The following is a 288,127-nucleotide window of genomic DNA, read 5'->3' on the forward strand; positions in this document are numbered from 1 at the left end:
GATACAAGCCGGCAACATATGTCTTTACGCCCTTCAAAATTTTATAAAATAGAAGCAACTAACAAGACATAGAGTCATACGATCCGTAGTTATGTATGGTAGCGAAACGTGGACGAAAACAAAGGCTAACGATGAGCTACTATGTGTTTGAGAATGAAAAATTCTAAGGAAGATCTTTGGGCCTGTCCTTGATGTAACAGTAGGACAATATAGGATCTTCTTCTTAGGGTGCCTGTCCGTTCCGAACGTTGACGATCATTCTGGCTATGATGACTTTGTTGGTTGCTATACGGAATAGTTGTGTTGAGGTCTTTCTATACCATGCTCTCAGGTTAGCAAGCCAGGATATTCTTCTTCGTCCTGGGGCCCTTTTTCCTTCAATTTTACCTTGTAAAATGCACTAGAGTAGCTCGTATCTGCCTTGATTCCTCATTATATATCCCAAGTACTGCAGCTTACAGCCCTTCATGTTGACTAAATCTGCGGTTGTGTTCATCCTCCGTAGTACTTCTTCATTGGTGATTTTGTCTGTTAATGGTATCTTCAGGATCCTTCTGTACAACCATAGCTCAAAAGCTTGAAGTTTCGATAGAGTTTCTGCCTTCAATGTCCACGTTTCTACTCCGTATAGAAGCACTGGTGCTTCGTCGAAATCATTAGAACTTTTTCTCTACGTCATGGAACGAGGATATTGAATTCCGCAATATAAGTTGACCACCCTGTATATAATATTCACGTAATAATATAAATTATTCTCGGCGTTGAGAGCCTAATATAAACAATAATCACTCATTAGGAACAACTGATTGAGTTTAAATCCCGTAAAAACCGGGATTCTAAAATTTCGGTATTTTAATTCTATTTTTTAATTTCTAAACAAATCTGCAACCTTCTACTAGTGACTTTTGTCAAAGTGTAATTAAAAAGAATAATAAATAAGAATATCACAGTTTATTTGAATTACTTAAAAATACCTCTGTAGAGAATCTGAAAATAATGAGATCGGTATTATTGTTTTAAAAAGTGAAAGATATATTAAATAAATAATCATGTATTTAAAAAACAAAAAAGTTGAAAAATAGAATTCAAAATGTAACTAGTTAGTCCCAATAATGGACTGAAACAAAAAAACTTGTGAAAAATGTAAATGGTAATGTCTATGTCAATATATTTCAAATGTAATAACAATCTCATTACTGTAACATAAATATTCTGATCAGATTCAGTCTATTTAGTTTAAGACAGATCTTACAACAACACTTTTTATCAAAATGTTTAAAATATTTATTTACGGGAACATATAAATGATCTATTAGCCCATCAGACTATTACGTCATCAGCGTATCTTATGTTGTTCAGTCGTTTTCCATTTATATGTATTCCTCGTCTATATCAGTGAGGGCTAGGTTCATAATGTGCTCTGAATATAATATATTGAATAATAATAGGGACAGTACACATCCCTGTCGCACACCTCTTTTTTTTTAATGCCGTCTGTTAAATGATCCCCAAACATCTTCAGTTTGCTTGCAAAATATATTGTTTATTATACGGCAGTTTCTGCTACCTGAAAGAACATAGTTTAAAGTTTTAATGTGTCAAATTCGAAAAAGCTTTCTTTTCTACGGAATCGTCCATGAATCTTCAAAATGTAGTCCTCAAAATCGGCCAATTTTGAAACTCACGAAACAGTTACTTCAAATTGGAACTATTAACTGTATCTCTGGTCCTTGTTTATGGTTTTTGACATTTCTTTATTATTTGTATGTAATTTTTGCGAACATTACAAATATGCACTACTTAAATAAATAGTTAAATAAACCATCTAATTTTGTGAAACAACCTTTTTTACAATTTATTTATTTATATAATGCATACTTATTGACAAAGTAAGCAAAAAGTATATACGAATTAAAAAAAGAAACGTCGAAATCCATAATAACGAACCAGAAGTACAATTTGAAGTTACAAAGTTAAGTTTCAAAGCCAGCTGATTTTGAGGACCATATTTTGAAGCTTTGTGGACGATCAAAGGCAATTTTTTTCAAATATAACACATTAAGGGCCGGTACTTTCTGTCCCGATTAAACCTCGGTTAGAGAAATTTTGTCATGCAAAATTCCTCTAACCGAGGTTTAATCGGGACAGAAAGTACCGGCCCTAAAACTTTAAAGTATATCTTTTTCTTCTTCTTTAGGTGCCGTGTCTGTATTCAGACGTTGGCCGTCATTATGTTTACAAGATCCTGAAACTTTTCTCTATCGGCTGCTGCGCGAAATAATTCTTCTACCATGGAACCACACAATTGCCTAATATTACGCAACCATGAAAGTTTCTTTTGCCAATCCATCTCTTTTCCTCCACTTTTTCTTGTATTATAAGGCCAAGTAGATGGTATTTAGGTTCTCTAATTATATGGCCGAAGTACATATTCTGTTTTTCTCCTCTTTTTGATGTTTATGAGCAGACGTTCTGAATTCATCATTTAGAGAACATCTTCATTAAAAGTGTGCGAAACCCACGATATCTTTAGGATTCGTCGATAGCACCACAATTCGAATGTTTCTAATTTATTTAGCATTGTGGTTTTTAACGTCCATGTCTCACAACCATACAATAATATAGACCAGACATAACATTTCAGGACCTTCTTGCGAATATTTCATCGACAGGCTTCGGTTCCAAACACAATTTTATTACTCTTCCATGAGGCATTTATAACCTCTCATAAGATGATGCTCTGAAGATGGCATGTAACATGCTGATTTTACTAAATAATTTTACACACTATCAAATTTTTTTGAGAACATATATCTACCTGTTGCTAATTTGACTTATATTTGAGAAGTATGTAAAAGCCTTGATTGAAGATCTGTCTTACTTTACACCCTAGATAATTTAAGTCCATAAGTTTAAATTCTTTGGATTACCGAAAGGCTACTATATAAAAATTGTGTATAAAACAATAATATTCCTGTATAGTATGTATATAAAATGTTTGTTCTTTCCTAAAATACACACAGTAAAATTTATAAAGGACAGTGAGATAATCGATATAATGTTAAAATGTTAATTTGAGAAGAAATAAAGAATGGCTTGGAATTAATTTAAAATTGAGTCGTCGTAAAATTTGAAAGTTCAATAAGTTGAGCACGGTTTTATTAATAGTGGTCCCTATTATAATAATCAGTTTCATTTATTTTCAAGCAATTACTGGTTTACAAGCTTTTTGGGAGAGTTCCTATGTATAAAATGGTTCCATAAAATGACATCTCGTAACGCGACAATTCGTCACCCCACAATTCGTAACGCCATATTTTCGTAACGGCGACACTTCGTAATATGGGTAGTCCATACCTATTACTATTCATAATCCGGTATAATTCGTACGACCATTTAGTTTTTTAGCACATTCAGCATTACTGAATGTATGCAATCAATGTATTTTGCATACTTTCCTACACTAAAACTAGTAGTACTTTTTTAAGACCACTCCGTTTCAAATATGCACACATCAAAATGGTCTAGGTGACAAGAAATGAAAGTCGTTTACTTTCAAGAAGCAATATTTTTCTGTAAAAATAAAACTTTTTTTATTATTGGTTGGTATCTTACAACAATTTGCTATATCGGTTTGTGTTTTTGTTGATCTTAAAAAATTTTTTTAAGTTTATCTATTAAACTCAAAAAGTATATCCAGTACAATTTTTGCTACAAGTATAGTTAGAATGTGTTGTTATTGTGATTTTAACTAAGTTAATATGCAAAGAGATCATTTTGATCGTGAAACACTTCTTCTTCTTCTTCTTCTGGTTTCTATCCGTTTCGGATGGTGGAAATCATATTGGCAATCATAACCTTGCTCGCTGCGGCTCGAAACAGTTTCGTTGTAGTTTTCTTAAACCATGTTCTCAAATTCCGCAGACATGATATTCTCCTTCTACCGGGTCCTCGCTTACCTTTGACTTTACCTTGCAATATGGACTGCAGCAGGGAGTAACGGTGCTAATTTCTCATAACGTGTCCCAGATACTGCAGTTTCATACGTTTGATGGTAAACACAATCTCCAATTCCTTCATCATTCTTTCTAGAACTTCCTTGTTCGTGATCCTTGCTGTCCAGGGTATTCTCAGCATTCTTCTATAGAGCCACATCTCAAACGCTTCGTTTTTTAATAGTGGCCTCTGTAAGCGTCCATGCCTCCGCTCCGTACAATAATATAGAGAAACATAACATCTCAAATGTCTCATTTTTGTATCTAGGGATATGTTGTGGCTTTTTAAGATGGCGCTCATTTTGTTAAAAACCGTTCTTGCCTTTCCTATGCGGCACTTTATTTCCTGTACGTTGTTCCACTGTTCATTTATAATAGTTCCCATGTAGCAATACTGTTTTACGCGCTCTATTTGCGTTCCATTAATGTACAGGTGAGCCCCGTTTATATTGAAACACAGCCACGAGCTATTGGTATGATACAGGGTGATATGAACACCCGCGACGTGGCAGGAGCTGTGCATTTCACATAAAGTAGTGTAGGTTGGTTATGGCAGCGTTTTTAAGAAACTGCTGATGTAAGGGAAAGACACACTGGTGCAACAAGAGCAACCCAACCGATACATGACAGGTTAGTTCACCTTCAGGCATTAAGGAACGCCAATGTTACTGCTAGGCACCTAAGAAGTGAGCTTCAAAACATTCATGGCATTAATGGCTCTGCTTAAACTGTCAGGAATAGGTTGCATGAGGATAATCTTCACGCTAAATGTCCCATTAGAGTTCCAGTATTATCCCGTGGGAATCGCACAAGGAGATTAGAATGGTCCGAATAACATCAAATTTGGCAAGAACGAGAACGGGCAAACATTCTTTTCATCGATGAATCCAGGTTTGGTTTACGGCCACATTCACGAAGATCGAGGGTGTGGCGAACACCTGGCAACTCATCTCACTGGCAAACCGTTCAAGAAGTTTTCAGATATCAATGAGGAACTTTGATAATTTGGACTAGAGTTTCAATAGATCTTCGAACTGATCTCGTCCATATTAAAGGATTTTTAACAGCAAATGAATATTGAGACCATATTCTTGAACTTATTGTTTGTCCATATTTTGCACAATTCGGAGAAAATTTTGTGCTGATGCACGTCCGTATCGTATGTAGCAAGAATCGTGAGAAATTATTTTGAAGCAGAACAATATTCAGGCATTGCCCTGGCCGGCTCAATCTCCCGACTTGAATCCCATCGAGCACGTTTGGGATATGGTAAAAAGACGTGTACAACAGCAAGTATTAGTGTTCCAGGCAAGGAAAGCGCTGCTAAACTGTATGCAAGAGCAATGCAAACAAATTGAGCAAGACGATATCGACAATTCGATAAAAAGTATGCCAGGTCAATCAGCCAGTAAGCTGTCATTAGTACCAGAGGTGGTCATACACTCTACTAACAAGAGCTTACGACTTTATTTTTAAATTTTAGTTTAGAAAATTTGTTTAATTATTTTTGTCAATTTTTTAAACCCTGGCATTACGAATTGTCTGTTACCCTTTGTGGGGATACGAATTATGGCGTTACGAGATGTCTTATCATATCACGGTATAAAATAGTTTCCACATACATTGTTTTCTATTTTATTCAAACGACGGTATGTGAAGTGGGTGTTGTTAAAACAATTAACTAAACAATGCACAAGAAGAAAAATAAGAGTCAATCTGTTACGGAGAATAATTTGCAAAATTCTACATAAAAAACAATTCCAGATAAAAGTTGACAGTTGACAATTTGGTTAAGAAGATATATGGGATTTCTAGTAAATTCTGTTATAAAATGTTACATCATTTACATTGTACAAAAGGCAATGAATTTGTCTATTCAAGTACAATTATTTTTCAATTTGTTAAAACCAAAGCTTTCGTTACAAATTGAACATTTTTGATTATAAAGTGATGAGTGCGCTAATACTAATCGGCAAAATATTGGAAAGATGCAAAATATAATACGTTGTGAAATAAAAAGAGATGAAACTGATAGAGGTGAGAAATTATCAAAAGAAAACTATAAATTTACATTATATTGATAGTTTCCCACCTTTAGACGTATCGGAGTCAAACTGGCACAGGAGAATTTTATAAAATTCTCTTGTCACAGTGGCAGTTACCAAACTTTATATTTGTAGGTTTCTATTGATAATTTCCCACCGCTGCTAGTTTAATCTCTTTTTATTTTACAGCGTATTATGTTTTCCGTCTCTTACGTTATTTTGCCGGTTATTAGTGCGCTCATCACTGTATTCGCACACCTAGTTCAATAGTGCCACAAGTGCAAAACACAATATTGTTGAGAAATGAGCAAAACGTTCTGTAGCAACCGCGTTATGCCTTGTAAATAATTTATTTTGAGAATGACTGGCTTCAAAATTACAATTTAGGTAGCACATTATACAGTTATTCGCTGGATCTTATTACAATTTATTAAAATTGTGAAGAAAGTTATTTATAAAACGATACCTAGGAGATACGGCGGCAATATAATGAAAAAATCAATTGATTTTTGCAGTTGTGGCCGTATTGAACGTATTGAATAATTATATCGGTTGTATTGTGACAGTGTATATTATCGCTACATCTCCCTGTTATGGCCATATTGCATTTTCAAAACCTCCAAAAACCCTACAGTGAAATACCGAAGTAACTTACTTTATACTTATCCAAAACAATATTTTAGTTCAGGCGGTATTGCATAAGATGGGGCATTATATAGACAATATTTTACAGCCTTAACCCAAAATTCGAATTTTTTGCAGTTGTGGCACAATTGAACTAGGTGTGCGGTATATAAACATGAGGATATATTGAAAAAGTTTTATGGTATCACCGAATATCATTTAAAGCGATTCAAAATTTCTTTGGCACCACAAAACCTACAGGGGCTGTAAATATTGGTAGAACTATTTTTTTTATATAAATTCCATTATAAATATTTATCACTTTACAAGGCTAAAATATTGTTGTCAGGTGCAACACTACTATATATATTTTTCTAAATTGGTGAGTGCGTTGTTTTAAGGAATATTCTAAACTTTGTATTTAATATATCGCCTTTTTTATTCTTTCGTATGTATACAGGGTGCGCCAAACCTCCGATTTTCTTTGATTAGGGCTAAGCTATGGAGTATATAAAAAGTGAATTGGTAATTGAATAGGTATTTTTAATATCTTTCAAACGAGATATCATTTGCGATAAGGTCCCATTTAAAATTATCGGTCAAAGTGGCCCTGTAATGTCATCTGTGACTATAACGTCACCTCCAAATTTCACTATCATCAGTATAACCGTTCAAAAGATATGAGCATGTTATGCATAAATAATTACTAGTAAATTGAATAATTATTTAATTAAAAATAAGTCACTTTGAGAAGGATTGAGAGTTACCTATCCTCTTTATTTCCTTGTCTAAGCATTTCTTCGGCTCGATTTGTTGCGCGCGGTATGGTACCAAATTAAAAAATAAGGAAAAATAAAAAATTTCGTTTTTTTGCGTAATTTGTAAGTTTGCGTAATTTTTTTTGTCGCACACTTATTTTTTTAATAAACATGTTTTATTTTAAGTTAAAAAAAAATTAAAATTATGACTTGTAATCGCGAAAGATAACCTGCCATAATTAACATATTTACGTTGTCGGACTAAAGAAACGAGGCTGTAAATTTGTTTGACAATAATCGACAATATTTTGTAACTATTTATAAGTACTTTCAATTGAAAATTAAGAGTTTTGTAATAACAAAACTGTACCGCGTTAGAGTGACATCTTTCGGGTGTCGAACTCGACGATCGCTACCTCCTTTTTGTCGGACAAAAATAATTTATTTTATTTTACCTTATAATGTTTTGTAACAAAAAACATGTAACGTAGCCTAGAAGAACTTGCTGTGACTGTGGAAATTTAACCTAATAACCCCTTGTTTATTTACTTTGAGGTGTGATTTTTGGGGTTGTTGACATCGTAGGTACAGTTACGATCATTGAATAGTTTACAGGCTTACGTATATCTAGGAGCCAATTTTTTAAATTTTTACCTTGTTTAAACCCACCTTTTACGTCAAAGTGACGTTAACAGTGGTGTATCTACAATAGGTTGATTAAAATTAAGAAATAAAAATAATATAAATATATTTTATCGCCAACCGTCACTAGATTCATTCATTATTGTACTCATTTGCGGCAGTAAAATATCACTTTATTGTACTTAAATCAGAATTTTACTTTACCTGCCGTGATTAATCAAATTAACCGAGATTGAATGTAAGTGGTCGATGGAAGTAATCGAATGGTGAGTATTTGAGTCAACCTAAAATTTATTTACTTTAATTATTAAAAATATTGTACACAATTGGCGATATTATCAATTAAGATTATGCCAAAAAGGAAAATTCTGTAGTATTTTGTAATTATATTCATATAAAATTAATTAAAACTTTACCGATTTAGTAATTATTCAGTATTGATAGCATTGAAAGCGGCCACCTTGCAAGTTATCTGTCATCACTGTCATGAAATTATCATGACGTCTAAGATTTAAAAAGTTTTTAAATTGTAAATTGGAAGAAAGTGTTAAAACCAATATCAAATTGTTGGCGATAAAATTTTGTATGCACCACGTCAGTAAAGACTCTTTATCGAACTCGTCTGTTATTCGCCTCGCTCGCTCTGCTCATAATATCAGACTCGTTCCATAAAAAGTAACTTTACTGACTTGGTACATAAATAACTATTACAAAATTTAACAACATGGATAGTATAGAAAGAAATTTTTTTGAATAAAATGGATTAATAGTCTTAATAGGTAACGAAAATAGGGTAGTATGGTTTTAAAATATCCATTTTATTTTAACTCTGTTTCATATTAAATAATGATAAACATTGTTAAATAATAAACAATAATTTGTGTAATGCTTCTACGTGCCGTGCAAATACTGCCCGGAAACGTTGTCTCTTCGTTAGCTTTTTGAGCTCTGACAAAAGGATATTCTCAAATAATCTACTAACAACTCATCCTGTTGATCTGTGGAGATCTTCTGCCCTCTTGAACCGCCCAACCTTGCTATAGAGTGATAATTATCCCATCTTTCTTCGATTTTCCATATGTACATATGGCTCACGTACAAATCTGCAGCAACTTTCCTTAGTGAACAACATTCTTCGAGTTTGGCAATTGCTCTTGCTTTTTGCATTTCACTCAAATGCATTCTAACCATTTTGGACGAGTTTTCGTTTTATTTTTCAACACTAGCGAAAGTTTTGATAAGCACTGACTTTGACATTTATCAAATCCGTACGACACTGCAATTGTAGAGTGTTAGAATATAAAAATTAGGTGTAAACTATTCAGTGATCGTAACTGTACCTACCTGCAAAATAATGGATATGGGCTTGGTTGATATTTACATTATTTTACCTACCAGATGCAACTTACCTACAAACCTACTTTTTTAATCTTTAGATTTTTGAGTTGCGCGTTGTTGCCAGACTTTAATTTGCATATCAAAATGTATTTTCGTTTTTTGGTCAAACGGATCAATTTAGAAAAAAATGTTATAAGACTTTTTTGTTCTACATTGTGTCTTCTACCTATACCTTTAAGGAACGCACTATTTTCGGGGACACCCTGTATAACCGCGCTAGAGCTACAAATTTAAGTGTTGTGCGTGCGGTAACGCGTCCAACCTGCATTCTGAAAATTTTCAGAAAGTGGTAGACTCGTTCAAACGAAGTAGTTAAAACCTACTTTTAAGGCTTTTGTAATCATTTTCAAAAAAAAAGGACGATATACTGGGGACTATATACCTACAAACTCTTCATATAAACATTTTTACGCACTCCATAGTTTAGCCGCAATCAAAGAAAGCGGAAGGTTTGGCGAATCCTGTATAGACGTATATGTATATTTAAATTGAAACCTTGCAACAAAAACTTAATTTAACATTTTAAACTGAAGTAACGAAGGCACATGTTTGAGGCATATCTCTTAAGGCGGACGTATGCAGGTAAAAATTCATTCTAACCAAAATTATTAATCAACATAAATATTTTCTTAGTCAAACGAAAATCGTTTATAATGCACTTCTTGATTAAAGGTGTCACCCTCAAATAAATAGATTCAAAGAGGGGTTAAAAAAGAAGTACAATATGATCAAACAGGAAAGTTTACTTGGATGTTACGGTTTTTGGAAACTCCCTCTCTATTACTACACATATGAATTGAATATCAAAATAATATCTGTATCAGTCTATTGTTATATGGTCGTTATGTGAAGCTGTGTATTCATGTCTCATGTGCATAAACTTCAAAACATAATAATTTATTAAGTGTTACTTATTATATTATTCTGGTTTTAATTTAGGTGCTAGACAAAACCACAAGGTTCACAATAGAAAAGTGCTATAAAAATGTTAAATATACTCTTTCCGCTGCTTCGTTGCAAATTTTTACACAGTTTATAGCGACACGTTTCAATTATTATTTTACTATTTTTTTAATTGCTAATTTTAAATATTAACTTTCTTTTCTAAACGAAAATAATATGGGTCATTTAAAATTCACATGTGTTTCGCTCCTAAATACAAAACCAGATGTTGATGGCCTGTTCAGTTTATGTATGGGAAACGCAAATTCAAGATTACGGTACCAGATAAAGGGCCAGTCTCTTTATGTCAGCTTCTTAAAAACTACAGAAAGGTTCTCAGCTTTTAAAACGCCAAATTTAGTTATTTATCGCCTTTTCTGGCCACATGGTAGAACCGCATATCTGATGACATAATAGTGTTGTGGTCTCGGTCAGTATCGACACAGCGGGCACGCAGCGCAGTCATACCCTCGCTAAAATAACAAACCCTTACGAGACATAAACGAAGCACGCTTGTTTACCCAAAATAAATAAATATATTACTGTTCGTTGTTTTACACTTACTTTAATTTCATAATTGTTTCCGTCAACACACCACCCACGGAACAAGTTTTACAAAAAAAAATTACTCTAAAACGGTTTAGTGTCCTGAGTGTCAGTAAAAAGTTAACCTAAGCCTGTCTGATACCGGTAGTTTCGTATAAGTTTGCTAAAGTACACATTCCAGCATCAGTAATCAAGAAATGCATTATCAACAATTCAAATTCCGAGGCAATCACGGCAGCACCTTGCAAATATTTCGGCAAAATTACTAAATGACAAGGATTCTATTTAATATCTAGCTATTCATCCTACATTAACTTTAGGGCTTTTGTCTTCAAACATTCGTATTGTTTGATTCTTTATTTCTTCCAATTTTTATATTGTCAACTTTTTTATATTACTCTATTTAAAGCAACGTGACAATAAGTTTGTTACACAAACACATTTTCAAGCAGTATTATATTAGAGTACTCTTTGGTAATTAATAATTTAGCTAGTTGTATATATATCATTTTTCATAAATTGATCTTCTTTTACGGACTGCGTCAGCTAAGGGTAACGTTTTCTTCCAAAAATCAACAAAATTCTCGTTCAATATAGGGTGAGGCAGATAACTGGCCTATTAGAAATATCTCGAGAACTAAAGGCAACAGAATAATGAAAATTGGAATAAAGGGGTTTTGAGGGATGATCTATTAAATGAAAATATTTTCATCTCTTTGCAACTTCCGGTTATACCGGAACTATATTATAACTTGGTTTTTTTAAATGGGACACCCTGTATATTTTTACATTTTTGGATTCTCGTCAATATCTTCTTTCTTAAAATATGAGATTTTGTAATATTATACAGGGTATTTTAAAAGATATTTACGTTTTTTTATTAATTTTGTAGCAATATTCACACCCTGTAGAATTGTAATAGTTTGACATTAAAAACTCTGCTTACGTTCAAGTGATTTTTAATATAGTCTATTATTGTTAAGAATCATTAGTATAGCTAATTTTGAAATTTTAGTATACAGGGTTGGTCGAAACTCAAAATGAATATTTTCTGAGTTTTCTTAAATAGAACACCCTGTATTTTAGTATTGTAATGAAATGATATTTCATAGTACTTTTTTATTTTATAAGTATTCCCTATACCTAACTGCTTTAATTTGTGAGTTATTGGTGATTCAAGCTAAACATTAATTGTAACAAAAAATACGTAAAATTTTATTAGGTTGGCTGTGAAAATATTCAATCACAAATAATTTTTCAGAAATAAATACATATTAATCCAGACTGATCCTTAAAATTACCAATAATGGTTTAGCTATCAAAATACCTACGTAGTTAAGATTGTTGGTGCGACTAACAATTAAGCACAAACTAAAGCAGTTAGGTATAGGGAATGCTTAAGAAATAAAAAAGTACCATAAAATATCATTTCATTACAATACTAAAATACAGGGTGTTCCATTTAAGAAAACTCAGAAAATACTCATTCCGAGTTTCGACCAACCCTGTATACTAAAATTAAAAATTTAGCTATACTAATGATTCTTAACAATAGTAGACTATATTAAAAATCATTTGAACGTAAATAGAGTTTTAGTTGTCAAACTACTACAATTCTACAGGGTGTGAATATTGCTACAAAATTAATAAAAAAAACGTAATTATCTTTTAAAATACCCTGTATAACATTACAAATCCTCATATTTTAAAAAAGAAGACATCAAAGAGAATCCAAAAATGTAAAAATATACAGGGTGTCCCATTTAAAAAAACGAAGTTATAAGCAACTTCCGGTATAACCGGAAGTTGCAAAGAGATGAAAATATTTTCATTTAATAGATCATCCTTCAAAACCCCTGTATTCCAATTTTCGTGATTCTGTTGCCTTTAGTTCTCGAGATATTTCTAATAGGCCTGTTATCTGCCTCACCCTGTATATGCAACAATCTTCTCCTAATATTAGTTTTATTTGACATATGTATGGAGAGAATAGGGGTATTAAAATAAATCACTACCGAGTCACGTGACACCGAATACCAATCAAATTGCATGACGTCACTTATGTGATGTATTTTATTTAAATGTCTATTAATGTTTTTAAGTTTGCTGTCCTATATTTAGTTGTTTCATGGATGTAGGAATAATAAAATAGATGTAGAAGTACAGGACAATATGTGAAGCAGATTTTTTAAAGTTTAGTGCGCGTGTGGACCCAAATAAGGGGTCAAAAAATGTAAATATTGTTTGAAAGTTCACTTATTTAAATATCATAAATAAAGCTGACAAGCGAGATCTTTGAACATTTTCTCATATTCAGTAAATTTGAATTTTCAAATTATTGCCCCCTTATTTTATTTCTCGCCGAAAAATAGCGCCCTCTAGCCGGCTTCAATTGTGTCTTAATAAGATCATAAGGAGTTCAATCTCTAGGTTATTTAATACAACTCGAGAAACCAACTATCACACGTCGTGACGTAACGTTTTTTGATTGGTATTCACTATGACGTGACTGGATTAAGATCTTCGATTTTATCTCCTCAAAATATTAATAATAATTTTTATTTTTAGAAAAAATATTTTACTTTTCGTTATCGTTGTACAGTAAACTCCCGTAAGCCACCTCGGGACCGCACCCTAGGCCGAACTTAAATGTGGCCGAACTAACCGATGCTTATCTAAAAAATGCCCATTTATTGTTTGTATGGATCTAGCAAAAACAAAACACTTGTACATTAAGTAGAAGACAACACAGGGGAATACTCTGACTTAAGTTTAACATATATACAAAAAGATAGACCGTTTCAAAAATACTATAAAACAATACTTACAGAACTCTGGGCCTAATAAAATTTAAAAATATTATTGCACATTGGTGGTTTGGCTTCTTAAACACTTAAAAAAAGTCAGTAATTTTTTTCTGAATTTTCTTTTCTAATGATTTTTGATGTGCAAAGTGTGTGACTAATGCTCAGAGAGCCGGAATAAGCGGAGACCGAACTAACCGAGGCCGAACTTAAGGGAGTCTACTGTACCATGATTAATTATTAGCAACTGTGATTCGTCCATTTCGCCTATTAGACGAGGCAACGAAGCATTAAACCTAGGAATTTTGTGCAGTAAGATGAATCGTCATTCAACTTTTTGCATTCGATTCGTGAGAGTGTCAGGCAATTTTGTGAACTAAATTAATCTCCGCGGCAAAAATTTTTGCGCATGAGAAAAAGCATATTTAAAGTGCATCTCGAAGAGATGGAAAAAAATTTAGGACTCTGGAAATATTGAGAAAATGAGTTATATTTTTATACTTAGGGGTTTTTGGAGGTCACTGAACACGAATTTCATGACGGCGATGGTCTCCGAGGTACCTGATGCCCAGGGTGGAACTGGGACGACCGAATAATTCGCAGGACGATCGAATAATCCGCGAAATGAAGATTGGATCGAAAAATTGAAAAATACGTGTTCAATATTTTTCAAAAATATACACACTAAACATGACCACCCCACTCCACCTCCTGGAAATGGGGTGGGGGTAAAACTTTAAAATCTTAAATAGAAACCCCGTTTGTTATTGCATATTTGGATTGCGTACGTAAACGTAAGCAACTCTTATTCGAGATATTTTTTAGAATTGTGGATAGATGGCGCTATAATCAGAAAAAACGATTTTTTCGTGATACCATAGGTAAATTATATAAACGGTCTAATATCTCGATAAATTCACTTCCAAATAAAAAACCAAAAAATACGTCTTTTATAATTTTTAAGAACCTATCGAATAACATAAAACACGACCCTCCACTCCACCCCCTGGAGGTGGGGTGGGGTGTAACTTTAAAATCTTAAATACGAGCCCCCATTTTTTATTGAAGATTTGAATTCCTTACGTAAAAATAAGTAACCTTTATTCGAGACATTTTTTCGAATTATGGATAGATATCGCTATAATCGGAAAAACACTATTTATTAGCGCCATCTATTAACAATTCTAAAAAATATTTCGAATAAATATTACTTATTTTTTCATGAGGAATCCAAATCTGCAATAAAACATGGGGATTCCCATTTAAGATTTTAAAGTTAACCCCTCACCCCACCTCCTTGGGGGTGGAGTGGAGAGTCGTGTTTGATATTTGATAGGTTCTTGAAAAATATCAAATACGTATTTTTTGGTCTTTTATTTGGAAGTGTATTTCTCGATATATTAGACCGTTTCTATAATTTACCTATGGTATCACGATAAATCGTTTTTTCCGATTATAGCGCCATCTATCCACAATTCGAAAACATTTCTCGAATAAAAGTTGCTTATTTTTACGTAAGCAATCCAAATCTGTAATAACAAATGGGCGTTTTCGTTTAAGATTTTAAAGTTACCCGCACGCCGCCTCCAGGGGATGGAGTGCGGGGTCGTCTTTAGTGTCATTCGATAGATTTTTGAAAAATATTAAACGCGTATTTTTCAGTTTTTCGATCCGATCTTCATTTCGCAAATTATTCGATCGTCCCAGGCGACGAGCTTCACCCTGGGCCCCAGGTACCTCGGAGACATTCGCTGTTATGAAATTTGTGTTTACTGACCTCCAAAACCCCCAAATATAAAAAATTGAACTCATTTTCGGCAATATTTCTTGAGTTCTAAATTTTTCATTTTTACCTCTTCGAGATGCACTTTGAAAATGCATTTTCTCATGCACAAAATTTTTTGCCGGAGATCAATTTAGTTCACAAAATTGCCTGACACTCTCTCAAATTGAATGCAAAAAGTTGCATGACGATTCATCTTACTGCACAAAATTCCTAGGTTTTGGGCTTTTTAGTGCTTCGTTGCTTCGTCTATATTTTAAAACCTATAAAACTATAGGTTGTATATTTTCATAAGTCTGTACGATATTGGAAGAAAATGTCAACTTGTTTTAACTAGCGCATCCAATAAAATATAAATAAATAACAATCCTGACAATATTTTACCTAAGTATATTCGAATATATCATTTCGAATGTGTCAGAAGTCAATTTGAAAAAAATGAGTGACTCTATACTAGCCTACTGTATTAAAATTTCATTTAAAGTTTCTTTATCTAATCTAAGCATCACAATGAAGTGTCGGGGACCGACAGGAACGGCGAAGTTTTCTTCTTCTTCAGAAAATAAACATTCATATGATCTTTACCTTTAACATAAATTGATCCCCTCAATTCAAACTCGTATTTCTCTTGTAAAATCGGCAAACAATGTTCACCTACCTGCAATTTACCTTTCGTACCGGTACTATCCATCCTGGACGCGATGTTGACCGCGTCTCCCCAAACGTCATAATAAAGTTTTGTGTTTCCTATAACTGCAGCGGTTACATCTCCGAAGTTATAACCGACTCTTAACTCCAACACGAAACCTAATAAATATCTGTTAAAATCGTTCACTACGTTCTGCATTTCTATAGCGAAATCCATCAACGCGAAAAGATGTTCGTTGGGATCCTTCTGCAGTAAGCGCTTGCGCGAATTCAGTCCACTAGCGGCCATAAACGTCGATCCTATGGTCTTTATTTTCTCCACGCTGTGAAACTCTGGCCGGTCCAAGAGTTCATCGAAATCTCCTATTAGTTCGTTAAGAACCCTAAGGTACTCTTTACCTCCTTCAAAACTCTCATCGTACATTTCGTTGAAGTTTACAACACTGGCAAAAATGATAGCTACGTTCTTAAAATTCTCTGAGTATTTGGCGTCTTTTTTCAACTGTTCCGCTACGTGTTCCGGAACTATATTATATATAAGGTAATCGGCTTGGTTCTTTAAAGTTTCCACTTTGTTTTTATCTCTATTAGCTACGTAATTCGTGTGGAAACTCAATCTGTAACCGATCTCGAACTCTCTCGTTAACAGCCATATCAGTATGACCAATATTAACAAATTCAAAACTATTTCAGCCTTATAAAACACGCAAGATCTATCCTCTGTCGTAGTTGTATAATTAAATCTATCTAATACTAATGAGCCGTTTGTATTGGTGCTATTAGACTGCATTATTTCGTAGCTACAGGAACTATCGTCAATAAATATACATGCGAAAGCTAAAGATATACTACTTACAGTAGCTAGGATGTTCTTCATCCAACAATTCAACTGGGTGAAGTTGCAGAAATGAACTAGACCGACGAAGACCAAATAACTGAAGGTATTAAGGCTGGTCGGTGAAAAGTTTTGATTATTAGCGAAGTTTGCTATTGCTGAAACTAGAGGCAAACTCACGAGCACAGCTCCGAAGAAATTCCATCGGTAAAACCTGATGAAGCACCACAACACTCTGTCGAACCATCGCACAACATTTTTCAAACAAAAAGCTATGCCCAACGATTGCAAAAGCAGCAGCACGAAAAATGTCGTTAGCCACACCGAGGTCACTTTGTACAATAAAGCCGATCCCAAAGAGACTAAGAGAAAAACCAGCAACGACACCAATACGTCTAGATACGTGTTAAATTTGGAATTGGCCAAAGTCATAATATCTTGGTCTCCTCTTTTCGGTATTCGGTGAACGTTCTGACGATACTGTCGCTCCATCTCTTTGTCCTTGAAAAATAACGAAATGCTGGACAAAGGCGGTTTTATGAAATATGAAGATTTTGACTTGGAGTTGTCTTGAACACATTTTATTAACTGTCGGTCTGATTGTTTTCGCAAAATTTGTATAGATGCTCCGGATTTGTCGAAAAATGGCGGTCCGAATTTCCTTGCCACTTGAGGGGTGTGGTTTATTGAGAATTGACTAGCCGTGTAATATCCAGAGCCTCGATGTAGCATTTCTGAATTCGTAAGGGTTGGATCGATCTAAAAAAAATTAAATTCATTTTAGATGATATTCAATTTAATCCCTACTACGCCAGTCAATGGGACCGACAATACCTCCGAATTCTATCCTACTGCATGGATTTTAATGAAATTTTGGGAATAGCCTCTACTTATCTCCTAATTCAAAGTCTACCCTATGCCGATGTGTGCTTTTATCTTGGGGGTGGTTCCCACCCCTTCTCGGGGGTAGAAAATTTTCTTGGTTAAAATAACCACGGAAGTGGCTAGAGAACTTAATTGTAAGCAAAAACTGTTCTATAATTTTTTTTTTTTGAAAACTCAATATTTTTTGAGTTATTCGTGGTTGAAAATTGGCCATTTTCACTGAAACATAACACCTTTTCGAACGGTTTTTTGCAAATATCTAAAAATCTATACATCTAACTAAAAAAACTATATAAAACGTTTTTGTAGCTTATAAAAAACCAAAGAGGCTAGTTCCCTAGAGCAATATTAAAGGTATATTGATATTGCATTCAAACTATGCGAGATAAACTCCAAAAAAATTGATTATTAATGTATTTTAAGAAAAAATGAGAAGTATATTTAACCTCTCATCCACCAGAATTTTAATGCGTCATTTTACTTCTACAATACCTTTTACTATAGCATTATGGACGGGTTAAAAAAGTTGGATGGGTTTAAAATGAATGGTTTTTGAAAAAAAAAATAAGATCAAATTATAGAGCGCATTTTTAGATTTCCTTAAAAATCTCTTTTTTCTGCATGTAACTTGAAAATGATAAGAGATACAATAATGAAACAAAAAATTTTTATTCAACAAAATCCTACATTTTTGTGTCGTACCTTTTTTTCGTATCTCTTATCATTTTCGAGTTACATGGAGAAAAAGGAAGATTCTTGAGAAAATTTAAAAATGCGCTCTATAATTTGATCTTATTTTTTTTCAAAAACTATTCATTTTAAACCCGTCCAACTTTTTGAACATAGAAATAACACTATAATAAAAAGTATTGTATTTAAATTCTGATGGATGAGGGGTTAAATGTACTTCACATTTTTTTTTTTAAATTCCATTAGTCATCAATTTTTTGCAGCATATCTCGCTTACTTTGAATGTAATCGACATTTAATGTGGCTCATTCTAAAGGTCTTTTGAATCACTACAAAAGGTATTGGTAGCATTATACAACTAAAATCGACCGTTTCTCTTTTATTTCAAGTTGAATACACCGATTTCAGCATGCACCAAAAAAACAAACTCTTCTCACCTACCATATCTCTTTTTGTATTATAACTAGAAGATATGTGAAGGAACGAATCTCTTTGTTTTTTATAAGCTACAAAAATGTTTTATATAGTTTTTTTCGTTAGATGCATAGGTTTTAAGGTACTCGCAAAAAACTGCCTGAAAGGTGTCATTTTTCAATGAAAACAGCCAATTTTCAACCACGAATAACTCAAAAATTATCGAATTGTCAAAAAAAAATTATTGAACAGTTTTTGCTTAGAATTAGATTCTCTAACCACTTCCGTGGTTATTTTAACCAAACAATTTTACACCCCCGAGAAGGAGTGGGAACCACCTCTAAAAGATAAAAGCGCACGTCGACATAGGGTAGACTTTGTTTCTTGGGCTTTTCTCTACTTATTGTGAAAATATCAAGTAAATCGACGTACTAGGATGGAATTCGGAGCCAAATAACCTCAATGACTGCCCTATACATATTTCTATCGAATATGAAAAATAAACCAACTGAAAAATGGTTATTAATAAAGACAGAAATATATCAAAGGCAAAAATTCTGACACCAACCAGATACAAAGGTTGAAACGGTTCAAAAGAACTCAATTATTTTTTCTCATCCAGAAACCAAAAATCGTAAATGCCATTGTTACATATTTGTGTCTCACCCTGTAGACATAAGAATAAATTCAAGAAATTTACTTCTGTCCCAAAAAAAACGTGAGAATAATTCAATATTGAAATGTAGTTTATCCGTTTTGTTAAAAAATACGTTATTATATTTTGCAGTCATATCTACATTCGGTTTCCTGTGTTTATATTATCGCTCGAGAATTGAACTTTTAACGTTCTGTTTATGAGGTAAAAAAGAGTTACAAAGTAATATTAATAGTCATTGGCGCCACGAGTTTAGGAAGTTAAATACACAAAACGTGCTACTTTGGTATCAGAGAGCGCAGGTGTAAGATCGTGGACTCAGCAATATTTTTCTTGATAATGTTAGAATCAAAGTCGAAAGACTAAGTACGGAATCCACGGAGTACTTATATAGAAAAAGAATATCAGAGAAGATTGCTGAAAATGAAATACTAGAAAACGATAACATCGAGGAAAGCTGGGAAAAACTCAAAAGTAACATAATTAACGCAGCAACAGAATCACTTGGAGAGAGGAAAGTAACGAATACCAATATACCAAAAAAGAAAACCCCATGGTTTCGAGAGGAAGTGAAGATAAAACGTGAAGAAAAGAAGAAAGCCTTTTTACAATACAGAACACAACAGACACAACAGGCATACAACCACTATAAAAGAATTAGAAACGAAACAAACACTTTAGTCAGACAAATAAAAAGAGAACACTGGGAGAGTTTCTCAAAACAGATGGAACACGACTGTTTTTCCCGATTCACTTCGACGAAAATTTTCCCCTGAAAATGCGTGTTTTTCCAACAAAATCTTTAATTTTCAACTAAAATTTATGATAAGTAATTGTTTATCAATAATTAAATAACTTGGTAATATAAAAGCTCTTTTCGTATAGATTATAATTCAGGAGGTCGATTGAAATTGAATGAACAGTTTAACAACAATTAAATTGTTAATTAAAAATTTACGGTCGCTATAATAACCACAATAATTATGATACATAAAAATAATTATTATTTTTGTATAAAAAGACACTGTTCCTATCTAATGTACGTTACAGAATTGAAATTGGACTATTTAAGCGGCCTCAGGAATATTTTAAAATTATAAACAATTTTTTGGCTTATAAACAAATCTCGGGAAATATTAACTTAAATTAAATCATGAAAACGGGATTGTAAAAAAAGAGGCAGGACGCTTCTTTTAAAAGAAAAAACGTTTAATTGTGATTAGTGGTTCCTGAGATACAAACGGTCAAAGTTGACCGGCATTTACGGCAAAGATATAAACAATAGGATCATCATTTTTGAACCATCACCTTTTTATTTCGGTCCTCTTTCTCCACACCAATTTTCATATCTTTAAAATACTAATAACATATATTATTATAATAAAAACTATTCCAGTCAAAAATTAGGTTGGAGAAAATGTAATTTTAAAGTTCAAAATCGGTATACGTTAAAAAAATGCATTTTTTCGGCTTCCCATGGAGCAATTCTTCATTCTTTTTTTGTTCCCAAGTAACTGGAGTAGAGCCATCTAACTAACGCATTATTAAATGTCAAAGTTGCTTTTGTTTCGTTATAATAAATTAAATTTTGTATTATAACAAAAATTTTAATTTGTTTAAATAAGATTGTTTAAATAATTATACAGCTTTCAAATGAGAATATTTGTGTTTTTAACGTTAAAAGGTACACTTGTAAGTTTATCTAAAAAAAGTCTACAGCTGGAAAAAATATGTAGTTTTCTTTTCTTATAAATAAATTAATCTATTATAACAAAGCAAAAGCAAGTTTGACATTTAATAATGCGTTAGTTATATGGCTCTACTCGAGTTACTTGAGAACAAAAAAATAATGAAGAAAATTGCTCCATGGGAAGCCGAGAAAATGCATTTTTTTAACGTATACCGATTTTGAACATTACATTTTCTCTAACCTAATTTTTGATTGGAATTTTCCTATGTTTGGCAATTTTCATTCGTATATCGATAGTTTTTATTATAATAATATATGTTATGAGTATTTTAAAGATATGAAAATTGGTGTGGAGAAAGAGGACCGAAATAAAAAGGTGATGGTTCGAAAATTATGATCCTATTGTTTATATCTTTGCGCTAATGGCGGTCAACTTTGACTGGTTGTATCTCAGGAACCACTAATCAAAATTAAACGTTTTTTATTTTAAAAGAAGCGTCCTGCCGCTTTTATTCCAATACCATTTTCATGATTTAATTGAATTTAATATTTCCTGAGATATTCTATTTGTTTATAAGCCAAAAAATTGTTTATAATTTTAAAATATTCCTGAGGCCGCTTAAATAGTCCAATTTCAATTCTGTAAAGTACATAGGTAGAAACAGTGTCTTTTTATACAAAAATCATAGTTCTTCTTAAGTACCATAATTATTGTGGATATTATTGCGACCGTAAATTTTTAATTAACAATTCAATTGTTGCTAAACTGTTCATTTAATTTCCATCGGCTTCTGGAATTACAATCTATACGGAAAGAGCTTTTATATTACCAAGTTATCTAATTATTGATAAACAATTATTTATCTAAAATTTTAGTTGAAAATTGAAGATTTTGTTGGAAAAACCCGCATTTTCCGGGGAAAATTTTCGTCGAAGTAAATCGGTAAAAACACGTCTATATGCAGAATTTAATTACAGTGAATTTTTATTTAGGTGTTTTTGGTGTAAAGTTAAAATCTTTGGAGTTATAGAGCAAAAATTTAAAAAAAAACAAGATTTTCGGGCGCCATTTTGTTTATAAAAAAAGTAGCACACTATCTGCGGACTTTGCATACCTATATTATTATAGTATATTATTCAACGAGCATGTAATGATGGTTATTACTCACGATGATGAAGTTTGCGACACGAGCCGTAGGCGAGTGTCGTAATTCATCAGAGTGAGTAATAGCCATTACATGCGAGTAGAATACTATACTTTTTCTACGACCTTTTTTTATTTTAATTAGTAAAAAATTTAATTATCAACTACTCGAGATTTAAATTATAATAATTTACAAGAATACCTAAATGCTATTTACCACTAGTACGTGGCTGAATAATGGTTGCCTACTATTACCACATTATTATTTATTGTAAAAATACAACAAGTTCTATTCGTTTCCGAAAAATTATAAGCTTAAGTTTGTACCTACTGTCAATTGATCTAATAAATAGGAAATGGCTGTTGTCGGTGGACGTATTTCATATATATAGCTATAATGTATATTTACATTTAACTATATATAATATAATAATATAACTATAATAATACATAATATGTTAAATATGTACATAACATATTTAACACAATATAACTTGAAAAATAAACGCAATATTAGTTATTAATTCCAATTAACATAAACAAAATGAGCTAATGTCACTGTCACTAAAATAAATGATTAACGTCAAAATTTTTAGTAAACAAGATATAAACGTAAAAAATATACTGACATTGTTACAGTTAAAATTCCTTTAAAATGTTTTCGAAGTTCATTATTGATATAAATTACAATTATTGTATTAAATAAACAACTTTAAGTGATTCTATTTGCAGTTTATATACGATTAATATAAAAAGTGGCATGCGTCACTTGAATCTACTTATAAAGGCCTTCAGCCCGTGAGTAATGACCCGTGAGTAACTTCAGCCCGTGAGTAATGAATTATTACTCACGGGTACAGTAATGGGTGCTATTATCTATGAAAAATAGCGAATAATGAGCATGTTATTAAACGGTCGTAGAAAAATATATAGAATCATAAGATTTGATTCCAGCAATAAAATTGCTGGTAAATAACTTTTCCTTGTGTTTTGCTAATTAGCCCAGAGTAAAATATATTGCTTACCTGTATACTACTTTTCCTACTATTACTCCGAATTCCAGAATCTTTTCTGCTCTGATTGACATTTTCTTCTAATCCGGTAACACTGGATAACCTACTGGGAAGTTCAAAGGACCTCTTCGGTCTCTGGATACTGATGGTGGAGACAGTAGCGCTTCTAACTCTTTCCGTGGGCTCCAAGCTGTCAAACATTGGTGATTTACTTCGTCTAGATCGACTGCTTCCACTTCGGTGTAAATACTGGAGATCCGACGCCGGGGATCTAACATATTGTGATCTATAGCTTCCGCTCCTGATGAATTCACAGTTGGAGGAATAATCAAACTGACCGATATCGCTTCGGGACTGGCTTATATAGGATTTTATATCGATATTGTCTTTCAACGAATCTTCAACGTCTGTCTTTGGTATGTAATCTTTATTGCCATTAACGGTTGCTTCGATGATCGTAGGAACCTAGAAAACGGTATAAAGTTTTAATAATTTGATTATTTATATGAGGTCTCTCAGATATGGGTGGTAACGAAGGAGGAGGAGACGAAATACTCGGGGTGGACCAAAACTAACACATCAAAAACGGGAAGCAGCATTTTAATGAGCTCCAACTTAACTAAACAGTTAAGGTGGAGAAGAATTCTTCGGGGCAGTTTAATACAGACACTTTTAGGCGACAATTACCTATTAGATTTACTCCTTATAGGGCAGTCAATGAGGGTATTTGGCTCCGAATTCCATCCTACTAAATCGATTTACTTGATATTTTCACAGTAAGTAGGGAATAGCTCGAGAAACAAAGTCTACCCTATGCCGATGTGCGCTTTTATCTTGGGGGTGGTTCCCACCCCTTCTCGGGGGTGAAAAATGTTTTGGTTGAAATAGCCACAAAAGAGACTAGGGAACCTAATTTTAAGCAAAAACTGTTCTATAAATATTTTTTGAAAACAATACTTTTTGAGTTATTCGTGGTTGAAAGTTGGCCATTTTCATTGAAAAATGACACCTTTTCGGACGAATTTTTGCGAATACCTTAAAAACTATGCATCTAACAAAAAACTATATAAAATATGTCTGTAGGTTATAAAAAAACAAAGAGATTCGTTCCTTCATAAATCTTCTAGTTAAAATACAAAGAGGCATATGGTAGGTAAGAAGAGTTTGTTTTTTTTGCTGCATGCTCAAATCGGTGTATTCAACTTGAAATAACAGAGAAACTGTTGGTTTTAGGTGTATAATGATACTAATAGCTTTTGTAGTGCTTGAAAAGACCTTTAAAATGAGCAATACTATAGTCGGTTCGCTAAACTCAGACGCAACTGGCTAGATATTTTAGTCGATAATTTTTTTGTTTTTTGCCAATTTTGCAAAAATTGGCAAAATTATTAACTATTTAGTGATTATTAACTATTTAGTAATTATTTTTTTCCAATTTTACTAAAATTGGCAAAATTACCGAATAAAATATCTAGAAAGTTGCGTCTGAGTTTAGCGAACAGACTATAAATGTCGATTACATTCAAACTAAGCGAGATATTCTGCAAAAAAGTTAATGACTAATGTATTTTAAGAAAAAATGAGAAGTATATTTTAACCCCTCATCCACCAGAATTTAAATATATGGTTTTCCTTCCACAATACTTTTTATTATAGTGTTATTTCTATGTTCAAAAAGTTGGACGGGTTTAAAATGAATGATTTTTGAAATAAATAAGATCAAATTATAGAGTGCATTTATAAATTTTCTTAAAAATCTTTCTTTTTCTCCATGTAACTCGAAAATGATACCTCACAAAAATATAGCGCTTTTTCAGATAAAAATTTCCTTTTTATTTTTCATTACTGTATCTCTTATCATTTTCAAGTTACATGGAGAAAAAGTAAGATTTTTAGCATTCATTTTAAACCCGTTCAACTTTTTTAACATAGAAATAACACTATAATAAAAGGTATTGTAGAAGGAAAACGATGCATTTACATTTTGGTGGATGGGGGTTAAAATTACTTCATTTTTTCTTAAAATACATTAGTTATCAATTTTGTTTGCAGCATATCTCGCTTAGTTTTAATGTAATGGACCTATAATATAGCTCATTTTAAAGGACTTTTCAGGCACTACAAAAGGTATTAGTAGCATTATACATCTAAAATCGACCGTTTCTCTGTTATTTCAAGTTGAATACACCAATTTGAGAATGTACCAAAAAACAAACTATTTTCACCTACCATATCTCTTTTTATATTATAAGTAGAAGATTTATAAAGGCAAGTGTCTCTTTGTTTTTTTATAACCTACAAAAATGTTTAATATAGTTTTTAGTTAGATGCATAGTTTTTAAGGTATTCGCAAAAAACCGTTCGAAAAGGTATTGTTTCGAATATATATTGAAAATGGCCAATTTCAACCACGAATATCTCAAAAAGTATTGAGTTTCCAAAAAAAAATATATAGAACAGTTTTTGCTTAGAACTAGGTTCTCTAGCGAATTCCGTGGTAATTTTAACCAAAAAATTTTCCACCCTTAAGAAGGGGTGGGAACCACCCCAAAAGCACACATCGGCATAGGGTAGACTTTGAATTATGAGATAAGTAGAGGCTAGGCCCAAAATTTCATTAAAATCCATGCAGTAGGATAGAATTCGGAGGTAATATCCTATTCTCGCTCCCATTGACTGGCGTATTACTCCGTGGTGTCACAACCCTTCTTGGGTTTTAGCGGACTCGACAACATGCCTCCACTCTTCTGTGTCTTGAGAAATCTCTACCCAATTCTCCAGGCCCATAGCTTTCAGGTCTTCTGCTATATTATCTCGCCACCGGAGTCGAGGGCGTCCGCGTGGTTATCTTCCAAGTGGGACTTACTACCATATTAGATTGGTACCTACGTCTAAAATACTACGATGGGGAAGGTAAGGGACTGTCCATTAATCACGTGAGGCTCAAAAGGAGGGGAGGGGTCCATAAAAAATCACGAAATGTCACAATACACGTGATATAGGGTGTCTTAAACCTCAAAATGTATCACCAAGGGTGGAGGGGGTTAAAAATGCCAAAAAAACATCACGTGATTAATGGACGGGCCCTAACGGGAAACCACCCCATTAAACTCTCTAGTAAAGTCATCGTGGCATCAGTTAGTGAAACGAATAATATTACTGATAATGGACTGCGGAACTCAAGAACCGGAAGGGGAAGGAATACACAATTAAACCACAGGGCTTCCGAGGTCGCAAACCAACGAAATCCTTGTAAACAAAACATCACCAGAGGTAAGATGAAAATGAAGAATCCGTATACAATAGCTACCTGGAATATAGAAACTTTACCGTAAACTTATCTTTAAAAACCAATAATAGAGGACAGGGAAACGTGAAGCACATAATATATCAATCATACACTACACATATGCAACACATAATACATAAAACTTAACTCACAACTTTTTTACCACAAAAACTCATGATTACAAACACTTCCAAACATAGAATCACATAACACACAGAATTATTGCACAAATAAGGTACTAATCCGACAATGACTGCAGACAGCAGTTACAGTTGTCACCATGATAGACGTCATCACTTTGCACTATTAATTTGTATAATTATTATTAGCAACTGACGTTCTGCCGGACAGCAGTTGCAGTCAGATGTCGGAATCAGTCTCATACAAATTAATAGTGCAAAGTAGTGACATCTGTCACGGCGACAACTGCAACTGACGTCTGCAGTTGCCGTCTGCCGTTGTTGTCGGAATCGTACCTAAACAAAGAACAATTAGAAGGTAGAATAATAGGGAATCAAATATATTAGGTTTGTTCCAACAAGCGGCCAAACCAATCAGAAACTATCAGGGAACACTCGAATAGTCGACCAGCGCGAATAGAGGGGATAGCACTGATGACTGTTCTCTTATGTTCTCTCACTGACCAACTGTTTGCTGACGATTTCTGACTAGTTTACTGTTTGTTGGATAGAGAGATATAACAGACCTTATATCTCTCTATCTGCTGAGATGCTGCCTACTTTCTGTCTGTTACCTACAGTCCCTGGCCATATTATTATGACCACCTATGAATTTTTATAAAAATCAACTATTCCACTAAGTATATTTCGTTTAAAAATTATTTTTAAATTTAATTTTGTTATGTAATGTTAATGTTATACATTAACTATAATATATTTAATAATAAACAATAATAAAATATTTGAAAACATTACATATTTGTATATTTTTTATTATTATATTGAATTTCTGACCTTAATCCCATAGAAAATATTTGGGAGCTTTTAAAATGAGAAATTTCCAGTGAAAAGGTCACCAACTTTGTTTTGATTAAAGAACTAATAATCATTAGAGCCACAATGACAACTTGAAGCAAAGCGAATTTAACTACAGTAATCCCTCTTCAACCCTATTCACAAGAAGGGAGACAAACAAACAAATATGTCGGAACTATAGAGGAATATCGTTAATTAATACAACATAAAAGATTATATCCATAATACTGTTTAGAAGATTAACTCCATACGCAGAGGAAATAATAGGCGACTACCAAAGCGGATTCAGACCGGGAAGGTCGACTATAGACCAGATCTTCGTCCTACGCCAGGTGTTGGAAAAAAACTGGGAATTCAACCGCGATGTACACCAAATCTTCGTGGACTTCAAACAAGCTTACGATTCTGTTAGCAGAGAAGCATTGTGGGAGACTATGGTAGAAATGGGAGTACCTGGAAAACTGGTACGATTAGCAAAGGTGAGCACGGAGAACGCTTCCGCACGAATCAGAGTCGGCAGCAACACGTCGGAGGAATTCCTCATTGACACCGGACTTAAACAAGGAGATCCTCTCGCCCCCCTGCTGTTTAACTTCGCACTGGAACATGCAGTAAGGAAAGCTCAGCCACAACTGACAAACGGATTTGCCGCCCAAGGATCAAAAATACTATTAGCCTTTGCAGATGACGTGGACACAATTGCACAATCCACCAGAGATGCAAAAGAAGTTTTCACCCTATTGGAGAACGGAGCCAAGGAAGTTGGTCTTAAGGTCAACGAGGACAAGACCAAGTACATGGTGGTTACGAAGAACCCAAGACCAAGGGTTAGACAAAACGTAACAATTAATGAATACAATTTTGAAGTCGTCAAAGAATTTAAGTACTTGGGAGCGATCATAACATCTGAAAATAACTATGAAAAGGACGTGGCAGCCAGGATTATTGCAGGAAACAGGGCATATTACTCGTTAAGGACCCTACTTAAATCAAAAATACTCTCAAGACCAGCAAAAATAAGAGTATATAAGACAATAATTCGTCCCACAATAACGTATGGAAGCGAAACCTGGACTCTGAATCAGCGGGAAACAACAAAATTACTGGTACTTGAAAGAAAGATACTGCGGACTATCTATGGGCCTTGCAGAGAAGAGACAACAGGAGAATGGAGAAGAAGACACAATGATGAACTCCAGACAATATACGGAGATGAAAACATAGTACGCTACATTAAATCAAACAGAATACGATGGGCGGGTCACGTACTAAGATCAAGTGACGAAAGACTTCTAAACGCCACATTCTGGGAAAGGCCCGTTGGAAAAAGGTCAGTTGGTCGCCCAAGAAAGAGATGGAAGGACGCAGTAACCAGCGATCTACGCAAAATGGGAGTACAGCAATGGGAAATAGCTGCTCAGGACCGACAACAATGGAGGGAAATAGTAAACGCGGCCAAGACTCACATAGAGTTGTAGAGCCAAATGATGATGATGAATCCCTCTTCAACCGCGGGGGTTACGTTCCGAAGAGAAAGGTGCGGTTGGTGAAACCGTGGTTGGCGAGGGATCCACGATCCAAAGAAGAATATGACATATAATCCCAATAATTTGGATACGTATATTAGTACATAGAAAGAAATTTGATGAAATTGCATATCTGTGAAATAGTATTGTCATATCAACAAAAATAAAGACGCTGAGATCAGCGTCTAGATTCGCCGGTATTTTAAACCTTCCGGACTATAAACTAATTGCCGTAGTACATATTACTACTAAGAACAAGCGCCAGTGGCGTATCATGAGTAATTTAACGCGACTGGTCAAATTATAAAAAATATATAAAAATAATAAAATATTCTCATTAAAGATTCAACAGATATCGCAACCGCGGATAAGTGAAACCGCGGTTTATGAGTCCGCGGATAATCCGCGGTATTAGCGGTAATCATAGTTAAAGGGGGCTGAACAAAATATTAAAAAACTATAAATATGTGATATTTTCAAATGTTTTATGGCTGTTAATTTTAACTATATTATATATAGCAATAAAACATTTGAAAATGTCCCAGATTTATATATTTCCTAATATTTTGTTGAGCCCCCTTTAACTTTGATTACCGCTAGTACCCGTCTGGCAGACTTTGAATGCAGTTAAAGTCACTTTGCTTCAATTTGTCATTGTGTTTCCAATGATATATTAGTTCTTCAATCAAAACAATTTTGTTTGTAACCTTTCCACTTTAAATTGCTGATTTTAAAAGCTCCCAAATATTTTTTACGTGATTAAGGTCAGGAATTCAACAAAATATTAAAAAGTATATAAATATGCAATATTTTCAAATATTTAATTGCTGTTTATTATTAAATATATTATAGTTCATGTATAACATTAACATTACATACAGTCCGAAAAATAAAAGAATACACATGAACGATCACATCAATCACTTATTTTGTATTTGCTGTCTTTTTCTATAACAAACGTTTGTTATTTATAGAAAAAGACAGCAAATACAAAATAAGTGATAGATGTGATCGTTCATGGGTATAGGGCTTTTTCATCGATTGTCATTTGTTTCGAGCTTCATCATACATCGAGTTTCGTCACATAATATTAATATATCTACGTCATACGTCTTTGGTTTGTATCATTGATATATACCAATAACGTATGACGTAGATATATTAATATTATGTGACAAATGACAGAAGCTCGAAACAAATGACTGTGAATGAAAAGCCCTATCTTTCATTTTTCCGACTGTAACAATATTAAATTTAAAAATAATTTTTATAAAAATTCATAGTTGATTTTTACAAAAAATCATAGGTGGTCATAATAATATGGCCAGGGACTGTATTTATTTTATAAATCGGAAATAACATACTTGTTAATGAGTTAATTCAAGACACTGTATCGCAAGCTATTCACTCTATCTGTATTAGTCAAGCAGTATTAAAAACTAAACTTTCTAGGCCACACGATCTTATGGGGTAAAACGGCACACTTACTGACACAACACAGTGCGGTTACCTTAATGTGCGCACCCGGACATAGCGGAAGTGCTGGGAACGAGCTTGCCGAAGATAACGTTTCGAGACAAGGAACGCATGCCTCATCTCTAGGAACAGAAGTTTTACGTGCTTTGTCCAATAGGTGTATTAGAAAGGAACTGCCTAGCTGTAAACAAATTAAATGATGGTGAAAATAAGTCTAGTTCAAGAGCTCTGTTAATTTGCTGAACATCAATTTTCTTCATAGAGCTTACTAAAGTCCTGTCCTTTGTAGTTACAGGCCACCAAATATAGGAAAAAAATGGTTTAGAGAGTTCTATACATGGGAGGTGAACATACCCATTGTTATGTTTTGTATCATTGTTAGTGGTAAACAATTCCGTTGTATAAAATTTATTTATGCGTAGATAGATTTATTTAACTACTTTACAAAAAATATTGGTTGTAGCAAGTCAAAAATACATAGTATACAGTGAGAGGGTGCGCTAATAACCGGCAAAATAACGGAAAAGACGAAAAATAAATTTCGTTGTGAAATAAAAAGAGAAGGAACGAATAGAGGTGAGAAATTATCAATAAAGACATATAAATTTACAATATATTGATAGTTTCTCACCTTTAGACGTATCGGAGTCAAATTGTCACAAGAGAATTTCATAAAATTCTCCCGTCACAGTGGCAGTTGCCAAACTCCTCCGATACGTCTAAAGGTGGGAAACGATCAATATAATGTAAATTTATAGGTTTCTATTGATAATTTCACACCTCTATTAGTTTCATCTCTTTTTATTTCACAACGTATTGTGCTTTTCGTCTTTTGCGTTATATTGCTGGTTATTAGCGCACTCATCACTGTATAAAAAAGTAATATAAAACGTACCTAACTTATAAATATCATAAACAAGAACACAGATGAACAGAAAATATTTTGTGGCAGAGTCACAGTAAGCAGTTCAGTGGATGTTCTGCAGTGAGTCATTATATTCATCTGAGCAGTAAAAGCAAAGTTTTAGCAGATATTTTTTCATAACTTTTTCGAAACTGTTGTAGATACTTTACACGATGCAACTAACTGCGCAATTATTTGCACAATTTCTTGCAGCAATATAAATTGCATCGTGTCATACTAAAATTGCACAGAAAAGCTGCAACTTGTTGCAGCAACTTCTTGCTTTTTTAAGGCTACACTGTTTATTTTTACTTTTCTGCTGTCAACAAATAAAAGTTTTGATGACATTGACATTCTGTCATCCTAAATTTCAAACCAAATAATTTTTTTACAAAACTAGAGGAACTCTTTACCAATTTCACGCTTCACAGATAATATTATTCTGGTGGATAACTTTAATTATGCAACATAGGGATTAAAAAAAACTATTTTCTATTTTTATTTCTTTAAACTTGTTTCCTTTTTTAAATGAATTATGTAAATGAAACATGTATTATATACTTGGATTAGGTATTAATTGATTTTGTTATACTTAATACATAATATTATAATTTTCTCAAATTATAATCTAACATCTTTAATCTAATATCTGATAACTCTACTCAAAAAATTACATTTAATTTATAAAAACAACATAACCTAAAATTTATGCTATTTTGTCAAAGTCTCTGTCTATTTCATATCAGTTTATGCAATTGTTTGCACCATGTAATCACTTTATACGCTCTGAGCTTCGCTGGTGGCGCTCCTAGCGGATTACTGGAATTATCTTGCACCGGTAATTTTTAAATTTAATATTTAATTGTTATCGCTTAACATTTACAACGCAAAAAATTAATTAAATTGTAATCGATTTTTTTAAGATTTTGCTAATCATTTTGACGTTCTATTGATAAAATATGAATTTCTTACTTCGGATACTTTCACAATTATCGTGTAGATGGCGCTAAGATTTTTAGATTAAATTATAATTACATATTACTGAACATTAAAAAAACTTAAATTCAGTATTTAAAACGTAAGTATATTTAAGGTAAAAATATATACCACAGCTTTGACCAACTAATATTTTTTATAATTAATGTTTTTAATTTTAATTTTACATTAGTCACTTTGACATTTATGTCAAATTTCCGGTAAACGTTTACAGACTTGCCACTACTGGCGCTCGAGAATTTGTAAATATCCCCTCTACGTATGAGCTCACAGCGGATAGGGCTTTTCATCGATTGTCATTTGTTTCGAGCTTCTGTCATATGTCACATAATATTAATATATCTACGTCATACGTCTTTGGTTTGTATCATTGGTACATGCCAATAACGTATGACGTAGATATATTAATATTATGCGACACATGACAGAAGCTCGAAACAAATGACTGTGAATGAAAAGCCCTATTGCAGAAAGTTAGTTGCAACTTATTGCACAAGCTTCGCTGTTTAGATGAATGGTAATTCAACGTAAGTTTCCAAAAAACAGAATATTTAGTAAAAAAAAACAAGTTTTTAATCTGGTAGGATGTAGAGTAACATTTTTGGACGTTGTTTTATGTGCTATTAGATTGAAAACTTAGTTTTTGCTAGCAGTTGCCGCTAGGGCATCCCTGCCATTTCGTTCGTTGCAATCCGTGACTGCACGCCGGGGTTTGTCCTAGTTGGGTCAGAGAGAGCAGCATATGTACCTCCTGATGAGAACTAATAAGTTTCGAAACCGGTAGAGGTGCTTGCGGCACTCTCTGATTGAACTGGAATAATGATGCGGCTGTAGTTTCGTGTTGCAACGAAATTGAAAATGGTTATTCATTTTTGAAGAATATTTAGTGTTCAACTCGGAAGCTAATTTTGAGGTTGTGAATGGCAAGAACACAGGTAAACTCATTTAAATATCTATGAGCACTTTTTGACAACAGATGGGCTAGGACAAGAAGAAATTAGATACTTAATAGAACAGTGAAAAATGTAATTGTAAGTCTTAATTCAGTATGGTGGGACCGACATATAACAAAGAAACCAAAGATTTGGATTGGAAGAACACTCGTGTACTCTGTAGTAATGCATAGAAGTGAAGCGTGAACTTTAAAAGCTGAACCACGGAGAAAGTTAGATGTAGTAGACATGGACTATTCTCGAAAGAACGCCAGAATTGCCAACGATCAATGATAAAAATACCATAGATAAATTAAATGCCAAAAACACGTTAACTGATAGAATGAAAAGGAAGAGTCTTAAATGGTTTGGACATCTTTTATGGATGGAAGAAAGTAGATGGAACGGTAGAGTATTTAGATGGAAACGGACAGGAAAGCGTAAAAGAGATCAATATTGTCCTGGAGTGGAAATAATAGAAAGGCATTGGAGCGCAAAAATTTGGACGAAATAGGTGCTCAAGACAGGCAAAGATGGTGACTAGATGTGTGAATACGGTTTCAGCTGTTTAAGTCTCCTCATATATACATATATTATGTATAAAAAGGTTTCCGAGGTCCATACAATTATTATAGCTAAAATCAATATTATTACAAGAATTATTATTAAAATTAACCTCACCAGACTTCCGGGTTGATACTCCCGGCGATATTCATAGGGCCCATCTTTCGACGTCCTCTTTGAAGTCATCTTCAAAGCTTCCGAGGTCTTACACGGTTCACTGCAATACTAGTATATTGCACAGATTGAAACGGTTCAAAAGAACGCAATTATTTTGCCTTATCCAGAAACCAAAAATCGTAAATGTATTGTAACATATTTTTGTCTCACCCTGTAGACATAATAATAAATTCAAGGAATTTATTTCTGTCCCGAAAAAACGTGAGTATAATTCAATTGTAGTTTATCCGTCTTGTTAAAAAAGACGTTATTATATTTTACAGTCATAGGTATCTACATTCGATTTCCTGTGTTTAATTTCTCGCCCGTTCAGTTTGTGATGTAAAAACGAGTTACATTGTATTGTAATGGTCTTTGGCTCCACGAATCTTGACAGTTATATACACAATACGTGCTGCGCAATACGTATCAGAGAGCGCGGGTCTTAATTGTGGACTCAGCAATACCTTTCTTGAAAATGTTAGAGCTAAGTGAGGTTCGCTGACATGGCTAAATGACCCTATTGGTTAAAGAGTATAATTCCCTACCAAAGAGGTTGGATTTAGAATGTGTTTTAAATTTCCCTATTGGTGAATAATAAATGTAGGAAGCTTAGATATTTTTTATTGGTAAAAAAAGAGAATTAGGTGACAGAAAGAAGAGGGAATAGAGTTTAGGACAGAGAGCCAAAGTTCTGAGGAAAGACAGTTAAGTTTGATCAGACATGCAGTGAAATCCAGTTTTTTTTTGGTCTGTGCCAAAGTTAGGCTCAGATGTAATCTTGAGTAGATTCTGTAGTGAAAGTAGCAAGAGCGATGTGTTTGTCGTAAATATCATACCGGTATATTCTTGTTATTGTTCCGGTAAAATAAATGGAACAGTGTATCTAGTAGTGGCGTAGAGTATGCCTTTTTCAAGAATAACTTAATTCAAGCATATCGGGACGTGGTTCCCGACCTTTTAACCAAAGATCAATTGTTTAAACAATTTTTTTAATCATTAAAATGATGAAATGCTTCATTAATAATCAAATTAAGCAGTTAATTTTTTAAAAATAAAACAAGACTATGGAATTTTATCTTTCGTATAAAAACAATTTGTGTAATAGTACTTTCGATTAGAAACTGTAAAGTGTTAGTGAAGTGTCGCTCTACCAGAGTTCCAGGAGAGCTACACAAGGCCAGCCAATAGTACAACCGCAGATCATCAGGTATTTGTAACGAACTGTGTAATTCTTTTTCTTCGAACTTTTGAAAACGTGAAGGACTTAATATGTTTATTCACTTCTTGCCATTTCAGTTTGGCTTTTTAACCATTTTTTTTTTCTATAAATAAACAATGAATATGTTTTAAATTTATATGTCTTTTTATTTTGCACAATCTATCTCTGATCCTTATTGTATTGTCATAAAAAATACAGACTACCTCAGACCGCAATGGTAAGTACCGATTTCTATTCAATGGAATGCGATTGCAAGTAGTTTTTTTTTTGTAATTTTTGTATAGGCATATGGTAGTATATTTTGATTTGTTGATAGCGCCCAATAATTAATATTTTTTTCTTAATATTAAATATTATTTCAAAAACTCACTTCCTTAATTCTCTGAGACTGTAACTTACCGGGGTATTACGAAAAGTTATGTAGCACAAAGTTTATCAAGCCTATGACTTAACAATAATGTCTAAGTATATTTTTATGTTTGTTTAATTTGTCGTGCAACAAGATATGTTCACTGCAATACTAGAGTATTGCAGTAAACAGTGTAATGTCTGAGGGCTTAAGAGACTGAGACCTCGGAAGCCCTGAAGATGACATCAGAGACGACGTCGAAAGCTCGGCCCGGTGAAGAGTAGGAGGTCACACATGGGATACTTACTTGTTGGTATCCGTCTTCGGTAGGCGGCAGAGGGGAAACAGTAAACACGTCCACTTCCAAATCCTGCTTCTGATCTGACAGTTTCCTCATAAACTTCGGCATTTTCCAGTTCTTCAATTTCACGGCGTACTTTCCAGAACTAGCCGTACTGGTCGGAGTTTTAATATCATCGGTACAGGAAGAGTCGTTGTTGTTCGGGCTAGTACAGATAGCATCGTCGCTTTCCAGATCTAAGATACTAGGTAAACTGCTCGCCTTTATTTTACATACGTCGGGGGAGAGTAAATGTTGCGATTGTTGTTGTGGTTTTATGTAATTTGAGGAAGTATCACAGGATAGGACGCGAGGACGAGAAGGAGGAGAGGAAGAAGAGTTGGAAGGAGGTGAGATGAAGAGCTGGAGAGAGTTGGCGTACTTCTGGCGACCTTCGGCTCGAAAGGATCCGCTGTATGATGGTGTTTTGTCGGTTTTTCGACCCAAGATAAAGTATGTTCTTAATCCTAAAAATAAAGTATTCATTTAAAAAATTACGTATTTCATTCTTTAATAAAATATAGTTAGTAGGCTAGAAATGTTATACCGGGTGGTGAATCGTCAAAAAAAGAGCAAAAAACAACACAACACTCGAAAAGGTTGATAGCTTCAACTTATAAAAACCAAAATAGAACAAATACACAACTTTCACAGAGGAAATTCCTTAATTTGGCTCCACGTTGGGCGCCAATCTTGCACAGCTAAACTCGACTTTGGAAAATAAAGGACTTTTTATTTTCAATTATTTACTAACTATATGTATCACATTGTAACATTGTATATTTTCTTCTGTAAATTGTACTATATTTGTAAAAATTGTAATAAATAATTTAGTAGAATTCGTTTTTGCTTATTACATATCTCTTTCCAGTTTCACTTCAAAAGGGTAGTTGGTTTAGGATGAAACAACATAAATTTTATATTAGGAAAGTTTAGTTAATCTATATATTTGTTAATTTGCTGAAGAGTAAGACTGGCGCCCTCCATTTTAGTTTGTTCAGGATCTCTGTCTGGTTTTATTTATCTAATTTCTGTTTTATTCTTCCAGCTCTCCTTCTTTCACGCCCAAATTATTTCAGAAAGAAATCTGTTTTAATTTTATTCCTTTTTCTGGCCCTCGAATCCCACCTTCTTTTTAGTCTCTTGTTTCTCGAGCTACTTAGCCGGTGCTCTATTATATTCTTCTTCCTTCCTTCTTCTCTATTCTACACTTTTTTCACTTTCTTTCAAATTGCATACTAACTTCGTCTATCTTTCTTTTCCAAAGCCGAGTTTACCGTTGCAATATTGGCATAGATTAGATAGGAAACTCTATAGGAAGTTAAGAAGGCTAGAAAAGGATTGCGAGATCATAAAGCTGGAATATTTAGATCACATTACCAGACGTGCAAAATATAAAATATTGGCTCATAATGCAATGTAAAATGAAGGGTAAAAGATCCATAGGAAAACGAAGAATTTCCTGCCTGAGAAACCTAAAAGAGTGGTATAGTTGTAGCTCAGTAGATCTTTTCAAAGCAGCCGTAAATAAGGTACGGATAGTTGTGATGATAGCCAACCTCCGATAGGAGAAGCAACTACAAGAAGAAGAAGAAGAAGAAGAAGAAGACATTTGCCTCAGTATTCTTATAAAAGTTAGGCCACACGTGAAATTGTAAGTGATATTCTGTCAACGTATAAAGTCATAATAGGAGATTATTTTAATGAAAATGTGAAAATGATAAAATATACAGTGACACTAACATAACAAAAAATCCGACACCCTAGCGAGTAGAAGGAGTTTAAGGAAGAAGAAAACGAAGAAGATGCCGTTAGTGATAATTATGGCCCATACTACTCAGTTTTTCATTAATTTTGAAATTTATGTATTTTGTTTCATTTTCTTTTTTAACGTAATTTTATTTGATGTGCTTCTTTAAAAAAACCTAATCAATTATTGTCTAGGAAAAATTCAAATTGTCGACTTTTTTCGTAATAAAATATAAAATAACTAGCATTTTATAATAACCTCTGTTTAAAAATAAAACAAAAGCAAAGTGACTCTGCAATGTCGAAATCTCCCAGGTATTTATTTTTGTCCTATCATAAATTGTCTACCTTACAGCGGATTATGTTGTTTTAAATAAACATTGTTCCACAAATTGTGATTAGGTGAATGATAAAAACGAAAAAATGTTAAGACTGTTAACTTTAGTGAGTGTTATCCGTTCTAGCAGCCCCGGATATACTAAACGGAAACTGTTAAACGAATATTTTCTCGACTTTGATATAACTTTTAATCAACAGGGAAACCAAATAAGTAATAATGCATTTTGGGTTCGTAAATCAGAATCATATAAATACATGTCATTATTTATCTATTACAGCAATCAAATTACACAGTAGAAATATTTAACAAAAGGATATAAAACTCTCTAAACTATCTACGAGGATGCACTGAAAAATGTTTAACCTACATATTATGTAGAAGCAAACAAAATTTGAATGTCAAAATATTTTATTATTCAGCATGTTCTCACAGAAATATGAGCACAAACAGGACTATGTCAATAGTAAGCAGGACTATTTTCAATAGAAAGCAACAGTGTATAACATACGCAGCGTATGATACGCTGATGATGTGGTGTTACTAGCGAGAATGAAAAACATCTAGAAAGTTTTCCAGAAATTTTAAGAAGAAGCTAAAAGATGTGGAATTACCAGAGAACGGCAGTTCTCGCCAGTGGCACACTCCCACACCCCCCTACACGCGACACTATATACTATATATACACGAAATTTTCGATTTTCTAAATCTGACTGAATTGAAAATTGGGCCAACTCCCATCGGAAAAAACTCACCCATTCCTATGTCAACCATCCATTTTGGTCTAAGGGTGTGGATTTTACGGGCCTTCCTATTTAGGGTCTGTTTTTCGTTCTCGTCCTCAAAACTCCCAAAAACTTCGAAAATTTAAGTCCGACTTTGCGGCTTCTAATATCATTTACCTTTCCAACGCATGTCTAATTTTGAAAATCGGTTATACCATTCAAAAGTTACCGAGCTCAGAAATATGACTCAATTTCTATTTAAAAAAGGGAAAATGTTTGTGGATACGTATGTATGTATGTGACTGGAAAAGTTTGTGTAAACAAACCAATCTGAATTTTTTTTCTGTGTTTGACGAGTGGGTGAGGGCCGATTCAGAACCGGTGTAGTTTGTGACTTTTGACCACCCATAAGCCAGCTATAGGACTTGGTAGGTACAAAACGGCATATTTTTTGGGGGTATATATCTTCGGTTCAAGAAGAGACAGGAGAACCGCAAATACACCAAATCAATAATATTGAGTTAAGCTTTCAAATGGTGTGTAAGACGTCACGATCAGACATACACACAGCTCAGTATAGCCAAAAAACTGAAAAACTAAACTTTGAAAATTTTGGTTCTTGGACAATTACTCAAAATTTCAACCTACGAATTGCGCCAATAACTGAGCGGTTGTAAAAGGACTCTAGACGAACCTACGGTGTATACCTCATATCCAGGAAAATTCGAATTTTTAAGTTATAGGCTTCATAAGTATGATCAAATCTATTATCTATGGAAAAAAACGGGTTTTCAAGCTCAACAATTCCTGTAATAGCTTCAGTTATCATACTTGACTTTAGATGCATTAGATACTACTTGCCCATACGTTTCAAACTCATGTTTAGTGATCAAAATCGGTTAAGCCGTTTAGAAGGTATTAAGCTACAAAAGTATAATCCAATTAACGAATATTCCCGAAATGGTTTATGTAGTTGTAGTGGTTACCGCTAAATTTGATCTGGCAACGGGCAATCCGAGTTTATTTACCGGCCATCCCAATTTTTTTTTTCAAACTATTTCGAATAGAAAAAAAATCTAGTGTACATTCGATGGACACTAGATCATTTGGGAGGTAATGCGACAAAGGCGACAATTTATAAAGCTCAACGTGTAATCGAGAAACATTGCATTCAACTTCATACATTTAATTTATAAATAACTTTGAAAAACTCCTGATACAAGAATAAAAAACCGCTAAACGCCGTAAAAATGAGTGGTGCATACAATATTCCAGCTACAAAAGGTCTGATATGAATATTACGTGGCGCGAAAATGTATTTTCATTTTGATGCAAAACAAAATTCTAGTTTTTAAAAGATTTTTCCATAATATTTGCTAAATTTGAATAAAGGTGAGAGTAACATTGTTGAGGATAGCAACAAATTTCATAAATACAATTAACTTTGCTTACATTATTATTAGCTAATTTTATGCTAACGCAAAGTTGAGATTTTTTCCTTATCTCCATCAGTATAATTTCCAAACAAATTGAGTATAGGAATTTTCACTTAAAAAATTAATTTGCTACTACTTCTTATACAAAAAAATTGATATTTAAGCTTAAGGTGGGAGGAGGGGGTTATGGTTTGAAATCAACAATTCAAGCACATTTCTGTAGTACAATTCTAAGAATATTCAAAATATTGAAAAATAAGCCAACGCTGGCAAATTTTTACAGACACCTCCAAAAAAAAATGAATTTTGCGGTGAACATGAGAACTTGTCATACGATCATGTGAAACAAAAAATTCAAAAAGATTTTATTAGCTTATGAATTTCTCGAGGTAACGCTGTCAAGTTGTTTTAGTTTTAACGATTTTTGACTTTTTGGTATCACTCAGAAGTCAAAAGAACGAAATGTTTTGTCAAAAAAGTGTGAAAATCAATATATTTATTATTGTTAAACAAAAAATAACTATAAAACAAAAAATATCTCGACAGTATTACCTCATGAAATGTCTAAAGAAACTCTATGCAAAATTTCAGGTCGATCGGTCAAGTAGTTTTTGAGTTATGTACAATGTCCACCACCCTTTGTCTACAGCCTTTGAAAAAAGCAGTTTTGAGAAAAACGCTTTAAAGTTTTGACAACTTTATTTTCAATTTGTTTTTTGTCTGTCAAATCGTAAAGTGATAGCGGAATATGTTTTTGAATAGCGGAGTAATTTACAAAAATGAGGAACAGTTGTTGAACGTTTCTCACTGCGCTCAAGTGCGCTGGAGCGAAGCTGCTGAAAAGCAAATCGAAGGTAGGGATATTCAACTTGCAGTATTTCCGGTAATTTTGCTCCGATCACCCTGAAATTTTCGGAGAGTGTTCTTGAAGCTATATACTTTCATGTAAAATAATAAAAAAATCTAAAATTTCAATTTTTTTTTAACCAAACCCCTCCCCCTTAAACAATGATATCAGGTCACTTACCCATAACATCTTCTCCGTCTTCTAACAAGTACCCATCATTCAAGAAACTAACGGTTTTCTCCGAGACGTGTACCATTCCAGGCTTTCCCGTAGACTCCATCTTATTCGCTAGAGTGACGTCATTACTCCAAACATCGAACTTAAACCTTCTCGTTCCAACGATCCCGCACAAAACCTTGCCAGTGTGGATACCGACCCTCATATTGACCCCTTCGTTCTTCTCATGGTCGAACTGTTTAATGGCTTGGATCATACTCAGCCCCATCTCGACGCAGCACTGAGCATGATCCGATCTAGCTTCAGGACAACCGCTAACGCAGTAATAACAATCACCCAAAGTAGATATTTTCTCACAATTGTGTATCTTACACAAGGAGTCAAACCTTTGGAACAAGTTGTTGAGGATATCTACTAGTTCTTCGGCGCTTTTGCTACCAGACATCTTGGTGAAACCTACAATGTCTGCGAATAGTATACTGACGTTTTCCATGTTGTCCATGTTGAATGGCCGAAATAAGGATTTAAAATCATTGGTTGAGTCTGAGGATTGTCTTCTCGTGAAATTCTCGTCTTCCTTCTTCAACCAATCGGCAACACTTTTTGGCATAAGAGAATGGATCATGTTCTCTTTAAGTCTTTTCTCCAGTTCCAATTGTCGACGAACTAGCAGACTCTGACCAACTTTCATAAACGTATTCCTACTTCTTACATTATTCATCAAGCAGATGTGAAAACCTATGAGATGTATAGCGAAATGACTGAGAATTTTCGCGCTCAGAGTTGATGCATTAAAGTTGCCTTGAGGTTCCAAAAAGTGGATCAGCAACTCATAAGCTACCGAATAAAAAAGTCCCAAAAAGAGACTAAGATAAAGCTTGAGTGGTACAAGAGTATATAAAAGAAATAACATTTGGATGCACAGAGCGAAATTGCCCACAGGTAACAGTTGTACAACAACTAGGAATGTTAGACTCAACACAGTGAGGAGTACGGCTAAACCAGAAGTTAATGAAACCATGTTCTTGTCGAATGTGTTAGTGTATGTGAAGAAGAGGGACGTAACTAAGCAGACGATTAGTACCAAGATAAGGCTACAGACCAACTGCCAATGGCGGATGTCTCCCAACCAGCCGACTACTAAGAAATATGTCAGCCACGTCGTGGAAATCACAGTGAGGTATATTAGAGCGTACCTGAAACAAAAATATTTGTTTATCATATGAAAGATACTTTTTTTATACAGAGTTTTGATAATTTTTATACAGAGTGAGTTTTATATATAGAACACCTCAATTATCTCGGAAACTCTGCTTGCACGAGTTTTATAAGTTTTAGTGAGTAAGGGTCTTGTGATCAGGCCGATATTATGGTGGTATTTACAATGTTGCCAGATCTTCCGTTTTTCTGGAAATCTAACGAACTTTTTTATTTCAAATGGAACTTACTGTATATTTTTTTGCCTTTTAAAATCCTTAAGAAATACTGATTATTTTTCATGTACTGTTCTCTATAACTAAATTAGTATTATACAACTGATCCAAAAGATGGCATAACCCAGACATCCAAAGTGAAAATTATCCTCAAACACCAAATTGTTCTATATGATCCACATAATGTTCAGAAAAAAGTCACACCATTTTTCGTCAATATTTATAAAACTATGCGGTTTAGCATGAACAACCCTCTATACAAAATTGTTCTACATTAAATTCTAAATAAAAAAGGCCCTATGCATAATCATTCTAAAATGAACGGTTCCAAAGTTACGGAGGTAGTTACTTGGTCCAAAAAAGGCCTAACCCAGGCATCCAAAGTAAAAGTTTTCTTTCAACACCAAATTGTTATATATGGTCCAAATATTGTTCAGTGAAAAGTTACACTATTTTGAGCATCCGGTTTGGGGTGGAGATGGGGGAGAATTCGGTAAATCGGTAGTTATTTTTAAGTGTTTCGTCAATATTTCTAAAACTATGCTTTAGCGTAAACAATGTTTTATACAAAAATGTTCTACATACAATTTAAAACAAAAAAGGTCCTATATATAATTGTTATAAAATCAACGGTTCCAGAGTTACGGAGGATGAAAAGTGGAGGCTTTCGATAATTTTTAATTTTTTTTTTTGCAATTGATGATGATTTTGGGTGGTGAGGTTGACGTTTCTTCAAGGGCTTATCACTAACATACCATCGGCCACTGAAATAGCAAATTTTATTTACAAAACACAATCCTGTTAAAGAAAATTTCCTTCATCAGTAATAATATTTTAAATTACCCATTAAATATAAAAAGTATCGAAAACCTCCATTTTTCACCCTCCGTAACTCTGGAACCGTTGATTTTATAACAATTATGTATAGGACCTTTTTTGTTTTAAATTTTATGTAGAACATTTTTGCATAGAACATTGTTTACGATAAAGCATAGTTTTATGAATATTGACGAAAAACGTAAAAAACTACCAATTTACCGACTTCTCCCCCCCCCCCCCCAAATTGGACGCTCAAAATGGTGTAACTTTTTACTGAATAATATGTGGACCATATAGAACAATTTGGTGTTGGAGGAAAACTTTTACTTTGGATGTCTGGGTTAGACATTTTTTGGACCCATTATACTACCTCCGTAACTTTGGAACCGTTCATATTAGAAGTATTATGCATGGAGCCTTTTTTATTTAAAAAATGTAGAACATTTTTGCATAGAAGATTGTTCATGCTAAACCGCATAGTTTTAGAAATATTGACGAAAAACGTAAAAAAACTACGAATTTACCGATTTCTCCGATTATAATTTGTTTAAAAAAAAGTTTAAATAAATGTAGCATAATATGTATTAAATAAATGTATCGACTAAAGCTTACACAGAGGTAGATATAGCAAGTGACCACAACGTTGTTTTAGCAGATATGAAACTCAAACTGAAGAAAATAATTTGTTCATATATGTACATACTAAGAAATGAAATCTATAAGTTGATGCGATTGGATATACAGGGTGGTTCATCTTATTCGCCTCGGTCTCTGTACGGAAAACCACTTGATATTTTAAAAAAATTTCTTCACAAAAATATATAGGGCCTTTAATACTACAATCTAAAAATAATGTGAATTATACAGGGTGCTCCAAAAAAGAGTGGTATATCAAAGTTATATTTTTTCTTATGGAATGCCCTATATCTGATGACATTATTGAATTGACCTTAAAAAATAAGCTATACTTTTATAAGGGTTCCCTATACCTAAATACAGGGTCTTTTGATTTATTTCGATTTTTGTAAAAATGTAAGGATTTAGAAAAAAATAAATATCTACGAATTTAAGAAGCAGTAACAAATTCTTTCTTGGATCTTAATAGCAGACTATTTAGTGTACTTAAGCAGATGCTTATTGCAACAAAATTTCTTACAGGGTGGTCAAAATATGAGATTGTTCTATTAACAAACTCAAGCTGTAATAAGTTACTTATTTTAAATAGAACACCCTGTATCTTACTAGTCTATCGCGTAGAAAATTTTCTTATCTTTCAATTTGTATTAGGGTTTCCTACACCTATCTTTTTACAGGGTGGTCAAAATATTAGATTTTTCTATTAACAAATTCAAGCTGTAATAACTTACTTATTTTAAATGGAACACCCTGTATCTTACTAATCTATCGCGTATAAAATTTACTTAGCTTTCAATTCTTATTAGGGTTTCCTATACCTATCTCCCTTCATTTTTTAAATATTTAAAGATTTCCTAATTTGTAAGCTTTAAAAATTAGAATTAAGTACCTATGTCGTGGTACCAACACATCACCAACACCGGCAATATTCTTAAATATCTTAGTCAAGATAGTTTCATTAATAAAATTCACATTTTTATCATTTAATCACACAGAGTGTTCTTATTTAAAATGACATACTCGATATTCTATTCTTTATAATGGAAGATATTTAAAATCTCTTCGATTCCATGTAAACATTCTCAATACACATGTTATTCTGTAAATATAAATTACCATGTTATTCTGTAAATACCCATTTTTACATATTTTTGTACAATAGGTTCGTTTTCGTCAAAGAAGCCATTGCATTTAATTGTTTGTAATTGCGATTTAAAGATTCAAACAAAAAGTGGCGTTCTTAAATTTACTTAATAACCGTTGGGTTAAGATATGGAAAATACTTATACGGAATGAAATATAATTTAAATATCTTCCAGAATACGGCATCTGATATAGGGTATGCAGTTTAAAATAAACATATTATTTAATTTCACATGGAGGCCAAAATCAACTAAAATAATACAACACTCTGTGTGATTAACAATGAAAATTTTATTAATGACAGTATCTTGTCTAAGAATATATCCGGTGTTGGTGATGTGTTGTACATAAACACGACATAGGTACTTATGTAATTCTAATTTTTAAAGCTTACAAATTAGGAAATCTTTAAATATTTAAAAAATGAAGGGAGATAGGTATAGGAAACCCTAATAAGAATTGAAAGCTAAGTAAATTTTCTACTCCATAGACTAGTAAGATACAGGATGTTCCATTTAAAATAAGTAAGTTATTACAGCTTGAATTTGTTAATAGAAAAATCTAATATTTTGACCACCCTGTAAAAAGATACGTATAGGAAACTCTAATTCAAATTGAAAGCTAAGTAAATTTTCTACGCGAGAGACGATTAAGATACAGGGTGTTCCATTTAAAATAAGTAAGTTATTACAGCTTGAATTTGTTAATAGAACAATCCCATATTTTGTCCACCCTGTAAGAAATTTTGTTACAATAAGCATCTGTTTAAGTATACTAAATAGTCTATTATTAAGATCCAAGAAAGAATTTGTTACTGCTTCTTAGATTCGTAGATATTTATTTTTTTCTAAAACCTTACATTTTTATAAAAATCGAAATAAATCAAAACACCCTGTATTTAGGTATAGGGAACCCTTATGAAAGTATGGCTTATTTTTTAAGGTCAATTCAATAATGTCATCAGATATAGGGTATTCCATAAGAAAAAATATAACTTTGATATACCACTCTTTTTTGGAACACTCTGTATAATTCACATTATTTTTAGGTTGTAGTATTAAAGGCCCTGTATATTTCTGTGAAGAAATTTTTTTAAAATATCAAGTGGTTTTCCGTACAGAGACCGAGGCGAATAAGATGAACCACCCTGTATATGGGAAAGTGCAACTAAAATAACGCACGTCCTGGTTGAAATTTTTTAAAAAAGTGGAGTCGAAAAACAACAATAGAACTCTTCAAAACTGCTGCAGACAGAGCAAAATGGACCAGGCATGATGATAGTCAATGTCCTTAATGGATGGGGCACACTAAGAAGAATGATAAAAAATGCATCCGATTATTACCCAGTATGTTATAAAAATAACGTCGTGTAATGATCCACTCGAGAGTTTTGAAATATTTATATTCAAGTATTATAACGTGTTTGGCACAACCGTTACTACTATTGAGTTATAGAATGGCGTGTGGGCAGATTAATGACTTCCAGGTCTAAAAAACAAATCGAGGGAACTACCTCTATATATTTTTAGATTAAAAACTTTAAACATTCGACACTTGTTTGTTGTTGCTGCATCTATATTCTAAAAATATTGCAGAAATAAAATCTAGACTTCTTAATTGATATAAGACTTTACACTTAATACACTATATAGTATATTACCAGAATTTGCAACTATTTTGGATTAGGGATTAAGGATGTAGGCGCAAAATCTTGGTCCAATGCTTTAAATGCATGCATTTTTTTTAATCCTGAAAAAATTAATAATAGCCCAGTAAATGAACGGAAAATACGGCGATACCGTGTAATTTTCAGGGGCAACTCCGAATTGCATGAAAATGTGGATTTAGGTTCTACTTACCCTCCACGTCAAAGTTGAAATTGTGCCGTTGGTTGCTTTTACTTGGGGGGGGGGGTGACAGTCACCCCTTCTCGGGAGTGAAATGAAAAAACATATGTTCAAGATCAGACCGGAATTGGATAAATTGACTGGTTTTAAGCTACTTTCGTTCTATAGAGTTTTTTATGTAAGTCATTACTTTTCGAGTTATTTGCGATTGAAACTGTTTATTTTTCGACAAAAAAACTACGTTTTCAGACGGTTTTTCGCAAATAAATAAATCAAAAAGTAAATATTTTATCAAAAAAAAATATCTTTAGCAAAAGTATAGCTTATAAAAAACCGAAAAAATGTGTTTCAGTAAAGTCGAGTAAAAACAAAGTTGTAGCTCATGAAAAATACGTTCTTATTCGTCTAATTCCAAATCGAATATTTCAAGGAGAAATCACCGAAAAATTAAGCACTTTTCGGGAAAAACCCATTTAAACTTTTTTAACGTGTTTAAAAAAAGCTTTATTTTAATTGTTTATATAAGTTTCTAGCATTAAAAATATGCGAGTTATGCTCAAAATAAAGTAGGCCCCTTTTTTTGGTAAAAAAATCATGAAAATCTCCCCGTGTTTAGATTCCCAAAATGAAATTAATCGTTACCGCTTTACAAACAATTTACTTGCTTACAGATGAGTCCGCGAATCTTTACCCGTGCGTCATCACTTAAAGCATACGAAATAAGTCGATGATAAGTTAAAAATTGAAATTTACTAAACGCAATAGCAAGTGACTTGCTGTTGCGTTTAGTACATTTCAATTTCCGACTTATCATCGACTTATTTCGTATGCTTTAAATGAAAACGCACGGGTAAAGATTCGCGGACTCAACTATATCTATTTTTGAAGTTATACTTCTTTACCGGCGATAGAGGGTGATTTTTTTATATGTTAAAACCTATCAGCCCGGCGCATGCGCATTATAACTTTGTTCTGATTGGATGTTCAAATGACATGTCAAAAATTATCCGATATGGCAGCTGTGGTTTGGAGGTAAAGGTAAAGGTAAACAAATGTATAATATATTAGTTTTATTGTTGTGAGGACAGAAACAAAAAAGTTTATAATATTGTAGTGACTTTTAAATAGTTTTTAAAAGCAACAGGTACGTAATAATTGTTAATGTATCATGGGTATAAACCTACCTATTTGATCTGCCAAAATACATAGGTAGTATGTAATACTTTTATTTATATAATTTGATTACCATCAAAATTTCTATCAATATTCACCTAATATATTGTTTTTTTACTCTATGTTTTGTTGTATTTTTTCAATTCTAAATCATTTCAATTCAAAATTAAAATAATTTGATCAATTTTCAAAATATCAAAATATCACAAGTTTAATCCGTGTAGTTAGTCGATCTTCGTAAATAATGACACATAGTGTCCGTGGCTAAGCGGAGAAGGCGAATGAATTCCAATACCAACCGCTCTTATCAGCGCTGGTTCGAGTCCCAATAGAAACTTTCTTTTTTGTTTTTTTTTTAATACATTTTATGATGTTGTTCTGAAGCTATTTTCTTGTGGCATTTTTATAATCAAGTATTTGATATAAAATCATTTTTAGGTAAAATTGTGGCTTATTTCCCATTTGAAATACATTTTATGATTGTAAGTATATTTATTATATAATTGTATTTTCAGAAAAAAAGTATTTAGTTAAAAAAAATTTCGACAATTAATGTTCAGACATCATTTGTGGCTTGTTTAATGTGTTTGTGTGTGTTTTATTCTTTTATTATTTTAATTTTTGGCACTGTTCTAATAAAAATGTTTGAGAAGTAGTAAGTATAAATTAGTTTAATATTTAAACAAAATATAAATAAAAAGTATATTAATTTCGTTTAAATCATATAATAGAAGTATAACTTCTTACGTGCGTACAAAGTACACACACATTCTTTTATTTATATGATCTGTCAGTTTCACCGGTTTAAAGTGCCTATTTTTGAAAGGTGTATAGTCGAAAAAACTTGAACGGGCCAATAATCACGAGTGTATGCAAATTTTGAACAGCGATATCTTAACCAATTCTTGTCTTACAGAAAAATAAAATGAAACTAGCATATTTATAATAGCAAAACCTACATTTTTTTTACTGTTTAAGATTTTTCTTATCACTAATACTTTTTAAAAATCTACAAGGAAAAAGTTTTCCTGTAGTTGGCTGTATACCATGTAATACAAAAAACAATACAATCCTTTATAAAAGGTATATATTTAAAATCCCTAAAAAGGGCTACATCACAGAACTAGTTTTCGATTGGTTTACCAATCATCATCAGTGCTTACGTGAAATTTACATGCTAACCACCAAGATATAATTTTACAAAAATATGTGGGTCAAAGCCCTATACAAGTAATCCGTCAAGGGAACATCGGTTAAAAATGCTAACTTAAGCATGGACGTTTAAAGTATTTTTCATTAATATGCCCCAGGTAACATCTGAGCTGTGGTTTGACTTGTTCACATGGTGAAAGTATGGCAGCAAGTTTTCATGTGTTAGACCCATTAGTGGTAATAGAATAGAATAGAATAGAAATATGCTTTATTGCCACTGAAAATTTTTACAATTTTATGGACAAAGCTTACATACAGTCAAAAGAAAAACATAATATAAATAACAAATAACAACTACAATTTACTAAAATTAGATAAATCGTCAATAATGTACAGTATAAAATATAAAAGCCAAGACAAAAACAATTTATTGCAAAATTTATATAAATTGCAAATTGAACATACAACAAATAAAATAAAATAGGTACAACATAAGGAACTGACAAATTTATGCTACTGCGTATGAAACCCAATTTTCTTAGTTATTCATTTAGAAATTCTTTTATTGAATAATATGGTCTTTTGGATAGATAGGCTTTTGTCATTTTACGGAACTTAGGGAAAGATGTTGCAGATTTAAGTTGTAACGGAAGATGATTGTACAGTTTCTTTGCGGAATATAATATATATTTCTTTACTAACTCAGTGGATGGAATCGGTAAATAAATACCAAACATTGAATTTCTGGTGGAGTAAAGATGACTGGGCCTTGATGGAAAGACATAAAGGTGTTTACGAATTAAACAAACCGTTTCTAGAATATATAAAGATGGAAGTGTTAAAATTTCGTGATCTCTGAAGTAACTTCTGCAATGTGTAGATGTTCTGAGGCCAAACAGATATCTTATTGCCCTTTTTTGCAATCTAAAAATGACATCAAATTGAGCTGCTGTACTAGAACCCCAAAAAGGAAGACCATATCGAAGATGAGACTCGAACAACGAAAAATATGTTATTTTAGAAGATGCTAAATTGAGTTCCCTTGAGACAGATCTTATTGCATAGCAAGCTGAGGCGAGTTTCTTACTTAACGAATCGATATGAAGGGACCATTTGAGGTTGCTGTCTAAAAAAATACCAAGAAATTTTACAGAATCAACGGTACTCATCTGGCTGTTATTAAGAGGCAAAGGTTGAAGAGCTCCTTTATAGGATAATGCTACTGTTTTATTTACGTTAAAAGAGAGTAAATTAGAGTCAGACCAGGTCTTTATCGTCAGTAGATCCGAAGTTATAGTTTCATGAAGAGATGCAATAGTTGAGTTGCTCCAAGTGATACTGGTATCATCAGCAAAAAGAAAAATTTTCCCATTGATTTTTAAATTAGTGATGTCATTTATAAAGATAAGGAACAGTAGAGGCCCAATACTGAACCTTGTGGTACTCCACATACAATGTTTTTGAGACTAGAGTCAGTATCATTTGCTGCAACTAGTTGTTTCCTATTATTCAAGTAGGATTGGAACCAATTCAAAGAAATACCACGAATTCCATAGAAATTTAGTTTTGTAATCACGATGTCGTGATTTACACAATCAAAAGCTTTGGCATAGTCGCAGAAAACAGTGGCAGTATAAAGATTATTGTTTAGTGCTTGGTAAACTTCATGTAGTACAGAAAACATGGCATCAGTGGTACATTTATTTGTTAAAAAGCCGAACTGATTTTGTGATAAAATATTGTTATCAACGATAAAGGACATAAGTCGAGTTTTAATGAGTCTCTCAATATTTTTTTTTTTAATTTTGTCTCTCAATAATTTTGGAGAGCACCGGTAGTAAGGCAATAGGTCTATAGTTGCAGGCATCAGATTTTTCGCCACCCTTATGAAGAGGAATAATAATGGCTGTCTTTAGGCACTGTGGAAATTTACCTTTTTCGAAGGAATCATTAATTAGTGAGAGGAGGATTTCCAACACATTTTCTGTGAGATTAGAGAAAATTTTTATAGATAGTCCATCAGTACTACAGGATGATTTGCTTTTGATACTATTGATTGTTTGGATCAGTTCAGAGTTATCGACTGGTCGTAAAAAGAATGAATTCGAGACCTGTCTTGAATTAGGAAGATAGGAAATGGGATCTTGTTGCGGCAAAATTGTTGATGTTATATTTTTACTCACATTAACGAAGTAGTCGTTTAGACTTTCAGGATTTGGAAGGGAAAATGATTGAGCTGTGTGAGTTTTATTTCGAAGATCGTTTACTATAGACCAAGTTTCTTTTGCAACACTTTTAGAGCTTCCCAGACGATTTTGATAATAGGCTTTTTTAGCTGACCTGACAAGTTTTAGATATGTTGTCCTGTACTTCAAGATATATTCAGTGACAGCAACATTGGTAGTAAATTTCTTGATGTATAGTAGTGATCGCATATTGTTAGCTGATATGCGAATACCTTTCGTAACCCAAGGTTTCCGATGTTTTGGCTTAATAGGAATTAAAGGAAATGCCTTATTGAAGATGTGGAGAAGCTTATCTAAAAAAACACTGAAATTATAGTCCACGTCCATAAGGAAATTGCCACTCAGAAGTTAAGCATAAATTTTGGAATTTACGAAAATTCTGGGCGGAAAAAATCCTACCTAAACGTCGGGTCTTTGAGGAGGGTTTGCTGAAGATGTTAAACTTCGTATACACTGCTTCATGATCAGACAGTCCCGCATTAATAACTGTAGAGCAGACATCAAGGGGTGAGAAATCTGAGACAATATAATCGATTATGGTAGATGTAGTTTTTGTAATCCTTGTAGGAGAATTAACGTGCATTGAGAGACCATACGATTCAAATATGCTTGCTAGGGACACTTGGGTAGCACTAGCAGCAGCATAATTAATGTTAAAATCACCGCATAGAATTTTTCTGCTTTTTTGAGGCAGGTCATCTAACAAATTTAGCAGGTTCTGAAAAAATAGTTCCACGGTAGAATCAGGTGATCTATAAATGCAAATAATGTAAAGATTAAGATTTTTATTATAAACTAAGGAAAACTCAAAGAAGGATTCACTTAACAAAAAGTCATATTTTGTTACCAGAGAAAAATCATTATTCCTAGAGAGAATCAGGGTGCCTCCATGAGCCGAACTTGGACGATCATACCTGGCAATTGTGGTATATTTTTCTACAAAAAAAGGCTCGTTAACTTCAAGCCAGTGCTCTGTAACCGCAACTATCGGAGGAAATCCTAATTCCTCCAGAAACAAAAATAATTCATCAGTTTTATTTCTTATAGAACGAATATTAATCAGAACCATGCCAAAGTTGTCATCACTAAAATAATTTGAGAACTTACAGACAGACACGGATAAAAATATATATCCCAACTGTGCTCTATGCAAGTGAAAACTGGACCATTCTGGAAAAACATAAGAGCAGGATAAATGCAATGGACATGAGACACCTAAGAAAAGGATCGTTAGAAAGACAAAAAGGGATAGATTGAGCAACGAGATTATTATGAGAATGGCCAACCAAGAACCAATAATGAATAAAATAACAAAGATAAAAATCAAGTACATTCAAATGGGAAATAAGCCACAATTTTACCTAAAAATGATTTTATTAACGTTTCGACGCCCAAGTCGGGTGTCGTTGTCAAAATACAAAATAATAAAATCGAAACGTTAATAAAATCATTTTTAGGTAAAATTGTGGCTTATTTCCCATTTGAATGTACTTGATTATAAAAATGCCACAAGAAAATAGCTTCAGAACAACATAAAGATAAAAATGAACTGGTAAGGGCATTTTGAGGATGAAACTCAACAGAATTACAAGAAAAGTCCAGGTAGCACAGAACGTCGTAAAAAGAAAAAGAGACAGCCCAAGAAAAAAATGGATACAGCAAGTAGTAGAGGTGCGAAAAGTTAAACAAAAATCACTCGAGAAATTGAAAATAATGGCAAGAAATAGAAAAGAATGTAAGATATGGGTGAATGAAAATTAAAATAGTTATCCCAAATCCGACACCCTAATAAGATAAAAAAAGGAGAAAGAAATAAATATTTTTGTTGATAGGTCACTCTGATCAGAAGATATCGAATTTTTACCGTTGAGTTAAAACAAATTTTAATTTAGATTTTTGTAATAGGTAATTCTACGTGGTCTGGCTTAGTTTTGTAATAATTCGCAAGAGAATTGGCATCTTTAGTTTTTTATTAATAGGGGAGTGCAATTAGAACGAAAACATGCATTGTTTCGGAAAAATTCAAACAAGCTTATATTTTTCTAAAACTTTTTTTGTTAGTTTATGTACATGTTAAAGTAAAAAGTTCTACTCGCGGATTTTGCCGCTAATTGTTTATTAATTGTTTAAACAATAACAATTGTTTTGTATTAATAATTTTAAAAATATCGTTAAATTCATCATTTCACTCTGATCAAATATGTTTCTATTTTGTTTTTAATTATGCTGAATCCGAATATGGCATTGCAATTTGAAAATTCTTATACAGAAGCTCTTATACAGTATGTCTGCGTAGCTAGGAACCACATGGAAAACTTTTTTATTATCAATGTTACGAAAAAAAGTTATTCTTCTTAAAATGCTCTGGATAGTCAAAAATCTGAAACTCAACCATCAGATATCAAATTTTATCAATTTTATATGAGTTATGTCAAAAATTTGAATTTCGTTAAAGTACCTTTATATTTCAGAATATCAAAAAATGATATTATGAAAAGTTGTTTGAAATTAAAAACTATGTTTAAATATACAATTACATCATTCTAATCGAAAAAAAAAAATTTTCAATTTTTTCTCAAATTACGGATACTCATCATCATTTTATTACAATTGAAGACATAAGTGGGTAAAGGTCATATGTCACAAAATAATGTTTTTGAGTAATGAGCATTTTAGTGTCTTTTGTTCCAAGTTAGTTATTTATTTTATAAATTTGCATTGCTACATTTATTTAAACAGGTATTTGAAGATTTTCACACTTTAAATTGAATTTAAAAAAAGTTACTTTAAGCCAAATATTTTAAATTTTGTGGACATTTACCTTTATTCACATAGTAAAAATAATTAAAAAATGTTAGGGTTAAGTGGATAAAAGAGTTAAGTTTCAAAAATGGGCATTTATTGTCAAAGAAAATTGCAACACAAACTGTAAAATTAATAAAAACATATTTTTTAGTAGGTTCTTCTTTTCTATTTGGGATTTTTTTATTTTCCTCTATTGCGTTTTCATAAAACCATCTATACTCTTTGGGAACAAATTTTATTCGATCTCTTAAATTTCCCAGTTTTTCCAAACTAAAACTACCAGTTTTATTTTCCAGTCTTCTTGGTCTATATTCAGTTGTGGTCAGATGTGCTGTCCTTTTTTTTTTCTTAAATCTACTTGCTGAAATGGCATGTAGTCATTAAGGTATCTATGTCTTATAGAGATATCTATGTCTTATAGAGATATCTATGTCTTATAGAGATAGAAGACAAATTCGTCCACTCATATCCACTTTACGTAACACGAAAATTAACCTTTTGATTTGAAATGTTTGTTTGCTTTTTACATAAATAGAGGTTCGTCACCAGAGCTTTAAAGTAGTAGAAAAAATTCTCCATATTTACACATTTCACATGGATAAAGGTATTATGTCCAAATGCGATTTTGGACATAATACATTTATCCACTATAATTCGAAAATCTAGTGGGGCATATTACTTTAATACCTTCCTGTTATTTTTATTTAGTTAAAAATATGTTATTTTAAAATTTTAAAAGGTAAAACAGCATATTAGAAGAACAAAAACATAATAAAACAATTTTCTCAAAAAATGTGACATATGACCTTTTATGTCTTCAATTATGATAACTATTTTATTATCACTTTTACGAAAAAAAGTTATTCTTCATAAAATGATCCGGCGGGCGTAATTTCGGCCGGTAATCCCTTGGCCTACCTGCATAAATCAAGGGGTACCATTTATGACAGGGGTAATTTCGGCCGAGGGGTTGATGTTTACGATGAGATTAAAATATTGGTAATTACACTCCTGGGGTACTCTACACTCTAATACCCGAAAGTTAGGTTTTGACGAAGGGTTAGGTCTTCCTCCTTTGAAAATTGTACTGTGTAATATATAATATAATATATTAATTTTTTAAAATTAGCAAAATTTCGGTTCAAAACGAATAAGAAGTAAATAAAACTTAGACACCCTGTTGAGAACTTAAGTTATAGAAATAAGTTGATGTAATAATTTTATTGAAATAAAGAAATATTTTAATATTAAGCATTCTGTTATTTTATTTGATTTGCGGCCGAAAATACCTATGAGATAAGGAAGCAACTTAAAACCTCCGGCCGAATTTACCTACCGGCTTTTAGTACCTGCCCTTTTTCCGGCCGAAATTACATCCGCCCAAATGATCTCCCTGGTCTACAATCTAAGATACAACCATCAGATATCAAACTTTTTAAATTTTATACGAGGTATGTAAAAAATATGAATTTTTCTTAAGTGCCTTTATTATTCACAATATTTTAATTAGAAGGATGTAATTGAACACTAAAACAAATTTTTTAATTCCAAACAACTTTTCTTAATAACAATTTTCGATATTGTGAAATGTAAAGGTACTTTACTCTTGAGTGAAATTCATATTTTTTGACATACCTCTTATAAAATTAATTAAATTTGATATTTGATGATTGCATCTTAGATTATATACGATGCAGAGTATTTTATAAGGAATAACTTTTTTTCGTAAAACTGATAATAAAAAAGTTATCAAGAGGTTCCAAGTTACGCAGACATACTGTATAAGTGCTAAAAAAATTGTTTTTTGCTGAACATTAATTATTTGAAGCTTATTATTAAATGTATTTTGGGTAAGTTTTACAGAAAAAAGTGGTAATTTTCGGTTTTTGTACTACATTTTTGTTATCTTTCTTAATTTTCTCAAAAAGAAATAGTTTATTCATTTCTAAAGTAAAATAATTTAGTGCATTTTAAAGATTACATCCTAAGCTTTAAAAAAGCACTTATAAAACTGTAATAGATCTGTTCAAACTTGAGTAATACCGTCTTAAAGTGGTGGTAATTCTATTAAACTACGAAGATTTCAAAAATTACATTTTTTGAGACGTCATATCATTTGAATTAAATTTTTGAGATTTTTTTTGAATGAAACATCATTTAGTAAGATGCTTGAAAGGTAAGTTGTGCAAAGTTAAGAGTTTTATAAGAAAAATTGTGTTAGTTACACATTTTTTAAATCATTTTTAAACAAGATTCATGTAAAGCCCAATTTCCGCCCACACCGTACTTATGCCCATACATTTTTTTTCTTTTTATTATAACCTACGATAGCTTAATTATTCTTCTTTCATATTCAATTTGTAAAATTTCATTTGATCCATTAGTTAAAGAATTACATTAATATAACTCAACTGTGCACTTCGCCGTACGCTAGTTTACAGTGCGCCAATGTTTGTGAGAAGGGTGACTTTAGCGTTATAAATAAAAAATTATAGAAGATACAGATTTAATTTTAGAAAATTCTTTATATAAGGTTTTTTTTGTAAAATTTTCTGAATTTTTCAATGATCAAGTCAGTTTTTTCTAAAATTTATAATTTCGGAGTTATTTAAAAAAACATCTAATTTCGTAGTTCATTTGTTTAATAAAAAATGAAGCACTCACTTCTCGAGTAGAACTTTTTGATATGTTGTTTATTATACATTTCTTAATAAAATTACAAAAAATTCTATCTTGTTTGACTTTTTCTGAAGTGAAAATCTATATGCACTCCCCTATAAGCCAGACAGTATTTTTCAAATGAAGGCTAGATTGCAACGTATTGCAATTGCATCGTAGAATAATCTCAAGATTTATCTTACACTCCCGGTAAAATCAATTTTTCGCTATTTTAATCATTTAACCCTGAGAAACGTTTCGCAATCGTCTAAAACCTTTTGAAATATATAAAAATATTAAAATAGACTGATATTAAAATAGACCAATTGGATTTTCCCTTCCATAAGATTGCGCGCATCTAATAACATACCATTATACGTTCACGCATGAAAAAGTTCATAAAATCAATCATATCGGTGTCTGGTTTTGTACACAAAAACTATGAAAATAAACATGTCTGCTTCTACAGATATTTATAAGATCTTAAAACTACAAGAGTATTTTTAATATTAAACATAAATTACATTTTTGCTTTTTGCGATGTGAAAATTACTTTAAGAAAATGTAAAAGAGCAGACATATCAATATTGTTTTTGCTACGATAATTATTTTACTATTTTTATTGGAAAATAAGCGACAATTTAACTTAAAAAATGATTTTATTGACGTTTCGACTTCCACTTAGGACGTCGTTATCAAAATACAAAACATATATTTTGTACTCTGATAAGAACATCCGAAGTGGAAGTCAATAGTCATTTTTCAAGTTAAATTGTGGATCATTTCCCAATTAGAATAGTAAACTACATACATACCACAAAGAAATAGCTTCCGAACGATAATTATAAAGATCCTTTTCTTTCCTAAGATTTTTTTCTTAAGGGCATAGGCGCAAAATTTCACGCCAATGTGTTTTAAATGCATTTTATTTCGAATCCTGAGAAAACTAATATTACTCTGGGCTAATTAGCAAAATACAAGGAAAAGTTATTTACCAGCAATTTTATTGCTGGAATCGAATCTTATTATTGTATGTATTAATAATATAGGTATGCAAAGTCCGCAGATAGTGTGCTACTTTTTTATAAACAAAATGGCGCCCGAAAATCGTGTTTTTTTCAATTTTTGCTCTATAACTCCAAAGATTTTAACTTTACTCCAAAAATACCCAAATAAAAATTCACCGCAATTAAATTCTACATAGAGACGTGTTTTTCCCGATTCACTTCGACGAAAACTTTCCCCGGAAAAAGCGGGTTTTTCCAACAAAATCTTTAATTTTCAACTAAAATTTTAGATAAGTAATTGTTAATCAATAATTAAATAACTTGGTAATGTAAAAGTCCTTTTCGTATAGATTATAATTCCAGAAGCCGATGGAAATTGAATGAACAGTTTATCAACAATTGAATTGTTAATTAAAAATTTACGGTCGCTATAATAACGACAATAATTATGATGCATAAGAATAACTATGATTTTTTCATAAAAAGACACTATACCTATCTAATGTACTTTACAGAATTGAAATTGGACTATTAAAGCGGCCTCAGGAATATTTTAAAATTATAAACAATTTTTTGGCTTATAAACAAATAGAATATCTCGGAAAATATTAAACTACATTAAATTATAAAAAAGGTATTCGAAAAACAGCGGCAGGACGCTTCTTTTAAAAGAAAAAACGTTTAATTACGACAAGTGGTTCCTGAGATACAACCAGTCAAAGTTGACCGGAATTTACGGCAAAGATATAAACAATAGGATTACAATTTTCAAACCATCACCTCTTTATTTTGTCCTCTTTCTCCACACCAATGTTTATATCTTTAAAATACTTATAACATATATTATTATAATAAAAACTATCGATAATACGTGTGAAAATTGCCAAAACTAGCAAAATTCCAATCCAAAATTAGGTTGGAGAAAATGTAACCCTCAAAGTTCAAAATCGGTATACGTTAAAAAAAATGCATTTTCTCGGCTTCCCATGGAGCAATTTCCTTCATTCTTTTTTTGTACAAGTATCTTGAGTAGAGCCATCGAACTAATGCATTATTAAATGTCAAACCTGCTTTTGTTTTGTTATAATAGATTAATTTATTGATAAGAACAGAAAACTACATATTTTTCCAGTTGTAGCCTTTATTTTAGTTAAAGTTACTACAGGTGTAACTTTTAAAGTTAAAAACATAAATATTCTCATTTAATAATGTGTTAGTTCGATGGCTCTACTCGAGTTACTTGGGAACAAAAAAAGAATGAAGGAAATTGCTCCATGGGAAGCCGAGAAAATGCATTTTTTTAACGTATACCCATTTTGAACTTTGAGGGTTACATTTTCTCCAACCTAATTTTTGATTGGAATTTTGCTATTTTTGGCAATTTTCACACGTATTATCGATAGTTTTTATTATAATAATATATGTTATGAGTATTTTAAGGATATGAAAATTGGCGTGGAGAAAGAGGACAAAAATAAAAAGGTGATGGTTTGAAAATTATGATCCCATTGTTTATATCTTTGCCGTAAATTTCGGTCAACTTTGACCGGTTGTATCTCAGGAACTACTCATCATAATTAAACATTTTTTTCTTTTAAAAGAAGCGTCCTGCCGCTGTTTTTCTAATACCGTTTTTATATTTTAATTTAGTATAATATTTCCCGAGATATTCTATTTGTTTATAAGCCAAAAAATTCTTTATAATTTTAAAATATTCCTGAGGCCGCTTAAATAGTATAATTTCAATTCTGTGAAATACATTAGATAGGTATACTGTCTTTTTATGAAAAAATCGTAGTTATTCTTATGCATTATAATTATTGTCGTTATTATAGCGACCGTAAATTTTTAATTAACAATGCAATTGTTGCTAAAATTTTCATTCAATTTTCATAGGCTTCTGGAATTATAATCTATACGAAAAGGGCTTTTACATTACCACGTTATTTAATTATTAATTAACAATTACTTATCTAAAAGTTTAGTTGAAAATTAAAGATTTTGTTGGAAAAACCAGCTTTTTCCGGGGAAAGTTTTCGTCGAAGTAAATCGGAAAAAACACGTCTCTATGCAGAATTTAATTGTGGTGAATTTTTATTTGAGTGTTTTTGATGTAAAGTTAAAATCTTTTGAGTTATAGAGCAAAAATTGAAAAAACACGATTTTCGGGCGCCATTTTGTTTATAAAAAAAGTAGCACACTATCTGCGGACTTTGCATACCTATATTATTAATATATACGATCATAAGATTCGATTCCAGCAATAAAATTGCTGGTAAATAACTTTTCCCAAAAATGGCCTATTCTCCTATAATCGGCCCAGACTATACAGGGTGTCCCGAAAAGAATGGTCATAAATTATACCACAGATTCTGTGGTCAAAAATAGGTTGATTGAACCTCACTTGCCTTAGTACAAATGTGTTCATAAAAAAAGTTACAGCCCTTTGAAGTTACAAAATAAAAATCGATTTTTTCCAATATATCGAAAACTATTGGAGATTTTTTATTGAAAATGGACACGTATCATTCTTATCACAGGAGCATCTTAAAACAAAATTTTAGTGAAATTTGTCCACTCCATAAAAATTTTATGGGGGTTTTGTTCCCTTAAACTCCCCCAAACTTTTGTGTACGTTCTAATTAAATTATTATTGTGGCACCACTAGTTAAATACACTGTTTTTAAAACTTTTTTGTTTCTTGGTACTTTTTCGATAAGCCAGTGTTTATTGAGATATTTTGAATATTTGTCGAATCCACCACATATTTGTATATGGTTAAGTACGATTATAGAGACCTGTTAATAATCTGAAAATTTATTTGTAATATACATTTTCAGGTATATTTTAAAAAAGAAGCCACATCTCGATAAAAAGTGACTTATCAAAAAAATGCTAAGAGGCAAAAAAGTTTTAAAAACACTGTGTTTAACTAATAGTACCACAATAATAGTTTAATTGGAACGTACACAAACATTTGGGGGGTTTAAAGGAACAAAACCCCAATACAATTTTTATGTAAATATATTAAAAAATTAGCCGCATCTCGATAAAAACTGGCTTATCGAAAAAATACTGAGAGGCAAAAAAGTTTTAAAAACGTTGTGTTTAACTGACGGTACTACAATAATGAATTACTTGGAACGTTCACAAAATTTTGGGGGGGTTTAAGGGAACAAAACCCCTATAAAATTTTTATGGGGTGGACAAATTTAATTATAATTTTGTTTTAAGATGTTCCTGTCATAAGAATAATACGTGTCAATTTTCAATAAAAAATCTCTAATAGTTTTCGATATATTGGAAAAAATCGATTTTTATTTTGTAACTTCAAAGGGCTGTAACTTTTTTTATGAACACATTTGTACTAAGGTAAGTTAGGTTCAATCAAACTATTTTTGGCCCCAGAATTTGTGGTATAATTTATGACCAATCTTTTCGGGACACCCTGTATAGTCTAGTCGCAACATAAGGGGTCCCGTGGGAAATTCTAGCTCGCCGTAATTTGATAGTGGTATTATAGGTTTTTTGGGTCGCTGAATCCAATGGAAATGATCTGGAAGCCCAAATATGGTCAGTTTAATTGTTATTAACAAATTATGGTAAAATTAGGTATTTTTCAGGTATTACTAGAAGCCCTGTAAAGGAATTGATAGTGTTAAGGTCTTCTCTGGTGTATTTTTGGTCGCTGAATCGAATGCGACTAGTCGCGATTACTCAAAATATCTTCTTATTTTGTTAATAACAAAATAATAGTTTATTCGACGAAAAACTCGAAATAATGGGCTATCTACAGCAAGTTTGTAGTCTTTTTCATAGTATTTTTATATGCTAAATAGATTGCCACTAGTCGTGATAGCTTAAACAACGTTCCGACTTTGTTATTAATACAAAATAACGGTTTATAGTACGTTTACTCACGGTTTTTGCTCTCGATTTTAAAAAACCACTTAGATTGACCTGAAATTTGGCATACACGTAGCTAACATGTCAAACAAAACAAGTGATATTATGCCGATGTGTGCTTTTACCCTGGGGGTGAGTGTCACCCCTTTTCGGGGGTGAAAAAAGATACCTTTAAAATAAGTCCGGAAGTGGATAAACTGATTAATTCTAAGCAACTTTTGTTCTATAGAGTTTTTTCACTAAGTCAATACTTTTCGAGTTATTTGCGAGTGAATATGTTCATTTTTTAACAAACAGCGATCCAAAAAACCTATAATACCACCACCAAATCACGGCGAGCTAGAATTATGTTGTGACCTTATGTTGCGGACCCCTTATGTTGCGACTACAAACTAGACAGAAGTATTTTTGACAAAAATTAAAACGCAGAATGAAAGATTGCATTATTAGCGAGGGCCGAAAGTCCCTGAGAACTTCTATAATGTTTATTTTAATAACTTACAGGGGTGAAAAAAAAAAGAAAAAATTTAGTGTGATTTTTAATTTCAAATATCTCATTCAAAAGCAAATTTTTAGTTATTCTAACGGACTTTCGGCCCTCGGTAATAATGTAATCTTTCATTCTGCGTTTAAATTTTTCAAAAATACGTCGTTTCGAATAAAGAATTGAATAAACGTTCAAAAATGATCTAATAGCACACGACCCCTACTCTCATTAAAAAAGAATGTGTGTGTACTTTGTACGCACGTAAGAAGTTATACTTCTATTATATGATTTAAACGAAATTAATATACTTTTTATTTATATTTTGTTTAAATATTAAACTAATTTATACTTACTACTTCTCAAACATTTTTATTAGAACAGTGCCAAAAATTAAAATAATAAAAGAATAAAACACACACAAACACATTAAACAAGCCACAAATGATGTCTGAACATTAATTGCCGAAAATTTTTTTAACTAAATACGTATTTTCTGAAAATACAATTATATAATAAATATACTTACAATCATAAAATGTATTTAAAAAAACAAAAAAGAAAGTTTCTATTGGGACTCGAACCAGCGCTGATAAGAGCGGTTGGTATTGGAATTCATTCGCCTTCTCCGCTTAGCCACGGACACTATGTGTCATTATTTACGAAGATCGACTAACTAAACGGATTAAACTTGTGATATTTTGATATTTTGAAAATTGATCAAATTATTTTAATTTTGAATTGAAATGATTTAGAATTGAAAAAATACAACAAAACATAGAGTAAAAAAACAATATATTAGGTGAATATTGATAGAAATTTTGATGGTAATCAAATTATATAAATAAAAGTATTACATACTATGTATTTTGGCAGATCAAATAGGTAGGTTTATACTCATGATACATTAACAATTATTACGTACCTGTTGCTTTTAAAAACTATTTAAAAGTCACTACAATATTATAAACTTTTTTGTTTCTGTCCTCACAACAATAAAACTAATATATTATACATTTGTTTACCTTTACCTCCAAACCACAGCTGCCATATCGGATAATTTTTGACATGTCATTTGAACATCCAATCAGAACAAAGTTATAATGCGCGTGCGCCGGGCTGATAGGTTTTAACATATAAAAAAATCACCCTCTATCGCCGGTAAAGAAGTATAACTTCAAAAATCATCAATTACGTCATCACACCCAGATGGATGACATTACTAGTATGATATATATTATGTCAAAAAATCATAATTTACAAATAAAAATCGACCTGTTTCAGTGTTGTTCCTTAAAGTATTCGGCTTACGAAATTATTACACCGTACTGTATAATATGTTTATCAGCTAGAAAGTCCCCTTTTTGAAACAGTTTTTTTAATAACAATTTTGATAAAATTTCTAAATATTTTCTTCTAGAGTTACTGTTTGAGCAAGTATAGTTGTTTAAGGGGTGGAAGGGTATGGTTTGAAAAATTTAATTTTTTTTATTATTTCAAATAAAAGTGCATACTTTCAAGAATACTCTCTGAAAATTTCAAAATAATCGGAGTAAAATTACCAGAGTTACAGCGTGTTGAATTTCCCTACCTTCGACTCGCTTTGCCGCGACTTCGCGCCAGCACGCTTGAGCGTAGTGAGAAACGTTAAACAAATGTTCGCCTTCTCTTTTGTAGATTACTCCTCGATTCAAAAAACATATTCCAATGTTCATCACTTTACGATTTGGCAGACAAATAGGTCTGGATCCCGCGTATGAAAAAAAAGTTGATTAATAGCAAGCTGAAAATTTGTTAAAAGCTTAAGGGTGTCTAGTCGGATAACCTTTGATATATGGGAACAATGAAACAGGGGCAGTTTTAATTGTGGAACAGGTTAAAAATTTGGAACGGTTAGACCACGAAAACGGCACATTTATTTTGTCCGACAGAACAGACTTAAACTCTCCGAACATAGATTAAACTCTCATGCAAAAATCAGACTGCTATTTATCACCTGTCATAATTCCTGTCATTTGACATATTCTATATGTTCCACTCATTAAAACGCCCATTTGGTGATAAATAGCAGTCTGATTTTTGCATGAGAGTTTAATCTATGTTCGGAGAGTTTAAGTCTGTTCTGTCGGACAAAATAAATGTGCCGTTTTCGTGGTGTGACCGTTCCAAATTTTTAACCTGTTCCACAATGAAAACTGCCCCTGTTCCAGTGTTCCCATATATCAAAGTTTATCCGACTAGACACCCTTAAGCTATTAACAAATTTTCAGCTTGCTATTAATCAACTTTTTTTTCATACGCGGGATCCAGACCTAAAATAAGAAGATGAAGATGCAGTTGTCAAAACTTTAACGCATTTTTCTCAAAACTGTTTTTTCAAATTCGGTGGACAACTACTCGGCCGATCTACCTGATATTTTGCACAGGTTTTCTTTAATAGACATTTCATGAGGTAACAACGTCGAGATATTTTTCTTTTTTTGCTTATTTTTTGTTCAACAATAATAAATCTGTTGATTTTCACAAAATTTTTACCAAAAATTTCATTTTTTTTTAATTCTGAGTGATACCAAAAATTCAAAAATCATTAAAAATAAAAAACTCGACGTTGTAACCTCGTGACACTCATAAGCTAATTAAATCTTTTTGAATTTTTTGTTTCGTATGATCCATTGAGGAGTTCTGATGTCCACCGCAAAATCCATTTTTTTGTGAGCTGCCTGTCAAAATTTGTCACCAATGGTTTATTTTTCAATATTTTGGACTGAATGTTTTTCTAAAAATTCTTTGAATTGTACTTAATATGTTTATTTAATTTAAAAATAAAATAATTGTACCATAGCTTCGAAAAAAATTCACAAAAATGTGCTTGATAATATGTTGATTTCAAACCATACCCCCCTTAAATAATCACTTCTTCTTCTTCTTTAAGTACCGTGCCCAAATTTTTAGGCGTAGGTAGCTTCCATAACAATTTGCCGATATCGTTCTCGATCTTGTGCGGCATGTAACAATTGATCTGCTGATAAGCCAGTCCATTGACGAAGGTTTCGGAGCCATGAATATTTCTTTCGACCAATTCCTCTTTTTCCGTCGATCTTTCCATTGAGTATTAACTGCAGCATCCTGTATCTGCTACCTCTCATTATATGCCCCAGATATTCAAGTTTTCTCTTTTTTATCATCTTCATTAAGTCACCTTCGCCTTGACCTACTCTGTTTAAGATTTCTCTGTTTGAAATGCGTTGAACCCAAGATATTCTGAGCATTCTACGATACGACCACATCTCAAAGGCTTCTAATTTGTTCATCATGTTAACCTTCATGATCCAGGTTTCACATCCATATAGTAATACAGGATACACATAACATTTTAGGAACTTGAAAGGAGAGGAAATAATCACTATATGGGATAAACAAATTAAATAAGTTCAAACTATTTGGCTGATCGAGCTGAGATTTGGCACACTTCAATAACTCATTAATTGGTCTTTGTCAATTTTAATAGTCTGTATTTGTTGTGTTCAAAAGTAATCAAAAATGAAATTAAAAGCATTATTTTTAATCTAATTATTATTAGTAGTTAAGATAAGAGCCTGGAGATGATTGAATACGATAAACAATTAAAGCGCTAATTTAATAATCATTAGACAATCAATGAAGTCTCTATATATTCATAAATTATGTTTAAACAAATACATTCATATCAAACTGTAAGTAACTTAAAAAACTGTATATTCTATATTAATGATTTACTCTTTTTATCCTGCCAAGTGTTATTGCTTGGTTATTTAATAATGTTGCATTTAGGGACCTGAAGGTCAGTTGTTTGGTTGCATAGAACACTATGGATCTATTTTTGCCCCCATTTATAAAAATTATATTATTTATAGCACATAATTGAGACAACAGGAGACTGTTACTAAGTATGAAATATATGTATCAAATGTATTACTCACAGCACATTATCTGAGAATGCAACAAGTTGGTTAATTTAATTTTTTCTAACAGAATTAGTAATGTAAAGAAAACATGCAGAAAATAATTCTTAAAATAAAAATGTGATTAAAATACTGCAGGTTTAACACAAAAATTGAGTTCTCAACTCAACACCAACAGTAACAGTGGATTGCTTTAAATTCTTATTTGTTTAGAAGAGTTTATTTCTGACATAACTTATAAAGTTACTACGTACATAACATACATAGATAGAAACATATTATTTGGAACACACACTAACTTAATCTAACTCAAATCATGTAATCTAATAAAGATTCCTTTTTGAAGATATTCTTCTTTAGACGCGATTCGATTGAGGGTAAAATTGTACATAAATCTGCGCGCCTGCGCAGACAGTATGTACACACACAGTATGTAGTTCATTGCTAATCTTTCAAGATAGGTATGTATTGTTATGATCTGCTTCTTATTAATTTTATATTAATTATTATTTATTTGATTAATTATTTAATTAATTATTTAATTAAATAAATAAAATAAATTTCGACCACGAGTCAGGATTCTGTTAACCGAGATACTATAGTATCAATACGAATACGAATACGATACTATAATATCAAAACGAAAACGATTATTTTCTTTTTCTTAATTATTTAATTGTCGCAAATCATACATAAAAAATGAATAAACAAATCTCAGGGTGCCTTTTTATAATATTAAAAAATGTCTAAATTATCTTACGTTATACTTATCTTCTCTTGTGGTTTCAGTATCTCTTAGTTGATCCTAATCGGGATAAAATAGGAAAAAGAAATAAAGCAAAAATATAAAATAAACATACAGAATTGTCTTTTATTTATCAAAATCAATACTCTAAAAATCTATCAAACCTAAAACCTGTGGACAGAGATGTCCAAATGAAATTTTTACCACTTAAATTTACTATAGTTAAAAAATTTACAATTTATCGGTTTGTTGCAAAACAAACTAAACAAAACAAATTTATGTATTCGCAAGATTAGCTATACTTCCTATTTACTTTTAGAAATATTGGAATTTTAATTTATATGCTTTTTACTCAAAATTTTAGTTTCCGAACATAAAAATATCTTTCACATAAGTTGACTCACCTTTTGCTTCACTCACTCTGATGTCTTCTCGTGACCCAAAACAGCTCTCCCTCGTTGACTATGTTAAAGGCTACTCATCAAAGCCCTCTCCGTTCTCCAGCTTCAAAACTATCAGCATACCAGCACCAATTCTCCAACGAGCCAAAGCCTCTTTTGACCAGTACTCGATTCACACAAACTCCAAAAATTCTCTGCTCTCTTTCTCACAATAATACAGAACCAAAAAGGTATTTCGTCTCAATTTGATCTGTCTCTCGTTCCACTTTTCAGCACTATTCTCCACTATCAAACAACCACTGGTACTTGCTAACTACTTATCCACGAAAACGTCGAACTGCTCCTCAGCGATGCCAAAAACATAATAACTTCTTTTTCAAACTCATTCAACATTCAAACCACTTTTCCCCTTCCAACTTGCCAAGAATCATAAACATTTCTCTTTTCGATTCGACAAACAAACAGTCATTTTCAAAATTATTCCGACCATCCTAATTACTTTCGGGGAACCCTACAATATTTACTCGGGTTGAAACAAAGATATTAAAATTCCAAACTTTCTTTTAAACCATTTTTCTAGAAAATGATAATTACCTCTACCTGTGGATTCTATAGTTCCCGTAATAAACAATCTTTTTCTATTTTAAATCTAAATACATCGTCCTTTTCACTTTAATTATTCACAAAAGTCTTTAATGGTTCATCGGAAAGCTCATTAAAAAAGAAATCCACTTACATCCAAACTAAATTCTAATAAATATTTACAGATCAATATACAGGGTGTATTAAATTTATGTGCCCTCGTTATTTAAAAAAAATTTAATTTAATTTTCATTTTGCCTTTGATTGATAAATTGAAAACACAATAGTATGTATCTGTAACCGTGGAAATAAGTCATTAAAAGAATATATTAGTGTTTTTAGGAAATGTATTATTTATTATAATTCTTGTGTTTTTGGATTTGTGTTTCTCTGTAGTAAAATAATAAAATATTATGTAAGCATAACATTTTTACACTATATGTCGCCGTGTTGTCTAATTATATCCGAAACTTACATGTCAATTACAAGGACCTCGCTGGAGTAGTTGGTAATGCGTTAGCTCTGAGATTGGAATGACGCGGGTTCAAATCCTGGGCGATTCATATATTTTTTTTATTTTTGGTTGTTTTAATAAAAATTTTTGAATGTGGTAGATAAGAAAGTTAGTTTGATTTTTAAATAAAATACAAATAACCTGTTAAGTATATTTACTTCGTTTAAATTTCCTATTATATAATAGAAGAATATCTTCTTACGTGCGTACAAAGTACACACACATTCTTTTTTTTCTAGTGTCCATTAATTACCAAATGATTTCAACTATCATAGCAGCCATTTATACAGCAGGGTGGGCCAGTGAAAACAGCCCACTTCGATATTTGGCAGTATTTATTAGATTTTAAGGAAATTACGAAACAGGTCGATTTTTGATCTAAGGGCGACACATTTTTACGGTACATACATCTGTCATTTGTCAACCCCCTCCCTTCCACTTCCACCACCCCTTATTTTTAAATAGGGAATAGGGGTCGTGTGCTAGCTCATTTGAAAGGTTCTTCAATTATCTATTCAGTAATATAAACATTAACATAATCATTTATACATTTTTAATCTGCATGTTGTTAATAGTAAATAGTTGTTGTTTCTTGCATTTATTTTCATGAATTTTTTACTAAGCAACAACATTTTTGTTTAATTCATTAATATTTTTTTATTTTGACAACGGCATCCGATTTGGATGTCGAAACGTTACTAAAATCATTTTTTCGTAAACTGGTGGCTTATTTCCCATTAAAAATAGTTAGTTGCTCTCTACCAGAATCCACTTTGCCTTTTCCCGCTTTGGCTAAATTTTGGGATGGAATAGCTTCTTTTTTAAGGCATCGAAAATTTTTAGGAGAATATCCAAGCAGCTCGTGTTTCAGATTGCGTTCATAATCGTCGCTATTACAATGTGTTGAACAGATACGGAAGGGGATGGGTACGTATTTTCGGCTGCAATGGTATTTAAATGGGGATTCATTTTTTTCGAATCCTGAGAAAACTAATAATTATTTTTAAAAAATTTAAACGCAGAATGAAAGATTACGTTCTTACCGAGGGCCGAAAAACTTCTATAATGTTTATTTTAATAAGTTACAGGGATGAAAAACTAAGAGAAAATGTAGTGTGATTTTTAATTTCAAATATATCATTCAAAAGAAACTTTTTATTTATTCTAAGGGACTTTCTGCCCTCGGTAATAAAGTAATCTTTCATTCTGCGTTTAAATTTTTCAAAAATACTTATTAGTTTTCTCAGGATTCGAAAAAAATGATTACATTTAAAATACATTGAAAATTTTGACAGGCGTCAAAATGTTCCTTTCCTCTTAACGTTAAAATTGTCTGCACGTTTACGTTTACATAATTGTTTTCACACACATCGCACTTTTTTGTCTTTTGGGAAACTAAAAAACTTGATATTCGTATTGAAACCTTGTGATTGATTGTCCACATTACAACCAAACACGGCACACCTCATTTTTAATAATAGTTTAACAAATTATAAGTAAAATTCACCTTAAACAAAAAAATAAACACCGTTTACTATACGACAACACTGAATTTAATGCTGTTCTACTCACACAGTGGCGTAGCTACGTAGGCCCCGCCCACCGACTCCATGTCATATCTTCAGTTATTGTATCATGGTCTACAGTTATGTTAAAAAGAAATGGAGAAAGCAATGTATCCCATCTGACTCCAGTAAGTACATTACATTCGTCACTGTTGATCCCATTGTGTGTCACTCTGCATTTTGCCTCACTGTACAGTGACTTTATATTGGAAATTATTTTTTGCGGGATATTTCTTGCATGAAATAAGCTGTCAAAAGCTGCCATTTACACTTAAATAAAATCTCCTAGGACTTCTTCACTGGAAGAAATCCCTTCGTGCCAATGAGGAGCCCAGCTCCCAAGTCAACACTGTAACTTATAGAATGTATAACATTCTAATTGTTAAATAAAGTATGATTAAAAAATAATAAAATTAAATCTCATCTCATGTATAATGTTTGCAATAATGAGTACCTATGGGATCCAAAATGATCTTTGGATATCTTTTTTTTCTGACAGTGTTATACATAGTAAAATAGAAAATTATTCTTTTAAATATGATTTAAATTCCAGTCATAATATGTATATGTGTTTGTTATTTTTGGATCCAACACATGTAAAATATACAATGCATTCAATTCCTAGGGAACAGCACATTTGAATACAATTTATTGGTACATATATTACCTTTCAAAAAACAAATAACTTTGCACTCATTCAAAATGCTTTGTTTTTAATTTATTTGAAGTTGTTTTCAGCAGAAGCATAAATGAAGATTTGTAAAATAAACATTTTACATACAGGAGCTTTGTCAATTTAGTTTTCTATGTAGTTGTATTAATACTGAGTAGTTTGGTTTATTCAGTTTATTGTGCAAAAGAACATTATCCAGTATTGCATTTAATCAATATAAAAATTATATTTGGTAAGTACTTGTGTACTGTTGAATCGCGGTTTCACATTACTGCAGAAGCATGGAAACAGAAGTACAAGATTGAAAATAAAAGCTAAAAAAGAGTAGATGACAAAAAATCTGGTGTTCTTAGTTCCCAAACAAGCTTAAAGTGCTGTTGGTTTGTCCGATGAATACAATAAAACTGTAACCAAACCTGATTTACTGGGAACATCCACATCAATACAATGTGTGGCTTATTCCGGTAAGTCCAATAAAATTTTAACAAAAACTTATATTATATCGAATGGACTGGAGGATCCCATATTAATTCACTTTGAAGTAATGATTATAGACCATAAAATATATCCAGAATCAATGGGAAATTTAACATTACAAAATATCCGAAAGTTACTGAAAAAAACAGTGTAGCTTTAATTGAAAAATGACCTTTTCAAATTAAACTTTAAATTCTGTTTTCTGCTTTCTTGTAAGATTTTTGTGACTATAGAATCTAGTAATTTTACCGAAGGATTTTAAGAGTTGGGAAACTTATCGAAAGCCTTACTACCTACCGAAATGTTCAAACTGCCAAGAGGCAGCTTGGACATTCAATTTAAGCAAAAAGCAATGTTTTATTTCTTATTATTTGTGAAATAAACATTTTTTTCCTGTTTCCTGACAGCAGTAAAATGTATTTTGAATTAAATAAATTACATACATTCTTGTTTTTGTGTTAATTGTTTATTTTATTTAATTCAAAAAAATATTTTTGGACACTCTGTATAAATAATTAGGTTAATGGTTATATTACTGAATAGAGGATTGAATAATCTTTCAAACGAGCTAGCAAACGACTGCTATCCTCATTTAAGAAATTATCAATTATGTCATCACGCCCAGATAAATAATGTCATTGATATGGTATAAACATCAAAAAATCATAATTTATAAATAAAAATCGACCTGTTCAAGGATTTTTTTGCACTGCACTGTATCTATGTAATAAATTAGATATTAATAATCTTAATCATAGTTTTCTAAAAATTAAAACAAGACAATTAATTTTTTTTAAACTATTTACATCATGTTTTACCAAATTTTATATGATTGCCAAAAGATGAAATAAATAAATAAATATACTTACTTAGATTTAAAAAATAAAGAAGAGCACATATACTAGTTTTGCAGGTGGGCACCTTATGCTATAGCGCAGGGGCTTTATAAGATTTTCTAAACAAGATATTATTTGCTTTCTATGTATGTTTGATTAAATAATATTTTAGGGGCTATATAGCAAAGTGATTCCAATATGTGTTCCCATATACTATGCAAGAGACTATTCAAGATAGTTCAAGATTCTAACATTCCATACATGATCCCCTTGAGAAATCTTTAATAATGATATATAAGCTATTTTTCCAAAATCTGGAGTATTTTCATCTTATGTCTTATCTTTAATCTATTTTTTCCAATATAAAAATAAAATAAATAAACTTACCTTCATAGAAATCGGCCCACTTAAAAATTTGGTCATTTTTGATGTCTCATATTTCCTAAACCTGTCGGCCGATTTAAGTGATTCTTTAAACATGTTATAGCCTGGTTCTTTATCAATACCACTGTAATAATATTGTTGCTAAAGAGGTAAATTTTCATTGTATACCGAGCGTACCAATCAAACTGTTTTTTTTTCTCAAAGTTCTCATCACCCTGTGGAATGTTTTAGCATTTACAAAATACTTAAATTGAAACCCAACTATAGCCTCAGGTTTTCTTAACATTCTGTTTTTTGAGTCATTCGTTTATGTTGGATAATAAAAAAGTTAGGTACTTCAATAACTAGACATGTTCTTCATCAATACACGGTATTTTTAAATAAGTGCGACAAACTTTAAGGGGTAATTTTGCATGAAAAAATAATAACAGTTGGCTTTATAAACGGTATGTCCGCAAATGTTTCGTTTCCGAGATACGGGATGTTGAATTTTTCTTGCAAACTTACGATTTATTTATTGCTTTAAAACCAGTTGAGATATGCAAATGAAATTTGGTAGGTTTTAAGAGACAATTATTGTGGATTTTTTGACATAAAATTAAGAATTTTATATTCACCATTAGCGTGCATACGGGTAATATGATCGGTCATATTACACGTATGCGCGCTAATGGTGAATATTAAATTCTTAATTGTATTTCAAAAAATGTGCAATAACTACATCTTAAAGCCCACCAAATTTCATTGGCATATCTCAACCGATTTAAAGCAATAAAATAGATCGTCAGTTTGTAAGAAAAAATTCAATGTCACATATCTCGGAAACGAAACATTTGCGGACATACGTTTATAAAGCCAACTGTCATTATTTTTTCATGCAGAATTACCCCTTAAAGTTTGTCGCTCTTATTTAGCTCTTATTCGTTTAAACGAATGAATCAAACAACAGAATGTAAAGAAAACCTGAGGCTGTAGTTGGGTTTTAATTTCAGTATTTTATAAATGCTAGAATATTCCACAGGGTGATGCGAACTTTGAGAAAAAAACACAGTTTGATTTGTACACCCGGTATACAATGAAAATTTACCTGTTTGGCAACAATATTATTACAGTGGCATTGTTAAAGAATCAGGCTATAACATGTTCAAAAAATCACTTAAATCGGCCAACAGGTTTAGGAAATATGAGACATCAAAAATGACCAAATTTTTAAGTGGGCCGATTTCTATACACGTAAGTTTATGTCATATTTAAGCAGTTTGGCTTTACAGGTTATTCTGAACTGTATGCGAATCTGTATGCTGTGAGCTAATCCCAGCTTTTGAATGAAATATTAACGGAAATTAAAAAAATGTAATTGTGATATATCTAGCATTAACGGATGTGTAAAACTATTTTAAAGATATTCCAATTTTAAAAATGAAGGCAGTAGAATCAGTATTGAAGGGTACAAATGAAAATACAGTACAACCTGCCATATCCGGACCTGTCATATCCGGACCTCCCCATATCCGGACGGTTCTCGCCATCCGGATCTACCGAAATCTACCGAGAAAGGCAGTCCTGCTGTTGGGCAACGCACTAAAAGAAGAACTAAAAGATGGCGAAATAATGTATTATAGAATCTATAAAACGTGTCTATAGACGAAAGTTATTGACGGTGTTGATTACTGGAATGTATGAAAGAGAAAACGTTTCAGAGACTGTAAAAGAAGTAGTGGTCTTGATAGCCGGATTTTTTCATATCCGGATCGGTCTGTCGCCACATTGATCTGGATATGGCAGGTTTGACTGTAGATGAAATAAATGAATGCTACGCTGGAAAAACGACAAATTGAAAAAAAAAATCACGTTATAGTGGATCATTTTGAATTGGCAAAAACCAAGGTTTTTTGAAAAAACCAAAAAAACAGGTTTTTTGGTTTAAACCATGTTTATTTGGTTTAAACCAGGTTTATTTGGTTTAAACTAGGTTTATTTGATACAAAGTATTACAAGTCTAAATATTTTAAAACTGAATAAATTATTTTATAACATAATAGTAATAAACAATGAAAAATTATTAAGACAACTTTATTTTTATTTACAGACACAAAAAAATTAATATAACAAAAAACATCTGTAAACGTAATAATATTCAAATAACAAATTTGAAAATACAAAAATAGAATTTATTTATCTCCAGATTCTTCATTTGCGGCAGATGTATTAAAAACTTTAAATAAAAACACAGTTTGGTTTTTTTCTTAAAAAAGCCAGTTGGCTTAAACCAGTTTGGTTTTTTCTTAAAAAAACCATTGGTTTAAACCTTGGTTTAAACCAAGGTTTCAAGCATGTTGATTTAAACCTGCCTTATTTATTTATTTATTTATTATTTTTTTTATCCTAAAAATTTATTATTTATATATTTATTTATTTTATCCTAAAAGACCTGTAAGGTCTAATTACAAGGATAAAATACAATAATTTTTCTAAAATAAATATACAATAACATAAAAAATAAAAATAACAAAAAAAAACAAAATAAGTAGTAAATCTAACATATCAGATAATACAAACCATTCTTATATACTATCCATAAGACTACACTTACTAATCCTATGCCGATAAATTAATAATTTGTCGTAACACTATTCCCCGAAATACATTTTGTGAGACTGCCCAATCTAAATCAGTTAGAGTATTGATGTTATTAGCTAGTCGAAACATGGTCACCAGAGGAGCCCTGGTGGTAGTAGATAATAGTGGAATATTAAACATTACCATATTGCGAGTTAATCTTGATGGTACATTGAACCTGATAAAAGCTAGAATTTCAGGTGAATTAATTTTATTGTTAATTATTTTATGTAAAAATATTAAAGCTGTAAGTTTCCGTCTGTCTTCTAATGATAATATTTTAAACTCATTTCTAAGGCGAGTGGTTCTAACTTCAGTATAATCTGGTCGTATGTGATATTTTTTAAAATAAATATATCTTAAAAATTTATTTTGAATTTTTTCCAGTGTATCTAATGCAGTTTGATACTCACCAAACCAAATATGAGCTCCAAATTCTAATTTTGCCCTTACTAAAGTATAGTATAAAATTTTAAGAGTTGCTATATTTCTAAAATTAAAGGTTTGTCTAATTATAAACCCTAGTAATCGGTTTGCAGACTTCGTGATATTATTTATGTGGCCAGCGAAAGATAATAAATTATTATAGGTGATGCCTAAATCTTTTACCTCTGTACAACGCAGTAAAGTTTCTTCATTAATTTTATATTCAAATATAATAGGATCTTTTAAACGTGTTACGGTAAATATACAGCATTTTTTCACATTAAAGTATAACTTGTTGCAATAGCTCCATTCAAGTAAATTATTTAGATCTTTTTGTAATAATACAGAGTCTCTAACAGTTTGTATGCGTTTGTAGAGTTTTAAATCGTCAGCAAATAGAAGACATTCTGAATGTTTCAAAACTGATGGTAAGTCATTAATAAAAAGTACAAATAAAAGAGGCCCCAGATTAGAACCTTGTGGCACTCCCGAATTAGCTTCAAATTTACCTGATGTATTTCCATTGTGTTTAACTATAAAAGATCTGTTTTGCAAATAATTTTTTATTAATTCGATAAAATTCTTTGATAAACCAAACTTATTTAATTTTGATAATAACACGTCATGGTCAACCGTATCAAATGCTTTACGAAAGTCTGTATATACAGTATCTAATTGGGACTTTGATTCTAAAGTTTCATATGTTCGATTCATGTAAATAAATAAGTTTGAACTAATAGATTTACTGGCTACAAAACCATGTTGCTGCGATACTAAAAACTTTTCGACATAATGATATAGACTAGAATAAATAATTTGTTCGAATAGTTTAGCTGGTGCACACATTATCGATATCGGTCTATAATTTTCTACATTCATTTTATTACCTGCTTTGAATATAGGAGTTACAATACCAGTTTTCCATATTACAGGATAGCTATTAGAGGAAACTATTAAATTAAATATATGAAGCAATGGTTTTTCTAACCATTCACCACATGCTTTAAGAATATACGGCGGAATTCCATCAGTCCCAGCTGCTTTCTTAGGTTTTATCTTTTTTACTCCATTGTTGTACTCAGCATCGGTTATGAATTTTATTACAAAGTTGTCACTATGTACAGTATTTTCAGGAAAATTGAGATTATATGAGGCTTTAATTGATGAATACACAGATGAAAAGAAGTCTGCAAATGCATCTACAGTCTTTTCCTCTGTTATTTGTTCCCCTTTAAATGTGTAATTGCTGAAACTTGAGATATCTTTTTTCTTACTATTCACATGATTCCAAAAATAATTAATATCTGTAGATAAATTATTTTCAATATTACTTATATACTTACGTTCCTCTAACTTAATCAATTTATTGACCCTACTCCTTAATTCCTTATATTTATCTACATAGTAATTGGAAACAAGCTTTAATTTTTTATATCTATCTTTTTCTTTTAATAAATCTCTAATTTCTTTAGTAAACCAGACCGGATATTTTTTTAAATTTACATATTTACAAAATTTCGGTACACAATCGTCTATTAATTTGTTCCATATATTATAAAATGCATCTAACGCTACATTCACATCTGACTGTTCCCTAATCACATTATCCCAGTTTGCATCTCTAATACTTACACTTAACCTAAGAAAGTCACATTTTTTATAATTGTACTGAATTTCTGTTAAATGCTGATTACTTAGTTTTGGCTTTGATTTAGTTTTAATTACAATATCCAGGGGAGGATGGTATAAATCTTCTTTAACAAATGGGAGACAATCTCTACTGACTGTACAATTATTCCAGTTACTATCCGAGCTAATTACCAAATCTAATGTCCTACCTTGCAAATTTTTAATATTATTATAGAGTTTAAATCCATTGTAATCAAGAAAGTCTTGTAATTTTTCAAAAATGTCATTAGAGATGTTATTGTCAATATGTATACCAGTTACACTGGGTATATTAAAATCCCCAAAAAGGTATATATTTTCTTCATCCATTATATGAGATTGTAAACATTCAAATGCGGTCTCATACACATTACCCCCGCTTCCTGAAGGTATATATATAGAACAAAAGGTGTACTTGCAACTATTGACCTTAAACTTAACTATAACAGCTTCAAATAAAGTGTTATATTTTATTACATTTAAAATTTTATAATTTTTTCTAAGTGCAATAAAAACTCCACCACCTGTGGATTTTCCTGTCAACTGAAGGTTCTGGTCTGATCTTATTAAGTTAAAAATTGAAGTGTCTACTACTTCACCATCCATTACTCTATCCTGTAGCCATGTTTCGACAGCAATAATAACATCATAGTTGTCATTCAAGCAACTACTGAAAAAATCGCTTAATTTAGTGTTCAGTCCTCAGCAGTTTTGATAATATATATCAAGGGTGGATATCGTAAGTGTTTTACATCACGAGCTCTTAATCATAAAGTTTAACTAATGTAATAAATATGAATCATATTTTCTTTAAATAGAAATAAGACGAGATACTAACGACAAGAGTAAGAAAAGGAGTATGAATTTTACAAAGATAGAAAATTACACGGTTATAACCTAAACATAAAAATATATTCACAAACAAAACCAACCCAACAACCCGAATCGAAACACTAATAACCCATAACTAACATTCGGCTTCACCCAAAAAGAGATACAATTTTCTATACTATAAACCTAAATAAAATAATAATACTGCTGCATAAAAATTAAGAATAAGTAAATAAAAAAGATTCCTTAATTTCTTCCAAATTAATAATTATGATAATTTTATATCCGACATAAAATGATACATTTTCGAACATATAAATTTCTTATCGCATAATACACAAGTAGAAATTAAAAATAAATAAATACCTCATTATAGTTTACCAGTTTTTTAACTTAATCGCTTTAGTTCAGATCATGTATATCGTTAATCACCATTACGTTGTTGTCACTTCTAACAAAAATTTTTCCATTCCTAGACCAGACAGATTGGTTACCATATTTACTTTTGGCAGAACGTAGCAGTTGATAAGATTGACTAGTCAAATTTTCGTTTAAATACATTTCGTTATATGATAGACTATAGCAGAGGTTCCCAACCAGTGTGCCGCAGCACACTGGTGTGCCCTGAAGTCGCTTTAGGTGTGCCGCAAAATTTTACCGTCTTTTTCACTAGTATTTACTTTTTTAATTCGCCGTGATAATAACTTTTCTTCTTCTTCTACGGCACTACAGCCCGAATTGATCCTTGGCCTCCTTTATTTTTTGCCTCCAGCCTTGCTTGTCTGTGGCTGCTCTTCTCCATACACGGACTCCTAACAGGGATTGTGCATCGCTGTTAACTGTGTCTTCCCAGCACTTTCTTGGCTTTTCAACTGGTCTCTTTCCCTGCATTCTAGCATTCAGTGCTCTTTTTGGTAGCCTATCTTCTCCCATTCTTATCATATGTTTGGCCCATTGCAATCTTTGTATTCTAATGAAGTGTGACAGGGGTGCTTCCTTATAAAGTTGGTAAAGTTCGTTGTTGTTGTTATATACAAGATAATAACTTTTACCGACTATTTTTCATTGAACAAAACTTTTGTTTTGCGCTTATCTACTGTTTCAATAGTTCATCACTCGACCAACAGAATGTGGTAGCAGCAGTATCTTATGCAGACATGCGTTAGTTCAACATATTACCGCTTGTGGCGATAGAGTTTGAAGCATCGAGTTAGAATCCATGATCATGTTAACTTCCGTTTTATACCCATTATTTTTTATTATCAACTCGTCTCTTTTAACATAAAGTTTGTAAGTGCATTAAAATTTTGTCTTCTTAATTATCCTAATTAGTTTCCATAATGAGCATAGCATTAACTCAATGAATTATGTTTTAAATTATATTTTTAAAGAAAGTAACATAGTAAAAAATCACATAACAATACATTATGATTATACTCATTATAGAGATTATTTATTATACTCATAATATTCCCCACAGTTAGCACTACATTATTTTGCAAATATAGAACCTTGTTCCATGGAAAACTCACATATGAAACTATTGGCAGTTACAACGTTGTTCCAGCATAGAATTCAAAAAATGTAAAATGTATTTTTGGAAATTTTGTCACAGAAGTGTTCAGGATATTACAACCATGTGAATAAAGAGGAAATTACAGGGTACTTGTTGCATATGGAATGGACAGTTTAAAACATTGGCTGTCATGACACACTAGAAACGTTAGATAGCATAGAAACGTTATGGCAGCCAATGTGCTAAATTTGATTTACAATCAATCAAAAAGTACTTACCTAAATTTGATTTTGTTACTATTACTCGAACTCTTTTTATACTGCTCTTCAAGTATTTCCGAGTCAAAAGTCGGGTCCCACCATGACTTCTGAGAGGCTCTTTCAAACGGTATAGGAAAGCATTTCCCCCAGCAACCAGACTCTTGTGACATCTGAGCCAGGTACGTTTGCACGTTGGGATCAAGAGACAACTGTGTGTTCTCATCCTCCACCAAATCCGAGGGATTATCATCTTTTATGTCTGATTTAACATAAGATGAGGAGTCTGCCCTCTCCCTCTCCTTCATTATGTTCGCAAACTGATTCATTTTGATTAATATAACTGTCTTAGGACATTTTAGAACACACTATTATAATCTTCATAGCTGAAATGAAAAGGAATGAGTTGCTTTAAATATTTTTATGTAATCTAAAGCTAGTGTACCTCCTGTGATTCCATTTTACTGATTACATGGTTTCATAAATAAGCAGGCATATCCACATAAAGTAGCTGTGTTGTGCTTTGGAAACATGTTTAAAATCTAAATTAAACATTATGGCTTATGTCAACAATCAGTGTTTGCTTTGCACTATACCTTTACATGTTTTTATGATAATTTTTTAATGATATTGGGATTAAGCAATGTCTTCCAGTTTTGATAATTGAATATTACATAACAAATGTACTTCGTGTGGTATTCATGAAACTATAAACAAAATTCATTTTTAAATTAAACAGAAAACTCTCCCTTATGTACTTTCAATTTTTACTTCTTTTTTGGATTACCAACTTTTCTGACATTTACTTTACAGATGTCATCTGAGACAGCACCTGAATGAAGTTAGCAAAAACAGGTGTCCCAATCTTTTCAAATGTCAACTGTCACTCTACCTAGGGAATTTTTAAAACCGAGTTCAATAAGATGATTTCAAAAATATACTTTTCTCAAAACCTTTCAACAGCCGTTTATCTATTTCTCTCTCTTCGTCTCCTCTATTTGTAACTGTTACTCCAAGGTACTCAAATGCTGTTATCTTCTGTAATTTATACTCTCTTTCATTCGTCCTTAGAGTGATCCATTTATTTTCTTCTGCATTTCCGCATACTTTTTTTTCTAGATATACAATACATTATCTCTCTCCTATGGCGCCCCAAGGCCTCCCTCAGAATCCGCCTCCAAGTATCTCTGCCCTGGTTGTTCTCTTCCAGTTGTCCACCCTCAATATCTCTTTAGCTTCGGTTCTCGCACCTCTTCTTTCCTTCGCCTATTTCTTTCACATTGTCTTCAAGCTCCACATATAGTTCTGTGATGTGTCCTGCAGTTCTTCCCATTAAGTTACATCACCTTCATTAAATTTTGTAAACACATTTCGATTTATTTTTGAATTTGTCAGAAACACGAAGTCATCTGTGAAACCTATACACCACAGACCACACCATGCACCACACCACACTGTTGACTTTTTCTTCTTGGTTTACTTTTGCTTGGTTCTGTCTGCATGTTGGTTCCTCTAATAATTTTTTCTAGTACTAGGTTGAATAAGTCTGTTGACAGGGGGTCTCCCTATTTTAATACTCTTCTTCTTTATTCTACATTTTTAATCCTCTATTATGGTTAAACTAATTTGAAAGACTCCTTCTGTTATGACTTTGTTAGTTATTTGAGTCATTTTAACTAATCAACTAACTAATATCAGTTCTTGTATTCCTAGTGATCTCATTGTTGTGTCTAGTCCGTTACGTAAGATGGCATCTTAGGCCCATTTAACACTCATATTTGGGCCACATCGATTTTCTTATAGACCAGCGTCTCACCTATGAGCCGGGGATTGCATTGCACATTCGCAATTTAAATAGTTCTAGTCTATGAGGATGAAGAGATGAGAGAGTGGTTTGACTGCACTACTAATGAACTCTTTAGGTCAGCTGTAAACAAGGTCAGAATAGCCTTGATGATTTCCAATCTCCAATAGGAGTGGCACAAGAAGAAAAAAAAGATGAGGATGAAACTTATAATACCCCGTTTATAGTGAACGGATATATTCAATAAAGACCATATTTTATTTAAACCTACATTTTGTTCATAACTGTTGGTTTGTAATAATTTTAGCATAACAATTTAGTCAGTGGTTCTTCCCTGTCTGAAACCAGCCTAGTCTCCTAGGCTAGTCTTCAGGTAGTCTCCTATTATCTTTTTCGTAAGATATTATTCTACTTCTTATAATTTTTGCTAATACCTTATATTCGCTGTGTGCAAATACTTGAAGGGGATACGAGAAACGATCGTGCGTGAGTTGCGGAGAATCTTGCAACTTTCTTAACATATTTTCTTAAATAATTCATATTGTAAAATTGACGTATATTTCTGTCATTGAAGAAAATGGGATTTCGCAAATGGTGTGTTATACATTTTAAAAATTATATGTTGCTCCAAAATATTGATATGATATGCAATTATTAAAGTAAATTTAATTAATTGTATTTTGTTTGTAGTACTGCATTTTAATAATTAATCTTACTACATACCTACGATGTTTACCTTTTAATAACATAACCTCAGTCTTACTTTTTCTTCTTATTCTTTTTCTGGCTATGGCCTTGACGATTATCCAGTAACCAGGACTAATATAATTGGCCAATATAATTAAAAGTGCTAAAAACGTTGCTGAGCTATGAAACCAGGTGTCGCTCTTCTGAACTTGCACGATCCCAATACCTTGCTGATACCTACTTCTAATAGTGAGACTCCTCTGTAAATTTCACACAGTTTGTCATCTTTTATACCAGTATATTTCCACTTTTAATATTCTCGCTGGCACTAAGCTTTCTCCCGCACTTTTATTTTTATGGATCTCTTATGAGTTCTCTTACCTCCTTTCCTGTTGGTTCTTGTGTTTGTTGTGGTTCTGTTTCTTGTGTTCGTTGTTGTATTTCTGTTTCTGTTTAGTCTTTATCATTCACCCTCATCTTAGCGTTTTTAGTACATATATATTTATATTCGTTTGGCCACAAAAATATAGAATTATTTTAGTCAATAAAGTCTGCTTAAAATTACACAATAAAATTGTATGGCAAACCTGAAATAAGAATAGCAAAAATTACATACACGATAATCATAAATTTAATTTGTTTTAATAAATACAATCAATCTTTAATTAGACAATTTTATCATCTTCAACCTAACTAATATAGTTATTAATCATTAACAATTACTTCAGATTTAAATCGTTATGCTTATAGAAATACGGAGGTTTGAGATCCATGTGTCAGGAAGTTCGTTTAAGCGCCTTTCGGATAACAGTCCAGTCTTCTAAAATATCTTGAGGTTTCAGCATATATACAATATAAGGACCAGAGACGGTGACAGCTTTTCTGCGAGACCTAGATCGTGACCTGCACAAAAAATATATACTAAATAAATAAAAACCATACTTTAATACTTAAAGCTTTTTCAATCAATGTATTTACTTCTTTTATTATTTTACTACACAAAGCAAACAAGACATGATACAAACGTTTGGAAATAAATATGGATTTTAGTAGAACTAAGTTAGAACTTAGTAGTAGAAAAAGTCATGGGATCTTTTGAGATTTAAGAAAGGAATTAACAAAGGAAATACGAGGGTGGATTGATATAAAACTAGCATTTGATAGAAAAAAACAAGTTTTTTTGGATTAAATCCATTTATTTCTCAACATAAGTCCCTTTTTGGTTCGATACACTTAGTAAGACGATGTTCAAATTTTTTTATCCCATCTGAATAGTAGTTCCAAAGTTTCAGCGACAACTTCATCGTTTGTTGCGAAACGGCGTCCTCAGAGCCATTTTTTAGGTTTGTAAACAGGAAAAAGTCGCTGGCGGCATGATATGGGGAATACGGTGGCTGTTCAATCAATCCATAGCCCAATTCGTGTAATTTTACCATGGCGACGGCTAATCGGCAGGGCCGTAACTACCATTGGGGCAACCGGGGCAGTGCCCCGGGCCCCCGGCCAAGAGGGCCCCTATTGTAACGAGGTCAAATAAACTTTTTAAAGTACTTTCAGTCAAGTTCTACTTCGAGTTCGAGTTGTCCGATTGTAATAAGTACACGGCATGTTAATTCTAACAACTTCAATGATCGATTTTAACCTGTTTCACCTGCACCATTATAAAAAAATTTGTCTCAAAATCTCTCCATAAAGGCACCTTATTTTCTTTGCTTTCAAACCACAAAGCAGCTCCGGCTTTTAGATGACTTCTTATAATTTCTTTACGGTCTTCGAAGTTCATTATATGTTGGAATTTGTTTTTTAAGATTTTAATGAAAGGTATCGCGGATATCGTTTTCTACATTAAATCCCCGCCAAATTGAATTCTGCTCTCATTAGAGCTGTATACTATTACTTTCTGACGGTCTCCTCCTTTTTGACAATCTCCTTCAATTTTTCTTAAACTTTTTCCATATCGAGTTTTAACGCATTCTAGAATTGTCTTCTGCCTTTTCAATATCCTGTATCTTCTCAGCAATCTGGTTTACTTCTTACTGCATTTTCTCTAAATAAACCTTCATATCTTCATATTTTTCCAACTCCCAACGAACAGTATCGTTCATTGGGAGGCACTGAAGTTCTTATATCAATCTGAAAGATGTTCCTCGAAACTGGCTCTAAAACCTCGTCATTCAACACGCTGGGCTGGAAGATTTGATGCAGTCAATACATTGAAATACAGATTTTGCGATGTTTTGAAGTACATTTCAAGCCTAGTTCTGACAAGTAACAAAAAAAAAATGAAAGAGACGAAGCAGCACAACTGAAAAATAGAAAATAAAATAATTCAAAATTTGTTTTCTTACTAGTTGTGCAAAATAAAATCCTTGAAATACTCAACATAGTCTCGAAAACACTGCAATCAAAATCTTTGGATCTTTTAACAGCTTACAGTTTACTTGAAGGGAGCCTCTTAAAACTAACTGAAATGAGATGACAATTTGAAACCTTCTTTGAAGTGGCTTCAAATATGTGTCAACGTTGGGGAATACCATTAGGGTTAGCTCTAAAAAGAATGCAGAAGACGAAAAAACATTTCGATGAATTGTGCGAAGATAAAAGACTTCAAGATCCCAAGTCATGCTTTAGAGTAACCGTGTTTTACTCAATGATCGACACATTATGCCATCTGCTAGACACTCGCTTTCAAGAAATGAAAGCAGTGTAAGATACGTACCGACTTGTTCAACCTGATTTTATTTTAAGTGCCAACGAACAAGACCTTCAAAACAAAGCAATCAACTTCGTAAAACGTTTTCCAGATGAGATATGGAGGGTTTACCCCCCCCCTTCCTCTGGGGGTTAAACCCCCGGTAGGGGGCCCCAGATCACGTTTGCCCCGGGGCCCCCAACATCGTAGTTACGGGCCTGACTAATCGGTGAGCCGGTGCGTTGTCTTGAGGAAAGAGCACTTTTTTGCGTGCCAAACCGGGGCGTTTTCTTCGCAATTCGGCATCGAATCGATCCAATAATGCTGCGCAGTACTCATCATTGATTGTTTTTCCTTTTTACAAGTAGTCGATGTGGATGATGCTTTTCGCATCCCAGAAAACAGTCGCCATCACTGTGCCGGCCGAATGTGTAATTTTTGCCTTCTTCGGCGGGCCTTCGCCGCGTTTGCGCCACTGTTTCGACTGTTCTTTGGTTTCCGGTGTGTAATAATGCACCCAGGCTTAATCAACAGTGATAAATCGACGAAAAAAATCAGAAAACGCGGCACCCATCGCGCGAATAGCTTTTTCATGCCCAAATGATGCTGAATGATGTTTTGTACACGTTCGTAGGAAATGTTTAAGGCTTCTACTAACTCACGGAGCTTGATTCGACGATCTTTCATAATAATGTCATGGACTTTGTTGATCATTTCCGACGTGGTGACTTTATTTGGCCTCTCGGGATGCTCATCATCAAAAACACTCGTACGACCACCAACAAATTCAGCTTCCCAAAATTTTACTGTTGCTAACGAATGTGCAGCCTCACCTTATTTATACTCAGTCCAGATCATCTTTGATTTGCACATTTGTTTCCCCTTTTTGTCTTTTTGTGGAGGAACTTATTCACCGAACGATACTCGATTTTTTTTCATTTTTCCGAAAACACAAAAGTTGTTTGCTACTGACAGCTGTAAAAACCAAACTACAGTAAAACCTGTCAGTAACGGCCACTAAAAATGAAAGAACTATTGGCCGATATATTATCAAGGTGGCTGATATTGCCAGTTTTTGTAGTATACATATTATATTTGGTTTGGGGAATTTTTAAACTGGCCGTTATTACGGGTGGCCGGTAACCAGAGAGATGTCAAGAATAGATCTGGCTAGGGATATGCTACTCAATGCATCGGGGTGTAACGTCGATATCAAGTACGGTGGTCTAGCTATCTTTGTCTGTTGTGCGAGTGTGAGCGTATCTACCAAGAGGTGGGAGTAATGGAACGATAGTGACACAGAGGTGGCAGCCATCATATGCTAGAGAGAGAAAGCTAAGCGGCGGTAGAGAGAGATAGATAGACCACCGACCCGAACTGCTCCGCGGTACGCTATTTTTCCGAGTTGACCAAATCTATGTGTATAAGATCTTTGCCGGTAACACAGGTTTTACTGTAACAGTTTTTTGACTTAAAATTTTGAGAGATGTCATGATATGAATGGCAAATGTCAAAACCGAGGGCAATTCGGTATCAAGTAACGCCATCTATCAAAGGCTGTTAGTAAAAGTATCAAAGGTATGTTAGTACAATGCTGTTATGAAGAAGGTATGTAATTAAAATGATCTACTATGCTATGCTCTATCTCAGCGGTGCTCAAAGAGTCGATCGCGATCGACCGGTCGATCACCAAAGTTTTTGAAGTCGATCGCGATTCACGGAAAAAAATACAAATGAAAAAGATGTGGACACTAATTTACTTCTGCATACATATATGAGGTGGTTAAAATAATTAGTCCCGAAATAATTTCTTTTCTAGAAGAACGAGGGGAAACTTTACTTCAAAACGAAAAGCTCAGTGTACTGGCTTTCGTATCAGATTTAGAAAATCATTTGAACCTCCTTAATTTGGAACTACAGGGTAAAAATAACAATTATCGATATGATGAGCGCAGTACATTCCTTTGTCAACAAATTGTTATTAATGATTAATCAAATGAACAGAAAGGATTTAAACAACTTTCTAACGTTGAAAAGAAGGTTAACCGCCCATTTGAATTGTATTTATTATGAGACGGAGATGCAAGCAGTTCATGGCGAGTTTGAAAGATGCTTGGCTGATTTTAAGAAACTGACAGATATTGTAACATTCATGTCTAATCCATTTTCTTGTGAAGACGAGGAAAAAATTGCCACTGAAATATTAATTACTTTCAATATGGAGATCATTTCCGTCCAATATGAGGCACTGAAAACAATTTCGGATACTTATATACACATTAAGTCCAGAGCGGCTGATAAGAAATTTTGGTCTTTTAGACTGTATAATAATCTTGTAAAAATATTATGCAGTGCCATGCATCAACATCCAAATAAAATTGGGATGAAAAACATGACTTTAATTACAACTCTCTGAAGTTACAACTTTTTATCAAATAGAAATGTGCAACAAAGTTTTTTATTTTCAAAACTGTTGTTTTTTACTAGCAGTCAATCGCTTGCAGTTTATGAGGTAGATCTCACACAGTATCAGTATAAGTCTGAGCACCACTGCCTATCTAGTATATTGAAATATCTACTACCTTGGAAAACCAAGGCGAAGGATAGGAAGAAGTGGAAGCTGATTCTAAAACAGGCCAATACCCACCATGGGTTGCAGAGCCAATGATGATGATCTACTATATTATATTGAATGTGATATTGGAGTTAGGGTAAATACATGCATATAAACAAAAGCACTAACCTGGATCCCCATTCTCCTCCTTCGCCCCAACTGATTTCACTGTTGTGTCTATCTTCTTCTAACCTTCTTATCGTTTCCATTAATTCACTGTAAATATAATCGCACGTCAAACTCTTTTCACTTTCAAAGTTCTGAAGTGCTGCTTGTATTTCGGCCTCATATTGATTAGTAATATTCTGGAGCTTCAATTGTTTTAAAATTCCAGCCACTTCAGTTCTTATTTTCATATTATCCTGTAGTTCATGTAGGGATATAAGGTATTCTGGGGATTTCCCTGTCTTTACTTCTGCTAATTGACATTCAACCTATAAAGCATTTGAAAATTAATAACAATATAAAACTCAATACATTATCAGTGAATACAGTAATACTAAAAAAAATGTTTTTCACTTAAATCTCTGGAGCTTGGTAAAAAAGGAGCCAATGTCATAAAAAGGGATTCGAATGGGGTAGCGATGCACAAAAAATGACTATTTGTTAAGGAAATGGTTTGGAATGAAATAATACCAAACAGGTCGAATATACACACATACCAGGTCAGAAGTTGTAGTACATAGCAGTATGATGTAATATAAGTATTATTACTCTGGGCTAATTAGCAAAATAAAAGGAAAAGTTATTTACCAGCAATTTTATTGCTGGAATCGAATCTTATGATTCTATATATTAATAATATAGGTATGCAAAGTCCGCAGATGGTGTGCTACTTTTGTATAAACAAAATGGCGCCCGAAAATCGTGTTTTTTTTCAATTTTTGCTCTATAACTCCAAAGATTTTAACTTTACACCAAAAGCACTCAAATAAAAATTCACCGTAATTAAATTCTGCATAGAAAAGTGTTTTTCCCGATTTACTTCGACGAAAATTTTCACCGGAAAATGCGGGTTTTTCCAACAAAATCTTTAATTTTCAACTAAAATTTTAGATAAGTAATTGTTTAGCAATAATGAAATAACTTGGTAATATAAAAGCTCTTTTTTCATAGATTATAATTCCAGAAGCCGATGACTGAAGCGTTTAGCAACAATTGAATTGTTAATTAAAAATTTACGGTCGCTATAATAACCACAATAATTATGATACATAAGAATAATTGGATAGAGTTATTCGAAAAGGAACCAAACGCCTATTTAGTAGTTCGGAGAAAATTACGTTAGAAGTTTAGTTTAAAAAATAAATCGTTGGTGTTGGCGCTTGGTGTTCTTGTTAATAGATGTCGTTATAGTCGTTCTGGAACTTAGATATTTTTAGAATATTCAATATACTTCAGTAGAAATTAGTTGGTGGTAATTTCTTAAATATTCTCGAATTTGGCACGAATGAAAATTACGTTAGAAGTTTAGTTTAAATTATAAATCGTTGTTGTTGGCGCTTGGTGTTCTTGTTAATAGATGACGTTGGAGTCGTTCTGGGGCTTAGATATTTTTAGAATATTCAATATACTCCAGTAGAAATCGGTTGGTGGTAATTTCTTAATATTCTCGAATTTGTCGCTTGGTTCCTTTTCGAATAACTCTATCCAACTATGATTTTTGTATAAAAAGACACTGTACCTATCTAATGTAATTTACAGAATTGAAATCGGACTATTTAAACGGCCTTAGGAATATTTTAAAATTATAAACAATTTTTTGGCTTATAAACAAATAGAATATCTCGGGAAATATTAAATTAAATTAAATCGTGAAAACGGTATTAGAAAAAAAGCGGCAGGACGCTTCTTTTAAAAGCAAAAACGTTTAATTGTGATAAGTGGTTCCTGAGATACAACCGGTCAAAGTTGACCGGCATTTACGGCAAATATACAGGGTGTCCCGAAAAGATTGGTCATAAATTATACCACAGATTCTGGGGTCAAAAATAGGTTGATTGAACCTCACTTACCTATATACAATAGTGCACACAAAAAAAGTTACAGCCCTTTGAAGTTACAAAATGAAAATCGATTTTTTTTCATATATCGAAAACTCTCAGAGATTTTTTATTGAAAATTGACATGTGGCATTTTTAGGACAGCAATATCTTAAAAAAAAATTAAGTAAAATTTGTGCACCCCATACAAATTTTATGGGGGTTTTGTTCCCTTAAACCCCCCCAAACTTTTGTGTACGTTCCAATTAAATTATTATTGTGGCACTATTAGTTAAACACATTATTTTTAAAACTTTTTTGCCTCTTAGTACTTTTTCGATAAGCCAGTGTTTATCGAGATATTTTGAATATTTGTCGAATCCACCACATATTTGTATATGGTTAAGTACGGTTATAGAGACCTGTTAATAATTTGAAAATTTATTTATAATTTACATTTTTAGGTATATTTTGAAAAAGAAGCTACATCTCGATAAAAGGTGACTTATGAACAAAAGACTAAGAGACAAAAGTTTTAAAAACACTGTGTTTAACTAATGGTACCACAATAATAGTTTAATTGGAACGTACACAAACATTAGGGGGGTTTAAAGGAACAAAACCCCCATAAAATTTTTACGTAAATATATTGAAAAAGAAGCCGCATCTCAATAAAAACTGGCTTATCGAAAAAATACTAAGAGGCAAAAAAGTTTTAAAAACGTTGTGTTTAACTAATGGTACCACAATAATGAATTAATTGGAACGTACACAAAAGTTTGGGGGGGTTTAAGGGAACAAAATCCCCATAAATTTTTTATGGGGTGGACAAGTTTCACTATAATTTTGTTTTAAGATGTTCCTGACATAAGAATTATACATGTCCATTTTCAATAAAAAATCTCTAATAGTTTTCGATATATTGAAAAAAATCGATTTTCATTTTGTAACTTCAAAGGGCTGTAACTTTTTTTTGTGAGCACATTTGTACTAAGGTAAGTTAGGTTCAATCGAACTATTTTTGACCCCAGAATGTGTGGTATAATTTATGACCATTCTTTTCGGGACACCCTGTATAAACAATAGGATCATAATTTTCAAACCATCACCTTTTTATTTTTGTCCTCTTTCTCCACACCAATTTTGAAAATTGCCAAAAATAGCAAAATTCTAATCAAAAATTAGGTTGGAGAAAATGTAATCTCAAAGTTCAAAATCGGTATACGTTATAAAAATGCGTTTTCTCGGCTTCCCATGGTGCAATTTTCTTCATTGTTTTTTTTTTGTTCCCAAGTAACTCGAGTAGAGCCATCTAACTAACGCATTATTAAACGTCAAAGTTGCTTTTTTTTGTTATAATAGATTTATTTATAAGAAAAGAAAACTACATATTTTTTTCCAGTTGCAGACTTTTTTTAGATAAACTTACTACAAGTGTACCTTTTAACGTTACAACACTACAATTCTCATTTGAAAGTTGTATAATTATTTAAACAATCTTTATTTAAACAAATTAAAAATTTTTGTTATATTAAATAAATTAATTTATTATAACAAAACAAAAGCAACTTTGACATTTAATAATGTGTTAGTTAGATGGCTCTACTCGAGTTACTTGGGAACAAAAAAAAAGAATGAAGAAAATTGCTCCATGGGAAGCCGAAAAAATGCATTTTTTAACGTATACCGGTTTTGAACTTTGAGATTACATTTTCTCCAACCTAATTTTTGACTGGAATTTTGCTATTTTTGGCAATTTTCACTCGTAATGTCGATAGTTTTTATTATAATAATATATGTTATGAATATTTTAAAGATATGAAAATTCGTGTAGAGAAAGAGGACTAAAATAAAAAGGTGATGGTTTGAAAATTATGATCCTATTGGTTAAATCTTTGCCGTAAATGCCGGTCAACTTTGACCGGTTGTATCTCAGGAACCACTTATCACAATTAAACGTTTTTTCTTTTAAAAGAAGCGTCCTGCCGCTTTATTTCCAATACCGTTTTCATGATTTAATTTAATTTAATATTTCACGAGATATTCTATTTGTTTATAAGTCAAAAAATTGTTTATAATTTTAAAATATTCCTGAGGCCGCTTAAATAGTCCAATTTCAATTCTGTAAAGTACCTTAGATAGGTACAGTTTCTTTTTATACAAAAATCATAGTTATTCTTATGTATCATAATTATTGTGGTTATTATAGCGATCGTAAATTTTTAATTAACAATTCAATTGTTGCTTAACTGTTCATTCAATGTACATCGGCTTCTGGAATTATAATCTATGCGAAAAGAGCTTTTATATTACCAAGTTATTTAATTATTGATAAACAATTACTTATCTAAAATTTTAGTTGAAAATGAAAGATGTTGTTGGAAAAACCCGCATTTTCCGGGGTAAATTTTCGTCGAAGTAAATCCGGAAAAACACGTTTCTATGAAGAATTTAAGTACAGTGAATTTTTATTTGGTGTTTGTGGTGTACAGTTAAAATCTTTGGAGTTATAGAGCAAAAATTGAAAAAACACGATTTTCGGGTGGCATTTTGTTTATAAAAAGAGTAGCACACCATCTGTGGACTTTGCATACCTATGTTATTAATATATATTGCTAATATATAGAATCATAAGATTCGATTCCAGCAATAAAATTGCTGGTAAATAACTTTTCCCAAAAATGGCCTATTCACTGATAATCTGCCCAGACTATATATTGTTTTATGTTTAGTCATTAGGTTTGTTAATTTCATAAATAAATAACTATAATAAATTATTTGCTTTATTTCACCCTTAAATTAGTTAAATATAGAAGAAAATAACAGTGTAGTAATTTAGAAAATACCTTGGATACGTGGCCCAATAAGTGAAAATAACAACTGGTGAATTACATACAATAAAGATATAAACGAACTATATAGCAAACCAACACTAGCACAACACACTAGACAGCAGAGCTTACGGTGGGCAGGGCATATGGTCCTCATTTATGAGAACAGAATTCCCAGAAAATTGCTATACTTAGTTGGTTCGATAAACTCAGACACAACTGGCTAATGATTTTAGTAGGTAATTTTTTTGTTTTTTGCCAATTTTGAGAAAATGCAAAATTACTAACTATTTAGTAATTATTTATTTATTTATTTATACGGGCAAGCCCAATTCGGTAATACATTAATAAGATATTGATAATTACAGTGTTGAATATATAAGAATAAAATGAATTAACTATTTAGTAATTACTTTTTTGCCAATTTTACCAAATTGGCAAAATTACTTGCTAAAATCACTAGCCAGTTGTGTCTGCATTTTGCGAACCGACTATAAATGCAAGAATGCATGGAAAAAGACCTGTTGGAAGGACAAAAAAAGAGATGGAAAGACAAAGTAGACAATGCCAAAAACCTCCTAAAAAGACATAAATGGAAAAGAACAACAGTAAATCGAGATGATTGGAGAAGCTTGCTAAAGGAGGCCAAGGTCCGGTTTGGGATGTAGTGCCATTGGATAGATGGAGTCAAGAAAATAAGTATTAACAATAATAGTGTATTAAAAGAACACAATGACTATCTGGGTGTACCACACCCACCTAGCGCTTAGTGTTATACAGTGCGGTGGAATAAGTGTTACCCCCCCCCTGTTAACTTAACTAAATGCAGAATGAAATATTACTGTGTTATCGAGGGTCAAAAGTCCCTGAGAACTTCTATAATGATAATTTTAATAAGTCACAGGGGTGAAAAAAAGAGAAAATTTAGTCTTATGTTTAATTTCAAATATATCATTCAAAAGAAACTTTTTGTTTATTCTAAGGGACTTTCAGCTCTCGGTAATAATGTAATCTTTCATTCTGCATTTAAATTATTTTTCAAAAATATTTATTAGTTTTCTCAGGATTTGAAAAAAATAAATGCGTTTAAAAATAATTCGAACGAAATTTTGCGCCTACGCCCTTAAAAAGGATTAAAGTATTATACATTTTTGAAATCAGTTTTTTTGAGAGATTTTAAATGAGGTGTCACATGATGTACTTTCCCATTTAAAAAAATCAAAGTTATAGCTGTCACCTGAAGAGGGATCGCGTAAAGTTCGAGACGTTGATGCTACAATATACTATGGTTAGTTTAAAAATCGACCTGTCCGAGCGTTGTGCTTATATTCTTAAAATAAACAAGTTAACAGGGGGGGGGAAACACTTATTCCACCGCACTGTATACATAATATTATAACCATGGAACAATTGTTTATTTCATGTGAGTACAATGCATCAAAATTTATCATTTCAGGAGTTTATATTCCACCAAACATGCCTGGATTAGTATACACCTCTCATTGTGAAACAGTAGAGGATGTTCTACAAAGATTTCCAGCACAATATTTTTATATTTTTGGAGATTATAATCTTCCTGAAGCTATATGGTCAAACGATGAATATGGTTTGCAGGTTGTGTGTCCTAGAACTTCTTCAGCTATCCATATTGCCCAAACTTTTGGTTTTCTTCAGTTATTTCAAAGGATAAGTATTCCTAACAGCAGAAATATTTTCTTGGATCTTATGTTCACAAACGATAAAAGTGTTGAGGTACTGTTAGGAAATGACTCTATTCTAAACAGCAGTTTACATCATGCTAGTTATGAGTGTAGTTTAAGAATTATTCACAAAAAATAGGTAGACGACAGCCTCTTCTGCCAGGATCTGTACTATGATTTCAATAACGCCAATTATGTGGGTTTAAATAATTGTTTAGCTGGAATTAACTGGGAGCAGTGTTTGTCTCGTCTTGATTTATTTATTTATTTATTTATTTATTATTCATTTACGGACCGAAGTCCAATAGTACATGATACAATTAAAATTTTTTACAATTAAAATGTCACACAAATTAGAAAAATAAGATCTAGTAGATACAAAATTGGTAAATACATAACAAACAATAATAAAGAATAAACTTACTTGCTCTCATTCAACAATTGAGAGCTAGAACATTTTGAAATTGACAAATACAACTTATCCTAGAACAAAGACAATAACAGTAGTTGACAAATCAGTCTTGAAATTAGAACATTAAGTTAAGTATAAATATAATTGTGTGGAAAACGCAGTAAAGTCGTTCACAAAGAAATCAATTTGCGGAGATAATGTGTTTGCTAATTTAAGAGTTTTAGAGAGATAGGAACTTGAACTATAATTTGTGCGGTTAATGACCTCGTGGAAGGTGGTCACAGAACGGGTGGTTCTTGAAGGTACATGTAGACCAATTTTATTTAAAAGTGGGATACAGAATTTATGACCATGAATTAAGTTATATAAGAAGCAAAGATCTTTATGTTGACGACGACTCTGTAATGAGTCAAGTCGAATAATTTGCAGTAAAGACTCATAACTTTGACCAGTGAGATGCATCTTATAAGCATAATAACGTAAGAATTTACGCTGAACTTGTTCGATTTTATTAATATGACAGTTATATTGAGGTGACCAAACACATGATGCATAATCTAAATGTGGTCTAACCAAAGAACAATAAAGAAATTTTAAAGAACGACCAGTCGTAAAGTCATAGCTGCATCTTTTAACAAAGCCAAGCATCTTTAATGACTTAGAAACCATGCTATTAATGTGTAGGTTGAAATTTAAGTTAGTATCAAGAATAACACCCAGATCTATAACTGAGTCAACTAATTGTAACCTAGTGTCCCGTATAAAGTAAGAATTATTCTCAAAGTGTCTTAGTCGAGTAAAAGTTATAGCATGGCATTTGTTTGCATTTAAGTCCATACCATTAAGTGAGCACCATTCCACAAGACCATTAAGATCTGATTGCAAATTGTAGTGATCCAAATCAGAGGTAATTATGTAAAATAATTTAAGGTCATCAGCAAATAGAAGAAATTGAGCAAAATTGAAGCTTTTATTTATGTCATTTATAAATAAATTAAAAAGGATAGGTCCTAAGTGGGAGCCTTGAGGTACACCCGATGTAACTATAATTTCATTAGAGAAATAATTCTTAATACGAACTATCTGCCTTCTATCTAATAGATAATTTCGAATCCAACTAAGCAGAGGATCAGAGAAACCCAACTGTTCGATCTTATGTAACAATAACGTATGGTTGACTCTATCGAATGCCTTGGAAAAATCTGTATAAATCGCATCTACCTGTTGTTTACTTTCCAATGCTTCATTTAAGAAGGAGGTATAATTTAACAAGTTCATTTCAGTTGATCTCCCCATAACAAAACCATACTGTTGTTCAATGATTACATTTTGTATAGTAGGCTTAATTTTGTCACATATTAAACTCTCGAATAGTTTAGGTATAGTATTAAGGATACTAATAGGTCTGTAGCTCTGTACCCCGCTTCTATCTCCATTCTTGAATATCGGTGATATAAAACTAACTTTCCAAACGGGAGGGAATTCACTCGTTTGTAATGATTTTTGAAAAATAAAGAATAAGGGACGAGCAAGATTAAAACTACAGTATTTCAGTAACTTGGGTGGGATTCCATCAGGCCCTGGACCCTTATGTATGTTTAGCTGGGATAATTTGGTATATACCTCTGAAATAGATAAGTCACAACCAGTAATGTTGAAACTAGTGTTAGCCCTTGCACTATTTGGAATAGGACATTCGTCCTCACTATATACTGCAGCAAAGTACTGAGCAAACATCTTGGCTATGGTAGGACCATCGGAACTGGTTTGGCCATTATGGTTTAAAGTGTTCGGAATGCTATTATTGTTCCTTTTAGAATTTACGAACCTCCAGAAGCTTTTAATGTTACTAGGAAGTGTATGTTCAACGTTTGCTACAAACTGATTGTATGCTTGACCTGATAAGGACTTGCATATCGACTTCAATCTAGAAAATTCATTATAGTCTTGAGGTAACCTGGTCACTTTAAATTTCTTATGAGCTTTCTTTTTAGCAATGATGCAGTTTCTTAACTCTCGGGTATACCATTTAGGAAAATTGCCGGTATAAAACTTTTTCATTGGTACATAAACATCGATAGCGCCATATAAGACATCATAAAGTATATTGACCATATCATCTAAACTTTTGTCTCTGAAAATTTCATCCCAGTATATTGTGTCTAAGTAATCAGAAATACCTTGAAAATTTGCTGATTTAAAGTCGTAGAAAAAGCCTTCAGCTTTCATTTCATCAGTTAAAACATCTCCGCGGTTTAAATTAAAGCATAAAGGAGGGTGGAAACTATCGGGGTCAACTAATCCCTCATCAGCTTCTGCGACAATGCAATTTTCATCATGAACCAAAACTAGATCAAGTAATGAGTTTACATTATTATAGATGTTATTGCGTTGGAAAAGATTTTGATAGGAACATATATGATTCATAATATTTATAGCATCTTCTTCGATTAAAGGAATGTCTGGAGCAGAAATTGCCGTAGAACAAAAATTATCATGAGACCAAGTACAGTGTAGGTTGAAGTCCCCTGCAATACAGAAATGAGAGGTGGGAAATGTATTTGAAAGATTATCGATGCTGTTATTGAAAGAGATATATTTTTCTAAAGCAGACTTAGGAGGAAAATAAAGCGCTCCCACAATAAGCGGACAATTAGTACTGCCAACAGCCACATATATTTGTTCTATACCTGGAAAAGATTCCAGCAGTCTACTAGGGATAGATGAGCGCACTGCAATTAGAACTCCCCCCCCTCTGCTCGCAGTACTAGTGAGGTGAGAACGGTCCTTTCTATATATTACATAATCAGTAAGATCAAGTTCTGAGTCAAATATTTGGTCATTTAACCAAGTTTCAGTAAATATAATTATATCATAACAAACTCCCTGCGAATTGTTTCTAATAACACGAAGTTTAGTGCGCAATCCACGACAATTTTGATAAAAGATAGAAAAAGGAGACTTATGAAGATGGTTAAAACTTAGTTTTTTGTAACAATTTGAGGTACACCACGAATATACTTAATTATTAAATTTTGTTCGCCCTTGGAAGTCCGGTCTTGTAGTTGCGTCTTCATATTTTTCTCATTATATTTATATTTTTCATTATATTTTTCTCAGTGATTTAGATTTAGCTGTTGATTACTTCTATGAAATTTTAGCTTTTGGTATTGCTTCATTTGTACCTGTGAAAAAATACCAAACCAGCACTTATCCTAGGTGGTTTTCAAGGGAACTAAGACAGCTTATTTCTCAAAAAAGGAGAGCACACTACACCTATACTCAGTCCAGATCTCAGGCTGACCTCAATATTTTTACTAGACTGCGTTCAGAATGCAAAAAAGTTCGGGAGGTTTGTTGGTCTCAGTATATCTCATTGATGGATATAGAATTCAAATCAAATCCTAGATACTTTTGGAGGTACATAAAGGACTTAAAAACTAACCATTCTCTTCCCCAAACAATAATATACGGCGAGGATAAAGCAAATGATGGGCAAGAGATTGTTGATTTGTTCAAAAAGTACTTCCAAACAGTGTACACCCCAAGTAACCCAGAGAACAAACTAGACCTTGGTGCACCCACAAATATTTACCAAAACTATAAGTTTTCGGATATTTCTACAAAAGAAATATACGAAAAAATATCTCTTTTACCTAGTAAAAATACCCTTGGTCCCGACGGTGTTCCAAGTAGCCTGTTAAAATATTGTGTATGTACCCTTGTGGTTCCACTAAGTTTATTATTTAATAAGTCTTTAAGATCCTCAATTTTTCCTGAAAAATGGAAGGATAGTTTTATCACGCCCATCTTTAAAAGTGGGAACAAAAACGATGTTACGAACTACAGGAGTGTATGCATTCAACCATCACTTCCAAAATTGTTTGACAGTATTATCAGCGACCAATTAAACTGGATGTGTCGTGGGCTAATAAATAAGAATCAGCATGGCTTCTGTTCACGTCGTTCAACTCTAACTAATCTGTTACCATATCAATCAAAAATAATTAAAGCTTTGGAAGAATTCAAGCAAGTTGATGCAGTTTACACAGATTTTTCAAAGGCTTTCGATCAAGTAGACCATAATATTTTTCTCAGGAGATTATTTGATATAGGGTTTGATGTTTCGGCTGTAGGTTGGATCAAAAGTTTATTGTCAGAGCGTAGACAGATGGTCAAAATAGGTGCTTTTAAATCGGATGCAATATGTGTAACTTCTGGTGTTCCCCAAGGGGGGCACTGTTCCCCAATGTTTTTCAATCTGTTTGTGGACTCAATTTTTGATTGTTTTGAAAACAGTGAAGGTCTCGCTTTTGCTGATGATTTCAAAGCCTACAGAATAATGAATTGCCAAACTGATCAACAACTGCTGCAGGACGATCTTGACAGATTAACGCAGTGGTGTCACATTAATAAATTAAACCTAAATATATCAAAATGTTGTCTAATTAGTTTTTTTAAGGGTTCCAGAAAATATGACACTTCTTACGAACTGTGTGGGCAACCATTAAAAACTGTATCAAAAATAAAAGACTTGGGAGTAATTTTCGACAAAAATTTAACATTTGTCGATCATATTAACTCTGTCACAATACAGTCATCCAAAATGTTGGGTTTCATCGTGAGAAATTGTAGACATTTTTCTGTTGACACTGTCAGAAGCCTTTACTCTTCATTAGTCAGATCTAAGCTTGAGTATGGATCAGTGGTGTGGTCTCCTTACCAAGCTGTCCATAAATATACTGTAGAAAAGGTTCAGCATAAGTTTCTACGATTTTGTGGATTCAAATTATATATTGGGATCTCTGATCATAATTATTCAATTCTGCAAAAACAGCTGAATTTGAAAACACTTTCAGAAAGGAGAATCTGTGCTGGATTAAATTTTGTGCATAAAATTGTTACAGGGAAAATTGATAGTGCTGAATTGTTGGAGTCGGTTAACATTGAGATTGTCACACGAAATAGGAGACATAACTACTCTTCTTTTCATATACCCTATCATCGAACAAATTATGGTATGAATTTGCCTATAGAAAGATACTCGAGATATGTTAACCAACTTCATTTGGAAATATTTGATATATCTGAGAGTGGGTTCAGGGCTCAATTTAATAGAATCAATTTCATAGAATAATTAATACTTTAGTTTAGTGTAAAACTTTAATTATAAATTTAGGGTTGTAATGTTAATTGTTGGTTGTTTGAACATTGTTGCAGGTTGAATTATTTTTGTTGTTTTTTGATTATATTTTTTTCTCAATCTATTACATACATCTTACATTTTACTATTTGTTAATTGTAACTGTTAATGGGGTTCTCCCTTAATATTAATAAATAAAAAATAAAAATAAATAAAATAAAAAAAACCTTGTGCTCATCCGGTTAAGACTGATAGTGCTGTATTGCAGTACAGGCCTGGATACCACGTATCAAAAAAAGTTGATTAATAGCAAGCTGAAAATTTGTTAATAGCTTAACAGTGTCTAGTCGGACAAACTTTGATTTACGGGAACACTATAACATGAGAAGTTTTAATTGTGTAACAGTTTAAAAATTTGGAACGTCAGATAGATTATGAAAACGTCCCATGTATTTTGTCCGACAGAACATCCAATTGATTTGTTACCCTTTCTTTAAACTCTCATGCAAAAATCAAACTGCTATTAGGTACTAAAGTCCATTCATTTTACAGATTCCCAACTGTAAACAAATGCGCATGGAAGCTAAACAGGGTCATCCTGAAGTGTATCTTAAAAACCAACAAGCTACCTACAATTTGAATTTGCAGACTGACCAGTTTGGACCTGTAAAATGAGAATCCGCCTCGTTTAGGGCAATAAATTACATTTAACAGCCCCTTGACGAATGAGACAGCGAATAGTAACACGTGCGTTTGTTTATAGTTGGGAGTTTGCTATTTGAATGTGGTTTAACCAACATGATTCCTGTCATGACATGTTCTTCGTGTTCCACTCATTAAAATGCCCAGTTGGTGATAAACACCAGTCTGATTTTTGCATGAGAGTTTAATAAAATGGTAACAAATCAATTGGAAGTTCTATCCGACAAAATACATGGAACATTGTCGTAGTCTGACGTTCCAAATTTTTAACCTGTTCCACAATTAAAACTTCCCCTGTTCCAGTGTTCCCATACATCAAAGTTTGTCTGACTAGACACAGTTAAGTTATTAACAAATTTTCAGCTTGCTGTTAATCAACTTTTTTTTGGTACATGGGATCCAGGTCTAGTGGCTTACTAGTAACACACTGTAAGATATTTGGTTACATGGTTACTTTTAAATGCAAGGGATCAGTGCATATTTTTGAAAGTCAGAGCAAAGAATATAGACATAATAGAAGGGTAGCTGCCCTGTAACGTTTTAGCATAGCATTTTGTGCACCTACTGAGTAGGTGCATGTGGCCTGACAATGACTACGGTATTTTCGAGGGAATAATAAACGTGACCATCTGTCCCATTCAAACTCTTCTTCTAGGAGAGTATATATTCGTTTATCAGAGCTAGCTGATAAATTCTGTTTGTTTATTTCTGCCTGACATATTTGACAGTTTTTTGATAGAATAGATTTACCATCCTGTCAAATTTGGTGTGTTGTTTAATGTACAATTTTATAACTAGATACAATATATTACCTGTGTCATTCGTTCTCTGAATAATTGCTCTCTAAGATGGCAAAATTGTTTTTCTAAATCTTGAACATGTTGCAATAAAGCATTTCGTCTTGTTTCACATTCTCCTTCATCCATTTCAGAGCTATCATCGGAGTCGGGTTCATCTTCAGTTGAATCGTGAGCAACATCATTTTCACGACTTGAATTAGAATGTTGAGACTCATTTCCTGAGACCTCATTATCACTAAGATCGTTAACACCAGAGTTAGATGTGGATAACTTTATTGGGGGCATTTTGTAAGATTCAATATTTTACACTGGCTTACAGATCTGACTTATCTAATAGTCAATTCACATATTTCCATAACTAAGGAAATATTTTCCTCTCAAATTGGTTTATTCCATTGATTACAAACTTTAAAGCCTCCAAACAAATAAAATAGGTTAGATTTTTGACATTTCGATCACTCTTCTTTATGGCCTCATAAAACTTGAAATCCAGCCAGTCAAATGTTATCGATAATTTCAGGATACCATGTTCCAAATTGTATAAAACAAGATAAAAAATTAAAAATATGTATTTTTTGAAGAATATTTCAATACAAATTGTAAATATTCAAATTATTTATCCTTTTAATCGGTTCATTAATCTGGGTTTTTTTGACAGTAGTGACCTTGATTTTTAAGTAAATAGGGTGGAAAAATGTTTAACAATAATAAAATTGTAATTATCATAAATACGAAAATTGAGAAATGGTTCAGACCAAAGGTTAAACATATTCCAAGATAAACATATTTGGTAGTGATATAACAGAAGGAATATTATGTAAATAATTTTACAAGTTCACTCAAACTCCTTCATTGCGGTGCAAAATATACAAATTTTCCAAAAATATGGCAGTGGAAATTCAAAACCTTGTAAGGAATGCAGATGCATTTTGTTTTGACGTAGATTCTACAGTTATCCAAGAAGAAGGAATAGACGAGTTAGCAAAATTTTGCAATAAGGGTGAAGAGGTATCCAACTTGTAAGTAGTTTATTTGTTTCAAATTTAACACGTTCACTGCCACATTGATCCCATATGGGACCAACATATAGTTTGTCTTACCAGCCTATGTTGATACCATGGGTTCATCACATTTTTTAATAGCTGATGGACCTCTAGAGATGTACATCACAATTTTCTTCCATTCTGCCCTATCGGATACTTTCCTTCGCCACAGCCTGATGTTCATGGTTTTAAGATCCCCCTCTATGTCATCTATCCATCTTTTACGAGGTCTTCAGACCAGTAGTTACGTACAATCGGAGCTGTAATCAGACCAGTAGTTACATATGCAGCTGAGAATATTTGAAAGGAAAATCTAGAGACAGATTATGGGCCAGATAAGAATGGACAACAGAGAAATGAGAAGAAGAATGAACCATAAACTAGGAGACATAATGAAGGAAGAAGATATAGTTAGATTTATTAAAGCTGGGAGATGGCTGGGACATATAAAGAGAAAGAAAAACAACCTACTGATTAAGAAGATCACCAGATGAAAACCAGAAACTGAAAGGCCAAGGGGAAAACACAGAGAGAGATGGGAGGACCAGGTCATGAGAGATATCAAAATTTTGAAAGTGAGAAACTGAAGGAAACTATGCACATATTATCGAAATGAGTGGAAAAAAGAATGTGTGTGTACTTTGTACGCACGTAAGAAGTTATACTTCTATTATATAATTTCAACGAAATAAATATACTTAACAGTTACAATATAAAAAATTAACAATAATTACCAAAAATTAACCAAAACTTAACAATGCCAAATATTAAAAAAAAAAGAAAAAGTATGAATCGTCCGGGATTTGAACCCGCAATCTCGCGATTTCTGGATCTCTGGTCCAATGCTCTGCCAACCAGGCCATCAAGGAGCATGTTACTGACGTTTCAGATATACATAATTACACATCACGGTGACAAGTGAAATATAAAAATAGATGTTTTATTATTTTACGCCCAAGGAAGACAAATCCAAAGACACAAAATTATAATAAATAATACATTTACTAAAAAACACTAATGTATTATTTTAATGGCTTATTTGCGCTGATACATAATTTGAAAGATTAGCAACTAAACGTCATACTGTCTGTGTGCGCATGCGCGCAGATTTATGAAAAATTTTACTCTCAATCGCGCCTAAAGAAGTATAACTTCAAAAAATTGTGATGAAAGCCAAGTCATATAACAAACTTTGACAACACCCAAGTGGAAAGTAGAGTGATTCACCACAATAAGCGAATTAGAGAACTCGAAGTAAGAGCGGCACACATTCCATCTGGAATGAAAAGCCTTGATGATGATTATTTGTCAATAAATACTTCATTATCTGCTTTTTAAAATCTGTCGCTGATATATTTTCTCCAGTTACAAGCTTGTATAAAATATAAGAATTTACCATAAATGTTGTTATGAAAAGTTCGAAAGCCACTTTCCTAAACCACTTCATACTTTTTCTTAGAGGATTAGAGTATGCCCCTGGTTAGCCTGATGAATCAACTGCTGCCTTGACTTTATTATATTCTAGTACCAATTTTGGTTTCACTTTAGTTTGACGATTACATGATCTCTCTTGCATGTCATTTCCTTGTTTAGTGGAAAGGATATAAATATTTCCTTTTGTGGTGATGATTATTCCATCCTCGTTTTCAAGAGAAATAATTTCTTTTATCAATTTATCTATTGTGCGTCCACCTTGACTTTATAGTATTCTCCTTTTCATGAACATTTTTCAGTGCGTCACAAATTATAGAAAAAAAGGTAAGTCCGTGATAATACACATTTATGACATTTATTCTAACGTGACATTTTAGTTAAATCTGACAGTTGTCAAATTTTATTTTCAATTTGGAATAAAACCAAATCAATTGTGTCTATTGCATTTATAAAATGGTATTTTCTTTCATTTGTATAGTCTTATAAATTGTACAGATTATATTGATAATATTATTATTTTATTTAATAAATAATTCTTTTTCGATTATGGCGCCATCTATCGACAACTAGAATAATCACCGAACTAGAATAATTACCGAAGTATTCCCAGACGTGCCTTTTTTTCTGTCACATACAATTTAATGCGTTAGAGAGAAATCGAAAAACTGTGACGCACTGAAAGATGATCATGAGAAAAAGAATAGTACATGTTCTTATGACCAACAGTGATGCCAAATTTTATCAGAAACAGGTTTTAAGCAAACATACTTTTTTCTATTCGTGGTGTGCAAGTACTTGGAAGGGAAACGAGAAACGACTGTGCGCGAGTCACGGAGAAATATTGCAACTATCTTAAATAATTCATATTGTCAATTGAAATTGTCAAATTGACATATATATCATACCTTCTGTCATTGAAGCAGAAAAATTATATATTGCTCCACAATATTGATATGATATGCAATTATTATATAAAGGTCAATTTAATTAATTGCATTTTGCTTGCAGTACTGCATTTTAATAACTAATTTTATTTACTACATACAATTGTTTACGTTTTGATAGCATAACCTGAATCTTATTTTTTCTTCTTATTATTTTTTTGGGCTATGGCCTTGACAATTTTCCAGTAACCAGGACTAATATAATTGGACAATATAATTAAAAGTGCGAATACAGTTGCAGAGCGAAGAAATAGGGGTCGCTTTGCCGAACTTGCACGGTCCCAATAGGATAACTTGGGAATTAATATTATTGACATTTTGTGGCTGTCAGGGGCTTTAAAACATTCTTTTTTCGAAAAATACCTGTATGTGAACAAAATAAAAATAATTTTGTATAGAACATTTAATATAATAATGTATTTAAGTGCATAAATATGTTAAACCTTAATAAATACGTAGGTACCTACAGAAATAATTAAAATACATTTAAACTATATATTTTAGCTTCTTTCTATAATCCCGTCTTTCTCACTTTCACTGCCACTGTCGTAGGGTATGACATTAATTTCATCTTGGAAATCAGTCATTAAGAATAACAATAAACTGCAATTAGGATCCAAATTTTCCAAATAAGCAATGAGTTACTCAATACAATGTTATCAGTAATAATTTTAAGCTTATTTAATATTCTTTGTTATAATTTAATTTAAGTGAACTGACCATCAACAATTATACTTTATTTATTCTCAACTGTAGGACCTGGTAGGACAATATAAAACTACTTAAACTTGACTGACAATCTATTTTATATTTTTCTTGACATTACTTCAGAACTGTCTATACTGTCAATACATAAATTAACAACCATAGAACAACATTCACTTTTAATGTTGAATATTCTAACATTCTTAACAAAAAAAAGTTATTACGCATAACGATTATAAAATTGCTGATTACTTTTCGAAAATGACTATCACTCACGAAAAAACAATGAAAAATATTGTTTTACTTGACTGTAAGGGGTTAGTTTTAATTTAACATTTTTAGGGACCTACATTTTTAGGAACTTGGTAATGTCAGATTGAAAATTCTTTTGAAGAAAATCGGCATCGCCGCACTAAAAATTCCCATAAGGATTGTATTGCCATATGTTCGTGTACTGTAAAGTCAAGGTGGGAAAGACATTAGAGTAATTATTTTTAGATCTAAAATGTTTTAAATTTTTTAGGACTGCCAAAGCTATGGGTGGTGCAATGACATTTCAAGAATCCTTAAAGTTACGTTTAGATATAATAAAACCAAGTATATATCAGGTTAGAGATTTTCTAAATTTGAAACCTCCAAGATTGTCTCCTGGAATCAGGTATAGTGGAAATATTTTTTAATAAAAACTATCTAGTCTAGTGGAGTGTGAATTCAAAAGAATAGCAGTGCTGTACTGATGATACAGTCATTATCACTGAAGGTGAGAATGACCTGCAGACACTACTAACCACAATTTGTGATAGTGAGGAATAGTTTGGTTTAACAATTGACATAAAAAAAAAAGAAATACCATGGTTATCAATAAGAGGGACAAAGTCATAACAAGGATCCAGATAAAAAATGAAGAAATTGAACAAGTGGACAAAGTGAAATACTTGGGAGTCTGGATTATGAAGATCTAAATCTAAAATCAGAAATTTGATCAAGAATAGAGTAATCAAGAGCAGACTTTTTGAAGATGAGGAAATTTCTTAATAACCAAATACTCAATCTGCAAATCCAATATCAGATGGTACAATGTCCACTCTATTCGTCTTTATGATGCCAAAATTTGAACTGTTAACGTTGACTTACTGAGAAATCTAGAAGCTTTTGAGATGTGGCTTTTTAGGAGAATTTTGAAAATAATCAACTACTTTTAATGGGAAATAAGCCCCAATTTTACCAAAAAAATGATTTTATTAACGTTTTAAAAACCAACACACACCAACAGATATCTCAATTTCAAATCAAATCACAACATAAACGTTAAAAAGGGAATCATTAAATCCTTATATGATAGAGCCAAAACGAAAATTCATTTTAGAAGAAAAACAATTGTTAACATCTGTTTTATTAAAAAATGATTATCCTTTATCGTTTATAAATAAGGAATTGTCAAGATTGGATCGAATGGAACAGAACAACTTAGAACGGGATCCTACAACATTCACAAGAAATAATACGAGGAAAATATCAATACCATATATAAAAGGACTATCCGAGAAACTTAAAACAATAGGAAATAAATTCAACATTTCAACAACATTCAAAACAACAAACACATTGAGATCTATTCTATCTAAAACTAAACCTAACAATGAACAAGAAAGAACAAAGAATTGCATTTATAAAATACCTTGTGAATGCGAACAATTTTATTTAGGTGAAACATCAAGACCATTAAAAGTTAGAATAAGTGAATCAGTCTTATATTAAAAATAGAGAATTTGATAGGTCTCAAATATGTCAACACGCATGGGATAATGAACATAGAGTTCAGTGGAGAGATTCAAGTATAGTCCTGAAAGAATCAGATAGTAAAAAGAGAAAAATCAAAGAAGCAGCTCTAATTATGCTAAATGAAACCAATTGTGTCGCAAATTCCTCGGTAGAATGCAGTAGGGTGTGGATACCCATACTGAAAGAGGAAGTCAATAGAAAGAAAATACCACGATTAGTAAGTCAATAACATATCGGGTTAGTACAAATTTTATATTTTAGTATTACTTATTGTACAGGGTGAGGCAGATAACTGGCCTATTAGAAATATCTCGAGAACTAAAAGCAGCAGAATCATAAAATTTGGAATACAGGGGTTTTGAAGGATGATCTATTAAATGAAAATATTTTCATCTCTTTGCAACTTCCGGTTATACCGGAAGTTGCTTATAACTTTGTTTTTTAAATGGGACACCCTGTATATTTTTACATTTTTGGATTCTCTTAGATGTCTTCATTCTTAAAATATGAGGATTTGTAATGTTATACAGGGTATTTTAAAAGATACTTACGTTTGTTTATTAATTTTGTAGCAATATTCACACCCTGTAGAATTGTAGTAGTTTGACAACTAAAACTCTACTTACGTTCAAATGATTTTAATATAGTCTACTATTGTTAAGAATCATTAGTATAGCTAAATTTTTAATTTTAGTATACAGGGTTAGTCGAAACTCGGAATGAGTATTTTCTGAGTTTTCTTAAATGGAACACCCTGTATTTTAGTATTGTAATGAAATGATATTTTATGGTACTTTTCTATTTCTTAAGCATTCCCTATACCTAACTGCTTTAAATTGTGCTTAATTGTTAGTCGCACCAACAATCTGAACTACGTAGCTATTTTGATAGCTAAACCATTATTGGTAATTTTATGGATCGGTCTGGATTAATATGCATTTATTTCTGAAAAATTGTTTGTGATTGAATATTTTCATGGCCAACCTAATAAAATTTTACTTATTTTTTGTTGCAATTAATGTTTAGCTTGAATCGCCAATAACTCACAAATTAAAGCAGTTAGGTATAGGGAATACTTATAAAATAAAAAAGTACTATGAAATATCATTTCAATACAATGGGGTGTTCTATTTAAGAAAACTCAGAAAATATTTATTCCGAATTTCGACCAACCCTGTATACTAATATTTCAAAATTAGCTATACTAATGATTCTTATGGTAGGGGAGCAAAGTATGCTAAATGTGCAGTCACTCGAGCGCTTTGGGGACCTATTGGGTTGTGAATAGTAGGTCCTAAAACCAAAAAAAGTTAAGTAAAGTTTTCCATTTTAGTGGGCGCTTGTCATTTTTTAATTTAATTTTCCATTTTCAATAATCGTTTTTTCCGATTATAACGCCATCTATCCATAATTCGAAAAAATGTTTCGAATAAAAGTTACTTATTTTTACGTAAGGAATCCAAATTTGCAATAAAAAATTAGGGCTCCTATTTAAGATTTTAAAGTAACCCCCCACCCCACATCCACGGGGAGACGTGTTTGGTGCCATTCGATAGATTTTTAAAAAATATTGAATAAGTGTATCTTACAGTTTTTCGATCTGATGTTCATTTTGCGAAATATCGCGGGATTAGTATTTAAAATATTAAATTTACCCCCCACCCCTCTCCGTGGGAAGTCGTGTTTGGTATCATTCGATAGATTTTAAAAAAATATTTGGCACGTATTTTTTAGTTTTTCGATCTGTCATTCATTTCGCGAAATATTCCCTTTTTTCTTGTGAAACTTTGGGACTCACCCATTTCCTTACGCCCGGCTCAAATCGTCAGATTTTTGAAATATACACTCTTTTACAGGTACTTAACTTACCTTATCTTAATCTGACAATTTCGAGTTTTTTTAAGGATAAAATTTTTTTTCGGGCCCCCTTAACGAACTCCCCTGTGTTAAGAGCCAATATATGGTAGAGGTATATCTGCAGGTTACCAGGTTTCTCCCCATATGCTAATCTGACGCGCTCGAGTAACTGCAAAAATCCCCGCTTGGGCTCCCCTACCATTAACGATAATAGAATATATTAAAAATCACTTGAACGTAAGCAGAGTTTTCAATGTCAAACTATTACAATTCTACAGGGTGTGACTGTTGCTACGAAATTAATAAAAAAACGAAAATATCTTTTAAAATACCCTGTATAATATTACAAAATCTCATATTTTAAGAAAGAAGATATTGAGGAGAATCCAAAAATGTAAAAATATACAGGGTGTCCCATTTAAAAAAACCAAGTTATAAACCGGAAGTTGCAAAGAGATGAAAATATTTTCATTTAATAGATCATCCCTCAAAACCCCTACATTCCAATTTTCATGATTCTGTTGCCTTTAGTTCTCGAGATATTTCTAATAGGCCAGTTATATGCCTCACCCTATATATTTATGTATTATTAATATTATTTATAATTTAAACATATTAAAGTCAGAATTTGGTATTAGTTTTTTGAAAGTAAATTAAATGTAAGACCAAATATTTACGATGTCTGGATAGTATCACAAGGTTTTTTCTGGTTTTCCCTCGTGATTTACCATGGAATCTCTAACGCGAGAATTTTACTGTCATCGTTGCATTTGGTTGTCTTTTTAAAGACAGATCACATGCTATGATTTTTTTGTGACGGATATTCTTGAGTTGGGATTGATTTCATGTAATCGAATGAACTATATTTTAGTAAAGTCGTCCCAGGAACGCAACTCATAAATATTGGCAATATCATTTTAAAGTCTTCTACTTTAAAATGTATAATATACGTCTGAATTGCCAATATAAATGAGTCAGATTAAATAAATTATTAGAAGAATTTTTTTACTTAGCAACATTTTTGTTTATTTTAGTAGTATTTTGTATTTTGACAACGAAACCCAATTTGGGCTTCGAAACGTTAATAAAATCATTTTTTTGGTAAAATTAGGTTTGTTCGTAGTACGATCCAAACGATCAGCAACCGTTGCCAACCATCAGACGCATGCGCAGTTACCAGTTAGCGCTGCGCAGTTACCAGTTAGAGATTGTAGACTACGAACACGCATGCGTCTGATAGTTGGAAACGGTTGCTGATCGTTCTACGAACAGACCTATAGTGGCTTATTTCCCATTAAAAATAGGTGATTATAAAAATGCCACTAGGAAATAGCTTCAAAACAACATTTGAAAATAATGTGGACTGAAGATATTACTAACAATATGGTGTTGCACAGAATGGGAACAGACAGCATATTTGTGGCACATACGTAGACATAATAAGTACAATTTGCTGCAGCTGACTATGAAGGGAAAATGGGTCTTAAGAAAAGCAGAAGATAGCGGCGAATTTGGAATGGCTGTAGTCAACTTTCATTAGTAGAGTCGGCACTAGAATAAAGAGGAAACAGTGCTACGAAATTTATAAGCTTAAAATTGAGCATTGTCTGAAAGTTACCTAGTTTTTTGGTAGTTATGTTTTTATCCACTCTTTATACCTCAAGGATTCTAAATATTTACATAAAACTAGTAGATATAAGATCATTTGTTTTTAGGAAATTAGTGGATCTTCTGCACAAAAGACATATTCCTGTATTTTTAATTTCTGGTGGTTTCAAATGTATAATAACACCTGTTGCCGGTCAGCTGCAAATTCCCCTTGATCATGTTTTTGCAAATAGACTGAAATTCTATTTTACAGGTAAATATTTCGTCTCATTAATATTCATAAAATGATTTTAATCATAGTCCTGAAATCTGTGAATATTGTTTAGAGTATTTTATATCAACTGAATCAAGCAGTACATGTGCCTATACAGTAGAATGCATAGTCTATTTTCAAGCCTACTTTAAATTGGCTCATCAAGCTATCGGAAATGTGTACTTTAACGCAGTGGTTTTCAATGTTTTTGAATCATGTACCACAAAATTGTTGTAATTATTTTTGGTACCACCTAACTGAAATACCTGTCGAGCTAGGTAATTTAACTAACTACAAATATGCTGGATTTTGGCTGTGTTTTTGTATTTTGTGTACCAGCCCAAATAATATGTACCACCAGTGGTACATGTACCACAGATTAAGAACCTCTGGTTTAAGACTTTCTTTTTTCTGCGTCAACTTAGCTTAGGACAGTAGATAATTCAGTAAATAAGAACAAGTACAACTGGGTCTCAGAGATAAATAGTACATTCTTTCACGGTTTTTGCTGTAAATTTTAAAGAACCGCTTGGATTGGCATGAAATTTGGCATACGCATAGCTAACATGTCAAAGAAAAAAAGTGATATGGTGCTGATGTGTGCTTTTGCCCTGGGGGGTGACTTTCACCCCATCTCGGGGGTGAAAAAATATATGTCCAAGATAAATCCCGAAATGGATAAACTGATTAATTTTAAGTAACTTTTGTTCTATAGAGTTTTTCCACCAAATCGATACTTTTCGAGTTATTTGCAAGAGAATGTGTTCATTTTTCATCAAAATAACTACGTTTTTAGACGATTTTTTCGCAAATAACTCAAAACTTAAGCATTTTGTCGAAAAAAATATTCTTAGCAAAACTATAGCCTATAAAAAAAGTGAAAAAAAAAACGGTGTATATATTAGGTCTTTATACCTAGCAAAAGCAGAGTTCTAGCTAATGAAAAATAGGTTCATATTCGAAAAATTCCGAATAGAATAATTCAATGTGAAATATCCAAATAATGAAGCATTCTTGGGGAAAACACATTACAACTTTTTTAAAGTGTTTAAAAAAAGCTTTATTTCTGTTTCTACAAAAAAATTTTCTAGCACTAAATGTAATCAAGTACGCTCAAAATAAAATTGGTCCCTTTTGTTTTGGCAAAAAAAATCAGGAAGATCACCCCCCCCCCCCAATTAGCAACTAGCAACTTAAATGAAATTAATCGTTACCGCTTCACAAGTTACTTCACTTATGTTGTGTTTATATGATCTGTAAGTTTCATCGATTCAAAGTGCTAATTTTTGAAAAAATTTGGTTTTAAAGTAAAGTTTTAATTTTTAAAAATTGTCATTTTGAAAAAAATGCTTTTTTCAAAATAACTTAACATGTGTTAGTACCAAAAATCTTAAACAATAAAAAAAGTCGGCTTTACTTTTCTGAATATTTTGTATTTTTTTGTTCTTGGTGAAAAACTTTATAGAACAAAAGTTGCTTAGAATTAGTCATTTTATCAATTTCCGGACTTACTTCGAACATATATTTTGCACCCCCAAAAGGGGGTGAAACTCACCCCTAGGGCGAAAGCACACATCGGCACAATATCACTTTTTTTCTTTGACTTGTTAGCTATGTGTATGCCAAATTTCATGTAAATCCAAGCGGTTCTTTAAAATTTAAAGGTTTTGCAATATTTATAGAATATCTTTAACCTTTTCACTGCGGCTAGTTATAAGAGTAGTATGGTCTCTGGTACGGCTGTTTCATGCCTGTGCTGATCAATCCGGTTGCCGCAGTCAGTCGATGTAGTACTATGGCGAATAAATACGGTTCGCGCAGTGTATCAATACAGTGAATTCAGGACTGTAATTGCAATTTTGTAGAAGTAACTGTTGTTGTTGTTGTCATTTGTTGCTGTTAGATTCTTGAAAATTAATAATTTGCCGACGTAACAGACCTTGTTCAACTGTTTGTAATTTTGTTTTTAAAGATTTTTCCGACTTTTATTAGGAGTGGCAAAACCGGATACATGTTTTGCAATTTTCGGCCCTCATTTGCAATCATTTGGATTCTAAATGCTACAAACACAAATTCTTGAAAATGCAACCCAAAAATCTCAGATTATTTACTATTATTTTTTTATTAGATTTTATTAGATTATTTATCAAATTACCGGTCATAACGCTCTTGTACTTTTTTTAAAGTCAATAATCGGGTTATTAGCAGCTGTAAATCACACAATTGAATTCTTAAACTAAAATGAAATAAGCTGATAAACACTATCCTATATAAATACGGCGAAGGGAAATCCTAAGATTTTACAAGTAAATTCTCCAGAGTGCGTGCCTGTATAAAAAGGTGCGGATTTGTACGGCTCCCGCAGTAAAGTATAAAAATTTTAAATGTATTGTAAATTTTGATATAATATGCCTAACTCTCTTCTATAGGCAACATACAATACGCAAACAATATCTGATTCATACGGTTGTCGCAGCGAATGCCGAAAAAGGTTACGCGTATTTATCCGGTTCCCGTTGTACGGGCACGAAATTATTTTACGTATATGTCCGGTTCCCGCAGTGAAAAGGTTAAAGAACGTACTAAAAGCAATATTTTCAAATATTAGACTATGAACAATCTTGGAAGAGAAATATTTCAAATTGGTTAAAGTACAAGAAAACCATGTTAAAAAATTATATGGATATGCTTCATCAACAAGACTTGCAAGCAGTTTCACAATCAACACTCAACTATTTACAAAAATTTAACACTTTGTCTTCCTCTGATCTTACTGCATGACCTGCCCATCTTATCCGGTTAGCTTTTATATGTCTGACGATGTTTTCAATCCCATTCAGTCACCAATTCAACATTATGTAACTTTGCTTGATGTCAATCAAGAGATTCATGCCTGTTTCATAGAATTTATATTGAAATTATAAATATAAGAAAAAAAAGGTTTTTTTTGTTCACTGCATCGACGATTTCGTGGAAGTAATTATAGTCCTAATGACTTTTTCATTTTTACAGGTGAGTTTGCCGGATTTGACGAAAATGAGCCAACGTCCAGAAGTGGTGGTAAAGCTGTGGTCATAAATCATATAAAATCTGTTTATAACTTCAAAAATGTCGTATTGGTTGGGGATGGCGCCACTGATCTTGAAGCAGCTCCACCAGCAGATGCTTTTATAGGTAAATTAATTTACTATTTATATATTTAATTAGTCAGTTTGGTTTTTGCTATTGGGACAAATTTTAAATGTAGCTCTTTGATAACATCACAAAGAAAATTTACTTTCTGTAAAATACATATGCCTGACTCCTCTATAGTTATCCGTTGGGTCTCCTTTTTTGTATATCAATATTAGATGTTCCTTTCTCCACTTCATTGGCTTATTTTCTGAGTTCCATATGAGTATTTATTTTACTTTTTTTTATTAGTTTATATATCCGATTCATCAGTTTTTCTACTCCATTGTTAATTTCATCCCATCCTACTGCTGTTCCTGATTTCAACCTTTTCACTGGGAGTGTTTTCTTCTTCGTCTATATCATACCTTATCTCTACTTCCTCAATATTACAGTATTGTTTGATTTTGTAGAAGTTGCATAAAATACCTAAGCTTTCCCCAGTTTTCTTTATGGATTTTAAGTCTTCTTACTGATGTTTTATTATTACATTGTTTTTAACATATTCATAGTTTTTTGTTGTCATTGTTATTTGCTTCCGATATTTTTAATATTGTCATCTGTTTGTTTCTTTTCTATGTTTTTGGGTTTGCATTCTTCATCAATACACTCTTTTGACTCTATTTTGCCTTTGTCCTATTGTTTCCTCTGCTTGGATTACAACTTATCCATAGCTGCATATCATGATACTTGTTTTAAATCAATGTTTTTCGTAAATATTCTTGTTTTGTCATTAATATGTGATGTATTGTAGGATATGGAGGTAACGTTATTCGACAAGCAGTAAAATCAAAAGCTAAATGGTTCATTACTGATTTTAATGAAATAATCGAGGTACTAAATCAATGATATTATACATCTGTAGTTTTATTTTAATACATAGTGTTTTTATTGACAAATAAAAATTGTTTTTTATATAAACCAGTCTTTTCTTCTTAACCCAGATATGCCTAGCGTAATGACCTATATGTAGGATGCTTCAAGCTAGCTAAAGCTGCATGTAGCAGAGAATGGACAAGTAATTTGATTTTTAAGGGGGTATCTCTCGGTTTGTGGTTTTACTTTTGAGTTTGCTGAAAATGAGCAAATGCGAAGTCAAATTTGCATGGTAGGTTATTTCTGATTATGTATTAGTTTTTTAAGATTCCAAATAAAAGATAGAGGTAGTTACGATCATTGAATAGTTTACAGGCTTACATATCTAGGGGCCACTTTTTTAAATTCCTACCTCGTTTAAACCCACCTTTTACATCAAAGTGACGTTAACAGTGGTGTATCTACAATAGGTTGATTAAAATTAAAAAATCAAAATATGAATTAATATATTTTACATTTACCAAAATGGATAGTATAGAAAGAAGTTTTTTTGAATAAAATGGATTATGGTCTTAATAGGGAAGTATGGTTTTAAAATATCCATTTTATTTTAAATAATGATAAACAATAATTTGTGTAATTCTTCTACGTGCAAATACTGCCTGTAAATGCTGTCTCTTCATTAGCTTTTTGAGCTCGGGCAAAAGGAGATTCTCTCAAATAATCTACTATCAACTCATCCTGTTGATCTGTGGAGATCTTCTGCCCTCTTGAACCTCCCAACCTTGCTATAGAGTGATAATTATTCCATTGTTCTTTGATTTTCCATATGCACATATGGCTCACGTACAAATCTGCAGAAACTTTCCTTAGTGAACAACATTCTTAGAGTTTGGCAATTGCTCTTGCTTTTTGCATATCACTCAAATGCATTCTAACCATTTTGGAGGAGTTTGATATCGTTATATTTTATTTTTCAACACTAGCGAATTTTTTGACTTTGACATTTATCAAATCCGTACGACACTGCAATTGTAGAGTATTACAATATAAAAATTAAGGTGTAAACTATTCAGTGATCGTAAGTGTACACATTTAATTGTGACTTTTGTCTATTTGCTATTGTAGTGGAAAAAATGACCTCTTTAGGAATATTTAGGAGCTTAATAATTGTTGATTAGCAATTAAATATTTGTTCTCAAACACTGCTTATTATGCACATTGATATTGGATGGCATAAAAACAAGATTTTTATGGAGTAATGTTTATTAACTAAAGTAAATAAAGGTCAATTGACTATAAAAACAATTTACAACTTTAGCTTGGTTCTACGCCAGTGACGCCTCTTGGCATTGTATCTGTAACAAAAAATAAGATAAGTATTGAAAGGCTTTGATCAACAGTCTTTTGGTACATAGTATCAATAAAGTATATTTCTCTCTCTCTAAAGATAAGGATAATTCATTTAATTTAAAATGCCTTGTGCATGAAATAAAAGGCAGTCCCACTACTACACCAGTGTGCTGAGAAGCTTTATGGAAGCTGAGTATAATATTTTATGGATTTCCATCAAAGGCCGACATGATCAACCAAAAAAGATGTACAGTAACACCCCGAACTTACGCGATAGGTGGGACCAAGCAATAATCGCATATCAGTGTATAATTTCGTATGTGTATGTACATATTACTATTTCAAGTTTTCTTAAACGGACTCCACACTCTCGACGAAGTTACTTTGCCAAAGTTGACTGAAGTCCGAAGTACCCTCTCTACACACTCGTTCAAAGTGCGATACCGACAAAGATCCCTTTGACCAGACCGACAGATTTCAGAAGTAGAACGAAGTTAGGCAAAGTTACACAAGGTGGCCGTCTACACTTTCTTACTTGTTGAACCCCGATCGACTTCGACAAGAGTGAAGTGCAGGCTTTAGATATAAAACAAAAAATCCCTTTATAAAAGTAACAAACACCCACTCCATTAGACAAAACTGTAGATAAGAATAAGAAATACCTAATACAAAATAAAATCGCTGATTCCGTGTGAAATGTCCAAACATGTCTAATAGCCACTTTACACGATGCAACTAATTGCGCAATTTCTTGCAGCAATAGAAATTGCATCGTGTCATACGCGAATTGCACAGAAAAGCTGCAACTTCTTGCTGCAAGAAGTTGCAGCTAAATAGAACATGTCCTATTTTTCATGCAATTTGGTTATATTTTTAGTAACTTTTAAGGCTACACTGTTTGTTTTGACATTCTGTCATCCTAAATTTCAAACTAAACAATTTTTGACAACACTAGAGGAACTTTTTACCAATTTCACACTTCACAGATAACATTATTCTGGTGGATAACTTTAATTATGCAACATAGGGATTAAAGAAACTATATTCTATTTTTATTTCTTTTGTATTTAACAACTTGTTTCCTTTTGTAAATGAATAATGTATTATAGGTATACTTGCATTAGGTATTAATTGATTTTATTATACATAATACATATTATAATTTTTTCAAATTATAATCTAACATTTTTAATCTAATATATCTGATAACTCTACTCAAAAAATTACATTTTTAATTTATAAAAACAACAACCTAAAATTTATGGTATGTCAAAGTTTGTGTCCATTTCATGTTAGTTTATGCAATTACTTGCACCGTGTAATCACTTTATTGCAGAAAGCTAGTTGCAACTTATTGCAGAAGTTCTTGCTGCAATAAATTTTGCAATTACTTGCATCGTGTAAAGTGGCTATAATACATTGCATGAGCTATAGTGTGTGGGTGGTAATTCTATCTCGTCAATAACTAAACGATTGTGTGGCGCTTAAATAATGAATCGACAAGACTTTAAAATCACATATCAAATAACAAATCGACAAGATTTGAAAATCGCGTAACTCTAGGTTCGCGTTAGTCGGGGTAGCATAAGTCGAGGTATTAGTGGATTTTTCTAGTGATATTATTGGGTGTGAATCTGTCTTTTGAGTTTACTCCTAGTTTAAAAACAGGGTATAATAAAAAAAATCAACAGCACGAAGTTGCCTACTAACATGTCCACTCACTTGTTTACATTTGTGTCCCTTACAAATTATTTTGTTAGGACACTTCCATGATAGTTTGGCTTCCTAAAGCACTATTCTACTCAAAGCCATCAATTAACACTGCCACAACAGAATTTATGCTCATTGCAACAGTTATGACAATGTCGTAAAATTTATAGTAGCCTCAATAAATTAGCAATTTGAGGTGCCTTTTTGTCACAAATTATACAAATGACTTGTTCAAGCAATCTATAAACTATGTTACAATGTTATGCAGTTCAAGAAACCCAAGAAATTTCTGGACCATAAAAACGAAGTATGTGCTACTTCTGTCACAACAAAAGCTCACAACTATTCAAAATTTTAATATATTAGAGTTGATTTAATTAAATACTATAGTAGTATTATTTACCTGATTGTGTTTCCTGTCCTCATACGGACCCATTGGGGAATAGGTCTGTTTTGTTTAAGTTTTTTGGCAAGCTTTCGCTTGATGATAAAAGTTTTGTGAGCAGACTGAAACAAAATATATTATGTCAGAATGAAAGAATAAACCTTCAAAATACTTAAATAAGCAAAATAAATTTTAAACCATTAAAGATGTTTTAACAATTTTCAGATTTTGCAATAAAAATTTACCCACCATCTCTGCTTCTTGAATGAACTTCCAAAAGAGAAACTTCAACTGTCAAAATTACAGCACGCACAAGTCAAAAACCTAAATAGACAGTATGTTCAGAATTCGGTTTGAAGTACTTAATTTTTTCGTAATTATTTTCTTTAAAATTGAATATTATTACAAATTTCTGCAGATTACATATACGTAATCTTATTAATTGCTAATCAAATTAGTTTAAAAGCTTAAATTTTTTTTTTGATTATTAAAAGGTTTTTTGTTCAATTTATTTAAGAATAAATATTAATTAAATAGAAAACCAACAATTAAAATAATTGATAATATGTAAAAAGTAATAGTGAATAATAGTAAATAATAGTATTAAGCAAATATTTAAAAAATTAATCCAATCTATTGCATAAATTGACATTTTGAAAGTCAGCAACCCATTTTATACACGGAACATGCACCTCATTATCTGAATAAGAATGGCGTCTGTGTACAGTGTTAGTGCGTTGTTGTCAATTTTAATTTCAATATTTGGATTAAAAAGCAATCTTTAAAGTTTTCATCTAAAAAATTGTATTATTGTGTATCTGCTCTCTTGAAATTTTGATAAATTACGTTTTAGAACGTAAGGGACTTTTTGATTAAGGGTTACACACTTCGCATTTTCTGGGAAAATTATGACCTTGAAACGTCGTGTCAACGTAATATAAGTTACAGTGGCGGCTCGTTTAAAAACACAAATCTAAGTTCAAAGAAAATAATATTTTGTTTATGGACAATTAATAACATTTTAAGAATGGAAAGCAAGTCTAGAGAAACATTGGAGAACATTGTTATTAGTGCAGATGGAACAACACCCCAATATATGATTCAAAGAGTCCCAGAGAATGCCCAACTTTTAAGTCAAGAACTTTTACAACAACAACATGGATTAGTGGTAGATTTAGGTGGAAACGACTTTATACCAGTTAGTTATGCTTCTGAAGATTTACTTTCACAAGATCTTACAGAGGAAGATAGAAACTTAGCCGCTGCTTTAGTAGCTGTACAACTTAGCCAACAACAAAAACAACAACAGTTGCAGGATACTCCTTTACCTTCATTAGTTGCTGCCTCCAACTTAGGTATAGGTAATTTCCTTTGAACTATACTTAAATAATCACTATAAGTATACTTAAGTAATTATATATTACTTTTTAATACAGAAATAACCCATATAAGAGTATTTTTTCTTTGTTGTCATTACATAGGTTCAGACAACCTCAACAGCTGGATAGCTGAATAAGCAGTAGCATTCAGACATCTAGATGGAAGTCAGTCACTGTGAGATTTACTAAGCGATCCCTATTTCTGCTGGATACAACCACTAAGCTGCTTTGTGCTCACAGTCAGCAGCTGAGGTTGTGTGAATCCATTATTTGCCTCATTAGAATTGGCTTCTAATGGGGGTGACTTTGGTTTTATTGTAAGTCCTTGGTTTTTTTTATATTTATGGTATACAAAGCTTTTATAGCTTTCATCCATATTCTTTGGGATTAGCTCCTCTTAGATATTTATATAAAGTAGTGGTTCTTAGAGTAACTGCCTATTTATTTTTCCCAAATCTATTGCCAAATTCTCTTTCGGATTAAGCATATTTTTGGATTACCAAAGTTCAGATTACAGGGACTCTGCTGTAGTTAACCTTTTTGTTCACTGTGTCTTCAATTGAGGACAACCTATTCTATAAGTTTTTGTATGTAGCTTCATGTGTTTTTACCTTTGTAACACCATGTCTCCGATTGTGGACATCCTATTCCATCCAATGAATACTTGTGCTGCCATCTAACAGCTTTTGAACAAAATATTAAATGTTGTTCTGAAGCTATTTTCTTGTGGCATTTTTATAATCAAGTATATTCAAATGGGAAATAAGCCACAATTTTACCTAAAAATGATTTTAGTAACGTTTTGACGCCCAAGTCGGGTGTCGGATTGATCGAGTTGGGATTGATTTCATGTAATCGAATGAACTATCTTTTAGTAAAGTCGTCCCAGGAACGCAACTCATCAATATTGGCAATATCATTTTAAAGTCGTCTACTTTAAAATGTATAATACGTGTCTGAATTGCCGATATAAATGAGTCAGATTAAATAAATTATTAGAAGAATTTTTTACTAAGCAACAACATTTTTGTTTATTTAGTATTATTTTGTATTTTGACAACGACACCCGACTTTGGTGTCGAAACGTTAATAAAATCATTTTTAGGTAAAATTGTGGCTTATTTCCCATTTGAATATAGTTGATTATAAAATATTAAATTTTTTGAATTATAGGTTTTTATACACATGTGACATTTCTATATTGACATGTGGCAAATGCAATGTTCATCTCTGTATAAGTAAAGAAAAAAATTGTTTTGTATACCATACATTACGTATTTAATAAAATACTTTGGTTTTTGTTTTTGTCAGCATTTAAAAAAAATATCTAATATTTTTAACTCTAGTAGCTCACGATATCCTGAAATGAGGTTGTAGTTACCAAACTGTGCATTTTGAGAATGTAAAACTAATATCAAAAATTCACAAAAAATAATTCTTCTCTCTATGTTGCAAATTTCAGATTTTTAGCTTAAAGAAATTTATTTCGTGAAGGAAAGGGTTAATATATTCATATGTAAATTATTTTTTTTTTCTACAGGAACAAAGATATTGGATGAATCTCAGTTGATTATCAGCAGCGAAAAGGGAGGAGGAACAAGTTTCTTGAGGATTGTAAATTCCGATAATATTTATGTGGAACAGCAGCCACTCAATAAACTAGTTGATACTGTTCGATTCACAACTGTAAATAGCCAATCATTCTCTGAAGAAGAGCCAATTGACAAGAGTATTATAAAAAAAGATGATGATAAGATAGATTCTGATAGAGAATCTTTAAAGTAAATATATTTTTTTCTTATTTATAATCTAGTAGACGAGCGGCACACACCTAATTTGAGGCTTAGATTTTGACATTCAAAAAACTAATAAATATAGTACAATGACATCCTTGTTTTACAAATGTATGAATGAATTTAACCATCTTCCCCCCAATGTTAAGAATGGAGTGAAAGTTCAAATTTAAAAAAAAAATCATTAAAAACATATTTTACCTGGATAAAAAATAATTTTTAATAAGTCTGTATGTGTTGTATATTGCATGTATTGTATATTGTATGTTACATTTGATTAGGAAAATTCATATTTATTGTTAGTAGGATTTCTATTTCAATAAAGAATTTCAATTTAGAAATCGAAAAAGTGACCATGATAGGTGAATTGCAAATTTTTGTCATTCTTTATGTTTTCGAGGTCCCTGGATCCAAATATAAAGTTTATTTTTACCTAGAATTGGTGTAACATGTTCAAAAATCAAATTTTAATCAAAAATGCGAAAAATCAATTTTGATGATTTTTCAGCTGTAACTTGCTGTATCTTTGGTCGCTGTAAATATTTCCTTTTGAAAATTCTACTATATCATCTTTAAAGCATTTAGATAAGAATGAGACATTTCTGAAATGTTTAAAAAAATTAAAAGAGGAGTTGTTAATTTTTAAACATTCTGTCGTCAGATTAGTCGTAAACATTCTGTCGTTAGTTTCATGTTTACTTAAAAAAGTTGAGTGACAAACTTTTCAGTTTATAATTTTAACCAATACGGCATTAAAACATAACATAAAACATTAAAACATAAGTCACGAAGAAGTTTTCTGAAAAATTTCAAGTCAAAATATGCAATAAAAATAAAAGTTATGTGACTTTATAGACGAGCGGTACACCCCAAAAATGCTCATTTCTCAAGATATTGACCACAGTGTGTTGAATGGCTAATTTTGGTTATACTTTATGTTTTTGATGGTGCTGAAAACGAAAATTAGGTTTATTTTCAATTTTATGTGGTGGAACATTGTTAAAATCGCAATTTTATCCTGAAAATAAAAAAAAATTAAATCACCTTTTTTGCTTTTAACTTGCTACAACTCTGTTCCAAACAACTCTGTTCAGTTTGTTTCTGAAATTTTTATAGTATATATCTCTCACGTTTCTGTGGGACCTGTTTTAATCTTTCAGTCTTATTATAATAAAAGTTATGAATTTTTTAAAGTAAAAGGCCCAGATTCCTGAATTGCAAAGTTTAATCACAACATTTGAAATTTAGCTTCTTAATCAAGTTTATGTTAAACTATGGAATACAAAGAACAAAACACACAAAATGTTTTATAGAAAAAAAAATGGTGCAAATGGTTTTTAAGAAAAACGTGACTTATTATTTTTTTGGTTTTAAAGTAAAATTGCGATTTTGACAATGTTCCGCCACTTAAAATTCAAAATAAACCCCATTTTCGTTTTCAGCACCATCAAATACATAAAGTATTACCAAAATTAGCCATTCACCATACCATGGTCAGTATCTCAAGAAATAAGGGTTTTTTTGGAGGAGTTCCTATTGCATACATGAGAAACTTTTTTCCTATTACATATTTTGACTTGAAATTTTCCAGAAAACTTCTTCATGAGTTATGTTGCTGTGTTGGTTAAAATTACAAACTAAAAAGTTTGTCACTTAACGTTTTTAAGTAAACATGAAACTAACGAATTCTGACAACAAAATGTTTAAAAATTAAAAACTCTTCTTTTAATTTTTCTTAACATTTTGGACAAATCTCATTGTTATCTAAATACTTCAAACATGATACAGTAAAATTTTCAAATGGAAATATTTACAGCAACCGAAGATACAGCCAGTTAAATTTGAAAAATCCTTAAAATTGTTTTTTTGCATTTTTGCATAAAATTTGATTTTTGAACATGTTCCACCCATTTTAGATAAAAATAAACTTCACATTCGGATTCAGCGACCTCGAAGACATAAAGAATCACCAAAATTGGTCATTCACCTGAAAGTTGATTTTCGTGGTCGGTATATCGTCATTTTTGGGGTTACTGCTGCTCGCCTGTAGGTCATTAATGGAACTGTGTCGTGTGCTTTTTTGATGTGAAATCTCTACTATTCTACAAGGTGTTAATGTTAATACGAAATTAAAAAACATAAAAAATTTTTAAAAACATTTAATAAAAAACATTTAATAAGAAAACATAATTATCTTTTAAACTACCTCGTATAACATTGCAAAACTTTATAGTTCAAAAACGAGAACATCAACAAGGGTTCAAAATGTTAAAATATACAGGGTGTTCCATTAAAAAGAAAATTTCAAATAAAACTTTCAATTAAATCTAATTACATACTTATTAACAGTTTATCTGATTTTTAGAAATGAACCCCGTACTTCTAAGAAAAGCCTGCCCCACAAAAAAAGAATTTCAAGGAAACTCAAGAAGAGCACTGTATCAGCTTCCAAAACTATAGTCTGCAATCTTTGTGAGCAATCGTTTAGCTCTAATGATGAATTTGCACAACACGAAATCTTATGTCAGACCACAATCACTCCAGTCAACCAAGTTAACGCGTTTAACTGCCAAATTTGTAATGAACCTTTTACAGAACAACTCAAGTAAGTATTAGTGCTTTGGTTTTCTTTGGTCACCTAGTACAAGTCGATAAAAATTTCTGAAACCACCAAGGACAGACTGATCGAAAACTTGGGTTATGCGATGTTGTCAGATCAATGGGATTTCAAAGATGTTTCGTTTTTTTATTTGTTATCTGTTTCACAGTAAAATTTCCTTCTGCTTTCCTGCATAAATTTTAAAACGTGTATAATTTCACGGGATTGTGGACTTATTCTCCTATTTTTCACGGCACTTTTGTAATATTCATATTTATTAAAACAATATGAAATGTATTGTAAATAAACAACAATTCAAAGATCTGGCAATGTCGCAAAACCACTGATTTCCTGTACAATATTGTTGTACTGTTTATCCTTTGCACTAACGTACAAATATTTCTGTAAGAAATAATTAATAAATTTCTAAATGAACTAATACAATAATATTTTATCTTTATAAAGGTTCTTCGAACACTTAAAGAAACATTATGAACCTGGAGGAGGCGGTTTGCCAACTGGACCTCCGAAAGAAATACCTAGTACTAACAGTACTATTATAGATAAGAAAACCACACCCGAAAAAACAGAACACGTTGAACATGAACGACAAGAAAGTTTGCTGTCCAGTCTCCTTAATTTAAGTTGCATCGAGTGTAATAAGACATTCAGAAGACAAAAGACTTTTGAGGCTCATATGAGAGACATACACCCAAGCAAAAATGAACCTATTGATGAGTTCAGTGAACCAGAAGATCTCATGGAAGGTGAGTGAAATTGTGATAACTTTATATAAAATTATATAAAAGAGGGACATGCACAGAGCAGTCCTGAAGCAACTAACTATATATGAAGTATCTTTTAGTTTAGTTTTTTAAAATTTAATTCTATTATTTGGTTTTTGTTCTATTCTATTGGGCGCCAACATTTATTACAACATCTCAAATGAGGTTGTTTCTGTTGGTGTTAGTCTAGTTCCTTAGCCACGATTCCTTTTTACAACCCGAGCTTCGTTTTCTTTCTTTTTTTTCATATTCCGTGATATATTGAGATAGCCGTGTTTACCAGTGACTGAATATTCTAAGTAAACATTTGGTCCTTCGAGCCGGATTCATCAAAAAGGTTATTGTCTTTTCCATAGTAACTAAACCTTTGGACTTACCTGCTTACACAAATATAGTTTGAACTGGGAAGTTATTATAACAGAATTTAGCCATTGATTCAATTCTACAGCAAGTTGAATAAACTCATTAAAAATATATTATAGATATAATTTAAGATTAATGTGAGATTACGAATTAAAGATTTAATTATAATTATTTATTTATTTTTGAAGTTATCCTTCTTTAGGCGCGATTGAGAGTAAAATTTCATAATACTGCGCGCATGCGCACACAGACAGTATGGCGTTTAGTTGCTGAATCTTTTAAGTTATGTATAAATATATCAGTGCAAGGTGTGAAAAAAATATATTAGTGTTTTTAGTAAATATATTTATTATAATTTTTGTGTCTTTGGATTTGTCTTCCTCAGGAGTATGATGAGTATTATTAAAACATTTTATTGTATATTTATTATACTTCACCTTGTCTGTTTGTTACCGTGAATTGTCATTAGGTACGTCCGAACCGATACAGACACAGTCCTCGTAGCGTATTTGATATAGCATTCGGCCAGAGATCGAGATGTCTTGAGTTCGAATCCGGAGCAATCTTATACTTTTTTTTTATTTTTTTGAAAGCGGTAAGCGCAAAATTAGTTTGGTGTTTAAAAAAAATTAAAACAAACTGTTTAAAGTATATTTATTTTTAAGAAATCATATAATAGAAGTATAACTTCTTATGTGCATACAAAGTACACACACATTCTTTTTTTTATTTATTTATTTTATATTTATTTATTTTTATTTATTAATTATACACAGAGAGTGTTCATTTTTCTTAGTACTTTAGCATTGGTCCTTCTACTAGTCCAGCTAATTCTCGTAGAAGAGAAGGGGACTCATCTGACATTATAGTGTTCAAAGTCTTACGTAGGTGTCTAATTTTGGTTGGTACAACAGTTTCTGTATATTGATGAATCATTGCCGAGATATCTCAATCCGTCTGTTAATTTTTTTTGACTGTTCTTCTTTTGGCCTTTCTTCAAGCCACCATGCACTAGTCCGACTATGCACTAGTCTCTCTATGTATTCCTCATAAACATTGAAAGGAAGTGCAGACCAAAGCTTCGGTGCGCCCTGAGAGATCTCCGAATTTTATTGAATAATTTTATTAAATTCAAAATCAACAAAGTGTTATTCTCACAACATATGTACTTACAAATTAATGTTGTAATTGAATATTTATAGGTATAACAATGGTGGTCGATACAAATGAACCTGAACCAGAAGAAGATGACTCCAAAGCATGGTACAGGGAAGAGGAAATCCATCAGACTGAAGAAGACTTAAAGGAGCTGGAATCTGGAAATGATCATATTTGCCACCTCTGCAATCAGCCATTCCCATTAAGGGCCATATTATTGCAGCATTTAGTTACCTGTAGAGCAACAACAGGCAATACAGGTAAGTGAAATATTTTATTATTTTTAATTATTCTGTATGTAACAAAAATATATTTACTAATTTAGGCCCTAGGCCTACAAGGCCTGTTGTGCACTCTAAATAAATAAACTTTTAAACTAAAAGTCAAACAATTAGGAATGCACGTCATAGATTTAATGACATCATAACCCACTGGTACAAATTTGACGGCAAACCAATTATTTTTCCTCAAATATTAGTTTTTTCACTACCGTCAAGTTTGGAAGGAAATCGCTGTTGCCAAATAAAAAACTTATTATGCATTATACCACAGCAACTACCAACTACACTGTTTCTCTTTGTCTTTAAGAGTGTAAAACAAAGATAATTATCTGGAATATAAAGTGTCGAAAGTCATGTTGTCCTGTCTAAAGGTTATGTAAGATTTTTGTTTGTTTATTTTTTTTCTTTTTCTTTTATGACCTTTGGGAGCTATGCCCATTTAGCCAGCAACATTTCTTAAAATTAATGACTAACTAAACCTACCATACAACAAAACTGTTACAAACCTAATTGACCAATCAAGGATAGGGAAGGGAAAGTGAAGTTGGTTAAAAAATAAACTGTCTTAAAATATAAACTAAATAATTAAAATATAATTTGAAAACAATAATTTGACATATAATATATCCTCGAATGTTATAACAGATGTCAGTTATCATTTACAATCGCAAAAAAAAATGACTTCATATAAACTTGTCACTAATTCTGGTCAATGAAATGCTCGCTGTAATAGGAATGGCATGTCAAAAGAATCTGATTATTCCCTATACCCTGTTTGGTAAAGAATGGGCCATAGCTTAACCTTAGATTCCTGAGGTCAAAATAGGTAGATTTAAGCTAACTTACCTTAGTACAAAAGTTGATAATAACCGAAATACAGGACGTCAAAGTTAAACTTTTATTTTATTTATTTTTGAATATTTCCTGACAGGCATGGGACAACAACTCGAAATTTGATGAGTGGTGCTGGTATTGTACAATCTACTAAATTATGTTAAACAAACGTTTCTGGTTACTACCAGAGGCGTACGACGGGGGAACGTGAATGGTTGACCCTTCACAAATTTTACGCCACTAGCGGAATTGCTATTTTAGCGCAATTTTTTTATTATTTAATACCTTCTATGTAAAAAACATACTTTTCATTCGTAACGATAAAGCCATTAGTTTTCGAGATATTTGAAGCTAAAAACGAAGGAGCATAATAATACATTAATCAAAATAAGTGTGCCTTTTCATATTTAACTTCAAATATCTCGAAAACTTTATCGTTACGAATGAAGAGTATATTATTTGCATAGAAAGTATTGGAGAATCTAAAAATTATGCTAAAATAGCAGTTTTATCAGTGGCGTAGAATTTGGGAAGGGTCAACCATTCACTTTCCCCTTTCGTACGCCTCTGGTAGTAGCCTGAAACGATTATTTATTATAATTTAGTAGGGTGTACAGTGCCTACACTTTCTGCCAAGTATCACATGGATAGGTCAAATTATTTTAAAGTATTCTTTTTTTTTAATAATTTATTTTTTATTTAAAACTTTAAGAACTGTGTGTCCGGTACTATAAAACTATTTGACATATCCTTATGGTACTTGGCAGAAAGTGTAGGTACTGTACACCCTACTAAATTATGTTAAATAATCGTTTCTGGTTAATACCAGAGGTGTTGAACAGGGGAAAGTGAATGGTTGACCCTTCCCAAATTCTACGCCACTGATGAAACTGATATTTTAGCATAATTTTTAGATTCTCCAATACTTTCTATGCAAATAATGCACTCTTCATTCGTAACGATAAAGTCATTAGTTTTCTCGATATTTGAAGTTAAAAATGAAAAGGCACACTTATTTTGATTAATGTATTTCCTTCGTTTTTAGCTTCAAATATCTCGAAAACTAATGGCTTTATCGTTACGAATGAAGGGTATGTTTTTTACATAGAAAGTATTGGAGAATCAAAAAATTGCGTTTAAATATCAATTCCGCCAGTGGCGTAGAATTTGGGAAGGGTCAACCATTCACGTTCCCCCTTCGTACGCCTCTGGTAGTAACCAGAAAGGAGATTGTACAATACCAGCACCACTTACCAAATTTCGTGTTGTTGTCCTATGCCTGTCAGGAAATACTCAAAAATAAATAAAATAAAAGTTTAATTTTGACACCCTGTATTTCGGTTATTATCAACTTTTGTACTAAGGTAAGTTAGCTTAAATCGACCTATTTTAACCTCAGGAATCTAAGGTTAAGCTATGGCCCATTCTTTACCAAACACTCTGTATATTTTTTCAAATTTAGAATATGGCAATAAGGGGAAAATTACGTTTATTCCTTATTGTTTGACTTTTCCTATTGTATGAAAGACTCGTAAGAAACCAAATAGATTACATCTTGACTGGACTATTTGAAATTGTAATTAATCTTATTTTTCAGAATCTGCTCCTTTGGCTGTAGTTAAGAAAATCAACAAAAAGAATAAAAAGAAAGCCACTCACAATTGTAACGAATGTGATCGTGTCTTCACACACAAAAATTCTCTCGTTTATCATATGAAGAGCCATTCTGGTATTCGTCCCCACCAGTGTGACCAATGTGGCAAGAGCTTTTTCGCTTCCAGTGCTCTGAAGGTATGTAAAGTTTGGAGATTTAAAATTTAAACAAGCAATTGATAAGTCCTAGGTTTTCACGAACGTGACCGGAAGTAGAATTGGAAGTCGATATTTGAACTTTTCGTGTAACTTTGCGTTATTTGATATACGAGTTCACTAATTTTGAGGCATTTTCGCCAAACTTCTGGCCATAACTTTTTAATCGGAAATGACATCAAAACCGGAAATAAACATTCGAGTTTTTCTGTCTGTGTTAAAAAGGTGTATTCGAAAGTGTCACATTATACAAGTAGCAGAAATAGTACATGTGATATAACAATCATCGCATATTAAAAAGTGGAACTCGAATGTTTAGTTCTGGTTTTGACATCATTTCCGGTTAAAAAGTTATGACCGGAAGTTTGGAAAAATGACATCAAAAATAGTGAATTCATATATCAATTGACGCAAAGTTACACGAAGATCTCAAATATCAATTTCTGGTTCAACGTTCGGTCATGTTGGGTGAAAACTTACGAAGTCCCACTGCTTGTTTAAGATAGTTTAAGTAGACAATTTTGAAATTTCTATTTATTTTAGGTCCACTTGCGACTTCATTCTGGAGATAAACCTTACAGTTGCGAACATTGCGGAAAAAGGTTCAGGCAATGGGGAGACCTGAAGTATCACATAACATCGTTACATTCGACAGAAAAGAATTTTCAATGCGAATATTGTGGCAAAGAATTTGCTCGAAAATATTCTTTGGTTGTACATAGAAGAATCCATACAGGTAATACTCGATTTGAGCTGTTTTATTACTTATTTGTTCAAAAACATATTAGGGTGTAGTTTTTGGCAAAACAGAATACCTGAAAGGTTACCCCGTTAAGATAGGCAAAATGCCCTCACTACCAGAATTCAATTACTCTATATCGTCGCTGACTTACAAAAAGGTGCCAAGTAACATTTTATTCAAAAGAGGTGTTATGTGCAAAAATGATAGGTACGAAGGTTCTACCTATTGTGAAAAAAGGGGTCAAGTGAATTACTTATTGTTGTTGAGATAGTCTCATAATTTTTTGGTGCCAAGTAACATATTTTTTTTAAACTGATTGTGTAAAAAGGAACTAAGTTCCACTTAGTAAAAATATAAAAATGTTACTTGGCCCTTGGCCCCCTTTGCAAATCAGCGACGATATGATTAAAAAATAAGACTTGAGCTGTTTTATTACTTATTTGTTCAAAATATATTAGGGTGTAGTTTTTGGCAAAACAGAATACCTGAAAGGTTACCCCATTAAGATAGGCAAAATGCCCTCACTACCAGAATTCAATTACTCTATATCGTCGCTGACTTACAAAAAGGTGCCAAGTAACATTTTATTCAAAAGAGGTGTTATGTGCAAAAATGATAGGTACGAAGGTTCTACCTATTGTGAAAAAAGGGGTCAAGTTAATTACTTATTGTTGTTGAGATAGTCTCATAATTTTTTGGTGCCAAGTAACATATTTTTTTTAACTGATTGTGTAAAAAGGAACTAAGTTCCACTTAGTAAAAATATAAAAATGTTACTTGGCCCCCTTTGCAAATCAGCGACGATATGATTAAAAAATAAGACTTGAGCTGTTTTATTACTTATTTGTTCAAAAACATATTAGGGTGTAGTTTTTGGCAAAACAGAATACCTGAAAGGTTACCCCATTAAGATAGGCAAAATGCCCTCACTACCAGAATTCAATTACTCTATATCGTCGCTGACTTACAAAAAGGTGCCAAGTAACATTTTATTCAAAAGAGGTGTTATGTGCAAAAATGATAGGTACGAAGGTTCTACCTATTGTGAAAAAATAGGTCAAGTTAATTACTTATTGTTGTTGAGATAGTCTCATAATTTTTTGGTGCCAAGTAACATATTTTTTTTAAACTGATTGTGTAAAAAGGAACTAAGTTCCACTTAGTAAAAATATAAAAATGTTACTTGGCCCCCTTTGCAAATCAGCGACGATATGATTAAAAAATAAGACTTGAGCTGTTTTATTACTTATTTGTTCAAAAACATATTAGGGTGTAGTTTTTGGCAAAACAGAATACCTGAAAGGTTACCCCATTAAGATAGGCAAAATGCCCTCACTACCAGAATTCAATTACTCTATATCGTCGCTGACTTACAAAAAGGTGCCAAGTAACATTTTATTCAAAAGAGGTGTTATGTGCAAAAATGATAGGTACGAAGGTTCTACCTATTGTGAAAAAAGGGGTCAAGTGAATTACTTATTGTTGTTGAGATAGTCTCATAATTTTTTGGTGCCAAGTAACATATTTTTTTTAACTGATTGTGTAAAAAGGAACTAAGTTCCACTTAGTAAAAATATAAAAATGTTACTTGGCCCCCTTTTGCAAATCAGCGACGATATGATTAAAAAATAAGACTTGAGCTGTTTTATTACTTATTTGTTCAAAAACATATTAGGGTGTAGTTTTTGGCAAAACAGAATACCTGAAAGGTTACCCCATTAAGGTAGGCAAAATGCCCTCACTACCAGAATTCAATTACTCTATATCGTCGCTGACTTACAAAAAGGTGCCAAGTAACATTTTATTCAAAAGAGGTGTTATGTGCAAAAATGATAGGTACGAAGGTTCTACCTATTGTGAAAAAAGGGGTCAAGTTAATTACTTATTGTTGTTGAGATAGTCTCATAATTTTTTGGTGCCAAGTAACATATTTTTTTTAACTGATTGTGTAAAAAGGAACTAAGTTCCACTTAGTAAAAATATAAAAATGTTACTTGGCCCCCTTTTGCAAATCAGCGACGATATGATTAAAAAATAAGACTCCTTAGACGGAGTCCTTTTAGGACATTAAGAAAATTAGGCGAAATACGAAATGCGAATTTTTAAAAAACATGTTTTTTGAATGTCCTAAACTCCTAAAGTGCTCATTTAATGCAAATTATATGTAACATAAAAAACCTTGATTTGATCTATTTTAAAGTCTATTATAAATTGGAGAAAATCCCCCAAACACCTAATAAACAGTTTTTCAGTTTTTAAAGCTGGCGCACCTTACGGAAAAATCGGTAATAAATTTTTTGATAAAATACTCAAAATAATAAAAATAGACATGCAGCCATTTCCATAAAAGTTATACGCTGTTTTCGAAAAAAAAAGAATGCATTTTTAGGTTATATACAGCTGCGGCTATTGATTAGTTTACAGCCTTACGTATCACCCAGGAAAGGTTGATTAAAATTAAAAAATCAAAATAAAAGGTAAAAAAAATCAAAATAAATGTAAAAAATGAAAGTGTAAACTATTCAGTAACCGCAGCTGTACATTCAACCTACGGGTCTATAAAAATAGACAATTTTATAAAAGCCTCAACTATGTGTGTAAATTGTTTCCTCTTCATGTGCCTTGTCCGTTCCGAACGTTGGCAATTAACATGGCTATTCTGACTTTGTTTACGGCAGTTCTGAATAGTTCAGCAGATGACAATCCGAACCATTGCCGCAAGTTTTGAAGCCACTGAGGAGTGTCTCCTCCTCCCTGGAATCCTTCTGCTGTCTATTTTACCTTGGATGATTAGCTGTAGTAGGTACTCTATATTTATTGTGCCTCATAATGTGATCCAAGTAAATTGTTTGAAATTTTTAAATTGATTACAACCCACCGAAAAAAAAAATAAATACGAAAAAATGTTTTAGGGTGAGGGGGAGGAGGGTGGCGGTCTAAAATTGCATATTATTAAACACAAAACGTAAAAAAATAAAAAAATAAAAGAATGTGTGTGTACTTTGTACGCACGTAAGAAGATATTCTTCTATTATATAATAGGTAATTTAAACGAAGTAAATATACTTAAAAGGTTATTTGTACTTATTTTATTTAAAAATCAAACTAACTTTCTTATCTACCACTTTAAAAAAAAGAATATCTTCAAAAATTATATAATAATATACTTACAATCATAAAATCTATAAAAAAAATAATAACTTGCTTGGGGCTTGAACCCACTTCACGTCTACTGCGCCGTACGAAAGTTGACGCCATTTCAAACTGCACCAAACTCTCGTATACGTCATGTGGGAATATACACAAACTAAACGTTTACACCATAAATTTATATGAATTTAATAAAATTATTAGTTTGATTTTTGTCGAAATAAAATACAACAAAATATAGAGTAAGAAAACGATATATGAGATGAAGATTTGTAGAAAGTTTGTTCGTAATCAGATTATGTAAATTAAAGCATTGCCCACTAATAGGTAACTACATTATTTTGTTTACATTTTCCAAATAGATAGGTATTGAAACTACATATTAGGTATTTCCAACTGAAACATTTAGAATTACGTACCTGCGGCTTTTCAAAACTATTTAAAAAGTCACTATAATTATAAATTTGATTTTATTTCTGTCCACACATCAATAAAAACTAATATACAATATTTTTGTTTACCGATAACCTCCATATTGAACAATTATTGACAGATCATTTCAAAATTTCAACACCCAATCAGAGCCCGTATAACAACTAATACCATACTGTCGGTGTGCGCATGCGCGCGGATCAATCAAATTTTACCCTCAATCGATTCGCCGCTAAAGAAGATTATTTTCAAAAATTATTCAGGCCGTATCGATCTCAAAAAATATGATAACCCTGCAAAAAATCCCAAAAACACTTAAAAATCATGACAAAACATGGTTTTTGGGAGTTTAAAGGTGTTCGCCCAATTTTTGAATGTCCTAAAGGACTCAGTGACTTCAAGTTATATATGTAGTAGGCAAGTATGAAATGCACAAGAATCTACAGGTCGAGCAAGTCTCGTAAATTTCACGATTGCGAGCCACGCTTCACGCAACCGTGTTTGCGTACTTGTGTTTCGAGTTGCGTGGTCGTGCGGAGTTATATTTACCAAATTTAAATATAATCGTTTCTTTTCTACTTCTACTTGTACTGATTCAATAATATATGTCAATATGGCTACTGGGTGTAAAAGATAAATCTTATTCTATCTGTTCTTAATGAGTTTTAGATAATTTTAGTTGTATTTCTTTGTAATTTTGTGTTGTACAAAGATTAATTTAACATTTTCTCTGGAAGTATTAATTTAGAAAGATAATATGCTTCATTGGTGTTGTGTTTTGAAGTGTGAAATGCAAAGTAATTGTGATAAAGTCAAGATAAAGTTCACTTTTAAACTGAACTAAATAAGGTATCTGAGAGACAACAATGGTTAAATGCAATACAATGTACAGGTTTTACTAGCGAAATGAAAATTTTCCTGTCCTGTCTGCTGTAATCATTTTATATCTGGTAAGTTACAATTACAACAGTAACGATTTTTGAAGATGTTAACATTTTAATCTTATAGGAAAACCAGCCGACTTAATCGATAATAACAATCTCCAGATTGGGTTCCTTCAATAAATATGGGCTATAAACACAATGAAATAAGTTCCCCAAAATCTAAAATGGAGTGGTATCAAAGGAGAATTAAAGGAAAAAATATTCATATTGAAATTATTTATAAGGCACTGGACTGTCTTAAATTCTACAACAATACTAGGTGGGTAAATGATTTTAGACATTTTTCATTAAGAGTAGATTAAGATTAAGTAGATTTTCATTCAGTAGATTTAAGACTTGTTTACACAGGTAGAGTAATGATGCAAGTACTTGATAGAGTAGAGTAACTCTACCTGTAAAAATGCTCAGCACAGTCGAATAGCTGGTAGAGTGTATAGTTGGAGTTAAAGTAGAGTGACTAGCAACCTATGGCAAAGTAACTACTCTATGACCACCACTACTGCCAAAATGTCTACTCGGCTGCACACTCTACCCATGGAACACGCTCAATTATGGCAGAATAGAGTAGGTAGGAGAGTACATGGGGGCGCTGTCATTCTGGCTGGAATTGTGTTTTGTGTAAATAGTGAAAATGAAGTTCACCGAAAATGAAACTTTAAAACTTGTAGAGCTATAATACGGCGAATACGAGTGTTTATGGAATTTAGGTAGTGTATACTACAGAAATAAAAGTTTGCAGCAAGCTGCGGAGGATGAAATCGTCGAAAGAATGGCAAAGGGGGCTTTGGAGTAAACGAGCTTAAGCAAAAAATTAAGAATTTAAGGTGCACTTATAATCAAGAGTGTTTAAAAATACAAAAATCGGTTTCACTATACTAGCATCAGTACTATACTTGTACTCTCCTCATGTGAATGGTATCAAGCCATTTTTGGTAGAGTACTACCGCTACTCTACTCTCCTCAAAACTCTACCCATGTAAACAAGTCTTTAGAAACAGTGGAAAATGAGGTAGCTAGTAGAGTAGTAGTAGAGTAAAATATACTGGTTTAGCAAATTACAATGTTTTAAGGTAATACAGTAGCGATAAACAGGTAGCCAAAACGTGTTCCAAGATTGTCACTGTAATTTTGAATATTTTTTCGAGGCATTTGGCACACGTATTCGTAAAATAATAAAGAATGGCGGTACAGAGCCCAATTTGAAAAATATATTAATATGTGGAAATTACTCTGTAATTATACAATATTTAAAAAACGAACCTGTACCGCCATTAAGAAGAACAAAAAAATACACTTTCTTCAAATAAACTTTTTTATCCAATGCCTAGATTTTGTGTAATTTTGGAACTACTAATGAAATAAAAAATTTTAGTAGTTCCAAAATAACACAAAATCGGATAAAAAAGTTGTATTTGAAGAAAGTGTATTTTTTTGTTCTTCTTAATGGCGGTACAAGCTCGTTTTTTTTATATTGTATTTAATTACAGAGTAATTTCCACATATTAATATATTTTTCAAATTGGGCTCTGTACCGCCATTCTTTATTATATTACGAATATGTGTGCCAAATATCTCGAAAAAATATTCAAAATTACAGCCGCAATCGTGGAACACATTTTCGCTACCTGTTGATCGATACTGTTTCCTCTTAAGATAGTTTTAATAGTTATTTATGATATAAGTATTAAAAGTACAATTTTAAGACGCGCATGTGAAAGTTAACTTGAAAAAATAATTTTATTAATGTTTTGACTTCCACATCAGATGCCATTGTCAAAATACAAAATATTCATTATTATTAGGTTTGTTCTAGCAAACAGCCAAACTAGTCAAAAACCATCAACAAACAGTTGGTCAGTAAAAGAACATAATACAGTCACCAGTGCGATCCCCTCTACTCGCGCTGGTCCACTATTCGCTAATGGTTTCAAACTGATGCTAGAACAAACCTATTATTATTATGCATATCATTATCTGTAAATAATATTTCTTCTGATTGTTAATTGTAAAGGATAGAAAAATTACCATTTATTTTATTTTTTTTTAGAATCAGCTGAGAGAAGTGGTCTACAAAAAACCAGGAAGGAAACGGAATATGTGGCTACGAAAGGCAAAAGAAAGGTTTACAAAGCAAATGTGACACATTTTTTTGAAATATTTAGGAATATCAGTAAATTGCATTAAAAAAATGTATGAAAAGATTTTGTTCAATAAAAATGTTTATATTTATCAAGGATGTATTATTTGGTATGGCCACATATCGTCAGTGATGTAATAATACATCCTATCTGTTTTTTCATGAGTTTTGTAAGAGAGACTAAAAACTTGTCTTAGGGTCACCTCCTCTTTTCATTTGATATTTTTTGACTTGTTTTGTAGTAAATTAAACTATCTATGAACTACAAAACAAGTCAAAACTTACATATGAACACAGGAGGTGACCTTAAAACATGTTTTTCCATCTCTCATACAAAACTCATGAAAAAACAGATAGGAGGTATTGTCACATCAGCAAGGATGTACAGTGATGAGTGCCCTAATAACCGGCAAAATATGGGCAACATATTTAGTTGTGAGATAAAAAGAAATGAAACTAGTCGAGCTGGGAAATTTAGCGAAATTAACCTTTAAATTTACGTTATATTGATCCCACCTTTACACATATCGGAGGAGTATGTCAACTAAAACTGTCACTGTGACAGTGGTAGTTTCCAAACTCGTCTGATACGTCTGAAGGTGGTACACAATCAATACAATCTAAATGTATAAGTTAATATCGCTGTATTTCTGGTATATCCAGGGAATGTCTACAAAATATATTTTGAATGTCCAGAGAACATTCGTGGACATTCATGGAATGTTCCAATAAGACATTCAGGTAATGTTTAAAATGCTGACACAGGATTTTCCTGGGATGTTCATGTTTTCGGGGATATTCCAGGAATTTTTCAATGTCTGTGTACCTTCTATGGAATATTTTGGTGTTATTACCGCCGCACTCCATTTGCGATTTGTAATCAGGAAGATTGAACACATTGTTTCAAATACAAGTCAATCCATTTGTGACTAAATAATCATGGATTGACTTCTATTTGAAAGAATGTGTTCAATCTTCACAACTACAAATCGCAAGTGGAGTCCGGCGCTTAGGGCTACTTCCTCTTCGGTATTATGTATTATACTACAGAAATCAGGAACTTTCCTTCTAAATATATGTATGCATCTTGGCCATCAAACATATTCTTCCAAACATTTTTTTAAGGGGTTACATAGGTCTTGTGGGTAAAAAAAGTGACTTTTTAAAAAAATTATATCTCGAAAACTAAAATTTATTTTTATTTATAATTGGAACATGTAAAAGTATAGTACTTAGGGTAGTCTCAAAAAAAGTTTCAGCCAAAAATATTCATTTTTGTAGAGTTTCAAGTTTTTTTTGCGTTGGCAGCATAACTAAGTCCAGTCTCATCTGAAATCAAAAAGTTTCTTGTAGTTTATACCTCTGGCTAGAATATGAACGAAGGAATTAAAAAAAATGAAATTTGAAGATTTTACATAAGTTTAAACACATTTTTGACCCCAATTTTTCTCATTTTTAAAGTAGTTTTTTTTTATAAAACAAAAATGACCTCATCTAATAAAAAATCCTTTGTTCATTCACTAGCCAGAGGTATAAACTACAAGAAACTTTGATTTCAGATGAGACTGGACTTGTTATGCTGCTCACCGCAACAAAGGGCTGTTGTCGAAAAATTGCAGTCAACTCTACAAAAATGAATATTTTTGGCTAAAATTTTTTTGAGAGTACTATACTTTTACATGTTTCAATTATAAATAAAAATAATTTTTAGTTTCCAAGATATAATTTTTTTAAAAAGTCACTTTTTTTACCTGCAAGACAACAACTTAACAAATTGTTGATTTCAAATTGTAACAGTTGTTTTGCAAAGTATGCTGCCCTCTTGTATTTTCTGTGTTATCTTCAAAAAACACAAAACAAAAAAAAATAAAACAAAAGTTTAACCACCTTCACACCACAGAATCAAGCAATCAAGTTACACAAATTTTCAAACACCTCACCTGACACAGCGTCTCAAGTAGGATTGCGCGAATTGGTAAATATAACTCCGCACGACCACGCAACTCGAAACACAAGTACGCAAACACGGTTGCGTGAAGCGTGGCTCGCAATCGTGAAATTTACGAGACTTGCTCGACCTGTAGATTCTTGTATGAAATGCAGGCATTCTTGCAAAAGCCTAGTCATTTTCGTAATGACTAGGCAGTTTGTATAACGTTTTCATTTTTACAAAATGACTTCACACTGTTAGGCATTTGCAAAACCACCGGCAAAGTGAACGTTTTTACAATATAATTCTGTCAAAGGGTAATTTTATTTTGAAATAGTGTTGCAATTTAGATTATGTTTATAAAATTTATTAAATTTAAATAATTAATGTTATGCAATTATTACACCCAGTGATTCTAAACCTTTATTTTATAATAAGGAACAAATATTATTATGCAAATATTAACTTAATTAATTAAGGAACTTAATTAAATATTTTGGACTTAAACCATTATTTTACTGAACTTATTGGAAAAGCTATACGAGTTCATTGCACTAATTTGCTTAAATGATAAATAATAGTATATTATGCAACGAGCATTTAATGATGGTCATTATGAAGCGAGATTTTGTTGGGAAAACCCACATTTTTCGAGGAAAATTTTTGTCGCGGAGCAAATCGGGGAAAACATGCCTATATGTAGAATTAAATTGGGGTGAATTTTTATTTGAGTGGTTTTGGTGTATAGTTAAAATCTTTCTAGTTATAGACCAATAAATGAAAAAAACACGATTTGGTGGCGCCATTTTGTTAATAAAAAAAGTAGCACACTATCTGCGGACTTTGCATACCTGTATTATTAATATATAGGATCATAATATTCGATTCCAGCAATGAAATTGCTGGTAAATAACCTTTATTTGTACTTTACTAATTAGACCAGCGTATTATAACAATTTTTTTTTTCAAAATTTAATAATTATGCAAAAAAACGAAAAATTTATATTTTGTCGATAAAATATTAAATAAGCATCTCATCTTTATAATCTTTATAAGTTTGATCAATGTATCATGATTATTTTGGTTATTATTGCGATCGTAAATTGTTAATTAACAATTGAATTGTTGCTAAAATATTCTTCTAATTTTCACCGACTTCTGGAATTACAATCTATACCAAGAAAGCTTTGATGTCATTAAGTTATTTAATTATTGATTAATAATTACTTACCTAAAACTTTATTTAAAAATTAGAGTTTTTGTTGGGAAAATCCGCATTTTCCGAGGAAAATTTTCGTCGGAGCAAATCGGGAAAAACATATCTCTATGCAGAATTTAATTGCGGTGAATTTTTATTTGGGTGTTTTTGTTGTAATGTTAAAATCTTTGGAGTTATAGAGCAATAATTGAATAAAATACGATTTGTCGGCGCCATTTTGTTTATAAAAAAAGTAGCACACTATCTGCGGACTTTGCATACCTATATTATTAATATATAGGATTTTATAATTCGATTCCAGCAATAAAATTGCTGGTAAATAACTTTTCCATGAATTTTGCTAATTAGCCCAGAGTAATGTGAATTTTTTGATATGTTTAAATTGATTGCAACTCGCCAAAAAAAAAACGAAAAAATGACTTTTTATGGGTTGTATTAGGGGTTAAAAACTAATGGAACGTAAAAAAATTTAAAAAATTGAATTTTTGAGAGTGAGAGAATTTTGTGTATCTTAGAATATGTCGGTGGTCCCCTTTAGAATTCAATAATTTAGTTATTTTTCTGCGACTCCCAAAAGTAGATATTACATTAGGGGCCGTTCAAGTATTACGTAACGCAGGTTGGGGGAGGGGGTCAAAAATCTTCAAAAATTGCGTTACGTAATAGTTGAACGCTCCATTACTGTGCGTTACATAGGGGGGGGTCAAAAATCTTCAAAAATTGCGTTACGTAATAGTTGAATGCCCCATTACTGTGCGTTACATAGGGGGAGGGGGTCAAAAATCGCATTACGTAATACTTGAACGCCCCCTTATAAGGGAGCCTTTGTGAAAAAAATGTAAAAGATCGTTTTTGATAAACTTTTAATTAAATTTTATTTTATTTCACTTAACACCACATTACTTTTAGGTGAACGCAATTACAAATGTGAATTTTGCGGAAAATCCTTCAGGGCATCATCTTACCTCCAAAACCATCGGAAAATACACACTGGCGAGAAGCCTCATATGTGTAGTGTGTGCGGAAAACCTTTCAGGGTTAGATCGGACATGAAGAGACATCAGAAAACGCATTCTAAAGGACCATCGACGAATTCAAAATCCCTTAGAACTATTTCGAAAGTGGAAAAAGTTGAAATCATCGAGGAAGAGGAATTAAGCAGCGAGTTACACATTGAAGACGAGGAGGCTGCCGGACAGTTGCTTACCGAGTATACGCAGGAAGAATTGGATGAGGAGACAAGAACTGTCAGAGTACCTAACAGAAATTTGTAAGTATTTTTTAGTTTGCCAAGATATAAATATAATGTACGGTGAATTTGATTAAGCTATTTTACATGGCTTTCTTTTCCTAAAAATATATTGCATTCTATGCAATGTATGCCTTTCTGTATTTAAGTTTGTGTTCAGCTTACCACTTTCTGATGAGATCCAATAATCGCGACATGTTCTAGTTTGGTAAAACACTTTTTTATTCTTTACCCCATTCAAAATGGCCAAGCCCAAACATCACTGTATTTTCATCTGTCTTATGGCCGGTTTCACCAACGACAAATAGTAATTTATTCTATGAATAAAGTTATTCGACCAATAAACTGACATTTCTCCATTTTACTAACGTCAAATAAGACTTATTTTATTTATTTATTAAATAAATATTAACTCTTCGAATAAAATGGCAAGTTAATCTTGCTGTAAATATCTATAAGAAAGTAAATTCGCCAGTTTAACATTAACTTATTAAAATTATTGTATAAAGTCATGTATAAAGATAAGGATATAAACACCGAATAGCGATAAAGGTATTTATTGATAGAACCGACACTAGGGTAATTCTACCCCGGGAGTACTTCCGAACACTGATTAATTACTGATACGCGATTAGCTCAAGACTGATGTAGACTGATGAATACTCTTTCTCTAGGCCAGATATCTTGGTTTTATAGAAGCTTAAATTGGGTCATTGGTGACACGATGCCCGCGTGATTTGTATATTTAATTAAGGTAAATAATTCTACTTTTGTCAGCACTTTCGTGTCATTTCCAAATTATATTGTTGATAATTGACCAATTTGGATCTAAACTAATAATCTACGTGTGTGAATATAAAAACAAATAAATTCGTGCAATCTACTGGGTGATATAATTATTCTGTTCAATATCGGATATGAATTCTGAATATTTGTTATTGGACAATTATATTGAAACAAAACAAAAATATAAACAAAATAAGAAAATCTACGGTTTCGTTTTGATTAAAATCTGTCTTCCTCCATCCCCCGATAGTACTATTTCTAGGTCTACCTGTTGTCAAGGAGGCTCTAAGGAAGACAGATTTTCACCATTCCGACCGTAAATTGTCGATATAAATTAAAATAATTTATATCGCAGTATGGATAGAACGCCCTCTAACGGGGAATAAGCGAAATGAATTTCGACTCAATTCAAGCTTTCTGCTTAACCCAGGTATAAACATACCAAAAGGCACCGCCAGGAAAACATTCCACTTTGCGGTTCAGAGAGCCCATATGAAACGAGTCTTTGTACTCTATGCAGAGTATGGCATTAACAAAATAAGAAAATCTACGGTTTCGTTTTGATTAAAATCTGTCTTCCTCCATCCCCCGATAGTACTATTTCTAGGTCCTTGACAACAGGTAGACCTAGAAATAGTACTATCGGGGGATGGAGGAAGACAGATTTTAATCAAAACGAAACCGTAGATTTTCTTATTTTGTTAATGCCATACTATGCATAGAGTACAAAGACTCGTTTCATATGGGCTCTCTGAACCGCAAAGTGGAATGTTTACCTGACGGTGCCTTTTGGTATGTTTATACCTGGGTTAAGCAGAAAGCTTGAATTGAGTCGAAATTCATTTCAAAAATATAAACGTCTAATAAATTTTATTCAGCGAATAAGTATTCATTGATTTTCTTGTTGATGATGAAACCGGACCTTAGATACATAACCTAATAAAACTACATACGTTATACATTTTCCCAGAATTTTTTAACATAATTTTTTTTGGAACGATTTCCAGAGTGGAAATCGAAACTTCAAAACATTAGTTGATTAAAAATGTAATTTTCATTACACCAATATTTGTTGCTTAATCCCTTATAAACAAAATACTTGAAAGAAAAGACAGTCTTAAACTTGTAGTATATAATTCCTTAAGAAGACAAATATAAGTTAAAAATGTATACCATTTTTATTTCAGTTGCAATGTTATTCAGAAGGCAAAACTGTCTTATTTTTCACTTAGAACAGGGAGCGCAGTCCAGCACTCTGACTCGACGATTTTCGACTCTTTTTGGAGTCATCATCGGAGAGGCGTAGGCTTACTGCTCTCTGCTCGAAGTGACAAAACCACGAAAGCTTATCCCCGCATTGCAACTGACGTTAATGGAGTAGGTGACTAGCGTCATCTGGTCACTGAAAGGCAAAGTTTTCAACCTAATATAAACTGTCATAAATAGTGTGATGTTAATGTCTTTTTGGTCCAAACTAATTAAAACTCTATTGTTTGGATAACCTTATATTTACATCGTATAAACGGTGATTCAACCATAGCTGTTTACAAATACAAATCATTACCTATACCACACATTTGTACATATCAAGTATCTAATTATAACCACTCTTGAATTTACCTACGCTGCATTTTTATACACGACATAATATGTAAACCTCACGTATTAATTCACGGTCAGGAGTCATTGTCTTCGAGCATAGCTAATACGCTACATTATATTTTGATAAAGATATTTACAACTTAATTTATATAGGTTGTCCCAACTATATTACAAAATATTAATAATATTGAAAAATATTACTAAAAGATTTTTAATTGAAAACTTATTGGTCCATTTCCCTGGTAACACCTCCAGGGCTTCTAAAAATTGCAAGCCAGATGGATGCTGCAGTGAAGACAAGAGGGAATTCTAAAAAGTTGCAATTCACAACCCCGTGTACAGCTTGGTAAAGTTCCAACGGAAACCATCGGAGAGGCCTATGCCTCTCCAATGATGACTCCAAAAAGAGTCGAAAATCGTCGATTCAGAGTGCTGGTTTGCGCTCCCTGTTCTAAGTAAAAAATAAGACAGTTTTGCCTTCGCATTGCAACTGAATAAAAATGGTATACATTTTTATTTTATTATTATTACTCCTATAGAGTAACTAGGTCCATTTTTCCGTTGGAACTTTACCAAGCTGTACACGGGGTTGTGAATTGCAACTTTTTAGAATTCCCTCTTGTCTTCACTGCAGCATCCATCTGGCTTGCAATTTTTAGAAGCCCTGGAGGTGTTACCTCCAGTTACGTGTAACGTTACGTTACGTGTAACGTTCCATGTATTTTGTCAGACAGAATTTCCAATTGATTTGTTACCATTTTATTAAACTCTCATGCAAAAATCAGACTGGTGTTTATCACCAACTGGGTATTTTAATGAGTAGAATACGAAGAGCATGTCAAATGACAGGAATCATGTTGGTTAGTACCTAATAGCAGTTTGATTTTTGCATGAGAGTTTAATGAAAGGGTAACAAATCAATTGGATGTTCTGTCCGACAAAATACATGGGACGTTTTCGTAATCTGACGTTCCAAATTTTTAAGCTGTTCCACAATTAAAACTTCCCCTGTTCCAGTGTTCCCGTAAATCAAAGTTTGTTCGACTAGACACCGTTAAGCTATTAACAAATTTTCAGCTTGCCATTAATCAACTTTTTTTGGTACGCGGGATCCAGGCCTATACTGCAATACAGTACTATCAGTCTTAACCCGACGAGCACAAGGTTATAATATATTTATAACACTAAGCGCTAGGTGGGTGTGGTACACCCAGATAGTCATTGTGTTTTTTTAATACACTATTATTGTTAATACTTATTTTCTTGACCCATCTATCCACTGCCACTACAGCCTAAACCGGGTCTTGGCCTCATTCAGCAGAGCTTCTTCAATCATCTCGATTTACTGTTGTTCTTTTTCATGAATGTCTTTTTAGGAGGTTTTTGGCATTGTCTACTTTGTCTTTCCATCTCTTTTTTGTCCTTCCAACAGGTCTTTTTCCATGCATTCTTGCATTTATAGTCGGTTCGCTAAATTCAGACACAACTGGCTAGTGATTTTAGCAAGTAATTTTGCCATTTTGGTAAAATTGGCAAAAAAATAATTACTAAATAGTTAATAATTATTACTAAATAGTTAGTAATTTTGGCACCGGGAATAGATAAAATACCGGCAGAACTACTCAAGCAAGGAGGAAGGAATTTGTCACAACAGATGTACCAGCTAATACGAGATATGGATAGAAGAAGAAATCCCCCGAACAATGGAAGAAAAGTATAATCTGCCCTATTCATAATCAGAATTATAGAGGCATCTCTTTACTTTGTTCGGGATACAAAATATTCACAAACATCCTTAATGGAAGACTTCAACCTCTCACGGAAAAAATCATCGGGGAATATCAAGCAGGGTTTAGGCAAAATAGATCTACCATTGACCAACTATTTACAGTTAAACATATACTAGCCAAAGCATGGGAATATGACATGGACGTTTACAATCTCTTTGTAGATTTTAAACAAGCCTATGATTCAATAGATAGAACAATTCTACCTAATATATTGGAAGAATTTGGCATACCATCAAAATTAATACGACTAGTGCAAATGACAATGACAGAAACAGAAGCACAAGTATGTATTCAAGGACAGATCACTGATGCATTTACGATAACGCAAGGACTGAAACAAGGCGACGGACTGGCTCCAACGCTTTTTAATCTTGTTCTTGAATATGTAATTAGACGGTTGACGGTGAGTGGAAATAACATACTTACAAACAAATCTACCCAATTAGCAGCATACGCGGATGATATAAACATAATGAGCAGGACAATGAATGCAGCGGAAGAAACCTACGTTGAGTTGAAACAGAGCGCAGAAGCAGTAGGGCTAGCAATAAACACAAATAAAACAAAACTACTCATACAAACCAGATCAAATAGACCGGCGCAACAACACTTTATTGACGATATAGAACATGTGAATAGATTCACGTACCTAGGAATGGATCTGGTTGCAAGCAATGAAGAAGAACCGGAAATAAATAGAAGGCTTGTGCTGGCAAATAAAGCCTATTTCACGATGGGCCCCATATTCAAATCGCGAGACGTACACCGGAAAACAAAACTCCGGGTATATAAAACAATAATCAGGCCCATAGTAAGTTATGGCTGCGATACATGGGTGGTGACACAGAAATCTGCCAATGCATTAGATGTGTTTGAAAGAAAAGTATTACGTAGGATACTGGGCCCAATAAGTGAAAATAACAACTGGCGAATTAGGTATAATAGAGAAATATACGAGCAATATAGCGAACCAACTCTAGCACAACACACTAAACTGCAGAGATTACGGTGGGCAGGGCACGTGGTCCGCATGCATGAGAATAGAATCCCCAGAAAATTGCTGAATGCAAGAATGCAGGGAAGAAGACCTGTTGGAAGACCTAAAAAGAGATGGGAAGACGAAGTCGATGAGGATGCCAGGAACTTTCTGGGAACGCATTCATGGAAAAGAACAGCGGTAAATCGAAATGATTGGAGAAGCTTATTGAAGGAGGCCAAGGCTCGATTTGGGCTGTAGTGCCATTGGATGGATGGGAGGTGTTACCAGGGAAATGGACCAATAAGTTTTCAATTAAAAATCTTTTAGTGATATTTAATATTTTTCAATATTATTGTTTATATTAGGTTAAAAACTTTGCTTTACAAATATAAGGCTTTGGCCTTTACATATGTCACTAAATTTTCTTTTTTAAAACGAGACTCTTATAATACAATTCACATTAAAAACAGCTTATGTTTCATTTTGGTTCAGAGATAATCCACCATCCCCATAAGGATTGATTAAATAGGCAGCTTGATTTGGTTTCGATTCAGAGGTGTTCATGTAGCTGCACTGAATAGTTCTGGAGATACCGAAACGGACGTCTGGGAATGGTGGATCATCTTAAACGGAAATGAAACATACGCTGTTTTTAATTTTTCATTTTACTCATATTTTGAGTACATGGAATCAATTTTTGTTGGAATTTTTCCTAGACGAATAGACAGAATGTGACTATATATTGTAGAGTCTCTTTCGTCTCCTCTATTCGTCGTTTCTTCTTCTTCTTCTACGGCACTACAGCCCAAATTAAGCAGTGGCCTCCTTTATTTGTTGCCTCCACCCTTGCTTGTCTGTTGCTGCTCTTCTCCAATACACGGACTCCTAAAAGGGCTTGTGCCTCGCTGTTTACTGTGTCTTCCCAGCGCTTTCTTGGCTTTCCAACCGGTCTCTTTCCCTGCATTCTAGCATTCAGTGCTCTTTTTGGTAGCCTATCCTCTCCCATTCTTATCACATGTCCGGCCCATTGCAATCTTTGTATTCTAATAAAGTCTGACAGGAGTGTTTCCTTATAAAGTTGATAAAGCTCGTTGTTGTATCGACTTTTGAAGATTCCGTTTTCCCTCACAGGTCCTAGTATTCCCCTCAGTACTTTCCTTTCGAATGTGTCAAGTTTGTTTTTCGATGTTTCTTTCAGACCCAGGCTTCACTGCCATAGCACGTTATTGGTCGAATGTCGAATTAAGGTTTTATAGATTCTCATCTTTGTATTTCGGTGGACACTTTTAGACCGAAATATATGGGAGAGAACAAAATAAGCTCTGTTTGCCTGCCTTATTCTCTTCCGTATTTCTCCATCTTCTGATCCGTCGGCATATATTTCTACTCCCAGGTATGTAAACTTTCCAACCGTTTCAATGTCATCTTCATGTATAATGTTTTGTATATATTTCTTCTCGTCTGAGTCATTATTTTTGTTTTTTCTGTGTTAATTTCCAGACCTAGCATTTTTGTTTGTGTTTTTAACTCTGCGTATGTTTCTTGTGCTCCTGTTGATGTTCTACTCATAATATTAATATCATCGGCATAAGCGGCCAGTTGAATCGTTCAGTTGGTCAGTAGGTTTCCTCGTCCAGTTTGCATTTGCCTAACCGCATACTCCACTGCCAGGTTAATCAATGTTGGGGCCAGCCCATCTCCCTGTTTTAGTCACTGCGAAATTTTGAAAAAGTCTGTCCGGTGGTTTTGTATTCGTACACATGCCTGAGTTTGAAGCCTACGAACATGTGAACAATATCGTGTTTCCATGATTTGCTCAAACGGAGGTATGGGGATAGTGGATCATCTCTGAACCGAAATGAAATATAAGCTGCGAGTCCCTTTCGTCGTTTCCTTGCCTTATAAATTGGATGAACCAGAAAGTGGTTCCACAAGAATTTTCAGATTTATTATTTAGATCTGAGATTTGTCATTTCAACAATTCACATTGCAATCTCCACAATTCACATTTATTTTATACCCAATTCCCATACATTTGCACTTCTTCTTGTGGTGCTGTCTCCTTTAGTGGAGGTAGTGACTACACCGGCAAATCTGTCTGTCTAAGGCAGCTCTAAACAAAGAGATTGTATCAAGGCTGGTCCAGTCTCTGATATTTTTAAGCCATGAAATCTGACACCTACCAGGACCCCGTTTTCCTTCAATTTTTCTGTGGATGATCAGTTGCTCGAGGAGGTACTTTCGTTTCTCATTATGTGTCCCAGATGGCTAGCTTTTTTAACTTTGATGATCTTAATTAGCTCCCTATCTGTATCTATTCTCCTCAAAACATTCTCGTTGGTGGTGTGGGTTGTCCAAGGTATTATCAAGATTCTTCTAGAAAGCCAGAGTTTAAAGGCTTTTAACTTATTCATCGGTGTTATGTTGAGCGCCTAGGCCTCCGTTCTGTACAAAAATATGTATATACCTAGCAATGCAGCAAACGACATCTAAGACTGATATTGATACTACTGTTACAAAATAAGCTTTTCATTTTGATAAAGCCTTGTCGGGCTACCTCTATTCTCGCTCTTACTTCTTGTTTATAATCAAGTTGATTGTTGAACCAGCAACCATTGTACGTATTGGTTTACATATTTAATTTTTTACTAAAATGTTTTAATATTTTTATTATTATTTCAGGTATATTAACGGCCACGAACTGTTCCTTGTGACATATCCAAATGATATAAGGACAGGAGAACCACAAACATCAACTGCTGCATGGGTACATGCACCGAATGCATAAACACATTGATATTCTTCATTTTCCGTACTTGATTTAAAATTATTTACATTTTATGTGTAGGCTAATGGTCTGATGTCATTAAAAGCAATTTATCTTAACTCTATATGTATATATATTGTTTTTTCATTTCACAACGTATTGTAGAAAATAAATATATGACTAGATTTTTAAGTTTATTATTTAGTTCCTAAAGGTATATGTACTCTGCCTCCTCTCTCGTTCACTTCATGCCAGCACGAACAAGTTAATGATCTAGGTTCCATGACATCTACATACATTTTTCCTTGGAGGTGGTCTATCTCATGTTGAAGTATTCGTGCCCACCATCCATGGGCCAAAATTGTGAATAAAGCACCTTTTTCGTTCCATCCTAAAAAAAATTAATGATTAGAGTAGGTATTAATGCTGGATGCTATTTAAATGCCAAAATTATGTGGCGGCCTGGTAGAATTAATACAGAATCGAGGACAAATCTCCAATCAAATTAAAGACAAAATACCATTATGAATAACGTAAGTATCAATCACTTAGTAGTACAAGTTGGCTAAGCTCTTTGAGCTCATTCCACAAGTATAGTACTATTATTCGCGGTGTGCAAGTACTTGAAAGGGAAACGAGAAACGACCGTGCGCGAGTCGCGGATAAATATTGCAACTATCTTAAATAATTCATATTGTCAATTGAAATTGTCAAATTGACGTATATTTCATAACTTCTATCATTGAAGCAGAAAAATTATATATTGCTCCACAATATTGATATGATATGCAATTATTATATTCTCCTTTTCATGAACATTTTTCAGTGCGTCACAAATTATAGAAAAAAAGGTAAGTCCGTGATAATACATATTTATGACATTTATTCTAACGTGACATTTTAGTTAAATCTGACAGTTGTCAAATTTTATTTTCAATTTGGAATAAAACCAAATCAATTGTGTCTATTGCATTTATAAAATGGTATTTTCTTTCATTTGTATAGTCTTATAAATTGTACAGATTATATTGATAATATTATTATTTTATTTAATAAATAATTCTTTTTTGATTATGGCGCCATCTATCGACAACTAGAATAATCACCGAACTAGAATAATTACCGAAGTATTCCCAGACGTGCCTTTTTTTCTGTCACATACAATTTAATGCGTTAGAGAGAAATCGAAAAACTGTGACGCACTGAAAGATGATCATGAGAAAAAGAATATAAAGGTAAATTTAATTATTTGTATTTTGCTTGCAGTACTGCATTTTAATAACTAATTTTATTTACTACATACAATTGTTTACGTTTTGATAGCATAACCTGAATCTTATTTTTTCTTCTTATTATTTTTTTGGGCTATGGCCTTGACAATTATCCAGTAACCACGACTAATATAATTGGACAATATAATTAAAAGTGCGAATAAAGTTGCAGAGCGTAGAAATAGCTTTGCCTAACTTGCACGGTCCCAATACAGAGTTTCCTACTTACAGAATGGACTAAAAGTCTGGAATCATCTATTTATCTTTTAAATTGATGGTCCGAAATGTACAAAAACAAGGATACATATATTTTGCAATATAAAGATTTGAAATTTGATGTCTGTAATGTTGCAAAATTTACCATTTTTCTGATATAATTAGTCACTTGGCTTTTTAAATGTATCACCACTCCTATATATTGTATACAACCTGTGTTTGGGAAAGTATGGAACGTATTTTAATATTTTAGTTTATTACTTTTTTATAGTTAAGCATATGACTACTTAATTATGTAATAGCAAATATTCTCTTAGTTTTCTTATAATAAATATATACATAGTTTAACTCCATATTGCATAATAGATTTTATAGTTAAATCATTCTTTTCTACACCACTGGCTGTTCATAAATATTTTCTTGTTGAAAGAGAAAACGCACTCACTTTGACAACAGGGGATAAAAGTTTGCTTGGCACATGTATCAAGTTAGAAAGTGTTTCAAGGAACCACATGTGTCGACCTTTATCACTTCAAGTTATCTTTACCCAGAAAGGGCGGTACCTGAGCATCTTTCATATTAAGTGCATTATTTCATATCATATATTTACTTTTCATACTATAGTCCACTGCCTTGTTTCTACTACTCAATTAATTAAACCCAGCGGCCTTAATCACCAATTAAAAGCTCATTAGATGCTTCAACCTGTATGTTGTATTTTTGGTGAAATCTCCACGTCAATATTAGTCAACCATAAACAATACTTTTATCTAGCCCCTCATGATTAAAACAGTAATAATGCACTCTTTTCATTAAAAACTATCTTTATTGTAGAACTTTTAAAACACATGTAAGAACTGTGGGCTTAATTATATTAATACATTCGCTGCCACCTTGTATTCGGTCACACTCGTTTATGGAACCACTATGAAAAGAAACCTATTTAGTTCCACAGGTTTGAATGCCTAGAGCAGCGGTTCTCAATCTTTTTGTGTCATGTACCACCAAATACTTTTTATTATTTTTGGTACCACCTAACTGAAATACATATCTAACTAAATGATCTAATTAACTATAATAGTGGTGCTGATTTTGTCTGTTTTTGCGTTTTGTGTACCACCTCAAAAATGAAATGTACCACCAGTGGTACATGTACCACAGATTGAGAACCGCTGGCCTAGAGTGACTAATGCACACAAAATGTGTTAAGTCATCAGAGCTATGCTATAATAGACCTCTAATAAGTAACTAAATTTGGATTTAAAAAGGTTTAACTTCAGATTAAAGTACCACTAAAAAGAGAGTGGGATTCCATCTTGAATTGCCAAAAAATTGTTTTTTGCAATACAAAAACTTTAGTTGTTGATTGTAGATTCTAAATAATGGCTTTGTAAGTCGAAAGCGGGGAATTTAACCCTCGTAAGGCGGTGCTTAGATTCTTACGTAAACAACGGTGTGGGGTGCATGTGCACCCCATCTGTATATCCATTTTTTTTTATATGTGAACGTCGTGAAATTGATTTGAAAGATAATTAGGACTTGTTTTTTATTTATTTATTTACGGGCGAACCCATTTTACAAAATAAGTACAATTTTAAAACAAGTACAATAATTTAAAAAAATACAATTAACATGTCAAAGGTTTAAAACAAAATAAAACATTTATAAGCTAAAAATTACCAGACAATTAAACATGAAAGTACACAGACAAATAATATAAATATTAAACATAAAAAGTAGGTACCTACATCTGATAATAATTGTCGTCAAGTGATATTTGACAATACGGCCTTGAATCTATTTAAGCTGTAGGAAAAGTCGAGTTCCTGAAATTGATTTGCAATTCTTTGGCTTCGAGATAAGAACGAATAATGAGCATAATTTGTTCTATGCATTGGTACAGAAAATGAAACCAATTGTCTTGTCTGGCGGTTGGGAACTGCGAAATTAATTTTGGCTAACATATCTGGGCAGTCGATTTGTGAGTTAACCAGCTTAAATAATAGAATTAAGTCGTGATGTAATCGACGGCTTTTTAATGTAGTAAAATTTAGCATCTGTAAAATATCATCATAATGCATATACTGGCCAAGTTAAAACGCAACATGTCTAAGGAATTTATGTTGCACATTCTCAATTTTATCACTATACAACTGATAATAGGGAGACCACACCGAAGAGCAATATTAAAGATGAGATCTAACCAACGAACAATATAGAATCTTTAATGGTTGGATGGACGTAAAATCAGAAGTAACTCGTTTGATATATCCAAGAAGCCTCAAAGATTTGTTAATGATAGTTTTAAAGTGCTCATGAAAAGTTAGTGAGGTATCTAGCCATATTCCAAGATCTTTGATTACAGTTTGTGATGAAAGAAGAGATGTATTAATACTGTAATCATATAGTAAAGGGTTATTAGTTCGATAAAAACGCATGACATGACACTTACTTGTATTCAATTCCATACCATTATTGATGCACCAACTTTGAAGTTTAGTCAAGTCGTCTTGTAATTTTTCAGCATCTTCACTTGACCTTATTACAGAAAATACCTTTAAATCATCAGCAAATAGGAGTACCACACCATGGTGAAAACTTTTAACTATATCATTAATAAAACAGTAGAGGTGGGGGAGTGTTGATTGCCATTAAGAACTCGATTCCTTCTTATCAAATTCAGTCTGATCCTTCGATTGAACAGTTGTTTGTTCTCTTTAATAACAAATCTATAATCGGTACAGTATATTTTCCACCTAAATCTATAGCTACTTTATACCAAACATACTTTGAACAGCTTATCACTATAAGCGAGCAATACGATAGAGCAAACCTTTTTCTATTGGGTGATTTTAATCTTTCATCTGCAGTTTGGGATGTCGATGATTATTGTTCCGTTGCTTCTCCTCAGCCTACAGCTACACAATCTGAAGCTGATTCTATTGAAACTATATCCAATATCTGTGCTTTTTTCAATCTCTTCCAGACCAATGAAATAACCAACGATAGAGGGGTTACGCTTGATCTCATTTTATCTCCATTGGGTATTGATGTATTGAAGGCTATCGACACTTTAATTCCAGTGGACACACATCATCCTCCGCTTGAATGCAGTTTTCCACTCAAAATCACAAATGATCATTCATCTGGTGAAGAGTATTATTATGACTTTGTTCATGCTGACTATGCAGCAATTCGTTCATCCCTTGAAGCAATTAATTGGGATGGTGCACTTCAAGGAAAAGAGCTCTCTGACATGGTTTCTGTATTTTACGACATTTTTTATTCCATCATTGATCATTTTGTTCCGCTAAAAAAAATCTGTGATAAGAAATATCCATGCTGATACTCCTCTGAGCTGAAGAAGTTGCTTCACGAGAAGAAATCAGCGCACAAGATATATAAGAGCACAAGGTGTCCAGAAAGTTATGCAGCATTTAGTATCTTAAGAACTAGATGTAAATTTTTATCAAGACAGTGTTATGCTGATTACATTCAACGTACCGAATATTCTATTGTTAATAACGTTAAATCCTTTTGGAAATTTGTAAGTAGTAAAAGGGAAAATAACGCTATACCTAATACAATGACTCTTGGAGATCGTACTGCCTTCAATGGAACTGATATTGCTAATCTTTTTGCTAACCAATTCTCTTCCGTCTATACTAACCAATCCTTACATCCGCATGTAACCCAGATTTCACCTTTGGTTAATGTGTCTAATTATCACATTGAAATTTCAAAAATCTACGAAAAACTGTCTGAACTCAATACCAACAAAGGTCCTGGTCCTGATGGAATTCCCCCCACTTTCCTTAAAACATTCAGCTTCATTCTATCGCGCCCACTTTTTTATATATTTAATAAGTCTATATCAACAGGGGAATTTCCAGACTACTGGAAAAACTCTTATGTCACTCCAATATATAAATCAGGTCGAAAATCGGATATAGGTAACTATCGTCCCATTTGTATTCTTAGTGCTATTCCTAAAGTTTTTGAGAGCATTATTTCTGATTATTTAAGTTATGACTTCTCGCCAATTATAGGGGCCCAACAATTTGGATTTACATCCAAAAAATCAGCAGAATTGGGTCTCATAACATATGTTGATTTTTTGACAGATGCTCTTGAGAGGGGTTTACAAGTTGACTCTGTGTATACTGACTTTTCCAAAGCTTTCGACAAAGTTAATCATGAGCTCTTGATTCATAAACTTTATTTATATGGAGTTGATGGCCTTATATTGAAGTGGCTCAAGAGCTATCTTACGCAAAGATCGCAAATTGTCAGGGTTAATCATCACTATTCTCATACCATCTCTGTTACCTCAGGTGTACCACAAGGATCACACTTGGGACCTCTGTTGTTTAATATATTTATCAATGATCTAATACCCTGTTTCCAAGTAAGTGAAACTTTGTTATTCGCTGATGATTTAAAATGTTTTAAAATAATCACATGTGAGGCTGATTCACTTAGTCTACAAGGTGATATTGATCGCCTATCTAACTGGTGTGTGCAAAATGGTATGTGTTTGAATGCATCCAAATGCCATATTCTTCGTTTCCACCGAACTCATCATCCAATCATCTTCGAATATAGTATAAATAATCTGACCTTACATTCTGCCTCTGAAACTAGGGATCTAGGTGTGATCCTTGACTCCGCCCTTAGCTATAAATCACACATTTCCAGTACAATACAGAAGTCTATGAAGATGCTTGGCTTTATAAAAAGAACCACTAGCGACTTTACAAACATCTCAGCTATTAGATCTCTTTATTTCTCCCTGGTTAGATCTCATTTCGATTACTGTTCCACAATTTGTTCCCCCTATTACTTTACTCATAAACTGAAAATTGAGGCTATCCAACACAATTTTCTGAGATATACTGCCACTAAGATGCATGTATACTATGACTATTCTGTATTAGAGCGCATACTGAACTTACCTCCTCTTGAGGTACGCAGAAAACAAAGAGACTTAATTATTTTATTTAAAATTATCAACGGGCTGTGTAACTGCCCCGAACTTCTCTCCAAAATATCTCTATTTGTCCCCAGTCGTTCGACTAGGCAGGTGCAAACCTTTTATGTCTCTTTTCATAGATTCAATTATTCTTACAACACATTTATTCCTAGAACTCTTCGATTAGCTAACTCATTAAATAACCTCGAAATTTTTAATATATCAGTTTCCCGCTTTAAAAACCTAATTTCTTCCCTAACTTTTTAACTTTTTAATATTTTCGGCCAGAGCTTTTGTATTGTGATTAGTGTTTCATGACCTGTATGTATTAGATAACTTAAAACCGTTATACCTTGAAACATTTCCGAATTGGTTTAGGTGATATCTTTTGTTTGTAATTGTACTGACCTAATGTTATCTTATTCTTTTTTGTAACTGTATTACTCATAGAATTATTTTTCCACAAACCACTTTGTTATGTTATATTACGATAATTTATGTTATATAATTGGTTAACATTAATGTTATATAATTGTATAATTATGTTATATAATTTAGAACACTGTAAAATTTATATCTGAATAGGGCTTGCCCGTGAATAAATAAATAAAAAAAAAACAGATTAAACAATAATGGTCCCAAGTGGGATCCTTGTGGTACGCCAGAAGTTACAGAAATTTCATTGGATTTAATACTGTTAAAACATACAATTTGTTTTCTATTGTTTTCTATTTTTATACTATGAAACATAATTTTACAACAAAGTACTCATTTCTTCTTAAAAAAAAATTATTATCGTTGCAAGACAAACAAATGAAATTTTTCACAGAGTGAGAAACACAAAGTTTTTACACACAATACTGTTATGCCGGGACTTTCGATCTTTTTTCTCTGACATAAGTAACACCGACCTTGTCCCGTAGCTCTGTTAGCTCCACGTGGAACATCAGAAACGTCTAATTCAGGATATGAAATTTTCATCATTAGCACCTTAGTCATTTTTTCCAAAAAAGCATGTAAACGTGAAGAGCTTTAAATGCTGTAATAGGTGGAATGCGTTTAGAATTGAATTTAATGCGAATAAAAAAATGGACAAAAATCAAAAAATTTATTAAAAAAGATATGTGGAAAAACGAGGTCTGGGGTGCAGCTGCACCCCGCACCGCCTTACAAGGGTTAAAAAAAACTTTAACACACTTAAAAAATACTTTTCTTTCACTTATCAGAAGTGTGTACAAAAACATATCTTGCCTACCAAGGTAAAACAGTATATGTGAAAAAAATCGATATTTGAATTTGCCGCCGAAACTGGGTAATTTTTTCCGCTCTTTCTTATGCAATTTTTAGTTTATTTCTATCTCATTTAGTTTTCAAAATGTGACACTGGTAAAACAGTATATGAGTACGTGTACTTGCGTCTCTGCTATGGTAAAACAGTATATTCGACAAACTCTACAAAGGCAGAATAGTATACATCATTATACGCTGCTTATCCCTGGTATTATGTTATATCTATTTTTTGAAACTCTACTGGTAAAATAGGATATATGTGGTATATGCTGTTATACGGTAACATATTTCATAAAAACGGTGTCCCAATTCCAATGGTAAAATAGTATAAACATTTCATATACTCTTTTACCATAGTATGACCAATGGGAATTTTTATCTCCCCCGACGGTATATACGTATAAAGTCTTTTATATACTCTTTGTGTATACTGGAAAAATGGTAAAACAGTATATGTCATTTTACAAGAACATTTGAAAAAACTATACATATTTGCTGTTATAATAATTATTATAATAACATGCTTTTTTTATATTCCAAATTTCACTTGTCTAACTTTATAAATGACAAAACGGCACAACAAAAGAACAATAAGTCATTTATCTCAAAACTCACTTTTTTCACATATACTGTTTTACCTTTGCAGGCAAGATATCAGCCTTTTCATTTCTTTATTGTTAAGTAAAATATTATTTGGAGATTCAGAATACAATATATAAAAAAAAGATATCTCATCAATAAATATTTTCAATATATTCTCTTACCTTTTACCTCAATAGACCTATACCTAGGAACCTCAGCATAATATCCCCTCATACTCTCACAGGATTCTGGAAAAACCACCTTCGTGTAATCTACAATTCTTATTTGTGGATTTATAATTACCTAAAACTAATATATACTGGCATTACGTTCATAATTAATTTAAATATTGTTTAGATACTTGTATGTTTTACTTTTTAATATTTCTTGGCCCACTATCAGTTCACTGTGAGATATATTTGCAATAAAATATTATTTTATCAAGTTAAAATAATATTTGACTACAATTTACAGAATTTAGTTTGGCTGGCTACTGACTAAAAATATTCTACAATTACAAAATGATTAACAAAAATCCTTAGTAGAGGGGAGGAAAACAAAGACCTTTTATAAAAATATACAATTTCACCTTCAAAAACATCCAAGGTGTGATTGTGTTAATGTCATGCTAATGCTAGGTGCTCCAGGATTTTTGTTTTTAGTTCTGTTTTGCAGAAAAAAATTTATCGTGTGGTACTATTTTCGACCATACAGAAAAGGGAGCATAAACGGTCCAAGCTTAAAATCAATAATAGTTTCAGCAAGAAGGGGCAACATGTCACACGGCCAGGGAATCTGTTCGAATACTGGGCAATCATGTATGAATTGAAAGGTAAAAGATATGAAGTGCTCCAAATCATATTTGAAAGGTAAAGTGCAGGGCAAAAGAGGAAGACACCAGATTTTATGGCTGAAAGACCTGAGCAGATAATTTGACCAGTAATCTGCAGAAATCTTTTGCAATTGCCATTTGGATTGAAAACCTATGTTGTAGAGTTTTCTACATCCTTCCTATTAGGGATGGGAAAAACCTACTAGTTATAACCTAAATCCGGTTTTTTTCCTCTGCAATAATTGGTTTTTCCGGTTGTTTTTTGTCCCGGTTATAACCGGTTTTCTCTTTTTAAAGTAACAACCGGTGAAAAACCGGATAAGTGAAAAAATACTGAATTCAGAGGAAAAAATTTAAAAAATTTTCGCCTCGTAAATGAGAAATTTTAAGCTGACTGGAACCGATTTCACAACACTGATGTCTGATTTCTATACTGATATGGACTGACATCGATTTGACTGGAGTATCGCAAACTAAAGCGCAATGTAAATGTAATCTATTGGGCATAGGCTATGACTAAAAAAACCGAACACCGGTTTTTGGAATAACCGGTTATAACCGCTAGGTTAAACCGTAGGTGAAAAAAACTGGTGTTTTGTCAACAACCGCCATCCGTACTTCCTATGGCTCTACAGGCCAATTCAAGACCTGGCCTCCCTCAGCAAAACCTCTCCGTTACAGTCTGTGGTCATTCTACAGGAACAACTGCCAAGGAGATTTCTTATGTTCTCATTTAGATCATTCTCCCATGACCTAGGTCTTCCAATAGATCTCTTCCTCTGCATTCTTGTATTCAACAGTTTTTTTTGAAAACCCGCTTCTTTCCATCCTAAATGCATGGCCTGTCATTGAAAACGCTTTATGCGAACATACTGAAATAAAGGTGGATCTCTATATTATAATGTTACCTCATTCGATAATAGCAAATATCATTGTAACCATCTATCAATATCTTCTAAATACAAACTAAACTTTTTTTCATAATCTCAAATATAAAACGTTGTTTTACTTACTGTTTGTGGCTGAACAGTCATCTCCTTAGCTTTAACTTCATTTTTTGAATATCCTTTCAAGTGTTTTTCATTGAATTCTGCTATTAGAAGTTGCAGAGGTATTCCAATTTGTGGGGCCGACAGTCCTACACAGTTATTACTTTGGAAGGCACTTCGTAATTTTTTAATAAGATATTGAGCCTCGGGTCTGCAAATATCATCTTCGAAAATCCGTTCTGATGATACTCTTAAATTTGGATCTCCTATTTGAACAATATGACTGTAAGGTGGATCATTAGGTTTTGGTTTAACCAAATTTGCATACCATGTCCTCAATGCTTTGTAACTCATGTAACGTACACTCTGTTGCATTCTCATTTTCAAAATTGAAAAATTTATTTAAATTTTTAAACTCTGTTTTTCCTTTACATAACCTGTCTTTCAAAATGCATGGAACATGAAACTCACAACTCACTTCATGACCTATGTCCAGTGTAGCCAACCAAAATCTATCTAAATGTATCTATCATTCCATGTCAATTAATTCATATGTTTGTTTACTTGTTTTTGTTATTTTAGGTTATAATACTACTGTTATACATATTTATATATTTGGATGGAATTTGGAATCTCTTACAGTATTCTTTATAAGTATGGATCAAAACAGACGTAGAATAACAGTAAAATATAAATCTGCCAATCCTTTGTTTGAACAATGGCTACATGAATGGAAAGTGGATGCAGAAGCAAAAGACTCCAAACTAAAGTACACATACAAGCTAGCATTAAATTCTATAAGACAATGTCCTATTCCTTTTAATTCGGGAAAAGAATGCAAAATATTGAAGGGATTTGGTACTAAATTGTGTCAAATGCTAGATAATAAACTAAAACGACACAAAGAGAATAGTGATGATATGGGCACTAATGACAAAAATACAGTAGGTAAAATTAAATACAAATTTAAAATATGAAAATAGAGGTTTCCCATACGAGCTTCCCCATATGGGAGGATTTCAGTATCTGGGACAAGGTCATCTTATTTTTTAACTTATATGATTAAGCCACATTGATCTATATCCTGAGTAGCATATTTTCAATTTGTTCCAGCTATTCTTTTTATAGGTATATCATCTACCCATGTCCACTATAGTCTTCCTCTTAGCTGTTTACCTTAGTAAGGTCTCCAATGTTGTAGTATTGTGATATTCAAAAGTTGATCCAGTGACCAGTGTGGCCTGCCAAGCTCCATTTGAGTTTGGCAATTTTTGCAGGGTTGGCAAAAAACAAAGTTTTTTCGAAAAAACCAAAAAAACCAGGTTTTTTGGATTAAACCACGTTTAGTTGGTTTAATCCAGGTTAATTTGATACAAAGTATAATAAGTCTAAATACTTTAAAAATTAATAAATTCATCATCATCAGTAGCTCGACAACCCAATTTGAGTCCTGGCTTGTTCTAGGATTTTCCGCCATTCTGTTCTGTGCCTTGCTTTGTTCTTCCAGTGGGTAATCTCAAGTGTTTTCAGATCTTGTTCCGCTTGTTCCAAGTATCTAAGTTTTGGTTTTCCCTTTGACCCTCTCCCTACTGGTGATTGCCTCATTATATTATGTTTTAATGAATAAATTATTTTATAAAGTAATAGTAATAAATAATTAAAAAAAGGATTAAGACAACTCTTAGTTTTATTTACAAACACAAAAAATTAATATAACAAAAAAAGAAACATCTTAAAACGTAATAATAATAATATTCAAAATAACTAAGTTCGAAAGTAAAAAAAAATAGAATTTATTTATCTTAATTTTTTTATTTGCGGTAGCTGTAGTAAAAACTTTAAATAAAAACACCAATTTGGAGGCTAAATAAAAAAAATAAAAATAAAGAAAGCAGATTTAAACCAACTGGTTTTTTTCTTGGTTTTTTTAAGAAAAAAAAACAGTTGGTTTAAACCAAGGTTTTAACCATGTTGGTTTAAACCTGCCAACCCTGAATTTTTGTACCCTAGATTTTTGTTTTTGAACTTACCCAATGGTTTGCCTTTTCTATTGGGGATAGTTTATTCATATTTTCCTTGGTTGGGATTCAGGTCTGACATCCATATTTCATGATAAGAAGGATGCACTGGTTGAACCCTTTACTTCTCAAGTATTGGGTTATGAATGCTCTGAATTTTTTGAAAAAAAAATAGTACTCAACTAAGATATGTCAAACTAAAAATCATTTTTGAATTCCTCATTCAATTTACGAAAAAAATCTTTCTTACCTTTTTTTCATACAAGGCACCGTTTTGATACAAAAAATAAAACATCTTAACGCTTACAAAGTATTTGAGGTAGTTTCCATGTGCATGGAAACTTAGTTCAAATTTTTTGTAAACATTAAGATGTTTTATTTTTTTTTACATAAAAACGGCACCGCATATGAAAAAAGGGCAAGAAAGTTTTTTTGTCGTAAATTGAACCAGCAATTCAAAATTGATTTTTAATTTGACATATCTCAGTGGTATACCTACTATTTTTCTCTTAAAAAAATTCAGACCATTACCTGTACGTGCGCCAATTATGAATATAAAATTCTCCTATAACCTCTGAAGGAGGTCATTTTTAACATTTGTTGTAGCTCTGCACCTAGTTAAAATCTTATTAGTAAAATTCTCTGTTATTGTTCCAGTTTAGTATTATTATATTGGATATTTCTTGATAATGTATTAAAAAAATGAAAAATATGCGTCAATATGTTTTATTTTTCTGCATAAAAACGGTGCACCATATGAAAAAAAGGCAAGAAAGGTTTTTTATCATAAATTAGACGTGGAATTTAAAAATAATTTTTAATTCGAAATATCTCAGTGGCATACTATTTTTTTCTTTAAAAAAATTCAGACCATTACCCGTAGGCACTCCAATGATGAATACAAAATTCTTAATTGTATGTCAAAAAATGCGTAATAGCCACCTCCTAAAACTCACCAAATTTAATTTTCATCACTTAACTGGCCTTAGAGCAATAAATAAATTGGCAGTTTGAAATAAAAATTTCAACACCCCGTATCTCGGAAACTAAGCATTTGCGGACATATGTTTATAGAGGAAACTGTCATTAATTTTTCATGTAGAATTAGCCCTTAAAATTTTTCATACTTATTTACTAACACCCTGTATAAGTGTATACATATAGACTATAGACATTTCAGAAGCTTGGAGGAGTAAGGGCGAACTGCAAAAACGATGTTTCGGGAAAACTGAGTTAAAGGTTACAAACATGTTAGAATAGTAAGGGCGAACAAGTGATGCTACTAGATTATGCGGTTTATCGTCGCATTTCTACTATGCATGCAGTCTACTGAGGGATACAGTGTATAATCTGTATTATTGCCAAGCCGACAAAAAATCTTTACAAAGTGAATAAAACGTGTAAATCTTAGGAATTATTATTTTAATTTTACGGCTTGTTCCCAACTAAAATAGTAAATTGATATAATAAAGTATTAACTTGTAAAATTACTATAATAATCCTTATTTATGCCTTATATTCATTTTGTAAAGATGGTTTTTGTCGGTGTCACATTCTATTACTACATCGGCTCATCACTACAATCTTTTCTCAGAAGGGTTGAACAGAACAATGAAAGGCGTCTTTGTAAGCGGAAAGTTTATCGCAAGTACTAATAAAAATTACAATATACAATAAACTTTATGCATATTTAGTTTCTCTACTATTATGCAAATTACACCCTAATCTTTTTCTACGGTATGAAAATCGTTCAGGTAAATCTTAAAAAATTAAGAGGATTTTGCAAGATTTTTATGAAATAAAACAAAGGGTTTAATACTTTTTATTCTATAAAAATAAACATCCCTAGTGTTTTTAATAAAATTCACAAATAAAGCTTCAATTGAACTCAATTTGATTTTAATCGTCTACGGTTTCTTCGTCTTCTGTATCACACTGTATCTCAATCTCACCAATTAAAGGCTACTAAGCTACAGAATTACAGAAACACTAGCACGTTAACAGAGGAGAAGGGGCAAACCTTAAACGGAAACGCAACGAAAGCCTGTGGGTTCGCCCTTATTCTTCTAGACGATTATGCATTTCAGTTTCTAACATGAATGGATTGGTATATTATTTCTCACGAAATTTTAGGGGTGCGAAGGGCGAAACATGCTGTTATAATATCTATATAGACGCATTCTTTAGAAGTATGTGAGGAAGATGAGACTATTTTTGAAATGACTATTTTTCGGGTTCGCCCTTACTCCTCTAAGCTTCTAATTTGGTCTGTTTTTAAAAGATTTTAACCTTAGTATTTTTGGGCGGCTCAGCATGTTCTTGTAACACTGATGATGCTCTTGTTACAGAGTGAAAACGTTTTGTTTTTATATTTGTAGCCCTTTTAGTGGCTTTTTAAATTAATATACCTTTTACCAAGACAAATTTTTCATTAAATTTACTTGTAATTAATGGTATACAGAGCCAGCTACAGGAAATTCTTCCTTGTGGAGATTTTTATAACATTCTAAGTGCTCTAAACTTTGTTGCAAATACACGCTAAACAGAGGTCCTCTTAGGTCCAGATATATGCAAGGCTGTTCACAGGAAGATTTACCTCTCTTGTGAAATCTAGTCATAGATGAGTTGATAGACTCAGCATCAATAGCCATCTTGTCCTGCTCTGTGACCTAGTCATCTTAGTTATTATTTTTTCTTTGAAAATGTCTTAAAAAACTCCACAATGAACTCCATTGTTGTAATAATAAATTATAATTCTAGGATATAAAAGCGACTAATTTAAATTCAAGCCCAGCGTCAGCAAATATATCCAATGAAAACGATCCACAAGCAAAACCAAAAATTAGTAGAAAAAACGGATCCAAAGCGAAAAAGATTCCTTCCCCATTACAAAAACAAACATCATCATCATCATCAATGGAAGATACATCGGAAAATTCGCAAGAAATTAAAGGCAATGCTACCAAAGGAAAATCTAGAAAAATAACAAAGCATGTTTCAAATACATCAGAAGAATCTACACAAAATGTTCAGGACTTTTTTGTGATAGAGCCCGGGAATTTTGATATTATTTTGTATATTGATACAGCAGAAACAGGAAATCATTCGCAGAGGAAGACTGATCATTTTTTGAAACAGTTAGATAAACAGTCAGGTTAGTTATTCATATGTAGTTTCTAATTAAGCTAATAATGTTGTGAAACAAGCAATTGGACTTTATAAGTCCTAGGTGTTCACCCAATGTGACTGGAAGTTGATATTTGAACTCTTCATAAACTTTGGGTTGATTGATATACGATTTCACTAATTTTGAGTCATTATTGCCAAACTTCAGGTCAAAATTTTTTAATCAGAAATGACATCATAACTGGAACTAAATATTCCAGCTTGACTTCTCAATAGGGCTTTCATCGATTGTCATTTGTTTCGAGCATCTGTCATATGTTGTATAATCTGTGTATAATATTAATATACACGGATTATACGACATATGACAGAAGCTCGAAACAAATGACTGTGAATGAATAGCCCTATACATGATGATTGCTACTCTCACATGTACTATTTCTATGACTATAATATGGCACTTCTGGTTACACCTTCGTAAATGGAAATGATATAAAAACCGAAGGGATATACTTGTATTTATTCTAGTCTTGCTAATATATCACTTGTACTATTTCGGAAACTAAAACAGTTCTTCCAGTTGCAACTCTGGATCTGGACGTTCGAGGTTAAATTTCTTACCTTTAATGTCATCCTTCACTGTCCTTCAGTTATAAGCTCTCACTCGACGCCTCATTTGTCATTCTATCTAAGAAGGTATCATTATCAATAATAACGTATAAGTTATATTCGCGGACAGAAGGACTGACGGACAGGCGTAAAACCGGATTATTTATTTTCGTCTTACTAAGGCGCGTTGAATAATATATCGCTTGTACTATTTCGGCCACGAAGCAATATTTACACTGCGCGAGAATGTAAATTGACATAATTTAAGTGGATGGGTACGTATTTTCGGCTGCAATGCTATTCAAATGGGGATTCATTTTTTCAAATCCTGAGAAAACTAATAAGTATTTTTGAAAAATTTAAACGCAGAATGAAAGATGACGTTCTTACCAAGGGCCGAAAGTCCCTGAAAACTTCTATAATGTTTATTTTAATAAATTACAGGGGTGAAAAACTAAGAGAAAATGTAGTGTGATTTTTAATTTCAAATATCTCATTCAAAAGAAACTTCTTATGTATTCTAAGGGACTTTCGGCCCTCGATAATAATTTAGTCTTTCATTCTGTTTAAATTTTTAAAAAATATTTATTAGTTTTTTCAGGATTCGAAAAAAATGGACACCATGTCCGTGGTGATATTTTCCAAATCGAACATTCGCTATCTCTGTCATACAACGCACTGAGTCAAATAGAATATGATGACAAGACAGTGACAGTTTTAAATATTTGACATGGCATCGGGAATATTTTGAGTTGTTGATTAAATAATATTGATAGTGATAGACCCCTCCGTGGCTCAGTGGTAAGAGCGCCTACCTTTGGATCGAAAAATCCGAATGGTCGTGAGTTAGAATCTCACCAGTGTCAGAAAGTTTTCGTTTATTATAAATTAATAAATGAAAATAGTTTCTTCCTTGTGGGATCGGTACTCACCGGAGGGACCGCGAGAATGACGTCGACTTTGTAAAGTAACAAGACACTTACTCAACACACACTACACATGACACTAGGTACCTAACTGTAAAAATTTACCGTACCTACCATGCCAATGGCCATTAGTTGTCGAGGCATTAGCTAAATAAAAAAAATATTGATAGTGTATTTGATAAATAATTGATTTAAGACGTGAACTTAATAAAAAGATATTATTTATGGAAGATCCAAGCAGAGAATACATCAGGATTTCTGTGATACAAGTATGTTTTTGTTAAAGATGTTCAAAATTGTAAGCGTTCCATAGTAACAATATATTATTAAAAAATCACTTTAACACTTTTCCTCTTTTCTCGATTGAGTATTAGTTTTTGTTGTACATATAAATTATTACAATCACTGAATACATAGTTAGTGAAAACATTATCAGTAATTGCAAAAGAGCTCTAAAATTATCGAATTTTTCCCGAGTGACACTTTGACAGTTTTAATTTCACGACCCGAAGGGGAGTGAAGTTATGTCAAAGTGGCACGAGGGAAACAATTCGATAATAATTTTAAAGAGCGAGTGCAATTTGCTGCGATTATTTCTTGAATAAAACTGTTTAGAACCAAAATTTTATTGTAATTTATTTATGTAAGTACAAATTACTACAGTTAAACACACAGTTGTTATAAATATTTGACAGTTGAAAGTCATCACTTTTATAACTTTTAAAACAGTAATTATCATTAATGTCACTGAATGTATTATTTCCTAGTAACAAAGGGCATCTGACGTAATATACTTGACGACGGGATATTATCAAAAATTATCGGGTATAATATCACAAGAGAGTGAGAATAAATTGACAATAATGCGACAGTTTTTCGAAAATTTGTTGTTTGGCAATAGACACGAGAGCCCGCAGGGCTCGAGTGGCTATTGCCCAATGACAACAAATTTGAGAAAAAATGAAGCATTATTTTCTTATTTATTCTTACTGTTGTGTGATATTCGTAAGATTATTTTTTAATACTTACCATTAAAATTCAAATTTTTATATAAAAACAGGAGTGACATTCATCCTAATTAATGTGACACACATTTTTCAACTTGCCAAAGTGAAAAGCACAGTTTAGCAAATATTTAGATGAAGATATTAATAAAATATTAGTTAATTTATTTATAAATGCAGTTTTATTCATGAAATAATCTTTTCGAAGTAATTCGAGCGCTTAAATTTGCCTATTTGTGTTCTCGTCGTGACAATTTGACATTCGATGCAGAACTAAAAGTACCTATATAGGGCTTTTCATCGATTGTCATTTGTTTCTAGCTTTTGTCATATGTTGTATAGTCTGTGTATAATATTAATATACACGGATTATACGACATTTGAGAGAAGCTCGAAACAAATTACTGTGAATGAAAAGCCCTATTATGGATATTTTCTTAAATGTGACAGTTGTCATAACTAGGAAACTAGGAAACAGAAACAATCTACTTAAAAAAACTCTCACTGAATTTTCTACAGTAGAAAATTACCGATGAAATAATAATCTGATTGGACAGAATTAAACATGTGATCAAAAATCTTACTATACGCTGTGAGCTCGTACGTAGAAGGGATATTTACAAATTCGCGAGCGCCAGTAGTGGCAAGTCTGTAAACGATTACTGGAAATTTGACATAAATGTCAAAGTGATTAATTTAAAATTAAAATTAAAAACATTAATTATAAAAAGTATTAGTTTGCCAAAGCTGTGTTATATATTTTTACCTTAAATATACAATACGTTTTAAATACTGAATTTAAGTTTTTTTAATGTTCCGTAATATCTAATTATAAATTAATATATTAATCTTACCGCCATCTACACGATAATTGTGAAAGTATCCGAAGTACGAAATTCATATTTTATCAATAGAACGTCAAAATGATTAGCAAAATCTTAAAAAAATCGATTATAATTTAATTACTTTTTTGCGTTGTAAATATTAAGCGATAACAATTAAATAATAAATTTAAAAATTACCAGTGAAAGTTGATTAGTAATCCGCCAGGAGCGACACCAGCGAAGCTCACAGCGTATACGATTGGAAGTTAAAATCATTCAAACATAATCACTTTAATTTTTATTTCTGTAGCTTTCTATTGGTCAGAATCTCCTATGAATGAAATAATCACATTTATTAATTGAATTAATAATTTGCAATTATACAAATAATAATTAATTAGGCCGTTTTTAATAGAAGGAGATTTAAAAATCGATAATTATGAAATGTTACTTAGAAATGTAATTATATCTGCCATGAAAAACAAGTTTGGAGTCAATTTTAATGAGAAATGGTTTCAGCAAGACGGAGCTCCAGCTCATTTTGCTGTAAATGTTCGGTGTTATTTAGATCAGACATTTCCTGGATTTCTTTAGATTAGTAGATTAGGTAGTAGGTATTAAATTGCCTTCTCGTTCCCCGCTTTGAATCTGTCTTCTTCTTCTTTGAGTACTGTGCCCAAATTTTAGGCCTGGGTAGCTTGACCCACACGTCCATGACAATTTTCCGATATCGTTCTCAATCTTGCGTGACCTGTAACAATATTCTCTTCTAATATGCCAGTCCGTTGACCAAGGTTTCGGAGCCATGAATATTTATTCGTATCAATGAACCCTAAAGATTATTTTTATTGGGAAATTTGAAAAGTAGAATTTATAAAACTAAAACAGCAAGTGTTGCAGAGCTAAGGCAAAGAGTTATCGATGAATTCATACTAATTTCTAGAGAAACTTAGAGAATTGTAATAGACGCATTCTACCATTTTTTAGGCTACTGTCAAATTAACAACAGAGGACTTTTGAATACTTGATTATTTGAATAATACGTTTACTAAATACTTTACTTGAATAATACGTTTCTAGGCATTTGTTATATCTTTTTAAAATGTTCCTGACTACATATGTAAAATCGAAAGTATCGTATACAGTTGAACTGATATTCGCCCCGTGCGTCTCCCCTCTATTTACAGTCACGTGATACGCTGTCAGATTTTGTAAGGACGTTTTAACATTGAGTCTTATGGGATTATTTTGTTAAACTTGAATATTTAATTTTGTAGTGATAATAACCGAATATAACTGTTAGAATTCATTAGTTATTCATTTATAGTGTAATTTATAGTACAAGAAAAATATTTTCTTTTCCGTTAATAAAGATTTATTGACATAAACTGCGATAGTGAGGTTATGTATACATAATCAAACCGTTGAAAAGTGAAGAATTTATATCAGATTAACTGCGTTTTTATTTTCTGTTTATATTAATACATCATATCACTAGCGTGACACGGTATTTTTTTTAAATGTTCCATTTAAACATACACAAAGCGTCCTTACAAAATTTAAAAAAGCCGCCACCATGAGCAGGTCGGTCGATTTTGCTTTGACACTTTGTTAACGCTCGCAGCGAATTGCAGTGCAGATTTCAATAAAGATGCAATATACAGGATGATGCATTTAAAAATTCAGTGACTAATGATATCAGAAAAATGATCAATATGACAATGTTACAAACATCAAATTGCAAATCGTCGTATTGCAAAATAGGTGATAATTGTATCACTGTTTTTGTATAATTAAGATATCATTATCATTAAAGAGATAATTGGGCGCTTTCAGAGTTTTGGACCACTTTCACCACTTTCTACATGGAAAAATATGCTAATATTTCTGCGGGATTTTTTTACAAGGATTTCTGTAGAAATTCTTATAAAACTTGTGCTATTCTTATTTTTGATATGTATCAGGTGTAATTCTGATATGTTCTGATATGTATCAGGTATAATTTTGTTTTTATTGTTTTTAGGTGCTTGCCAATATGAAATAAAAAAGTTAAATGTTGGTGATTACGTATGGATCTGCCGTGACAAAACGTCCAAAAAGGAATTGGTCCTCCCATACATTTTTGAAAGGAAAAGACTGGATGACTTCTCACGCAGTATTACAGACGGTCGATACAAAGAACAAAAATTTAGACTGAAGAAGTGCGGCATAGAAAACATTTATTATTTGTTGGAAAACTATAGTCATCACACTTTACCTCTCACGACGTTACAACAGGCTGCCTTCAATACTGCTATACACGATGGCTTTAAAATCAAAATGACTTCCGGTCCAACTCACACCGCAACACTTTTGCTTAACTTTTCAGTATTGCTGAAAAGAATTTTCGAAAAGAAGACTTTATTCAGATGCGAAAAAGAGTCGATCGCTCCATTAGATTTGAATGATGACGTTGCTTCTTTGATGAGTTTCACAGATTTTAATAAAAGTTCCATCAAAAATAGGCCAATGATGGTGACTGACCTTTTTATAAAAATGTTGATTCAGATACGAGGAATGTCGGTGGCTAAAGCTGTTTCTATTACTGAGTTTTACCCAACACCTATGTTATTAAGAAAAGCCTATGAAGATTGTGTTGATGAAGCGTCAAAAGAAAAGTTATTAGAAGGTATAATGTGCGGTAACAGAAAACTTGGTTCGACTTTAAGCACCACTGTACACCAGTTATTTAATTTTACGAATTATTAGATGGCATATTCAGTAATGGATTAGTATCTTCTTTACGTATGGCTTATGACGGGTTTCACCAACGACAAATAGTAGTTTTTAGTCCATTAAAATGTTACATTTTTTAAGCTATACCTTGCATTTGTTAGAGGAGTCAATTTTATTGCTTTATTGTGTAGGGAGGATCAGTAGAAGCCTAAGTTCAAGTTTTTGGGGTCGCCACCCTTGTCCCCCGGCCACCATCTTGGAAATGGGGTGCAAAGGGGTTTCGCGCTATACCTCGTAAACTACCAACCCTACGAAAAATCTAATTAAACATACAATGTAGCAAATTAAATTTTCTACAATTTTGTTTCCATTACTTTTTATCGCCACGTGACCACCAAAAAAGAAATAAACAAAAATATGTAAAAAATTTTTAACATGTTTCTTTTTGGAGGTTATAACTTTTTTTCAGTTCATTTTAAAATAAAATAACAGCAATTTTGTAGAGGGTTTTTCAGCGAACAATTTCCACTATAAAGTTGTTTAGTTCTATTTATTTATATAGGTTTTTACAGCGCTCCAAACTTGACCAGATTCTCGAATGCTCATAGGGATACAATAAAAACAAAAGTTAGGCTTACTTTTCTATCTATATATATTTTTTATTCATACAATTTATTATGATTTTAACATTCCTATGGTATTATTAATCTGTTTTTGACCTTTCTCCACACTATAAAACTTATAACCCTAAGCAAATATAGAAAAGGCCCAAGAAGTTGTTTGAGGACAAATTCGCCGGTTCAGAAGAAGAATGACGCAACCGCAGAATGCAAAATTCTTAAGAAGAGCAAAAAACGATTTTTGATATCAAAATCATAAAGTAAGATCAAAATTAGCCATTCACCACACCGTGGTCAGGATCTCGAGATTTAAGCGTTTTTTGGGGTGTGTCGCTTGTCTATGAAGTAACATAACTTTTTTCCTATTGTATATTTTGACTTAAAATTTTCAAAAAGACTTTTTCATGAATTATATTTTATTGTTGTGTTGGTTAAAATTATGAACCAAAAAGTTTGTCACTCAACTTTTTTAAGTAAACATGAAACTAACGAAATATGATGACAAAATGTTTAAAAATTAACAACTCCTTTTCTAATGTGTTTAAACATTTTGAACAAATTTCATTGTTATCTACATAAAAGATGACACAGTAAAATTTTCAAAAGGAAATATTTACAGCGACCAAAGATACAGCGAGGTAAATTAGAATAATCATCAAAATTTAGGCCTTTTTGTATAAAATTTGATTTTTGAACATGTTCCACCAATTCTAGTTAAAAATAAACTTCATATTCGGATTCAGCGACCTCGAAAAGATAAAAACAGACCAAAATTGGTCATTCACCTTAAATTTGATTTTCGTGGTCGGCATAACGGTTGACGCCGCTCGCCTAATATATGGATAGAAAAATATTGTTTTTATTGTATTCCGATGAGAATTCGAGAATTTGGTCAATTTTGGAGCGCTGTAAAACCTAGATAATAAATAAAATTAAACAACTTTATAGTGAAAATTGTTCACTGAAAAATCCTCTACAAAATCGGTATGATGTAATTTTATTGTAAAATGAACGGAAAAAAGTTATAACCTCCAAAAGGAAACTTCTTACAAAATTTTCTCTTATTTTTGTTTATAACTTTTTTGTTGATCACTTAACGATAAAAAGTAATAGATATACAATTGTAGAAAATTTAATTTGCTACATTTTATGTGTAATTAAATTTTCTGTAGGATTGCTAGTTTAGGAGATACAGCGCGAAAGCCCTTTGCACCCCTTTTTCCAATATGGCGGCCGGGGGACAAGAGCGGCGACCCCAAAATCTTAAACTTAAGCTTGTACTGAACCCCCCTACACATTAAAAAAATAAAATTGACTCCTCTAAAAAATGCAACCCTAAATGTAACATTTCAATGGACTATTTATTCGATGAATAAAGTTATTCGTCCAATATACAGGGTACACCACAGTTCTGATGACTATAAAGAAGTGGTGATTTATTTTTGAAAATAGTCTCATTTTAGCTTGACACACTTGACGCAGCGATGCCTAGACTTCTTTATCCCGTCTGAACAATACGTTTTCTCGAGGTCTGCAAAATAGGCATCCGTGGCGGCGATGATATCCTTATTCGACTTAAATTTCTGCCCAGCGAGTGAATTTCTCAAGTTTGAAAACAAAAAGAAGTAGCACTGGGCCAAATCCGGAGAATACAGTGGATAGGACAGCAGTTTGTAGCCCTTCTTCTTCTTCTTCTTCTTTTAGTCCATTTCTATCCAACTTTGGACATAGGCCTTCCACAAATCTTTCCATTTCCGTCTGCCCTTGGCTTATTGACCCAATTCGTCCAATTTCGCCATACCGACGGCGGAGGTGTAAGCCTGTGCGTTGTTACGGTGGAAGAGCATTTTTCTTCACCAATTAGGGCTTTTTTCTAAGGACCTTTCTAAGAACTAAGGGGATCTCTAGCACTTCCTGTCTCTAGGATTTCTCTTTGTTTCAATCTAACTTTTTAAATTCAGTATAACTGTCTTTGTATTCAATAATGTCTTTAAATTTCTCAATTATTGAAATAAGATTTTCCTTTCTAAATAATTTTTGGTTCTTTCACGTTTTTTGTCCATTTTTATCAATCAAACAAAAATCAACCAATAACATAGAATACAGTGATGAGTGCGCTAATAACCGGGAAAATAACGCAAAAGATGGAAAACAAATATTGTTAAGAAAAGAGAGATGAAACTACCCAAGTAGCACCGAACGGGTTTATTAAGTCTTTTAAGGATGCTTTAAAACTGTAGAATAAAACTAAAATTAAAACCATTTGGTTTTTAAATAAACCTTAAGATTGCAATAAAACCGCTTTCAGCATAAAAGGGCCCACTCTGAAAGAGGTCAATAAAACCAAAAATAAAAACCTTAAAACTTTGTTTTCTTAAGCAACTGGTTTTAAAGCTGCTGTAAAGGTGCTTTTAAGAGAAATCAGAGAAAAAAAATTTATGGAACGCTTACAATTTTGAACATCTTTAACAACAAAATACTTGGATCAGAGAATATATTATCCTGATGTATTCTCTGCTTGGATCTTCCACAAATAATACACAATAAATAACTTTTTATTAAGTTCACGTCTTAAATCAATTATTTATCAAATACACTATATACCAATAATATTTAATCAATACAGTGGAACCCCGCCAAGTCGGCCCCCGATAACCCGGAAATCCGGCTAACCCGGACCGATTTTCATCAAACAAAACAAACATTTTTTCCCTTTGACTGATTTTTTTATCAAGAAATTAACAATCGTGTATACAACTGTACGTAATTTAGATGTACTGTATTTCATGTTTTTGCAATTATGTGTATTTTCCAATTAAAAATATTTATTTTACTAATTTTTACCATATTCTCCGGCTAACCCGGATTTTCGATAACCCGGATCGGCCGCGGTCCCGATTAATCCGACTTATCTAGGTTCCACTGTACCTCAAAATATTCCCGATGCAATGTCAAATATTTAAAATTGTCACTGATTGTCATTGTCTGACTGACAATATATGCTGACAATATTATATTCGGCTGAGTGCGTTGTAAGACAAAGATAGATTTGGAAAATATTACCACGGCATTGTGTTCATTTTTTTCGAATCATGAAAAAACCAATAAATATTTTTGAAAAATTTAAACGCAGAATGAAAGATTAAATTATTACCGAGGGCCGAAAGTCCCTTAGAATAAATAAAAAGTTTATTTTGAATGAGATATTTGAAATTAAAAATCACACTAAATTTTCTCTTAGTTTTTCACCCCTGTAACTTATTTAAATAAACATTATAGAAGTTCTCAGGGACTTTCGGCCCTCGCTAATAACGTAATCTTTCATTCTGCGTTTAAATTTTTCAAAAATACTTGTTAGTTTTCTCAGGATTCGAAAAAAATGAATCTCTATTTGAATAGCATTGCAGCCGAAAATACGTACCGATCCTCTTAAATTATTAGTCTCTTATTGAATATAATGAAACATAAACAACACTTCAAACTTATTCTGAAACTATTTCTTGTGTCTTGTTATATTTAATTATTTTTGTGGTGTAATAAACCACAACACAATGCCACAACCCATCAAATTCAATACTACATAGATACTAGGTACATATCAAAATTGGAAATGATTGCGTTACTAAATTATTCCTTCCTTCAGATAATGTTCAACCCCCATAAAGTTAAAGGTAATTTTTATACCTAAATATCAACAATCTTTTACTCTCTACAAAACTGTGGATTGCCGGATTTCGGCGTGGAAACATCCACATTATATTGTCGAAATAATAAAGAAAGACGCTAATCAAATTTCTAACTTCAAAGAAAGGCATTGAATTATTGAATAGAAAGTTATTCCTTTGCCTGTTGCTTTTATTTTCTTTCTCTTTGTTGACATACAAATTTGTTGCATTTTTTTTGACATTTATTTCGAAATAAGAAAGAGTCAACAAAAAACAAAAGGCTTCCTTCTCTAACCTTAATGTATGCAACCCGTCATTACATTACGAATCCGAAAATTGTTCGCAGAGCGAAAAATCCTGAACATGTCCCAGGATAAGTTTACGTTGACGCCTGCGCATTGGAAACTAATCCCGAACTTACTCTGAATACGTTCGATTTGTACTGCGCGAACACTACTATTTAGTGTTTATTCGACGAACTGTGGCGTACAAACATATTTGTTTTTGTGAAACCGGTCTTTAGTAGTTCGTTGTTCCTCGATATTAAAAAAAATGGTGTTTAAGGGAAAAATTGTGATATTTTATAATTTTATCTTAGTAACAATTGTCTAGATTCTAGATCCTAAAATATACACAATATAAAAAGTATCAATTTTTTTTATAATATTGTAAGTTTCTTTATCCTGGAAAGACGCCAAAAACTGTAATAGATGATAGGAGCTAAGACTAGGATCCGGAGAATACCACATGCGAATGACACACGGTCATTCGGTTTTTACGGTAAGATGTGTAATGAGTAAAATATTTTGCTAAGTATTGAAAAGTTGATTCGATGTACATCCGTACCATTCTCTCAGAGAACTGCGCAACCATGATATTCTATGCCTCCTTATACTTCACTACTACCTCATACTCACTACCTCAAAGGTACAGGAAATAAGATATGTATATTATGATATATACATATATACAGTGATGAGCACGCTAATAACCGACAAAATAACGCAAAAGATGGAAAACATCATACATTGTGAAGTAAAAAGAGATGAAACTATTAGAGGTGGAAATTATCGATATAAACGTATAAATTAACATTACATTACATAGTTTCCCACCTTTAGACTTATCTCAAGTAGCACCGAACGGGTTTATTAAGTCTTTTAAGGATGTTTTAAAACTGTAGAATAAAACTAAAATTAAAACCATTTGGTTTTTAAGTAAACCTTAAGGTTGCAATAAAACCGCTTTCAGCATAAAAGGGCCCACTCTGAAAGAGGTCAATAAAACCAAAAATAAAAACCTTCTTAAAACTTTGTTTTCTTAAGCAACTGGTTTTAAAGCTGCTGTGAAGGTGCTTTTAAAACCATGTTAAAAGACACCTTAAGGGAAGGCAGTTTTATAGCAAACTTAAAAAGGTTTTTTAAGTGGAGACTTTTAAAGACAATTTACCATATTAAATGATTCTTTAAACCCATATACTCCATATAGGCCTACAAATTTTTACATGTGTTATGATAGGTAGATACGTATTTGTAACCCTAAAATAATAAAAAGTACTTGGTTATTTCTGATTGTCAAGGTAGAAAAACACTTGCGCGCCCAACTTTATTGATAATGTTAACAAAAATAGGTCTAAATAACTCACGCGCCCTAAAATTTCTGACTTTTGGCGATTAAAAAATAAAAATAATAAAAAAAATTTAAATCCGAAAAATATTAATTTGAAAGAAAAATAGTTTTATCTACAATTTTAATGTTTTAATGTTAAAATAAATCGAATTTATGTTTCTAAGTCGTTTATTCATAATTTTTATGTAAGTCTTATATTGTAATCTATTATGGCTTTCAGCATCTCCAGAAAGCAATATGGCCGAAATCTAAATAAAACTATTTGGTCTATCGACAGAGAATTGTTAAGATCAAATGGTTTTATTTTATACCTTTCCAAGAGCATATATCTTACAAAAAGCAAGGCTACCTTGGAATTAAAACCGTTTAGTTTTAATGCTGCTGACAATAATGCCACTCGGTTTTAATGTGAATCTAACCTAAAATCGAGGCGTCGTAGTGCTGTGTGTGTTGTATTTTTCCTTTAAAATGACCAGTTCGTTTATATTTTAAGCACTTGCGACTTATTTCTTCCATACTAAATGTACTTCCACTTTTTACAACACACTACACCACTGTTTTGCTCTAAAACAAATGACCGACCATTTTGGACATGAATAGAAGAGGGGATGAGTTTAGTTTTATTGTTTCTAACCAGAAGCATAGTTTAGTCTTGACGATAACCAAATTGATTCAGTAAGTGCGTTTGGTTTTAATATAGCGTATTAATTGCTTTTAAGAAAGCAACTTTAAAGAAAACTAAAAAAATAGTTTTAAGGCATATGTTTTACTGACATAATAGTCTTGAGATCAAGTAGTTTTAATAATAGGTTTTATTAGTCACATTAGGAGAATCTTTAAAACTGCAATAAAACTAAAAGGTAACAAACTAGAATCTAATAAAACCAAACAGTCCGGAAGTTCTTCATAAAACTAATTAGTTTTAAAGTGAACTGAGAATAAACCATTTTAAAACTACAATAAGACAAATTATCTATTAAGATTAATTAGTCTTATTTGATACTCTTATTAGATACTTTAAAACTAGTGACAAATGCTTAACAGTTTTAAAGTTCTGGCAGTATATCTACAAGGTAACTTTAAAACCATTATCTTCTTATTTACCACAATAAAACCTTAAATAAAACTAAAATGTTTTTATTGTGCTACTTAGGTATAGGAGGAGTATGACAATAATTGTCATTGTGACAGGAGAAGACGTCTAAACGTGGGAAACTATGTAATGTAATGTTAATTTATACGTTTATATCGATAATTTCCACCTCTACAAGTTTCATCCCTTTTTATTTCACAATGTATGATTTTTTCATCTTTTGCGTTATTTTGCCGGTTATTAGCGCGTTCGATGATCATCACTGTATATTATAGTAGGGGAGCCCAAGCGGGCTCCTTATTAGACAAACGAACCAAAATGACTATCTACAGAACTTTGATTAGGCCCGTAGTAACCTATCGTTGTGAAACCTGGGTAATGACGAAAAAAGATGAAGCCCAACTCAGGACATTCGAGAGAAAGATACTGAGAAAAGTATATGGCCCGGTGCAAGAGGAAGACTGCACATGGAGAATCAGGAGAAACGACGAGGTTAATAAACTGAATGAAGGGTATGACATTGTAAAATTTGTGAAAAGTCAAAGACTGTCATAGCTGGGACATGTTCAGCAGTGGCGTAACAAACTCCGTCGGGGCCCCCCCGCAGAATTGGAAATGGGGCCTCTTTTAAAAAATTACCTAATGCGACATATGTAACAAATACCTACATATATGTGTTACAGCCCAGTAAATCAACGTAAAATATGGCGATACCGTTTAATTTTCAGTGTCACCACCGAAGTGGTCAACTCAGGACTTTTTGAGTTATTTATGAGTAAAAATGTTTATTAAAAAAAACACGTTTTTAGGCAACTTTTCGCAAATAGTTCAAAAAGTAAGTATTCTATCGAAAAGAATATTGTTAGCAAAAATGTATCTAGCTTATAAAAAAAAGTGAAACAAAAGTGAAGTCTATCGACTCAGTAAGAGAAATCTTGTAGCTCATGAAAAGTTTTTCTTATTCGGTCAAATTCCAAATCAAATATGTCAACGTGAAATAACCAAAAAATGAAATACTGTTCGGGGAAAGTCATTAGAACTATTTTAAAGTGTTTAAAAGAAGCTTTATTTTTTACAAAAGTTTCTAGCATCAAAACTAAGCCAGTTACGCTCAAAATACAGTTAATCCCATTTTTTGGTAAAAAATTGTGAAAATCTCCTCCTATTTAGCTCCCCAAATGAAACTAATCATTATCGTCTTACAAATTACCTAAGTTTTATATACGATCTGTAAATTTCACCTGTTCAAAGTGCTTATTTTCAAAAGGGTTCTAGTTTGAACGAGTCACTAATCACGAGCAGGTACATATATGCAAATTTTAAACAGCCATGTCTTAACCAATTTTTGTCTTACAGAAAAACAAAATAATGCCAAAATATTTATAGAAGCAGGACCTACCTACATTTCTTTACTCTTTGAGATTTTTCGTATCACTGATACCTTTACGTTATTTTGAAAGAAGGCATTTTTCCAAAATAAAAAAACTTTTAATTTTTTTCAAAAATAAGAACTTCGAACCGGTCAAACGTACAGATCATATAAACAATAAATATTTAAAGTAAATGGTAAAGCGCTAAAGATAAATTTTATTTAGGTGCGACATAGGGGCAGATTTTCACGATTTTTTTTTACCAAAAAAGGGGCCAACTTTATTTTGAACGTAACTCGTATAGTTTTGGTGCTAGAAACTTTTATAAAAAAATAAAAATAAAGCTTTTTTTGAAACATTTACAAAAAACTTTAAGAGTTTTTCCTGAAAATTGCTTCATTTTTTGGTTATTTCAAGTTGAAATATTCGATTTGGAATTGGACAAATAAGAATAATTTTTCATGGGCTTCAACTGTGCTTTCGCAAAAAGTACTTCACGCACAGTTTCATACAATATTTTATCTACGATAAACAAATAAAAAACTGTAACTCTTCGTCACTGGAATTTATTTCTTTTCTACAATTTTTAGAATTTTGACATTTAAAACTTCTAACTTCTTTCAAACCACAAAACTGTCAAAACATTTGTTATAATTTATTGCTCATTATGTCATCACCATGACAACGCGAAAGTTAAGGATATTTGATTATATGAAAGTGCGTAAAAAACAGTGCGAAAAAGTAAATCCCATTTAAAATACATTGTTGCTTCACGCACACTTTAAATCCTTCACGCACTGCTATCTATAATGACAGTTTTCACAAACTAAAAACTTATACATAATATGACATACAGTAGATAAACGTTGTTTTTTTTTAATAAACATTTTCACTCGCAAATGACTTGAAAAGTATTAGCGTAGATAAAGAAACTCTATAGAAGAACAAAAGTTGCTTATAATTAGTCAATTTATACATTTCCGGACTTATTTTAAACGTATGTTTTTCACCCCAAGGAGGGGTGTCACTCCCGAAGTAAAAGCAAACAACGCCATAAATCCAACTTTGAAGTGGAGTGTAACTAGTAACTAGAACCTAAATCCAAATTATCAAGGAAATACGTTCGTCGTGACGCTGATAATTTCACTACAAAACTGTCATTTACTGAGCTATTGGTGTATTCATGCATTGTTTATGACGACTTACATTTTTCATCTTTATTGGTATAGAATAAAATAGAACAAAAATTACTTAATGATTACATTAGTATTATTCTATGAGATGAACAGCTTTCTTCGTGCACTATCTACTATCAGCGAATATATACATATCTACAATTTTATTAATTCGGGTCGACAACTCCATTTTCAATACTGCACTGCTTAAAAACCTATGTATGCAAATAATATAACAACACATTTTTACATATATTAGACAACAAGATGGGGCCCTTTACATATTGGAGCTTCATGCTGCGGGGACCTCTGTTACGCCTCTGAATAATTGTATCGAAATACTAAACGTAGGTAAAGATTAAAGAGAAAATCCATTTCGGCAAATTGCAGTTCTCAAATCTTTCAATAGTCACGTACAAAGCTTTATAGTTTATTGTCGTTATCATAAAATTTCGGTAGGCTGGAAGGGATTAAGTTTCTAAATATTATGAGATGATTCACTTGGCAAATACGTCTAGTTAGAAATTTTTACGTTTTTAAATTTAAACACACAACGTAAAATAATATAACAATAACAGATTTTTACATAATATCAGATAACAAGATGGGGCCCCTAAGCGATTGGGGCCCCCCGCAAGCTTCATGCTGCGGGGGCCTCTGTTACGCCCCTGATGTTCAGTGACAAGAAGACACTTACTTACTTACTTAGTCCTAAGCCTTTCTACCTTTAGGTGTAAGGCTGGTGGAGTTGAGTTTGGCATTTTAGTCTCCATGCTTTCCGATCTTGCGTTAGGTTTCTTGCTCTTTCCAATGTCAATCCCTTCTTCTCGACTTCTTTCCCGATTTACATCTACCCACATAACTCTTGGTCTTCCTCTTTTGTTTTTCCCCTGCACTCTCGTTTCGAACACTCGTTTTGTAAGCCTCTCGTTCGACATTCTACACACGTGCCCGAACCATCTTAGTTGTCCCTTCACTATTTTTTCATTGATTGGTTCCAGTTTTAGGTTTTGTCTAATTGTTTCGTTTCGTATTTTGTCTGTCTTCTTTCTGTTTGCTATTTTCCTCAGGAACCTCATTTCCATAGCATTGACTCTGGATTTTTGTCTCCCCGTCAATGTCCATGTCTCGCTGCTATACATGATTGTTGGTCTAACTACTGATTTAACGACTGCCGTTTTTACTTTTTCCGGTATCCCTTTTTTCCCAAAAAATGTTGTTTTCATAGTGTTAAATAAGCTTCCTGTTCGTCCCATTCTCTCGTTTATTTCCATGTCTTGTTTACCGTTTGCTTCGATTATTACTCCTAGGTATTTAAAATATTCCACTTGCTCTAGTTGTTTCCCATCTAATTCTATTGCGTGTGTCTTCCTCGTATTTGAAATTATCATTGTTTTTGTTTTCTCTGTATTAATTTTCATATTAAATTATAAGATTGTTCTGTAAGTCTTCTCTGTTTTCTGCTATCAATACCATGTCGTCTGCAAATAGTAGCTCCGATAGTTGAGTCCGTTTCATTTGCCAGTATCCTAATGTTAGTTTTCTCATTCTTCTCTTGGCTTTCTTTATCGCTTCATCCAGTACCACTGAGAATAGCAGTGGACTCAGCACGCATCCCTGTTTGACGCCTTGACTTGTAGTAAATTCTCTGGATTGCTCGTTATTGGTTCTTATTGTATTTGTATTATTTTTGAAAAACAAAAAAACAAAAGATGTAAATCTTTGAAACACACTCAGTGATCAAAAGATCTAAGTTATTGGTTTACCGACCAAACGTAACTAAATCAAACAAATGAAATAGAGAATGTGGAAAAATCCCCTTACGAACAATTCACACATCCACCATTTCAGGTTGGGAAAAATTTCTTGAATAGAATCAAAGATCCAAACACCTGTTCTTAGAAATGTGTTTCGCCCTCTTCAACCTCTCTGGGCTTATCAATAAAGATGTGAGGTTGAATATCTTTAGACACATTCCATCAAAAAACAACATTCGAGACCCAGACATAGCAGGAGCGTATATCTACGCCGCATAATCTGACCATGACAGCCTCACGTTTTAATTCCCTAATTACTATAAGTAAAATATATGTTTGAAAAACAAAAAAAAAACGTGGAATGTGTCTAAAGATATTCAACCTCTCATCTTTATTGATAAGCCCAGAGAGGTTGAAGAGGGCGAAACACATTTCTAAGAACAGGTGTTTGGATCTTTGATTCTATTCAAGAAATTTTTCCCAACCTGAAATGGTGGATGTGTGAATTGTTCGTAAGGGGATTTTTCCACATTCTCTATTTCATTTGTTTGATGTATTATTTTTGTACATATGCTTTATTACTTCTATTATGTGTCTGTCGACTCCCCTTTCTTTTAGTGTCTTCCATACATCCTTTCTTCGGATTCTGTCAAACGCCTTTTCCAGGTCAATGAAGCACATATATATATATATATATATATATATATATATATATATATATATATATATATATATATATATATATATATATCTATTCTTCTTGATTACCTTCTCACTTACTTGTCTTAATGTGAATATTAGGTCTTGCGTGCTTCTGTCCTTCCTGAATCCACACTGTGTGTCTTCCATAGTTGTTTCTATTTGGGTTTTTATTCTTGTCTCTATTATTCTTGCGAATACCTTCCCAGGGATACTTGATGTGGTGATACCTCGGTAATTATTACAGTTTCTCGACAAGAAGACACGATAATGACAAAGAAGATGTTACAGTGGAAGCCGGTAGGAAGGTTCAGGACGAGATGGTTGGATGACGTGAAGAAGACCTGAAAACCGTAAATATAAGACCGAGAATATAAGAAATGGAGGAGAAGGGCCCAAGAGAGATCTGAATGGAAGGTCATAGCCAGACAGGCAAAGACCCATCCAGGGTTATGATGCCAAAAGAAGAAGAAGAAGCCCAAGCGGAAATTTTTGCAGTTCCTTGAGCGCGTCAGATTATGACATGGGGAGAAAGATAAACCTTGTACCCCTACCATATTATATTGGCTCTTAATACAGGGGGTTCGAAAAAATATATCCTTATAAAAACTCGTCAGATTAAGATAAGAACCAGTTTATATTTCAAAAATCTGACGGTTTGAGCGGGGCATAAGGAAATGGGTGAGTCACAAAGTTTCACAAGAAAAAAAGCTAATATTTCGAGAAATAAACGTCTGATCGAAATACTAAAAAATGCGTGTTCAATATTTTTTAAAAATCTATCGAATGATACCAAACACGACCCTTCACGGAGAGGGGAGGGAGGTAAATTTAAAATTTTAAATATAAATCTCACGATATTTCACGGAATAAACATCAGAACGAAAAACTGCAAAATATTACATGTATTAAATTTTTTTGAAAAATCTATCAAATGACACCAAACACGACCCTTCACGGAGGTGGGGCGGGGGGTTGGTTTAAAATATTAAATAGGAGCCCCCATTTTTTATTGCAGATTTCAAATCGTTACATAAAAATAACTAACTTTTATTCGAAACATTTTTTCGGATTATGGATAGATGGCGCTATAATCGGAAAAAACGATTGTTGGTAATGGACAATTAAATTAAAAAAAATAATGTGTGTGTGTGTGTGTGTGTGTGTGTGTGTGTGTGTGTGTGTGTGTGTGTGTGTGTGTGTGTGTGTGTGTGTGTGTGTATACTTTGTACGCACGTAAGAAGTTACACTTCTATTATCTAATTTCAACGAAATAAATATACTTAACTGTTTATATTTACATTGTATTTAAATATTAAACTAACTTTCTTACGAATGCTCTACATCTTATCTGTTTCCTCCCAAGAGTTCGGAGCCGTTTTTTAATTCTGAACAATATATTGCAACTAAGTACATACTGTCTGTGTGCGCATGCGCGCAGTGTTATGAAATTTTACTCTCAATCGAGCCTAAAGAAGTATAACTTGAAAAATGGAAAGTCTTCATTTAAATGGAAAATTTTACTTAACTTTTTTTGGTTTTAGGACCTACTCTTCGCAATAGGAATAGGTCCCCGTAGCGCTTGAGTAACTGAAAATTTAGCATACTTTCCTGTCCTACTATTATAGGTTTGTTCCAACCAGTGGCGCACCGAGAGGTGTTTTGGGGGTTAAAACCCCTCCCAGCAGAGCGCATATAAATATATGTAAAGAATAGTAGAAAATGTAACATGCCTTTAACAAATAACACGATACTATAAATAACATTTTATTTATAGTATCATGATTAGTTATTTATAGTATCATGACAAATAATACAAAAAATTTCGATGGCAACCTCATTTATCATTCTACCCTTCTATCTGTCTATGACGAAGGAGTTGTGTTTGCAGAGGGACAAACATGGATAATTCATTAAAGGTTTTTATATTTTTTTAAAATGGATGAATTTATCACATGCCCTTTGTCGACTTTATTCTAATGACATGGCAACACTGCCAAAGGTTCGTTAATTCGTTATGTCATTTGTCATTCATCATTTGAATTTTGTATTGTAGTTGTAGCTATCTTCACTTCAGGGCCCTGGGGCCTGGGGCCTGATTCGCCGCAGTCTCTCTTATGCGATTGTCGCATGCGTTTGACGCAAGCAGCAGTCGCAAGCGATGTTCTGTGCACTCCTCAAATGTAAACTTTATACGGCCGGTCTGTCTTGTGCGTCCGACGCGAGGAATCGCATGCGCCTGCTGCATCGACTGGTAATGATAGCAGTGCTTTGCAGTGACTGCATGCGTCCATTTCATAAAACAACAAAAAATTTGACATAGAATTTAAAAGTTTGTTGTTTATTGTTTATCAAATTATGATAACGAGGTTAAAAAGCTTTATTAATTAATATTTTAATAATACGTAATTTCCAGATATAAATAAGCAATTCTGTTGTTTTCATAATTGCACAGGAAATAAACATTTTGTACTAAATGTGACACCAAGTTTTTCTTCTGGTGTTATATATAGTGTTATCATTCTCTTTACCATTCTTGTAGGAGATTTCGTTATGTCTTCCTTAATAGCACATAACAAGAAATGGAGCTGGTTCTTCGTCACGCGAAAGAAACTATGAAACTTGGTCTCATTATCAACCATATATTTACTTATTAAATTGGTTTGGTATCCTTCTTCAACCCTATTCACATACATTTCATCAGTTTTACTCTTTTTTGGTTTACCTTCATCTGAGAGCATCATTTTTAAAATGTTCTCCTCCAATTCTTGCTCTTTTAATATGTGAAGATAAACCTGTCTCTGTAGATGCACCAATTATATTATTATTATCACTAAATTAATTACTACTTACTACTATTACTACTACCTACTAATTATAAATTACTAAATATTACTACATATTATTATAAATGACTAATGAATATTATTAATTACTAAGTTATTACCATTATTATAAATTACTAAATATTCCTATTATTATTAATTAATAAGTATTACTATAATTATAAAGTACTAAATATCAATATTATTATAAATTACTATGAAGCAATATCAATATTATTATAAATTACTCTGAAGCAATGTTACTGTTATTGGTGCTATTAGATAATATATAACATATTATTTTTAAAATTCCCGCTTTTCATCAGCTGTTATATCTGATGCGTCGGATGCGTCTAAACGCACAAGAGAGACCACCCCAACCACTGCGTTAATTGCTTGCGACTGCTGCTTGCGTCAAACGCATGCGACAATCGCATAAAGGCGCAGTCTCTCTTATGCGATTGTCGCATGCGTTTGACGCAAGCAGCAGTCGCAAGCAATTAACGCAGTGGTTGGGGTGGTCTCTCTTGTGCGTTTAGACGCATCCGACGCATCAGATATAACAGCTGATGAAAAGCGGGAATTTTAAAAATAATATGTTATATCTAACGTGCTATGTACTAAGAGTATAAGTCATAAAAAAGATTTTTCGGGATGCTTCTATATTTTGAATTATATAATTAATAAGGTATTACCAAAGTAGAAAGTAAAATCGTTAATTACTAATTTATTAATCATATTTCGTCACCATTTTCATATTCAGTTGTAATAGTTATTTCATCAGTGGTAAAAAAGACTTTGAAAAGTCCTAATAAAATATTTTCATTTTTGACTTATACTCTTAATACATAGCACTCTAGATATATTATCTAATAGCACCAATAACAGTAACATTGCTTCAGAGTAATTTATAATAATATTGATATTGCTTCATAGTAATTTATAATAATATTGATATTTAGTAATTTATAATTATAGTAATACTTATTAATTAATAATAATAGGAATATTTAGTAATTTATAATAATGGTAATAACTTAGTAATTAATAATATTCATTAGTCATTTATAATAATATGTAGTAATATTTAGTAATTTATAATTAGTAGGTAGTAGTAATAGTAGTAAGTAGTAATTAATTTAGTGATAATAATAATATAATTGGTGCATCTACAGAGACAGGTTTATCTTCACATATTAAAAGAGCAAGAATTGGAGGAGAACATTTTAAAAATGATGCTCTCAGATGAAGGTAAACCAAAAAAGAGTAAAACTGATGAAATGTATGTGAATAGGGTTGAAGAAGGATACCAAACCAATTTAATAAGTAAATATATGGTTGATAATGAGACCAAGTTTCATAGTTTCTTTCGCGTGACGAAGAACCAGCTCCATTTCTTGTTATGTGCTATTAAGGAAGACATAACGAAATCTCCTACAAGAATGGTAAAGAGAATGATAACACTATATATAACACCAGAAGAAAAACTTGGTGTCACATTAAGGTTAGTACAAAATGTTTATTTCCTGTGCAATTATGAAAACAACAGAATTGCTTATTTATATCTGGAAATTACGTATTATTAAAATATTAATTAATAAAGCTTTTTAACCTCGAACCTCGTTATCATAATTTGATAAACAATAAACAACAAACTTTTAAATTCTATGTCAAATTTTTTGTTGTTTTATGAAATGGACGCATGCAGTCACTGCAAAGTACTGCTATCATTACCAGTCGATGCAGCAGGCGCATACGATTCCTCGCGTCGGACGCACAAGACAGACCGGCCGTATAAAGTTTACATTTGAGGAGTGCACAGAACATCGCTTGCGACTGCTGCTTGCGTCAAACGCATGCGACAATCGCATAAGAGAGACTGCGGCTTAAGAGAGACTGCGCCTTAAATCAAATTTCGACAGCGTCATAAAGTTAGCGAAACGGTTTTTTCAAAGTCGTTATTTTGACTTCTACCATAGCTCAAAAAATTGCACCTCGTTTGCGGATAATTGCACCATTCAAAATTTCATTTACGGAGTTTCCGTTTTCGAGATATAAGCAAATCAAAAGTGGAGATTTCGGCGCAGCGCTAAAAATAAATGTCGATTTTCAGGGTATAAAATGCCGTAAAGTCACTAAATAACCATATCAAAAAATTGCACCTCGTTTGCGGATTATAAATAAACTGGTTTTAATTGAAAATTGTGAAAATTGAAAATATTATAAAGGAAAAACGATATTAATGTTGGTTGCCTATACTGTAGGGGCAAAGGAATGCCAGAATAATTTTCACTTTTGGTAAACCTAAACTGTAAGGCTAAAAGTAGTATGTACCATAGTCAAAATAACTCCTCCTGACTTAAAGGTAATCCCTCCTTTGAAATTTCATTTGGGGATTTTCCGTTTTCGAGATATAACCAAATAAAAAGTTGAGATTTCGAATAAATTTTCATTTTCTGGGTATAAAAAGCCGTAAAATTGCTAAATAATCATATCACCTAATTGCTCCTCGTTTGCGGAGTATAAATAAACTGGCTTTAATTGAAAATAATGAAAATTGAAAATTTTATAAAGAAAAACGATATTAACGACGGTTGTGCTTGCCTACACTGTAGGGGCAATGCAAAGGAATTTTTATTCGTAGTAGTGATGTTGATTATAGTTACTTTCGAGGATTCGTTCCAAATCGTTACTTTTGTATAAAGTAATCATTTACAGTTACAGTATTCGTTACTTTGGATTACTATGATTACTTTTGTATTTGAGTACCGGTAATCATATCGAGAATCGTATTTCTCAGTAGGTAGATATTTTGTATAGGTATTTCGATATAACAACGACCTTCACCGATCTGTTTAAGGGATAAATCGTTACTTTTGTATAAAGTAATCATTTACAGTATTCGTTACTTTGATTACTATATGATTACTTTTGTTACTTTTGTATTCGAGTACCGATAATCATATCGAGAATCGTATTTCTCAGTAGGAAGGTATTTTGTATAGGTATTCTGTCACACCCTTAAAACGCTTCATACCGATAACGATATTCCATAACACTCGTAAAATACCGGTCCCGTCCGTTACTCGCTAGGATACGATTAGTATTTTTTTTATAGAAAGTAATCAAGTGTACTGGTTGTAGATACAATAGTCGTTACCCGCTCTGATACGATTGGTACAAAGTAACGAAGTAATCAGAGTAATCAAAGTAACGATTTGCCTCTCTGTATAGTAATCGGTACTTTCGGTATTCGTAAGTAACGAGTACTTTGTAACGAATAGTTACTTTTTCAACATCACTATACACCATGGCCAGAATAATTTTCACTTTTAACTTAACACATTTAATTTCTCCTGGTTTGAGGATTATGAATAAACCTGGTTTTAACTTAACTAAAAATCCGCTGTGTCTAGGTACACGCTAACGTGTACGCAAATAAAAAAGTTGTCTATTCGGTAGGCTTACACTACCGGTCACGGATTAAGAAAGAAATGAACGAATTGACTGGTCCGCTGTAGTTTGACTATTTACACATTGGCGCAGTCATTTTTTATTTGAGGGGATGTTCTTATATAAATCAAATAATTTAAAATTTTAGCCTCACAAGCCTAAACGATATAATTTCATGATTCTTTACAACAGTTCATTACATCATTACCCGTAGCAAAAAATCAGTATACCTAATTTTAATTGTTGCATGAATATCCATATAATAAAAATAAAACAAATTTTAACTTATAAAAGGTAGAAGGCTAAACGTTGCTGTATTGTTGATGTTTTAATTTAATCTCGAAAATGGTTTTATATAAAGTCACAATCAATTTAAGTGATATATTAAAGCAGCCGCAATGCAGCCTATAGTCAATAAGTTTTCTTTGTTAGTTATGTATATTTAATAGTTTTTATGTATAATGGGGTATTTTCCCCGTAAATAAAAATTATTAAAAACAATATTGTAATATGTATGTAACTACAATATCTACAAATAGTTTCAATTTCAAACAAATCACACTTACTAAAATGATCACGCCTTGAAAAGAATCCGGAAATCCTACAGCAGGGCATCATATAAACATCAAATATTCAAGTAAACTCCTAAATATTATTAAGTCAATATACGTACCAATTTTTTTTTACTAAAATGATTTAGTACTTTATTGTTCACACTATCATCTTCATCGCTGGGGTCACCGTTAATTGTTATTATGATTGGGTTTATTTCGTTAATTTTATTTTCACGAATCCACCAATCCTTAATTAATTTTTCGCACTTGGATATATAAGTTCCGCCATACTTCTGGAGTTGCAATTGAAAGTGCTTCTCGCCATGTTTCAAAAACCGCTTCGTCAGTATAACCACTATAGGACCATAATATGGTTGTAATATTGTTTTGCTGTTCCCCATATATTTTCGATGGGATTAAACTGGCAGTGGTGTGGTGGAAGATGTAAAACTTGATGCCCGTAACTTTCAATAACTTGAACCACCAGAAAGATTTTTGGTTTCGCATGTTCTTTTGCCAAACGTAACAACTCATACTTTAATATAAGCTGTGGAATAGATATGCGTTCATTTTTTAGCCATTCTTTAATTTTATCTACATTCCACGAATTTGCTGGACTTTTGTTTAGTATTTCTGAATGGTAAGGCGCATTGTATAAAATAATTACGCTGGGCTCACTTAATCCGGGAAGAAGTTTTTCACGCAACTATTTCACAAACATTTCCGTGTTCATATTGTCATGATAGTCACTGTTTTTTATGTAGACGAAAATATTAAATTAGCACCTTTTATATATCCTGTCTTCCCTCCCGCGTGCAGAATTATATGTCGCTTCCCTTCTCCACTAGTATGCTTGATCGATTTTATGTTGTCATCTTACCATATTCTCTTGGTAGCACCCTTAGAAAATATCCATGTTTCGTCTAAATATACAAAAGTTGACTCTTTTTCTTTAAATTTGTTATATTTTCTCAGAAACTCAATTCTCTTGTGTACAACATAACTTCTTTCACAAAGCGCTTTTCTGTTATCCTCTTTTTTAAATTTGAATCCTATGTTATGTAGGACTTTCCATAAACTTGTTCTGCCGATGTCACCAAATTCCCCCTATTCTCATTTAAAAAAATCATCGATTACGTCATCACACCCAGATGGATGACGACACTAGTATGATATGTATGCCAAAATATAATTTAAAAACAAAAATCGGCCTCTTTCGGGATTTTCCCTAATGTCATCGGTTTACGAAATAACAAATTTATTCCTTTCATTTGCACCCTACTGTATATACGAGTAGATGCAAAATTTACTAAATGCATTAACATTATTTAGTGGTGGCCGCATATCGAAATAACTACTCTGTGAGAGACCACATAATGGACTAATTAAACATCTAGGATCTAACAACATCACGAGAAAAACCAAATGCAAAATATACAAAACCCTGATAAAACCGGTCCTTATATATGGATCAGAGACATGGACACTGTCGAAAAGCGATGAGAACTTATTTGGTACGTTTGAACGAAAAATCCTCAGACACATATACAGGGTGTCTGCGTAACTTGGAACCATATGGGAAACTTTTTTAATATCAATTTTACGAAAAAAAGTCATTCTTTATAAAGTGCTCTGCCCAGTCTAAAACCTAAGATGCAATCATCAGATATCAAATTTTGTCAACAGTATACGAGGTATGTCAAAAAATATGAATTTCGCTCAAGAGCAAAAAGTACCTTTATATTTCAAAATATCAAAAAAATTTATTATGAAAAGTTATTTGTAATTAAAAACTATATTCAAATTTGCAATAACAGCCTTCTACTTGAAAAAAAATTCTGAGATTTTCCTAAATTACCGAATCCGAACATCATTTTTATTTATTACACATGTAATAACACTTGTATTAATAATTTTAGGAAAAAAGTTATTCTTCATAAAAATCTGTGCATGGTCTAAACCTCAAGATGCAACCATCAGTAACAAGTTTGTTAATTTTATACGAGGTGTGTCAAAGAAAGAAAGAATTTCAAAATTATTTCTAAATTCATATTATTTGACACACCTCGTATAAAATTAACAAACTTGGATAACTGATGGTTGCATCTTGAAGTTTAGACCATGCACAGATTTTTATGAACAATACTTTTTTTCCTAAAATTATTAATAAAAGAGTTATTACATGTCTAATAAATAAAAATGATGTTCGGAATCGGTAATTTCAGAATTTTTTTTTCAAGTAGAAGGATGTTATTGCATATTTGAATATGGTTTTAATTACCAATAACTTTTCATAATAAAATTTTGTGATATTTTGAAATATAAAGGTAGTTTGCACTTGAGCGAAATTCATAGTTTTTGACATACCTCATATACTGTTGACAAAATTTGATATCTGATGATTGCATCTTAGATTTTAGACTATTCAGAGCATTGTATAAAGAATGACTTTTTTTCGTAAAATTTAAATTAAAAAAGTTTCCCATATGGTTCCAAGTTACGCAGACACCCTGTATAAGGAAGTGAAAGAAAATGACGTATGGTGCAGAAGATATAATTTTGAACTATACGCAGAATACAACGAATCTGACGTCATAACATCCATAAAGATCGGACGTCTGCGCTGGATAGGCCATGTTGAACGGATGTTGGAGACCGAAACACCAAAACATATAATGAGGCAAACACCAGTAGGGAGAAGGTCAAAGGGAAGACCCAAACTTAGATACATGGAACAAGTGGAACAAGATCTGAAAACACTTGAGATTACCCACTGGAAGAACAAAGCAAGGAACAGAACAGAATGGAGGAAATTCTTAGAATAAGCCAGGACCCAAAAAGGGTTGTCGAGCTACTGATGATGATGCTAGACCACATGACGAATTAGCTACTCTGCTCTAGAACGCATATCGAATCGGCACTAATCTATATATTTTTTCGTATTTAAAATATTACTTGCGGGTGAATCCTAATTGTTCTTTTATTCAAGGAAGTCTCTTCTAATTTAGTACATATTAAGTTTTTGCTAAGAAAGGTATTTCTAACAAGGGTGCATTGTATTTTATTATCCATCTTATTATTTTTCCTTAAGTTATCTTGTTTATTATATTTTAATCAAAAAATTACTAAAAATTTAATAATTAAATAGATATTGACCCTCTACGCACCCGAGATCTACGCTTAACTGGTATACCTAAAATATTACAATCGACCTGCCGCATGCCGATTCGTTTGTTTCTTTATTAATCCCTAACCGTTGTAAGTCAACCGAATAGACAACTTTTTTATTTGCGTACACGTTAGCGTGTACCTAGACACAGCGGATTTTTAGTTAAGTTAAAACCAGGTTTATTCATAATCCTCAAACCAGGAGAAATTAAATGTGTTAAGTTAAAAGTGAAAATTATTCTGGCCATGGTGTATATAGTGATGTTGAAAAAGTAACTATTCGTTACAAAGTACTCGTTACTTACGAATACCGAAAGTACCGATTACTATACAGAGAGGCAAATCGTTACTTTGATTACTCTGATTACTTCGTTACTTTGTACCAATCGTATCAGAGCGGGTAACGACTATTGTATCTACAACCAGTACACTTGATTACTTTCTATAAAAAAATACTAATCGTATCCTAGCGAGTAACGGACGGGACCGGTATTTTACGAGTGTTATGGAATATCGTTATCGGTATGAAGCGTTTTAAGGGTGTGACAGAATACCTATACAAAATACCTTCCTACTGAGAAATACGATTCTCGATATGATTATCGGTACTCGAATACAAAAGTAACAAAAGTAATCATATAGTAATCAAAGTAACGAATACTGTAAATGATTACTTTATACAAAAGTAACGATTTATCCCTTAAACAGATCGGTGAAGGTCGTTGTTATATCGAAATACCTATACAAAATATCTACCTACTGAGAAATACGATTCTCGATATGATTACCGGTACTCAAATACAAAAGTAATCATAGTAATCCAAAGTAACGAATACTGTAACTGTAAATGATTACTTTATACAAAAGTAACGATTTGGAACGAATCCTCGAAAGTAACTATAATCAACATCACTACTACGAATAAAAATTCCTTTGCATTGCCCCTACAGTGTAGGCAAGCACAACCGTCGTTAATATCGTTTTTCTTTATAAAATTTTCAATTTTCATTATTTTCAATTAAAGCCAGTTTATTTATACTCCGCAAACGAGGAGCAATTAGGTGATATGATTATTTAGCAATTTTACGGCTTTTTATACCCAGAAAATGAAAATTTATTCGAAATCTCAACTTTTTATTTGGTTATATCTCGAAAACGGAAAATCCCCAAATGAAATTTCAAAGGAGGGATTACCTTTAAGTCAGGAGGAGTTATTTTGACTATGGTACATACTACTTTTAGCCTTACAGTTTAGGTTTACCAAAAGTGAAAATTATTCTGGCATTCCTTTGCCCCTACAGTATAGGCAACCAACATTAATATCGTTTTTCCTTTATAACATTTTCAATTTTCACAATTTTCAATTAAAACAGGTTTATTTATAATCCGCAAACGAGGTGCAATTTTTTGATATGGTTATTTAGTGACTTTACGGCATTTTATACCCTGAAAATCGACATTTATTTTTAGCGCTGCGCCGAAATCTCCACTTTTGATTTGCTTATATCTCGAAAACGGAAACTCCGCAAATGAAATTTTGAATGGTGCAATTATCCGCAAACGAGGTGCAATTTTTTGAGCTATGGTAGAAGTCAAAATAACGACTTTGAAAAAACCGTTTCGCTAACTTTATGACGCTAAGTATTTGGTTTTCTCTAGACGTAGGCGCAGTCTCTCTTATGCGATTGTCGCATGCGTTCGACGCAAGCAGTAGTCGCAAGCAATTAACGCAGTGGTTAAGGTGGTCTCTCTTGTGCGTTTAGACGCATCAGATAGAACAGCTGATGAAAAGCGGGAATTTTGAAAATAATAGGTTAAAGGTTATGTTATATATTATCTGATAAAGGATAGCACCGATAACAGTAAAATTGCTTCATAGTAATTTATAATACTATTTTTAATAATTTATAATTATAGTAATACTTAGTAATTAATAATAATAGGAATATTTAGTAATTTATAATAATAGTAATCCTTAGTAATTAATAATATTCATTAGTCATTTATAATAATAGTAATATTTAGTAATTTATAATTAGTAGGTAGTAGTAATAGTAATAACGCTTATTGATGAATATACCCCTCTATATTTATCAATCAACGGTAATAGTAAGTAGTAATTAATTTAGTGATAATAATAATGGGGTATCTACAGAGACAGGTTTATCTTCACATATTAAAAGAGCAAGAATTGGAAGAGAACCTTTTAAAAATGATGCTCTCATATGAAGGTAAACCAAAAAAGAGTAAAACTGATGAAATGTATGTGAATAGGGTTGAAGAAGGATACCAAACCAATTTAATAAGTAAATATATGGTTGATAATGAGACCAAGTTTCATAGTTTCTTTCGCGTGACGAAGAACCAGTTCCATTAATTTCTTGTTATGTGCTATTAAGGAAGACATAACGAAATCTCCTACAAGAATGGCAAAGAGAGTGATAACACCAGAAGAAAAACTTGGTGTCACATTAAAGTGCAAAATGTTTATTCTCTGTGCAATTATGAAAACAACAGCATATTGCTTATTTATATCTGGAATTACGTATTATTAAAATATTAATTAACAAAGCTTCTTAACCTCGAACCTCATTATCATAAGTTGATAAACAATAAACAACAAACTTTTAAATTCTCTGTCAAATTTTTTGTTGTTTTATGAAATGGACGCATGCAGTCACTGCAAAGCACTGCTATCATCACCAGTCGATGCAGCAGGCGCATGCGATTCCTCGCGTCGGACGCACAAGACAGACCGGCCGCATAAAGTTTACATTTGAGGAGTGCACAGAACATCGCTTGCGACTGCTGCTTGCGTCAAACGCATGCGACAATCGCATAAGAGAGACTGCGGCTTTAGTGTCTCCCAGGGCTACTGATACCATAGAAAAAAAGTGTTGTCTGATTTGGTAGAACGCGATCTTACCCTTCAAAAAATATGTCACGTATTTCAGCACCTGGGAAATTGGAAGGATACTACAAATCTGGCCTCCACGTAAGTGGTCTGTAGCTTCGACATGATAGGTGTGAAATTTTAAACGTTCTTGCTGTTGATTGGATAGGAAGGGTAGCGTTATCTAGCCTCCACGCTAGGTACACCATAGCCTCCATACGGTACTTCCAATATTTAATATTATTTTATATAGTGGACAATAAAGGTAAAACACAAACAACTTTTGTTTCTTAATTATTTATTTATACAATAATGTGACATTTTACATAGAAATATTATTATTTCATTTCGATTAAATATATGTTTACTTGTTGAATTTATCGGCTGCACACAACAGCTGATCGGCCATTAGATCCAACAACAAAACGCGAAATAAAATGTGTATTTTAAAACGGTTGGATAAACAGTACCTACAATCAGAAAAACTTACCTTTAAAAAGGTACTCGATTATGAAATAACAAAAATATCAAAAAACACGACTGAATATCAGCTTTTTTTTTGACACAAACACAAATTAAACACAAACACCAAGCCAAACACATCACATCATAACCGACCATATAAAATAAGTGAACGACAACGAACGAACGAGCACGAACACAGATTACAGATTCACAGATAGCGCAGGATTTGTCAAAAGTCATGTTCCACCAATCACAATGCCGACATCAGCGCCTCTGACTAAACGGAAGGAAAATAAATACGATTACATGTTTTTTATTAGAGTTAGCGGGGCATGACTGATACATCGACATCAGTGGTAATACTATATTATTAATCTATGGACATCAGTTACTTCAAACTGGGTTAAAGATGCAATTGGCGCCGGAACAATCAGAAAAGATTTCCCCGGCAAAAATGCCATACGATATTAGGTATATAAATAAAATATTCAGAAGAGTCGAGACGATGCAGTTGTAGTCGGCTCGGAAATCTATTAGAAAATTTAAACGTATCTACCTAATCTAACAAAATTTAGTTTGACAACATGTGTGAATATGTACTAATGTACAGGTGGACCAACAAATAAACGATTGATTTTTTGATTTGGATTGTCCGTTTATTTTAAAAAATAATAGTTGTCAAAAAACTGCCAATTAAAAACAGAAATTTTAACGATTCTCCCGAAAAATATTAAATTTTTTACCATCAAATATAACAACAGAACACTTTTCTTTCGAAAATGGTTAAAATTTAATATTTTTTGGGAGAATCGTTAAAATTTCTGCCTTTAATTTGACAGTTTTTTGACAAAATTGTATTTTAAAATAAACGGGCAATCCAAATCAATCGTTTATTTGTTGGTGCAACTAATATAGTCCAGGAACCGAAGCTTTTCACCTCGAAATTTTTACAGAATATGGATCGATTTGCTTGAAAATTTGAGAATAAGTAGTGGATAGTCCAAGGATCAAAATCTATATGATGCCAAAAGGCGCTTTTACCATGAGGGTGGTTACCACCCCATCTCGGGGGTGGAAATTTTTTATTACATTTTGACCACAAAAGTTGATAAAAACATTCATTTTAAGCAAAAAATGTTCTATAGATTTTTTTGATAAAATTATTAGTTTTTGATTTATTCGCTATCGAAAGTGTTAGTTTTATATCGAAAAAATCAATGTTTTTAGATATTATACTCATTTACGATTCACTCAATTTTTGCCGTAGAAAAAATTTTTTTGAATATAAGTTCTTGGGAATTAAATATCCTACAATTTCATATTTAAACATTTTTTCGTACCTCTGATGCTAATCTTTCATTCTGAAGAAAATGGCATTTTTTACCACACTACAAAAATTCGTTATTCGTTTTAACTTCAGTTTTTTAAAAATTAATCATTCTAAGCCAGTCAAACTTCTGGAATTTATTAATAATGCATAAATAAAGAAGAATAAATAAGGCTAATGACTAACACCACCGCTAACTTACATTATTAGGCTTCCAATTGGTTTTTTCTCTTTTTTTTTTAAATATATTGATTTTTTAACCGTAACTTTTTTATTTTTTATCCTAGAAGGTTTGTTGAAAAAGAATTTTGTAGGTTTTTATAAGATCTATAAGGCTGTTAATATTAAATCCTTTAATAATCCTCAGTCGCAAAAAGAGTTGACTTTCAAAGGGTTGGTATTAAAGGTGGTTTTTGCATGTTATTACAAGTTTTTTTTGCATGTTCTTGTGAATTAAATAACCTACAATTTTATATTTAAATATTTTTTCGTATCTCTGATGCTAATCTTTCTATTATGAAGAAAAGGGCATTTTTTACCAAACTACAAAAATTCGTTATTCGCTTTTAACTACATTTTTTTTAAACTAATCATTATAAGCCAGTCAAACCTCTAAAACCTATTAATAATACATAAATAAAGAAGATTAGATAAGGTCAATGACTAATTTTAATTAGGGTGGTGAGTAGGGGGGAAGTTTCCGATCACGTTTTCGCTGAAAAAAAATAGGGACTGACATTCTTTTTATTATGTCATTTAATTTTTGAGCTATTAGAGACTACTTTTTTTATTTCAGGAGATAGATATTTTTAAATACTTAAAATTAGTTTAAACAAGTTATTCTCGAAAAATACATAGTTTTCTCGTCTTTTGACTTTGAAACTACAATATTTAGCATTTGACGAAGAAGAGCTAACATACAGGGTGTCCCGGAAAATAGAGCGTTCCTTAAAGGTATAGCTAGAAGGCACCATGTAGAACAAAAAACTCTTATAAATTTTTTTTCTAAAGTCAACCGTTTGACCATAAAAATATAAAACATTTTGGAACGCAAATTCAAATCTGGCAACTCTGTGAAGTACAAAAATCTAAACGTAAATAGTCCCATGTTTAGTTAACAGATAATTTGGAAGAATACTGTTTAGTGTCAACGCCGAAAATGTTTTTGAATCGTGTGTTCATGAGTAATATTATGATATTATGTTGTTTATTTATGGCAGATCAATAAATAGAAAGGCATAATACCTACTAAAATTCTTTCAAAATGTTTTGCTGGAATTTCTCGTCGTATGAGTGCATGTTAATCTATGAATTCATGTGTTCGCAAAAGTAGTGGTTCAGTTAAAACATGTGTTTTCATCTTAAAATATGTAAGTATAATTCGTTTAAAATTATTCCATATTTCAACTACATTTAAAAAAAATTATAGTAAACAAAAATAGTAAGTATTAGGTTGGATTATTTTAAATACTGTAAGACACAAACGAGTTCTTATTCACCAGTGCGTAACATGTTGCCAGATTATTTAATTTTCTGAAGATTAAAATTCAGGTATATGGAAACCAATGTAATCTTTTTTTTGGGAACGGTTAACTTTAGAAAAAAATGGTATAGGATTTTTTTGTTCTAAATTGTGTATTCTATCCATACCTTAAAGGAACGCACTATTTTCCGGGACACCCTGTATAATAAAGTATAACTCGATTATACTATTGGTCTTAAAGAAAATTAAAAAAAAGGTTTTGCTTATTTTTTTAAAAGGTACATTTTTGTTAAGCAAATATCTTTTGATAAAACGAAAACTTTTTGAGTTATTAGCAGAAAACTGATTAAAAACATTGATTTTTTCGATATAAAACTAAGACTTTTGATGGCGAATAAATCGAAAACTATTCATTTTATCAAAAAAATGTATAGAACTTTTTTGCTTAGAATGAATGTTTTTACCAACTTTTGTGGTCAAAATTAAATAAAAAATTTCCACCCCCGACATGGGGTGGCAACCACCCCCATGGCAAAAGCGCCTTTCGGCCTCATATAGATTTTGATCCTTGGACTATTCACTACTTGTTCTCAAATTTTGAAGCAAATCGATCCATTCCGTAAAAATTGCGAGGTGTTGTCCTATTTTAAGCTTCATTACTTGGACTATAAACATAAGTCCTCTGATATCAACAGAACTGTAATTTTCTAAAACAAAGCCAGAATCAGGAAAAAAAAGAACTAATTTAGTCCAGACAAATTAATATATTTTTTTACAACAAAAATGAGATATTTTAAACAAATAGCGTTTCAAAAAACAATGTGCAGAATAATTTTTAATTCGGTTCTGCTAATGAAATTGCTTTTTTGTTCTTAAGACCCTGGACGTACTGTAAATAGGTAGAAAAGAAAACACTATGTAGAAGCAAATCTGTTTAATAAAAGTTAACAACTAATAAAACTACATTGTGTCTATAAATAATGATTCCAACTTTGAATTCTATCTTTTTCATCAATTTCCTTCCAGTTGGGAGAATGTTTCTGATTCAACCAATTAAAATCATCTATACATGTCCAATTATTTACAGCAGTATCAAAAGAGGCACTTTCAAAGTCGCTTTCAATGCCTTCGTATTTCCAATTGTAAGGCGCAACGTTGATATCTTTACAATCTTCCATTATAGCTCTACTAGTTACATATAGATAAATATCGGTATTTTTAGAGTTGTGCAAGCGCAACTGTTGGCATGCTATGACCAAAATACAGTTCTCGCAGTTTTCAGCGAATATCGAAGTACTAACTGGGCCGGAGAATATCCTACAATTTCTTAAGTAGTTTAAGTGTAAAGTGGAAGGACTACCTTGAAGGGACACTGTACAAGAATCTAATTTTTCTATAGAAACATCCTTTTTAAGCAGTTCAGAATTATCTAAAGCGAGGTGTTCGTTACACTTATTGAAAAAACCGGTAACGTTTTTAACTGGCTCAATTTTTGGTTTAAAATCGACATCGTCTATACTTTTACTTTTTATTTCGCTGTTCTGTGCCTTTTGTTTAACTTTATTTTTAAAGGAAAATTTCTTTTTGGGTAGCAATTCGTCTTCTACTTGTTTCGTTCTTACTGTTAATTCCTGTAAAATATTCTGACATTTTTGCATATCATAATTCCTAATAAAAATACTCGAAGCTGCTACATATTTTTGTAAAGTTACTATTTCTTTTAAAATTTCATTGAAATGATCAGGGAGTTCATTCACTGGGACACTTTTAGACAGATCTATCATGTTTTCTATGTATGATCGTTTTTCTGCGAATAGAGTTTCGAAAAACTCCAATTTTTCATTACCCGCTACAAGAGAATCCTTGTTATCTTTACGTTTTTGTAGATTAAGTTGCCGCTCCACTTCTCTCTTGGTTAAAAGATTTAGTTTGTTAGCTTTTTCATTTGTGTTTTCGAAAGTTATAGTAGAATTCATGTTGGATATAGGATACAGTGGGTTACTAGGGTTTACTTCTTTCCAAATTCTCTCTCGAGTTCTTCCTTGGTTAAACGATAAATAGGCTTCTTATTTTCGGATGCTGAGATTATAACATCCATAAACTGTTGGTTTTTGGTTAAATGTTCCCGGTTTTCTTTAACAGTAAGTAATTCCTAAAAATAAAAATTTAAATCAATATTAATCAAGAATAATAAGTAGTCAAAAAACTGAATAAAAATTTTTATTACGACATTCTTCGATGACATTTATGAATGTCAATATTATGACATACACTAACACAATAAAAATGTATGTATGACACATTGTCATAGAAATTGATGATTACTATTAGTTTTACATCCAGTATTACAGTTTTTGTAGGTATACAGTGATGAGCGCGCTAATAACCGGCAAAATAACGCAAAAGATGGACAACATAATATATTGTGAAGTAAAGAGAGATGGAACTAATAGTAGTATAGTATAACTAGACCCTAGACCCAAACCCAGACATCCAAAGTGAAAGTTATCCTCCAACACCAAATTGTTCACATTGGTCCACATATGTAATGTTCAGAAAAAAGTCACACCATTTTGAGCGTCGGTTTTGGGGGGGAGAGGGGGGTGAAATCAGTAAATTCGTAGTTTTTTACATTGTTCGTCAATATTTCTAATACTATGCGGTTTAGCATGAACAACCTTCTATACAAAAATGTTCTACATTAAATTTGAAATAAAAAAGGCTCTATGCATAATCCTTCTAAAATAAACGGTTCCAAAGTTACGGAGGTAGTATAGTATAATTGGTCCAAAAAAAGGCCTAACACAGATGTCCAAAGTAAAAGTTTTCCTCCAACACCAAATTGTTCTATGTGGTCCACATATTGTTCAGTAAAAAGTTACACCATTTTGAGCGTCAGGTTTGGGGGGGAGATGGGGGAGAAGTCGGTAAATTAGTAGTTTTTTTACGTTTTTCATCAATATTTTTAAATGCCTTAAGGTAAACAATGTTCTATACAAAAATGTTCTACATAAAATTTAAAACAAAAATGATCCGATACCTAATTGTTATAAAATCAACGGTTCCAGAGTTACGGAGGGTGAAAAGTGGAGGTTTTTGATACTTTTTACTCCTGACTCCTGACCTTAATCCCTTAGAAAATGTTTGGGAGCTTTTAAAAAGAGAAATTTCCCATGAAAAGGTCACCAACAAAATGTTTTGATTGAAGAACTAATATATCATTGGAACCTCAATGACAAATGGAAGCAAAGTGAATTTAACTGCATTCAGAGTATGCCAAGACCGATAAAAGCGGTAATCAAAGTTAAAGGGGGCCCAACAAGCTATATAAAAAAAATAAAAATATGTGATATTGTCAAATGGTTTATTGTTTTACTGTTTATTATTAACTATATTAAATATAATAAATTAAAAAAAAATATGTGATATTTTCAAATGGTTTATTGTTTTACTGTTTATTATTAAATGTATATTAGATATAATACATTTAACGCTGTACTTAAACTGCCGTTAAACGGTCTTGCACTATAATGCCGTTAACAGCTATGCCGTCATTCGTATGATGCGTTTGATGGCATTTTCTTCGGATGCCGTTCGCTTTCACTTGCAGTTCAGCATATTATATACACGTGGTGAGTTAATGCACGAGTTGACGATTCTTCCATCTTATTTTATTATAGTGCCGGTCTCAGTATATAAGTAGTTATATTTGTATCGAATTGTTAATTATTGTGGGAATAATAAGTTTGAATTTGGAAAACTTGAATGACTTAGGTAAGTGTCACCATTGGGCGTCCGTTGGTTTTTTTTTCTAAATATTGGTACTTTTAGTTAGGTTAAGTATTGGTATGTCAATGATGTTAAAAGTTGGCGATACATTTTCCTCATTTCTTCTTCTTTATGTGCCGTCTTCTACCGAAGGTTGGCGACCATCAAACGATAGATTTCTCTGTTTTGTGCCGCATGTATTATGTTCGCAGCTTCTGGTATTTGAAACCATTCTCTCAAGTTTCTCAGCCAGGATTTCTTCTTTCTACCCAAACCTCTTCTACCCTCAATCTTGCCTTCGACGATAAGCTGTAGCAGACTGTACTTATCATTACGGAACACATGGCCCAGGTATGACGCTTTCCTCCTTTTAACAGTTGTTAACAATTCCACCTCTTTACCCATTCGTCTCAATACCTCTGTGTTGGTCACTCTGTCTGTCCAAGGTATTCTCAGTATGCTAACTTCTTTATAGTTTCTGCTGTTAACGTCCACCCTTCTACTCCGTAAAGTAGCGTAGAGAGTACGTAGCATTTCGTGTCACGCCATCGGAGGTTAACGCTTAGGTTGCGGTTGCTTAAGAGCTTTCTCATTTTTATGAATTTGGATCTTGCTATTTCAATTCGGATCCTAATCTCTACGTCTGGATCCCACTTATCATTTATTGTATATCCCAGATATTTAAATCGGTGTACTCTTTCAATACGTTCGGCTTCAATATTCAGGTCGATATGTTGAATGTTCTTTTTACTGATCACCATAAATTTAGTTTTCTTTCTATTGCTGATGCAAAAAAGCCATCCTGGAACTTGAAGAAAGTATGTTTACCACGTTTTGCAAACAATATGCACATACTATTGTATATTCAATATATTATTAAATATACCATGGGCGTACTGGGAAAATCCACTAACTCACAAAAGCAAAGTTTTGAGAAAAACGCATTTAAACATTTTTATACCTTATGGCTTGCCTCTTAAAAATCGGGTACACTGGCTGTTCAAGTTTTGGTACATGGATATGATTTTGAAGGATGTTAAACAAAGGTGGTGTGCACATACATGTACACATGTACAGAAAATATTTGGAAAAACATTATTTTATTCATGAAAACAGAAAAAGATGGAGTTAGTTGATTTTCTTTGTCATTGAATGTACCGATTTAAGCAAGGTGGATGACGAATTTGGAGATATACAGTTTTTCCTGTTAACATATTGATGTTTGTGGATTTAATGGTATTAAAATGTCAAAATTGAAAAAAAAATGGAGTTAGTGGATTTTCCCAGTATACGCCCACGATATTATAGTTAATGTATAACATTAACATTACACAACAAAATTAAATTTAAAAATCATATTTTAAACAAAATGTATCTAGTGGAATAGTTGATTTTTGTAAAAATTCATAGGTGGTCAAAATAATATGGCCAGGGACTGTATTATACAGTTGAATGAATGCAAGTTATACCCAGATATTCTTTATTCATCTGTTAATACGCATCTACACATTGATACTACTTTATTATTAAAATTATGATATGGAGGCTAAAAAACCTCAAGATTATACCTGTTAAATTACCTCTTTTCTTTTTCTGATGTCTTCTTCTGTTGGTGTAGTCAAAATTAAAAGACCATAACTGACACCTCCACAAGCAACTAACCAGAATAATGATCTAACAAGTCTAGATGCCATTAAGATTCCTTATTCCAGTAAGCCAAATCAATTTGTCTTATTTGATTTTGGGAATCAAATGTTTCTCCAATTTTATAGTATGCTTCCAAAACTGATGGATAATTCTGGTATAAATACTTTCTTGTATCTAAAAAATTACTACATTAGTATAATAATAAAATAAAAAATAATCTCAAATTTTACAATAATTGTAACTTTACTGATGTATGAAAGTTTTTATAGTTGATTTAAGGGCACCCGAAGTCCCATTTAAGACAACATTAACATTATGTCACATATCTCTGTAACCAAAGCACTTAGAAACCTAATTTTTCTTTTATTTTGAAACTAGATGTATTGTTTAGTTCCACGTAGATTTTTATTAAGTTTATATTAAGAGTGAAAGAAACATTTATTTTAAAGATTTTTAAAATACTTTACAAAAAACCCAAAAAAGCTTAGATTTAGTTTTTTATTTTACTTGTTTTTATATATTTTTCAAAAACCAATGCTCTAACAAGAGTGAACTGTCCATATAATGTGTATAAGCTTTATTTTTAAATTTTAATGTTATAATTGGGAGTACAAAAATGCAACATGTTAAAATATACAGCATCAGGTAGTAAATTATGTACTTTATATTTTAGACCTTAGCATAGTTAACCCTTTCTCTGTAGATTAATCGTTCACTTGAGGCTGACACGATCTCTAAAGTGTTATGTGCCTGTCCCAATGGCAATGAAAGAAGTCATCCACCTGTGACTTAAAAACGACTGATGCCTTTAGACATCATCTGCAGTGAAAGGGTTAACAAGCAATTTGTGTGTAAATAATTATTAACAATTATTCATTATTGTTGGGGTCAGAGGTTGCGTCAACCATGCTACACACATCCTTACCATCAGGCTGTTGGAATAGCACGACCACCCGACCAAATCAGTTAGCCTCGCTGACCGATTTTTGTCATACAACAAGCCTACACAAACTCATCAAGACCAAGGTTGTTAGACCTTATAAGGTGGTCAGGATGTGACATGTGTAGGTCTTTTAGCATCTCCCCTCCAAAAAATTTCGCTTCTCAAAAAACCAGATTCATTCTCGGGGATTTTAATAGTCATAATGTTCAGCTTCAACTTATAAAAATGGAGATCTTGTGGAATCTTGGGCCGAACAAAACGACCTGGCACTGCTGCATGACCCAAAACTGCCCTATTCGTTCCAAAGCAAAATATGGAAGAACGCTTTTAACCCGGATCTCACCTTTATCAGCATGTCTTTAGAGGACCGTTGTGTTACAAAGGTATATAAGCCTATACCAAAGACACAACATAGGCCTGTGGGAATAACCCTATACAGCGCTATAAAAGCTCCCAAAATACCTTTCAAACGAAGGTTTAATTTCAAAAAAGCGAACTGGGAAAAATATACTGATGAATTGGAAACACAAGTGAAAAACAGTATCAATCCCCAAAAACTATGATGTGTTCATCAAACTTGTGAAACGAACCTCATGTAAACACATACTCAGAGGATGTCAACAATATCACATATCTGGTCTCAACGACGAAGCAAAAGACGTTATAACAAAATACACTGGAGAATATAGTAAAGATCCATTTAGCGAAGTTACGGCAGAGATAGGGGAGAGATTGCAGTAAATGCTAAGCACCTCCAGACAAGAACGGTGGAGCGAAACAATACGTAAAATAGATATGACGCACAGTAGTAAGCAGGCTTGGATTATGATTAAAAAACTTAACGGTGATCCCACAGAAATGAAAGAGCCATGTGCAATAACGCCAAATCAGATAGCCCACCAACTGCTTCTGAATGGCAAAGCAAACCATAGTTGCAAAATGCCAAAAATTATAAGAACTCAAAAACAGGAAAGAACTCTCTTGCGAAACCCATTTACCATCGAAGAGCTGAAAAATGGTATGGACTATATGAAAAATAGAAAATCACTTGGGGTGGACGAAATTCTAACAGAGCAGATAAAACACCTGAGACAAAAAACGAGACAATGGGTGCTCAATATATTTAACATCTGTCGCTCTACCTACCAGATTCCAAAACTTTGGCGTAAATCAAAAGTAGTAGCCCTTCTGAAACATGGGAAAGACCCTGAACTACCGAGTAGCTACCATCCAATATGTTTCCTATGCCATTTGAATAAATTGTATGAACGCCTCATTTTGAACTGCATCCAGGAAAAATTAGATGCAAAACTAATCCCACAACAAGCAGGCTTCAGGCCAGGTAAATCATGCACAGGCCAAGTGCTGAACCTAACAGAGTACATAGAGGAGGGATTTGAGCATAAGAGATAGTGGGAGTGGCCTTGATAGACCTTACAGCGGCCTATGATACGATAAACCACAGAACTTGCAAATATAAAGGATGTAGATGTAGCCCGATACTGGGCAGAAAAACTGTAGTCGGATCCAGACACGAAAAAGTAAGTTAAGCATCTAAAATGACTATAATATGTATAAGAGAATATACTATGTTGCTGGGAAATGCTCGAGACATTGTTTTGGTTAATATCTTGGAAGTAGCTTGACAATAAAGCTATTTTACATATTGACAGCTCTGTAAGAGTTTACAAGAATAAGCATCGAACCTACTAGATCAAATACCTAAGCAATCTGCATGTCCTCATAGTGCAACAATATTAAATTAGGACATACATAATTTTAATATGTACCTACTCTAATTATAATAGATAAAAAGTGAATTACGTTCTTTCTATCTAATCAATTTGACATTGCTTGATATTAACGGTTAAACAAAGAACTTGGCATTCTAGCGTTTAACGAAAAGGAAAGGATTTAAAATAGAATTTCAGCAAATGTATAAGTACCTCTATCTGTGTTGACTCTATACCAAAGAAAATAGCTTCCAACAAAACTTGCTCCTTCTATAACGAATAACGCCACAGCCCCTCGTTTTAGCCACTTTCTTACAGCCGGTTTTGGATTTTTAATAAGCATAACTGGATGAAAATTGAGCCATTTGGTGTTATGCGGATACTTACTGGAATTTTTTATCCAAAAAAGGACAATGAATGACGAACCGATGATAAGTGACTTGTGACAGTGACAGTGACAATACTTTGCGGTAGTGTATACAAAACAGAACTGTCTGTTCAATACAGTATTGCCATAGCCACCTTGGTGGCTATGGTATTGCACATAGATTTATACAGGGTGATTCATTAACACGACGCGCGACGGTTGTTTATCAGGACTCAAGATTGTGATATTACGCACAGACCATATATACATTGGGACCGTGCAAGTTCGACAAAGCGACCCCTATTTCTTCGCTCTGTACTATTATTCGCACTTTTAATTGTATTGGCCAATTATATTAGTCCTGGTTACTGGATAATTGTCAAGGCCATAGTCCAAAAAAATAGTAAGAAGAAAAAATAAGATTCAGGTTATGTTATGAAAACGTGAACAATTGTATGTAGTAAATAAAATTAGTTATTAAAATGCAGTACTGCACTCAAAACACAATTAATTAAATTACCTTTATATAATAATTGCATATCATATCAATATTGTGGAGCAATATATAATTTTTCTGCTTCAATGACAGAAGGTATGAAATATACGTCAATTTGACAATTTCAATTGACAATATGAATTATTTAAGATAGTTGCAATATTTCTCCGCGACTCGCGCACGGTCGTTTCTCGTTTCCCTTTCCAAGTACTTGCACACCGCGAATAGACGTTTCACGACCATGTTAATCTTTCGGATCGAATTAACGCCATCTCTTGATTGGAATGGGAACTAAATTGACAAATTTTAGTTACGTGGGAATTTCAACTTATAAATTTTGCGGGATTTTTGATGAAATTTCGCAGGAAATTAAAACAACAGAAAGACAATTCAATGTTTTATTCACTATTTTACTGAAAACTTCAAATATTCCAATTTGTTTTCAAAATGCTAAACACTACTGCCATGTGTCACGTGAAAGCACTGATGAGTTGAATGAAAATTTTTGAAAAAATCTTGTAGGATGATTGTTTAGATAAATATTACCTTATAATCTTTTACAAACTTCCAAAAATATATAGGCCAGAAATGTTGATGACACACTTGTCTATTGGAATAAACTGTTTCAGGATCTATTATATTGTTTTTTTAAATGTGGAGAAACACAACACGGGATGATCAATGTAAACTAAAAATTCTACTCATAAAAACGGATGGTTAATACAATTGATTAATATTGTGATTAAATCTAATTAAAAACGTAACACCACTATAATAAAATAATTAAACCACAAACTGTAAAATAAAAAGTAAATAACAAATGAATTTGATTGTCAACTGTCAGTTGTTAAATATGACAAGAAAATTGACTGACAGCGACATCTGTGGATTGGAATGGTAACTAATTTGCTGTCTTGACCTTGACAATTTACGTGAAACGTCTATGATATTACGTTTTATACTGTAATCTATTTTACTGTAACAAAAAGTTTTCTATGTAATTAACAATTGAGAGATTTACATTTAATACATTTTGTGGCTAGTCAAAAGAATAAATACGAAAACCTTACTATTTTTACACTTTTATTTGAAAAAATTATAAAAATACATAACAGAAAATTTAAATTTTTTATTCTCTCTCTCTCTCTCTCTCTCTCTCTCTCTCTCTCTCTCTCTCTCTCTCTCTGGCTGCTCTCTTCCAGTTGTCCACCTCAATATCTCTTTAACATCGCTTCTCACTTCGTCTATTCACCTCTTCCTTGGTTTTCCTACTGGCCGACGCGCGACGTCCCACCATAGTTCCGCTAAGCATTCTACTAGGTTTTCTGTCGTTATCCATTCTTATAAGGTGACCTGCCCAGCGCAATCTTTGTATTTTTTCATAATATTGGTGTAACTCGTGGTTGAACCTTATTCTCCATATACCATTGTCGCAAATGGGTCCCAGTATCCTCCTTAATATCTTTCTTTCAAAAGTGTGTATAAGGTTTATTGTTTTTTCAGTCATCATCCACGTTCCTACGCCATATGTTGCTATTGGCCGTATGACGGTTTTATATATTTAAAACATTACTTTCCTATGGATGTCTTTGGATCCAAACACCTGAGACAGAGAGAAGCATGATACTATAAATAAAGAGATAGTGTTTTCCCGTAGCTCAAATACGTCCGAGTTCGCGCATTGATTACGTTACTGGAGACCGGAAGTTGAATTTGAATTCTTGTTAAAGTTAAATGGGATTTGTATACATTATGTGATGAAATTATTCAATAAGCAAAATAACATTAAACTTTAATGTATTCGAAAAGAATTTAGTGTCGAGATTCCAGTCAAAATAACTGTCAAAGATAAAATATAAAATACAACCGCGAACAATTCAAAGTAATCGGACAATACGAATGATTACGAACCATTGCGAACTTGCCGGTCTCCAGTTACGTCACGATTCCGGATGTGCAATATATTATCTTGTTATTTATAGTATCATGGAGAGAAGTATGCTTTCTTAGTAAGCATTATCCGTTTCCGTATTTCTTCCTCCTCGCTGCCATTCTCAGTTATCTGTACACGCAGGCCGCAGGAATATGAGCCGTTGTACTATTTCTATAGTAGCCTTGTCTAATTCTGCAAGTTTTGTTGGCTGCTTACTTGTATTAGGGCTTTAGTTTTATCTACATTGACTGCCAGCCCTATTTCTTTCGCATTTTCTTCAAACTCCACATATAGTTCTGTGTTCTGTGACGTCTCTTGCGGGTCTTCCCATCAAGTTTACATCATCTGCGTACATTACAATCTGCTTAGACTTATTAAACAGTAATTTTTTTGAGTTTTGATGTGTATTTAATTGTAAGGTTCTGAGTTGCTTGGCAACGTTGCGTTGGGCTGTCAACGGGACAGATGACAGGTAACCAGAAAATGGAAGTAAGCTCTTTTCTCATCTCTGTATTAGATATTTCCTAATAAAGTAATCAAAGTACAATAGTTATTTGTATCACGGGCTCAAACATAACATTTTGGCGACGAGATAAAAATAAAGTGAAGTTCTTATTTACGATAGGGTTTATACAGAGAGGTGGTTTTAGTTATTGTAGCCAGCAGTATGGCGTTGATAGGTAATATTGAAGCTTTTACCGGTGTTCCAGAAGAATTTGAATCCTACATAGAAAGATTAGAACATTTGTTTACTGTTAATAATGTTGAAGAAAATATGAAGGTTTCAATGTTAATCACACTGGGAGGTACGAGTCTTTTTCAGGTGTTGAAAAACTTGGTGGCCCCGAAGAAACCAACGGACTTTACGTTCCAAGAAGTGAAAGGGAAATTGATTAAACATTTTTCTCCACCTGTGTCCGAAATCTACGAACGTTTTGTTTTCAATCGGTGTGAACAAAAAGCTGATCAATCTATCTCTGATTACAGTGTAGAGCTAAGGAAGTTGGCAAATTCGTGTAATTTTGGACAGTTTCTAGAAGAGGCTCTAAGGGATAGGTTTGTTTGTGGGATTAGAGACGAAGGAATACAAAAGAAGTTGTTGGGTGAGGTAGATTTAAAATTTCAGAGTGCTTGTCAGTTAGCTTTGGCCTCAGAAGTAGCACAGAAACAAGTTAAGTTATTATCTGAGGGAGGTAATATAAATGTATTAAACAGAGGCAAGCATAGAAATCCAAAGTTTAGATCAACTCTCAGTGCAGATCAAAGTTGTAAAAATTGTGGCAGAAGTCATCATAGAGGTAAATGTCCAGCTGAAAAATGGAGATGTTTTTTTTGTGCAAAGTTGGGTCATGTCAAGAATTTCTGTCCAGATATTCGACCACAACCTGTGAATGTAGTACAAGAGGAAGAATATAACATTGATAGTGACGAGGTAAATAATGACATATTTAATCTTCATACAGTGAGTGATGTGTCAAATTCTGCATATCATGTAACCCTAAAGATAAACAATAAAAATGTAACCTTTGAGGTAGATACTGGTGCATGTAGAACAGTAATGTCTGTATCCAAATTTAATGATGTACTAAATCTAGCTTTAGCACCTGTAAATTACAAACTTACTGCTGTTTCAGGTCAACCTATTAAAGCTGTAGGTGAATGTACAGTGAATGTACATTATGGGAGTAAAACATGTGAGTTGCCATTGGCAGTTATAGAGTCAGGTAAGGAGTTCACACCACTACTTGGGAGGAATTGGCTCAATATCTTGTTTCCTGACTGGAAAGCTATATTTTGTATGGATGGGCAAATAGGTCATATAAATGAACGATATGACTTAATCGAGTCTATTAAAAATAAATATAAATTATTATTTGATGGCAATATGTGTAGTCCAATCAAACATTTTGAAGTAAAATTTAACATAAAAGATAATGTGATTCCTATTTTTAAAAAGGCATACTCAATGCCATATGCTATTAAGCCATTAGTTGAAAGAAAATTAGATCAGATGGTTCAAGTCGGTATTTTAAAACCTGTCAAACATAGTGAATGGGCTTCACCCATTGTAGTTGTAGCTAAGAAAAACACTGAGGATATTAGAATTTGCACTGATTTTCAAGTTACGGTAAATAAAGTTTTAAGTGTAGAGCAATACCCATTACCACTACCTGAGGATATTTTTGCAAGTTTAGCTGGAGGTAAAATATTTTGTTGTATAGATTTATCAGGTGCCTATCAACAGCTTAAAGTAAATGAGGCCTTCCAAAAATATTTAACTATAAATACACATATTGGCTTATTTAGGTTTACTCGGTTAACATATGGTATAGCAAGTGCACCAGCAATTTTTCAATCGGTAATGGATCAGATCTTAGCAGGTATACCAAATGTTCATTGCTATTTGGATGATATCCTTATTTCGGGTACTTCAATAGAACATGTAAGTAGATTACTGGAAATAGTTTTTAACAGATTAAGTAGTTATAATATCAAGGTAAATGCTCAGAAATGTTCATTTTTTAAAGATCAGGTTGAATATCTTGGTCACCGTATAGACAAAGATGGTATTCATCCTAATAGTGATAAATTAAGAGCTATTAAAGAGGCACCTGAACCTAAAGATATAACACAACTCCGATCTTACTTAGGATTAATTAATTACTATAGTAAATTTATCCCTATGTTATCAGGCCGCTTAAAACCGTTATATAAATTATTGGAAAAGAATGTAAAATTTAATTTTAATGCAGAATGTAAAGCTGCTTTTTGCTTAAGTAAGGAGTTAATTGAGACAAATCAAGTTCTGGCACATTATGATCCTAATGAGCAAATTGTGGTTTCATGTGATGCTAGTGCGTATGGAGTGGGAGGTGTTCTTAGTCATCGGTACTCTGATGGTAGAGAAAAGCCTATACATTTTGTATCTGGAACTCTTAGTAAGGCTGAGCAGAATTATTCCCAAATTGAACGTGAAGCTCTAGCCATTATATTTTGTATTAAAAAGTTTCATAAATATTTATATGGTAGACAGTTTATTTTAGTGTCAGTTCATAAACCACTTAAAGTGATCTTTAATCCAGATCGTAATATTTCAGTTATGTCAGCATCTAGAATAATACGCTGGAATGTTATATTATCAGCCTATGATTATAAGATAGAGTATCGAAAGGGGTCACAAATGTATGAAGCAGATATGTTATCAAGGTTACCACTAAGTGATCCCACGGAGGTTGATGGTTACATAAATTCGTTTAATTTAACAGATGAACTACCCCTCACCTTTGAGGATGTGGCTAAAGTAACAAAGACAGATACGGTTTTAGTTAAGGTATTAGATTTCGTAAAGACAGGATGGCCTAGTAAAATCACTGATCCAGTTATGAAGCCATATTTTTTAAAACGACATGAGATGTCTGTAGAAGAAAACTGTCTACTTGTGGGTTCAAAAGTAATAGTCCCTACTGTTTTGAGAAACAGAATTCTAGAATTAATTCACGAGAACCACACTGGTATGGTAAGATCCAAAATGCTTGCTAGGTCAATAGTTTGGTGGCCAGGTCTACAACAGGATATTGAGCAAATGATCTCCAGTTGTGAAATATGTCAATTATCACAAAACAATAGTGAAAAATCTTTAATGCCCTGGCCTAGAACTGCTAATGTTTTTGAACGTGTTCATATTGATTTCTTTTTTTTTAATAATGTCTCTTATCTGTTATTAGTGGACAGTAAATCTAAGTGGATTGATGTACATGTCATGGTTAGAGGTACTAATGTAACAAATACTATAGAAAAATTGAAACTAACATTTTCTATAATGGGCCTACCAGACATCATTGTTAGTGACAATGGCCCACCATTTAATTCTAACTGTTTTTTGAAATTTTGTGAAATAAATGGTATCAAGGTAGTAAAGTCTCCTCCATATCACCCCCAGTCCAATGGTACTGCTGAGAGACACGTACAAACAGTAAAGGTTGCTTTCAAGAAATTTCTTTTAGAAAAGTCAACATTAACAGTAGAACAAAGGTTAGTCAACTTTCTTTTTACCTATAGAAATACTCCCTGTGGAAGTACAGGTGTGAGTCCTAATGAGTATATTTTTAAAGTTAAACCAAAAGCAGTCATTGATTTGATCAAACCTAAAAAGGGTAATTATTGCAGTTACAATAAAGCATCAGATTTCAAACAAATTGAATGCTTTTTAGTAGGGGAGAAAGTATTAGTAGGAAGACTAGGTCCTTATATAACAGATAAGTGGCAGGAGGGTAGTATAATAAAACGTGTAAGTCCAGTGACATATTTGGTTCAAGTAAATGATAGAGTTTTGTACAAACATGTAAACAGTATTAGGAAATTTTCAACTACTACAAACATAGAACAACCAAATACTTCACTGACTACAAACCATGGGTTAAGACCTGCAGTAGTTCAGGAAAATTGTAATTCCGAAATTGTCGACCCTCTAAGTCACCAAATGACTTCTGTCAAAAGTAAGGAAACTAGTGCTGATTCAGAAGGGGGTCTACAGTTTGGAAGTCCTGTTAAAACAACAGATCATTCAATGCCTTTAGAAACTATTAATCCAACAGGTATTGAATTGAGACGTAGTAATCGTGTACGTCATCAACCACAGAGGTTGGACTTATAAACTTTTAATTATAGGTAAGGAGGGAAATGATGTGTATTTAATTGTAAGGTTCTGAGTTGCTTGGCAACGTTGCGTTGGGCTGTCAACGGGACAGATGACAGGTAACCAGAAAATGGAAGTAAGCTCTTTTCTCATCTCTGTATTAGATATTTCCTAATAAAGTAATCAAAGTACAATAGTTATTTGTATCACGGGCTCAAACATAACAAGTTTATGGACATTTTTCTTATGAAATGTTCCATACATATATTAAACAGAGTCTGTGCCAGCCCATCTCCCTGTTTTAGCCCTTTAAAGTTTGTTTTTAAACCAAGAGGAGTGATTCAAATTTACCGCGCTGTAATGCTTGTTTGTAATTGGTCCAACCGCAGGCAAGTTTACTACACTGTTATAAAATTTTGACACTAATGACATTTATCACTTTTGGCATTTCATGGGTTATATCGGCGATTTTTTGTGTTTTCTGTGTTATTTCGTATTAATATAATACCGGGTGTCCACTTATATTTTCCCCCATTTTAACTGCCTATAACTTCTAAACGGCTCAAGATAGAAATATGCGGTTTTCGCTGAAATGTTTTATTTTAGGAAAAGTTTTGTCTGAATTTTTTATATCGCTTTCAAACACGAAAAAAATGGCGGATTTTTGAAAAAAAACGTTGTTGACTTTTTTTAATGGAACACCCAGTATATTTTTTTGTAAATTGAGAGAAAGGTCATTCACCTATCCAGCGATATAAAGTTTTTCAAAATCTGTTATCAAATCACTGAGTAATTACTTTTTAAAATGAGAGGTGCAACGTGGATATCACATACCTGGTCATACCTAAAATAACAACTAAGCAAATTGATATTATGTTATGTGATTTCCACATTGCATCTCTCATTTTAAAAATTAATTGCTCAGTCATTTGACCACCGATTTTAAAAAAATTTATATAGTTGGATAGGGAAATGACCGTTTTTTCAAGTTTTTAGGTAAATGACCATTTTTTATGTCGCTTTTAAATAAAAAATGGCGGATTTTTGGAAAAAAAAACGTTGTTGACTATTTTTATTAAAACACCCAGTATATTTTTTGTAGCTTGAAAAAACGGTCATTTACTTATCCAGCGATATTAAATATTTTAAAATCGGTTGTCAAATGACTGAGCAAATAATTTTTAAAATGAAAGTTGCAATATGGAAATCACAAATATCATTTTGCTTAGTTATGTTATTTAGGTATGTGATATCCACGTTGCACCGCTCATTTTAAAAATTAATTACTCAGTGATTTGACAACCGATTTTGAAAAACTTTATATCGCTGGATAGGTGAATGACCTTTCTTTCAATTTACAAAAAAATATATTGGGTGTTCCATTAAAAAAAAGTCAACAACGTTTTTTTCAAAAATCCGCCATTTTTCTTTTCGTATTTGAAAGCGATATAAAAAATTCAATCCATTCAGACAAAACTTTTACTAAAATAAAGCATTTCATCGAAAACCGCATATTTCTATCTTAAGCCGTTTAGAAGTTATAGGCAGTTAAAATGGGGGAAAATATAAGTGGACACCCGGTATAATATTTATGGATTACCGTTGAGGACCGTCATGATCAACCAAAAAAGAAGATGTATTTGGTTATTTCTCTAGTGACTTTCTTAGGTCTTTCTATTTGAATCCTTGAATCTGTCTTTTTAGTTTACTCCTCCTGGTTAAAAAATAAACCATAGTTATCTGGAAGGGATCTGTCAATTCATTTTGATCGCGTACTTGCACTTCTCTGTGAGTCATGGTGACTTGAACTAACTACCAAATTCCTTGGTATACCAAATTCTTGCATAATTACTTATATTTTATCTCTATGTATGTTATCATAGGCTTGTCGAAAATCTACAAAGTTGTGCTAGATATCTATGTCGTGATTCCAAGATTTAGCTAATATCATAGTTTTATGTTGAATAGCTGATTAATAGTAAACCGTCCTGGTCTGAATCAGGTCTGGTATTCTCCTATTATTTGTTCTGCGAAGTGGCTTAATCTTCGATGTATAATCCACGTAAACACCTTATAACTCACACAGAGTAAGGATATGCCTCTATAATTTTTGTAACTGAGTTTGTCTCCCTTCTTGTGGACTGGAAATTTGTTCTCAACTATTTATTGTCTCCCTTCTTTTCCAGTCTCCTGGAATTTATTCTGTGTTCCAGATGACGTCTCTTATTAAGTTTATGGAATCTATCTATCAGTGTGTGTCCTCCAATTTTGTGAATTTCAGCTGGTATGTTGTCAATCCTCAGGACTTTATCATTTTTCAGTGCTTAATTTTTTTGAAGTTATACTTCTTTAGGCGCGATTGAGAGTAAAATTTCCTAATTCTGCGCGCATGCGCACACAGACAGTATGACGTTTAGTTGCTGAATCTTTCAAGTTATGTATAAATCAATCAGTGCAAGAAAAGGTGTGAAAAGAATATATTAGTGTTTTTAGTAAATGTATTATTTATTATAATTTTTGTGTCTTTGGATTTGTCTTCCCCGGGAATAAGATATTTTATAATAATAGTAAGTATATTATTTAAAGTATTTTTGTATTAAATTTGTCAGTATGTATGAGAAATCTTGTAGCCTGTCAAAGCAAAAGGGAGATAGCGCAGTGGTAGAGCGTGTGACCGGAGATCAAGAGGTCCCGGGTTCAAATCCCGGACGATTCATATTTTTTTTATATTTTTGGTATCGTTTTAATAAAAATATTTTAAAATTGGTAGGTAAAGAAAGTTAGTTTAATATTTAAATAAAATACAAATAACCTGTTAAGTATATTAATGTCGTTGAAATCATAATAATAGAAGTATAACTTCTTACGTGAGTACAAAGTACACACACATTCTTTTTTTGAAAAAAGGACTTGGTATATTCTATTCGCATTTAGAAAAATTATCGATTACGTCATCACGCTCAGATGGATGAAGTCACTAGTATGATACATGTGCCAAAAAATCATAATTTAAAAACAAAATTCGACCTGTTTAGGGATTTCTCTACAAAATCTCCCTTTTTTGAAAAAAGTATTTATTCCATAACTTTGCCCCTCACTGTATGTGTGCTCTTACGCTGTGTCTAGGTACACGCTAACGTGTACGCAAATAAAAAAGTTAGGTACACGCTTAAGCGTCATCAAGTCAGTGACGTCATTATTTAGCGTGTACTATGACTGGGTTTTTTGGTACACGCTAATTTGAGCCCGTGTATGCTGTGGTATTAAGTATCTGTAAGTATCGCGAGTGTCAGAGTGTGGTTAGAATTTGTTTAATCGCGTTATGTTTACACTTTAATATTGATTTGTAAAAAGTTTCCTTATTTTTTACTTGTTTAATGTTTTTTTTATATTAACTATGGAGTGTGGACAATTATTTAGTTCTTTTAACGAGTTTAACAACATTCTAAAACAGTATGAAAAAGATAAGAGACAAAAATTCGTGATTAGGGGTAGCAGAAATAATAAGATAAAATATACGGGGCGATTGATTAGTGCGATAAACAGGGCCGGATTAACACTTTTGCCGCCCATGGGCCAGAGGTCTGCCTGCCGCCCTAGCGGGGGTGCAACACCGGGGGGGGGTCCGGGGCCCCCCCCCCCGAAAAAAATTGAAATTTAGAGGCAAAATAACGCATTTTGGGACATTTTCCAGCGCTCAACTGTCTCTTGATATTGTAATGGTTTTAGTACCTCTCATGATGAAAACAAGAAACTATGTCCTAAAATTGCGTTTTATTAATTAAAATAAACTATTTGACAAAACTCCGTTAATTACGAAACCATTTTCTACAACCGTGATATTCCATTACTTAAGATTACAATAATAGTAAATAAAATCGTTGTTGATATTATTTTGTGAAACATCATGCAGCTCGTAATTCCCAAACTCAACAATTCTTTTATAGTTTTATGACTATTTTGGCTGAGAATGATTGATTTGGAGTGAAGTGAAAATTCGGCTTCGTTACTCGGCGACGGCTCACCTGTGAATGTGCCCGCAGGCTTTGAGCCATAATCGGTCATTGCTGTCGATTTATGGGCAAAAACAGGACAGTTAGGAAGGGGCTAAAATTAGTAAAAGGTGTACAGAGTAAGACTGCAAAATAAATGATAATTTCTGTATTGAATATAGGATAATAACAAATATATACAACATCGAAATATAACTGTTCAGAGCATACAAATCACATATCCAAACAAATAACTTACTCACTAAATTAGCTTTGTTAAAGTAAATATAACTTAAAACTTCTTCTTTCTTGCACGTGCATTGGAAAAATCATCAACAACTGCACTGAAATCGAGTTTTGTTGTCAGTTCATGTTCTATGGCTAAAACAGCCAGGCTGACGAGTCGTTCTTGAGTCACTGTTGAACGCAGATAGTTTTTTACTCTTTTCAAGGTCGAAAACGATCTCTCAGCAGAACAGTTTGTAGCAGGAGTTGTCAAAAACATTTTCAAACCAATAGCCACGTTGGGAAACAAGTCCTGTAGATTTTTTTCTATCAAAAATCTGTACAAGTTTGATAGTGAAAAGTCTTTTTCGGCTTCTTTGTAGTTTCCTCGGATCAGAAGTCCTTTCAGATGGATGCACTCGCATATAAACTCTGACTCTTCAATGTCTTCAATATAGATTTTCTGCAAAGACGTCGCGTTAGCAGTAATTTCTTCGGTAGTTAGAGTCTTTAATTTTGTTAGAAATGAAAACTTTGCAACGAAGTCTGTGTACACAGAGATCCTTTTGTCTAACTGAAACTGAAGTGTTTCCACGATGATGTCATAACTTTGTTGAAGACAATTTCCCCTAATGTCATCATCCTCATCATAAGTTCTTTCTTCATCTTCTTCTGAAGATTCATCAAAGAACCTCTTTCTTTTCGCCTTTCTTTTTGGGCGATCAAAATCTTGCTGCACCTGCGGCTGCGTCTCTTGTGGAAGTTCTGGCTCATCGTTCTGTCTCATTTCACCTTGCGCAATTTGCAGTTTTTTTTCGCCCTCTTTCTTATAGTGGGTAAACATGTCTTTCATGTTCATCACATACTCTGTGAGTGAGTTGTACAGGATTACAACGCTGTCCACGGTCATATTTTCAGCCTGGATCTTTTCACTGACTGAATTAAATTTTTGAAGTACATCTCCCCAAAGGGCTGCCATGAAACATGTTTCTAGAGACATTAGTTTTCGCAACAACCCTTTGGCTTTGGATTGTGTCTGTTTGTTTTCATGATTGCTTGAAGTCATGTCTATCAGCGTCTTGACCATGGGTTTGTAGTCTTTATTAAGGCTTTTGCAAGCTTCTTCCCTTGCAGACCATCTTGTAACACTGAGAGACTTCAACGACGTGTTCTTGTCCTTTCCTGTGGCCGTGAAATTTGACAGAAGAAGATTCCACCTGTGCGTAGAAGACGAGAAAAAATTGTACAATCCTTGCAAGAGATCAAAGAAATGTTTTGCAAGAGAACAGCATTCTGCTGCGCTTGATCCCACTAAATTTAGTGAATGCGCTGAACAAGGCACATAAAATATCAAGGGATTCTTTTCTTTAAGTCTTGCCTGCAACCCCGAGTACATTCCTGACATATTTGACGCGTTGTCATAGGACTGTCCCCTACAGTTTTGTATGTCCAATCCTTTCGACTGTAGGAAAGAAAGCACTGAGTTCACTAGTTCTTCACCTGTATGACCTTGATTTTTCATAAATTCAACAAAATGTTCTTCAGGGATTCCCAATTCATTCACATACCTTAATATGAAAGACAATTGATCAATGTGTGTTACATCAGGGGTGGAATCTACTATTATAGAATAGTACTTGCTTTTCTTAGCATCATTCAAAATTGTATCAATAACGGTTTTTGCCATTATTTCGATGAGTTCTTCACAAATGGTTGATGATAGGTATGACTGTTTGCCTTTACCCGCTTTCCCATATTTTTCAATGTGTGCTTTCAAAAATGGATCAAATTCGGCAATCAGCTCCAAGCACATCATATAGTTGCCATTTGAAAAAGAACCAAATTTTTCGTCAGTCCCCCTAAAGGCAAGACCACGTGAGGCAAGTTTTTTTATTACGGCCACCACTCTCTGGAGAACTGCCTTCCAATACCTTATTTCTTCTTCCACTTGGTTTTGTAGAAGCTTATCGATCCTCCCGGCTGCTTCTGCTCTTTGTTTGTATACTATTACACTATTGTAGTGAACGTGCGAGTTTTCATGCTCTTTTATTCTCGCTGATGCATGTTTCCAATCACTGAACCCATTTTCAGTAAACTGAGTAGAGGTCGAACTAAACAATTTGCATGGACCACAGAACAAAGAGCCTAAACTTGGTGAGTAAATCAAGAAATCTCTATTTACAATTTCGCCATTTGCAAGTTTTCTGTCGAATAGCCATTTAGCCAACACTCTTTTCCTGTCTGGATATTGCCTTTCAGATTTTTTAAAATCGCAATCTTTATTTTGATTCCATCCATTTTTAACAAAATATTCCCGCGTCTCTTCATTCACTATCCATAAAGCAGGATCATAATTTGGTTTCAAATGGACAGAAGAGTCAGGTTCAGAGACTGTTAATTGATCTTCAATCTCGTCAACAACAAAAGTTAATTCGGATATAGCTGGTTTGATCTTGTCAGTATCAACACATGACGAAGCTGAAGGTGCTGATGCTGAAGGGGTTGAGGGTGAAGCTGAAGGGGTTGATGCTGAAGCTGAAGGGGTTGATGTTGAAACCGGAGGGGCTGATGCTGAAGCTAAAGGGGTTGATGTTGAAGCTGAAGGGGCTGATGCTGAAGCTGGAGGGGTTGATGTTAAAGCTGAAGGCACTGATGCTGAAGCTGTTGAAGCTGAAGGCGTTAATATGGAACATACTTCTAGTTCTACTTCACAAAATTCTTTGACACTTTCTAAAAGCACTGGTTCTGGTGGCACTGGTAGGTTACTTCTTGTAAAAAATGTATCAAGCTTCGCAGTTTTATTTACAACTTCTGTCAATTTTTTTTTCTTCTCTTCGGCTACTTTTTTGTATTGCCACCCACTGAGCCGTTTGCGTCCATCCATTTGTACAGCTGCTTGTTATAGCATCAATGACATCGGAAGTAAAGGTCTGACTGTAAAAAAAAGAATATCTGTATAATTCAAAACTGTAGTACGATACGACAGGAAAAATGAAGCGAAAAAATGAGGGAAGCGAATTTCCTTCCATTACTTATTCAACTCATTGTGAAACCTATACGTATGGCAACATGCCGAATTACATTTTTCCTTATAGAGAACGGAATTAGCTAGAAAATCGAAATTTGCCTTAACATTTTCAGAAAAATATGCTCTACACGAATTTAAAACATAAAGAAGAATTTTTCCCATACGGGCCCCAAAAACCAAAATTTTGGGGTAAAACCCCCCCAAAAAGGGGGTAAATGTTATGGGATTCTTTTGGCTAAATAACTTAGCCGAGATATTGCAAAAAGGAAAGTGTGTGCGTGTGCCGAATTTGAAGAAAATCGGTCAAAAATTGCGACCGCTAGAGCGCGGTCTATATTAACTTACATTACCATTACTATAAACAAATAAATATTTCTTACCTCACAAGTTACAATTTCAAAATGTTACTCCGCTCAAAACAAATTACAAAAACGTTAAACCTAAACAGTTAGACAGACTGCAGTACGTGGAGTTGAGACCAGACAACCGAATGACAATGGCGCGTGGCGGTGATGGAGTTGGTGGGGGGAGGGAAGCGGCAAGGCGACAAGACGCCTGCCATCAGCCAATGCTAGCAACTACTACGATCCCACAACTAAATTTCCCGTGCGTAGCGTACGATACAGACTGCCGCCTCGCCCCTTCGACTCACTTGGATAGAGTGGCGTAGCGTAGTGTACTGCGACACATTACACCGCGCAGAGTGTCGCGTTATAAATAAATAATAAACAATAAAATAGTTTTTTAATATTTAATGCTCAGGTTCACTGGTCTTGATAATCGATAATAAAGCTTTATAACCAATCAAAAATAATTACACTTTTTTTTTCTCAAATCCGCCGCCCCAAAATTTTGCCGCCCTGGGCCGCGGCCCAGTTGGCCCGTGCCTTAATCCGGCCCTGGCGATAAAGCTCAGTAGATCCGCTATAGTAATAGATAGCAATAAAAGTTAGTAACAAAAATGTTAGCAAACTTTGAGCTTCATATTACAAAATTACTAAAATTAGTTAGAATGTTACAGGGCCTTCGATAATATATTGGCAGACCAAATTTATGTTTTTTAAATGGAACACCCTATATTTTATTTTATGTTCGAAATCTTCTTTTCCATATCACAAAAATATAAAGGTTTATTATGTTATACAGGGTATTTACAAAGTTATAACTACTTTCTATGAAAATCGTAATAAGTTCAACTCCCTGTATAAATAAAAATAAACACCACAGCAAAAATAAACACCAATATAAACTGGTATAATTAACTTACGTATAAAAATTATTTTAGCAGTATTGTGTATATATCATGTTAACTAATATTTATTTTGCTAACTTGAATATATAATATACTTTTATATACATATTGTTTTATTACAATTAAGTTTGAAACATCTGAATAGTTTTGCTTCCCTTCCCCTTCCCTTAATAAAAATATTTTCTATCAAACAAACAACAAACACTAAACATATCAATAAGTGCGTTCGCGGGTGCCTGTCGGCGACTAGTCGGTGACAAATTAGCAGCAAAACGCATGCGCACTTTAAAATGATATAAATAATATCGTTAATAGATAAATATACAAGCTATATTTACCTAGTATAAATTAATAATTAGTTATTAATATTAATTAAAAGTAAATATACCTTGTATATTTATCTATTAACGGTATTATTGATATTAAGTGAGGTTAGAAATTGTCGGCGACAATTTGTCCACCGTACCCGCGAACGCAACTAAAATAGCGTGTACCAAAATATAAAGTCACTGTGCAAGCTAAATAATGACGTCACTGGCTGGATGAAGTTTAATTCGCGTGTACCTAACTTTTTTATTTGCGTACACGTTAGCGTGTACCTAGACACAGCGGTGCTCTTAATAGCCACTTTACAGGATGCAAGTAATTGCGCAATTAATTGCACAATTTCTTGCGCAAGAACTTGTGCAATAAGTTGCAACTAACTTTCTGCAATAAAGTGATTACACGGTGCAAATGAAATAGACAGAAACTTTGACAAAATAGCATAAATTTTAGGTTATGTTTGTTTTTACAAATTAAATGTAATTTTTTGAGTAGAATTATCAGATATTAGATTAAAGATGTTAGATTATAATTTGAGAAAATTATAATATTATGTATTAAGTATAACAAAATCAATTAATACCTAATCCAAGTATGTAAATTTATTCATTTACAAAAGGAAACAAGTTGTAAGAAATAAAATAGTTTTTTTTAATCCCTATGTTGCATAATTAAAGTTATTCACCTGAATAATATTATCTGTGAAGCTTGAAATTGGTAAAAAGTTCCTCTAGTTTTGTTAATAAATTGTTTGGTTTGAAATTTAAGATGACAGAAGTTCAATGTCATCAAAATCTTTTATTTGTTGACAGCAGAAAAGTAAAAACAAACACTGTAGCCTTAAAAGTTACTAAAAATATAACCAAATTGCAGAAAAAATTGCATGAAAAATAGGACATGTTCTATTTAGCTGCAACTTATTCTTGCAGCAAGGAGTTGCAGCTTTTCTGTGCAATTCGCGTATGACACGATGCAATTTCTATTGCTGCAAGAAATTGTGCAATTAATTGCGCAATTAGTTGCATGGTGTAAAGTGGCTATTAAGTTAAATATTGTGCTACTTACATGTACGTATTTGGGGGTAGTAGACACAATTCCCAAGTTTTGTTTATTATTATTCAATCGCGTAAAAATACCATAACAATCAAATAATACTTTAATTATTAATTAATATACAAAAACTCGTTAATAATTGAAAATTAAATTTGAAATTTGACTTGATTTTACAATTTTCTTGTCCAAATCATCCAAATGTTGAATTTAACAAAGAAAATTTTTCTATCCAGTGTTGCCAAGTTGAAATGCAATTAAACTGCCAATCATCAGCTGTAGGTTGTTTTGTTTTGATTTTGCAAATAACTTTCTTCAAAAGTCATTTGCTCTGGCACCCATCAATTCAGTTATATTAATTTTTTATCCAGAAAAAGTAAGATATTAATATTGCTTATTATATTATTGAAATTAATACAATATTGTTGACGATCGTTTTTTCGTTTTCTTTAGGAAAATGGGTCGAGTTTTTTTAGAGCATATGGGTGGCAATCGTCTTTTTTCTTGTGCTAACTGTGGAACTAATTTAACAAACAGATCAGAATTAATAAGCACCAGATTCACTGGGGCCACTGGCAGAGCTTTCTTATTTAACAAAGTTGTCAATTTGACTTACAGTGAAGTGCAAGATAGAGTAATGCTAACAGGACGTCATATGGTAATTATCATTTTTTTATCTTCATTTTATTGTGTAATAGGAGCCCTAACAACTATATATTGTGGCAAACTGCAGTAATTATCGAATAAGATAGGCTTCTTCTTCTAAAGGTGTCTATCTTGTAGAGATATTGGCGATCAAATTGACCCATCTTCGTTGACGATTGACCCATCGTCGAAATGTCGATAATGGCAGTGTTGATTGTCTGTGCTAGTTTTTATTGATTTCATGTGGTTGGAAGTCGTTTAAAAATTTCGCTATTTCGCCAGTGATTTCTGTAGTATTTTCTTCACTGGTCAAAAGAAAATTTATACATATTTATAGTGGTTATACAATACTGTTTTTGAACATATTTCTATCACTTTTTGCAATAAAAAGTGCAAAAACAAAACAATAAGCAAAACAGCTGATAACAGTTAATCACTTTATGGTTTTCTGTTATAGTCCAGGAGATAATTTATAATTTGTGACCTAGGCTGATTGATTCGCTGTAAATGGCTGACATTTGTTACTGCTGCAGGGACAAACTTGGGGATAAGTATGTCGCTTGTGACAGTTGTCATGTAGTCTCACATCCAACTGAAGATTGCACAGGATTAGCCGCCTCTGAACTTCGTGCAGTTATACTGCAGAAAAGAACTCTTATCTATTTCTGCAATGAATGTCGCTCTTCTTTTAAAAGTGAACCGAAGATTTTACGTGAAATGGAAAGCCTTAAAAAGGAAGTCACTACTTTAAAAAGGGACATCTCTAAACTCAAGGAAAAAGCATCCTTCTCGATGGAGGAAGTAACATATGAATTACATGAACGTCAAAAGAGATCAAACAATTTACTCATATTTAATCTTCCTGAACCAAACAATACTCCTGAAGACGTTGAACAAGTGAAAAATATTCTATCTACTGCTGATGATTCTGTTAAATTGGATGGTATGAAAATGGTACGTTTTGGCAAGAAAAACAAAAATGGGCATCGACCACTCAAATTAATATTATCTTCAAATGAGGATGTTCATTTGATAATTAAAAACAAGATAAAGGTTAGTCGAGAGAAAAAGATCTTCATATCTCTTGACCAAACACCTACTCAACGGAAACTGTTTGACACCGTCAAGACTGAACTACTAGCCCGTCAAGATGCAGGTGAACAAGATCTAATAATTAAATATATCAATAACGTACCAAAAATTGTCCAAAGGAACCAAAAAAACCACTAAACCCGGGCAAGCTATTTCTTTATTACCAAAACGTTAGAGGACTCCGTACCAAATTAACTGATTTAAGTATTAATGTGTCAAACTGTGTCTACGATGTAATCATTTTTACAGAAACTTGGCTTACTGCCGATTTCAATGATGCTGAACTTGGATTGACAAATTACAACATTTTCAGACAAGATCGTACACCTGAATCTAGCAAATTTGTAAGAGGAGGAGGAGTTTTAATAGCCACTAAGAAGAAATTTTCCATAAAAATTATTCCGTCAGATTCCTCCATTGAGCAACTTTTTGTTCACTTGTGTGGTAAGTTTATCTTGGGAGCATTGTATATTCCACCAAAGTCTACACCTAACAAGTACCAAGTGCACTTCGATCAGCTTATTAGTATAGGTGAACAATATTCAAATTCTAAATTATACCTCTTTGGTGACTACAACCTGCTATCAGCTGATTGGGAACTTGAAGACTTTTGCTCATCAGCAACTGCTAAACCTAATACATCGTTTGCAGAAACGGAGGCGATTGGTGTTATCTCAAATATGTGTGCTCTTCATAATCTATTCCAATCAAATAACATTGTCAATTCTAGAGGCGCTATTCTAGACCTTGTTCTCTCATCAGAAGAGCTTGTGATAACCTCAGCAGTTGATATATTGATTCCTCCAGACTTATATCATCCTCCACTTGAAACTATCTTACAGCTACACTGTGATCAAAACACTACTGCAGGCGATGGTGAATACTACTATGATTTTCATAAAGCTAATCTTCCTTGCATTTATCAATACTTAGAAGCAATTGATTGGGACAGTCTTATAAGTGATAAAGAACTTTCCGAGATGATAGGTACTTTCTATGATATTCTTTACTGTGTGCTTAATATGTATGTTCCATTGAAAAAAGTTTGTACAAAGAAATTTCCTGGTTGGTATTCTAGTGAACTTACACAATTAATACGTGACAAAAAGACTGCCCATTTAATTTACAAGAGTAACAGGTCTCCTGAGAATTATGCGGGTTTTAGTCAACTTAGAGCTCAGTGCAAAATTTTATCAAAAAATTGTTATGCCAATTATATACATTCAACTGAGATTTCGATCCAAGCTAATCCAAAAAATTTTTTAAAATTTGTAAACAGTAAGAAAGAAAATAATAGTATGCCTGTCTCAATGTCACTCAACAATACACTAGCCTCTAATGGCAACGATATTGCAAATTTATTTGCTAGCCATTTCTCTTCAGTTTTTAGTAATAAAACTCTTAAGCATAATGACAATTTAATACAGTCTAAGGTCTGTGTATCTTCCTATATTATACCAATTTCAAAAATATACGAACAACTGTCAACTCTTAATGTCAATAAGGGACCTGGGCCAGATGGTATTTCTCCCATTTTTCTTAAACGATTCTCTTTTATTCTGTCTCTGCCGCTTTATCATATTTTTAATAAATCCCTTCAGTTGGGGGAATTTCCTGACTTTTGGAAACTATCCTATGTCACTCCAATTTACAAAGCAGGTAATAAAGCTGACATAACGAATTATCGTCCTATTTCTATTCTCGGCACAATTCCAAAGGTATTTGAGAGTATTGTTACTGATTACTTTAATTATGACTGCTCTTGGATACTAAATTCTCAACAGTTCGGATTTTCTTGTGGTAAATCAGCAGAACTTAGTTTGTTGCTTTATGTTGATACCTTGTCTGAAGCTTTGGAGAGGGGGTTGCAGATTGATTCAGTGTATACTGACTTCTCCAAGGCTTTTGATAGGGTGAACCATGATCTTTTGTTACATAAGCTCAAATTATATGGCATAGAAGGTTCTGTGTTGAAGTGGTTGGGCAGTTACCTAACAAATAGAACACAGCAGGTTAGGGTTAATCATCATTACTCCAACACTTTTCTAGTAACCTCTGGTGTACCTCAGGGCTCTCATTTGGGTCCACTTTTGTTTAACCTGTATATTAACGAAATCGTCACCTACTTCTCTAACACTTCTGCTCTCTTATTCGCTGATGATCTTAAATGTTATCAAATCATTAATAATCAAGATGATGCAATATCATTGCAATCAGATTTAGATAATTTAGCCAACTGGTGCCTTGATAATGGGATGGATTTGAATGTCAACAAGTGTCACATTATCCGGTTTTGTCGGAATCATCATTTATCAGTATTTAATTATACCATAAATGATCAATTATTGGATACGGTAGACTCAATTAAAGATTTAGGTGTTGTTCTTGATTCCTCTCTGAGCTTTAACCATCACATTAACAATATTACTCAAAGATCCATGAAAATGCTTGGCTTTGTTAAAAGGACAACTCGTGACTTCACGAACGTGTTCGCTATTAAAATGCTCTATTGTTCTTTAGGCAGGACGCACTTTGACTACTGTTCTCCAGTTTGGTCCCCACATTATTTACACCTCAAGAACAAACTTGATAGTGTTCAACATAATTTTCTTAGGTATATTGGGTTCAAAAAACACATCAATTATAATTATACAGATATGGAACGATTTTTGAATATCTCTTCTCTGGATGTCCGTAGGAAGCGTAAAGATCTTACAGTATTGTTTAATATTATCAATGGCATATATTACTGCCCTGAACTCCTTGCTAAAATATTGTTGTTTGTTCCACCACGATCAACAAGACAAACTCAAACCTTTCATATTTCTTTTCATAGATATAATTACTCATATTTTACTTTTGTTCCTAGAACACTAAGACTTGCTAACTCCCTAGGTGACCTTTTACTTTTTGGTAACTCTGTTGATGTTTTTAAGAACCATTTAACGAAATTAAATATTTAGCAATGTCATAACCTTGTTATTTGTTAGTAATTAATGTTTTGTAATTATTTTACTTTGTCATGTCTTTTTAAATGTTTTGTACTCTCTCATTTTATTCTTATATATTCAACACTGTAATTATCAATATCTTATTAATGTATTACCGAATTGGGCTTGCCCGTATAAATAAATAAATAAATCTTATTCTATTTCAGTGGCGGCTCGTATACCTTTAGGAAGGTAGTGCCAGAATCCGGGCAGCTACCTAAATTTTTAGTGACGGTTTCACGATATTGTCAAAAAGGATATAAAATAGAAATTAACAAAAAAATAGGTGCAGATATTTTTATCGTATATTACTATTTTTAGGATGCCAAGAAATTGACCAAAATTTATCAAAACAGTTCCGTAAATTAAGTAATTAACAATAAAAAAACTCAACTTACCACCAGTATTTACTGCTGATGTACTTTTTTTTTCATCACTAGGTGGGGAATCTGCAAACAGATGTCGGAAGTAAACATTTCCAACAGTGCTGTGTTCCTGAGCTGAAACCTCATCAGTGTCACGTCGACCAGTTTGGTCTTAAATCGGACCTCCCTGCCCTCCGTAACTCTGATGTGGCCGGGACCAGCTAAACCCCACCCCTCTCATACTAGGGCATCAGGGTGGAATCGCCCGTTAGGGCATGATTTCTCCCTGATGCCCTTCTTTTGCCCGATTCTCAGTCGCTCGTCATCAAGCATCAGCTTCCGTCTCTCGCACTCATCCGACCACCACGTCCTTTAATCCTGTGCTGTCAATCTTTCATTCTTCCTACCACTGCTGATGTACTTGAAGTTTGTTGTTACGATTTGGTCTCTAGAGCCTATTTAGAAAATTATAAAAATAACACTATTCTATTATTTACACACACGCACAAAGTTATTTAATATCACTGTTAAAGTTTACGATATGTGAAGTCCATCCTTCTTTCTTTTTTGGTGGCAAAGTTTTCAATGACTTTATTATTAAAATTGTCAATGCTATTTACAAAATGTCTTTCTGCAGACAGCATACCTAAAGCACTTACTCGTTCTTCCTTCATGGTATTTCTGAGGAATGTCTTAATTCGTTTTAGCATTGAAAAACAACGTTCTGCTTCAGATGTTGACATGGGAATGGTTATTAATATACTTAAAAGTTTAACAGTTTCTTCAAATGTACATTTTAAACCTTCCTCATTTAATAAAACTGCTAACGGAACAGCCCCAGAAGTAGTACTTAATTCGTCTCGCTGATACAATACTTGTAATTAAGTTTTAAGCCGAGTTTTGTTTAAAAATAAAAATTGTGTGCATGTTTCATTAAGAAATGATTCGGGGAACTTATCCTTGTAAGCAGAAAACTTCTCTGACATAAATAAATAAGCAAAAGCAACTAAATGTCCGGAGAAGGTAAACCTTGTTTTTATTCGCAACAAAACTGCATCGCATATCTCGTCACCTCCAAACAAAACGCATACAAAACAGAACAGTTTATTAGTTTGTTCGCAACCACACAACCAGCTATTTTTATCATAAATAGTTTTATTAAACTTACCACAGCGAAGTTTTTGTCCATTTCCACTTTGTTTTTCAATTTTTAAATCGGGTAAAGGCCGACCGAGTTCTTTATTTTGAAGTTTTTTTTCTAACGAAAAACCACCAAAAGAGTTTTTTAATATACTAATTTGATTCATTGTCAATAAATAAATTAAACGTAGAAAATAATCACAATATTATTTATATACCTACGACACCCACGACCACGACGCACTAATAATTACAAATTAAAAAATATAGTAGAATATAAACACAAATATACAATACAGTAGTAGATAATAAACGCAATAGCGTCAAGCGAACGCGTAAAGAAACTAGAAATAGATCTAAAACATTGTATCTTAAGATCTAATACTTTTCGAGATTTCGAGCCTGGCACGGAGAGTCCAATTTAAATGTATATTAAAAGTGCAATACCGCTCTATCTCTGTCACTTACATAGGATGCTCATACAATCTTTCTCTTTTCTGGCGTGCCACTATACCTTTCGGCACCGGGATTTTCATGATCTTCATCCCTTATCCGGTCAGCTGTGGGTGGCCAGAGTCGGTGGTTAGATGTGCATTGCGCTACACAGAAATAATCACAAAAAAAAATTAACAGGCATTAAGATGTTTTTAAGATAAAAAATATGTTTCTGCATAGTTAGCAAGGTAGTGCCATGGCTCTATGGCACTACCTCACGGGCCGCCACTGTTCTATTTACAGCAGCTCGAAATATATCAGTTGATGTTAGACCAGTCCATTTCCTAAGATTGGCCATCCAGAATATACGTCTACGTCCAGGGCCTCTCTTGCCGTCAATCTTGCCTTGTAGAATTAACTGTAAAAGTCGGTATTTATTATTATGCATAATGTGGCCGAATCAAGCCAATGTTCTGTTATTTACAGTGTTAATAATTTCTTTGTCTTTTCTTAGCCTCTGGAGAACAGTTGTGTGGTATATATTGTATGAGACCCTCAAACGCCTCTAATCGCTTTATGGCATCTTTATTTATTTATTTATTTATTTATTTCAACGGTAGAACCATTTACAAAAGAATACAAAAAAAATATCTAGTAAAAGTAATATCATGTACAAAAAACATCAAAAAATCAACGAATAAAAGACAATTAAACAATAAAATTTGTAAAATAACACAGTATATCAAATCACAGAAGATGAAAAATATCACATATTTAAATCATTAAACTCCCAAGCTGCCTTTTGAAGATATCAATGCTTAGACAGAATGGATCAAGTAGCATGTCATTGCAAAAACTGAGCATTCTCTACAAGGGAATATGACGAGCATACTCAGTCCTATGAAAAGGAATATAAAAGAGTGCAGAGTGTCGAGTTCTATGTATTGTGTTTAAGTACACATTATCCAATAACGAGGGACAATTAATAGCATTGTTTAAAAGTTTAAATAAAAACAACATATCAGCTCTCAACCTGCAGTTCTTCAGCGTAGCAATGTTAAATTGAGACATTATTCCAGAATAACTATGACGAAATTTTCAGTATTTCTTATATTATTATGTAATATAAGTAATATATGTATGCTTTATAAGCTAAAGATATTAAAAATCTCCGCTGAACGCTCTCCAATCCATCAATGTAGACTTGATGAAATGGAGACCAAACAACAGAGCATTATTCAAGTCCTGAGCACACTATAGAGCAGTACAGTAATTTGAATACAGTAGGTGAGAGATCATGACTGTTGCGATAAATAAAACCAAGATTGCGAAATCCTGTTTCCTTATTTTCAAGATAATGGCTTCTAAATGTCAATGCACAATCCAGTAATACACCCAAATATTTAATCTCAGTAACTGACTCCAAGAGTACATCATTAAGAACATATCTATTAGCTGTTAGATTATTTATACGACCAAATGAAATACAAGAACGTTTAGTCGGATTTACGCTTAAACCATTTTGTTTCGACTATAAACATATATTATTAACATCATCTTGCAGGAGATCTTTATCTGATATATCCTGTATGTAACGAAATAACTTAAGATCATCAGCAAATAGTAGAAAGTGTGGGTTTTTGATAGCCTTACCAATATCGTTAATGAACAAGTTAAAGAGCAAGGGACCACAATGAAACCCTCGTGGGATACCAGAACAACAATGGAATTCTTTAGAAACATAATTGTTGATACGAACTTGTTGTGTACATCCCATCAAAAAGCTTTTAATACAATTAACAATGTGTTCACCAAAGCCAGATGCATGAAGTTTATGAACCAACAGGTTATGATTAACCCTGTCAAATGCCTTTAAGAAATCAGTATAAATGCTGTCGACCTGAATCTTATTCTCAAATGCACCCAACAAGTATTGTTGGTAGTTGACAAGGTTTGTTACAGTTGACTTTCCGTTAGAAAAACCATGTTGCTCATCAATAATTATGTTTTAGCAAGCCCAGGTAAGATTTATCAATACCAATTTATCTAGAAGTTTTGGGATTGCTGATTGAATAGTTATACCTCTATAATTATTTACACACTCACGATTGCCAGATTTATGGATAGGTGTAAGAAAACTATTTTCCAATAATGTGGAAATGTAGATGATGACAATGATAAATTGAAAATTTGTTGTAAAGGTTTACAAAGGGAAAACACACAATTCTTAATAAGTGCTGCAGGTATACCATCAGGCCCTGAAGAATATGCAGTTTTTAAACTCATAATTCCCTCAAAAACATCAGTCAGACCAAATTCCACAGTTTGAATATCTACACTGTACTCTAATTCAAAGTTAGGTAAATTATACTCACTATCATTATATGTACCCGAAAAATAATTGGCAAATAGATTGACTATTTCCTCACCACACTGAGCCATTACATCCCCACCTTCATTAGATATTACATTAGGATAAGCATTAGACCCACGTGTAGCATTAACATGTCTCCAAAAAGAGCGGGTATTGCTTGAAAGATTTGCTTGAATATTCTCTAAATAGTTTTTATAACATACTGCTTGTAATGATTTACATCTTTCCCTTAACACTGAAAATTCCTCATATGAGTTGCCTGATGCTTTAAAATTCCGGTGAGCTATTTTTTTCTATATGGCAAGTCCAATCAATTCTCGTGAAAACCAAACTGGAAAGTTCAATGATTTAAACCGATTGACAGGAACAAACATACTGATGGCATCATATAAAACGTGGTAAAAATTTTCTATGCAGAAATTAATATCTGATACTTCATTCCAAGGAATTGATGCTAAATGTTCATTTAAAACCTGATAATTATATTTTTTTAAATCATGATAAAAGACATCATATTTAAGAAACAAATTTAAATTAGCTGCAGGTAACAATATAGTATAAGCTGAATGATGTTGAGAAGTATTCAATAGAATATCAGTAGAAATCGACACAACTGCATCCGTCTGCGTACAGAAAACTAGATCTAAAAATTTATTATTAAGGTTAGGCAAAGTATTTACTTGTGACATATTAAGAAAATTGTAGCAAGTACAAATAATATTTGCTGGATAGTGTTGCGGACACTCAACTGTTACACCATCATTGAGATTATACCAGGATGCCTCAGGTAGGTTGTAGTCACCACAAATACAGAAGATCTTCTGTAGGACCCCAGCTTTCTACTCCGTAGAGGAGGATACTACAGATGTAACATCTAAGAATTCTTATGCGTACCTATATTGATACTTAAAGATAAGTTAGTAAGAGTTTTTATTTCGTAGCTATGATATATCAAGTATCCTTAATATTGCAGCTGCATATTTTTTGTTGTTTATTTAACTATTACCTATACAATCAAACTGTCGCAAATAGTGTGATGTTACTGCCTTCTAGGTCCAAACTAATTAAAACTCTTTCTTGGTTCAAATACATTATATTTACAATCACCTCCATCAACGATTAACCATAACAATGTGTTTACATATAACAGTAACGACCTACCTTCACATTACTTAAATACTGACTACTACAAATAATAATTATCTGTCTATCCCTCCATACTGATTGCTCAGCATGTTTTTTATACCGATCTAAATCATAACAAAATATAGTTCAAGTTCACTCATATTAAACATGTGATACAAAACTATAAACTATTGTTTTTATGTCTGTTCAATACCCTAAAGGTTAATAGCATCATATTTAAATTATGATTTATACAGAGGGTTCATATTATACTACAAAACTAATATATAGTATTTATGTACTAGGTGAGGGACGTTTCCTGCAAATCGTGTGAAAACAAATTAGGATGGATGTACGAATTCGCCACTGAAGATAATCAAAAATATAAAGAAGGTAGAGTGATTTTGGAGCGAGCCCTGGTAACCGAATGTGACGGCATGGAAGATAGAGTTTATAATGTAAGACGAGGCCGTGATATCAGAAATTAAATTCTTTTTGTCCAAAAGTTGTTATTAACAGATATATACGAAACTGTCAGTTATTAAAATGTAGTTGCTCCCTAGGCTCTGAGCGTTGCCTCAATGTGCCAAACTACAGGTTGATGTCAGTACAATATATGATAGGCTTTGTTAGAAGTTAGTGTAAGGCCAGTCCAGTGTATTTGGAACTGGCAATTATTATCAGATAGATATCCGGTTATATGTAATAATAGGAACTTAACGTAAATAAACATTATTGTGTGAATTTAACTAAAATTGCTCTCCCTCAGTTAGTACTAGTATTATATTTTTTTTAATAATTGACTTAACAACCTATTTGACATAAATTAATTTTAATAGCCATTTGTTATCATTATTATTTTGTTATTACAGCTCTTCAGTCATATCCCAAGAATTGACCTTTTCAATTTCTTTTGTTTTCACATCCTTCCCTTCTTCAGTTGTCTTTCTTGTTTTTCCAAAAGAAACACTTTGTTTATTAAGATTTTAACTGCATCCAAAGTAGTTTGCCCGAAGCTATAATCATCTCTTTTGTTATTTCGTCGTCAGTAGCTTTTTCATTTTTCATCCGTTTTAGGGCATTTTTTACTTCCTTGTACTCCAGTAAAAGTAAATATGCATTTAACTGATAATCAATACTTTTTTACTAATAAGGAGGTTGTTTTAAATCCCTTCTTGCTTTTTGAATCCCTTAGTATTAGTTTTTATTTTATTTTGTACTCGTAATAGGTATGATATTCTAATACAGAGTTTATACAGTGCGTCCATAAAGTAACGCATAAATTCATTATTTCGTAAACCGGCGACTTTCAGAAAAAATCCCGAAACATGTCGATTTTTATTTTTAAAATGCGATTTTTTGCATATACAGCGTGTCTGCGTAACTTGGAACCATATGGGAAACTTTTTTAATATCAATTTTACGAAACAAAAGTTATTCTTTATAAAGTGCTCTGCATAGTCCAAAACCTAAGACACAATCATCAGATATCAAATTTTATCAACGGTATACGAGGTATGTCAAAAAATATGAATTTCGCTCAAGAGTAAAGTGCCTTTATATTTCACAATATTGAAAAGTGTCATTAAGGAAAGTTGTTTGTAATTAAAAATTATGTTATAATCTGCATTTGCACTCTTCTAATTGAAAAAAAATTTGAAAACTTTCCTTATATCACGGACATCCAACATCATTTTTATTTATGGTAGCTCCGTTATTATTAATTTTTCGAAAAAAAGTTATTCTTTATAAAAAGTTTTGCATAGTCTAATAACCAAGATAAAATTATAAGATATTAAATTTTGTCAATTTTATACGAGGTATGTCAAAAAATATGAATTTCGCTGAAGAGTAAAGTACCTTTATTTTTCACAATATTGAAATTTGTTATTATAAAAAGTTGTTCAGAATTAAAAAGTATCTTTCAATATGAAATGGCATCCTTCTATTTGAAATATTGTGAACTATAAAGGTATTTTACTTTTGAGTGAAATTCATATTTTGACATACCTCGTATAGAATTGAAAAAATTTGATATCTTATGATTGCGTCTTAGTTTTTTGACTATTTAGACATTTTTATAAAGAATAACTTTTTTTCGCAAAATTAATAATAACGGAGTTATCTTAAATAAAAATGATGTTGGGTATCCGTAATTAGTAAAATTTTCAAAAGTTTTTTTTTTTCAATTAGAAGAGTGTAAATTCATATTATAACATAATTTTTAATTACAAACAACTTTTCTTAATAACAATTCTCGATATTCTGAAATATAAAGGCACTTTACTCTTGAGCGAAATTTATATTTTTGGACATACCTCGTATATTATTGATAAAATTTGATACCTGATGATTGCATCTTAGGTTTTAGACTATGCAGCATTTTATGAAGAATAACTTTTTTTCGTAAAATTGATATTAAAAAAGTTTCCCATATGGTTCCAAGTTACGCAGACACCCTGTATACCATACTAGTGACGTCATCAATCTGGGCGTGATGACGTAAACGATGATTTTTTTAAATAAGAATAAGGGTCATGTTATAGCTTATTTGAAAGGGTATTTAATGCTCTATTCATAAATATAAACATTAACATAATTATTTATACAGGGTGTTCAAAACAAATTTTTAATTAAATTATTTGAGACAAAAAGAAGAATATTATGTAATTTATTTAATTCAAAATACGTTTTCCTATTGTCAGAAAACTGGAAAAAAATATTTATTTGAAAAATAAACATTGATTTTCGCTTAGACGAATATGTTCAAACTGCAATGAGGCAGGTGGGTGAAAGCTTTAACATTGAATTTAAGTAAAAAAGAATATTTATTTGTCAAATAAACATTTTTTTCCAGTTTTCTGACAACAGGAAAACGTATTTTGAATTAAATAAATTACATGTTATATTCTTCTTTTTGTCTCAGATAATTTAATTAAAATATTTTTGAACATTCTGTATAAATAATTATATTAATGTTTATATTTTTAAATAGAGAATGGAATATCCTTTCCAATGAGCTATCACATAAACCATATTCTTATTTAAAAAAATCATCGTTTACGTCATCACGCCCAGATTGATGACGTCACTAGTATGATATATATGCCAAAAAATCGCAATTTAAAAAATCGACCTGTTTCGGGATTTTTCCTCAAAGTCGTCGGTTTACGAAATAATGAATTTATGCGTTACTTTATGGACGCACTGTATTTATAGCCACATACAGGCTAAATATACAATTTTCAACTCTTTTTTTTAACTTCTTAATAATAAGAGAGGTATACGTTTATTCTTTTAGTCTTGAATAATGCTTCTTTGTTTTTTTTTATGGTGTAAGAATATGCTTTTTTGGATGAGCTTTGGTTTGTATTTTCTTTTCTTTCTCTTCTTAACATTTTCAAGATCTGCGCCAATTTGACGTATCTTAATTTTTTCGTTTTCTTTAAATTGAAATTAATTTATTGTCTTGCTAATAATTTATTAAAAAATATGTGTTTATTTAGTTACGTCTTATAATAAACCATTTTAATGCTGTTTGAAATTCAAATTTAAAATATGAAGTGGTATACTTTGTCAGACCTCAAACTTGGTCAACGTTTTGATTCGAAATATAGTGATTTATAAAGCTTTTTTGAAGACATTCAAGTTAAGAACACTGATGATGACTGAGATAAAATATGAAGTATGAATATTCTAATCTTTAAGATGTTTTTATTTAACTGACCTATATTTGATTCCATCGATTATTCAATAATAATTTTTATTATATTCTGTTTTCAAAAAAAAAGGTTTTTCTTAACTATAAAAGCTTTTTCTTTATCTTCTTAAGATGGCTTACATTTCTGCAAAGTCGTCTACCGTACATTGTCTTGTCAGGTGAGATGTTAGATAGTCAGCATTAAATAACTCTGTGTTTAGCAGCATTATAAAATTATAATATCATTTCATAGCTGTGTATTCCTATCAATTGGCGAATATTACGCAGCTATGATATCTTTTTACGTCCCAGACCGCTTTTAACCCTCTGTCTTTCCTTGGAGTACTAGTTGCTGAAAAGTGTATTGTTCTCCTCCTAATATATACCCTAAGTTACATTCTTCTTACTTTTTACATAATCAAAAACTTCCTAATCCTGGAATTCCGCTCTTCTAACACTTCCTCATTTATGACGTGGTCCTTCCATAATATTATATTCTAAGCATTCGACGCAGGCTTTACATTTCAAGAACTTTAAGTTTGTTAATATATGACCTTTAAGGTCCATGCTTCCATTCCGTACAAGAGAACAGGCTAAACGTAACAATCTAGCGTCTTGAATCTCAGGTTGAAATCCAACTTGCGATCAGTCAGAAATTTACGAAGTTTCAAATGAACATTTCTGGCTTGTTCTACCTTGCTCTTATTACTATACATACCCAGTTTACCTACAATTCAAAAGTACTCAGTTTGAGTGTATGCTTAACTTGAATCTCATATCGTCAAAATGACTCCATAATATTTAAGAACATAAAAAAATTATAGTAAATCTAACCAAAACAGACAAAAGTAAATATAAGTCACTATTCAAAAGTTTGTACTCGTTTACCCTTTCCATTGGAAATATTAATTTTGTTTTGGTGTAAAATAGCAAGTAACTAAGCATCTAGAATTTGTTATCTTTTGTATCCAAAGTCATAAAACAAAATATGGCAGAATTCGATGGTTTCTTAATGTTGTATTAAACTTTTATACATTTTTAAAAGACACGACACTTTTGTATAACTTTTAGTATTTTCTATTCATCCAATATTTAAAAAAGTAATCGCACTTTATATGTTGGGAATTACGGCAGTTTATACTTTATCTGGGAATCCACTGATCCCAGAAAGCCATTGCGCATCCGCTAGAAAAAATATTCTGATTCGGATTTTTTGCACAGTCTTACTCAAAAACGACCCTTTTTAACAAATTTGCATGTTGCCAGGTCCAAAAATGAGTGAAAAATTTTTTAAACGTTTTTTTTTGTTGTTTTCTTAAAATTATTTTTTTGCATCGAACAAAGTTTTTTTAGGTTTTTTGGATCATTCCAAACAGAAAAGATCTTTAGTGACTTTTCTCTAAAGTTGATAGTTTTTGACATATAAGTGATTAAAAATTTGAAAATTGCGAAATCGGCCATTTTTACCCCTCATAAACTATGTGAAAAACTGAAAATTTCAATGTTGCCAAGGCAGGTAGATATTCTTTAAACATCGATTGATGAAATCCCGAAGAGTTTTTTGCAATACAATATCGAAAACCCCTTTTTTTAATTGCTAATCAAGCGGGCGCGACATTATTTTCAACCGTTGCATGTATATATTATTATGTAATATGCGTAAATATATTTGCTGAACAATATTCTGATTCAGTTTTTTTCACCATCTTGCTTGAAAAGGTTCCCTATTAACAAATTTACATGTTGCCAGAGTAAAAAATAGGTCAAAAAATGTTTTCAATATTTTTTTTTAAACTTCAAATGTTTTCCGATTACATCTACAAATATGCAACGGTTGAAAATAGTGTAACGCCCGCTTGATTAGAAATTAAAAAACAAAGGGGTTTTCGATATGGTATTGTAAAAAGCTCTTCAGGATTTCATCAACTGATGCTCATAGAATATCTGCGTAAATTGGTAACATTGAAATTTTCGGTTTTTCTCATAGTTTTTGAGGGTTAAAAATGGCTGGTTTTTGTAATGTTTTCAATCGCTTATATCTCGAAAACCATTACATTTAAAGAAAAGTTACTTTAGGTCTTTTCTATTTAGAGTAATCCAAAAAACCTAAAAAAAATTGTCCGATGCAAAAAAATTAGTTTTAGGAAAAAACAAAAAAAAAAACGTTTAAAAAAATTGACTGCCTTTTGATCCTAGAGAATTTGCCATAAAAATTTGTTAATAGGAGACCTTTCCAAGCAAGATGGTGAAAAAAAAAATTGAATTAGAATATTTTTCCGCACATATATTTACGCATATTACATACATACAACGGTTGAAAATAGTGTCGCGTCTGCTTGATTAGCAATTAAAAAACAAAGGGGTTTTCGATATTGTATTGCAAAAAACTCTTCGGGATTTCATCAATGGATGTTTAAAGAATATCTACCTACCTTGGCAACATTGAAATTTTCGGTTTTTCACATAGTTTATGAGGGGTAAAAATGGCCGATTTCGCAATTTTCAAATTTTTAATCACTTATATGTCAAAAACTATCAACTTTAGAGAAAAGTCACTAAAGATCTTTTCTGTTTGGAATGATCCAAAAAACCTAAAAAAACTTTGTTCGATGCAAAAAAATAATTTTAAGAAAAAAACAAAAAAAACGTTTAAAAAATGTGTGACTTACTTTTGGACTTGGCAACATGCAAATTTGTTAAAAGGGGTCGTTTTTTAGTAATATTGTGCAAAAAATCCGAATCAGAATATTTTTCCTAGCGGATTCTCAGTGGCTTTCTGGACTAATCCCGATGATACTTACATATATTTAATTTCCCGACCCGAAGGGGAGGGAAATTGCCACGAGGACAATACAAATCGCTAAGTAATTTTAAGAGCTCGTGTGTAATTCGGTAAAATTATTTCATGAATAAAATTGTATCCCTAAATCATTTTAACTAATATTTTTTTGATATCTTCGTCTATATATTTGTTAAACCTGCTCATGGTTTTCACTTTGGCAAGTTATAAAACATTAATTGTGATTAATGTCACTGAATGTCTATTTAATTTTAAATTTACGTAACAACGAAGGACATCTGCCGCGCTACTTGACGACGGATAATTATCAAAAAAATTATCAGTAGTAACTGCACAAGAGCTCTAAAATTATTGAATTTTTCCCGAGTGACACTTTGATAGTTTTAATTTCACGAGCCGAAGGCGAGTGAAATTATGTCAAAGTGTCACGAGGGCAAAAATTATATATTAATTTTAGAGTTCGAGTGCAATTTGTTGCGATTATTTCATGAATAAAACTGTTCAAAACCAAAATTTTATTGTAATTTATTTATGTAAGTACAAATTAGTACAATTAAACACAAAGTTTTTATAAATATTTGACGATTGAGAGTCATCACTTTTATAATTTTTAAAACATTATTGTTATTAATGTCACGGAATGTATTTTTTCGTAGCAACGAAGGGCATATGACGTATTATACTTAACGATGGGCAATTATCAAAAATTATCAATTTAATTCAGATTTATGTAGTTTTCTATTGGTCAGAATCTCCTATGAATGAAATAATCAACGTTAATATCACAAGAGGGTGAAAATAAACTGAAAATAATGCGACATTTTATCGAAAACTTGTTGCCTGGCAATAGACACGAGAGCCCACAGAGCTCGAGTTATTATTGCCGAATGGGAACAAGTTTGAGAAACCAATTGGAGCATTATTTTCTTATTTATTCTTAGTATCGTGTGATATTCGACAGATTTTTTTTAATACTTACATACAATTTCTCTGTGTTTATCTTAATCTTTTTTAAATATTGGATAAACACAAACTATATATACATATGTATCGAATATGATATAAATAATGCGTATATTGGTGATAAAAATATAGATGACATGTATAAGTTGGATTGTAAATAAGTTTAATTAAAAAAGTTCTTTTAAAACTGATTTTTTTAATATCCTTTGGTTTCTGATTTTGAAAATTCCTTGAAAAAACATTTGTTAGGTATTTTGATACCAATGTTTATTTAAGATATTTCTTGGGTTGCCAACCTGTTCAAAGATTAGAACATGGCTGCCAGTTTGGTAGTTTAAGGTTAATTGTAAGGTTCCCTCAGGACCAGAATCTGCCCGTTGCTGTCAATTATTGGTTTATTTTTATGCCTGCACCCCCTCCCCCAGGGCATGTAAAGAATATTACGAAAATGTATTATCTTTCACAAACAATACACAAGTCAACCCCCCGAGAGGAAAATTCTAGGTGCGCTATACACAAAACATCTGTGCCATTTAGTATAGCATCAGAACTTAAACAAAGGAGACTCCGTATCACCATTGGTATCAAATTTGGCTTTGGAATATGCAATAAGTAAAATATCTGAACTAAGAGGTGGATTTATGAATCGTTGTGCGGCAGATTCGTGCAAATATTATAAGAATTGTGCATTTAATGATAGAAACATATAATTTGGACAACATATACTACACGTATAAAGGTTTAAAATGAGATAGGAGGCCATCTCAGATTTTGCCTTTTACAAAAATGGCGACTATACACATGTGACTAATAGCACGATAACTTTTGAACGAGACTTCAGATTTCAACCAAATTTGGTATATAGGTTCTTTTTTTGATATATAAGATCAATGTCTTGAACCGGAAGAATTGGTTTACCAGAAGTTGTGTTTTTCCTGGTTTTTATGTAAAAATATGTTGTTTTTTTTTCAATTATTTCACCCCGTATGTATTAATTTTTCAAATAGTTAATACGGCCATTAAAAAGAGCGTAAAAATATTTCTTCAGAATCCTGCAGGGGGGCTTTCAACTTTGATTCAGTCACTTTTAGACTTTCATAATAATAATTTTTAACCGAGTTATTAAGCCGTGAAAATGGCATTTTCGCATTTTTCAAATTTTAAATCGAGTATAGCTCAACAACTGTCAATTTTAGAGAAAAATTACAAGAGACCTTCTTAACTCATAATGACCCAAAGAATAAAAAAAAATTATACGAAGTGAAAAAATTTATTTTTTGAAGTGAAAAAATTGATTTTTTGAATTTGTTTAAAAAAATTGTTTAAACAATTTTCCGACCGCGGCACTCTGTATATTTGTTATAAGGACCTCTTTTTAACTGAGTTTGTGCAACAAAATCGAATCGGAATATGTTACCTAACGGGGGCGACGATACAGCCTGGACTATAGCTAACAACAAAAATTCAAATTCCGGTCTCCAGTTACGTCATGCGATTCGCGAACTCGGACGTATTTGCGCTACGGGAAGATACTAGGGAGTTTTTGTTGCTACGTAACGTACGCATCTCCGTATACGTAAAGCAACTAACGTGTCGTAGAGGATGAATGTTAAAATAGGTAGTTTTTGTAACTGCCTTAACGTAACGTAAAGCAAATCGTAAAGTCATTTTTAAATTCCGTTGACATTCAAAAAAATAAAACAATGTTCACACAATATACAATTAATATACAAATGTAAAAAAAGATAAATGAATGATGAAATTGTATGGTTTTAATTGCTTCTATTTAAATATAAAAATATTATTTTTCCTTAGGTTAAATTTTTTTTATTTTTGTTTATACCTACTTTTTAGTTGTAAATTATTGTATACCTACATCAGAATTCCAGTAGGTATAATGTAAATAGTGTGGTAATATTTATTTGAAAATTTTACTGAAACTAGGTCATTTGTTTATCTAGTTATTAATTGTGGTGATCACTGTATTTCTTAAATTAATACAAGATTTGTTTGTTTTGCTTTATTAATAGACAACTTAAAAACAATAAAATTTTAAATCTATTATGAAGTTCCAATTACAAACACAGAATAATTTTACTCAAATAGACTAAACCAATAACCAATATAACCTTAAAATGTTTATAAACGGGTAGTACGCAAGTACGCTGATGAAATGTTCATTTGGTAGGTAATCGGGCAAGATCCTCGTGTGCATTCGGTGACTTTCGGCTCGATAGGGATGCGTATGAACCTAAAAAGGCGCAGTCTCTCTTATGCGATTGTCGCATGCGTTTGACGCAAGCAGCAGTCGCAAGCGATGTTCTGTGCACTCCTCAAATGTAAACTTTATACGGCCGGTCTGTCTTGTGCGTCCGACGCGAGGAATCGCATGCGCCTGCTGCATCGACTGGTGATGATAGCAGTGCTTTGCAGTGACTGCATGCGTCCATTTCATAAAACAACAAAAAATTTGACATAGAATTTAAAAGTTTGTTGTTTATTGTTTATCAAATTATGATAATGAGGTTCGAGGTTAAAAAGCTTTATTAATTAATATTTTAATAATACGTAATTTCCAGATATAAATAAGCAATGCTGTTGTTTTCATAATTGCACAGGGAATAAACATTTTGTACTAACCTTAATGTGACACCAAGTTTTTCTTCTGGTGTTATATATAGTGTTATCACTCTCTTTACCATTCTTGTAGGAGATTTCGTTATGTCTTCCTTAATAGCACATAACAAGAAATGGAGCTGGTTCTTCGTCACGCGAAAGAAACTATGAAACTTGGTCTCATTATCAACCATATATTTACTTATTAAATTGGTTTGGTATCCTTCTTCAACCCTATTCACATACATTTCATCTGTTTTACTCTTTTTGGTTTACCTTCATCTGAGAGCATCATTTTTAAAATGTTCTCCTCCAATTCTTGCTCTTTTAATATGTGAAGATAAACCTGTCTCTGTAGATGCACCAATTATATTATTATTATCACTAAATTAATTACTACTTACTACTATTACTACTACCTACTAATTATAAATTACTAAATATTACTACATATTATTATAAATGACTAATGAATATTATTAATTACTAAGTTATTACCATTATTATAAATTACTAAATATTACTATTATTATTAATTACTAAGTATTACTATAATTATAAATTACTAAATATCAATATTATTATAAATTACTATGAAGCAATGTTACTGTCATTGGTGCTATTAGATAATATATAACATATTAATTTTAAAATTCCCGCTTTTCATCAGCTGTTATATCTGATGCGTCGGATGCGTCTAAACGCACAAGAGAGACCACCCCAACCACTGCGTTAATTGCTTGCGACTGCTGCTTGCGTCGAACGCATGCGACAATCGCATAAGAGAGACTGCGCCTTAACGTACCAGCCCGTAACCTTAGGTAATACGTATCGCGATACGGGAGTTCAACCATTAATGCGCAAGCGTATATGTCAAAAAGATGCGTTACGTTTACGTATTTGTGTGCACAAAAACTCCCTACTATCTTGTTATTTATAGTATCATGGGTTGAACTCGTAAAAAATTTATATTACGTCATTAGTTGAAATAAATGCTTTCAATAACAATATCGTTAAAAATGGGTTTCAGACAAAAATATTTTATTTGAGAATGTTGGTATGCATGCCTTATGCCAAATTGACAGTTGACGTTTGTCGTGTTACGGGCAAGCAAAGCAAGGTCTAAGCCAAAAAAGTTACTCTTTTGGGTAAGTTTTTGCAAATATTTAGTGATAAGAATGATATTTTTTATTATATATTCGTCTATACAAGCATTTATACAAATCGTTTTGACCACGTGTTGTGTATTAAGCCAAAATGCCGGGTGAAAATTTTTACTGGTAAACACACCATGTTCTTATGTGATTTCACTTTTATATCCATGGAAGCAAATATACAGGATATTAATTGACGTTGTTTTTTTTTCAGCCTGGACAATTTTTTTAAAAAGATGACGGATCTAGATTCGCCCAAAAAAAATAACGACTGTTATTTTTATTATTATTCGACATGTTCTAAGGTAAGGTAACATATTTTAACCCTAAAATAGAGTTATTTTTCCAATGTTTATTTACAACCATGGTAAAACTTACTACACAAAAAGAGCATGCCTTTGCTAAGATTCAGCTATTTCAAGCATAGTAGTTATTAAACTAGTACTATAATATAATACACAAGAACTAATACTAACAACAATTGACACTATTAGAGCAATAGTGGCCTAAGCCTAAAAATGAAGTTTTGAGATAATTGCAATCTTTGCATTCATATTCCTAGTATATTTGTTAAGGCAACAAGAAATTATGTAGCACCGTCTATCCAAATACAGAGGTAGGTTATGTGGGCCCTGTTAATCTGAAGGTCTAACGTTGCTGCTTTTATTGATATATTAATTTAAAAGTGCTCAATTTGTGACTTTGCTCTGAGAGCCTCAATGGCAGCTAATCTGGAAAGCTCAACGTAGGTGGCGCTCGTGTAGTTGGAGGTCACGTCAACTTACGTCAACACTTCAAATCAATCTATTTCCAAGTAAATATTGCATATTTGTTTCGCTGTGTGAATTAAACTCGAGAAAATAAAATCCCTCAATGTTGTGCTATGTGTTTGTGCTTATCGAGAACATCAGGACACAGGTTTCTCAAAGATATTCTGAAGAGAAAAAAATGGATTGTAGCAATAAGAAGGGATAAATATGTGCCGACTATAAACGCACGTATCTGCAATAAACATTTTGTTGAAACAGATTACCTATTACCCCTAGATTCCACTGTAAAAAATAGAATACTTCACTATAAAATTCAGATCAAAATTTATTATAAACGCACGGATTAAGATATGCAATTTTATATACATTCACACTGTTGCCACATCTACAATCGCTTTTTATGGAGTGAACATATAAAAAAATTTATATTTGAAGCGATAATAATAATATAGAAAAATGTGAAATACTAATTTTAAATACAGTGGAACCTCGATAACTTGGATTAATCGGGACCGTGGCCGATCCGGGTTATCGAAAATCCGGGTTAGCCGGAGAGCATTGTAAAAATTAATAAAATACGGTATACTTATTTATTTATTTATTATTTATTTATTTATTTATTTACGGGATTACCCCCATTACAACACATACAGTATAAAATCAATCTCTGTAATATCTACTAAACTAGAGTAACATAAATCTTAATTACATACTTATTAAACAAAAACGAAATATTAATAGTTATCCATTACACATATTACATCTATTACACAAATCAGTTCAAATAAACAAAAAGTACCTGTCAAGCTCTTTTAATCCGATTCTTATAGATAAAGTCCGTTATAATTAAAACAACATGAAATATATATGCACAGTACACATCTAACTTACCTATTATAGTTGTAGTATAGACAGTATAGATAGAGTATTGTTCATTTCTAGGTAAAAAAAGCTCAGTCAGTTTCGGTTGTGTCAATTTCGTCTGCCATAGGAGCGATGTTATGTTATTTAAGAACAGTGGCTCTTTCATTGTTTAAAGTTTAAAAGACCATTGTTCTAAAAATAATTTTTTAAAAGACAGTTGAAAATAAATAAATGAATAAAAGTTGCCTGTTGTTTGCGATAGCCCGATAGTGGATAATGAACGTCGCTCTACGGCCGCTGCCGCCGTGTGCCATGAGTCATTTTTACCGTATAGTTCAAATTACTAAATACCCATTATCTCTCAAATATTATATTATGGTCGAAGCAAAGTTTTATCAATGAAACTCGATATTTTTAAGACATTCCAGAAGTGGCTACAGACAATTTTTTTTAATATAATACATACATTTTTATTGTTGAAATGTTTGTCTGATGAAAATCGGTCCGGGTTAGCCGGACTTCTGGGTTATCGGGGGCCGACTTATCGAGGTTCCACTGTAATTCTTAAAATATTTTTTAGGGACTAAAACATAACCTGACCAAACCTAACCTAGCGTCATCGAAAATAATATAAACAAGTTAATAACTGAAAATTAAAGTGACCTAGTAGGTACCATTCAAATATTCTTTAGTGACTAAAACATAACCTGATCAAACATAACCCTAAATTTTTCTAATTTCATCTTAAATTTAAATTTAAGGTCGCGTTTCACGTAGACAAACATCCAAATAATTGTAAATTAAATTAACACATTCTATATTTCCATAAGGAATTATATTTTTTTTTTTAAATAAGACAACATTGCACAATTGACTGCACTCAACCCATACCCAAATTTACACCGAATGCGCAACTGTCATGGCGGCCATATTTTGAAAATATCACATTTTTAAATGAGATAAACACAAAAATTAATGCTAAGCGCACTTAATTGTGAATTTTAAATTGATAAAAAAGTGAGGTAGATCGCACATATCATATTATTCACAGTTGTCAGACTCGTGTGGGGAGCGAGTCAATACTAAATAAATACCCTCTTCTGAGCTATAGAAATAAAACATTGAGACGATGATTAATATAGTTTATCATTCGATAAAGGCTTTCTTTTTCCAGTAACTCTCGCATTCCTTCTCAATTCATTTTTCAACGCACAAACAGTCTCCAAGATCCATATATTTCGGCCATAATTTATTATTTATTAAATCGTAATCAAAAACACCATATACAATCTTCACAAATAGTCAAAACGTTGACCTCCAACTACACTAGCGCCGCCAAGCGGGAGAAACGGCGTACATAGGTGCCATTCATAGTTGAAATATGTCATGAATAGGACAGTAAATTGTCTTTACTTCTTCATATAAAGACATCAATCTGACAATGGTATTTAGGTAAAACTGTATTTTGCCTTTTTATAAAGTGTTTTTTTTTATTTATACTGCCATTTAAACTGCCTGTAAGCTTCAGTCACAAGTAAATGATTTTTATGAGTGGTGTGGTAGAAATGATATGGAACTTAATATTAATAAATGCTTTTTAATAACTTTTGCTAGATCCCATTCGCCTGTTCACCATCAATATTTTATTAATAATACTCCTGTCACACATGTGAACGAAATTCGGGATTTGGGTATAATATTTGATTGTAAATTAACATTTTACTCTCACATTGACCATACTGCTTCGAAAGCATTTAAGATGTTGGGTTTTGTATTGCGTTCATCAAAAGATTTGTCAATTCACACAATAAAAATATTATATTGCAGTATCGTGAGATCAATTATTGAATATGGTTCTATTATCTGGTCACCTAGTTATGCATATCAAATCCTAAATATTGAAAAGGTTCAAAACAAATTTTTACGTTTCGCAGCTTTTAAGATGGGTTTAACAGTTAGAAATTATACTTATGATAATATATTAAAGAGATTAAATTTACAAACTCTTGAACGCAGAAGAGTCATGTTGGATATTTGTTGTCTTCGCAAAATTATCTCTGGTGTTATTAACTCCGAAGAATTGATAAGTCTTGTATACTTTAATATACCTGCTAGATTGACACGAAATCCACAAATATTCAGGGAACAACGACATGCTACAAATTATGGTCAATATGCACCAATTAGTAGATTGGCCCTGTATAGAAACAAGTTTAGTCATGTAATAGATCTGTTTGGTTCTTCAGTTTCCTCTATTAAACAAGAACTCGGGCGTATTGAATTTTTAATTTAAAAAATTAAATAGATTTAACTGTTATAGTTAATTCAGTTGTTTTCATCATTTACAAATAATTTATATTCTTTTTATTTTTTATGTTTGTGTTTTATAGTTGTAGTTTTACATGTATCTAAATTTTATATTTTCATTATTATGACAAAAGCTCTGCTTTATTGTATTTTGTATGTATTGGGTTTATCCCGTTAATAAATAAATAAATAAATAAATAAAAAAAAAATAAATAAATAAATTAAGTTTAGGTAATTAATTAAATTAGCAATGAATGAAAAGAAAAGGTATTGTTCAGCCACATTCTTTGATATTAGCCAAGCTTTTGATAAGGTGTGGCATCCTGGCCTATTGTATAAAATAAAAAAAAGATTACCACACAACTTCCATTCATTATTAAAATTATATATAACTAATAGGTTTTTCTTAGTAAAACAACAGTCTGAATATACCAACATCTATGTACAACTGACATAGAATCTGGAGTAACACAGGGCAGTGCCTTGGGCCCAATATTATATTTATTGTACACATTGAACATTCCCACTAAAAGAACAAACAACAGTCTCACCATATGCTGATGATACAGCAATACTATAGTTTATTTTTTAACCAGGAGGAGTAAACTAAAAAGACAGATTCACACCCAAGAAAGTCACTAGAATAATAACCAATTACATCTTCTTTTTTGGTTGATCTAGTTGGCCCTCAATGGTAATCCATAAATATTATATTAAATGAATACGTCGCTAAAGAGTTCCAAAAACAACTGCTTTTTATATAAAAGCAGACTAACACTATAAAAATTAAAGGAGTAACACAGAAAACACAAAAATCCCCGATATAACTTAATTAACCTATGAAATGTCACTAGTGTCAAAATTTGATAAATGTAGTTAGTGTCAAAATTTGATAACGGTGGAGTAAACTTGCCTGCGGCTGGACCAATTACAAACAAGCAATACAGCGCGGTAAATTTGAATCACTCCTCTTGGTTAAAAAACAAACCATAGCCTCCCATTACAATCCTGCAGGAGCTACAAGAAACCTACAAACAAACCTGAACAAAATAGGAGTATGGCTAAAAAAGTGGAAAATAAAAGCTAAAGAATCCAAATCAGTAGATGTCACTGTCAAGGTGAAAAGAGATCAGTGTCCACCAGTGAATCTAAATAACAGCCAGTTAGCACAAGCAGATAGCGTGAAATATTTGGGCATGCACCTAGACAAATGTCTCACATTGAGGGCACATATTCAACAAGAGAAAACAACTTAAGACTTATACTGCATCAACTATACTGGATTATTGGAAGAAAATCTAAACTGACACTTCAAAACAAAATGCTTGTTTACACATCCATCCAGCTATGGGGCACCACCTCACATTCAAACTTGGAAATACTTTAAAGGTTCTAAGATTAATAGTCAACGCCCCCTGGTATGTGCCAAATACAATAATAGAAAAGAACCTAGAAGTGCTCACCATAAAAAATTAAATAAGACAGTACAATGAGAAATGTAGGAATACAGTGACTACGCATGTGAACTCCGTCGAAAGTGATCTATTCAACACCATAGGCGAAGTGGGCCACTTAAAAAATTTGAACCAACAAACCTTATAAGCAGGTTTAATTGTTTAATTAAAGGAAATAATTCTCTTAAAGGAAATAATTCTCTGGAAATATTTCCTACATGTCCAATGTAAATATCTGATCATTTACTTGTCCTATTATATTATATTTATCTCATACTTAAGAAAATCTAAAATTTGCAATTCTCCAATAATAGTCATTTCTATACATTCCGAATGTTCCTGAAGTGAGAATTAATGTACAGATAAATGTAAATCAGAGTATGTAACAGCATTCAAGGTAGATAAATGTAAAGGTTATAGGGTCCTTTGGAATATTTTTATATAGTCGCTCAAGGTCGATTGACTGCATGCTTTGCATACTGCATACTTGTGTTACATAAGAATGTAAAAGTATTCTCTTTACTGCAATTTATGGATACTTACTAATGAATTGGTACTTATTTATCTGATATTATAAGAGACAACTTTTATAAAATTGGGCTTGCCCGTAAATAAATAAACAAGAGGTTTCAGGATTTACAATTTATACCACATGGCAGGCCCAGTAAAGAGTTTGTTATACAAAACAAAACTATGAGATATCAGTAGTAGTTTTGTTTTGTATAAACAAATGAGGATGGGGCATAAATTGTAAGTCCCGAAACTGGTCTTATAACATCTAATAAAAAAATAAGATTGAGTATTGACCTTTTTCATAAATGTATATACATCATGAACTCAGACTTTTCATCATTTGTTCTTTTATATTGGGTTTAAATTGTATCTTGTTGTTTTCATAGTTTATGTGGTACATTTCTGTTCTCATTTGCCCTCTTATTGCTTTAATCTTATTCCATAAGAATCTACTGTCATTTTTATAATCTTCATTTAAGATGTTCCCAAATTTTTGCCAGTACTTTTTATTTCACAATGCTTACTGCCTTTTCGCAATTTTATTTTTATTGTTTTATAGTTCTTTGTCCCTTGGATCTTTGTTTGCACATATCTATTCCATGCTTCTTTTTTATCCGCTTTGACTGGGTTTGTCCACCATCCGGTCTGTTTTTGGTTTTTACATTATAATCTTAAGGGGTCATATACGTTTCTCAAGCTTAAAAAGTAGTCTAAATGTAATGATAAATTGTACGAAAACTATTGGGTTAATTGATTTCATTTTTTTTTTTAATTTTAAAGGTGGACTCTTAAGGAGCATAAAACATATGTTAAAAGTTAAAAAATAATTAAAAACATGGCGGCTGCGTCCATTGGCATAGAACATGTTTTTTTTTTTTCAGGTTAAACGGTGGGCATGATTCAGCTCGTAATATTTATCTGAAACAAAAATTGTTTATTTGTTATCATTTTTTAGAGTCACAGTTCTCGTGTGACGAGAGGAATTTAAGAAAAAAATAATTACGGAAATGGTCAAAATTTAAAAAAAAGTTGTAATTTTCATCAAAAAAGTTGTCTATTTTTTTATTGCTATTCGAAAATGGTTAAATTTAATCAAAAAAGCTCTCGTCACACGATAGTGAATCTAGTTTAGAATATGTATGCCAGAAATGAAGTTAATCAGACGAACGGTTAAGCAGTTTTTTTTAACTTCGTCAATAATTTGAATATCGAACTCGTTCTGGTCTTAAAATGTTTCTAAGAGATGTACCTTTTAAATAAGAAAATCGATTTTTTGAAGCCGAGAAATGTATATGACCCCTTAATTCCACATGATTCTTTAGCTGATTCTTATATTACTTCCTTTAATTGTTTCCATCTTTCATCTAGTTAACCTTATTTTTTAATCTTTTCGTATTTTAATAGTGTCTTATTCATATTATTTTTGTAGATGTCCCTAATTTTGTTTATATTTGGTTTCTTTATGTTTATCTTGTCATCTGGCTTCTCTAATTTGATATCTGGTGTCCTATCAATATATGTAGCTTTTTTACAGGCTGTAACAACAGGTACAGGCTTGTCAACTTCTTCCAGTCTGTTATTCCCTTTTCTTTTAGGTCTTCTACTACCGCCTCTCTCCATCGCTTTCGTGGTCTTCCTCTCTTTCTTTTATAATCTGGTACTCTCTATGCTATTTTCTTGACTACTCTGTCATTGTTCAATATTTCTATATATTCTGCAACCTTCTTGATTTTATTACTCTATCTATTTGTGGTTCTTTGTAAATATTATAAACTTTCTCATTTGTCCTTCTTATATACCCTTCCTTTTTCTCTTCCCTACTAATATTCTTCTGAGTATTTTCCTTTCCCATTTTCTTACTGTTTATTTTGTTGTTTGGTTGAGTATCCATGTCTCACATCTGTATGTCGCAGTGGGTCTTATTATAGTCTTGTAAATCCTGAATTTCATATTCTATGACAGCTGTTTTGATCTTGGTGAATAATTCATGGGCCCCGCAGATCGATTGGCTTTACTTAATCTGGCGGTGTCCTATCATTTCCTCTATTAATATTCTATCGCTAAATACACACACTCATGTTGGTCGGTTGATTTTACACCGGCCGTCCAAATTCCGATGCCGGAATTATCGGTGAAGGCGTGTGTGTAATGTCTCGTTCTAACATGTAGTTCACTATCAGAATTTGGATGGCCAATATAAAATTGACCATCCAAAATCGGTATGGGTATTTAGTGTATGTTGTGTTTCAATTGTATTTAGTTCACCTTCACTTATTACTTTTATTTCTTTTATCATCGTTTCAAACTCTTGTGTATATGTTATGTACCTAACCTATGATGCTTCTTGTTCGACTTTCCTTGGCTATGAAGGTATGTCATTGAATTATTTTTGTTGTACCCATAGGGTGTACTGTATTTTCATTTTTGATCTAAAATAAGCTTTTTAAATTTAATTCTTAACTGACCAAGTACAATCCCCAAACATCCTCTGATTTTATCTACCATCACCATTATAAAATTGTTTAGTAAAATTTACTATGGTTGGAACTTAAGAATTAAAATATCGTGTAGCCCATTTATATTAATCAAATATATTTTAGGGAGATAGTTGTATATTTCGCCATGAACCATCTGCCTTAGGTTGTGAAACCATGTGCAGTTTTTGGAAGGAAGGCAAGTGTTTTAACATCCAATGTAATTTCCGACATATGGAACTAAGAAAAAACAGAAAAGCTATACCGTGTTATTGGGAGAGTCAACCAGGAGGTTGCTTAAAAGGACATTGCTCATTTTTACATCAGAATCCAAGACCCGTAGATGCTGTTAATAGATCATATTTATCTACAGGTAGGTGTTTAAATAAATTTCAAATATTTCAAACTTTTTGATTAATTGAATCCGTTATTTATAGACTACAGTCCCGTCAGCTTCATTAAAATTAGTGGGGTTTTAAATAGACTTCAACCTTATTCCTATTACAATAATTGATGGTTGTTCATCGTCATCATCATGGTACTATAACCCTTAAGTTGCCTCGACCTTCTAAAGCTTTCTGTACCATTCTGCTCTGTCTCTTGCTTGGATTTTCTAGTCTTTTGCTCCAAAATAAATCGTTTTAAAGTTATAAACAAGGAAATTAGAAGAAAAAAACTATGTTCTTAATAATTTTTAAACATTTGAGTTTTTTTTTATTAATATTCCTGACCTATTTGAGAGGGGGAAGAGTCAATTATTATTATTGAAGTTACCACCCAACTTTTTCTGCAAAAATCAGAATGCCACCTCTTACATCCACCTCAAAACAGATCCGTCCTGGTCTACTATGACATATAGTATTTTTGTAGTACCAAAAATTATTTTTGAGGTCATTGCTACTTCCACTTATTTTCCATTAGGCCTACTCACATATACATTACCGCCTGATTTCACCAACGATATCTAAATATTTAAGAATTACCTAAGCAGGCTTACTAACTCGAAAACAGATTTCACCATATATGCTAAGAATTGATTAAACCGCTTAAGCATTATCTTATTATAGGATACGTTTTACAATCTCCCTAAACTTTTTAGGCATTACTTATAGTTGAAAATGAGGTTATGTTTTTACAGTTTTGGCGAATGTACTTGTGACCTTTGTCAATAATTTGCTTCTGACATGCTTCTTAAAGTCAATTCGCTTGTCTGAGACACAACTGTATAGTGACGTTAGTAATTTCTTTTTTGGGAAGTTAAGTTGCTAGACGTGACTGGAAATTACTATACAACCAAACATACCTGCTTATTGCCAATATTATTAATAGTAAATAGACATAAATAACATAAACCTTACGCCAATCAATAATTATTTATTTAAACCATTATAATGTATTGATAACAAATGAGAAAATTATTTATTGTACAAAATAAAAAAATTTTGTAGAAATAAATTATTTCCATTACTCCCATTATTTCTAATAATTCTTTTTTTTTTTCGATGAAAGATTAAGTTGATTTGAGCAGTTAATAGTGTGAGGTAGGAATTTTTGTGTTGTATGATTCCTATTCCGAATGTGTCAAAGTGAATCTCGGCTGAGCGAATTCAGTATACCTTAGTTTTTGTGTTTTTATTTTGTAGTATTATATTAGTTGTAATTTTGTATTCTTTTATATTAATAGAAGTTCTATTTTGGTACTATTCATAATATGGAAGCACTACAATTTATTGAAAATCTGGATTGGGTCGAGTCATCATCTGATTCTGAAGAAGAAACAGAAAAAGGATCTCGAGTTATCAAGGATCGACCAAATTATTTTGAAACTTTGGACGATGTGGATTTTTTTAAAGGTTTCGAATGTCCACACAAACAGTTTTATATGTGTTGGAAAAAATAGGTCTGTTGACAAAATCATGTAGTCTACCTAACAAACTAGTGTTGTGTTTCAAAAACCCATTTATGATATCACCAAAATGTGTTATTAAAAATTAATAATAGAAGAAGCAATTTTCAAGATATTATTTATTTTAAATTTATTTCATTAACGACAATAGGGAACTTGCATAAAATTTAAAATTCGAAAAAAATTGTATAAATCACAACAGAACATAATTTATAACTTGTATCATTGTATCAAAGATAAAAAAGTTTTGTTTGTCTTTCGTTTGGTCCCTAAAGACGACTAAAAATTCAACTTATACCAGCCACCCCAAAACGCGTCGTGACGTCACGGGGTTGTATGTTTACATTCTACACCAATTGTATACAGAGTGAGTTTTATGTATGGAAACACTCAATTATCTCGAAAACGGCTTGCACGATTTTTATAGATTTTGGTAAGTAGGGGTTTTCTAATGCGGTCGATATTATAGTTCTAATTACATTGTTGTCAGATCTTCCGTTTTTCTGGAAATCTAATGAACTTTCTTATTTCAAATGAAATACCCTATAATATGTTTTTGCGTTTTGAAGTCCTTAGGAAATACTGATTATTTTTTATGTTACATTCCCTATACCTAAATGCCATAATTTCGGAGATATTGCTACATTTATTAAAAAAAAATCTTAAACAAATTATAAAAATCAATTTTTTCGGCCCGGGTAGACATTATTTTAGGTTTTTTGGATCATTGGGAACAAAAAAGGTCTTTTGTAATTTTTCTGTAAAGTTAATCGTTTTCGAGTAATAAACAATTTAAAACTGAAAAAAAAATCGAATAATGACGATTTTCAAGGTTCAAAAACACAAGTAAAAATATAATTTTTGAAATTACAAAGTACCTAAATTCAAGTACAACTTTTCTTCTAATAGCTTGCTATAAGGATTCTTGGCTCGTTTTATTCTAAAATATTGCTTTTTAATTTTTGATGAAGTGCGTATTATGAGAGGACCGGCGATCGGGCTGCATTAACAACTAAAAATCAATGTTTTAAAACAAAACAATCTCAAATTACTTATCGGTAGCTGATAAAATAAGGCTTGAGCATGAATTTGGGTACTTCGCTGTTTCAAAAATAATATTGTTAATTTGTGTTCTTGGACCTTGAAAATCGTCATTATTCGTTTTTTTTTTTCAGTTTTTATAACTCGGAAACGATTAATTGTAGAGAAAAATTACAAAATATCTTTTTTTTTCCAATGATCCAAACAATTTAAAATAGTGTTTACCCGGGCTAAAAAAATTGATTTTTATAATTTGTTAAAATTTTTTTTTAAATAAATGTAGCAATAACTTCGAAATTATGGCATTTAGGTATAGGGAATATAACATGAAAAATAATCAGTGTTTCTTAATGACTTCAAAACACAAAAAATATACAGGGTATTCCATTTGAAATAAGAAAGTTCATTAGATTTCCAGGAAAACGGAAAATATGACAATGTAATTAGCACTATAATATCGGTCGCATTAGAAAACTCTTTATCTACCAAAATCCATAAAAATCGTGCAAGCCGTTTTCGAGATAATTAAGTGTTTCCATACATAAAACTCACACTGTCTATAATTTTAAATTAGACATTATAAACGTCAGTAAAAAATACAGTTATGTGACGTTAAAAATGTTTTTGATCGTTTGAACTATTCATAGAAAATTTGTACTTTTACAAAATGGTTTTATTTTCAATAGTAAACCTTCTTTCTTTTCCTTCAAAAACTGTATCAAACTCCAATCTCAAAAAACTGGTATATATTATTACAACGACATACGATAAATGTCATTAGAATGTAAATATTTTTCCTTTATTCCCTGACGACGAGCTGGCCAAATACCCAAGTAGGTGAAGGCCAATAAACTAAAGAAGAAGATGAATATACTTAAATATAGCCATAAACGGAACCACATAGTTAAACTCTGTGACGTCACGGGTCGTTTGAACTATTTTAAGATAAAGAAGACTTTAAATTTGTACTTCTAAGTTATTATGAGTTTTTGAAGCGTGAAATTTTGGAAATCTCATTTTTATACAAAACTGAATATTATTATGTAATAAAAAAAATTTGCAAGTTCCCTATTCAACTAACTTAAGTTTTTCGTCATGTGTGAAATTTGCAGGTCTTTTCTTTCCTCCATTTCATCATACATATACAAATAACTTACAAAACTAAGTAGGTAAACTTAATCCACAAATAAGTAACTACTAAATAAAATACCTATAACAGTACAAAACTGAATAAAATATAAAATCAACTTGGCAAACAAACAATACTGACAAAATAATAGAAAAAATAAGGTAATGTCAACTTATTCTTCTTTTTATTTATCAAAAATAGTTCAAACGTACCCGAATTAATACCTAGGAAGGAATTTCCTAGATAAGCAGTTATTTTAGTTGTGAAACGCTATAGTTCCTAAGTATTGACTTAGAAAGTTCTTTTCGATAAGAATTACTTAAGAAGGCAACTATTTAGGTATCGTTGGTGAAATTGGGCATAATTGTCTCAAATATTTGTTTTGATGCTGTGTATTTAAATGCAATATTCTAATACATTTTAATTTTTTTCAGCCGAGTCTGTAGGCAATTTAAATAATAGTGAACGAAATGTAACCGTAGGAGAGGACCTAGTCGTAAATTTTGAAGAAGGTATGCAACTTGTAAAATAATTTTTACTGGCAAGTCTCGTAATAAGTTTTCGAAAGAGGAAAAAAAAGTTTGATTTTATTGTTGCCTTTTACTGTTAAAGATAATTTTTTTATTTGTTTTTGAATCTTTAGAGAAGTTAACGGAATAGTTCTTTTGTATAGACTGCTGCAGTTTGAGCTTCCTATAACATTTGAGCTAATGTATCGTTTTTCTATTAATCGAAAAGTTTTTAAAATGTGTAAACAATACTAGTCCATAAATGATGCATGCTGTGTATAGACAAATCAAAGTGTATTTAAAATCAATGTATTTTTGGTTAATTACAGTACACATAACTGAAGAGAGTTGTAGATTTGAAATCTAAAAAATGTTTTCAAAAAACATAATTCGTACAAAATTTGGTAAGAAAAAAACATTTTTGAGTTTTTGTTGTATATCTTACCATATTTATTTAATCTTTCATTGATAATATTAAAAAATGATTGTCAGTGTATAGAAAGAGATGTTTCCTTAATTTATCAACATTTCTTCGTTGAAACATTTTTGTAGTTTTTCTTTTACTGTTAGATCTTTTAGTTGATTAATATTCCCTGGCGAATACGATAGGAATCTAGGTATATATTTTTTCAAAATGGAGCTGATTTGAATAGTAGAAATGCAGATGGATATATCTTCGATTTAGTGAATTTTAGTTTTGAAAAGAAAATAACTGATGCTAAAAAGTTAATCAGATCTATATTGTTAACAATTTTTATTGCAGTTAACAATAATTTTTATTGCAGTCAATATTTGTGGTTTAATTCCATAGGCCATAATCAGTTAAATGTTTTAAATAAATAATTATATATTTTTCTCCGATCTACTATAGGCAAAAAGGGACTGATAGTATTCATAATTTTTTAAAACTCTCCTTTACTTATGTTTTTACATAAGTAAAGGAGAGTTTAGAGCACGCTTGTATTATGAAATTGATAAAATTATGAATACTATCAGTCCCTTTTTGCCGATAGTAGTTTGGAGAAAAATATATAATTATTTATCTAATAGTGATTTAAAAAATTTAACTGATTATGGCCTATGGAATTAAACCACAATTATTGACTGCAATAAAAATTATTGTTAACTGTAATAAAAATTGTTAACAATATAGATCTGATTAACTTTTTAGCATCAGTTATTTTCTTTTCAAAAATAAAATTCAATAAATCGAAAATATATCCATCTGTATTTTTTCCGTTAACATCAGCTCCATTTTGAAGTAATAATTCTTTAACGTCCACATTGCGACGTTTAACACAAATATGCAATGCTGTGTTTCTGGACTCATCAGTGATGGTGACGTCTGCCCCTTGATGTAATAATAATTTCACAATATGCACCCATAATAATAATTTATAAACTTTTGGAAAAATTATGGATTGTATTTTCGATATATTTTGGGATATATCAAAATAACTGAAGAATTATTTCCTTGTTTAGTTATCTGCAATATTCTATTGAAATTATTGGTAGAGATACGAGACTCCACATTTGTTGTTTTTCAAAATATTTATCGTTAAATTCTATGCACTGCGTACTTTTGCATGTATTTTCAAAACTTGTTTCCTGTCAGAAGATGGTATAAACAAATTTTACTTTTTAAATTAGAAAGATGCTGTGAGTGTGCCACATTTGGTCTTCGATTTGGTAGTGGCCTCATAAGGTTCGTTGCAAGATTGTTTGGATGGTTTTCAAGCCGCTGAGCATATTTTGGGAGCAATTTGGTATTATGGTTAGGTATTAGTTGGCATACTGTAAGAATTGGTAGTAACCTATCCAACAGTTGTTTTTCAAAAACCTTTGTCATCATCGGTAGGAGTGATGTTGGTTATAGTTACTTTTGAGTATTCGTTACAAATCGTTACTTTTGTATAAAGTAATCATTTACAGTATTCGTTACTTTGATTACTATGATTACTTTTGTATTTGAGTACCGGTAATCATATCGAAAATCGTATTTCTCAGTAGGTAGGTATTTTGTATAAAGTTATCATTTACAGTATTCGTTACTTTGATTACTATGATTACTTTTGTATTTGAGTAGGTACCGGTAATCATATCGAGAATCGTATTTCTCAGTAGGTAGGTATTTTGTATAGGTATTCCGATATAACAACGACCTTCACCAATCTGTTTAAGAGATAAAAATGATTTGATTACTATGATTACTTTTTGTATTTGAGTACCGGTAATCATATCAAGAATCGTATTTCTCAGTAGGTAGGTATTTTGTATAGGTATTCCGATATAATAACTACCTTCACGAAGTATGAAGTAATCAGAGCAATCAAAGTAGATACAATAGTCTTTACTCGCTCTGATATGATTGGCACGAAGTAATCAGAGTAATCAAAGTAGATACAATAGTCGTTACTCGCTCTGATACGATTGGTACGAAGAAATCAGAGTACCTAATCAAAGTAGATACAATAGTCGTTACTCGCTCTAATACGATTGGTACGAAGTAATCAGAGTAATCAAAGTAGATACAATAGGGCTTTTCATTCACAGTCATTTGTTTCGAGCATAAGTCATATGTCGGATAATCCGTGTACATTAATATTATACACAGATTATACAACATGACAGAAGCTCGAAACAAATGACAATCGATGAAAAGCCCTATAGTCGTTACTCGCTCAGATACGATTGGTACGAAGTAATCAGAGTAATCAAAGTAGATACAATAGTCGTTACTCGCTCTGATACAATTGGTACGAAGTAATCAGAGTAATCAAAGTAGATATAATAGTCATTACTCGCTCTAATACGATTGGTATGAAGTAACGAAGTAATCAGAGTAATCAAAGTAAAGATTTGCCTCTCTGTATAGTAATCGTTACTTTCGGTATCCGTAAGTAACGAGTATTTTGTAACGAATAGTTACTTTTTCAACATCACTAATCGGTAGTAGGCTAATAGGTCTCTATGATTTAATGTCTTATGTAGTTTACCTGGCTTAGGAATTGCAATAATTTGTGCCATTTTCAATGGAATGGGATAATAGCCCGTTTTTAGGGTTGAATTGAATATCTGTGTAAGTACATAATTCCTTTTTTGGGGAGTTCTTTGAGGATTTTGGCGGTAATAGGTCGTATCCAGGAGACTTTTTGGGGTTCAAGTCTTGTTGTATCTTCTGGTGAACTTGTTTACTAGTGATTTTTTCAAGGGTAGTTCATGCTGATACAGTGATTCTAAAAAAGGTTGGGCCTCGTTTGTCATGCCATGGTTGTTATCTGGAGGGTTTGACTGGGACACATTCACCAGGTGACCGGCAAACGTGTCTCTGTTGCTCTTAACCTATCTCCCATTACCTATTTAAGTAGGAGAGTTGGTAAATTGAGATTGATTTAACTTCCATGTTGCAAGCAAGCATCGCAAGATCTTCATTGACACTGATGATATCTAACTAGATTGTTATCCAATGTTGAATGCCTTCGATGTTTTCGATATTCGCGCAAAAACATTGTTCTTAACCATGCCCCAGTAATGGGGCTTAAGAACAGGAGTAATCTCTGGCGACCTTGGAGGCCACAGTTCGTTTCCACGTCTATGGATCCATCCAGGAAAAGACTGGTTAGCATAATCTAGTTTCGTAATAGTGATCCTGACAGTAAAACTGTTTTAATAAAAACGTTATAACGTAAACTAAAATGATCGTTCGACTAGCATACTGACTTATCAGCACTTAGCAACTTAACAGCGTGTCATGTAGTAAGCGGGAGTGATACGTAGTTTCCAAGTACCCCTAATGGCTTACGCTCATCCCTGTACTATTTATTCATGTGTATGTAGATTAGGTGGCCAAATAATTCATAAAAGAAGTGTATTTGAAATATATAAATTTGTTTCGGAGGAATACTATCTTTGTAGCTTGTGGTTTAGGAAAAAAAATCAAAAAGGTTTGTGTACTGTAATTAATCGATCTTTGTCTTGTAGTAAGTACTTATTCGCTGGTCTGGTATTTCTATACTTAATAATATACTTAATATTGTTAATATTTAATGGTTTTTAAGACTTTGTGTATGACTCAAAAATATATTCGGGTAAGTCTCTCACAGATTCTCTCTTTTTATTTATTTATTTTTCGTAGGAAATTTATGTACTAGTGTTAATAATTATTTATTGGTTTCACTTGAAATCCGACTGTTATGACATTGTTTATTTTTATAAGCATTGTGGTACTCACAAAATTTGTATGTTAAAAGGTGCATTCTTGTAAAGTATAGAATTTTTTGTTTGCCCCGGGGTTATATATTTTTTAGTAGATCCAATTGTTAATTGTACACAAGGCAAAAACATTCCTTTTTGTGCAATTTGTATTGGTACAGAACTTTGGAATTTCAACCAGTTCTTTGGTTACAAATGAATCAATATAGGATGATATATCATGAAAACAAGGTATATAATTGAATCGGTGAGAAGAGAAAGCAGACATGTCCATAAATAGGCATTTTTGACAGAAAATTTTGTAGAGAAATCGGACATATCTTCGTACTGTGGCGACACGCTTCAATTACATACTATTTTGCTAATTTTAATTTTTAATAACCTCTCTCAAAACGAAATAATACGTCCCATTTGAAATTCACATTTTTTCCGCTGATAATATACCAAACCATATGCATAAAAGGGCCTGTTCAGTTTTAAGATACGAAATATATCCCTATTCAGGTAAAATGCCTTTTCAGCTTTTCAGATCTAATAAATTATCGCCTGTCTGGCCTTATGGTAAAACCACATAATGACAAATTAATGTTTGTAGTTTAGTTCAGTCACAGCTTGCAGTCCGGTCGGTCATAACCCCTCGCTCGGCAAAAGAATAACAAGCCCTTACGAGATATAAACAAAGCACGCCTTTTTACCGGAATAAATAAATACATTATTGACAGTTGTGTTACGTTTTATTTATTACTTTTATTTGTTTCCGTGGACAATAAGGTTATTACACGCATCCACACACACCACGGAATATTGGTGACCCCGACGTTATAATGAATTTCTGTCAAAACGTCAAAAATGACCATTTATGGACATGTCCGTTTTTTCTTCTCACCCATTTAATTACAATGCAAAAAATTTAATATTCTACTCTTTTTTACAGTATTACATTTTACCGAATAAATGGTGACGCATAAATTATAGACATTGCTAAATACACTCTAGAACTGCACCTTATTGGGTTTGCATTTTCTTTAGGTATAGCTCTCAGCTCTTCATGAATGTTGGTTTCTCTTGAAATATCCTTCCAGCATTCTCTATTTAAGTCTTTTCTATGCCTTATTTTTAGTACTTGTAGATCAGCAGTCTAAAATAGTGCTTCACCTTCTTCTAACCACTTTTTGTAGTTAACAGTTCATATCAACATGATAATGACCCGATTTTGTTCCATCGACAAAAGCTGCTTTGTTCCCTGCACTCACAATGATTAAATGTTGTCCCTTGGAGATAGGGGCTTTTTAAGTCTACTGTTTGTTCCATCAGCCCAGCTATTACTGAAATTATGGCTTGAAAGTAAACACGTTCTACCAGTAAATACAATAATTTTTTTTCGTTTGTAAATTATTTCTTCTTCTCGCAGCACTACAACCCAGGGTGGGTCTTAACTGACTGCACAACTCGCTTCCATCTCGAACGGTGGTCCATGATAGTTGAGTCAGTGGATAGGCCCACGAACGTCTCTTCTTCCTCTTGGTATTTCCACCCAGTGTAAATTGTTTAACCTGTTTTAATTACTGTAATCGTAGCTGTCTTGTATCATGTTTTTCCATCAAAAGTTTTGCAATATTTTGATGCTACACACAAAAACTCCTGAAAACGCAACCCAAAAATCTCAAATTACCTGTCATACTAGCCATACACTATGGCACTTTTTTAAAGTCAATAATAGGTTTATCAGCAGCTGCTCCTTGTTGAACGAATTTTAACACTGAGTGTATTATTTCACAAGCTTGATTATTCAAAATGTTTCGCTTCAATTTATACTGTTGGTCCAATTTTAGATTACATGAACAATTACTTGCCTTATTAAAAATTGAGATGTTACACAAAATTTGTCAACGTCGCGAATAGCTTCTATAGTGAAACTATCCACATAAATAGCCAAGCGGTTCTCGATCAACTGAACGCTCTATGCCATACTTTGAAATCTTCTACCGCGCACAGTATGCTCGCGTCTATTCGTATTCTGGTTCACCTGTACGAATAAAAGCATCAAAAAGTCAATTCTACATCTTTTGCGAAATCAGAAGAATGTCAAATAATTATATTCCTGGATTTTGGGAAGAGCTATGACCTTGAAAGTTTCACATAAACTTGTGTACTGAATCCGCATAATTCATAGCTCTTGTCAAAATCCAATACCTTAATAATATAACTAAATATTTTCGATTCTAAAATATTGTAAAAGACTTTAAAAAGTCTGAGTAAGAAAAGAGATATTTAGTTATATTCTTTGTGACATTTTCAAGGTCATAGCTCTTCCCAAAATCCATTACCTATACTCCTTTAGTTATCTGTTACCAGTTACATTACAGGGTGTAACAAAAATACAGGTCATAAATTTAATCACATATTCTGGGACAAAAAATAATTCGATTGAACCTAACTTACCTTAATACAAATGTGCACATAAAAAAGTTACAGCCCTTTTAAGTTACAAAATGAAAATCTATTTTTTCGAATGTATCGAAAACTATTGGAGATTTTTTATTGAAAATGGACATGTGGCATTCTTATGGCAGTAGCATCTTAAGAAAAAATTGTAGTGAAATTTGGACACCCCATAAAAGTTGTATGGGGGTTTTGTTCCTTTAACCCCCCCCCCCAAACTTTTGTGTACGTTCCAATTAAATTATTATTGTAGTACCATTAATTAAACACAATGTTTTTTTGCCTCTTAGTACTTTTTCGAAAAGTCAGTTTTTATCGAGATATTTCGAATATTTGTCAAATCACCACATATTTGTATATGGTTAAGTACGATTATGGAGACTTGGTAATATGAACATTTATTTATGATTTACATTTTTAGGGATATTTTGAACCATATTAAAAAAGAAGTCACATCTCGATAAAAGGTGCCTTTTCGAAAAAATACAAAGAGACAAAAAAGTTTTAAAAAACACTGTGTTTAACTAATGGTACCGCAGTAATATTTTAATTGGAACGTACACAACATTTGGGGAGTTTAAAAGAACAAAACCCCCATAAAATTTGTATGTAAAGATATTGAAAAATAAGCCTCAACTCGATAAAAACTGCCTTATCGAAAAAATACTAAGAGGCAAAAAAGTTTTAATAATATTGAGTATAACTAATGGTACTACAATAATAATTTAATTGAGACGTACACAAAAGTTTGGGGGGGTTTAAGGGAACAAAATCCCCATAAAATTTTTATGGGCTGCACAATTTTCAATATAATTTCTTTTTAGGATGTTCATGCCATAAGAATGCCACATTTTCATTAAAAAATCTTTAACAGTTTTCGATACATCGGAAAAAATCGATTTTCATTTTGTAACTTCAAAGGGCTGTAACTTTTTTTATGAGCACATTTGTACTAAGGTAAGTTAGGTTCATTCGAACTATTTTTGGTCCCAGAATATGTGATTTAATTTATGACCTGTATTTTTGTTACACCCTGTATATTTGCTTAATTTTTTACGTTCAATTTTTGCCATGAATAAACTTTCAAAAATTTACCTGATTATATATTTATTGATTAGTTGATATACCCTAAGCCTTACACCCCTTTTACACAATAAAAATTGTATTTTTGTAAAATTTTCTATTCTAGAATGATAATCATCATTTTGAATCTCCAACTTAGTTCCCAATATATCTACCTTGCAGCTAAATTTTTGCCTTGTGTATAACCTTTTTAGATGTTGTATAAGAATGGGATTGTTATATTCAGTTTAGACGTTTTGTGTTGATTGTTGAGACAAATATATTTATTTTCAATAACAAGCAGAATTTAAAGTTTTATTTGGTACTGTTGATACTTAAATTTATTTTGTATTTACTAAATAAACTTTATTTTGTACCAAATTTGTTTTATTATTGTCAAGAGTCTGCAAGAATGCACAGTCTACAAGTAGCCCAGTAAATGACGGTTTTGGAGTGTAAGTTTCAGCGTCGCCACGGATTTGCTTGAAAATTTGGATTTAGTTTCTATTTACCTTCCACTTCAAAGTTGGACTTATGCCGTTGGTTGCTTTTACTTGAGGGGTGATAGTCACCCCTTCTCGGTTGTGAAAAAACATACGTCTAAAATAAGTGCGGAAATGGATAAATTGACTAATTCTAAATTCTAAGCAACTTTTAAAATGTGTTAATGTAAAAAGTGTTGTTCTGAAGCTATTTTCTTGTGGCATTTTTATAATCAAGTATATTCAAATGGGAAATAAGCCACAATTTTACCTAAAAATGATTTTATTAACGTTTCGACGCCCAAGTCGGGTGTCGTTGTCAAAATACAAAATAATTTTGTATTTTGACAACGACACCCGACTTGGGCGTCGAAACGTTAATAAAATCATTTTTAGGTAAAATTGTGGCTTATTTCCCATTTGAATATACTTGATTGTAAAAAGTGTTAAAAAAAGCCTTATTTTTATTTTTTTTTATAAAAGTCTCTAGCATCAAAACTAAGCGAGTTTTTGAGTTCTCAAAATAAAGTTGGCCTCTTTTTTTTTGTAAAAAAAAATCGAGAAAATCTCCCCCTGCTTAGCACCCTAAATAAAATTAATCGTTACCACTTTACCATTTACTTTATATAATATGTATTATTTATAATAATCTAAGTTTGACCAGGTCGAAGTGCTTATTAAAAAAATTGTTTTATAGCAAAAAAAAATTAGGTTTGGATTTTATAAATATTTTGGTTTTATTTTGTTTTTCTCTGTAAGACAAAAATTGGTTAATCCTTTGAATGCTGATGACACCTAAGAACGTCATACATTCGTTTGCACATTCGAAGATATGCACAACATTCGTTTAGAGGTTATTATTTGTTTGAATTGACTGAAACGAGTTGTCTTTTTATTGAGTATGTAGATAAAAGCGTTTTTATAACGTCATATCAGTTTAGATTCATATTTCAGTACCATCTCGATCAAAACACTACAGTGTAAAGCAGCGATTATTCGAATTAGCACCGAACTCTTTGTTAAGATATGTCTGTTCAAAGTTTGCATACACTGGTGATTAATGACTCGTTCAAGCCTTTCAAAAATAAGCACTTTGAACCAGTGAAACTTGCGAATCATATAAAAATACATATAAGTAAAGTAAATTCTAAAGCGGCAACGATTAATTTCGTTTGGGGTGCTAAATAGGGGAGATTTTCATGATTTTTTCTAAAAAAGGAATCAACTTTATTTTGAGCAAAACTCGCTTAGTTTTGATGCTAAAAACTTTTATAAAAAAATAAGAATGAAGCTTTTTTTAAATACTTTAGAAAATTTTGAATGAGCTTTCCCTGAAAAGTACTTCGTTTTTTGATTATTTCACGTTGAAATATTCGATTTGGAATTTGACGAATAAAAACGCATTTTTCATGAGCTACCACTTTGCTTTTATTGGGTCTATTATAGACTCCATGAGTACACATGAGTGTACATGAGTTTTTTTCGCTCTTTTTTGTAAGCTGCGTTTTTGCCAAGAATAATTTTTTTTTCGATTAAATACTTACTTTTTCTTCACACTTCTTCAAAGAAAACGCTTCACACGCAAATAACTCGAAAAGTATTGACTTAGATTAAAAACTCTATAAAACAAAAGTTGCTTAGAATTAATAATTTATACATTTCCGGACTTATTTTAAACGTACGTTTTTTCACCTCTGACCCCCAAGGAGTGACTCATCCCCCAAAAGAAATCAACGGCACAAGTCCAACCTTGAAGGGGAGGGTAAGTAGAACCTAAATCCAAATTTTCATGCAATCCAATGGTGACATTGAAGATTACACGGTATCGGCGTTTTCACGTTCATTTACTGGACTAAAGTTGTGTGAAAAATGTGTCCTTGTCTGAAATGGTGTGTTCTTGCAGAGTCAGATAATGAGTCTATGCCCACATACTCGCCCGCAAAACACAAGGAACGCATTTGCACAGTGAAATCTTTGGAAGAGATCAGGCTAGAGAAGATACAAGCAGAATCAGCTGCTTACTATTCATATTCAGGTATGTTGAAAAATATTTTTTATTAGTATTCCTACTGTTTTGTAAATCCGGCTCGAAGGACCATGTATCAATTTCGGCTCAGCTCTAGACTCTATCGCCGATAGTGAAACACCAAATTAAGAGGAAACAGTAGCGATCAACAGGTAGCCAAAACGCGTTCCAAGATTGCGGCTGTAATTTTGAATATTTTTTCGAGATTTTGGCACACTTATTCGTAATATAATAAAGAATGGCGGTACAGAGCCCAATTTGAAAAATATATTAATATGTGGAAATTACTCTGTAATTAAATACAATATTAAAAAACGGGCCTGTACCGCCATTAAGAAGAACAAAAAAAATACACTTTCTTCAAATAAACTTTTTTATCCGATGCCTAGATTTTGTGTCATTTTGGAACTACTAAAATTTTTTATTTCATTAGTAGTTCCAAAATGACACAAAATCTAGGCATCGGATAAAAAAGTTTATTTGAAGAAAGTGTATTTTTTTGTTCTTCTTAATGGCGGTACAGGCTCGTTTTTTTAATATTGTATTTAATTACAGAGTAATTTCCACATATTAATATATTTTTCAAATTTGGCTCTGTACCGCCATTCTTTATTATATTATCCGCAATCTTGGAACGCGTTTTCGCTACCTGTTGATCGCTACTGTTTCCTCTTAAAGATGAAGCTTTATTTCTCTAACTACACTCTATACCCGGGAGACCTTAAATGTCTACTTAATGATGTAGCTTTACTGCCCGATTCGTGTGACGGTTGAATTGATAATCATTGACGATGAGACTACATGTTGTCTGTTTGAATTGACCCGAAGGAATGTATTTAAAGCCACATCTGGGCTGTTTGAATTGACTCGAATGAATGATTCTCTTTCTTTGCGACAAGATGAATTGGGTCATAGCCCACGCGATCAACAAAGGTTTTTATTTAGTCATCAATTTAATGTGCAGTTGCCCAAAAATATTGTTTATGATTTGCAATTAGTTAGCGAAATTAGTAGCCCGCACATGTGTAAATATAATAACAAATTGCTTTAGTGTGATATACGAGGTGATAAATATATTGGGACCGTGCAAGTTCGGCAAAGCGACACCTGGTTTCTACGCTCAGCAACATTCTTCGCACTTTTTATTATATTGGCCAATTATATTAGTCCTGGTTACTGGATAATTGTCAAGGCCATAGTCCAAAAAAATAATAAGACAAAATAAGATTCAGGTTTTGTTATTAAAACGTAAACAATTGTATGTAGTAAATAAAATTAGTTACTAAAATGCAGTACTGCAAGCAAAATACAATTAATTAAATTTACCTTTATTAAATATTTGCATATCATATCAATATTGTGGAGCAATATATAATTTTTCTTCTTCATTGACAGTAGATATGAAATATACGTCAATTTGACAATTTCAATTGACAATGAATTATTTAAGAAAGTTAGAATATTTCTCCGCTATTCTCGCACGATCGTTTCTCGTATCCCCTCCAAGTACTTGCACACCGCGAATACTGCTTAATATCGAATATGAAAATTGAATGTTTGAGATTAAACAACTTATTATGAGAATAATAATCAGAATAAAATTAATATGTATAAAAGGGGTATAATTTACATATTATGTACTTACTTATCTGTAGAGTTCGGATTTAAAAGCTTAAAGAAACGCAAAAAAGAGCTTAAAAAGCATAACGATTTAAAAAAAAAGCATTTATACAAAAAAAAGTATGAAAATAAGCATATAAATTTTGACAAACCATTTTCTTTTACGAAAATAAACCTGAAATATATATGATTATTTCTAAGCTTAGCTTGAGAACTAGTAAAGATTATAAATTTAAAAATAAAATAGAATAAACAAAAAAAATAGATAACTGAAACAAAAATGCTTTAATCTAATTTTTATCGACACGCTTTAGATGAAGGAAAATATATAATAATAATAATAGTGTCCCGTTTTATACCGCTGACGCGGTTTGGGATTATAACAGGGTAGTTTGCTATATCTAGGGCCTACGGTATACAAGAAAGGTAACAAGGCCAGTGCTACGCTTCAACCGCCTATTATTACCCCTGGTTTTACCCAAGGTACTCATTTTATTCAGGCTGAATCAACCTGGGGCCTACCACCATGCGAGTCAGACATCCTACCGCCTAAGCTACGCCGGGCCCTAATTAAGGGAAATATATCATTTTTGTTTAAAGCATGAAATAACTAAATACTCATTTAAATGTTCCATCGTAAAGTTTCGGCGCCTGTCACTCAAAACATTTTTGTATATCGAAAAGCTTCTTTCAACATCCACAATGGTTATCGGTGTATACTTATACTTTGCCACTACTGCCGGATCCATATTTATATCTTCAACGTGTTCTCCATTTAAAACTGAAAATATTTTCTTCATCTTTTGAAATCCTTCGTTTTTTATTAATATATCTTTAACTTTTGTTAATACTATCTGACCAGTTTTTCCAGGGATACCTTCCATCTTTTTTTCAAAGCTGTTTATTTTTTGGATCGACTCAACTAATGGCATTTGCTGTCTCTCCAAATATTATTATGTTTCACCTAAAACATCCTGACAATCTTTTATCGATTTGCTAGCAGTATCTTTAAGTTCCAATACGAAGCTTTTAAAATTTTAGAAATATTCGGCGTAGTATAAAGCTGTATCTAACCATGTACCCCACCTAGTTAACACTGGTTCCGGTGGTAATGGAGCGTTAGGAAATCTTTCTCTAAAAAGTTGCACCCATATGGAGCTTTAATGAAAATTTTTTTCCCATTTTTTATCAACTCTTTAACAAGTAGAAATTGCAGCCGTATAGTTTCAGTAAGACGATTCAGGCTGTGTTCTAGACGGACTTAGATTGAGTGAATTAGATTTGGATAAAAATGATAATAATATATAGAAAATCACCAAATAAGCATATTAATTTAAAAAAGGGATACAAGTAAAAAAGCATAAAAATGTGGTGTCAAAATGACTTATTTTTGCATATTTCATAAGCATAAGCATTATGCTTAGAAATCCGGACTCTACTTATCTGCTTTAATTTCTCCCACTGAAAAAATTTCACCCTTTTGAAAATATATGTGGCCACCACAAACATAGGTACCTACAGTCTGTACAATATAGATACCGTTGCACGTCATCCGGGTCATAGCACGTGACGTCACATGATATCAACACGAATTATTTAAGTCGTAAGTGTGCTCCTTTTTAGAATCGTTTAGTAAAGTACACTCAAATTACAGACACTAAGCAGTGTTCCCAGATGACTTTTTTGAGGATCAGGAGGTGTCGCCACGAACGATCAGGAGATTTCAGGAGACTCGCTCGCCTCAAAAATTGGTAGAATTCTGTAGTTTCAGTCTTTACGTTTATAGATTGGCAACTAGATGTCGCCACGAAAAATCAGTAGAATCAGTTGGTGGAGTATTTTTACGTTTATAGGTAGGCATGCAACTCTATAAAATCTGTAAGGGACGGCTGTGGCAACGCTAGATGTTGGCTAAAGCATAAAAATAAAAAAAAATGAAATAGGATAAAATTCTGAAAAATTCAAACTCCATACAAAACCGTTCTTGAATCGTTACGCGCATGCGCAATGACGAATAATGCTGCGCAGTAACACATTTTTTGTTACTGCGCATCCTCGTAATCATTCAAGAACGGTTTTGTATCGAGTTGGAACAAAACCAGATGATTTTCAGAATTTCATCACTTCATCAGGAGGTTTAAGGACGCCATCAGTAGATCAGTAGGCGAGGGTCGCCATCAGTAGGTCTCCTGAAATTTCAGGAGGTCTCAGAACACTGACACTAAGACATATTTTATTATATACTAATAGAAATAATATTGGAAGATTTCTATTATTCTAGTTAAAGAAACATACCCTAACTTGTTTCATTTAATTTGTATAAAGTGGAATATAAAGCGTTTTTATAAAGCACACTTGTTCGGATTACACTCTAACTGCGATCGAACAAAGGTGGCATTTTGGCATACATTGGTAACATTTATTTCGACAGTTGCGGTGATGACACTTCAGGTTTGTTTTTATTCTTTACTATTTTTTTGTTTTATTATATTTATTGTTTTATTATTTACTTTGACGTAAGAACTTAATTCTTGTTTTCTGCTTTTAATGTTGATTTATTTACATATAATTTACAATAATAATTATGATTTAAAATGAATTCAAGAATTTTTTGTAATTGGGCAACAATGTCAACTTAGATCTGGGCAACAATGTGACATAGATAATGACGTGCAACGGTATCTATATTATACGGACTGTACCTATTTACAATGGGTAAGTTATCAGACTGGCATTTAGAAAAACCCTCTTCAGCCATTTTAAAAAAATTGTCTTAAGAATAAACAGTAGCGATCAACAGGTAGCAACAAAATATAACTTCGGGAGATAGTATCATAAACTTTGGCAACAGTGTTAATCTTTTACATTGTCTAAGATTAATATTTTGACAATATCATAGTCGCGCTAAATGGAAGTAGTAGAAAACGATTTTGTTATTAATAAATAGATATTTATAAAAATAAACCAAAATGGGTGAAAATTTTATGTTACATAAGATAGGTATTTAGAAAGGTATTTGCATGAAATATCTAATAATAAAACAATAATAAATAATCATTTTTTGTTGTGAAGCGAAACAAATTTCGATTTTCGCATAATTTTGGCACGGTTTTTAATGGACTTTTTCTTGGAAGGTTTCACTTTATTTTTCGTTTGATTTACTTTTTCCATTTTGTTAAACTATTGATAATATTTCTAGAATAAACAATCCTCCTAAAACTTTATATAGGTACTCACATTAGAATTCGAAATATTTTTACGTAAAATATACTTACCTACATATAACTAAAACTCACAATTAACAACAATCTATTCTTTCAAAGAGGCCAAAACAACTTATACAACAACAACAAATATATAATAAATTAACTATCTATAAACACTACTTTCCTATGAAACAACAAAAACGAATTCTTAAATTAACACACTACTGCACTGAACAGATATCGATAAAGATGACAGAACAGATTAGAGAAAATCTGACGCAGGTTTGTCAAAATGACAGTGATAATTTCTCTATGTTGCCTAATTAGTTATTTAGTTATAATATGTTCGATTTCTTGTTAGAAATAAAACATTTTAGTAGTTCCAAGATTACACAAAATCTAGGCATGGGATAAAAAAGTTTATTTGAAGAAAGTTTTTTTTTTCTTAATGGCGGTACAGGCTCCTTTTTTCAATATTTTATTTAGTTATAGAGTAATTTCCACGTACTATTTCTGAAATTGGGCTCTGTACCGCCATTCTTTATTATATTACGAATATGTGTGCCAAATATCTCGACAAAATATTCAAAATTAGAGCCGCAATCTTGGAACGCGTTTGTTGCTACCTGTTGATCGCTACTGTAGCCTCTTAAGTAGTAAAAACACTCAAATATTAGTTACTGTTTAACATAATGTTGAATGCAATAATAAAACAAGTGAAGAAAAAAAAAGGGTACAAAAAATGGGCGATAGAGAAATAAAAATACTTTGTTACGCTAATGACGCCGTGATAGTAGCAGAGTGCGAAGATGATCTACAAAGATTACTGCACGAATTCAACATTGACGCAAAAGAAATGAATATGAAAATATCAGTCCAAAAAAACAAAAATGCTTAGTTGTAGCCAAAGAACCAATAATTGCAAATTGGAGTTGGATAATCAAATTATACAACATGTAATGACTTTCAAATACCTGGGAATTAATATATCAGCCGACAACAATATCGAAGAAGAGGTAGAAGACCAAATAATTAAAGCTAATAGAACGGCCGGATGTCTAAACGCCACAATTATGTTCTGTTGTGATTTATAGGATTTTTTCGAATTTAAAATTATATGCAAGTTCCCTATTAATGTTATTTACGTTTCAGATGATTCTTTCCAATATGACGGTCAAGCTAATATGATGAGAGAGAGGATATTTTCGAGAATGCAAAATAAACTACCAACAGAAAGGACAGTTGTTATACCCAAAAGGCAAAATGACAGTCAGTTTGTCCCTACATTACGTAAGTTTAAAATATATATTTTACGATTGTCAAAATGATAACAAGAATTTATTAAAAAATTGGAAAATATCCTTTGTAAAAGGTATAAAATTTTATTAAAATCCCTTTAAAGGGCTACATCACAACAAAACGTTTTCGATTTTTATAAAAAATCATCATCAGTGTTAGATAAACTGGATGCTAGCTGAGCCACCAAAGAAAAATATTCGGGTAAAAACCCTTTAAATATAACATAGATGCCTAGTTGCCATGTGACCATCATAAGGCATTTTATTAAAGTATGCACTTTTAACGCATCTATGTTATATTTAAAGGGTTTTTACCCGAAAATTTTTCTTTGGTGGCTCAGCTAGCATCCAGTTTATCTAACACTGATGATGATTTTTTATAAAAATCGAAAACGTTTTGTTGTGATGTAGCTCTTTATAGGGATTTTAATAAAAAATTTTATACCTTTTACAAAGGATTTTTTCCAATTTTGTGATGGATGGTATACAGCCAACTACAGGAAAAACTTTTTCTTTTCCTTGTGGAATAATTTATTATTTTTTTTATACAGGGTGATTGATTAGTAGGGTAAAGCTCAATAGCTCCGCTATAGTAATAGATAGCAATAAAAGTTAATAACAAAAATTTTAGCCACCTTTGAGCTTCACATTACAAAATTAGTTAGAATGTTACAGGGTGTTCGATAACACAGTGGCAGACCAAACTTATGTTTTTTTAATGGAACACCCTATATTTTATTTTAAATTCTAAATCCTGTTAAGTTCTCCATCACAAAAATATAAAGGTTTGTTATGTTATACAGGGTATTTACAAAGTTATAACCAATTTTATATGAAAATCGTAACAAGTTCAACTCCCTGTATAAATAAAAATAAGCAAAACAATAATGGTTTATTAATGCCATATTTTTTAACGTATTGTCAAAATTTTCAAGAATGGTCGATATTGCTAATTTTCTTTATATCAAATACAAGGTGAGTCAAAACGCAATACATTATTTTCTCAGTAATTTTAAATGGAACACCCTGTATTTTATATCACTATTGAAAAGTACCATTACCGTACTTTAATTTTTAGATAACATTCCCTATGTCTAAATTTATTAGTTTTCGAGATATTTTCATTTTTCAATGGACCAGTAGCGTGGCCGCCCAAATCACCAGAATTTAATAAACTGGACTGATTTTTTTGGGGTTACGTTAATAATGAAGTTTATAAAATACCTCCAACAACAAGGGATGAGATGAAAAATAGAATACAAAGTGTATTTCGATGTGTTCATTTACAAATGCTCCGTAGAGTAAGTAGCTCATTCAATGATCGTTTTTAGGCATACATAAATGTGTTAGGAACCCCTTATGTAAATAAATATTAAAAATATTTTATTAAAAGCAGCTTCTAATTTTTTCAAACATGTTTTTTGCAAAATGTAGTACTGATAAATTATGTTTCGTTCTTTATTTGTTACATTGTTACATTTACATACAAAAGTAGTGTTTAATTGTCTTCACAAAATATTGTATTTTGTGTGTGTGTGTTTTTTTGTAAAATTTATTACTAATTTTCTTTGTTTATTTGTTACATTTACATAAAAAGATAGTTTTTAATTGTTTCAAAAATGTTGCATGTAGTGGTTGTGTTTTTGTTTGTAAAATGTATTACTATTAAATTATTTTTATTTCTTTATTTGCTACAGTGTTACATTGATTACCGGATTGATAATCGGTAATCTTCAATTGTCAATGCAGTCATGGCTTACTTAAAATTTAGATAAATTTAAACACCTAAAATTTGCTCTGAAAAATGAAAATATCTCGAAAGCTAATAAATTTGGGCATAGGAAATGTTATATAAAAATTAAAGTACGTTAATGTTACTTTTCAATAATGATATAAAATACAGGGTGTTCCATTTAACATTAATGAGAAAATAATGTACTTGCGTTTTGACTCATCCTGTATTTGATATAAAAAAAATTAGCAATATCAATAATTCTTAAAAATTTTGACAATAATTAAAAAAATATGGCATTGATAAACCATTGCTGTTGTGCTTATTTTTATTTATACAGAGAGTTGAACTTGTTACGATTTTCATACAAAATTGGTTATAACTTTGTAAATACCCTGTATAACATTACAAACCTTTATATTTTTGTGATGGAGAAGTTAACAGGATTTCGAATATAAAATAAAATATAGGGTGTTCCATTTAAAAAAACATAAGTTAGGTCTGCCACTGTGTTATCGAACACCCTGTAACATTCTAACTAATTTTGTAATGTGAAGCTCAAAGGTGGCTAAAATTTTTGTTATTAACTTTTATTGCTATCTATTACTATAGCGGAGCAGATATTGAGCTTTACCCTACTAATCAATCACCATGTATATTTACATAAAGTACCTCGCCAACTATGGCCATTGGTACAACAATAATCATCATCATCATCATATTGGTGCTACAGCCCTTAGAGGGCCTCGACCTTCTCAAGCTTTCTACGCCATTCTGTTCTGTCCCTTGTTTGTATTTTCCAGTTGCCGACTCCGATCTTCTCGGCATCTTGTGTTACCCCGTCCATCCACCTCAACTTTGGTCTACCCCGTCTTCTCATTTCCACGGATTGAGCTGTTAGAATCTTTTTTATCATGTTCGATTCAGGGCCCCGGGCTACATGTCCTGCCCACTGCAGGCGGTTTCGCTTAATTACAGTGATAATGTATTTTCCACCAAACGTATGCTTGTAGATATTCTGCAGTTCAAAGTTATATCTACGCCTCCATATTCCGTTCTCACATATTGCTCCGAATATCTTGCGTAACACTTTTCTTTCAAATATCGATAGAGCGGATTCATCTGCTTTAGTTAGCGTCCATGCCTGATCCATATGTGAGAACGGGGACTATCAATGTTCTATACAGTCTTATACGAGTTTTTTGAGACAGACGTTTCTTAGATAAGTACTTCGATAGATCATGATACCACCTGTTTGCAATTATTATTCTCCTTTTTATTTTATAGATATATGAACTCTTTGACCGCTTCGAAGTTTTGGTCATTGATGATTAGATCTGCGTCATCATTTCCAGCTCTTGTGTTTGTGTTAATTGCCATGAATTTGGTTTTATTTTGATTTATATGTAATCCCATTTGTTCTGCTGCTGCTACTAGATTGGTTAGGATTTCCGCAGTTCTCGCCTTGGTTTTTGTTATAATGTCCACGTCGTCTGCATATGCTAGAATTTGGACTGATCTATTAAATATTGTTCCCCTGCCATCTACATTAGCGTCTTGTACAACTTTTTCTAAGGCTACATTAAGAGGATCGGTACGTATTTTCGGCTGCAATGCAATTCAAATGGGGATTCATTTTTTTCGAATCCTGAGAAAACTAATAAGTATTTTTGAAAAATTTAAACGCAGAATGAAAGATCACGTTATTAGCGAGGGCCGAAAGTCTCTGAGAACTTCTATAATGTTTATTTTAATATGTTACAGGGGTGAAAAACTAAGAGAAAATTTAGTGTGATTTTTAATTTCAAATATATCATTAAAAATAAACTTTTTATTTATTCTAAGGGACTTTCGGCCCTCGGTAATAATTTAGTCTTTCATTCTGCGTTTAAATTTTTCAAAAATATTTATTGGTTTTTTCAGGATTCGAAAAAATAAACACAATGCCGTGGTAATATTTTCCAAATCTATCTTTGTCTTACAACGCACTCAGCCGAATATAATATTGTCAGCATATATTGTCAGTCAGACACTGACAATCAGTGACAATTTTAAATATTTGACATTGCATCGGGAATATGTTGAGTTATTGATTAAATATTATTGAAATATAGTGTATTTGATAAATAATTGATTTAAGACGTGAACTTATTAAAAAGTTATTTATTGTGTATTATTTGTGGAAGATCCAAGCAGAGAATACATCAGGATAATATATTCTGTGATCCAAGTATTTTGTTGTTAAAGATGTTCAAAATTGTAAGCGTTCCATAACAATATACACACACCGGCAAAATTAGCCGAACACCTTAAAAATGGGACATGTTTGATGTCTTGAATTTCCTAAACCCCTGGTCCGATTTGAGTGATTCTTTTAGTATGTTATAGCCTTATTATTTAAGAATATCGTTGTTATAATATTGTTGCTAGACAGGTAAATATCATTCTATACCGGGTGTACCAGTCACACTGTGTTTTTTTTTTAAAGTTTGGAACACTCTGTGGAATATTCTAGCATATATAAAATATTAAAATTAATACACAATTGTAGACTTAGGCTTTCTTAACATTTTCCTTTTTGATTAATTTACTTATGTGAGATAATAAAAAAGTTATGTGCGTTAACAACTCTCCATGTTTTTCATCAATAAATCCTCATAGTAGGGGAGGAAAGTATACTGCAGTTACTCGAGCGTTATGGGGACCTATTGGATTGTGAAGAGTATGTGCTAAAATCAGAAAAAGGTTAAGTTAAGTTTTCCATAAAGTGGAGGACTTTTCATTTTTTAATGTAATTTTCCTTTTGAAACAATAATTTTTCTCCGATTATAGTGCTATGTATCCATAATTCGAAAACATGTGTCGAATAAAAGTTGCTTATTTTTACGTAAAGGATCCAAATCTGCAATAAAATTTGGGGGCTCCTATTTAAAATTTTAAATTAAATCCCCCACCCCACCTCCGTGTGGGCTCGTGGCACTCCACGGAGAGGGGTGGGGGGGTAAATTAAAAATTTTAAATACGAACGAATCCCGCGATATTTTGCCAAATGAACATCAGATCGTAAAACTACAAAATACACCTATTCAATATTTTCCAAAAATCTACCGAATGGCACCAAACACGACCCCCCACGGAGGTAAGGTGCGGGGTTACTTTAAAATCTTAAATAGGAGCCCCCAATTTTTATTGCAGATTTGGATCCTTGACGTAAAAATAAGCAACTTTTATTCACAACATTTTTTACAATTATGGATAGATAGCGCTATAATCGGAAAAAACGATTGGTGGAAATGGAAAATTAAATTAAAAATGGAGAGTCCCACACTTTATGGAAAACTTAACTTAACTTTTTTTGGTTTTAGCACCCACTCTTCACAATCCAATAGGTCCCCATAACGCTCGAGTAACTGCAAATTTAGCATACTTTCCTCCTCTACTATGTGGATTTATTGATAAAAAGCATGGCTAGTTGTTAAAGCACATAACTTTTTTATTTTCCAACATAAGCAAATGAATAAAAAAAGAAAATGTTAAGAAAGCCTTAGTCTACAATTGAGTTTTAATTTTAATATTTTATATATGCTAGAATATTCCACAGGGTGTTCCGAACTTTAAGAAAAAAACACAGTATGATTGTAACACCCGGTATAAAATGACATTTACCTGTCTAGCAACAATATTATTACACCGATATTCTTAACTAATAAGGCTATAACATACTAAAAGAATCACTCAAATCGGACAACAGATTTAGGAAATTCGAGACATCAAACATGTCCCATTTTTAAGGTGTTCGGCTAATTTTGCCGGTGTGTGTATTATTAAAAAATCACTTTAACACTTTTCCTCTTTTCTCGATTGAGTATTAGTCTTTGTTGTACAAATAAATTATTACAATCACTGAATACATAGTTAGTGAAAAAATTATCACATTTATTAACTGAATTAATAATTTCCAATTATAAAAATAACAGTTATCCAAGAACATTCAAAACCCATCTCTTGAAATTAATAATGACATTTTCAAGTAGAATGATATTCTAGTAATGTTTAGATATCCATACCAGTGTAAATTTTACTACGCGTAATTTGCCGTGTAAAGACAGAAAAAGTAGGGATACACGTAAAATATTTGCGAATTATGTACCCATAGCCTTAAAAAGCTGACACGCCAGCGCATCTCCCTGCCTTAACCCTTAAATGGGGTTGACGAGTCGTTTTGAATTTTTACTGCTGATAGCATCTTCGCCATTTATCAAACATATGAGTTTTTTTGGAATTCCTAACTCATTCATAGCGTTGTAAAGAGTTGGTCTTAAGACACTGTCATATGCCGCTTTAAAATCGACAAAGAGATGGTACATCAAGAATCAAACTTCGAAAAATTCCCAATTTGAACTGATAACATCACCATTATCATGGTCTTTGAACTTCTAGCGGATTAGTGCTCTTCTTGGATATCAGTTTTTCGATTTATTTGTCGCACTCCTAATCTTTCTTGGTTGCTTCACATCTTGTTACAATTCTTTGGTTTCTATATTTCTTTGATCAGTTTTTGGTTTCAAGTTCTTTAATGCCTTCATTTTTTTTATTATTTTATCTTATTGTGTCCCTTGGTCTGCCTACGCTAGATCCCCACCTGGTAGTTTTTCTGATTAGTTTTTATGGATCTTCTTTTTATACGTAGTAACATTACACTTTGGTTCTTAGTTTTCCAACAAATAACATATTTAAATACTTATAGATTTTTTGTCCATAATTATTGGTATAATCTAACTGTTTTTTTTAGCGAAGAAACGAAGACTCGTTTTCCACAATGAAGATGGTAATCTTGAGATTAGAATAAATAAAGGAAAAAACAAGCTTATGCCGAAAACAAATTCGATACATAAATTGGAAAGAACAATTGAAAATCATTTATATCGACAAACAAACCATAAAAAATCACTTCCTGTTAATACTGAAACAAACTTAGAGGATATCAAAATAAAAACTTTGGATGAAATACGGAGAGAACGAAAGACTAAAGAAGAAACAGTGGTAACGTCAAATGATGAAAACGAAGTAACTAGCACATGTATGGATGTTGATTGTCAAAGCATAGAGAAACCATCTCTCCAGGAGAGTACTGATACTAGTAGTAAGAAGATTGTTCTTAAGAGATTACCAATAATTATAGATACACCTCAGAATGTAGTTTTAAGTGATGGTAATGAGTCTACAAATAATAATTTGGTTGTTAAGAGATTGCCTATTATAGATACTCCTCAAAATGTAGTCTTAAGTGATAGTAATAAGTCCACAAATAATAATGTTGTTTCTAGTAATGTAAGTAGATTAAGTGAATCTAAAGTTACCCAAAAGCAATGTGAAACGGAAAGTGCAAGTAGTAAACTGGAGGAAACACTGTTGATGGAAGAGGATGATCTTGACGATGATACGGTTATGTTAAAAGCAGAAGAGGAGTTACTCAATGAAGTAGATGATGAATGGGAAGATTAACTCACGTTGTTAACACATCGCTCAAACAGTGTCATAAGTCAAAGTATCGAGAGAACGACGTTTAAAATTTGTGCTAGAACTTTTTCGGATTTGATTCAAATTAGAACAATAATTGTTTTAGTTACAAAATTATTTAAGTTACAAAGATTTTTGAAGTTCTACAAAATAGCGTATTAAGTTTATCTACGAAAAATATTTAAAAAAAAAATTGAGTTGTGACACTATACAGATAAAATCGCGAAATATTATTTATTAAAAGTGGTTTTAGCAGTACAGAATATAATATCATTACTATTATCTGGTTAACAGAGTTATACTTTTTAATGATCCAGCTTTAAATATAAGTAACAAAATGAAATAAAAAATACTTACTGCAAAAAGAAAAATAACTGTGTCATTTTTCTTAAACACATTTGCAGATTGTTTTGAATAAAGCCATCACATAAAATATACTGGCTTAACTCGACAAACAACGCTTTATACAGATCTTAGATGGACAACTGCCTTGCGCAAGCCGATATGTGACTATGTAACTCTGTTCGGTTCATCGTTAATTTTGGTTAACCATATAATGACGCTAGTGTCGTCTAACGACAAATACTTTAACCATAGACTTAACACTTTTTGAGATAGGATTTTGTAGTGTTATTAAACTTTTGGTGCAATAAAACCGTTTTTTTTTTAGTTGTGACACTGTTTGAGGGGAGGAGTGACATGTAAACTTTATTAAATTTAATTGTGTTAAATTACTTTTATCCCGATAGCAATACGGTAGAAGGGAATTTGATTATATACATATATAGGGTGTCAATTTGAAAAGTTGCCACTCCCTATAATTTGGTCCCTATAGAAAATCTAAAAGTATACAAAAACATGTAAAATTTATTTGCGAGGGGGACATTTTGTAGACCAGTTTTCAACTAAATTACATTAACCCTCTAACGGGGACGAACACAACCACCAAAATCTTTAATGGAAAGGGGGGTTGAGTGATACCTTTTTAAAGATCGTTCGATTACCTTTTCAAAAATACCACATACATTATCTTTTGAAAAAGTAAGAAGAAGAAAGTACTTTTGAAAAAATCAAGTAAAACCATACAGATATTAAGTATCGAGTTCAGAACTTCAAAACTTTTTTTGGAGTATTGAACTCCAAATTAAATTTTTTTTGGGTATTGGAGTATTTAGAGTATTTTTTTGGACTATTTTTGGAAAAATCAAGTAAAACCGTACAGATATTAAATATCGAGTTCAGAACTCCAAAATTTTTTTTAGAGTATTGAGTCCAAGATTTTTCCAAAAGTACTGAAAAGAAATATAAGGTATGTGGTATTTTTGAAAAGGTAATTGAATGACCTTTAAAATGAGGTATCACTCAACCCCCCTTTCCATTAAAGATTTTGGGGGTAGTGTCCGCCTTCGCTAGAGGCTTGATGTAATTTAGTTGAAAAGTGGTCTACAAAATGTCCCCCTCACAAATAAATTTGACGTGTTTTTGCATATTTTTAGATTTTCTATAGGGACCAAATTATAGGGGGTGGCAACTTTTCAAATTGATACACTGTATATAAATTACTTTTAAGCCAAAAATACATTTGACTCGTCTAGTTCCAAAACAGGCCATTTGCAAAAAATTTTAAAGAAAATTACAAGTTGAATATTTTAAAAGCTTCCTTCTGATCCATGAAAAATGTTAAAAAGCGGTCATTTACCATACTTAAACTATACTAAAAGATGAGGGTTAGTAAACCGGCCAACTTTAATAAAAAAATCAGTTTTCTTCATCTTGTAAAAATTGCACTTTTTGCAATTGGCCGGTTTTGGAACTAGACGACTCATTTGTTTGTTTCTTTTTGTAGTTTTATTGTATTATTTTTTTTATATTACTCAATGAAGTAGATAATGATTGGGAAGATTAACCTACGTTGTTAACACATCCCACCTCCGGTCAAACAGTGTCGATAAGTCAAAAGAGCGAAGTATCGAGGATACGGCGTTTAAAATTTGCGCTAGAACTTTTTTGGGTTAAATTCAAAAATCATTGAAAATAGAACAATAACTATTTTATTAATTTACAAAGATTTTTGAAGCTCTACAAAATACCTCTACTCTACCAAAAGTATTTAAAAAATATGTTTTTGAGTTGTTACACTATATAGATAAAATAACGAAAAATTTAAGAAATATTTATTAAAAGTGATTTTAGCAGTAGAATATAATATCATTATTATTATCTGGTTAACAGAGTTATATTTTTAATGATTTAACTTTAAATATAAGTAACAAAATTAAATAAAAAATACTGAAAAAGAAAAATAAAGGTGTCTTTTCTTGAGTACATTCACAGATTGTTTTGAATAAAGTAATCGCATAAAATGTACTGTCTTAATTCGACAAACGACGCTTTATACAGATTTTAGTTGGACAACTGCCTTGCGCAAGCCGATATGTGACTATGTGACACTGTTCGGTTCATCGTTGATTTTGGTTAACCATATAATGACGCTAGTGTCATCTAACGACAAATTCTTGAACCATAGACGTAGGTAACACTTTTTGAGGTAGGCTTTTTAGCTTTTTTAAACTATTGGTGCAATAAAACTGTTTTTTTTTTAGTTGTGACACTGTTTGAGCGGAGAAACGACATGTAAACTTTGTTAAATTAAGGAGAATTAATTGTTAAATTACTTTTAAGGCAAAAATACACTTGTTTATTTCTCTTTGTAGTTTTATTACATTATTTTTAAAGAAAATACAGTGGAGTCCCGATATAACGAACCCCGATGTAAAGAATTCCCCGATATAACGAATTTTTTTAAATCCCCTTCAAACCTCCATGAGACTCAATGTAAAAAATACCCCTATATAATGAACTATTTCGGCGGGATGCTTCCCGCCCCCTTCCCTTGGTTAAAGGTGAGTTGCAGGATGTCGAAGAAGCTGTTATTTAAATAGTGCCGGGATAAAAATGTAACCGTTGGAGGTCCCATGCTCCAAGAAAAGCCTCACCAGTTCGCAGAACAATTAGGGCACGCAGACTTTCGAGCCAGTAATGGCTGGTTGGATCGGTTCAGAAAGAGGCACAAAATTAGTTTCAAAGAAGTTTGTGGCGAAAGTGCTGCCGTGAATGATGTAACTTGCGAAGATTGGAAAGCTAAATTGACAGACTTGACCCGTGGATACAATGCTGATGAGACAGGGCTTTTTGACTGGGTTAAGCGATGAGAAATTCGTTATATTATAGAAGTTTGAGTTCGGCTTTAAGAACCCCTTTTTAACGAATATTGACCGCATTTAACCTCGATATAACGAACCCCGTTATTGAAAAATTCCCGATATAACAAATTTTTTTCGGGTCCTTCAGATTCGTTATACCGAGGTTCTACTGTAGATGTAAATTACAGCTGGAGAGTCAGATAACAATAGAACAAGTAATAGAGTTTAAATATCTAGTCATCACACTATCTAGCTACGAAAAGCTCGAAACAGAAGTGGAAGATCAAGTGAATAAAGCAAACAAAGCCGCAGGTTGCCTAAATGAAACAATGTGAAAAAATAAAAATATCAGAAAAGAAGTGAAAGGCAGAATTTACAAAACAGCTATCAGACCAATAATGACATAAGCAGCAGAAACACGATCTGATACAGAAAGGACAAAAATAATGCTAGAAACAGCAGAGATGAATTCCCATGGACGTATAAATAAAAATATTTATACGTCCATGTGAAAACCCTTCGAAAAATCGATGGTAAGTCTATGGGATAGAGCTAGAAGTGCAGAGATGCAAGGTGGATAACATTAATAACTGGGTAAAAACAGAAGAGTAGAATGGAACGATCACATCAGCCGAATGACAACAAATAGAGTAGTAAGGACGGCGAGAGACGTTTCCCCAATAGGAAGACCACGAAAAAGATGGAATGACAACCAGTGGTGTCATGGCAAAATTAGCAGTGCGGGAACGCACTGCTAATTTTTGTTTACAAAACCTAAATTCTCTATTATTTTTTTTTTCTTTTCTTAACCAGTGCGGGAACGGCGTTCCCACACCATGACACCACTGATGACAACGTACTGGAGACGGACGTAAAAAACAGACAGAGTCATGTCTGCACAAAAAGAAGAAGAAGACCATGAGGTTGCCATATTAGAATTTGTTATAGATGTCGATCTTCAGGTATTCTTTGGACATGGATATACCATTTTGTGTGTTGTGTTCCAATATCTTCTATTATTGTTTGATTTACTTTCATAATTTCTCCTAGTCTACTGTAACTCTCTCCAATCTGAATTTCCCTGCCGAACGTCTCCAGAAACCCAGTTCTATTAACTAAAGTATTCTCTTTTTATTGTTCGCTTATCTCCCATACTTCACTGCTGTTAGGTGATTATACTTTTAATAATTATTGTGTTGTATATATACTACTTTTGTTACTATTTTTTATTGATAGGTCCCAAAGTATATTATTAAGAAGGGAATGAAGGGATATTGCTTTTCTTTCTTGGTGTTTAGTTGCTCATATTAAACTAATGTTTATATTTTTTTCCAATGCTTCACTTAGTTTATTTTGTGAGATACTGTTACATGCTTTTCTCAAGACTGCATATAATAAATGTTCTTCCTGGTTAATGGCAACTTTCTTTTCAATAATTTTCGAAAGGTAGAATGAATGGTCAATAGTTGATCTACCTGCCCTGAAGTCCGCTTGTTCTTCGGCTTCTATATCTTTGTATTCATTTTCTATTATACCTTTAATCAATTTGACTGAGGTGATGACACTTTGGTCACAGTGATGCCTCTATAGTTGTCACTGTCACCCCTTGTGCCTTTCTTGTGTACAGTAGATACGAATGATGTCTTCCATTCTTCTGAGATTTCCACTCCGTTAATGCATCTTTGGAAGTATTTTATTAGTTCAGCAGGTACGGACCTGGACCAAGTGCCTTGTTATTTTTTAACGATTTACACATTTATCTCTTCTACTTTTTATGTTATTCGTATAGGTGAGCTATCATATGGTTTTCGTAGTTTTCTTTGAAGCTTGGTCTGTCTTCATTTAAAAGTATTTCGAATTTCTCGTCTCATTTATCAGGTGTAATTGGTGATATATCATCTCTTTTCTTTTCCTGTCGTAGTGTTTTTAATACTGTAGCGTGCTTACGGTTAAAATCCCAGATAGCACAAGTACGTTTTATGGACATCCAATGGACGTACATATGTGTACATTGGAACGTCCAATGGACGTCCCGCTAAGGTACAATGGACGTCCAACGAATGTCCAGAGTTCACAAAATTGGACGTCCATAGAACGTCCGCTACAAACGTACATTGTACGTTGTATTGAAGCTTTCAGTGTACACCTTATGTACATTCAATGTACGTCTTATGGACATTTGTAGGGCACTTTTCAGAAAGAAATCTAGTATCCATAATTTTGTGAATACATATAGCAAAAAGCCTTTATAGGAAATAGTTCCTTATAATACTAAACTTATACTTAAAAATATTACACAAAAGACCTTTTTATTTCTCTTTACTATAACTTCATTATAATATATACTTTATTATAGGAACTAGGAACTTCATTAATGCATGACTGCACTTGCACGATAAACAGAAAACACAAATATATCACAGGATGTATTTTCATAAAGACGAGATTCAGATAATGACGCCCTAGGAAGCATGCACATTAAAAGAGGTTTAATCTCTGTTCTGTTTCTGTTCCAAACTATTTTTAGAGTCAGTACCGTTGTTGTATATTACAAGCGCGTTTGCCATTCTGTGAATTATCATA

The 288,127-nt window shown here is 32.4% G+C and overlaps 11 protein-coding genes and 1 long non-coding RNA gene across 16 annotated transcripts; 6 read left to right on the forward strand and 6 right to left on the reverse strand.

Annotated features, from left to right (window-relative positions):
- Positions 1–12,633: 12,633 nt before the first annotated feature.
- On the reverse strand, positions 12,634–81,075 carry LOC114327121 (adenylate cyclase type 9). Of its 2 annotated transcripts, XM_050646338.1 has the most exons (7): positions 80,721–81,075; positions 80,297–80,661; positions 41,535–42,727; positions 36,228–36,727; positions 30,832–30,978; positions 23,524–23,976; positions 12,634–17,779 (listed from the first exon to the last, which is right to left on the reverse strand). In XM_050646338.1, the coding sequence occupies exons 2-7, from the start codon at positions 80,602–80,604 to the stop codon at positions 16,043–16,045; spliced, it is 4,338 nt and encodes a 1,445-aa protein (XP_050502295.1). In that variant the 5' UTR covers positions 80,605–80,661; positions 80,721–81,075; the 3' UTR covers positions 12,634–16,042. The 2 variants fall into 2 exon arrangements, with proteins under 2 accessions (XP_050502295.1, XP_050502296.1); XM_050646339.1 differs by lacking the exon at positions 30,832–30,978.
- Positions 81,076–83,379: 2,304 nt separating this feature from the next.
- Positions 83,380–102,105, reverse strand: LOC114327154 (breast cancer metastasis-suppressor 1-like protein). The gene is made up of 3 exons (XM_028275675.2): positions 101,655–102,105; positions 88,202–88,506; positions 83,380–83,669 (listed from the first exon to the last, which is right to left on the reverse strand). Exons 1-3 carry the CDS (start codon positions 101,925–101,927, stop codon positions 83,543–83,545), a joined length of 705 nt encoding a protein of 234 aa, XP_028131476.1. The 5' UTR covers positions 101,928–102,105; the 3' UTR covers positions 83,380–83,542.
- Positions 102,106–102,333: 228 nt separating this feature from the next.
- Positions 102,334–115,360, forward strand: LOC114327155 (phosphoserine phosphatase). The gene is made up of 5 exons (XM_028275676.2): positions 102,334–102,661; positions 106,292–106,426; positions 111,123–111,268; positions 114,281–114,442; positions 115,194–115,360. The coding sequence occupies exons 1-5, from the start codon at positions 102,528–102,530 to the stop codon at positions 115,286–115,288; spliced, it is 672 nt and encodes a 223-aa protein (XP_028131477.1). The 5' UTR covers positions 102,334–102,527; the 3' UTR covers positions 115,289–115,360.
- Positions 115,361–116,503: 1,143 nt separating this feature from the next.
- Positions 116,504–119,287, reverse strand: LOC114327156 (60S ribosomal protein L39). The gene is made up of 3 exons (XM_028275678.2): positions 118,953–119,287; positions 118,722–118,825; positions 116,504–116,613 (listed from the first exon to the last, which is right to left on the reverse strand). Exons 1-3 carry the CDS (start codon positions 118,953–118,955, stop codon positions 116,565–116,567), a joined length of 156 nt encoding a protein of 51 aa, XP_028131479.1. The 5' UTR covers positions 118,956–119,287; the 3' UTR covers positions 116,504–116,564.
- A 112-nt stretch (positions 119,288–119,399) lies between these two features.
- Positions 119,400–149,618, forward strand: LOC114327158 (zinc finger protein 26). 2 transcript variants are annotated; one of them, XM_028275679.2, is made up of 9 exons: positions 119,400–120,064; positions 121,623–121,863; positions 124,241–124,480; positions 124,940–125,241; positions 126,825–127,040; positions 129,493–129,686; positions 130,248–130,440; positions 141,168–141,528; positions 149,347–149,618. In XM_028275679.2, exons 1-9 carry the CDS (start codon positions 119,731–119,733, stop codon positions 149,450–149,452), a joined length of 2,187 nt encoding a protein of 728 aa, XP_028131480.1. In that variant the 5' UTR covers positions 119,400–119,730; the 3' UTR covers positions 149,453–149,618. The 2 variants fall into 2 exon arrangements, with proteins under 2 accessions (XP_028131480.1, XP_028131481.1); XM_028275680.2 differs by having other exon boundaries at positions 119,400–120,058.
- Positions 130,447–137,307, forward strand: LOC126881785 (uncharacterized). 2 transcript variants are annotated; one of them, XR_007696991.1, is made up of 3 exons: positions 130,447–130,685; positions 131,503–135,231; positions 137,020–137,307. It is a non-coding gene; the product is annotated as an uncharacterized LOC126881785 (long non-coding RNA). The 2 variants fall into 2 exon arrangements; XR_007696990.1 differs by having other exon boundaries at positions 130,470–134,978; positions 135,037–135,231.
- On the reverse strand, positions 149,541–160,051 carry LOC114327161 (peptide deformylase, mitochondrial). Its single transcript, XM_028275684.2, has 3 exons — positions 159,608–160,051; positions 157,945–158,065; positions 149,541–149,822 (listed from the first exon to the last, which is right to left on the reverse strand). The coding sequence occupies exons 1-3, from the start codon at positions 159,962–159,964 to the stop codon at positions 149,629–149,631; spliced, it is 672 nt and encodes a 223-aa protein (XP_028131485.2). The 5' UTR covers positions 159,965–160,051; the 3' UTR covers positions 149,541–149,628.
- Positions 160,052–160,148: 97 nt separating this feature from the next.
- LOC114327159 (crossover junction endonuclease MUS81) lies at positions 160,149–175,738 on the forward strand. The gene is made up of 3 exons (XM_028275681.2): positions 160,149–160,527; positions 164,362–164,755; positions 170,114–175,738. The coding sequence occupies exons 1-3, from the start codon at positions 160,240–160,242 to the stop codon at positions 170,836–170,838; spliced, it is 1,407 nt and encodes a 468-aa protein (XP_028131482.2). The 5' UTR covers positions 160,149–160,239; the 3' UTR covers positions 170,839–175,738.
- Positions 175,739–199,900: 24,162 nt separating this feature from the next.
- Positions 199,901–200,957, reverse strand: LOC114327160 (tubulin-specific chaperone C). Its single transcript, XM_028275683.2, has one exon. The coding sequence runs from the start codon at positions 200,955–200,957 to the stop codon at positions 199,953–199,955; it is 1,005 nt and encodes a 334-aa protein (XP_028131484.1). The 3' UTR covers positions 199,901–199,952.
- Positions 200,958–204,332: 3,375 nt separating this feature from the next.
- LOC114327162 (protein CEBPZOS) lies at positions 204,333–207,520 on the reverse strand. Its single transcript, XM_028275685.2, has 2 exons — positions 207,286–207,520; positions 204,333–204,570 (listed from the first exon to the last, which is right to left on the reverse strand). Exons 1-2 carry the CDS (start codon positions 207,413–207,415, stop codon positions 204,443–204,445), a joined length of 258 nt encoding a protein of 85 aa, XP_028131486.1. The 5' UTR covers positions 207,416–207,520; the 3' UTR covers positions 204,333–204,442.
- A 17,074-nt stretch (positions 207,521–224,594) lies between these two features.
- Positions 224,595–242,191, forward strand: LOC114328987 (protein yippee-like 5). The gene is made up of 3 exons (XM_028277993.2): positions 224,595–224,751; positions 224,829–225,033; positions 234,847–242,191. The coding sequence occupies exons 2-3, from the start codon at positions 224,833–224,835 to the stop codon at positions 235,027–235,029; spliced, it is 384 nt and encodes a 127-aa protein (XP_028133794.1). The 5' UTR covers positions 224,595–224,751; positions 224,829–224,832; the 3' UTR covers positions 235,030–242,191.
- A 3,424-nt stretch (positions 242,192–245,615) lies between these two features.
- On the forward strand, positions 245,616–285,047 carry LOC114328976 (zinc finger CCCH domain-containing protein 11A). 2 transcript variants are annotated; one of them, XM_050646341.1, is made up of 7 exons: positions 245,616–245,768; positions 245,989–246,079; positions 254,283–254,529; positions 258,667–258,744; positions 268,843–268,974; positions 274,944–275,081; positions 281,614–285,047. In XM_050646341.1, the coding sequence occupies exons 2-7, from the start codon at positions 246,011–246,013 to the stop codon at positions 282,324–282,326; spliced, it is 1,377 nt and encodes a 458-aa protein (XP_050502298.1). In that variant the 5' UTR covers positions 245,616–245,768; positions 245,989–246,010; the 3' UTR covers positions 282,327–285,047. The 2 variants fall into 2 exon arrangements, with proteins under 2 accessions (XP_050502298.1, XP_050502297.1); XM_050646340.1 differs by having other exon boundaries at positions 245,760–245,900.
- Positions 285,048–288,127: the final 3,080 nt, after the last annotated feature.

This window comes from Diabrotica virgifera, chromosome 3 (genome assembly GCF_917563875.1).
Source record: "Diabrotica virgifera virgifera chromosome 3, PGI_DIABVI_V3a".
In the NCBI taxonomy this organism is placed as follows: Eukaryota; Metazoa; Arthropoda; class Insecta; order Coleoptera; family Chrysomelidae; genus Diabrotica; species Diabrotica virgifera.

Coding starts and splice junctions, on each gene's coding strand:
- LOC114327121 (XM_050646338.1), bottom strand. CDS start 80,604: ATGAATCAGTTTGCGAACATAATGAAGGAGAGGGAGAGGGCAGACTCC. Junction 36,728..41,534: donor AGACGGAGAAGATGTTATGG/GTAAGTGACCTG, acceptor CTTTATTTTTAG/GATTAAGAACATACTTTATC. Junction 17,780..23,523: donor GTAGGAAAAGTAGTATACAG/GTAAGCAATATA, acceptor AATTTTTTTTAG/ATCGATCCAACCCTTACGAA.
- LOC114327154 (XM_028275675.2), bottom strand. CDS start 101,927: ATGCCCCCAATAAAGTTATCCACATCTAACTCTGGTGTTAACGATCTT. Junction 88,507..101,654: donor TCAGAGAACGAATGACACAG/GTAATATATTGT, acceptor AATGCTTTATAG/GTTGAATGTCAATTAGCAGA. Junction 83,670..88,201: donor GGAGGAGAATGGGGATCCAG/GTTAGTGCTTTT, acceptor TTTTTTGTGCAG/GTCACGATCTAGGTCTCGCA.
- LOC114327155 (XM_028275676.2), top strand. CDS start 102,528: ATGGCAGTGGAAATTCAAAACCTTGTAAGGAATGCAGATGCATTTTGT. Junction 102,662..106,291: donor GGTGAAGAGGTATCCAACTT/GTAAGTAGTTTA, acceptor TAAATTTTTTAG/GACTGCCAAAGCTATGGGTG. Junction 106,427..111,122: donor AGATTGTCTCCTGGAATCAG/GTATAGTGGAAA, acceptor ATTTGTTTTTAG/GAAATTAGTGGATCTTCTGC.
- LOC114327156 (XM_028275678.2), bottom strand. Junction 116,614..118,721: donor AGGACAGGAAACACAATCAG/GTAAATAATACT, acceptor TTTTTGTTACAG/ATACAATGCCAAGAGGCGTC.
- LOC114327158 (XM_028275679.2), top strand. CDS start 119,731: ATGGAAAGCAAGTCTAGAGAAACATTGGAGAACATTGTTATTAGTGCA. Junction 120,065..121,622: donor TGCCTCCAACTTAGGTATAG/GTAATTTCCTTT, acceptor TTTTTTCTACAG/GAACAAAGATATTGGATGAA. Junction 141,529..149,346: donor AGAGTACCTAACAGAAATTT/GTAAGTATTTTT, acceptor TTATTATTTCAG/GTATATTAACGGCCACGAAC.
- LOC114327161 (XM_028275684.2), bottom strand. CDS start 159,964: ATGAGAATGCAACAGAGTGTACGTTACATGAGTTACAAAGCATTGAGG. Junction 158,066..159,607: donor TGACTGTTCAGCCACAAACA/GTAAGTAAAACA, acceptor TATTAGTTTTAG/GTAATTATAAATCCACAAAT. Junction 149,823..157,944: donor TAGGTCTATTGAGGTAAAAG/GTAAGAGAATAT, acceptor AATTTTTTTTAG/GATGGAACGAAAAAGGTGCT.
- LOC114327159 (XM_028275681.2), top strand. CDS start 160,240: ATGGATCAAAACAGACGTAGAATAACAGTAAAATATAAATCTGCCAAT. Junction 160,528..164,361: donor GCACTAATGACAAAAATACA/GTAGGTAAAATT, acceptor TTATAATTCTAG/GATATAAAAGCGACTAATTT. Junction 164,756..170,113: donor ACAGTTAGATAAACAGTCAG/GTTAGTTATTCA, acceptor TATTGTTTTTAG/GTGCTTGCCAATATGAAATA.
- LOC114327160 (XM_028275683.2), bottom strand. CDS start 200,957: ATGAATTCTACTATAACTTTCGAAAACACAAATGAAAAAGCTAACAAA.
- LOC114327162 (XM_028275685.2), bottom strand. CDS start 207,415: ATGCTTATTAAAAATCCAAAACCGGCTGTAAGAAAGTGGCTAAAACGA. Junction 204,571..207,285: donor TAGAGTCAACACAGATAGAG/GTACTTATACAT, acceptor GTAATTTTTTAG/ATACAAGAAAGTATTTATAC.
- LOC114328987 (XM_028277993.2), top strand. CDS start 224,833: ATGGGTCGAGTTTTTTTAGAGCATATGGGTGGCAATCGTCTTTTTTCT. Junction 225,034..234,846: donor TGCTAACAGGACGTCATATG/GTAATTATCATT, acceptor TTTATGTACTAG/GTGAGGGACGTTTCCTGCAA.
- LOC114328976 (XM_050646340.1), top strand. CDS start 245,878: ATGCCGGGTGAAAATTTTTACTG. Junction 246,080..254,282: donor ATTATTCGACATGTTCTAAG/GTAAGGTAACAT, acceptor AATATATTTTAG/GGAGATAGTTGTATATTTCG. Junction 275,082..281,613: donor TCAGTTTGTCCCTACATTAC/GTAAGTTTAAAA, acceptor TGTTTTTTTTAG/CGAAGAAACGAAGACTCGTT.